Consider the following 283,530-nt stretch of genomic DNA (forward strand, 5'->3'; position numbering starts at 1 on the left):
AAACGTCATTAGTCATGGCCTTGGTGACATTTCTGGCAGGAGTAAGAGCTGGCCTTGCATCTGGAAGAAAGAAATGTGTCCATGTTTTCTTACAATGGTGAAAACAACCCTCCGAGACTTAGATCCCCTGTCATTATCCTTAACTGTATTGCCTAAGAAGCATAAAGCCCAAAGCCTGGCTCAGTGAAAGAGAAAGACAAGAACATGATAATACCACCTGTTTACATGTGTTTAGTTTAATGCTTTGAACTTTCCAATTCCTGTTAACATTCATTCTCTCATCTAACCCTCACAACATCCCTGTGAGGTAGGTCAAGCAATAAGTGGTTTGCCCACGGCCACACCAGTGATAGGGACGGAGTAAATTCATACTGCAGGTTTCCCAGCCCCCAGGCCGATGCACCTTTCATTTCATGTTATGCAGGATTTGTGCCAACCAGACACAGGAGCATCAGGAGCACTACCAGAAGCCTCCCTGCTCTCTAAGCTTGCAGAGGAGCCCCAGAAATGCTGGGCTTGAGGTATCAAGACCAGGAGTGCACCCTGGAGGCCAAGACAGGTAAACAGAAGGAAGGGCAGGAGTACTAGAAGTTGAGGCTCAATAGCCACCCCTGCCACCACCACAGTCACTCAGCCTAGCGTACACTGTGTTCCCTACATATCTTGACCTTTGTCAGGTGCAAGTCTTAATTTTGCAAGTTTACTGAGAGGACTCTCAGTGCCCACTCTCAGAAGACAGACACTGCAAGGCGTGGCTAGCAGCAAGATTCCTGACTTCCTTCCCACAGTGCCTCCCCATTCTGTTACACTCTGCAACCCAGGAAGAGGGCTAAGGTCAGGGCTGGCTGACTCAGCCTGCAAGTGCTTAGAGATCTGAAGCTGAAAGGCCCAAGCACCATTCAGCTAATGATGATTATTAACTCTGAACAGGCCTTGGCACAGCAGCCAGCTGGCTCAGGGAGAATGCCTGAATCTCCCACAGTGAGATTTTAAAAACAAGGCCTGGCCAGGCACGGTGGCTCACGCCTGTAATCCCAGCACTTTGGGAGGCCGAGGCGGGCAGATCACGAGGTCAAGAGATCAAGACCATCCTGTCCAACATGGTCTTGATGGGGTGAAACCCCGTCTCTACTAAAAATACAGATATATGGTGGGCAGGTGCCTGTAGTCCCAGCTACTCAGGAGGCTGAGGCAGGAGAATTGTTTGAACCTGGAAGGCAAAGGTTGCAGTGAGCCGAGATCACGCCACTGCACTCCAGCCTGAGAACAGAGTAAGACTCCATCTCAAAAAAAAAAACACAAAAAAAAACGGCCTACAGCATCCATGCACGGGGGTGGAAGAAGGTGGGACAATGAGAAAGAAAGGATGGGCCAGTGAGTGGGGAAGGGCAGTCTGCTGTGTGAAAGGGTCGGGGGAGAAGGAGGCCCAGCCTGGCAAGTGGTAACAGCCTACCACTTCAGAGCCAGGAAGGTGAGGCTGGAGGACCTCCCCTCACGCAGAGCTCCTCTCCTTCCATACCATCCCCAGCTGCGATGGGGGTCAGAAGAGGGGCAGTTACAGGAAAGATGGGGTTTTGGAGGGGTAGCTGAACCCAGGAAGGTAATCTCAATTCTGTTCAGATTTGGATACAGAAGCCATCTATATTTCTAATGTCCTCAAGGTTGAATCTGAATATAATCAAACTTGGAATATGATCAAATTTGGAATATAATCAAATGGAATCGGGACTTAGCTTGATATGAAAATTTGTGCAAATGACACACAAATTTTTAAAATCTAAGCACCCTGCCCTGGCTTTTTTTTTTTTTTTTTTTTTTAAGGCAAAACAGGCTGACCACTAGCAGCTTTCCCTAGCCAGGAAGCAAGGACAAAAGGGCAACCATGTGCTTTCTCCTCCAAGGCGTTTGCTTCCTTGCTGAGGAGCCAAGTGAATACCCCAGACATGAGGAGAAAAGGGGAGGTGCGCGGAACAGAGGATGGAGGAGGAGGGAACACAAGCAGGAGGTCATGAAGCTGGGAGCCACTGAGATCCCAGCTGGAGGAAGAGTGCCCTGGCACTGAGGTCTAATGGCTGTCCAGCTGCTGCCCTAGGATGTGAGGGCAGGTGGTGATGGAGAAATGGAAAGAGGGGGGAGGGAAGTCACTACACAATCCGGCCTGCCAGGATGAAGGGCTCCTCCTGGTGACCTGTTCCCTATACTGCAGTCAGACCAGGCTAAGCAGCAGACCACCTGTGCCCTCCTCTCTGCTCTGTGCCCCTGCCCTCCAGGCCCGCTGGTCAGAAAGGCGACAGCTGGGCCCCCTTCCTCCTGCAGAATATAAATGACTCCCCCTTCCTCCCAGGGCTGGGAATAGACATCAGATGGCACAGCCCACGCAAACTGCCGGCTGTCAGCACGCCTGCCCGCCCGCCCATCAGCCCCCGCACCACCTGGGAGGAGGCAGCACCTCAGGCAGGCTCAGGCTTTACTGCGGCATTGCCTGCTTGCTCTCTGAGCAAGCTGGTGAACTTTGCCTGGCCCTCCTACCCTGCTGCAGGTAGGGTGAGCCCCTCAGCATTGGCTGTGATGAGGGAAGAGGAGATGCAGTCCCTGGATCAAAATGACCACAGGTGAGATTCTCCATGCAGCCCCAGTAACTGTTTCTTCCGAGTTCACACCACGCTGGATAGTTTGAGAGGAAGGAGGACAATGAAAGAGACAGGAACAATCATCCTTCTGCACAGCAGGGGCCTCCTTTAGATGCTTATCCTGGAAGATGCAGTCTCCCCCAGGAGGGGCATAATGAGGTACACGGAGAGGACACTTCTGCCCTTGCTGTCCCCATTCTTGTACTATTGAATCACACCAACCTCCTTTCTTCTGAGCTACACGGAGAGGAGGACCTGAATCTTCAGAAGACCAGGGTCATCCACAACATTAACATCTAAGAACACCTGCCCCTGCTCCCAGGAACTGGAGCTCCAGCGCCTACACCCCAGGCTTCCCAGAGTTCCCTGTGAGCTAAGTGTACCTGCCTCAGCAGCACTTTCCTGGCTTCGCTGTTGTCAGTCCTTGCCATGATTTAAGGAGGTCCCATCTTCCCAACTGAGCCAGACCACAGCTAAGCAGTCTGGCATCCAGTCCTCACCACTGAGGGCAGTCTGGGGAACTACTTTCAGCTGCAACAAGGAGGGGGGTTCTCTGTGGGGAAGAGAGCCCAGCCCTCATTTGCCAGCTGGCACCAAACTCAGTCCCCTCTTGGACCAAAGAGCTGGCAAGAGATGACAACTGAGGAAAGCTTAGATAACAAAAAAGGGAAGGGGGGAACCAGAGAAACTTTGTTTTCTTTGGATCAGAAAAGCCCTTCCCCACTTCCTTGGCCCTTATGAAAAGCTTTAAAAGCTCCAAGTAGCTATGTGCTAAGGCAAGAACCTGAGCCCTAAGAAGGGCAAAGCATGAGATGCCCAGGGCTCCTTTGTCCTGAGAAGCAATTTCAGGGGAGGGAGCACACACAGGCTGTGCAGCCCTCAAGCCCAGATCCTGAGGTGGGCTGAAGGAAGATGCCAATGCCCTCCTGCTCCTCCAAAAGCTTTAAAGTGACTTTAGTGCCTTCACTGTCTTACAGTCCAGAAGACCCTCATCTGAGTCCCTTCTCTCCACAGGGTCTGACCCCCTATGCCCTGGCGCAGGGACCAAATCAGCACAGATTTCTGAAGGGCCTCAAGGGCAGAGCTGTCCCTCCAGGGGAGTAAAGGGAGAGTAAAGAACTACCCCGAATGTGCTAAGTGGTCCACGTGGTTCACAGCTGGGAGGGTGTTCTGAGACATGGACCTGACAGATGTTGAATGTTAAGATGGAAGGGACTTAGAGACTGCTTAGAAACATTTCACAGATGAAGAAACGGAGGTCTTAAGGTATGGAATGTACCTAAGGTTATACAACAGAGCCTAAGAGTACCATATCCCATAAACAAGACCCATGGGCTCTCTCCACTACATCACACTGCTTTCTTAAAAGTAAGTCAAATATCCATGGATGCCATTCATAACTTACAATTTTTCATCAGGCACACAAGCAAGAAATGACCACCAGCACATCACTAGCATCACCCAAAACTGACTCTCATCAAGTAGAGGCTTCAGGATCAGGCTCTCCGTCACCTTCCACTAGTAGCCAGTACATTTCCCCATTTTGACCCACTGAACTGAATTATTCCTCAGCAATAGCAGCTTTGGTTTCTGCAGTCCCTGGACCAGCCAAGAAGTGCAAAAACCTGACCACTTCTGAAACAGATCCTTTGTAGACGACCAAAGGAACCATGAAGTCCAAGGTAAATGTCCCACCTAGATTCAGAGTTTGCAGGAACTCACATTTCCATTTTCTTCCTTGGTAAGTAGGATCTGGAGATCTGGTGCATGATCACGAGGGCTGGATACACAGGCAGTGCCAGGCACAGGTACCATGCTGCACCTTTGATCTGGGCCTGGAACCATACTGAGTACATGCCCAGAAGCACCGTTACTGTAGCCATCAGGTAGATCACTAGTCCACATGTCAGATGGTAGAGCTTGAGGCGAGCCACCCTCGAGACCCTGGCTGCCCGAGGACAGAGGAGGCAGAGCCCACACAGTGCCTGGCCACCAGTGGCCAGCAGTGTCAGGGCTCCTACCCAGCTGTGCCAGGACACCAGATGAGGCAGTTCACTGCGGGTCCTGCTGGAGATGATGAAGCCCAGGCCCAGAGCTGCACAGAGGATGGCTAGGGTCTGCCCTGCCCAGTGGAGCCGGATCCGAGCTTTTCGGGAGCAGAAAAAGAACGGGGAGTGTTCAGGTGAGAAGAGTAGGATGGCTTCGGCCATGCAGAGGCAGAACTGTGAACACAGGAGAGAGCAGTAAGCCTCATGTCTGGCTTGGAGGCCTGAGAAAAAGGAGGTCCTCTCATACATCCTAACAAAGAGGACAGAGGATAGGGTTTAAATAAGTTCCACCAGGACTACCAGCCTCACTGCTCAACATTTCTGGCAACAAAGTCTCCTCGTTCAGGTTGACATCTCCCCACCCCAACCTCTACAATGACTCCCATTTCTTGACCAGTGGAACAGCAAATGTTAAACTTCCTCCTGAAATTTGGGGACAAGTAGGGAGATGACTGGATAACACCTCACCCCCCTTCTCCTTCAGACCCCCAATGGAGAAAGAAGTACCTTCCATGCCCTGCCACCCTTTTCAACCACCTGACATTTGCCTATGGCCCAGCCCTCCGCTTTCCAAATCCCATAGGCTGCAGGGAAAGATAAGCCCTAGATGTTTCCTCCACCCATCTTAGCCTTAGAAGGCTGAGCTTTCTGAAGGCTAGGTGCTTCCCTGGGAGTGAGGCGGGACATACCCAAACAAATCAGATAGAAGCCCAAACTCACCGCCAAGGCCATAAATACAGGGTGCCAGGAGAAAAGACCTAAGAATCAAAGAGAAGAGGCTGAGGGTTCCATACCATTGTTCCAGCCCCTGTAGCTAGGTGGATCCCAAAGAATCCAGCCACAGGAGAAAAGTAGCATCCCCAACCCTAATTGGGAACAGGAACTAGGGACAAAGTGGAGCAGCTAAGGGGCCCCAAGGTAAGCAACCAAGAGGGCCTCCCTATACACACAGTTTGGTCTGGGTTCGCCGTTCAGTGCCTCTCAGCTGGCAGCTCAGTACCAGAATAGAGAATAGACCTCTGCCTTTTTTGAGACGGAGTCTCCCTCTGTCGCACAGGCTGGAGTGTAGTGGTGCGATCTTGGCTCACTGCAACCTTCGCCTCCCGGGTTCAAGCGATTTGCCTGCCTCAGCCTCCACAGTAGCTGGGACTACAGGCGCGCGCCATCACACCCGGCTAATTTTTGTATTCTTAGTAGAGACCGGGTTTCACCATGTTGGCCAGGCTAGTCTCGAACTCCTGACCTCAAGTGATCCACCCGAGTCGGCCTCCCAAAGTGCTGGGATTTCAGGCGTGACCCACCAAGCCCGGCCTCCTTCACTTCTATCCTCCATCAGGGGACCTGTTTCTGAGGAAGTAGTTCGGTCTGTTCAATTGTCTGCCCTTCCTCCGCAGCACCCAAAGCCTCATTCTTCCAGGACCCCTGGGGCCCCGCCCCCGCCCCACCAGGCCCTCAAAACCCCTCCACTGTCTCTGTCTCCCCTTTACAGCTGGGGTCCCTCCTCCAAGTCTCTCGGCGCTCCCAAGCGCTGCCCCTCCAGCATCTCCGCTCCGCCCCCTTCCGCAGCCCCGCCCCGCCCCGCCCCGCCCCGCACACTCACTGGTTCCTGGCCGGGACAGCGCTGTCAGAAAGATGGTGAAGCCCAAAGCTACCAGGTGCGCCAAGATCCCACTGCCTCGCCGCAGCCAGCGGGTCAGTCTCGGCTCCCCAGCTGGAGCGGGAACCAGACCTACCTCCAGGGGCTGCATGGCCGTGCCCAGCGGGCCCTCACACTCCAGCTGCCCGAGCACGTCTTCCGGGTTTGCGATCGCGGAGGCGGAGGCGGCTGCAGGAGAGGCTCCTCCCCGAGGACGCCTCCGGCAGTGCGGCGGAGTGGCCCACAGCGCCCTCTGGGGGCTGGGGGGGAAGCGCGAGTGCTCCGGAGAGGCCCGCTCCCGCGAGAGCCCGGAGGCAGAAGGGGACCGGATAGCTCTCGGCCCACCTTCATTTGTATCTGTGTGTCTGTCTACACGGGCCTAAATCCAATCAGCATGTGGAAATTACATTTGTGGCAAACGATTTCAGTGAAACCCCAAATCACACACTTAGTATGCTGAACCAAGAGTGTGAAACCAGTGTTTGGAGCCGATTTCTAGTAGTACTGGATTTCCCTGGCTGTGCACTGTGTCCTGTCGCCTCCTCTTGTTTTGTTGAGGGAACAAGCCTCCTCTCTGCCTAAAAGCAAGGCAAATAGGAAATGACAGGGCTATAGTGCCTTGAACCTGGCTGACCAAAGAAGGGAGATGCAAGTCTCATCTCCTATCTGAAGTTGTCCCCAGCGAGATAAATGGAATAACTAGGGCACTCCCAGCCCTGCCGCCTCCTCAGCAGCTGCTCAGCCCTGAGGAGCCAGGTGATCCTGAGGGACCAGGGCCTCCCACACCACCAGTTCTGCAAGTGATGATGCCTCTTCCCTTCCTGCCTCCAAAAAAGGTGTGGTTCAGCCCAAGGAGGCCTCCCTGGGAAAGGTTCTACCCTTTCCTTAAAGGCAAACCCACAGGCCGGGAAGAAAGGCTGTCCAATAGAAAGCAGGAACTTCCAACAGCAATGACCAGCCCAGCTCAAGCTCCCTAAGTGGTTGAGAAAATGAGGCTGCTGGTAAGAGGTCGGAAAAGCAGGAACAGCTGAAGAAAAACAGGCAATAATTCAGGGAGGGATGGATGCCTAGGGTTGCTGGAGGACCACAACCAATTCCACAAGCCAATTCCCAGACCCTCAGGGCAAGGATCCTAGAGAAGAGCCAGAGGTGCAGCTCTCCCTCTCAAGTTTCTATTACTAGTGGGAACATAGTCGTCTCTGGGGTCAAGACTCAGGAAGCCTTGCCCATTCAGAGCCACACACCTCATCATCCTGTCTGGAAAGAACACTCTCCCAGTGACACAAACCCCATGCATTTTCACACTACTGAAAATGACAAGATGACAATAATAATAATGAGCATAAGAGACTTTTGCAGGCAAGCTATGGGAGCTGGAGTCTGGCTGCCTATCATCTCAGCCACCCAGGGTAGAGCTGGGGACAGTAAGGACATTCATTTTGTTATTTTTTTTTTTCCTTCCTTTTCTATGTTTCTGTTTTTATATTTTCATAGCAGCAACAGAACAGGGAGACAGTCTTGAGGTATTTTAAAGAGATTTTTTTCTTAAAAAAAATAATATAAAGTTATAAAAAGCGGCAGCAGCCTGGGGCCCAGATCTGGAGGGGAGGAGGTGCTGGCGGCTCCGTTGCAGTGGGCAGGCACTTTCTCATTAATGGGCTTTTGACTGCAGGAAGACAAGAGGCAAGAGAAAGGGTCAGGGTGGGGGCCTGCCTGCTGTCCTTCCGGTGAACTGTGTGGACTACAGGGGCTAAAGCTTGATTTCCTTCTGCTGGCCTGGGGAGTAAAACTGAGCCAAGGGGGAAGATGAATGTCAGCTCACTAGAGCCAGTTTAGGTAGTGAAGTTGGAGAACACACATGGCTTATGGGCCCACATCTAACCCAGGAGAGCACCCCCGTCCCACCTCCAGTAAGTCCCTCCTGGCAGAGATCATATGGAGAGCACATGGCATGCTACGCCAGGGATCCCACCAGAACAGGCAAATAAAACTGGCTACAGGCTTTACTAGTAATCCTGGAGAACCTGTCTGTCACTCACACGGCTGGAGGTGAGCACATGTGCAAGGTGGGCACACGTGCAGAAGTGGGCATGGGGTCGTGTGCCTGCCCTTCAAGGCCCTAATGCCCAGAGGAAAAACCAGTGAGCAAGACCAGCCCACCCACCTTGCTGCTTGGCATGTTAGGCTGTGACCCAAGGACTCAAACTCCCTTTCCTTCAGGGAACAGAGGTAGCTCCAGTACCTGGAATGAGGGTCACAGCCAATTCAGAAACAAGTGACCCTCTGGTTACAGCAAAAGCAGGGGTGGAGGGGTGCTGCATCTCCTTAGCCCAAGGGAAAGGGTTAGGGATGGGGGAAGGTTCACCAGGCAAATGCTGGAGTCACTTTGCTAAGAGCTGACCTACCTCTTCCTAAGGAAAACAGTCCAGGAACTCTCTCTCAACTTCCCCTTCCTCCCTTTCCCTGCACAAACACCAATGTAGCATCTTCTCCGTATCAGGTACCCACTGTGCACCCCACCCTCGTCAATCTTCAGGGAGCCTGGCTGGTACCTTCAGTGTAGAGCACTTCTCCTCAAAGGCCAGGGCCGGGCCTGGCTTCTTGCGGCGCACAGAACAGGCCACATCAGCAGGGGCACCAGCCTGACAGTGCTTGGCCTTCACTGGCCGGCAGTACGTAGCCAGGTTTTTCCGCTTCTTGGCCACCTCCTCCTCAGAGAGGCAGTTGGTTGACAGGGCCTTGGCTGGGTGTCCAGCTGCTCCCCGGTTCTCCAGCTGAGAAGACTTGACTGGTGTGGGGAGCTGATGAGGGGAGCCACGACAGTCCAGGGGCCCTGCCCGCTTCACTCTTGGCCCCATTGTCCCATTAAGCCCCATGCTCAGGGCTGTTTTAGTCTTGGCCGAGAGGCCCCGGCAGCCAGAGGGTTTGCCTTTTCCAGTGGGCTCCAGGATGCAGGTCCGTTTAAAAGTGGTGGGGCCAGGGGATAACTTCCGCTTTCGAGAAGGGGCCTCCATCTCCACCCCGTCCTTGCCTTTGGATGACTTGCTGGCCTTGGAAGGCGGCAGCTTGCTGAAGGACGGGGATGGCGTGTTGGCAGGCAGTGGTGAGGTGATGGCCTGGCTCCCGCCCATGCACTCTGCCTGGCTACAGGCGGCCGCCACGCTGGGGGAGCCTGCAGGGTAGCTGGGGACAAGGCTGTCCTTGGTAGGGGGCGTGGAGGCTGGGCAGGCAGGTCTGGGGGGTGGACCTGGAAGGCGGGGGCAGCTGCCTGTAGAGGATGGGCTCAGGGGAGCAGATAAGGGGGAGTTGACAAGGTGAGATGGAGGTTCGGTCGCCGGTGGAATCTTCCTGCAGCGAAAAGAGAGCACGCTGTGACTGCCAAGCAAACAAGAGAGCTTCCCCCAACACAAGACACACTCCAGTCTCTCTGCCCCACCTAGAAATGGCCAGCAGGGCCCCAGAGTTGCTGCCATCTGCTGGGAGATGCTGGAACTGAAGGTTAGGAAGATAGCACAGGGATGTGCCTGTGGAGAGGAATTAGCCCGTATATACGAACTAGGACGTAGACTCACCAGGAACTTCATTTTAAATCTTGGTTGGGGCATCCCCTATCTCTAGTCACCCAAAAGGTACTGGAAGTGATGGATGAGAGTCTGGATTCACCCCCAGACCACCTTCACATGCCCTGCCTTAGCCAAGCTCTAGGCTGCCAAGTTTTCCCACCTCCTTTTCATGCCACTCCCTATCTGGGGTCCTGCTGGCAAACGGCCAAGGCACACCTATGGGTATATGGGAAAGATCAGGACTTCTGAAGCCCAGGTATGTCTGGAGCCTGGGAATGTCCATTCTAGAACTTCCATTCTGGGCCCAAGAGACTTACTTCCACATGTGTGAGCTGAGGTGCCGTTCCAGCATGGAGCTGAGTGCCGAGCAGAACCGGTCCAGCCGGCGACTAAATACATAGCATCCTGGGCTCACCAGCCGGCTCCCAAAGGTGCAGAACTAAAGGCAGAAGGAAGGTGCATGGTTGGCAGGGTTGAGGTGCACAGAGGGCATCTGCACACAGGATCTGACCTCCTCCCCATATTGTGGGCCAGGAGTGCTGGGCCACCCCCACCCTAGGCCCCTGCCCCAGGTTCTTACCGCCTGTGGCCTCGGGGGCCGGGTTGCATAATGGCAGTCAGGGGAGAGGTGGAGGTCATCAGATGTCCCCTCCTCCTCGCTCTCCTCGCTGGAGGCCTGGGCCCCACCCCGGGGCATGGGGAAGGGGAACAGGCCTGGGTCTCCATCACCACCACAGGGGCCTGCATCATCCAATTCACTCTCAGAGGAGGCCCGGGACCTGGAAGGGCCAAAGGGGATGTGAGGGGAATGTGACTGTTGTGGGGTCAGAGTAGGGGCGTCCTTGAACCCGCCAAGCTCAGAGAGCAGAGCACGGGGGGCAGGCACCCTGCAGGGCAATCAGAAGAGGACAGAGGGAAGGGAAGGACAGGAAGGAACCACAGAGCTCACAGAGTAAGAGACAGAGAGACCGCTCCCAAGGGATTCTCTCCCCAGCCCCTTCACCTCCCAGCCCCTTCCTCCTCAGGGGATAATCTGCTCCAGATCCACCTCCTCCAGAAAATCTTCACAGTTAAACTGCACCCAGCTCTGGTCAGCCCAGTCAACTCGCTCAACCCCCTTCTTGCATCACATATTCCTGTGAGCCTGTCTGTGAGCAGAACCTGTTTCGTGTCTGCCCCTTGTGTGACAGGCAGAGATGCACGTGTCTCCTTCAGCAAGGCAGGCTCTCCCCGGGATCCGGCGTAGCCTCTGCACATGAAGCAGCCAGTGAGTGAATACACGTAGGGCTGCCTTGCCCGGGACTGTGACCCTTTCGGCTCCCCAGTGACAAGATTTGGCCTGTTGGAAGCAGCTGGGAAAATGTTTATATCCCAAGTGTTGGATCTGGCATGCCGCTGAGAGGCTGGGATGCTATGGCACGCTTGGTTGGGAACGGGGGCATCTCCTGCTTCCACACCACTGTCAGGAGCCCCAGGAGTCCCCCCACACTCAGGGCTGAGTGAGTGCATCTTCCAGGACACTCCATGAGCCTGTTTCCAGGGGCCCCTGATGGCTGAGGGGCCAAGTACCCCCAGGTGAGGTAGGGGTTGGATGCTAGACGTACCTGGGCAGTGCACAGTATGGGTAGGTCTGCTTGGCACGGACAGAGAAAGTGCTGCTGGGAGCAGCCACTGCTGCCACAACCTGGACTGCAGAAGGGAGCTCCTGGGAGGGGCGCTCGAAAACTTGCTCCTTGCGCCCTGGGCTCTTCTCCTTGGGAGACTCCCCTTTGCGGGAGTTGGCCTTCAGCTCTGCCACCAGCACATCAAAGTCCTTGGCTCGGCCCTGGACTTCCCGGCGCTGGTGTACTGAGTGGATCTAGAATACAGCAGGGTGGAGAGCCGGGGAGCAGGTATGAACTCAGCAGGGGTGAAGGACGGCAGGGTGGGCATATTTGCAGGTGTGTTCACATGTCTTTGTTTCCCTCCTCCATGGGGCCAAAACCCTCCCTTAGGATGGGGGAATCCAGAAACCACCCCTGCCCACTGCTCCCATCTTCTGCCCAGGAGGGGCATCCCCATCTCCCCTTCCCTAAGGTGGGCCTAACCACTCTCCCTTAAGCTGGATCTTTAGTAACATCAACATTCCTCTCCTTGCCAGGGAAGGAGCGGGCAAGCCCTGTGCTGTCCTGCCTCACTGTGCAGTGGGAAGGGGGTTACCTTGCAGGTCAGCAGGCGGGTACAGATCTTTTTGGTCTCTGGATTTATTACCCCACACTGCCTGTTGAGGTCGCACTCCTTCCCTGTGGGGAAAGCAGTTTCAATGAACCTCAAGACCAATTCCAGGAGTTCCACAGGAGGATCTGGCCACTTCCTGCCAAGGGCCTGAGAAGAACTGGGACTAAGGCAGAAGCGCCTCCAGCCCTCAGCCTGGGGCTCCACCTTCCAGAGAAACTTCTAGGCATCAACACCTCTTTGCTGGGTGTGAGAACCATCCCTATCCTGATCCCAGGTGCTCCTTTTGGGACTTCAAGCCCAAAACAGGGCAACACATATCAAGAAACACAAGCAGCCGTGGGCATTTGGGATGCCAGAGAAGCCAGTTGACATGTGTCTGGCGCCCTGGATCTAGGTGAGAAAGAGTGAGAAAGAACATCACCTCCTGGGCATGGGCTGCATCAGGAGACACGGGCTGGAGAGAAGCTTCCCAAGAAGCAAGCAAGTCAAGACGTGACAGGGGCTCCTGTACCCTACAACCTGTGACGGCCAGGCTCATAAACCTGACCTCCTCCCCATCTGGCCCAAGGACGAAGCCACCCAAAGGAGTCCCCACTCCACTTTCCACACCCCCAAGACCACAACTACTCACGAGCCATCTTCCGGTGGGTTTTGGGGGGCAGCCTGGCCCCACTGGGCTCCTTTTCAGGAGGGCTGCCTTCAGCCCGGTGACTGGACCCCTCACTGGGGATGATCTCGATGTTCTCTCTGCCAGGAGGTTCTTTAGAAGCGAGAGCCATGGGAGGTTTTCCAGGGGAGTCCTTGGTGAGGCCCCCTGGCTGGCTGAGAAAAGCAGAGGGTGGGGCCACCCTGATTCCGTGTCCATCGGGCTTCGGGAGACTGGACATCTTCTCCAGATTCACCACAGGCACGAAAAGGCTACACATGGAGAGAGGGGGTTGGCTGGGGAAGGGGAGGGGAGGCCTGGGGCCTAGACTCTAGCCCAGTGCCATCTCCTTCCCAGCCCTGGAACTTGGGTGGGCTCCAGCAGGGGTGTGAAACATGGGAAGAAGAGACCCCATCTTCCCTGGAGCACACGGAAGGAAGCTGCAGACAGGCACTGCCTCCTGCTGTGAGGAGTATGCCTCGACCCAGGGCTGCCTCTATTGGTGTCAACCCCTCCCTGGGTCAGGGTCAGGGCCAGTCTTAGAAAATCTCCAGCCTCTCCTTACCAGAGGTTGTCTTTCTGGGTCTTCTCAGGAGGCTGGTGGCCACGGCTCCGGGACCCCTGGCCCTTCTCCCTGGAGGAGGTTTTTGTGGAACCTGGGGCCCTACAAGCTGGGCCCTGCCCATTCACTACATGGCATTTCTGAGAGCTGGCAGGGGCTGGAGGTGGGGGTGGGGCCCGGGCATAAAGCTTGCTGAGGGGCCCATGTCTTCTTTCTGTCACCAGGAGGTGGAAAGAATAATCAAGGTGAGTGGTATCACCGCTTCCTTCCCCAAGCCAGCCCTGTCTGTAGACACACATGACAGAATCTGAGTTTCCTTAAATTAGATTGAAAACATACCTCCTTCCTAATTCAATCTGAGCCTTCAAGACTCAAAATTCAAGACCTAGCTTCCTGAACTTCTTAACACCTCCCTTAACTCCACAGGATACTAGAATTACAATAACCTGACCCCCCACAATGCTCTGAAGCCACCCCCAGGACCTTCCTATCCTCAACACCACCCTCTATTACCCCACGAGACCTCCCCACTGACCCTGTCCTCAGAGTTCCCTGCTCTACCTTCCCCTGTCCCTCTGTTTCTGCCTTAGGGCTCCCCTCACCGCAGTGCTTCTGGAAAGCTTGAGGCTTCACCACTTGGCTGCAGTGGTTACACACAACCAAATAGAAGTCGTCATGGGCAGGGCAGTGCCCGAAGATGGACATGTCTGCAATGAAAGAAGCCCATGTTACTGGGGCTGAGGATCCCAGGGTTTCCCTGAAAGATTGGAGAGCACTCCCATCCCACCACTCAGAGGGCACTTCACCTCCCCGCTGACATGACAGGCTCCATGCTGAATGCTCCCAGTTCCAGAGTTCAATCTAAGCAGTCCCAAAGGGTATGCGCTTTCAGGTGAGTGGGTAATCACCTATGATTAGGATCTCCAACAACAGGTCACAGGAGCCAGAGCAACCGGCCGACTCAGACCTATCAAAATGAGGGTCCCCGACAGCTGCTTCAAGCAGCCACCTCCTTCTGTAGTGTGGTGGAAAAGTGGAGCGTGGTCCTGTCTGCCCTGGGTCCCAGCCCTAATGTGTGTCGACTCCCACCTTCTTTAATGAGGGTCATGGCATCCAACTTCTTCGTGTTTTTGCTACTCTCCTCCAGCTCAGCCCCTAGAGGAGAAACACAGCTCAGAAGGGTCAGGGCCAGTTTAGGGACTCACCAGCCTCTCCTTACCAGAGACTGTTCTTCCCAGAAGACAAGCCAGAGGTTGTCCCCTTTCCAGAAGCCAAGCCAGAGGTTGTCCCCTTTCCAGAAGCCCCAAGCAGGGCCTGCAACACAGCAGTATGAAGCCCCCATTCCGTGACAAGCTCCTGGTGCTAGGACCACTTGGGGAACCTTTCAGAGGGTCATTCTCAAATGCCCATCTTCCTTCACCTGCTGCATCTGCACCAAGATGGCCCCACTAAGAAGAATCCATCCACCTTTCTTACGGGACCCTTCACTTCAAGGTGCAGTTCAGGGTTCCACTGCTAACTAGTTGGGTGATTGTGGTAAATATCATCTCTTTTCCGGGCCTGCTTCCCCATTTAAAGGGGAAACAATCCTTAACCAATTTTTCTATAAATCCTTGAGTCTTTTCTTGAGACTTCTCAGATGGGTCCTATCTGCTACTCTGTGGCATCCCAAATAGATGCTCTGCCAGGTCCCCACCCCCATGAATTCAATTTTGCTCCACCTGGGTTACCATAGCATTGTCAAAGTTACACCCAGCTTCCCAGGTCCTGCACTGATAGGATGGTCACAGAGCAGAGAAACTGCTGTCTTTGGTCCTTGGGCATCTTCAAAGTCTCCTTGGTCAGCTATGCAAGTCCCTCCCCTTCTTAGAGGGGCTTTGGGCAGGGGTTGCCCTTGTACCTCAGTTTCTGGGTTAATGACAAAAACACCTTAGCTGTGCAAAGCAGCTTTTTCCCCATCCCCCTACCTCTCTCCCCCCCCTCCCTCCTCTACGCCCCCTCCCTGTCCCTTGGAAAAAAAAAATCAATTCTGAGTCACCAAACCCGTCTGACTCCATTTCCGGTTCTCAATGCACCCAGACCCTGACAATGGCCCCATCCTTGCCCACCCAGCATGGGGCAGCCCCGGGGTGGCCTAGGCTCCCACATAGGTCTGCTCTCTGATGCCCATTAACAGATATGCTCCCTTCTAGGATGAGAAGATTGTTAACAATCTTATATAATATCCAGATATGAGGGGTGGTGGGTTAGGCACGCAAGAGACAAGGGGCAGCTCCCCCTCTAAGTCCGTGAAATGCAAGTGCGGGGAATGATGGACAGAACGAAACTGAGAGTCAGATGTCTCAGAGGAGAACAAGTGTCATTAGAGAGCCCTCCAGGCCGTCTCCTCCTCCACCTCTTCTCACTTGCAAACTTCTTCAGGGGCGTGATGCCCGCTGTCACCCCGAAAGGCCACGAGGCCAGGTGCTCCCTGGGGCCCAGAAGACAAAGATCAGAAGAGGCTGTAGGCCTGCTCACTAAGGCACTCAGGGGCCTGGAGAAGGTGGGAGTCAGAGGAGAGAGCCAAGAGGCAGGGCAAGAGGCCTGGGAAAGGACAGAGGGTTGAAGGCATGGATGGATGGACTGAAGGATGGAGGGAGAGAGGGAGGATAGATGGATGGATGGAGGAACTAACGTGGAGGGGGCGGGGGTCTAAAAGCACTGTAGCTGCAGGCAAACGCCGAAAAGGAGCAGGAGGTGTGGGGCAAAAGGCGAAGGAACAAGGGGGGTGAGGAAGGGGGCACAGAAGTGGGGTGCGTGGGAAACACGTGGAGAGGACTGTTGCGGACAGGGAAAGCCAGAGGCAGGTGCCGGAGGGGCGCGAGTTGGGGACCAGCAGGCAAGGAGAAAGATAAAGGCAAGCCTATGTGGGGGCAGGTATTGGGGACTGGCAGAGGCAGAGGTGGGCTGGGTGGGCTGAGAGCGGTGAGCCGGCGCTAGGACCCGGAGGCGCGAAGGTGACGGAGCGGGCGGGCACTAGGACCCGGCGGGTCCTTTGTTTGGGGGGCCGGGGAGCCGGACGGCGGCTCCAGTCGGCGGCTCCCCTCAGCTGGCGGGGGCCCGGAAGGGGGGAGGGGAGATAGTGATGGGGTCCCCGGACTTTAGGGTGGCTTCACTCACCGTCAGCCGCGGGCAGGTCGGCCCGCTCCACCCACGAGCTCCAGCTCTGTCCCGCGAAGTCATCGAGACTCGGCACCCGCCGCTCCAGAGCGGCCATTGCTGCCGCCGCGCGTTCACGCACCGCCATCACCGCCGCGGACGCGCGCCCGCCCTGGCGCCGCCGCCGCTCGGCCCCCTCCCCCTCGCCCTCGTCGCGGGCACGCCTCCCCTCTCCCCACAACCTGCCTTTCCAGCTCACTCTTTGCGCAAGCGCAATACAGGTTGCCTGCTCCCCGCCCCCTCCCTTCTGCACAGCCTTCTGGGAAGTGTAGTCTTCTAGCGGATGCTATTGCCTACCGAGTTTGCCGCCAGAGTCCCTCCGAAATGCACAATTGCGGGGGGGAAAGAGAAGACCAAAGCTCCAGGATCTCCTCTTCTAACCCTTACGCACACATTCTTTGTGCTACCAGTCCACTCTCCCAGGCTCACTGCACCTCTCCCAGCCCCAAACCTTTCTTTGCCCAGACGCCCCTCTAAGCCGTGCATCCGCCAGCTGGCTGGCGCCCCTTCCCGGGCTGGCGGCCACGAAGCGACGCCGCTCCCCTGTAGATCGAATAGGGTAGGTGCAGGGAGGTGGGCGCTGTGAATCAGAAGGGCAAGGGGAGGGAGTCTGTAGGATGTGCTGAAGGACACAGGGGTTGGAGTGGGGGAGGGCCTCGGCTCCCGTGTCGTGCTTCCTCTGTGGGAAACCCACGCTGCCCTGATGCAGAGCAGAGGGTTGGAGTGGCGTTGTCTGGGTTTGAGAGGACCTGGCTAAGCTGACCAAGATCACCTGTCGCGATGACAGAAGGCTGTCTCCGAGCCAGAGCCAGCCCCGGAACTGGGGTGGCCCCGAGGCGGCTGGTGTTTGCAGCATCTATGCTGATCCGTCTCTCTTCTCCTGAGAACTGCGATCGATACCCTGTACCGCCTCTTCCCAAACCCTGGCTGGACCCTGACTTCATCCATCACTTTGCCTTCTTTTTCTAATGAATACTTTCTCTGCTGGAAGGGCTGCTTCTGAAGCCTCGGCATAGGGAGATTTCTCACCAGAGCTGTCATCTTCCTTGCTAAGGTCTGGAAAGTACCTTAATCATCCATTTCTTTCTTCTTCTCAGCTGATAACATTTCTTCCCACCCTCACACAATCAAGAGACAAAAGTCTGCCTCCTCTATTCCCCCCGCAACACATTAGAAAAGAAATACTAATCCTTTTTCCTCAACCTCTCGCACCTCACCCCCCACCCCCACTCTTGATCCTTTAGCTAAGGGGAAAACAAGTTTGGGAGCAAGACCTCAGATTTTCTTCTCCTTTTCATCCAGGGAAGGTGTAAGTACTTCAAGAATAATCTCTGAGGGCAGGGAATCAACCTGAGACCCACAGATGATCCCTAGGGTGTCCAGGAATCTGGTAAAAATTGAATTGTTCAATTGTGCCCAAGTGTATTTTTCTAGGGGATGTAAATGTAGTGGGTGATTGTGTGAAGGGGGATAGAGGTGCAAGTTTGTTCAACAAGAAGCTAATCGTTAAGAAATCGAAGCATATGGCCCTCAACTCCTGACAGGAAGCCCGTTTGGGTCACAGATGGTAGGACAGCACATGGAAACAGCTTTGTGGAAGCCACTATCTCTCACCTTTTGAATTTGCTCCAGAATTGTTAATGAGTCCCAGTTACTTTGGTCTAATTAGGTGCCACCAAAAGAGGAGATGTCACTAGACCAGAGCCTGCTAGGAACTGCTCTCTCTGCACCCCAAAAAACAGTCTGACTTACCAGAAAGTCCTGATATTTGTCCAAGAACTTAAAACAAGAGAAAGGAAGAAAAACAAATCCCCAGAAGGACTCCAGTTGCAGATCCTTCATAGCAAGTACTTGCAGCACTGTTTATTCAAATGTTTAATAACAAGCACCAGAAAACAACATGCAACATTCTCCCCCCACCCCTGATCTACAATCCCAGAAGTAAGAGACTCATGACCACAACAGTGAAGGAAACTCATGTCCAGGAAAGGTCCTAAGTGGGCACCCTGGTGCTGAGTTAGAGTCTGGTGAGACAAAGGGCAAATGCCTTGCCCATTAGCCTCCTGCAGCAGCTGGAGAAACCAGACACCTTCTTCTACCTCAGGCCCCACTGGGCAAAGCAGTGATGCCAGCCCTGGCTGGAAAGAACATAAGTCCTATGAGGTACTTGGCCCCGCCCAGCCCTCTGGAGGTAATGAGGTGAAGTAGCCTTTCCTCTTAGGGTGGCCATGGAGAGTGAGGCCATAGCCTAAATCAAGACTCTCCATAGGATTTCCACATGAATTAAAAAAAAAAAAAAAAAAAAAAAAGACTCTCCTGACAGAGAACAAGAGAGCCTCTTGAGAAGAAAGAGAACAAGCCTTCCTTGCTTTAAAGAGAGTTCTGGGCTGGGAGTCCTTGGCAGGAGTGAATATAATCTCCCCCCCACCCCCACTTGCAACCACTTTCCCTAGCTAAAGGGCCAGTTGCTAACTTCAGCCCCCAAATGAGAACACTATCCAGCACATTTCAAATAAATTATAAATGCAGACACAGAATCCAAACAAAGACCCAGTAGAAGCTGCTCACAGACCCCCACAGAGGCTGGCTTGAAGAAAAATGAAGTTCGCCCCTTTGTTCTCTGTGTCTCTGGAGCTGTAGGCAAAACTGTCCCCCCTTGTCCTTGAGTAACCATGGGGACAGCTCATGACAGAGTTTCAGATTTAGAAACCCTCTCACCCCATCTCCTTTCTTTCCTCCTCAGATATCTTCCCCAAAATCTTAAACAAACAAAAATGATTCTTTCACTAAAGGACTCTGGAGCATTTGGGGATGTAAATCTCACCCTTTCCCCATCAAGAGGAAATGACGGGCCTGAAGTCAAAAGTCCTGACTCCTAGGTACCCCAGTAATGTACATGTTTCTATGGATGGTGTTTACAGAGGTGAGGAGGTTGAAGCGGGTTGACTCAGTCCTGAGGAGAGATTGGCACAGAGCACATTCACCTTTGGGATGCTTAGTGGGCCAATTGGCACTGGATTGGAAAGTGGTTGGAGTCTTCCCTCTTCTTCCTTCCCTGGGAAGCCCTATGGCCAGGGCAGATTGAGCCAAGCAGGAAGTAAATGATCCTAACCCAGTTAACTGACTCTCAGCCTTGGGGCCCAGAGAGGGACTGAAGGATTTATCAGGAAGAGGATATACACTAAAGACAAATATGGATCTGGGTCCCAAAGTGAAGAAGCACCAATAGCATTGGCCTGCCATGGACTAGGGAGGGGATAGAGACTGGGAGAAATAAGGATACAGGGGAGGAATGGAAGGGCATGGGGAGGGGGAACGTCTTGTTTAAAAGATGAGAAGGACAAATATGAAAGAAGGACTAGAGAAGGAGCAGGGGGAAAACTGAGCAAGGAATAAGGAAAAAATGGGCCCATCCATCCTGGGACTCAGGGGCAATTTAGCCTCATGATAGTCCTTTGGCCCTTCCTAAGCCCCTTTCTGGCCCCACAGGAATAAAAGAAAGGCCTGGACAAACTTCAAAAAGGATCTCAAATGCCTCAGATGCAAGAGGCTGGGGAAGGGAGATAAACAGAGAAGAAAAGGAATTGGGGGCAGGTCCTAGACTCCACATTTTGAGTCCCAAGTGTGAGACCAAGAAGCAGGACAGGGAGGAAGATAGGGAGTTAATAAAGTAGAGTTTAGTTGGTGGAAAGTTTCCCAGCCTGGTAGGTGGGAGGATTGAGGGGATAGAAGAAATTGATTATGCCAGCAAGTTTACTGGCTTTACTTTCTTGAAGCTGAAACTCAGTTGCAATTTACCTTGCTCCCAGCTGAGTCTAGGCCTCATCAGGACCCTCCACGGGGCTGTTTTCTAGGCGAGTGGGCCTTTCTGGTTCACACATGGTGGACTCTGTGGGCGAGCAGAGGCCAAAGAAGACAGTGGGAGGCACACTGAGTCCTGGAGTGACTGGAGAGCAGACACAGGGACTAGATGACAGCCAATGAGGAGGGGTCCACTGTTGGGGCCTCCACACAAGGGACCAGAAGGGAAGGCTACTAGCTGATTTCCCTTTCCCCTACTACTGTTGAAGCTGGAGGTTGACAGAAAGGTGGCTGCTAGGAACCAGTCTCAGGGCACTGATTTCCTGCTCCCTCACCTGCAGCAGAGGCTGATTCTCAGAGACTGTGAGAGTACAAGTAAGACCCCAAGTAAGACCCCTGGGCCCAGGCACTGGAAAAGAAGCACTGAGCTCCTGCCATTCATGGCTCCAGCAAGAAGAAGGACAGGAAGCCACTGGGAGGGCTGCCCAGGTTTCCAACAGCTGATGCCTGCCCATCGTCTCAAAGCTCACAGACCAGAATGATGGGGGAGGGGAACTGGAGGAGTAGGAAGAGGGAGGTCCTGGAAGCCGGAGGTGGTTGAAGAGGTGCTGTCCAGTTCGGGAGTAGCCAGGTAGGGGGCTGCTTACTGCTTCTCCACTGCTCCCTGCTCAGCTGCGCTCTCTTCGCTGGGACCCTGGGCCTGGTCCTGGCCCTGGTCCTGTCCATGCCACGGGGTCTCCTTGAACACAAACCAACAGTTCCCGGCCCATAGGAAGAAGTTGATAAAGCCGAATAGCTGCAAAGACATCAGGGGAATTTGTGAGAATAGTCAGGGGGTCATTGTGGGAACAATGAGGGGTAGTTCCTCTTGCAGTGGGGGGTTATGCAGGGAAGAAGCACAGAGGGCTAGAAAGACTAAATTAAGACAGAGAACTCTTATATATAGATTATATATAAGAGTATAGAGGTATAGAGGTATAGAGGCAGGGCTCGGGGCCATCACCTGTTTGGGGAACCCAGGTGAAACTGTTTAACTCTGTCCACAGCATGCACCCAAGATGTAGCTTGGCCGCTAGCAGAATCTGGCCCTTTAGGGGAGCATCGTGCAAAGCATAGCCAGGAGCCAAAAGTCAGAGCTGGGACGCTTCCCGCAGCACACGTGAGGCCCTGTTCCAAGCACCTTCTGCCCAGTGGGTGTGGCAGGAGCTGTCCAAGGTGCTCCTTCCCTATAATCAGGCACCCAGCCAGGGCTATATTCAAATATTTATTCAAAATATTTTAAAAACCTCACAGCAGGAAGTACTTAGAGGGGAGTGTACTGATGTCTCAAATTATCTTTAAAATGTATTAAAAACAAGATGGATTGATGGATGAAGAAGTGAATAAATACATGATAAAGCAAGTCTGGTAAAAAGTTAATGGCACAGTCTAGGTGGTGAGTATGTGTGTGTTAAAATTCTTTCAACTCTGTTGTATGTGTGAACATTGTTACAATAAAATTTTGGGGGGAGAAACCTATCAGCAGGGTTCCAGCAAGTTCCAGAAGGGTGTTCTTGGTGTGCCAGCCATTAAACATTTCAGCTGTGGTAACAAGTCATTTTCAGAACAGGGCTGAGGTGGCTGGGATGACGGGCAGCATTTGAGAAGCTCAAGACCTCAGCTCTTTACCAATGAATATGGACATACCAACATTCTAATCAACTGGAATGGCCAAATCTATACATATTCAGCTGACCCACCACTGGTCCAAAGCCCCTTTCCAGGCTGGAGGGCTGAGCGACTCTGAGCCCCTTCCTACTCATGCTAGGTCTGCTCCCGGCTTCAAGCGCAGCCACAGCCCCAGGCTCCCCTTTATATGCTCAGACACATTGTGTAAAACAGGCAAGAGGAGGGGAGGCATCACAGAGAGTGTGCCTAGTGCTGGGGAGACGAGAAGGGAATTGGAGGCGGAGTGCAGAAGGAGGCAGGAACAGAAGGCTAAGTGGCTCTTGGGTTCCCCTCATCCCAAAATGTCTTTTCAGGGTCAGCCAGGAGCCAGCAGCCAGCATGAAGCACAGCGGGGGAACCAGCTCCAGGTGCAGGGACAGCAGCTCTGGGACACCCTCTCTTTCCTTTCGGGACCTGCTAGCTGGGACAGGCCTGGGCAGCAGGGATGGTGCTGCCTCCCGCAGTGGCCACAGGTCTCACCACAGAGATGTTGGCCAGGCCCATGGAGGGCGTGGCCCCGCCACTGCACACTGCTTCCTCTCCATGGCACACAGACATGGCTGCTGTCAGGCTGGATGGCCGTGTGGCCCCCTTGACATCGGTCAGGCCCTTGCCCCAGGCAGCTGCAGCTACCAGCCAGAAGAAGGTGAAGGAGACAGTCACACAGAAGTCCTGGGAGGAGCAGAGGGATGGGAAACACACTCAGAAAGGCCCAATAATTCCCTCGCTTCTTTTCCTCTTGCCATGATACTGGCAATCCCAGGATGCCAGGACAGCTGTCTTTTCCCATCCTACCCAATGCCTAAAGCCCAGGTGGTCCTGAGGCATCTGTTCACTGCCCTCAAAGGAGTCCTGCCACTCAGGCTGCCCCTACTAATGCCCTCAGATCTGAGGTCTGGCTGCATGTACCAAGGCATCTGTTGGTCAGCCTCACCCCAAAACCCACTCATCCCAAGTGGAACCTAAACTCCCACTTTTCCCTCCCAGCTTTTCCTTTTATCACCATTGCTCAGCTACAAGTGGCAGACTGCAGGAGGCAAATGGGGTCCCTTAAGGCACCCCTGGGTGATTCCAACCTTCTCTTGGCCACTCTGGGCCTGCACTTTCCAGAGGCAGAATGAAGCTGACCTATCTAGTGGTTTGGCTACAAGAAATAGAAGAACTGGCCGGGCGCAGTGGCTCACGCCTGTAATCCCAGCACTTTGGGAGGCCGAGGCGGGTGGATCATGAGGTCAAGATTGAGACCATCCTGGTCAACATGGTGAAACCCCGTCTCTACTAAAAATACAAAAAATTAGCTGGGCATGGTGGTGCGTGCCTGTAATCCCAGCTACTCGGGAGGCTGAGGCAGGAGAATTGCCTGAACCCAGGAGGCAGAGGTTGCGGTGAGCCGAGATCGCGCCATTGCACTCCAGCCTGGGTAACAGGAGTGAAACTCTGTCTCAAAAAAAAAAAAAAAGGAATAGAAGAACTATATATATTGCAGTTGTGACCTAAAGGACCCTGGAGATACTTGGGAATACATGGTCCCCATGTCTGGGCAGGGTAGATGAGGGCTGGGGGGCAGCTGAGGGGAAGGTAGAGTTTTACTGGAAATTTTGGGGAAGTTCCCATCTTGACTGCAAGGTTCCCTCCAGAAACATTCCTCCCTACATGACCCCTTTCTTGTCTCTGTCAGAGTCCCCTGCTGAGAACTAGCACAGGACTACTTCTGGGCCAGGGAGAGAGAGGATTGCGCTCTCACGAAGCCAAGAAAGGGGTCATGTAGGGAGGAATGTTTCTGGAGGGAATCTTGCAGTCGAGATTGGAACTTCCCCCAAAATTTCCAGTAAAACTCCACCTTCCCCTCAGCTGCCCCCCAGCCCTCATCTACCCTGCCCAGACATGAGGACCATGTATTCCCAAGTATCTCCAGGGCCCTTTAGGTCACAACTGCAATATATATAGTTCTTCTATTTCTGGTAGCCAAACCACTAGGTAGGTCAGCTTCACTCTGCCTCTGGAAAGTGCAGGCCCAGAGTGGCCAAGAGAAGGTTGGAATCACCCAGGGGCCTTGCATGCCTACCATAGGAAGAGAGGAAAGAGGAGTAATATTAATAGTCACTAATGCTTATTGAGACTAACTATGTACTAGATACCTTGCATGCATTCTCATTTTATCACACACACATACACACACACACACACACACACACACACACACACACAAACTATGAGGCAGGTATTATTTTATCCCCATTTTATAGTTAAGGAAACTGAGATTTAGAGAGGTTATTTAACTTGTCCAAGACCGGACACATTTGCTGTGTGTCCAAGATTACACAGCAATGTGACCATGCTGGGATTTGAACCCAGACCATCCAACTCCAGAGCCTGCTTGTGTACGCTGCTATTATTGTGCCTCCCGTGAACAGGAGCAAGCAACAGGAGGTTGATGGAGGGGGAGGTTCCACCGTGGGGGTGGAAGACGCCACGTTTGTCCTCTCCTCCAGGTCTGACCTCAGGCCCCTCGCAAACATCTCCTCGGTCTCTCCACCCCATTCCTTCTGGCCTATACTCACTCACCACCAGCGGAAAGCGTTTGTTCTCTGTGTAGAGGTTGTGGAAGCGCAGGTAGAGAACTAGGGCAGCCATGGTATAGAAGAAGGAAAAGATGCCAAGGGTCACGAAGAACTCGGCGGGTGCGGAGAAGTCCCCCATGAGGTGCATGGTTTTGGAGGTGGACTCTTCGTCACACAGGGGCATCTCATACTGGATCCGGTGCAACCTGCAGGTGGCAGGGGAGGCCATTCTGAGCTCAGGCAATCCTCTCTCTCCCTGGCCCAGAAGTAGTCCTGTGCTAGTTCTCAGCAGGGGACTCTTACGGAGCCAAGAAAGGGGTCATGTAGGGAGAAATGTTTCTGGAGGGAACCTTACAATCAAGATGGGAACTTCCCTGAAATTTCCAGTAAAACTACCTTCCTCTCAGCTGTTCCCCACCACACCACTCATCTACCCTGCCCAGACATGGGGACCATGTATTCCCAAGTATCTCCAGGGCCCTTTAGGTCACAACAGCAATATATGCAGTTCCTCTATTTCTGGTAGCCAAACCACTAGGTCGATCAGCTTCATTCTGCCTCTGAAAGTGCAGGCCTGGAGTGGCTAAGGTTGGAATCACCCATTCTCAGGCCTTATTGGGCTTTCCAATGAGACAATGGACAAATTAAAGAGAAAGACACAGCCTATTTTATATAAGAGACAGTTAATATAACTTGGGTGCTGATACTAGAAATTTCTGAAAAGGTAAACCCTATCATCCCCTTTCTCCTCTGAACACTTGGGCTCCCTACTTCCTAAGCTCCCAAATACCCAGAAAAGAGTTTGCTTCTACCTCCCTGTCAAGGTGTGCTCACTTGTATTCTGGTGGTACCAGCTGAGGACCCCACATCAACTCTTTAGGATGTAACTACTAATAAGCTTCCCTACCTTCAAGGCAGAGAGGAGGATGCTGAGGGTCAGAGAGACCTATCCAACTTGCTCAGGCTCCCGTAAGCCTCCATCCCAAACTACATGGGTTCTTTCTGTATGAGCTGGTGTGACCTGCCCTGGGTTGTCCATGGACTGGAACGTTATTCTACCAGTGATCAATCTGTGTTTCCCTTACATTTTGCTCTGGTCAGTGTGTCTGAAATTGCTAAAGAGCAGAAAGGATCCAAGTCTTATCATTCTATTTGAATCTGGAGTGTCACACAACAAATCGTTTTTAGGTTCCTGGAAGAGGAAGAGACCAAGAAGGTTCTGCCAATCCAGTGAGAGAAGCTGTGCTGGGATAGAACCAATTCTTGCTCACCTGAAGGGATAGCCAAATGCAACGATGATGGAGCTCACATCCTTGGCTTCGTTGTTGCAGCGAACCATTGCTCCTGTCTCCCCACTGTAGGAGCCGCAGGCCCCGAAGGCGAAAATAGCAAAGAGCTGAGAGAGAGTGAAGCCTCTTTGAGAGTCAGAAGGCCTCAACTTGCCAAGGTCAGTAACTAACTGTGACTCCCCGCAGGTGCAGACATTAAGTGTGGGAGTCGGGGAGAGTAAGGACTCCCTTTAATCAAGTTCTTCCGGGGAGAAACCCATGGCTTCCATTTGTCTTCCAGCCTCAGGCTGCTGGACCAAATACCCAGATGAATAAGGTTGACTGAGTGGTGTGTGAGAGGGACATGAAGACACAGGAAATGGACAGTTGCCAGATCTCTCCATTGGGTATGACTTGGGACCATAGGTAGCCGTCTTAAGATGATGACGAACACAAAACCTCTGCAAGTCAGGCTTTAGGAAACTTGTAGCTTATAGATAGACTTGAATTTCCTTCCCAAGGGAGAGGCACACTCAGAAATAGATTCCCCTGCACTAACCTAGATTAGACATGCCTAGAACGGTTTTCATTTTTCCTTTGATTTAGTGGTCTAACCTTGTTTCCTGGTTGCTAACTTCCAATAGCTTCCTGCCTCGGTGGAGGTATGGCTAGAGGGGACAGCTCCTACCAAGCCTCCCCAGAGGGGCCATGCTGCTGTTCCAGGTACTGACAGCCTAATTCCTCTTCCCCAAAAGGCACATGGCCTTCCAGCAATAGCGCTGGTTGGGCCAACATGACAATCTTGGCTTAAGCCCAGAGAAAAGTACCCTCCACTTGACTTATCAGTCTCCACTATTTCCCCGCTGGTGCTTCCCTTCGTCATCTGTTGGTGCTGCCATTTCTCAGTGTTAAGATCCAGAGGTGTCCCAGGTCATTCCAATTGTTTTCTTCTCTACCTTTTCTAACATTTTACTACACCTTCTCTCTCAAGTGAAATAACATTTTCTCATCCTATGATTTTCAAATTTCTTTCTGGGAAACACACTTTGGTTAGAAAAAGAGGTGAGAGGCCAGGTGCGGTGGCTCACGCCTGTAATCCCAGCACTTAAGGAGGCCAAGGCGAGTGGATCATTTGAGGTCAGGAGTTCAAGACCAGCCTGGCCAACATGGTAAAACCCCATCTCTACTAAAAACACAAAAATTAGTCGAGTGGTAGTGGCACATGCCTGTAATCCCAGCTACTTGGGAGGCTGAGGCAGGAGAATCATTGAACCTGGGAGGCAGAGGTTGCAGTGAGCCAAGATCGTGCCACTGCACTCCAGCCTGGGTGACTAAGTGAGACCCTGTCCCCACCACCAAAAAAAAAAAAAAAAAGAAAAAGAAAAAGAAAAAAAAAAGAAAGGAGGTGAGAACTGGAAATGTCTTATTCTCCACATCATCTGTTCAGACTGGGTTTCCTGTGCACTTACCTTTAACTTGTACACAATGTCATTATTCTTATTAAGCAACAAGCTTATTCTCTTAATTGTTCACCTTCTGTATGTTTCTCTGAGGTTCGGTGTCTTGGACATTAAGGACTTGAAAGACAGCTGATCTACATCTCAGTCCTGCATCCAGAGTCTAGAATAGAAGCTATATGCACGTTATTTTGCTAATGCTTGTTAGCGTTATGGAGCGAAAGGAGACCTGAACTAGGAGTATGGAAACCTGGGTTCCGACCCGGTCCTGTCACTAGCCAGGTGAGCTCTGATAAGTCACTCTGCTCTCTCAGTCTGTTTCCTCATCTTAAATAGAGGGTTTGGAGTAGATAATCTAGAGGCCCTTTCCAGCCCTGGAACTCTCCTCCTCTCTGAGAGTAACACCATCAGTGTACTCTTGGCTGGGCTTGCCAACAGCTGTGCTCTGCCCCTGGGAGGTGTCCAGTGCCACTGTCCCGGCTTGCAGTGCCTGGCCTCGCAGAGCTCCATGCTGGAGCCATTGACCTCTCTCCAAAGGTCATAATGAGCACCTCTCTGTTTCCAGGAGGTTTATTCCAGACAAATGAGAATTGTCTCCATGTTTAAAGGTATCTGGGAAAGAAGACAGTAAAACCTCCCTTCAACGCCTAAATGACTTCCTCTCCTGAATTAAATGATGGAGGCTGCAGTAGAGCCCTGTCTGCCCACCTTTTTCACAGAAGTAGAGAGGAGTCACTCGAAGCCTCTGCATCACTACACTGTACATACTCGGAGTGGCCTCACCAGTACAGTAGTGGAACTTCTCTAGCTCCTCCTCATAGGAATTCTCTAATCTTTTGTCAGTTCTGTGGCCATCTGATTCCTCTTAGAAGTTTCTTTATTCCTGTTAGCTTCTGGTGCCCAGACTGGACATGATTAGGGTGTCACATTCTAGGAAGGGGAGCACAGTTGGAAATATTTTTACCCATTGGCAGTTAGTCAGTGAATGGTTTCTTAAGAAAGCAGGGACCAGGCACGGTGGCTCCCACCTGTAATCCCAGCAGTTTGGGAGGCCAAGGCAGGAGAATGGCTTGAGCCCAGGAGTTTGAGACCAGCAACATAACAAGACTCTGTCCCTACAGAAACTACAAACAAAAGATTAGCCGGGCATGGTGGTGCCTGCTAGCAGTCCCAGCTACTCAGGAGGCTGATGTGGAGGAATCACTTGAGCCCAGGAGTTCAAGGCTGCAGTGAGCTATGATCATGCCACTGCACTCCAGACTGGGCAACAGAGCAAGACCCCATCTCAAACAAAAATGAAAGAAAAAGAAAGTAGGTACTCAAAACTTAGGGGCAGTGAATGGTCAGTTGTGCAGCCTTCTCTTCACCAGCACTCTTGAAAGGCACGCCTGAGCATCTACAGAAAGATAACATGTATTGAGCATGTGCTATGCCTAGCATGTACAGTGCTTACCATGCACTGTTATAGGCACCATTATCTAGTAGTGAACAAAAGAGGAAAAAGGCTAAGCATGGTGGTTCATGCCTGTAATCTCAGCACTTTGGGAGGCTAAGGTGTGAGGATCACTTGAGCCCAGGAGTTTGAGATTAGCCAACTTTTTATTTCGCCAAGAAAAATTAGCCAGGTGTGGTGGTGCACATCTGTGGTCCCAGCTACTCTGGAGACTGATGTGGGAAGATCTCTTGAGTCCAGGAGGTCAAAGCTACATGATCGCACCACTGCACTCCAGCCTAGGTGGCAGAGCGAGACCCTATCTCAAAAAAAAAAAAAACAGAAAATCTCTGTCCTCATGGGGCTTATACTCTAGAAGCCTCTGCATCACTCTAGAGCTGCATTATGTAAAACTGTAGCCACTAGCCAAGCTTGATTATTTACGTTTAAGTTAATTAAAATTAAATTAAATAAAAAATTCAAGCTGGGTGCAGTGTCTCACACCTGTAATCCTAACACTTTGGGAAGCAAGGTGGGAGGATCACTTGAGGCCAGGAGTTCAAGACCAGCCTGGGTAACACAGCAGGACCCCATTTCTACCAAAAAAGAAAAAAAAAAAATAGCCAGGCATGGTGGTGCATGTTTGTGGTCCTAGCAGCTTGTGAGGCTGAAGTGGGTGGATCACTTGAGTCCAGGAGTTCAAAGCTGCAATGAGCTATGATCACACCACTGCACTCCAGCCTGGGTGACACAGTGAGATTGTATCAAACAACAACAAAGAAATTCAGGCCAGACACGGTGGCTCACACCTGTAATCCCAGCACTTTAGGAGGCCAGGCAGGCGAATCACTTGAGGTCAGGAGTTTAAGACCAGTCTGGCCAACATGGCAAAATCCTGTCTCTATTAAAAATACAAAAAAAAAAAAACAAAAAAAGTCAGTTCAGTCACACTAGGCACATTTCAAGTGCCCAATAGCCTCATGTGGCGAGCAGGTACTACCTTAGAGAGCACAGATTCTAAAACTTTTCCATTATTACCAAAAGTTCTGCTGTGTCTAAATGACGGTCCTGAGGTTCTGACAATCCTGAATCCTGCTTTTGGATTCCTCAGAGGGCAAAACATACCCATAATCACTTTAGTATTTATTGTATTCTGATTCTTTTCAAGTCAGGGATCTTACATAATAATGTTTTATTTACCAAAATATATGTTTAAAACTGAACACTATACAGTCGGATGGTACCAGAGCAAAATGGGGACATCTGAGGGGAATCACAGGTTCACAGAGCAGCAGAACAAAAGGGACCTCAAAGATTCTCAGGCCCAATCATCTCATTTCACAGAGGTGGAATTTGAAGCCCCAAAAGATGAAGTCACTTTCCCGAAGTCATATTTAGCTGATGTGAGAGCCAGGCTTAGAATTCACATCTCCTGATTCCCCATCCAGTGCTCTTTCCACTTCATTTGCTCATGAACTCAACACTGATTAAGCATCTACCTTGTGCCAGGTGCTGGAGATATGAAGATGAATAAGACCTAGCTCTTGCTCTCAAGAATTCACCACAAGAAAGGAGTGTCATATTAAGACAAACAAAAAATAAAAACAAACTGCATCACAGAGTTATTAAGGCTAAAGAAGAGATCTCTACCACGTGCACTGAGGAGTTACAAGGAGAGAAGGAGTAGCTCTGTGCCTTAGGAGTAGCTCTGTGCCTTGGGGTGCAGAAGCTCAGAAAGACACCTTCTCCCAACCCCCTCCATGTCTCCTAACCCTCCATCTTTTCCACTCCAGATTTGCTTTCTTCCCTAACTGTGCCAAGTGACCGAGACACAGGAAGAGAGGGAAAGAACTGAAACCACCCCTGTCACCAAGCACAAGGCTCTGTCATGAGCAAACTGGTTATAATGAAGAGCAGCCAAGGAGAGGCAGAGGCCCTGAGACAAGGTGGAGTTCTAGCATCCTGGTGCCAAGCAGCCTTCCTCCTCCTGGACCTGCACTGCTGGGACAGTGATGGTCATTTTCTGCCCTCTGCCTCCTCCTGCTTCTGCATCTCTTTTGCAGTAATGTCAGAATAACCTTTCCAGTTTAAGGATGAGGCTCCCCTTTGGTGCTGACACGCTCGCTGGTCGGTCCAGAGGACACTAACATGACCAGTTAGTACACAGCACAGGGAAGACAAGTTCTCTTCCCAGCTTCTACTCCCACACTGATCTCATTGTTTTTGTTTGTTTGTTTGACACAGGGTCTTGCTCTGTCACCCAGGCTGGAGTGCAGTGGCACGATCACTGCAACCTGGAACTTCTGGACTCAAACGATCCTCCTGCCTCAGTCTCCTGTGTAGCTGGGACTCCAGGCGTGCACCACCACTTCCGGATCATTTTTATTTTTTCATAAAGACAGAGTTTCACCATGTTGCCCAGGCTGGTCTTAAACTCCTGAGCTCAAGCAATCCACCTGCCTCAGCCTCCCAAAATACTGGGATTACATATCTCATTGGTTTTATGGACTCTGATGGTGTTCTTTGAAATTCTCCACATTTATTGAAATAACTTACTTTTATTACAGAGACCTCAGATCCAAATAAGTGACTTTGGTACCCCAAATGTGAATTGTTGATCAGGGCATACCCAGCTAAAGGTTATGCGACTTATTTATAAGCAAATGGAACAGTGACTGAGTCACTCAGAGATTTTTTTTACCTTACCATCAAATTGAGGATTTCACAGTGACATTTGAATAATCCAAAGGACTAGCCTAGCTAGATAGTCTGCAGAATGGGGGATAGATGGGGTAAAGGGGAGTTCAGGAACAGGGAGTGAACCAACACTTAATGCCCCCTGGAGTGCTAGGCTCACCATAGGCTTCCAGAATGCTCTACACTTTACAGATATCATCTTCTGTAATCCTAATGAGCCCATAAAACAAGTTTTACCTCCATTTACAGATAAGGAAACAGGCCCATAAAGATTCTGTCACTGGGTGAGGTGGCTCATGCCTGTGATCTCAGCACTTTTGGAGGCTGAGGTGGGAATATCACCTGAGCCCAGGAATTCGAAACCAGCCTGGGCAACATGGCAAGACCCCATTTTTACAAAAATTCTTTACAACTTAGCCAGGTATGGTCACATGTGCCTTTGGTCCCAGATGCTCGAGAGGCTGAGGTGGGGGGGTTGCCTGAGCTTGGAAAGTTGAGGCTGCAGTGAGATGTGTTCCTACCACTGCACTCCAGCCTTGGTGATAGAGCCAGCCTCTATCTTAGTCTCTGTCTTAGAGCTTGTCTAAAAAAAAAAAAAAAAAAAAAAAAATGGTATTTACTTACTCAAGGTTTCAGAGCTAGAAGCAAGAAAGCAGAGGGGACCGAATTTAAACCAAAGCCTATCTGACTTCAAAAATCTGTCTCTCTTTTTCTTTTGTTTTCTTCCTTCCTTCCTTCCTTTCCGTCTTTTTTCTTTTTTCTTTTTTTTTTTAGACAAGGTCTAGTTCTATCACCCAGGCTGCAGTGCGTTGCTCATTGTAGCCTCGACCTCCTGGACTGAAGCAATTCTCCAGCCTCAGCCTCCCAAGGAGCTGGAACCACAAGCATGTGCCATTACACCTGGCTAATTTTATTTTTTTTATAGAGATGAGATAGCCCCTTGTTGCCCAGGCTTGTGTCAAACTCCTGGGCTCAAGCAATCCTCCCACCTCAGCCTCCCAAAGTGTGTTTTTTTCTTTAAAACAAATTTTTAAGATACTTTTCTTTTTTATCTTGAGCTCCCACAATTTGATGTCTTTTTCTTTTTTAAAAAAACTAGTTCTCAGGCCGGGAGAGGTGGCCCACGCTTGTAATCCCAGCACTTTGGGAGGCTGAGATGGGAAGATCATCTGAGGTGAAGTTTGCGAACAGCCTGATCAACATGGAGAAACCCTGTCTCTACTAAAAATACAAAATTAGCCGGGTGTGGTGGTGCACGCCTGTAATCCCAGCTACTCAGGAGGCTAAGGCAGGAGAATCACTTGAACCCAGGAGGCGGAGATTGCAGTGAGCCAAGATCGAGCCATTGCACTCCAGCCTGGGCAATAAGAGCGAGACTCCATCTCAAAAAACAGAAACAAAAACAAAAAACAAACAACAACAACAAAAAACTAGTTCTTCAATAATTAGTCTATGTCCAGGTTATTTTTGCTAACTTAGTATAGACTTAGTGAGACTCCAGAATTGGAATTGAGGTGAGATTAGTATTTCTCAATTAAAAAAAAGAAACACTCTAAGCTAAGCTCCTGACAAATAAAAGAATAACATTATTTTCTTTTCACAAAGATTCCAGTAAAACCTCTGCTTTTTGTAATAATGACAACAAAAGTTTTCGGTTACCATTATGATAACTGCAAGTGTTGCGTTTCCTTTTTCCTCTCCCAGTCAGGAGCATTTGATTCCTCCAAACAGGAAATGAATGAAAAACTCAAATGACATTTCCACTGTCATTTCTGGTGCTGGTGCCTGTGTACTTTTTATGTTACCTCATCTGCAGAACTTCAAAGCAAGTGAAAGTGGCACCTTGAATTCAGGCTACCTGAGATAGCAGTAAAAGCAAAGCATGTTTCTTTGTGATGCTACCCTGTGAATGAAGTCTGAATTCAGAGTCTAGCCCCAGGCCCAGGCTTTAGCATTCTGAGAAAAACGGGTCTCTGTTTTGCATAACCCTCTTTCTAAGAACTTGAAGATCATAAAAGTCAATCAGATCTTAATTCCTAGAGCATTAGTGCTGACCCCAAGACTGGATCATTTCCCTGGGCATTGCTTTATACAGCCTTTACAGAAATGTTGTGGGTATTTGAGGTGCAGGGGTGGAGGAAAGGATGGCAGGATTGAAGAAGGAAGCTTTTCAGAATCCCTCCAGGGGAGAGGAGTCCATGGTTCCATGGTCTAATAACCTCATTGTTTCCTTTATCCTTTAACAGCCTGTCTCAAATTCTGTTGGATCCATTTGTCTAATTTAATGGTAAAATTGGTCTCTTACATTTCAGGTTCTGCTCCTCTGGATTGATCATAATGGCTCTTCCAATTCTGGATGCCGGTCACTCAGAGCCTTAATACCATTCTTTTATGGCTCCCTCTGGCACTTGAGTGGTGGGTCAGAACAGGGAAGGGGCCAAAGGCAAAAGAGTTCCATCAGCAATTGGTCCAACCACTCTTGAGGCAGTAAGGAAGGTGGAAAGTCCCCATCAGGTCCCAAAGTTTGCACTTGGGAGCTCCTGGGTTGGCCTGACAATCCAAATGCACTATTGTCCCTGGATTCCAGATTTGATTATTCTTATCCGAACCACGATTTAGGAATTGGTGACACAATGCTAATTCTTTTCTCCAAAGCCCTGTAGAACTCAATCCTCCTCAGTAATAATGGTAACTTATTCCCTAGCTGAATTCTGTACTACGAGCACATTAATTAAGTTATTCACACACCATTTGGTATGTGGATTGTCTAACTTAAAATCTCTTCTGCAATAGTGCACCAAATGCCCCCTACAAGTCTTTATGATTTGAGAAAGTGACTGCACCTGTCCACATTCCTAATTTATACCCAGGAGGCCTTGGGCAGTGGCCTAGTGAAGCAAGATAGTATTTCCACTAGATCATAGCAGGGGAAACTGAGGACCTGAGCAAGTGACTTTTTCAAGGTCACAAAGTAAGTCTAACATAGGGCCATATTCTAGCACATCAACATATTTAGAGCATAAGGAGACCCTAGGAAGATTCTGATCAACATCTGACTAGTGTTGGAAATTGAAGTCCCGAGAAATGAGTTGCCCAAGGTGATATAGCTGGAAAAGGCTGGTCTAGGTCTGGATCCCAGGGCCCCAGCTTCTCAGATCAGTGTTCCATCTTATTCTACATGCTACATTTTAGCCATGCTGTGATTTTTATTCTGTCTTAATTTTTTGTTTTATTTAATCATAGAGCCATAAGCTCCGCTCATTCATCCATCCATTCCCTCACTCATTTACAGGAACCCAGATTACTCGTTACCTTAACAGGGAACGGCGAGCCAAGAGCCTGTCCCCTGAGTCCAGTGCCTGCAGGATCATCCAGGCCTTGGTGGGTTTGGGGACAGGATGGTTTCTATACCTGCTTCCTTCCCTCCTTTGCCCTCTGCGGCTTCCCTCTTGGTGAAGAGCGGACCTCGTCCCCCTCGTCCTTCTCCCCCCCCGCTCCCGTCACCAAGGAGTGTTATGTGCAGCATCAGAATTCTGGAAAGGTTACACCCGGGTCCTCTCGCCCGAGTGAAATGTGAGCGCCCTGGGCAAAGGCTCCTTGCACATAGAAGGACCGAATCCGGGACTCTGCATGCCTCGCACTTCACCCTCCTGCGACCAAGTCCGGAGAGGCAGCCCCAGCCCGCCCCTCCCCCACCCACCTGTCGCCGCCCCCCACCCTTCCGCCGTGGCCCGGCCGCAGCACCTCCCCAGCCCCCACCCTGGCTCCATTGCTTCGGGTCAGCGTCACAGTCCAGGCTCCCGAAATAGCCCGGGGCCAGGGCAGCGACTCACCCACTGGAGAACTTTGATGAAGCCCAGCGGCTCCTCCAGCCGCCGCCAGCGCAGCCCTACGAGCAGGCGGTCCACCTGCGGAGACACAGCCGGCCGGGGGTCAGGGCGGTGGGGAGCCCTGGGAAGGCGCTGATTCCCTTGCCCCATTCACACGGGGTCCGGGGGTGGGATAAGGGTCCAGCCGACATCTAGGTGGAGAGGGGCGGGTGAGAGAGCCCGGGGTGCGCAGGGACTACCTGCTGGCGCGGCGACTTGTCCGCCGTGTGGCCGGTGCTCTCGGTCGAGGACATGCTGGCGCGGTGGGCTCGGGGCGCGGCGTGGGGGCTCCCTGGCCGGGAGGCGGCGGACACTGCGGAGAGGCGGGGAGCTGCGGGCCCCGGGCAGGGCAGGCGAGCGGGGCCGGAGCGAGAGCGGCCGTCGGCGGGCCGGGGTACAGGCTGGTTGGCTGGGTCGCGGGGGCGCTGCTGTTCGCCCTCTCCGAGGCTGCGGCCGCAGCGGTGCCCCGCCGGCAGCAGAAAGCCCCCGAGTCGGATTCAAACTTCTGTCAAACTCGCAGCGAACTTGGCCGCCGAATCACGTGGCGTGCGCTCCCAAACCCTCCTCCCGCCCCCTCCGCTCCCCTTCTCAGCTCTCCCGACACCTTAAAGGGACCTGCGGCCTCCGTGGTGAGCTCCGCCGCGGGCGGGGCGGGGGGGCGCGGGTCCTTGCCGAAGCCCCCGGGACCGGTCCCCACCGAAACACCGTGGCCGTCGGAAACGCTAGCCGGGCGCGCCGGGACGCACGGGCTCCAGGTTATCTTTCCCTATTTTCCTGGCTTGCGAGCTGCCCAGCGCCGGTTTTTCTCCTCTTCCATACCAGAATACCCAGAACGTAAAAGATTCTCATAAGGCAGGATCAGGGCTGTGAAACAAGGTTCTAAGCCTCATGGTTAATATACCGCAGTACCGACAAAAGCGCGATTGAATATAAGCCGCTGATTTTTTACTCTGTCTAGCTAGGTTTTTTTTTTTTCTTTTTTAAGACATTTGTATGTTAGTGATTTAAAAGTTATTAATCTTTAACAAGCATAAACTTTATCTCCTTTAAAATGGTCATTACCATTTAAATGAGAGTGAAAAAAGGTCTTTGAGGAATGGGGCTCAAAGAATATATTGAAAAGGTACTGAAAAGTCGACGTCTAGCCAGGCGCGGTGGCTCAAGCCTGTAATCCCAGCACTTTGGGAGGCGGAGGCGGGTGGATCACTGGAAGCCAGGCGTTTGAGACCAGCCTGGCCAACATGGTGAAACCCCTTCTCTACTAAAAATACAAAAATTAGCCGGGCGTGGTGGCGCGCCTGTAATCCCAGCTATTCAGGAGGCTGAGGCAGGAAAATCACTTGAACCAGGGAGGCCGAGGTTGCAGTGAGCCGAGATCGCGCCACTGCACTCCAGCCTGGGCGACAGAGCGAAAGGCTGCGTCAAAAAAAAGAAAAAGAAAAAAGGGGTCGGGGCGGGGGAAGAGAGAGAGAGACAGAGACAGAGACAGAGAGAGAGAGAGGCACTTTGGGAGGCTGAGGCGGGTGGATCACTAGGTCAGGGGTTCAAGACCAGCCTGGCCAAAATAGTGAAACTCCGTCTCTACTAAAACTACAAAAATTAGCCAGGTGTGGTGGCAGGCGCCTGTAATCCCAGCTACTTGGGAGGCTGAGGCAGGAGAATCTCCTGAACCCGGGCGGCAGAGGTTGCAGTGAGGCGAGATCGCACCACTGCACTCCAGCCTGGGCAACAGAGACTCCGTCTCAAAAACAAACAAACAAACAACAAACGAAAGAAAGAAAGAAAGTTAATATCGTTGCATTTTGATGACTGTAACTCGTTCTCTAACTTTCAAAAAGCATTCGGCAGAGGTGAGTAGTCGTGAATATTCCACACACATATCCATCTCATCCAAGTCATTCTTGCCGGTCCACCCCTTGCCCCGCCCTGCACATCAGAATGAATGCTTTTTGAACAAACTTTTGGCTATAATCTATTCAAGTCGTTCTGCCATTGAGTAAGTGCCTTCCCAAAGCCTTGGGGTTGAAGGGAGAGAAGGTGAAGAAGGCAGCTCTTGCTGGATCAGGCCACATGGATTTGAAGGAAACTTTGCCAGTGGATTTCCATGCAAATCTAGGCTAAGCAAGGAACAGCTTAGCCCAGTCCCCAGTCCACCTCTTAAATTGTTCTGCCGTCTTAGGTTTCTGTTCTGTGGAATAGGAATAATAATTTATGTTCCACTCACTTCTCGAGGCTATCATAAGGATTAAGCAGTGTGATGTATGTAAATGCCACACTACACAAACACAAATTTATACATATTGCTAATGTCTTCAACAATATGCATACAGAATATGCAAAATAAATACAGTCTATTTATTTTCTTATTGATGGGCATTTAGGTTGTTTCCAAAGATTCTCTCTTACAAATAGTGCTGCACTGAATGTATACAGATCTCCTTGTGCATATTTTCACAGATTTCTACACAGCACTGAATTTCCAACTTTGTGTATCTCTGTGTGTATGTGCACACATGCACTAAACCACAAACCCTGGTAAGAAAATTTTACAACCTGACCTATTATATAAACTGGAACAAAAGTTTTGCAAAACACCCTCATGTTTTCTATTCAATTTAATTTAAAAAATTCTGGTCACCCAGAGGCAGATGCTTTATGATGATCACCCGGAGGCAGATGTTTTATGGAGCCTAAAGTTAATACAATTTGAGGGCCCCCTTTAGAAGGAGTACAAAATTTTGACCAGGTGCGGTGGCTCACGCCTATAATCCCAGCACTTTGGGAGGCCAAGACAGGTGGATCGCTTAAGGCCAGGAGTTCGAGACAATGCTGGCCAACATGGCGAAACCCCATCTAAAAAATTAATCAGGCGTGGTGGTGTAATCCCAGCTATTGGGGAGGCTGAGGCAGGAGAATCGCTTGAACCCAGGAGGTGGAGATTGTAGTGAACCGAGACCGTGCCGCTGCACTCCAGCCTGCGAGACAGAGTGAGACTATGTCAAAAAAAAAAAAAAGAAAAAGAAAAAATACAAAATTTTGAATATAAAATTAATAACCAGGACTTGGAAGACACTTTGTAAGGGTGGGAGGCTGAAGCTTCAGCTTCCTTAGTTTCAGGATAAATACCTCTCTAATTAATTTGATGATTTACTAATAGCAGGATTCTACCAGCAGCTTGATAAACATTGCTCTATACCTAAAAGTGAGCCACCTCAGTCATAAGATGTAGACATTTTCAACTTTGAGCTTTGACAAATGTATACACCCTATAACGACCACTGTGATTAAGATACAGAACATTCCAACCATTTGCAAGAGCCCCTTCCTGCTCTTTTGCGATCAATTTGTAGGCAACCACTTGATTTGCTTTTGGTCATTATAAATCAGTTCCGTTTTTTTCTAGAATTTCAGATAAATGAGATCATACATTGTGTAGTCTTTTGTGTCTGGCTTCTCTCACCTAGCATAATGTTTCTGAGATTCATCCATACTGTTGCTTGTGCTCCTTTTTGTTGCTGAGTAGCACTCCCTCATAGGAAATATGATCCATCACATTTTGCTCATCAACTCACCAGCAGAAGTACATTCGGGTTGTTTCCTTTTTTTTTTTGTTGGCCATTATGAGTACAACTGCTATAAACATTCTTTTTCCTTTTTAAAAACTTTTTTAGAGATGGGAGTTTCACCACGTTGGTCAGGCTGGTCTCGAACTCCTGACCTCATGATCCACCTGCCTTGGCCTCCCAAAGTCCTGGGATTACAGGTGTGAACCACAGTGCCCGGCCTATAAACATTCTTATATAGGTTTTTGTGTGCATGTGTTTTGTTAATTTCTAGGGTAAATACCCAGAAACAGAATTTTTAGGTTATAGGTACATATATGTTTAACTTTATGTAAGTTATACATAACTTATTTCAACTTTATATGAAACTACCAAACGTTTTTCCAGAGTGGCCATACCATTTTGCATTGCATTGTTTTTCACCAATAATGTACTCCAGTTGTTTTGCATCTTCTCCATAACTTGGTATTATTAGTTTAGTTTAGTTTTTAGCCATTCTAAAAAGCATGTTATAATATCTCATTGTGGTTTTAATATGCATTTCCCCAGTGGCTGATAATATTAAACATCTTTTACTGTGCTTATTTGTCACACACACACACACACACACACACACACACACACACACACACACAGTCTTGCTCTGTCGCCCAGGCTGGAGTGCAGTGCCACAATCTCGGCTTACTGCAACCTCCACCTCACAGGTTTTGGGGATTCTCGTGCCTCAGACACTTGAGTAGCTGGGATTACATGCATGTCACCACACCTAGGTAATTCTCACTCATATATTTTCTTTGGTGAAGTGTCTGTTCAAATCTTTAGCCTATTTTTAATTTGGGTTTTTTGTTTCTTACTATTGAATTTTGAGAATTCTTTATGTATTCTGGATGCAAGTCCTTTGCTGGATATGTGATTTGCAAATATTTCCTCCTAGTCTATAGTGTCTATTAATTCTTCTAACACTGTCATTTTGGTGAACTCTATTTTATCAATTTTTATTTTGACAGATCATGCTTTTGGCATCCTGTCTAAAAAACTCTTTGCTTTTGGGAGGCCGAAGCGGGATGATCACAAGGTCAAGAGATCAAGACCATCCTGGCCAATGTGGTGAACACTCATCTCTACTAAAAATTAGCTGGGTGTGGTGGCAAGCACCTATAGTCCCAGCTACTCGGGAGGCTGAGGCAGGAGAATCGCTTGAACCCAGGAGGCAGAGATTGCAGTGAACCAAGATTGTTCCACTGCACTCCAGCCTGGATGACAGAGACTCTATCTCAAAACAAACAAACAACAACAACAAAAACTCTTGCCTATGTATTTTTTTTCTAAATGTTTATAGTTGTATGCTTATATTTAGATAGCTTGAGTTATTTTTTGTATAAGGTACGAGACTTAGGTCAAGGTTTTTCTGATTTTGTTTTTTAAAAGATGGGAGTGGGGGTGGGCGTGGGGTCTCTCCGTGTTACCCAGGCTGGACTTTAACTCCTGGACTCAATCACTTCTTCTGCCTCAGCTTCCTGAGTAGCTGGGACCAGATCAGGTTTTTTTTTCTTTGACAGAGTCTTGCTCTGTCGCCCACACTAGAGTGCAATGGCACAATCTCGGCTCACTGCAAACTCCACCTCTTGGGCTCAAGCGGTTCTTCTGTCTCAGCCTCCTGAGTAGCTGGGGTTACAGGCACCTGCCACCACACTCGGCTAATTTTCATATTTTTAGTAGAGGCGGGGTTTCACCATGTTGGCCAGGCTGTTCTTGAACTCCTGACTTTAGGTAATCTGACTGCCTCAGGCTCCCAAAGTGCTGGGATTACAGACGTGAGCCATGGCGCCCAGCCTAGGTCAGGGTTTTTTAAAAGAAGATTTTATGACGAGGAGTGTTGACTCATGCCTGTAATCCCAACACTTTGGGAGGCTGAGGCAGTCGAATTACCTAAGATCGGGAGTTCAAGATCTGCCTGGCCAACATGGTGAAACCTTGTCTCTACTAAAAATACAAAAATTAGCTAGAGGTGGTGGCACATGCTTGTAGCCCCAGCTACTCGGGAGGCTAAGGCAGGAGAATTGCTTGACCCTTGGGAGGCGGAGGTTGCAGTGAGCCGAGATCACACCACTGCACTCCAGCCTGGGTGACAAAGTGAGATGCTGTCTTAAAAATAATAATAATAGTACTAAATAAATTCAAAAATATTTTACGTATGGATGTCCAATTGTTCCACATCATTTTATGAAGACTATTCTTTTGCCATTGAATTGCTTTTTCGCTTTTGTGAAAAAAAAATCAATTGACCATAGTTGTGTAAATCTAATTCTGAACTCTCTATTCTGTTCCATTAACCTAGCTATTTGTACCTTTCCCAATACCACGCTGTACTGAATACTGTGATTTTATCATGAATGTTAAAATAGAGTAATAAGATTTCATCGCTTTGTTCTTCAAAATTGTCTCAGCTATTCTAGTTCCTTTGCCTTTCAAAATAAATTTTAGGATCAGTTTGTCTACATAAAAAAATTCTGCTGGGTGTTCTCACTTGTACATGGGAGCTAAAAAAAAGAAAAAAACAACAACAACAAACTACCAAACTGTTTTTGGAGTAGCTTCATGGATCTCATGAAGCGAAAGAGTAGACTGGTAGGCCAGGCGGTGACTCATGCCTGTAATCCTGCACTTTGAGAGGCCAAAGCAGGCGGATCATTTCAGGCCAGGAGTTCAAGACCAGCCTGGGCAACATGGTGAAACCCTGTCTCTACCAAAAATACAAAAATTACCCAGGCATGGTGGCACACACCTGTAATCCCAGCTACTTGGGAGGCTAAGGCACAAGAATTGCTTGAACCCAGGAGGCAGAGGTTGCAGTGAGCTGAGATCACGCCACTGCACTCCAGCCTGGGCAACAAATCAAGACTCCATCTCAAAAAGAGAGAGAGAGAGAGAGAGTAGACTGGTAGTTACCAGAGGCCAGGAAGGGGAAGGAGAAGGAGGGATGAAGAGAGGTAGAGTAATAGATAATAGATACAAAAAATACAGTTAGATAGAAGAAAGAAGACCTAGTGTTCTATAAATCAGTAATGTGGCTACAATAAATAATAATCTGTTACATATTTCAAAATATCTAGAAAAGAATAATTTGAATGTTCTCACCATAAAGGTGATGGATATCTTAATTACCCTGATTTGATCATTACACATTATATTACTACATCAAAATATCACATGTACCCTGAAAATATGAACATCTATTATGTATCAACTTTAGAAATTTAAAAAGTCTGCTGGGATTTTGATTGGAGTTGCATTAAATCTATAGATCAATTTAGGCAAAATTGACATTATTACTGTGTTCAGCCTTCTAATACATGAACACAATATACCTTTCCATTTATTTAGGTCTTTAATTTCTTTCATCAGCATTTTTCAGTTTTAAGCATACTGATCATATACATGTTTTGATACATTTATACATAAGTACAGGGGTCTTTAAGAATTTCACAGATAATGTGTATTATGAAAATACTGTGCATGGATTTCAAAAAAATTATTTAATTAATTTATTATTATTATTACTTTTGAGACAGGGTCTCGCTCTGTTGCCCAGGCTAGAGTGCACTCACTGGTGCAATCACGGCTCACCACAGCTTGGACCTCCTGGGTTCAAGCAATCCTCCCACCTCAGATTCCTAAAGTGTTGGGATTACAGGGGTAAGCCAACGCACCCAGCCTCAAAACTTTTTTGCACCAAAATAAATTCACTAACTTGTTATAACCTATCTTAACAGGAGCTAGTTTGAGACGAAGAAGGATAAGACATCAGTTTGAAAAGAGCTCCTATCAGAGCAACATCAATTCTGCTAAAATTGAAGCAAGAACAAAAATTAAATTAATGGCGAAGCTGGGGTGAGAGAACGGTAAAATCATTATGTTTTATGAAAAGCTTATGGGAACAATGCCCTAAAAAATCAGCAGTTTACAAATGGATAACTTGTTTTAAAAAGGAATGAGAGGATGTTGAAGATGAAGCCCACAGCAGCAGGCCATCCACATCAGTTTGCAAGAAACAAATAAATCTTGTTTGTGCCCTAATTGAAGAAGACCACTAACAGCACACGCGATAGCCAACACCATAAATATCTTGTTTCAGTTTAGACAATTCTGACTGAACAATTAAAGTTGAGCAAACTTTCCACTCAATGGGTGACAAAACTGTTGTCATCTGCAGATAAGAGCAGAGCTTATAATGGAAATATTTTAAAAGTAGGATCAATATCTTGAAGCGTTTTGTCAACAAATTGTAACAGGGGATGAAATGTGACTTTACCACCATGATTCTGAAGACAAAGCACAATCAAAGCGATGACCACCAAGAGGTAGAAGGGGTTCAGTCAGAGCAAAATGAACTGGTCAAGGGCAAAGGTCATGGCAACAGTTTTTTGAAATGGACAGGGCATTTTGCTTGCTGACTTTCTGGAGGGCCAAATATGGTAACATCTGCTTTTTTCTTTTTGAGACAGGATCTCATTCTGTCACCTGGGCTGAAGTGCAGTGGCACAATCTCAGCTCACCACAACCTCTGCCTCCCGGGCTCAAGTGATCCTTCCATCTCAGCCCCCAAGTAGCTGGGATCACAGATGTGCACCATCACACCCGACTAAGTTTTAAATTGTTTTTTGTAGCAACAGGGTCTTGCCATGTTGCCCAGGCTGGTCTTGAACTCCTGGGCTCAAGCAATCCTTCTGCCTTGATAACATATGCTTATTATAAAAGTGCTTTGAGAAAGCCAGAGCTTTAGCGGAAATATGCCAAGGAAAGCTTCAACAAAGTCCTTCTCTACCACAACAACACTCCTGCCCATTTGTCTCATCAAAGGCAATTTTGCAAGTTTCCATGAGAAATCAGTAGGGATCTACCTTCCAGTCCTGATTTGGCTCCTCCTGACTTATTTTTTGTTTTCCAGTCTTAAAAAATCATTAAAGGGTACCTATTTTTCTTCAGTTAATGCTGCCTATATATATATATATATTGCATTGACGTGGTTAAATTCCCAGGACCCTCAGTTCTTTAGAAATGGACTCAATGGCTGATATCACTTACAAAAGTATCTTGAAGTTTATGGAGTTTGTGTCGAGAAATAAAGTTTATATTTTTTTTATTTTTATCTTTTAATTTCACTTTTTCAAGTTCCCTCACATTTAATTTTGGGGGAGGCATTATAAATGATTTTTTGTTTGTTTTTTGAGATGGAGTCTCACTATGTTGCCCAGGCTGGAGTGCAGGGGTGCAATCTTGGCTCACTGCAAAGTCTGCCTCCTGGGTTCAAGCAACTCTCCTGCCTCAGCCTCCTGAGTAGCTGGGATTACAGGTGCCCACCACCATGCTCAGCTCATTTTTGTATTCTTAGTAGACACAGAGTTTCACCATGTTGGCCAGGCTGGTCTTGAACTCCTGACCTCAAGTGATCCACCTACCTGAGCCTCCCAAAGTGCTGGGATTACAGGCATGGGCCACCGTGCCCAGCCATGACATTGTTTTAAATGAAAGATTTCAATTGACAATTGCTACTATATAGAAATATGACCCTTTTTCTTTTAATCATTTATCCTGTGACCTTTATACATTCCTGTTTTACTTCTATGAGTATTTTGTGTGTGTGTTTGTGTGTGATTCCTTGGGATTTTCTGTGTACACAACCATGTCATCTACAAATAGAAACAGTTTTATTTGTTTCTTTACAAACTGTATGTCTTTTATTTATTTTCCTTGCCTTACTGCATTGGCTAGAACTTTCTAGTAGAATGCTGAATAGGAGTGGTGAGAGTGGGCATATTTGCCTTGTTTCTCATCTGAGGGGAAAAGTATTCAGCCTTTCACATTTAGTACAATGTTAGCTCTAGATTTTCTGTAGAAGCCCTTTATCAGGTCAAAGAAATTTCTCTGTGTTACTTGTTTGCTGAGAGTTTTGTGTGTGTGTGTCTTTTTTTTTTTTTTATCATGGAAGGATGTTGAATTTTGTCAAATGCTTTTTCTATATCAATTGCTAAGAGTTGCCATTACAACATGTACTTGGGACTACTGAAAATAGATTTGCATGCAAGATGTATAAGGAAGGTAAAATATGTTTTTGGTAAAAGATTATAAGAAGGCATGGGAATGTACATTTTTGCCTAGTTTAAGGGTTAAAGGATTGTTTTAAATTAGGTAAGATTTTAAAATTAGATAAGATAAAGCTAAAGACTTAAACAAGTGGTGGAAAGTTTGTAAAAATTAATCTTACAAAAGGAATCCTGTGTGTGAACATATTGACTAAATTCAAAAAGGTATTATATGGTTTTTCTGCAAATTGAGCATTGGAATAAAAGTGCAACAAAGTTTTCTTAAGGCATTGATCTGCTCTTTAACAAAATTTATAAAGGATTATAAAAGGTTTATAAGAATCTCACCTCATGGTCAAACTGGTTACGACTGGATAGAATTATCTATAAGGTTTCATTTAAAAAAATTGGGGTTGTGGCCAGGCATGGTGGCTCATGTCTGGAATCCCAGCACTTTGGGAGGCTAAGGTGGGTGGATCATGAGGTCAGGAGTTCGAGACCAGCCTGGCCAAGATGGGTGAAACCCCATCTCTACTAAAAATACAAAAATTAGCTGGGTGTGGTGGTGTATGCCTGTAATCCCAGCTACTCAGGAGGCTGAGGCAGAAGAATCACTTGAACCCCAAAGGTGGAGGTTGCAGTGAGCTGAGATCGCATCATTGCACTCCCTGGGTGACAGAGTGAGACTCCATCTCAAAACAAACAAATTGGGTTGACATTAATAATAGACTAACACAAGGGTGAAATCTGGCTTTCTCTCTTGAACAGAATTTTCATGTAATATTAAAGATAGATTGGAAAGCTAAGTCTTCCCTCTTAATGAGTAAATGTTTTTGCCTTGTTTAAAATTTTTGAGTCATCATTTTGGCTAAGATAAATGACTTATGGTAATCTGGAATTTTATTTCATAATATCAAGTGTTTTAAACCATTAACATATTTCACAGACTTCCCAAATCAAACTTCAGTTTCAAAGTTGTCTTTTCCAATCCCTAACTTTTGGGTGCTACAAAGGGCCCCCGGAGCATCCAAAAGAGAGGTATACAGGGTTATTTGACATGTTTAGTTATATGGGATTGCCAAAATAATGTTTAATCCTCTTCAGGTTATATTTTAGTGAATAATACTAACGTATGTTCCAAAATTGCATGGGCTTTCTAAAATTCTAATGTCTGAGTGTATGCTAGCAATCACAATTAAGGTTACTATGTTAAGTTATTGTCAACCACAGAAATAACCACATTCCTTTGTCAATTGTGTTTTTGACGCTAACAACCTTAAGGAAATTTTGTCATTCACAGACAATTATTGTCTTGCTTTGATCCTTTTCAAAAGATGGTTTATAATCAGCTGTAGGACTTTGACAGGTGCTCTGAAATACAGGATTCTGGTAACTTTGAAGATTGTGACATTGGAATAGAGGAAAACGTACAGGACTCATGAAGAGCCAAAATGTTCATGAATATCAAGCAGAATAAGAGTTCACTGAATTGACTGAACTAACAGAAAACTGAAGTAATCTTTTAAATTTTTTTTTGCTTAAAACATTGCTGATCCTTGTTTTGTTTTTCGGAGTCAAGGAAGCTTTTGAGTCATTTACATCCTTTAATAATTGAGTAAATTATACTCCTGTGAACAAAATTTGAAGCATATTTGTTTATCTCTGCCTGGTTTCTCTAGAATTTGGAAATTACTTGTGAGTATTCTTAACTTATGGGAATACAGTTATTTGCATCAGTGCAATAAGAATACATTTTCTTTTGCAACGGGATACAATTGGAGACATTGGTTGTTTTACTAAGGCTTTGACTGGAATGATATGCTTTACTTTAGGGAATCAAGTTTGACTTGCAGAGCCAATAAACCGCCCCCCTGGGAAAAATGCTCTCATACCTTGTCAACACTGTCCCTGTACAGGGTTCCTAACCTGTGGTGAGTAAAGGTTACTTTCTAACAGGCCCAGGATCCCCACATTATCTTGGGACTTCAAGAAGAGTGGAATTTACCCAACTCACAGGTATTTGAGGGCATAAACCCATGGCCGGGCTTGGCTTTAAAAGGTCTTATCTGAGATTTCTTGTGGAACAGAGTTTCATCAAAGCCAAGTTTAAAAGACCATGTGAAAATAATTATTCTTGCTATACTTTATGTTAATAATCAGTATAAGCATAGATAATAATCAGTATAAGAGACAAGTATAAGACTAAAGTTTATTTTGCAAACAACTCAGTTCTATCATGATTTGTCTTTAACAAAAATAAGGACTAGAGAGAGAAAAATTATGTTTCAAAACTTATCATACACTTGTCATTAAATTCTAATATCATTAGTTGTTTTCAAGTTTTTGCCTACATTTTAGACTAGCCCTGCTTGTTGCTGTGAACCAACCAGTGATTTCCCACTGCAGCTCAGAAGAGACAGAAGGGATGGGTAATGTAAAAACCTGGATCAATATTCTAATTCTGGGCAATTCTACAAATCCTGCCAGGTGACAGGAGTAAACAGAGTGCTCATAACCTGGAGGTTTCTTTGTTAGGGAAAATGATGCTAACCAAAGCCAAACCCCACGTACCCAAATCTTGGCAGCCTTGGGATTTTTGAGCCGTCCTTACCCCCTTGTTTCATTTCGATATATGTCTTCTAATAATCTGAATTTTTTCTTCTTGCCAAGAGGCCATCAAACTCCAAATGATCATGTAACTAGAGCCTCGGACGATGGCTCCATTTTACTGGGGACCCTTGGATAGACCTCTGAGGGAGATCTGACTGCTGTTTTCCCAAAACAGCACCTCGTCAGCAGGAAGCGGTTAAGATTGGTCTTCATCCCTATTCTAATGGCAGTTAGATGTACCTCTTCGGAGTGGGGAAATGATAGTGACAGGAGGCAGCCAAATGCCTAGGCAGATTGGGGCAGGTCCCATAAAACCCCACCTCCAAGCCAAAGACAGTTTAAATCCTAAAAGCCAGGCACAAGTTAAATCCTTCGACCGGAGTGCAAACTTGTCTTCCCATTTGGCATGCTTTCCTCTGATTGGTCCCCACCCTTCACCTGTTTTACATATACTTACCCTTTCCTACTTGGTTTTCTACATTGTTATATCTACCTTTGAGTGGTGTCTTCACTTTAAGCTTTTTTGCATACTCACAAACCAATCAGCATATACTCCCAATTCTAAGTCCATAAAAGTCCCCAGACCCAGCCACACAGGCGACTTTCCCACCTTCAGGTAGGGGAACCACCCCACTGTGCCCCCTCTCCACCGAGAGTGCTTGCTGAATAAATTCTACTCCACTCACTCTTCAGTGTCCACGTGCCTAATTCTTCCTGGTTGTGAGGCAAGAACTTGGACCTAGATGAGCTAGGGAGCAGGAAGACAACTACACTTCGTTAAACTTTTAGTATGGCAAATTAAATTGATTTTTTTTTGAGAAGGAGTTTTGCTCTTGTTGCCAGGCTATTGTGCAATGGCACAATCTTGGCTCACTGCAACCTCCGCCTCCCTATTCAAGCGATTCTCCTGCCTCAGTCTCCTGAGTAGCTGGGATTAAAAGCATGTGCCACCACATCCGGCCATTTTTTTTGTATTTAGTAGAGACGGGGTTTCACCATATTGGTCAGACTGGTCTTGAACACCTCATCTCAGGTGATCCACCCACCTCGGCCTCCCAAAGTGCTGGGATTACAGGCGTAAGCTACCGAGCCTGGCCTACATTGATGTTTTTTAAAGAAAAAGATTACATGTATTATTAAATTAATATATTTTATTTTGAGAGCAGTGTTAAGTTCACAGCAAAACTGGGTAGAAAGTACAGAGAGTACACCTCTCCCTCCCCTGCCCAGCCTCTCCCATATCAATGTCCCACACCGATGTAATATATTTATTTGTTACAATCAATGAATCAACAGCGACACATCATTATCAACCAAAGTTCATACTTTACATTAACTTTTACCATCTTTTTTTTTTTTTTTTTTTTTTTTTGAGACTGTCACCCAGGCTGGAGTGCAGTGGCGCAATCTCAGCTCACTACAGCCTTGACCTCCTGGGCTAAAGCGATCTTCCCACCTCAGCCTCCTGAGTAGCTGGGCTGTGCACCACCACACTCAGCTAATATTTTAAGTTTTTGTAGGACGATGTCTCATTATATTGCCCAGGCTGGTTTTGTACTCACGAGCTCGAGCAATCCTCCTGCCTCAGTCCCCCAAAGTGCTAGGATTACAGGCATGACCCACTGCGCCCAGCCAGAGTTTACTTTTTGTGTTGTATATTCTTTGTGTTTTGACAAATGCATAATAAATGATATATATCCACCCTTACAGTATCATACAGAAAAGTTTCACTACCCTAAAGATTTCCTGTGTTTTACCTATTGATCCCTCTCTGGCAACTCATAATCTTTTTACTGCCTCCATAGTTTTGCTTTCTTCAGAATGTCATAAAGTGGGAATCAGACAGTATGCAGCCTTTTCCAGATTGGCTTCTTTCATTTAATAATATACCTTTAATGTTGCTGTGTCTTTTTATGGCTTGATAGTTCATTTATTTTTGGTGCTGAATAATATCCCATCATCTGGATGTACCACAGTCTATTTGTCCATTCATCTACTGTAGGACATTTTGGTTGCTTCTAAATTTTGGCAATTATGAATAAAGCTGCAATAAACATCCATGTGCAGGTTTTGTGTGGACATAAGCTTTCAGCTCAGCTGGGTAAATACCAAGGGGTGACATTGCTGGATTCTATGTTTAGTTTTGTAAGAAACCATCTATTTTCCAAAGTAGCTGTACCATTTCTTTTTTCCCACTAACAATGAATGAGAGCTCCCATTGCTCCACATCCCCACCAGCATTACATGTTGCCAATGTTTTGGGTTTTTGCCATTCTAGTGGTATGTGTTGGTAACTCATTGTTTAAATTTGCAGTTCCCTGATGGCATATGTTGAGCATTGTTTCATATACTATTTGTCATCTTCTGTGGTCAAGTGTTTGTTTGGATCATTTTCCCATTTTTTAATCATTTTGTTCATTTTCTTATTGTTTAAGAGTTCCTCTAATACTTTGAATAGCACTCCTTTATAAGACAAGTCTTTTGCACATATTTCTCCCAGTTTGTGGCTGTCTTATCATTCTCTTGTCTAACAGAAGTTTTGCATAACAGAAGTTTTAAATTTTAATAAAATCCAACATCATTTTTTTTCTTTTACTGGTTATGCCTTTGGTATTGTATCTAAAATGTCATAATCAGGCCAGGCACAGTGGCTCATGCCTATAATCCCATGCTTTGGGAGGCTAAGGCAGGAGGATCACTTGAGGCCAGGAATTCAAGACAAACCCAGGCAACTTAGTGATATTCCCATCTCTACAAAAAACAAAAAAATTAGCTGGGTGTGGTGACATGCCTGTAGTCTCACCTACTTGGGAGGCTGAGGTGGGAGGATCACTTGAGCCCAGGAGTTTGAGGCTGCAGTGAGCTTGAACTGGGCAACACAGTGAGGCATGTATCTCTAACAAACAAAAATAAATAAAATAAATGAAAATTTAAAAAGTAATTGGCAAGCTAAAGGTCATCGAAATTTTCTCCTATGTTATCTACTAGTTTTACAGTTTTGCATTTTACATTTATGTCTGTAATATACATATGTCTATAATCCATTTTAATTTCTGTGAAAAATGTAAAGGTTGTGTTTAGAATCATTTTTTTGAATGTGGATGTCCAGTTGTTCCAATACGATTTGTTGAAAAGCCCATTCTTTCTCTATTGAATTGCCCTTGCTCCTTTATCAAAGATTATACTTCTGATTATATTTTTGTGAGTCTATTGTTTTTGTTTTTGTTTTTTGTAGAGATAGGGGTCTCACTATGTTGCCTAGGCTGGATTTGATCCTCCTGAGTAACTGAGACTACAAATGTGCACCACCCACCATGCCCAGCTGATTTTTGAATATTGAGCCAGCCTTGCATTTTTTTCATGGTGTCTTATTCTTTATATATATTTGCTTATATATATTTTGTAATATATGTATTTTATTTATTTGTTATATATTATATATATTTATATATTTGTATTATATATATTGCTGAATTGGATTTTCCAGTATCTGTCGAGCATTTTTGCATCTATATTCATGAGGGCTATTGGTCTATAGTTTTCTTTCTTTGTGCTATCTTTGTTTGGTTTTGTTATCAAGGTAATGATAGTCCCCTAAAATGAGTTAGAAAATATTCTTTTCTTTTATACTTTCTGAAGAGCTACTGCTTTTTGAAAAGTTCAAAACACATTAAAGCCAAATTAACTGTACACTCAATGTAACATCACTCGTGCCTTTTTTAATCTATAAAATTATTCCATAGCAGATATTTTAATTATTGAATATTCTGCCAGCTAAGAGTATAGGCACTTTCAACTACAAAATGAGATTTACCGATTTCCAAATTTCTGTCCTATTGATTTTGTTGTTCTTGTTTTTTAGATAATCTTGGGAGACACTAAAGAGTTCTTGGATTTTTGAAAATGACTTCTGTTATCTAGAGTCCTAATTCTGTAGGATTTGGATTTATAAATAATTTGTAAAGTCCTAGTAAATTTCAAAAACCATTTAATCTTCATACATGCTTCAGAAGAAGAAAAAGTATCTGTATCACAGTAAAAACCAATGACTCATATTATAATGAAAATAATGACTATTGTATGAAACAATGATTTAAAGATTTCTGTTTTTTTTTAGAACCAGTGAGACAGAGAAAGTATTCTTATGCAAACAAAGGCATAGACGGTGAAATACTACAGTATATTGATGATCAGCAACTACTTTTTTTTTTCTTTGAGACAAAGTTTCATTCTGTCACCCAGGCTGGAGTGCAGTGGCACGATCTTGGCTCACTGCAACCTCCGCTCCTGGGTTCAAGTGATTCTCCTGACTCAGCCTCCCAAGTAGCTGGGACAACAGGCATGTGCCACCATGCCTGGCTATTTTTTGCATTTTTAGTAGAGACGGGGTTTCACCATGTTTGCGAGGATGGTCTCATTCTCCTGACCTCTTGATCTGCCCACCTTAGTCTCCCAAAGTGCTGGGATTACAGGCGTGAGCCACAATGCCCGGCCCCCAGGACTTTGTTTACTTTTAGGTTTTGAGCAGAAGAGATAAAATAGCAGTGCAGAATCCAAGCTCGAGAGCCAAACAGACCTGGATTCCTAACCAGGTTCTGCCACTTAGAAGCCGTGTTTCCTTTTCAAGAGATTTGATTTCTCTAAAGATTTTTTTCTAATCTATAGAATGGAGCTAATGATAGTATCTACTTAAAAATAGCTGTTGTGAAAGTTAAATACGATAATGTATGTAGAGCCTGGTGCCTGAAACATAGCAAAAACTCAATAAATATTAGTGACTACCTGATTAGAGCTATGCTTCAGAAATATTAATCTGACAGCAATGTGTAGGGTGATACAAGCAAATGGCTTTCCTTCTTAAAACAGAACCAGAGAATTCCAAGTTTGGTACCAAGAATATTTCAGAAAGCAGAATCTCTAGGTGTGATGATATGCCTCTAAAATTGGATTAACAAGATTTAGAGGCTACTTTGACAGAAGGTAATGGAAGAGGGAGTCGTCATTGCATTATTGTTTTCTGTATTACGATGTTCCAGTTTATTGTGCTATTTTTAAGCACTGAAATTCAGGTATTTTTGTTGGCATTATACCATTATTTTATACACTGGTCAGCAAATTTATTTATGCTTCTTCATTCTCTCTTCAAACTCTCCTTCCTTCTGCCCAAACCCTCTCCCAATCACTGACATCCACTTCCTTTTTACCACGCAGTCTCAGTAACTCCATACCTCTTTCAAACTTCTTCATCCTCCGCTACACTTGTTTTTTCCTTTCTTTCTTTTTTTTAGAAAAAGGCTGGGCCAGGCAAGGTGGCTCACACCTGTAATCCCAGCACTTTGGGAGGCCGAGGCGGGTGGATCACGAGGTCAAGAGATCGAGACCACCCTGGTCAACATGGTGAAATCCCGTCTCTACTAAAAATACAAAAAATTAGCTGGGCATGGTGGCGCGTGCCTGTAATCCCAGCTACTCAGGAGGCTGAGGCAGGAGAATTGCCTGAACCCAGGAGGCGGAGGTTGCAGTGAGCCGAGATCGCGCCATTGCACTCCAGCCTGGGTAACAAGAGTGAAACTCCGTCTCAAAAAAAAAACAACAGATTAGAACCATCATTTTCCTGTATTGTAAGATAATGAACTATAAGATATGATGTCATAATTAAGGTCCCAAACTGTTTAATGAAATAGAAAGAAAGAGAGAGAAATTTTGTAGTTTTATTCTGTCTTCTTTTGGTGTCAGCACCAGATACCAAAACACTGTATTTTATTTCATTAAGTGTTCAGGATTTATAACATTTTAAAAAATCACTGCTCAAGAGGCTGAGGTAGGAGAATCAGTTGAGCCCAGGAGGTCAAGTCTGCTGTGAGCTATGATTAAGCCACTGCACTCCAGCCTGGGCAACAGATAGAGACTGGCACACACACACACACAAAAAACCCAGTGAAACTGCTGCTTATTTACATGCCTTCAAGCAAAACCCCTCTTGCTATTACTTCTCATCAAATCTGCTCGAGCCAGAAAACCAGTTGAATTCATTAAAATTCTTTCAGTACATATACCCAATTCAAAAATGTTTAAGCAATAAATGTGATTTATTGCCTCCTATAACTGAAAAGTCCAATTTTTTTTAGTTGTGGCTAGTTCCAGGGGCTCAAAGTAGAACATCAGAATTGAGTTCTCTCTTTCTCACTCTTTCTCTGCTCAGTTGTCTATTTCTCTGAGCAGAGAAACAGTGAGAAAGAGAGAACTCAATTCTGATGTTCTACTTTGAGAACAGGGTCTCACTCTGGTCACCCAGGCCAGAGTGAGGTAGCAGGCCATCACGGCTCACCGCAGCCTTGACCTCCTGGGCTCAGGTGATTTTTCCAACTCAGCCTCCCGAGTAGCTGGAACCATAGGTATGAGCCACCACTCCTGGCCAATTTTTGTATTTTTTGTGTAGAGGCAGGGTTTTTCCACGTTGCCCAGGCTGGTCTTGAACTCCTGGGCTCAAGCAATCTGCCTGCCTCGGCCTCCCAAAGTGCTGAGATTACAGGCATGAGCCACCTCGCCCAGCTAAATCTCTATTTCTATCTCTATCTTTCTGCTCTTCTTTTCTCTACATTGGCATAATTTTCCAGCAGACTCTTCCCTCAGGGTATCCCATATGGATCTGGGCTTACATCTTAACAATCTAGCAACCCCACCAGAGTTGTAGGCAAAGTTCTGGGTAGGGCTCAAGGTAGCCCAGAATGGGCCACTTGCCCATTTCAGCATCAATTACTGTGGACAAGGGACTGACCGGATCTTGGTCCCGTACCATTCCTCAACCTTATGGATGGGATCAGCTCTATAAAACCCATAAAACTGAAAGTGAGAGAGCTAGTTAACCCAAAGGAAAATCAGAATACTATTACCCAAAAAAGAGAATAGTGAACAACAGAGGTTCACTACACCAGATAACTTAATCTGTTAGAATTATATCTAGAATCATAGCAAATTGGCTCTAAATGAAGATCTGAGAATGTTTCCCATGAATAAAGTCCATGGGCTTTGTTGTATAAGCTTTGTGGTACCTATTTTGGCAGTTCCAAGTGGTCTTGCAGAGCTGAGGCCATAGAAATGTTCTTTTGCAGATTCATCTGACTCTGTCACTTTTTGTGTTGGTATTTCTTAGGGTTTTATTCTCTGAATAATTAAATTGGACACACATGATATCTAGAGAAGGTGAGTTTTTACCATTGTCTGGCAACCAGTATTTCTCTTTTACTGAATTGCACTAGCAAATCACTAGGTTGCAAAGAGAATCTCACAAAATACTTGAGCCAACTAGAGTTCAGATACAAAACTCTTAAGTGTAGAATTAAAAACTAAAGGGATTTGGAGGTTCTTTCTAAAATGCAGTTAATTTTTTAAATGAAGAGTCAATTAAATAAGTATCAATTTAACACTGTAGTGGGCATGACTGACTGTATCCTCAATATTCATTTCCCCATTTTCCTAACAACAGTACCCAGATTTTGCTTAAGGCAAGCCATTTTTGGCAAAATGATTTTGGTTAGAGACACTTCTTCTGGTTTTAGGGTAGGCTCTGAATGGCTTATGGCAATACACCTGGGCATGGTAGTTTGTTCAAGGGTGGTCACATGACCCAATTTAGGCCAACTGTACTCAATTACTCCATTCTTGGACATTTATTTGAGGCATCAAGATCCTCTCTCTCTCCTCTTCCCCCCTCTTTTTTTTTTCTCTCTTTCCCTCCCTGTCTTCTCAATTGGATGTAAATCCACAAGCCATCCTGCAATGGGAAGTTTGCTGAGAATGAAGCCAGTCTCAAGGAAGCAAAGCAGAAAACCTGATACAAAAAAAACCAGGTCCTGTAATGTTATTTGAGCTGCTAGATCAAGCCATGCCCTGAAGTCTTATACTTTGGATTTTTCAGTAATATGCACCAATAAATTCCCTTTAGTTTTTAAAGTCAGTTTGAATAGGACCTTCTGTTACCTTTTATTCAGAACCAACTCAGATTGCAATACAATTCTGATGCTAACCACCTGGAGTTAGTGTCAGACTCCACAGGTTTAAGGGCACAGTCCCCAGAAAGACTGGCCTTATTTGAGATGCCAGCCACAGTTTGGGGATCTCAAACTCCTGACCAACTGACTAAAATCAGAGATTCCCACAATGCCTTCAGGTTCAACAATTCCCAAAAATGATTCACAGAACTCAGGAAAGTGCTATACTTGGGATATAGTTTTATTATGAAGTATACAAAACAACCAGTCAAATAAAGAGACACATAAAGCAAAATCTGGGAAGCTCCTGAGTTCAGATTGTCCTTCCTCTCTCCCCATGGTGACAGGATGCATCACTTTCCCAATACCCTGATGTGTTCACCAACCAGGAAGCTCCTTTCAGCCTTGGTGTTCAGAGTTTTTACAGGGATTTTCTTGTGTAGGAATGAATGATTGAATCAGTAGCCATGTAATTGAACTCAGTCTCCAGATATGTCAGAGGTATTTCCTCAAGCTCTCCCTCTGTTTATCCCCTCTGCTCCTGCATTAGTTCAATCCCTCACTACCTCTCACTTGAACTCGGTATAGCTTGTTATTTCTCACTCTTTTCTGTTCCAGGTTCCTGCTGCTTTGGCATCACTCTACCAGATTTCCTGCCTTAATTAAGACCCAGGGACTGGCTTGGTCTGGAACAGCAGAGATGGAATTTATTTCAATCTATTTAACCTGCAACATCCAAAGATACTCTTGAAGATTCTCGTTATCTGGAACAGAAAATATATTTAAGGGGGAAATTTAGGTTGTCTTTCCCCATTGCTCCTTCTACCTCTTGGAAAATCTTTGGTTTTTTTGGGGGTTCGTATCATCTATCTATTCATCTTTTCTCCCTTCCCAATGCAATTATCTTCCAAACTGTTGGTCATTTTCCCTCATTTTCTGAAGACCTGCAAGTACCTTGCTCACAGTCTTACCCTCAACTTCTACCATTTTCCTCAGCAACTTCAAGGTTCCTGTGGTCTCTCAGTTTCATGTTCTCATTACCTCTAATCCAATGAATTTATATTCAATTCCACGTAAGCCATGCCCTTTTCTCTTTTCATGCTACAATCTCTCTCTAGGTTCTGGCACTGACTCTTAAGGCTTTACATAAAACCTGTATGCTCATGGCTCCCAATTATTTTTCCAGTCCAGACCTCTCTTCTGAAATCTACACTCGTATATTCAACTGTATTATTCCTCTACATGCCTCACTCAGACGTCTCAAACTTAACCTCTCAAAACTTAACTGTTGCTCTTTTGACCCTTACTCTGACATATCTGCATTTCAGTAAATGATTCCACCAGCCTTTCAGTTGTGCAAATCTATCTCCTTCACCCCTCACTTTGTGACTAAGCCCTATTCAGTCTACCTCCAAGATATATTTTGAATCTATTTACTTCTCACCATCCCCAATGTTACCACTCTAGTTCAACCCACCATCACCTTTTGCCTGGACTACTGCAATAGTGTCTATCTGGTCTCTGCATTCATTCTTGTATCCTTTCAATCCATTCTTTACAGAGCAGCCATCATGACTTTTTAATGCAAATCTTATTTTCTCATTCTCCTACTTAAAACCTTTCAAAGGCTTCCCATTTGTCTTGGGATAATGTTCAAGATCCTTAGCATGGCTGATAAGGCCTTGCATGATCTAATTCCCGTAGTCTTTCTAGTTTGCTCTCCTGTTACTCTGCCCCTCATTCACTGGTCTCCAGTCACACTTGCCTCCTCTCTTTCCTAAAGATGAAGCAAGTTCCTGCATGCTTCGGAGTGTTGATACATACAGTTCCTTCTACTCTGAACACTTCCTGTGCCTTACTCCCATCTCCATCTGTCCCTGACTGTGTGACAGGAGCTATGCCCTAAATAAGACACAATCCTCTCCCTTTAAGAAGCTCACAGTGTAATATGGGACATTCATGTAAGTATTTTTTTTTTTAAATCAAGCACAGTATAATAAATGCAATAGAAGGATGGTCAAAGGAGGTATATTATCTTTGTGAGAGTCAGGAAAGGGCATTTAAGTACAAAAGAACCAGCATGTTCCAAGGACAGAGGCAAGAAACACATGAGGTATAAGCATTTTTGGATTGCTACAGAGGAAAGGCAAGGAGGTGGCAGAATAAATGGCTAGAAATGCCTTGGATGCTGTGTTAAAGGACTGACTTTAATATTCAAAGAGGGTATCGCTTACAAAGGGTTTTATGTAGGGGAGAGTCATGAACAGATATCAACTATGGTGCTATTAAATTTGTAGTAGTGTGGGAGAATGGCCTGGACAGAAGAAAGCAAAGGTACAAAGTCAAGTAGAAGGATATGATAATAGTGCAAGCAAGTGGTGATGGCAACTGAATTAAGGCAGAGGTAGTAGGAATGGAAAGAAGAGAACTGAAGATTTTTTTAAATTTCATTTTTTTGTAGAAACAGGGTCTCACTGTGTGCCCAGGCTGGTCTCAGCTCCTGGGCTCAAGTGATCCTCCACCTCAGCCTCCCAAAGTGTTGGGATAATACCATGCCCAGCTTGAAGATATTTTAAAGAAGCAGAATAGATAGGACTTGGTGACCGAACAAAATGGATAAATTCCTTGCCTTTATGGAACTTACATTCTAATATGGGAGGTAGATAATATTCAATAAACAGATGCATACCTGAAATAATTCCTGTAGAGTTATAAGCTAGGGAAAAAAATAGAGTAAAAGCACAGCAAATCAAAGAATTATTTTAGATAGGGTGGTCCCCCTGAGGAGGTAACATTTGAACAGAGACCTGAATGATGTGAGGAAATGGGCCATAAGAGTATCTGTGGAACCAGTATTTTTAAAGTAAACAAGTATAAAGGTCCAGAGGCAGTGATGTGCTTGGCATATGTTTGAGAAACAACAATGAAGCTAGTATGGCTGACATACAAAAAAAGGAAGGGGAGAATGGAAGGACACAAGGTCAGAATGTAGCAAGAGGCCAGATCATGAAGGCCTCACAGATTGTGGAAAGAATTTTAGATTGTATTTTAAATATGACGTGAATCACTGGAGAGTTCTGAAAAGACAAGTGGCATATCCTAAATTACACTGTAAAGGAATCATTCAGAATATAGTTGGGGAAGAGTGGAAGTAGGATAGCCAGTTAGAAGGAAGGGATCTAGGTGAGGGATGATGGTGGTTTGGATGAGAGTAGTAGTGATCAAGGTGGTAAGAACTAGCCAATCAGATTTGGAATATATTTTGAAGGCAGGATGATGGATGTGCTAGTGGATCAAATAAAGGTATTAGAAACAGAGAGGAGTCAACGATGACCCCAACATTTCTGGCCTGAGCAACAGGGTGGATGTAGAACTATTTACTGCTATGGTGAAGACTGAAGGTTTGGGCAGCAAGGAATCAAAGGCTTGGTTTGGACACATTTAGTTTGGAATACTATTAGACATACAAATGGAGTAGCCAGTGAAGATATGAGTCTGGAGTTCAGGGGAGAGGTTGGAGATACATATTTTTTGAAATCACTAACACATAGATAATATTTAAAATGAAAGACTTGGTTAAGATTTTCTAAGAAACGAGTATAAGAAAAAATTTGGTAGAAGTCTGGGGATGGAACACTAGAATCACTAATAATTAAAGGCTGAGAAAAGAAAGAGGATCCAATGAAGAGACTGAGGAGTGGCCACTGAGGTGAGAAGAAAATCGGTATAGGGTAGAAGCCAGGGAAAGACAGTCCTTCAAAAAACAGAAAATGATCAACTGGTCAAATGCTGCCATTTAGTCAAGTAGGTTAAGAACTAAATTAGGCAACATGAAGATTATTGGTGACCTTGATAAGCACAGTCTCAGAAAAGTAATAGGGATAAAAGCCTCACTTTTAACAAAGAAACAAAGAAAGTGAGAAGTTTCACTACACAAAGAGGAGTAGAGAAATGATGTAGTAGCTGGAGAGACACATGCAATCAAGGGAAGGATTTTTCAAGGGAGGGAGGTTGGTGATGCAGGAGATGGCATAGTGTGAGGGCAAAATTCTTGAGTAGGTGAGTTCTATAGATATTTGGACATGTGGGCCTGGAGCTCAATAGAGAGGTGGAGGCTGGAGACATAGATTTTGGAATGATTAACCTGTATATGAAAGGGGCAAATGTGAGAATAGATAAAACTGCTTGGGGAAAGTCAAAACAGAAACCAAGGACAGGACTCGAAGACTCAAAAAAAATTAAGGGAGTATCAGGAGAAGATTCAGTAAGGAAGACTGAGAAGGAATGTTGTTTATTTTCTAGTCATTTTCACGCCCATACCGTATGCCATATTGTTTCACCCCTCATGCCTGGAAAGCCTTCCCTTCCCTGGATTCATCACCATCTCTCACAGCACTTTATACATATCATCATTAGCACATATTTTGCTGCATTTACATTATTATATCTACTTCTTCCATCAACCTAAAAGTCCCTCTCCCAATCAAAAAATCCGTTATCATCTTTGTATTTATAACACTTACCATCACGCCCTGAAACACAGTAGGTGCTCAATGAATGATGCATGGAAGCAGGGGGAAGTTAAGCCACAAATAGAGTATGTAATATACAAGCATTAGAAAGTATGAATATGTCTTTTATGCCTTTCTAAAAGCAGTATATATCTTGGAAAGAATTCACTAGTGAAGCCATCTGGAGTTTTTTTTGTTGAAAGGTTTGAATTATGAATTCAATCCTTCTAAAATATGAAATTTTTTATTTATTCTGGTTTTGGTCTTGTAAGTTTTGTTTTTCACTAAAATTTTCCATTTCATCTTAATTGTCAACTCTAATGGTATAAGATTGTTTATAATAACCTCCTGTATTTGTTAATATCTATAGGACCTATAGTGATGTCCCCCTTTAATTGCTGATATTGGTAATGTGTTACCCAGTAGAAGACTTTGTGCTTCTTTATTAACCCTGCTAGGAGTTGATGTACTTTTATTACTCTTTTATTAAGTTTAGGCTTCATTGATTTTCTCTCTTGGATACCTGCATTCTATTTCATTGATTTCTGATATTATCTTTATTTCCTTTCCTTTGTTTTCTTTGCATTAAATTTGCTGTTTCTCTAAATTTCCCTCTGAGCTTTGACCCAAAGTGACTCATTAGAGAAGTCCCAATGAGCCTGTATTAGTGCCCCACCATGCTTAGTCACTGACTAAGAATAGTTCCTAAGAAGCATGGCCTCAGCAGCAAACACATTGGTTAATCCAGAAGGTCAGCAGTAGGGGTCATCAATTAACTATTCTCCCATAGCAGGAAATCTGAGAAGCCCACTTTCACAAGCACCACAGCCCACTCTTTGAGAAAACAGATCTTTTTCAAACAGGTTTGGGAAGAAACTTTTCTATGGTTCCCATGGGCCTTTCTTGCTAGAGGAAAACTTGAAGAGGAAGATTAATATGATAAACTACAGCAACCTGTCTGGGGGCCACAGTTGATACTGATCCTCTCTCTCCTCCACTATCTACTCCAAATGCCCCTAACCATCTGTTATCACCTTAGCAGATCTTGGTGGCTTATGTGGTGGTCTGGGCTTCTAGCAAGTGTACTCTTCTCAGGCCAGATTTGCTACATGTGTTCATTCAGCTACATGGAGCCAGGAAGTATCAGGAGATGCTCAAGTGGGATCACAGAGGCTCTGTAAAAAGCAGCACTACTTCCTCTTACTGATCAGGGTCAATTACTCCATGATGGTTACTCCTCTTTTTGCTTTCCGGTTTCTGGACATAAGGAGTCCAAAATGTCCAGCAGCAGCCATAGCTTGTAGTTCAATGGGACCCTTGCTGTCCTCCCTTTGGGGACTAGGACCTCTTGGGGACTAGGACCTCCAGCCCTACAGATCCCACATTTGTGAGTATGGGAAGCACAAAGTCTTCTACTAGGTAATTGGTAGTAAAGAGAAGTGGGGCTATTCCTACATCTACTCTTTGGCTAGTGGACCCAAGTATTTTTCTTATTAGGACCTTCTGTGGTTTGAATGTGTCCTCCAAATTTCATGTATTAAAAACTTAATTTCTAAATTCCATATGTTGATGGCATCTGGAGCTGAGGCTTTTGGGAGGTAATTAGAATTAGATAAAGTTATCAGGACAGGGCCCTCATAATGGGACTGGTGGCTTTAAAAGAAGAGGTAGAAAGACCCGAGTTGACACACATGCTCTTGCCCTCTCATTATGAGATGCTCTCTGTCATGTTATGACACAACAAGAAGGCCCTCACCAGATGGCAGCACCATATTCTTTGACTTCCTGACCTCTAGACTATAAGAAATCACGTTCTTTTCTTTTTAAACTACCTAGTCTGTGGTTTTCTGTTACAGCAACAGAAAACAAACTATGACAGAATCACAAGGCCTCTGATTTGATGTGTATAACAAATCCAGAATGATAACATACAAATTCTTTGTGTTGCCTCTGAGTGGAATGTCACCTGTGCCTTTAGAAAGTCACTCCAGGCTGGGTGCGATGGCTCATGCCCATAATCACAGCATTTTGGGAGGCTGAGGCAGGAGGATCACTTAAGCCCATGAGTTAAAGACCAGCCTGCACAACGTGGTGAGGGCTTGTCTCTACAAATTTTTTAAAAAATTAGCTGGGTGTGGTGGCACATGCCCATAGTCCCAGCTACTCATGAGGCTGAAGTGGGAAGATGGCTTGAGCCTGAGAGGTCAAGGTTACAGTGAGCTGAGATTGTACCACTGCACTCCAGCCTGGGTGACTGTGAGCCTGCCTCAAAAAAAAAAAAGTCATCCCAGCCCTTTAAAATGCCAGATTTTTCTGGATGGTATGGTATGATCAGGGGATGCCATGGCCACAGGCCCACTCTCACTCCTCTTTTACCATGAAGCAAGTCGCCTGGTTGGATGCTATGTTACGTAAGATTTTATGCTTGTGGATCAGGCATTCATTCTGTAAACCCCCACACTTTAAACCCATATTTTAAACTCCATATTTTGAACCCTGGCTGAGGACGTGTGAGAAGGAAAAGAAAACCCGTACCCAGATTAGATATCCATCACTGTGAGAATGAACTGTTAAGCCCCTCAGAAGTAGAAGAGACCTAATGTTGTCAACTTGTCACCAAGCAGCCAGTTGATCTCCTTATTAGTGACATATTGGGGACTCTGCATTAGTCTTTGATGCTAACAGTAAAGATCATCAGTAGCTAGATCAGCCTTGGAAAGTAGAAGCCCATATATAGCCTCTATCCCTGCCAATGTGGCCAGTCCATTTATGTGATGGTATTAGTTACCTAGGGCTGCCATAACAAAGTACCACAAATGTGGTGGCTTAAACAACAGAAATGTATTGTCTCATAGTTCTGAGGCTAGAAATCTGAGATCATGGTGTCAGCAAGGTTGGCTCCCTCTGAGGGTTATGAAGGAGAATCTGTTCCATGCCTCTCAGATTCTGCTATATCACCCTGATCTCTACCTTCACTTTTTTTTTTTTTTTTTTTTTTTTTTTTTAGATGGAGTTTCACTGTTATTGCCCAGGCTGGAGTGCAATGGTGCGATCTTGGCTAACCTCAACCTCCGCCTCCTGGGTTCAAGCAATTCTCCTTCCTCAGCTTCCCGAGTAACTGGGATTACAGGTGTGTGCCACCACGCCCAACTAATTTTTGTATTTTTAGTAGAGACAGGGTTTCTCCATGGAGGGTGGTCTCAAACTCCTGACCTCAGGTGATCCACCCGCCTCAGCCTCCCAAAGTGCTGGGATTATAGGCGTGAGCCACTGTGCCAGCTCTGCCTTCATTTTCACATGGTGTCCACCCTGTGTATCTCTGTCTTCACATGGCCACCTGCTCATAAGAACACTAGTCAGAGTGAATTAGGGGTCTACCCCCTCCAGTATAAACTCTTTACTAATTAATTATATGTGCAACAATCCAGTTTCCAAATGTCAATCCGAACTACTGGAGTTTAGGTCTTCAATGTATGAATTGAGTAGGGGAAACTGATATGATTTGGTTGTGTCTCCAGCCAAATCTCATCTTGAATTGTCACTCCCATAATTCCCATGTGTGGTGGGAAGGCCCTGGTGGGAGGTAATTGAATCATGGGGGTCGGTCTTTCCCATGATAGTGAATAAGTCTCACGAGGTCTGATGGTTTTATAAAGGGGAGTTCCCCTGCATATGCCCTCTTGCCTGCTGCCATGTAAGACATGCTTTTGCCTTCTGCCATGATTGGCAGGCCTCCCTGGCCATGTGGAACTGTGAATCCATTAAACCTCTTATTAAATCTTTCCTTTATAAATTACCTAAGACATATGGTATGTCTTTATTAGCAGCATGAGAACAGACTAATACAGTAAATTGGTACTGGTAGAGTGGAGTGTTGCTGTAGATACTCAAAAATGTGGAATTGACTTTGGAACTGGGTAACAGGCAGAGGGTGGAACAGTTTGGAGGGCTTAGAAGAAGACAGGAAAATGTGAGAAAGTTTGGAACTTCCTAGAGACTTGGAGGGCTCAGATGACAGGAAGATGTGGGAAAGTTTGGAACTTCCTAGAAACTTGTAGAATTATCAACCAAATGTTGATAATGATATGGACAATAAAGTCCAGGATGAGGTGGTCTCAGATGGCAAAACTTGTTGGGAACTGGAGTAAAGGTCACTCTTGCTATGCAAAGAGACTGGTAGTATTTTGCCCCTGCCCCAGAGAGCTGTGGAACGTTGAACTTGAGAGAGATGAGTTAGGTATCTGGCAGAACAAATTTCTAACATTTTCTGAACTTTCATGCTCTGTTTTCTCTTGAAGGCAGCAAAGTCTTCAAGAAGAAACAGAGCATGAAAGTTCAGAAAATGTACAGTCTGATGATGCAATAGAAAAGAAAAACGCATTTTCTGAGGAGAAATTCAATCTGGCTGCAGAAATTTGCATAAGTAACAAGGAGCCTAATGTTAATCACCAAGACAATGAGGAAAATGTCTCCAGGGAACATCAGAGGTCTTCTCTCAGCCCCTCTCATCACAGGCCTGGAGGCCTAGGAGGAAAAAATGGTTTCATGGGCCAGGTCCAAGTCCTTGCTGCTTTGTGCAGTCTTGGGACTTTATATCTTGTGTCCCAGCCATGGCTAAAAGGGGCCAACATAGAGCTCAGGCCATTGCTTCAGAGGGTGCAAGCCCCAAGCCTTGACAGCTTCCACATGGTGTTGAGCCTGATCTGCCTAGATTTCAGATATATGGAAACACCTGAATATTCAGGCAGAAGTCTGCTGCAGAGACAGGGCCCTCATGGAGAACCTCGGCTAGGGCAGTGCAGAAGGGAAATGTGGAGTCAGAGCACCCACACAGAGTCCCCACTGGGGCACTGCCTAGTGGAGCTGTGAGAAGGCCACCATCCTCCAAATCCCAGAATGGTAGATCCACTGACAGTTTGCACCGTGTACCTGAAAAAGTCGCAGACACTCAATGCCAGCCCATGAAAGCAGCCAGGAGCAGGGCTGTACCCTGCAAAGTCACAGGGGCAGAGCTGCCCAAGGTTGTGGGAGCCTACCTCCTGCATCATCATGCCCTGGATATGAGATAAGAAGCCAAAGGATATCATTTTGAAGCTTTAAGATTTGACTTCCCTGCTGGATTTCTGACTTGCATGGGGGCTGTAGCCCCTTTGTTTTGGCCAATTTCTCCCACTTGGAACTGGTGTATTTACCCAATGCCTGTACTCCCATTGTATCTAGGAAGTAACTAACTTGCTTTTGATTTTACAGGCTTATAGGTGGAAGGGACTTGCCTTGTCTCAGATGAGACTTTGGACTGTGGACTTCTGAGTAAATGCTGAAATGAGTTAAGACTTTGGAGGACTACTGGGAAGGCATGATTGGTTTTGAAATGTGAGGACATAAAATTTTGGAGGGGCTGGGGCAGAATGATATGGTTTGGCTGTGAACCCACCCAAATCTCATCTTGAATTTTGCTCCCATAATTCCCATGTGTTGTGGAAGGGACCCAGTGGGAAGTAATTGATTCATAGGGGTGGGTCTTTCCCATGATAGTAAGTCTTGTGATAGTGAATAAGTCTCACAAAGTCTGATGGTTTAGTTCCCCTGCACACACTCTCTTGCCTGCCACCATGTAAGACATGCTTTTGCTCCTCCTTTGCCCTCCACCATGGTTATGAGGACTCCCCAGCCATGTGGAACTTGTGAGTCCATTAAACCTCTTTCCTTTATAAATTACCCAGTCTCAGGTATGTCTAATAAACAGTGTGTGAACACACTAATACAGCAATTTAGCCCATAACAGTGCCCATCATGCTGGTTCCAAGGTGGCCAATGATTAAGCCAAGTAATGTCAACTGACTCATTTTGCCTACCTGTTTAATGCCTCTTCTCTTGTAGATACATGATATAAAAACTTCACATCTCATGCCTACTTCTGCATATTCATTCACATGACTCTATCCCAGACCTCCCTGTCTTTGATTTTCCAGTCCTTTGCCTTCCAGACCCCCTATCAGAGGGCCAGACCACTGACTTCTGCCCACTTAAAGTCTGCAAGTTAGTAGGCTTGAGATCCAAGAAGAGCTGATGTTCCAGTCCCAGTCCAAAGGCCAGAAATGACCAATGTCTCAGCTCAAGTAGTCAGGTAGAAGGAGTTCCCTCTCACTTAGCTTTTTTATTCTATTCAGGTCTTCAATTGATTAGATGAGGCTCACTCACATTTGGGAGGGCAATCTGTTTTGTCCTCCATTTATGATAAATTAATCATCACAAACTCCAGACTGCATCTTTTTTTTTTTTTTTTTTTTTTTTTTTTTTTCTTTTTTGAGACGGAGTTTCGCTCTTGTTACCCAGGCTGGAGTGCAATGGCGCGATCTCGGCTCACTGCAACCTCCGCCTCCTGGGTTCAGGCAATTCTCCTGCCTCAGCCTCCTGAGTAGCTGGGATTACAGGCACACGCCACCATGCCCAGCCAATTTTTTGTATTTTTAGTAGAGACGGGGTTTCACCATGTTGATCGGGATGGTCTCGATCTCTTGACCTCGTGATCCACCCGCCTCAGCCTCCCAAAGTGCTGGGATTACAGGCGTGAGCCACCGCGCCCGGCCCCAGACTGCATCTTTCCATGCCTGACAGCTACAATACAATAGAGTCTACTGAAATATATAACTAAAGTAGGGAATAGTCCCTACCATACACCACAAAAATTCAGACATTTCTACTTTGCTACTCTTCCCAGATCTTGCTGCTCTTACTGGTAATTGAACCTTCTGGATTCTGATGACTAAGCACCAGCATCTGGCCTCCGTTACTTGGGAGTTGGGGTGATATAATTGTCATAGTTATTAATAAGCCCCAATTCTGTGACAGCTTCTCGAACTGTCAGCCCAGGATTGCAGAAAACTCTTTGGTAATGATGTTTTTCCTCCTAACTGAGCACTTTTGATGGCCTTGGTGAATGGTGTCTTCTGGACCCTTCTGTGGAACATAATCCTCTAAAGGGTCTTCTGCTCTCACTTAATACATCAATTGTAAACACTCAGTTCACCCATATAGTAGAAGAATGAATTTTTAAATTCATTCTACCATATGCCAGGGTAACTCATTTTTACTTTGCTCAGCATTGGCCATCACTTGCTCCAGATTTCTAAGAATTCCTCAAAAGTGACTTTGTTTCATTTCTGACGTTTTGCTAGGGTGTTAAATCCTGTCTCTCAAGAAGTGCCCCCAAGTCAATGAATCTTGATTATTGTTTTGTAATTCAGTCCCCTTGATCAAGCAACCTCAAAATCCAATCCTTGAGTACTCCCCTGGCTTGTCTGCATATGCTAATTCTTAGTGTCTTTCCTCCTTTGTCAGGCCCAGCATGTTCCCAGCTGGGTTATGCTAGTATTTACCTCTATCTATTGGCCTGGAGAGGATAGGAGAGGAAGTTGGGGCAACTCCTGTGTTTCTTTGTGGGAGAGTAGCTCTGCAGTGTCTTTCAGTTTGGGGGAAGTACTAACTCTTAATACGGAGAGGCAGACCACCTCTGCAAGTTTTGAAAGTACACAGAGGTCTGCAGAGCAAACATCCATAGGATGTCTATCCAGATGTTCTATCCTTGTTTCAGTGTCGGGCTTTCCCAATAAGGACCCTGACCTGCTTTGGCTGCACATTTAAGTGTGTCTGAAACTCTGTGACTCTATCATGTCTGTCACTCATCCATGTTAGCTTTTCCACTGCAGAAAATCAGTGATTCTTTGTAGGCTACTAAAGAGACCCTCTGTCTTTCATATTTGGCTATTAACCCAGTGGAACCTTTGTTTTCTCATCCCTCTTCTGAATGTCACTATAACTTAGCAGCATCCAGGCATCTTCACTGTCCTTGTAGGCATTGTTCCCCTATATATTTCAAATGCCTGAAATTGAATCAGCAGGGTCTTTAACTTAACCTCACTGGGATATCTTCCCAGGTGACCATTTATGAAAATCTTTAGCAACTGGGTCACTACCTTGTGCTAGGAACTACCTACACTGTGCTCCTATACTGTGCAGGATGGCATCTTCTTTGCCCAATAAGTAGTGAGTGAGTTGGTCTTGAAACCCCATCTTATGTCTTCCTGGATCTCCCCTAGTGCCATCTGCGCTAGTTTGGGTCCTCTGAGAAGCAAAACCCAAAGCGAGATTTGACATGTGTATTAGTTTCCTAGGGCTGCCATAACAAAATACCACAGACTGAGTGGCTTAAACAACAGAAATGTATTTCCTCACAGTTCTAGAAGCTAGTAGTCCAAGATCAATGTGTCAGCAGGTCTGGCTGCTTCTGAAGTCTCTCTCCTTGGTTTGCAGATGGCCACCTTCTTGTTGTGTCTTCACATGGCCTTTTCTCTTGTGCGCACCTGCCCGACGTCTCTCTGTGTATCCAAATTTCCTCTTCTTATAATGCCACCAGTCAGGACTGGATTAGGGCCCACCCTAACAGTCTCATTGAACTTGAGCACTTCCTTAAAGGTCCTAGCTACAATCACATTCTGAGACACTGGGGGTTAAGGCTTTAACAACTGAATTTGGGAGAAGACACAATTCAGCCCATGACAACATGTAAGAAATTAATAGGAAGAAATGTCTATGAAGGATAAAAGGGATGAGAGCAGGAGAAGGTGGGAGATGCTCCAGACTGTAATATAAGCCTGGCACCTATGAAGGAGACAGAAAAGAAAGGATTGCACAAGCAGGGTCTCAGACTGCAGCGCAGTTCTAAGAAAGTTTCAACTAGGCTGATGGGTAGTGTATAAGCCAAAGTTTCCATTAGAGTAGTCCCAAATTATGCAGCAATGGGCCTGCATTAGTACTCTTGCCATGCTCCGTCACTGGCCAGAACTCTTCAGTTTCTACTTCTTCAAGGTCTTGCAAGAATCAAAGCTAGCTAAACCTCTCTATATCCTTGAAGTAAAAACCTTTGTTATTTAAAAATATTCTATAAAATGACTGAAGTAAAAAATCAAACACAGGGAAGCAGCCAAATCTAAAATGTCTTTTTATGTAAACGCATTGTAGTTACTAGAGATAAATGTGGATAAATGGATTTGGGGAACATAATATTTAGAAAGAGCAAAGAATCCTAAATTTATTTGGAATCACTTTTTAAATTCTCCACATATTTTCTGCCTTACCCAGGAATGTCTGACACAATGTATTCATACATGATGTTTGCTAACAAATATATTTTCAATATTTATTGGGCTACCAACTTTACCAAACTACTTCATTTACTTCCAGTAGAATAACAGAGCTTCTAATCTATAGTTGAAAAAGTATCTTTATTGCAGTATAATTTATTTCATCTGTAAAATAATTACGGCAGCTTTCAATTAAGGGATGATTTTCCTTTCTTTGGAAAAAATGTGCAAAATAGTACCAAAATATTTGAGAACTCTCACTCTATGGGTGAATGTAGAACTTTTATTAATGCCTAAATAACTTATGTTTCTCCAATAAGGAACAGTCCTTCTCATCTCTCAGTATTAATATTTCACCAAAAAAGGTGTGACCAACAAAGTTTTGTCTATTTTCTTTAAAAAAATTTAAAAAGTACCTAAAAACATTTTAAAGTGGCTATTTGAAATTTTGAATTTTCTACTTACTCTACTTCTCCAAGTCGCACATATATTAATGTCTATGGAACTACTATGTTTATAGCAATAAATACTTATCTGGAGGCCGTTATCCTTAACAAACTAATGTAGAAACAGAAAACCAAATACCACGTTCTCACTTATAACTAGGAACTGAATGATGAGAATACATGGACACATGGAGGGAAACAATGAATACTAGGGTCTACTGGAGGGCAGAGGGTGGGAAAAGGGAGGGGATCAGGAGAAATGACTGGTGGACACTAAGCTTGATACCTGGGTGATGAAATGGTCTGTACAGCAGATCCCCATGGCATGCGATTAGCTATGTAATAAACCTGCACATCTTGCACATGTACCCTGAACTTAAAAGTTAAAAAAATAAATACTTATTTACTAAACAAATATATCTAGAACATCTACTGTATACCAGGTGCTAGGCTAAACAAGACAGAGAACTGATCCTCAAAGAACTTAGATTTCGATTATCTTCCTTTTCCCCCCTTTAACTTAAAAAATTATTTCTATTGTGGTAAAATATCCTGACATAAAAGTTACCATTTTTACTTTTTTTTTTTTTGAGACAGAGTCTTGCTCTGTCACCCAGGCTGGAGTGCAGCGGTGCAATCTTGGCTCACTGCAACCTCCACCTCCCAGGTTCAAGAGATTCTCCTGCCTTAGCCTTCTGAGTAGCTGGGCCCACAGGTGCCCACCACCATGCCCAACTAATTTTTGTATTTTTAGTAGAGACAGGGTTTCACCATATTGGCCAGGCTGGTCTCAAACTCCTGACCTCGTGATCCGCCCACCTCGGTCTCCCAAAGTGCTGGGATTACAGGCGTGAGCCACTGTGCCTGGCTGACATTTTAACCATTTTTAAGTGTGACATCAAGTACATTCACACTGTTGTATAACCATTACCACAATCCATCTCCACAACTTCTTCATCATCCCAAACTGAAATGCTGTACCCATTAAACCCATTAACTCCTCATTCCCTTCTTCCTCCAGCCCTAAATAACAACTATTCTACTTTCTGTCTCTATGAATTTGACTATTCTAGGTACCTTATATAAGTACAATCATACAATATTTGTGTGTCTGAGATTTCGCTTAGCATAAGGGCTTCAAGTCTCATCCAAGGTGTAGCATGAATCAGAATTTCCTTTTTAAAATGTAAACAATATTCCTTTGCATATATACATATTTTGTTTAACTTCAATTACTTTTAAATAGCTAATTTCTCATTTTATTTCTTTCAAAGAGACATTAAGCTAGCTGCTAGATTTTTACAATGCACTCTCTTGGGAGAAAAGATTTTCCTTCCTACCCACAATTACCTGTGGCGCCCCTTCATTTATGTTATATATAGCACAAACACATTTACCCAGAGGAGATTCTACATTCAAGAACATTTAGTAAGCCATTCATTACTGTCTCTGATATTGGTAGGGGCTGCAGAGCACCGTGCATCCCTAGGGTGCTCAGGAAATATTATACTCAAGTACCTATGTAGTAAAAGAACTTCTAAAGAGCAGCTGTAGTGAATTTATGACCAAGACTTTTCAATAGAAAGCAACTGACAAGCCGGGGGTACGGGGTGGAGCGGGGGAGCTGACAAGAAAGTTAAAGATTACCATTCTTTTCTCAGAAATCTAACAGATCCCTGAGGATTGCTACTTGGAATTTTTCCTCAGTTTTATGAGTGCTAAACACCTGATTGGCCAGGGATGACCAAACTAAGTTCCTACTGAATCCATGAAGGAAGTCAGAAAATAAAAGGTGGGAAAACAGATGTTGGTTAATACCCAAAAGGCATATTTTTACATTTCCTGTACTTTTTTAATGCCTTGGTGACTTACGAACCTAATCTAGGACCAAGAATGAACTTTACTGGAGAGATACAGGCCTTGAAAGGTTAAGGACTTGACTAATGGTATCACGTTAATAACTGGAAATGAGATGCTGCCATTTCCCTTTCAGGCATATACTGCCTGATAAATGACTTATTTCCAGCTTTATTGAGGTATAAGCGACAAATATAAATTATTCATGTTTATAGTATACAACGTGACGTTTTGATATACATTTATATATACATACACACTGCAAGTAATTAAATCAAACTAATCAACATATCCATCATCTCACATACCTACTTTCCTGTGGTAAGTACATTTAAGGTGTACCCTCTTCGCAATTTCAAGTACACAATACATGATTAACTATAGAACTCATTCACCTTGTCAAACTGAAACTTCGTATAATTTGACCAACAATTTCCCTATGTCCCCCACCTCCGCGCCAAGACTTCTTGCCTTTCTTGAACAAATACTTCAATTACAGTGTTATTATAAAGCTGTGAAGTTGCTCCTCTGCCCTTATTGAAGGGAAGCAAGTAGCGCTGAAAAAGAGCGGGTATTTTTTTGGATAGGGTTTGGCTGTTGCCCAGGCTGGAGTGCAATAGCACGATCTGGGCTCACAAAAAACTTATTTTTCACAAATAACAGAAAAAGCAGAGAATGTTTTGAAGTCGGGATCGTGAACTCTAGGTTATTTAGGTTTGAAATCTGTGCTGGGGGAGGGGTGCAAGAAAGAGTTGGCAAAATTACCTTAACCATATGGAAACTTGAAGACTTTCTTACATACTAACCCGTCGCCCCCCGCTTTTCTCAATAAACGAGCCAAACTGGCTGAAGCTAAAGGGACTCGCCCGCGGCACTGGCTCAGACCCACAATAGCGGACCCATTACCGCCCAAAGTCCTGGAGCCCTCGACCCGGCACGCACAAGACCGCGCGGGAGTCCTAAGAGAGGAAATCCTGAGAAGAGCCGGCAGGTGGAGGCCGTGCAGGAAACGGGACCAACATCCTCTAGCTGAGATTACGAGAGCCGGCGAGGGACTTATCAAGTCAGGGTTCCGACAACTCAGCTCGGCGTGCAAGCTCTTCCAATTGCCAGTCTTGGGGCGGGCTCACACCTTCTCTAAACTGCGAACTCACCACTCGCCTTGGGTTCCGATCTTCCTTAGCAACCACCCGCGATTTAAAGCGGAAGTACCTCACTGGTCCTCCTCCTCCTCCGGACCAACCACGCCCTGGCGAGGAAGCGCGTTGGCCCAGTCACCTCTGCGGGAACTACTATGAGCCAATAAGGAGCAGGCACAGGAGGGCGGGCTAAAGAGGTCGCGGGCGCACGCGCGGTTGGTCCTTGGTGCTGTGGCGGTGTGGGTGACTTGGGTGCCGGTGGAGTCGTGCTGGTCCTCAGAATCCCCGCGTAGCCGCTGCCTCCTCCTACCCTCGCCATGTTTCTCACTCGGTCTGAGTACGACAGGTCCGTGCGGCGGGGGGACGTCGGGTCGGAATTATGGTGGGCAGGCCGGGCACCTGGCGGCGCGGCCTGGGTTCTGCCCCGTCATGGGGCGTCCCAGGAACCCGAGACTGGCCGGACCTGGGGATTTCTTGCCCTACCCAGGCACCCGCCGTGGTTCCCCAGGCTGATTTGGGCACATCGGCGGCACTTGTCCTACCACTGAGTCTCCCCCTGGGTCCTAACTCGGTGCGGAAGCGAGAAGCTCCGGTTTGTGCTTGGTAAAGAAGGCTTGAGGAGCCGAAACTTGAACCAGGAGAAGGCCAGGGGTCACCCCTTGCCTCATTCATCTTTTCGTGCTTAGTATGACTGCCTTAAAAAAAAAAAAAAAAGTTAAACGTGCCTCCTGGAAGAAAAAGCAACTGGTTTGTAGTAGGGCATGCTGCGGTGTATGAAGCACGAAGGCAATCGTATCTTTGGCCGGATATATTGTCTAAAGTCTGATTTTATAGGAACTGGAATTTAGAATGGTTTTCAAGAGATTTTTTATCATGCTGATTCCAATTGACCTAAATTTTTCTGACTTTTTAAAAGTTTAAAGCAAGTTTCAAAAAACTTATGGCATAGAAATGCTCACAATATAAAGTTGTACATATTTATGCTGTAGACATTTTTACTTTCAGTTTCTGTTTTCATCAGTTAACTTTTCACATAACTGTTAAGTTTTTTTTAAAGCCAGGGAAGGCAGACATTTTCTTTGTACTAAGTGGCGTGAGAAGCTGCATTTCCTGTCAAGTATATGCTGATCCTGTCAAAGTTTTACCACCTGCAGTTACCTCTTTTTCATCTTTTTTACTGACTCATAGAAGATGTATTGACATGTTTTGACATATTTTCCCACTGTCTATAAAGTGACTTTGTTGGTCAATATTTAACTTCCAGAATATTGAAGAGAATCATCTTCGGGTGACATAATTTTGAGTAAGGGTGTGTATGATGAAAATTGTTATCCTTATCAGAAAGCATTTATTAAATTTTGTGGCCGTTTATTTAACATATGTATTGACTGCTTTGTTACGCATTTTTCTATCTTCCCAAGACCGCCTAAAATACATCCCTTTTTGTTCTCTTAGTTAATGTGCTTGATTACTTGCTGTGAACAAGGCACTGTTCTAGGTGCTGGTGCTACAGCAATGGGCAAAATCAAGCTCCTTGCTCTCGTATAGGAGACTCTCTTAAAGAATTGTTCACAGCACTTTGGGAAGCCGAGGTAGGATTGCCTGAGCTCAGGAGTTGGAGACCAGCCTGGGCAACACAGCGAGACCTCGTCTCTACTAAACATTAAAAAAAAATTAGCCGGGCATGGTGGCGCTGACCTCGTCTCAAAAAAAAAAAAAACAGAATTGTTTACGGAAGTAACTGTAGTGTGAGTCAGAAATATATTAATGCCATTAGAGAAATTCAAGTCAGTACCGTGGAAGTTTTGATGAGAGATTGCGTTCAATATGACAGGATCATGGAAAACTTCACAAAGGAGCTGACATTTAAACTGGGTCTTTAACTGGGCGTGATGGCGCGCACCTGTAGTCCCAGCTACTCGGAACGCTGAGGCAGAAGAATCGCTTGAACCCGGGAGGCGGAGGTTGCAGTCAGCCAAGATTGCATCACTGCACTCTAGCCTGTGTGACAGAGCGAGACTCCGTCTCAAAAAAAAAAAAAGACCACAAAAAAGAACTGGGTCTCTTGAAAGAGTAGGAATTTAATAAAGACAGTGAGATCAATAGTTGTGAGTTGGAGAATATGGGATAAATGAAGGAGGGGCAATGGAAAAACAATGCATGTTTGGGAAAAGTCCAGTCTGACTGGCACACATGATACATGTATGGGAACAGCGGGAGATAATGGGAAAAACAGCATGCTGCTAGATATTGAATGGTTTTAATATGAGGTTAAGGAGTTTGGGTCCTATTTCTGTAGGCAACTGCTTGCTGTTAAATAATACTTGCGTCTCACAGAGATTAATTGTCTGAATTAGGGGAAAGTGAGTCAATACCTGTCAGGAGGCTAGGAGGCTATTACAATAGTTAGGTGAAAGGTAATGAGGGCATTGAGAAGGAAGAGTGATGTGTTACTGTTGAGGAGGAATTGATATGAATTAGTATGACTTAGCATATAGTTGGATATGGGAAAAGGTGGGGAGGAATGAGTCAGATCATTCAGAAATTCCTATCTTGGGAAAACTGGAAGATTGAAGGTATTTTAAAATAAAACTGAAATAGGAATGGCAGGAGATGAAGTCAATTTTGCAAGGTGGCTGGATTTAAAGAGATAATATTTCAAATTGGAAAATGTTACGTGTTAAGTGGTAATAGAATATCCAAGTAGAAATGTTCAGCAAGCATTTAAATTGTTAGGAAAGAGGTAAAACTGGTAATACAGATTTGGAAGTAACTAGTGCTTAGCACTCTGTAGCCCAGGCTAGAGTGCAGTGGTGCCATCTTGGCTCACTAGCAACCTCCGCCTCCTGGGTTCAAGTGATTCTCATGCCTCAGCCTCCCAAGTAGCTGGGATTATAAGCACCTGCCACCACACCCCAGCTAATTTTTGTATTTTTAGTAGAGACAGGGTTTCACCATATTGGCCAGCCTGGTCTTGAATTCCTGACCTCAGGTGATCTGCCCTCCTCAGCTTTCCAAAGTGGTGGGATTACAGGTGTGAGCCACTGCAGCTGGCCAAAAGCACTACTACATGTCATGTTACCTGTTATAAAGTCCAGACTCCATAAACCAAGGATTGCAACCATCTCATTCATTTGTTCACACATTTTTTGTGTCCATTGTGTGCTCAAAGCTTTTATAGCTGAGACCATGATTGGTGCCTCTTCTCCATAGGGATTTCCAGCACACTTGAGCAAGGAAAGGTGGAAAGTGTTAAGGGGAAGTGTTTTAGAGAGAAAAGCAGTCTGGCATGTAATTTATATAAATATCGAGTGATGAACCAGGTTAAACTTAGGAACTACATTTATCTCAGTCTGTTGTTAAGATAATAATAGTAATTCACATAAATAAGTAGAGAAATGTACCTGTGGCCGGCTTCTACTAAAAAGTAATAATTGTGTTTTATAGAGATTGTTTGAATTAGGGGAAAAACACTTACAACCTGCTCCAAAAGACAGTACCTGTTAGGAGACTATTACAATAGTTAAGTGAAAGGTAATGAGGGCATTGAGAATGGAAGGAAGAGTGATAACCCCAAATATTAACATCACATACATGTTATGGGAAGAGGATAAGAAAAAATGCACATTTTCTTGGAAATTGGCTGATAGTTTTGGGGCATGAACTTACTTAGGGAATTGGTAAGTCGATTTAGAACTGATGCAGGTTGATTCAGGATTGAGGCAGAAAAGTCACTTGCTCTCATTTCATCAGTTTGAGAAGACTTTCTGGGAGTGGGGCAGAAGTGTTCTATATATAGGTCCCATTCCCTTGAGAAACTAATGTACAAAAAAAGCTACAGATTGTTGTGGGCGAACTAAAGAATAATGACAGCATGCATATTCTGTAGCTATCTTAGCTTGAATTCAGGTCTATGTGACTAGCTTTTATGAGAATAATTAATAATTTTTTTTAAATTATAGGGGTGTGAATACTTTTTCTCCTGAAGGAAGATTATTTCAAGTGGAATATGCCATTGAGGCTATCAAGGTATAGTAGCAAGTAGCATAGTTCCTGAAATTTCATGCTGGCAGAACCTACCTTGGAGTAAATGTGGTTTAACCATTCCTTTAGAAAATGTTCTTATATCCCTTTAAGCAACCACTATTAACTATTTTTATAACAGTTTCAATCCTCTTCCTAATATCTATTTTAAAACTTTTTGAGCAGTTAACTGCTTCATAATTACCTAAATAGCTTTTTCTCAGTGGGGGTGGCGGGACATATTTGTGCTTTTGATCCTCTTAGCTGTAAAGAAGAATGCAGAAGTCCAGAACTAGCACCTGTATTTATTTTTCATGTTTTGTTTTCTTGAGCAAATCATGAATCTGACCACCTTTGTTTTCTTGTTGGTAAAGACACCTAAGGGACTAAATAAGAGATTTGTTTTAGTTTTTTTAGAGACAGGGTCTCACTCTATCACCCACACTGGAGTACAGTGACACCATCTTAACTCACTGCAGCTTCCAACTCCTGGGCTCAAACTTTCCTCCCACCTTAATCTCCCTAGCAGCTAGGATACAGATGTGTGCACCATGCCTGGCTAATTTTTTTTTTTTTTTTTTCTTTTGGTAGAGATGTGGTCTTGCTATGTTGCCCAAGCTGGCCTTAAACTCTTGGGCTCAAGTGATCCTCCTGCCTCAGCCTCCCAAAGAGTTGAGATTTACAGGTGTCAACCACCACACCTTGCCTGGCCTGGATAATTATTTGTTGTGGAGAGCCATCTTGTGCATTTTGGGATGTTTATAAATATTCCTGGATACTACCCATTAGATGCCAGTAGTACTTACTCTTTTAGTTGTGACAACCAAAAATGTCTCCAGACTTTGGCAACTGTCTGGTGGGGACAAAAGGGCCCCCAATTGAGAATCACTATTCTAAATAAAATTTAAAAGTATATATAAATTTTGTCTTATTCTGTTCAGTTGGGGATTTGGGATCAGTATACTATACATAAAACAATTAGAGAACAACTAAGTGCTAAATTACGTTTTTTTGGCAATGGTTTCTGATTATACATTGGTTTGACTTTTAAGGTATACATGCATGTAGTTTCAGAGTCAAAAGGCAAAGTAGTTCTATAAACCTTGTAACAAAAACAGCAACTCTTGAGCCCTGCATCATCTGTGTTCAGCTTTTCAGAGGCAACACTTTAAATTCTTTCAGCTGGTGATGTTCTAGGCATGTATCTTCATATCTCTACAACACAGATTTATGGTTTTTTGTTAGGCATTATCCATGGACTTTTCATTATGAAAGATGAAGATTTCTGCCCCAACCCCACAACCCTACTCCCCACCACACACAGTTGTCTTTTGAGGTGGGGATGGATGACCCTCTCCAGATATATCTTGAATATCATAATTTTGTTAGACCATTAGTCAACAGTTACATTAGTATGACTGTAAATGCTTTTCACAGCTGAGCCATTTTGTGTTTTATAATTGTTTTTCTGTTTCTGCACAATATTGTTTTTCTTGGAGTTAATAATTCTCTTTTTAAAAATATTTGCTTAATTTAGGATGATCAATAATGCATTCCAAAGTCTCTGCAGGTTACATGTATCCTCTCAAAACATTCAGCCAAATTAAGTGTCCTTTAAGGATTCCTTTTTTTTTTTTTTTTTTTTTCCTTGAGATGCATGCCCATCTCAGCTCACTGCAGCCTCAAGCTCCCAGGCTCAAGTGATCCTCCACCGTCAGCCCCCAATGTAGTCGGGACTGCAGGCATGCACCACTGTGCCCATCTGACTCTTTGTATTTTTTGTAGAGATGGGGTTTTGCCATGTTGCACAGGCTGGTCTTGAGCTTCAGAGCTCAAGTAATACGCCCACCTAGGCCTCCCAAAGTGCTAGGTATGAGCCACTGTGCCCCATTAAGAATTCTTAATGAAATCTTGGAGTCTTCTGACTCCAAGTCTGGACTGGTTATTCTCTGTGCCTCCTGCGTAGCTGTGGACTTCATTTTCTGTCAGATCATTCTAGGCATTCTCTTTAACTCCCTCTTGTGTTGGACCCCATGTCATCGTTTTTTGATTTATTTGCTAAATTTGGTAGAACCCATTTTCCAGTAGTATCGTAAAAACTATTTTTGTTTTTTTAAGATGGAGTTCACTCCACAACCTCCGCCTTCTGGGTTCAAGTGCTTCTCCTGCCTGAGCCTCCTGAGTAGCTGGGACTATAGGCATGCACTACCATGCCCAGTTAATTTTGTATTTTTAGTAGAGATGGGATTTCTCCATGTCGGTCAGGCTGGTCTCAAACTCCCAACCTCAGGTGATCCAACCACAGGTGATCTGCCCATCTCAGCCTCCCAAAATGCTGGGATTATAGGCGTGAGCCACCGTGCCTGGCCAGAAATTATTTTTAATTTCCAAGTTCTTTTGTTTCTTTTCTTTTTTCTTATTAGCATCCTGTTGCTGTTTTATGGATAATATATCTTACTTTTCTTCAACAATTTTCCAGTTTTTCTTTAATTTTTTTTTCCCAATGGGACATTGTGGCTCATGCCTATAACCCAGCATTTTGGGTGGCTGAGGCAGGAGGATCACTTGAGCTTAGGGGTTCAAGACTAGCCTGGGCAACATAGCCCATGCCTAGAAAAAATTTAAAAAATTAGTCTGGGCAAGGCTCACACCTGTAATCCTAGCACTTTGGGAGGCCAAGGCAGGAGGAGTTCAAGACCTAGAAGGAGTTCAAGACCAGTCTGAGCAACACAATGAGACCTTGTCTTCACAAAAAATTTTAAAAATTAGCTTGGTGTGGTAGTGTACACCTGTAGTCTTTGCTATTCTGGAGGCTTATGTGGGAGGATGTCGTGAGCCTGGGAGGTTGGGGCTCCACGAGACGTGATTGTGCCACTGCACTCCATCCTGGGTGACAGAGTGAGACCGTGTCTAAAAAATTTTTTTTTTCTGTTTTGAACTGGTCATATTCTTTAGAGCTGTGTTTTTCAAACTGCAGGTCTGGACCTGTTAGGAGATACTAAAATAAATTTAGTGGTCATGAGGAGCATTTCTTTTGAGATGGTGTCACTCTGTCACCCAGGCTGGAGTGCAGTGGTATGATCACAACTCATTGCAGCCACAACCTCCCAGGCTTAAGTGATCTTCCCACCTCAGCTCCAGAGTAGCTGGGACTATAGGCACATGCCACCATGCCCAGATAATTTTTATTTTTTGTGGAGGTGAAGTTGTGCCTTGTTGCCCAGGCTGGTCTCAAACTCCTGGACTGAAGTGATCTTCCTGCCTCAGCCTCCTAAAGTGCTGGGATTACAGGCATGAGCCACCAGTCCTGGCCCACATTTCTTTTTTAAGTGGGACAGAGCAGTAGATATCGGAATGCCTTGCCAATAGTAGTGGTGAGTGAGTTTTATTCATGAAATTTTGTTTTTGTTATGTATTTATATTTATTTGTGGGTTTTAGTTATGAAATCAGATGTATTCCTTATTAGCCGGGCATGGTGGTGTGTGCCTGTAATCTCAGCTACTCAGGAGGCTGAAGCAAAAGAATTGCTTGAACCTAGGAGGTGGAGGTTGCAGTGAGCCAAGATCATGCCATTGCACTCCAGCCTAGGTGATAGAGTGAGACTCTGTCTCAAATAATAATAATAATAATAAGATAAAATAAAATAAAAGGTATTCCTTACTGTGGCTTTTGGTCAAAAAATTTGAAAACCATTGCTCAGGAGAAAACTGCCTCTTCTGATTTCATTCTGGGAGGGTATTTCTGGCTACTGGCTTCTGAGAGCTGAGTAGGGAAAGAAGGCTGAGGTTCTTAACATTATGTTTGTAAATTTGTACGTATTTGTCCAATTTTCAGTACATTATTCCGGCCTTAGACTGTGCTTAGTGTCCCCAATCCAAAGACCCTCTGTTTTATGGTCTCCAGAGAGTAAGCCTGGAGTCTTCTGCAGGAGTGGGAGTGGTGCAGTCATTTAGCTCTACAGCATAGGGGAGAGGATCTGAGAATCTGTTTCTTAAACATTGAATTAGCTCCTTGTTCATTTCCATTCCCAGAGGTCCTTGTTACCACCATTTTCTTTTTTGAGGTCCTGTGATAAAAATCTGGTTGTTTCTTTACTGCTGGTTTAGGATTTGGATTACCCAGGTATCACTAACCTATCTTCTTTTTAGTTTCAGAGTTTTGTTGCTGTGTCTTCCCCCACTCTCTGTTATAGTGGATTTATGCCTTTTTAAAAGTCCTTTAATCATACAGTAATAGACTTAAGGAAGTAGTAGAGCTAATATATATCTTTAGTCTGCACCTTTAACTAGAAATATGAGTACTCATTTTTATTTATTTATTTTTTGAGATGGGGTCTCACTCTGTTGCCCAGGCTGGAGTGCAGTGGTACAATCTCAGCTCACTACAACCTCTGCCTCCCGGGCTCAAGCAGTCCTCCCATTTCAGCCTCCCATGTAGTTGGGAGTACAGGCATACACCACCATGCCTGGCTACTTTTTGTACTTTTTATAGAAACAGGGTTGGTCTCGAACTCCTGGACTCGTGCAGTCTGCCTGCCTCAGCCTCCCAAAGTGCTGGGATTACAGGTGTGAGCCACCGTGCCCAACTTGACCACTCATTTTTTTACATAAAAATTTTTGACAGTTCATCTTCTGTAGTTATGCCTGTGTCTACCGATTAAGAAAATACATGACAAAAAGCTGGTGTACATTTAATAACACTTCTAAATAAAGTCACAACACATTTGAAAAATAATGTATTGTCTGTGAAACACACAGTCTACAGACATGTTAAGCAAGTTATACATAAAGATTCTTGGAATTGTTTGGAACCCTTTGCAATGCTCACACTTGGCAGTGATTGCTTTGTAGAAGTAATTAAATATAATGGGAATTCAAAGCATAAAGCATAGTCATGGAAGGCTTTGATGAGTGGAATTTGGGTAGGGAGAAGGAAGAATGTATTCCAGGGAAGATAGCATGAGCAGGGGTGCAAGGGTAGGACATAATGTGGCTTGAGCAAGTGGGTTGGGCTATACCTGAGGGATTTTGTTGGAGAATAATGAATAATGAAGTTGGAAGGGAAAAGTGGCATCAGGATAAGAAGGCTCTGGAAGCTTATTTGGATATTATGTTATAAGCAGTATAGGGTAATGTTAGTTCTTGAGACAAGAAATATAATAACATTTTATTAGATCATTCAGGCTGTAACATGAGAGATACATTGGGAGAGAGAGATTAAAGATGAGAGAGGCTACTGAAGTAATCTATGTATATAATAAGAATAACATTTGTTCCTATGTGGTAGGCACCATTTTAAGCATTTTATAATACATAATGTGTTTACCCTTCTTGATGTAGGTATTGTTATTGTCATACTAATTTTGCAAGAAACGGGCATAGAGAAGTAGATGACTGGGTGTTACATAGAGATAAAGAGATAGGTTCCAGGTATATTGTGGACTTCTAGCCACCTTAAATAATTAATCATTTTATGTTGGTGGTGGTGATGGTGGTGGTGGTTCTTTTCATCCCTCCCTACCTTCCTTTATAACTTTTCTGGAGGTCGGGGAGGTTTGGGGAATATCACCTCTTGGGACAGACCAAGATAGATGGCAGAGGTGAAAAGAGACCAGGTCCAGAAAAGACTAAATTAGAGTTTTATTACTTTCTTGCCCACTATGTTTAGAACTTTTGAGTCTTCCTTCCCCCAAATATTGGCATTAGAGAGTGGATTTTTCCAATGTGTTCAAGACTTTGTTGAACTTATTCTTTTGGGTTCTGGAAATTACCTGAGTAAATTATAAAAAAAAAAAATTAACAATTTTTTTTTTAATTTAAGGGAGAAAAAAAGAACTTTTTATAAATACAAAATTCTGTAAATCAGTGTTCTTGCTATTAAAAAGAATAGTATATTAATTATTTACAGTATATGAGGGTGCACCTTCTCTCTGTCTATAAGATGTGGCCAATTGAAGTTTCTATCATTAAGATTTACAGAGAGCTATCTGGTGAGTATGTGACCTGTATATGGTAATCATAACATGTTTCTCTTTAGCTTGGTTCTACAGCCATTGGGATCCAGACATCAGAGGGCGTGTGCCTAGCTGTGGAGAAGAGAATTACCTCCCCGCTGATGGAGCCCAGCAGCATTGAGAAAATTGTAGAGATTGATGCTCATATAGGTAAGGAGTGGAGGAAAGCTATTCTGTAGGATCTGGTTTAGGTTAATTAGTCCTCTATGATGTCTATGATGTTCCAAGGGAGGTTTATGAAATAAACATGTTATCCCCTTGTTAGCTATTATTTTCCAGGCAGTAGTCCAGAATGTATAAATATAGGAGTAGGAGGCTGTTGCAGGACTCATTTATGTTTAACCTATTCCCAGAAGTTTCTTTCTCCTCAAATTTAGACTTGGTAAATGTGAAGGTTGCTGATATATGCAAAAGTTGAATCATAGGCCAGCTCTTTATGATGGTTGAGTCTTTACTGATAACAATCTTTGCCATAGTAGGAGGCCACCAGAGCACAGGATTATGTGTCAGAAGCTAGAGTGTCCATTGAGAAAAGAGGAATTCTCAAAGATCTTTGGAGTGACTACAAATTATAAGAATAATATAGACTTGACTAGATCAGTCTTCCTCCTTTGTTTTCAGATTTGTCTTTGTATTCCGTTTTCCCTCTACCCCCTTTTTTGGTCTTTAATTCCTCTGCTTTAATTACAGGGTGAGCCATTCTGCTTATTTATAGAATGGCATTTTATTTGGCTCTCCAAATTTTCTTAACCTATTTAGTCATCTAATTAATGAAACATTGGCAAAATAATTAATTGCTTAAAGGCATCAGAACCAAATGCCATGGTGACTCTGGGAGCTTGATATTATCTCTCATAGATATATATATAGAAACTGAGATTTTATATTTTAAGATTGGAACATTGTGTCTTCTTTAACTCGAGTCTTGTCTTTTGAAGGTAGTTCAGTGTCACTTCATTCTACAAATTGAGAGCCTACAGTGTGCCAAACATTATGCTAGATACCAGGATGTAGAAAGGAGTAAGACTTGTTTTCTAGGAGCATACAGTCTAATTGTGGTGGTAAATAAGTAAATGCAATTAAGTGACAAAAGTATTAAGAAAGACAATATTGTGTTCTCAGTAGGGGTACAAAGGAGGAAATAATTCATTTTGCCTGGAGTCAGTGATAGTGGGGCTTTCAGAAAAGGATTCCATGAAAGTGATTTTGAGCTGAGTTTAATTCTGAAAGATAAGGAAGTATACACAAGGCAAACAAGTGTCTGGGTTTAGCAAGGGAGAGCTTTCTAGTCAGAAGGAATAGAAATGACTGAAGCCATTGTAGTGTAAAATATAAAATACCATGGCATAAACAGTTTTGTAGGACTGTGACATTAACTGCAGCAAGAGATGAGTCTGGGGTCAGAGAGTGGAATTCCTTTTTTTACTACACTAAAGTGCTTCAATGTAATCCTTTTGCATGGATGGGAAAGGTTTTATGCAATGAAGTAATATGATCCCATTAGAATTTTAGAAAGGCCATTCTGATAATGGTATTAAAGGTAGACTAAAAAGGGCTGAGACTGGAAGCAGGGAGGCCAGTTAAGAAACTTTTGTAATAGTTCAAATAAAGAGATGATGAAGGTTTTAACCAACACAGTAGCCAGAGAATGGAGAGGAAGGTAGAGATAGACAGAACTCGTGATCTGATTGGTTATGAGGGCCAAGGAAGATGATGGGATCTAGAAGGGAAATAGGTGTGTGATATATCCGAGTAGATATATTAAGGAAGTTATTTGGCTTTATATTTCTGAAACTTGGGAGAGAAACTTAGGCTGGAGATTTACATTTGAATTATGGCATATAAAATAACAGTTATAGCTGGGCATGGTGGCTCAAGCCTGTAATCCCAGCACTTTGGGAGGCCGAGGTAGGCGAATCATGAGGTCAGGAGATCCACACCAGCCTGGCCAGTATGGTGAAACCCTGTCTCTTAAAAAAATGCAAAAATTAGCCGGCGTGGTGGCGTGTGCTTGCTTGTAGTCCCAGCTACTCGGGAGGCTGAGGCAGAAGAATCACTTGAACCTGGGAGGCGGAGGTTGCGGTGAGCTGAGATTGAGCCACTGCACTCCAGCCTGGGTGACAGAGTGAGACTCTGTCTGGGGGAAAAAAATAATAATAACAGTGATAATTATAATCGTGGCGGCTTGGGCCATGAGGCACACTCTCTCTGATATAATTAGTTGCTTTGTGTTTGGGACAGAGAGGCAAAAGGCTTTTGATTTATTTGAGGGTCCTCCACTGTAGTTCATAGTGAGGTGATTTTCTTTTCCTTGTTTCTTAGGTTGGGGCATTAGCGTTTGCTTAGTTTGAAAATGTATCACGGTCTACAAAGAGTGCTAAAGGGATGCCTAGGGATGTAATATGTGGAAATTCATGTTTGGTTAGCTGCTTTTCTCTGATTTTTATTGCCTGGACTTCTGTGTCATTGTGGATGGTTTTTTGTTTCTAACATCATTAATACTTGGGTTCAGTGCAGATCATTTCCTATCTAATCTTTAGGGTATAAAATACTATGGGATAGCTGAATGGCTGCCATAGTTCCACTCCAGAATTTCAGGATTTCCTGAGTGGATGAAAGACTTCTACAAGGATTTGGCCACTGGGTCACTGTCAATTTTACATTGCAGGTTGTGCCATGAGTGGGCTAATTGCTGATGCTAAGACTTTAATTGATAAAGCCAGAGTGGAGACACAGGTAAAATGGGCATCATCTCCTTTTTACCAGGATGCTTGAGTTCCTTGTTTAGTTATTATATAGCTGCCTGAGCTATGCTGCAGATATCTGTGTCAATATTAGATATGGCTCTTGGGAGTAATTTTGGGTAGAATTTCCAGTTAGAACTTTCTGGGGCTTGAAGTTTAGCCATCCAGCCATTGCAGTTTTAAAGAAGCTCTGGTCAGTGGTGCTGACGGTGTCTTGCTTTTTTTGGCTTTGCCTTATATAAAGCATGCATTGCAATGCATTGTTTCCTAATTGACTTTCTGTGGGAGCACCACGGCAGGAGGTGGACATAGTTAAAGGATATTCTCCCCTCAACTGCCTTTGCTGCCAGGCTTGCAAGTAACAGTCCTCCTTTGGTGAATAATAACTTGTAGCAGCTGACAAATACTGGTCAGGGATACTGTTTTTTGTTTGTTTTAACTTTGTAGCTGCTGCTTGGAGATAGACTAGTAAGAAAAATATATCACACAGTAAAATTTTTTGCACTTATTTGCAAGTTTACTGTCTGTACTAATGTAAGAATAAATCATTTAACTTAAACATCAATAGAATAAGCTAGAGTCTTTGATGGAAAGACGCACTTTTAGTTTTTGAAAAGAGTAAACTTGGTGCTTTGAGGGCATAACCCTTTTTTCAAGGCAGTAATTCTCTTGTCCATCGTTGCTTAGAGTCCTTGTGATAATGTTTATTTCCAGAGCTATTTCTCTTCCCCTCATGTACTCCCCAAGTACTCAGGGTTAATGTTAATTAGAAAACCACATATGAGACTTCAGTTTCCAATCCCAGTTTAAAGGAATATGTGTAGTGAGATGGTGGGCTGCTTTAATGTCCTTATTAGAAGGGTGTTCCATGCTTTGCTCTTCTTCTAGAACCACTGGTTCACCTACAATGAGACAATGACAGTGGAGAGTGTGACCCAAGCTGTGTCCAATCTAGCTCTCCAGTTTGGAGAAGAAGATGCAGATCCAGGTGCCATGGTGAGCATGATGCTTGTGTTGAGTTTCCTTATTGTTCTGTGGGACTTAGGACATTTGTCCTGTGAACATAAACATTCTCAGCCCCTCTCACCTCCTTACTTCGTAGCTGTTTATCTTAATATCTCTTACTTTTTGGTTCTAGTCTCGTCCCTTTGGAGTAGCATTGTTGTTTGGAGGAGTTGATGAGAAAGGACCCCAGCTGTAAGTACCATTTTGTAATTTTGCTTCATGCTTTTGTAGGGAGTTATTTTAATTTGGGGTGGGGACTGAGAAAATTATTGTAGAGTATTAGCCAGGTATTAGCATGCACCTGTAGTCCCAGCTACTTGAAGGCCAAGGCAGGAAGATCTCTTGAGCCCAGGAGTTTGAGGCTGTAGGGAGCTATGATCGTGCCACTGCACTCCAGCCTAGATAACAGAGCCCTGTCTAGTTAAAAAATTAAAATTAAAAAAATTTGTGTGTTTACACACACACACACACACACACACACGGGACTTCTAATACTAAAGTTTAGTGATTCTATGCTGTTTACACAAATTTGGGGATTCCATGAAGAATTCTCCTATTGGAACCAGCGTTAATTCTGGAAGGAATTAGAAGTAACTTTGTTACTATAGTCAGGGTATGTTTTAGAGCTTTGCTCTGGAATGTTGATCTGATCCTCATCTTCAAATATTCCTAAGATAGGCATAAACAAGTACCATACTTATACATACTATACTATAATTCTAAATCCCTAAGGAAGTTACTAATTTTCTTAAACACTTTTTGAAATGTCTGGTTTCTCCAGACATAGAACATCTTTTATATCTGTGCCTCAATATTTCAGTGGTGTTTCCCGGCTGCAGGGCCAAGCATTTATACTTTGTTTTAGTGAGACGTTTGTTACATAAAGTGCCACCACTCTTAAGCATTTTAGTCCTCATTTTGGGGGTTTTGCAGGTTTCATATGGACCCATCTGGGACTTTTGTACAGTGTGATGCTCGAGCAATTGGCTCTGCTTCAGAGGGTGCCCAGAGCTCCTTGCAAGAAGTTTACCACAAGGTAATTAAGTATTCTCACAACTCATACTATTTTTTTGAAAATCACAGTATAATTTACATATAATAAAATGTACAGACCTTAAGAGTTCAGTTCTATGAGTTTCGACAATTGCAAAACAAGAAGCCGGGCACGGTGGCTCACACCTGTAATCCCTGTAATCCCAGCACTTTGGGAGGCCAAGGCGGGTGGATCATGAGATCAGGAGTTGAGACCATCCTGGTTCTAACATGGTGAAACCTCGTCTCTACTAAAAATACAAAAATTAGCCGGGCATGGTGGCATATGCCTGTAGTCCCAGCTGCTTGGGAGGCTGAGGCAAGACAATCGCTTGAACCCAGGAGGCAGAGGTTGCAGTAAGCCGAAATCACGCCATTGCATTCCAACAGGGCAAGACTCCATCTCAAAAAAAAAAAAAACCACTGTCCACCACCAAAAAAATAAAAATGCTCATCCACATTCCAGTCAATCTCTTTCCCTCCCTTGCAACCATGTTTACCACCATGTTTACCACTGTCCATTAGTTTTGTCTGTTCTTGTGCGTTTTTATAAAAGGAATTAAAGAATTTGTCAGTTTTTATCTGTTTTGTTTAACAGACTGTTTTTGAGAGCCATTCATCTTATACCAATATTTTCTTTTGATGGCCGAGTAATATACCATGGTGTGGATGTACCATAATACATTTATCCTCTATCTTCACAGCTTTACTTAGCACTTTATAATTGGCTCCTGAAGCAAGTGGGCATTTGATATTTTCTTTGTGAGATGGGAAGATTTGCTTTTGGGTAACTCATTGGTGTGATTGAAGGCTGTTTTATCATTCAGGTGGTTCATACAGGGATGCCTGCTCACATCAGCTGCTAATGGTATTGATTTTACATGTGGAGGAAATTGGATACAAAATGGGGTAAAAAGTGAATTTTCTAAACCATTGGGCTACCTTCTTAGATCATTTGGGCATTATTGTTTATAGGATATCACCAATAGTATTATATTCTAAATTAAAAGAGGAAGTCAAATCTATACAAGAGAAGTATATCCCTTTCTGCTTCTTCAAAGACTACTTACTATATGAAGGTTGGTGACTTTACTGTGGCTCACAATAAGGTTTTGGGGGTTTTCCTGAAAAAGTATTCCACTTATTTGCCATTTACTTGAGTTCCGGAGATACTTGTAATGCACCGTATTATGTAAGATGTTTGACATACTTATTAAATAATTTCTTCAGTGAGATGAAGGGAAAATCTTTGAAGGAAGGAGGGATTGTGTATAATTAATAGGCGTCTTCTTGCCTTCTTTGTTTCAAGTCTATGACTCTGAAAGAAGCCATCAAGTCTTCACTCATCATCCTCAAACAAGTAATGGAGGAGAAGCTGAATGCAACGAACATTGAGGTATTTTTCTGTTTTATTGTTGTTGTTGTTGTTGTTTTTTAAGAGATGAGGTCTGGCTGTATTGCCTAGGCTGGTCTTGAACTTCTGAGCTCAAGCAGTCCTTCCACCCAAGCCCCTCGAGTAACTGGGACCACAAGTACACACAACATGCCTGGCTAATGTTTTTTAATTTTTTAGAGATGGGGTCTTGCTATGTTTCCCAGACTAGTCTTAAACTTCTGGTCTCAAGCAATTCTCCCGCCTCAGCCTCCTGAGTAGCTGGGACTATAGGTGAGAGCCAATACACCTGGCTGTTTTATTGTTTTTTATTCAGATATTATAGCTTGCATTGCTGAAGACTACATAGATCATGGAAATAACATTTTTGTATGTTCAGTTCTTAAGAAATTATTGATAGTCTTTGAATAATAAGCAGCTTTAGTAAAGTGGTGCTGGCAGAAGCCAGAATTCAGTGAGTTAAAGAATGAAGGCCAGGCGCAGTGGCTCACGCCTGTAATCCCAGCACTTTGGGAGGCCGAGGCGGGTGGATCACGAGGTCAAGAGATCGAGACCATCCTGGTCAATGTGGTGAAACCCCGTCTCTACTAAAAATACAAAAAATTAGCTGGGCATGGTGGTGCGTGCCTGTAATCCCAGCTACTCGGGAGGCTGAGGCAGGAGAATTGCCTGAACCCAGGAGGCGGAGGTTGCGGTGAGCCGAGATCGCGCCATTGCACTCCAGCCTGGGTAACAAGAGTGAAACTCCATCTCAAAAAAAAAAAAAGAAGAATGAGGCCTGGCGAGGTAGCTTACACCTGTAATCCCAGCACTTTGAGAGGCCAAGGCAGACAAATCACTTGAGGCCAGGAGTTGGAGACCAGCCTGGCCAGCATGGCCAAACCCTGTCTCTACCAAAAATACAAAAATTAGCCAGGTGTGGTGGTGTGTGCATGTAGTCCCAGTTACTTGGGAGGCTGAGGCATGAGAATTGCTCGAACCTGGGATTCAGAGGTTACAGTGAGCTGAGATTGTGCTACTACACTCCAACCTGGGTGATAAAATGAGACTCTGTCTCAAAAATAAAATAAAAAGAATGAAAGGGAGGTGATGAGGGGAGAAAACAGGAATATGCTGCTTTTCAAGAAGTTTGATTAGTGTCAGCAGAAGATAGCATTAAAGAAAAGGAGTATGTCTTTTTAAGGGAAAACTCTTGAAAATATAAACGGAGATGAAACTAGTGTATAGAAAAATGTTTAAAGAGCCAGGCACAGTGGCTCATGCCTATAATCCAACACTTTGGGAGGCTGAGGCAGGTGGATCACTTAAGGCCAGAAGTTCCAGAACAGCCTGCCCAGCATAATGGAACTCCATCTTTACTAAAAATACAAAAATTAGCCAGGCGTAGTGGTGGACACCTGTAATCCCAGCTACTTGGGAAGCTGAGATATGAGAATTGCTTGAACCCAGGAGGCGAAGGTTGCAGTGAGCTGAGATCACACCATTGCACTCCAGCCTGGGCAACAGAACAAGACTCCATCTAAAAAAAAAAAAAAAAAGAAAGAAAAAAAATGTGGCAAGAAATAAAAGGAGAGATTAGAATAGTGATGGAAAAGTTAGAGAAGAGGTAAGGCATAGTACAAATGAAGGAGTTGGTTTTGAAAAGTAAAATTCATTCAGCATAATATTGAGTACCCATTATATAGCAGCATTATGCTAGTTGCCAGGGATACAGACACAGAAAATCCTGTTCCTATTCAAGTAGTATACTGTGTAGTGCAGGGAACACATAGAGAACAGATTCCTGTGAGTACATGTAACTTAGACTAAAGCACTAGGGAAGCTTCTTGGAAGAGGTGATGTCTGGAAAAGGGAGCAGAAAGGTATTCCAGTAAGAGGGGACAACATGTGCAAAGGCTCCAAGATGTAAAAATAACATTGTGGGTAAAAGGAAACTTTGAGGTTTTGTCTGACTGCTGAGGTATGGGATGTATGTTGAGGCCAGGCAAAGTGGTTCATGCCTGTAATCCCAGCACTTTGGGAGGCAGAAAGGTATTCCAGGAAAAGGAGACAACATTTGCAGGAAGATCACATGAGGCCAGAAGTTCAAGACCAGCCTGGCCAACATAGTGAAACCTCATCTCTACTAAAATAAAATACAAAAAAATTAGCTGGGTGTCATGGTACGTGCCTGTAATCTCAGCTACTCAGAAGGCTGAGGCATAAGAATTGCTTGAACCTGGGGGGTAGAGGTTGCAGTGAGCTGAGATTGTACTCTAGCTGCACTCTAGCCTGGGCAACAGCATGAGACTCTGTCTCAAAAAAATAAATAAGTAAAATTTAAAGGCCAACCAAGGCTATAATTATAAATCAGTAATTAAACCAATCAGTACCAGTACTTACCAGGATATTTGTTGACTACACTCATGAGAAAATGGATGGTTGGATTGATCCGTGGTAGGGGATTGACTAGTTAAGGACAGAAGATTAGAGAGTACTGGAGAATATCTCACCTATAGAACCAGCTTTCATAGGCTGCCATGAAAGGTCGGTCTAACAAGGACTGACATTTGGGAGCCACTGCTCTAGAGCCCATCTGCTCTAAGTTCTTACTCCGTTAGTTGTTCCTTGGATCTCCAGCCTCCCTCCATGAACTGCTTCCCCTAAGAAAAGGAAAATATCCAAGTTACATCTTTTTTTTTAAGAAAATCTTTATGTACACCTCCTTCTATCTGGTATCCTACCTATCTTTTTTTAATAAACTTTTTGAGATATAATTTACATATAGTAAAATGTACCTATTTTAAGTTTACAATTCAGCGAATGTTAAAAAGTTTCCTCATGTCCCTTTGTAGTCTCTTCACCCACCATTGATCTACTTTTTGTCACTATTGATTGTTTTGTGTTCTAGAATTTCATGTAAATGGAGTCATACATACTTCTTTCACTTGACATTATTTCACCTGTGTGTTTTTTTTTTAATTTTACCTATGTTATATCAATTCTGTTATATTTTATTGCTGAGTGCTATTTCATCCATCCTATTTTTTAACCTTTTTGCCAAGTCTCCTCCAAACAGAACCTGTATTATCTCCACTACTTCACCTCTCGTTTACTCCTCAATCACTACTATTTGTTTCAGCTTTTATTTCCATGAGACTCCTCCTTGCTAAGATAACTCCTGTTTGTCAGATTTCATGGCACTCTTTGGAACTGCCATTTGACCTTTTTGAAGCATTCACCTCAAATTTGACAGTTCTAAAATTAAAATCATTATCTTTCCTAAAAACCATTTCATCTTCCCATATTTCTAATCTTGGTTGATGACACCTGCAGTGACTCATTCACACCAGAAACCTGGAAGACTTAAACTTCCCTTCCGTTTTACTTGATCATTTCTTTGCTTCCTTATAAGTAACGTCCAAATCAATGTCCCTTCTTCATCCCTACTTCCAGTGCCTTCTTTTGTTCAGGTCCTCATTTTTCCCCTACCTGTATATTTTCAGAGATCTCCTAATTAGTCTTTCCCTCCTCCGTTTCAGTCTAGTTTTTCCTCATTGTGCTACTACAGTGGATTTTCTAAGCTATAGCTAATCTTAATTGTTATTCACTTAAAAAATATTTTCTGGCCGGACATGATGTAATGCCTATAATCCCACCACTTTGAGAAGCTAAGATAGGTAGATCACTTGAGGCCAGGAGTTCAAGACCAGCCAGGCCAACATGGTAGAACCCCCGTCTCTACTAAAAATACAAGAAATGAGCTAGGCATGGTGATGAGCACCTGTAATCCCAGGTACTCAGGAGGCTGAGGCATGAGAATTGCTTGAACCCATGAGGCGGAGGTTGCAGTGAGCCAGGATCATGCCACTGCACTCCAGAGTGAGACTCTGTCTCAAAAAAAAAAAAAGTTTCTGATTTCTATTGTCTGTGAGATAAATTCCTACATTCTTTTGATGGCATAATTCACTACTTCTTAAGTCATTTGTTTAATCTGTTAGTGACTTTGCTAAGCATTTTACATGCAATTACTTCTCTTAATCTTCACAACACTTTTTTGAGATAGATATTCCTATTCCGAAAACTCCTATTTTATAGAAGAGGAAACTGGCTTTGAGAGGGTAGGACCAACAGGTAAATGGTAGAGTCAGGATTTGAATCCAGGTCTGGTCTTAGCTCTTATACTTTTACGTCCCCCTATGAGCTATGACCCCCCTACTCCCTCTCCTTTTCACCTCATATTCCATGTGCACCCTCTGCTCTAGCCATACAGAATTACTTTCTTTTCAAGATTTTTTTTTTTAATTGTATTTGGGCTCTAGGGTACATGTGCCTGTCCTGCATCTTTCAGGATTGTTCATAGGTACATACATGCCATGGTGGTTTGCTGTCTCCATCCACCCACCCTGCCCTGTTGCCTTATGTCAGGCATTTCTACTGGTGTTATTCCTCCCCAACCTCCCCACCCCCTGCCACCACTGTCCCTCCCCACCTCTCCCCTCCACCCCCCCACCTAGCCCTGTAAGTGTTGTTCCTTTCCCAGTGTCCAAGTGTTCTCATTGCCTATGAGTGAAAACATGCGGTGTTTGGTTTGTCAGTTTGCTGAGAATGATGATTTCTAGGTTCATCCATGTCTCTACAAAGGACATGAACTCGTTTCTTATGGCTGCATAGTATTCCATGGTGTATATGGACCACATTTTTTTTGTCCAGTCTACAATCGATGGGCATTTGGATTGGTTCCAGGTCTTTGCTATGATAAACAGTGCCACAATGAACATACGTGTGCATGTGTCTTTATGACAGAATAATTTATAATCCTTTGGGTATATACTAGGTAATGGGATTGCTCGGTCAAGTGGAATTTCTATTTCTAGATCCTTGAAGAATCACCACACTGTTCCACAATGGTTGAACTAATTTACACTTCCACCAACAGTGTAAAAGTGTTCCTTTTTCTCCACATCCTCTCCAGCATCTGTTGTCTCCAGATTTTTTAATGATCACCATTCTAATTGGTGTGAGATGGTATTTCAATGTGGTTTTGATTTGCATTTCTCTAATGACCAGTGATGATCATTTTTTCATGTTTGTTGGCCACATATTTGTCTTCTTTTGAAAAGTGTCTTTTCATATGCTTAACCCACTTTTGAATGGGTTTGTTTGTTTGTTTCTTGTATATCTGCTTTAGTTCTTTGTAGATTCTAGATATTAACCCTTTGTCTGATGGGTAGATTGCAAAAATTTTTTCCCATTCTATTGGTTGCCGGTTTACTCTAATGATTGTTTCTTTTGCTGTGCAGAAGCTCTTAAGTTTAGTTAGGTCCCATTTGTCTATTTTGGCTTTTGTTGCCATTGCTTTTGGTGTTTTAGTCATGAAGTCCTTGCCTGTGCCTATGTCCTGAATGGTTTTGCCTAGGTTTTCTTTTAGGGATTTTATGGTGTTAGTTCTTATGTTTAAATCTTTAATCTATCTGGAGTTAATTTTTGTATGAGGTGTAAGGAAGGGGTCCAGTTTCAGCTTCCTGCTTATGGCTAGCCAGTTTTCCCAACACCATTTATTAAACAGGGAATCCTTTCCCCATTTCTTGTTTTTGTCCGGTGTGTCAAAGATCAGATGGTCATAGATATGTGGCATTACTTCCGAGGCCTCTGTTCTGTTCCATTGGTCTGTATCTCTGTTTTGGTACCAGTACCATACTGTTTGATTACTGTAGCCTTGTAGTATAGTTTGAAGTCAGGTAATGTGATGCCTCCAGCTTTGTTCTTTTTGCTTAGGATTGTCTTGGCTATGTGGGCCCTCTTTTGGTTCCATATGAAGTTTAAAGTCATTTTTTCCAGTTCTGTGAAGGTCAATGGTAGCTTGATGGGGATAGCATTGAATCTATAAATTACTTTGGGCAGTATGGCCATTTTCACAATACTGATTCTTCCTAACCATGAGCATGGAATGTTTTTCCATCTGTTTGTGTCCTCTCTTATTTCCTTGAGCAGTGGTTTGTAGTTCTCCTTGAAGAGATCTTTTACCTCCTTTGTTAGTTGTATTCCCAGATATTTTATTCTCTTTGTAGCAATTGTAAATGGGAGTTTGCTTGTGATTTGGCTCTCTGTTTGTCTGTTATTGGTGTATAGGAATGCTTGTGATTTCTGCACATTGATTTTGTATCCTGAGACATTGCTTATCAGCTTAAGGAGGTTTTGGGCTGAGACGATGGGGTCTTCTAAATATACGATCACGTCATCTGCAAATAGGGACAATTTGACTTCTTCTTTTCCTAATTGAATGGCCTTCATTTCTTTTTCTTGTCTAATTGCTCTGGCTAGAACTTCCAATACTATATTGAACAGGAGTGGTGAGAGAGGGCATCCTTGTCTAGTGCCAGTTTTTAAAGGGAATGCTTCTAATTTTTGCCCCTTCAGTATGATACTGGCTGTAGGTTTGTCATAAATAGCTTTTATTGTTTTGAGATACATTCCATCAATAACTAGTTTATTGAGAGTTTTTAGCATAAAGGGCTGTTGAATTTTGTCGAAGGCCTTCTCTGCATCTATTGAGATAATCGTGTGGGTTTTGTCTTTGGTTCTGTTTATGTGGTGAATTACGTTTATAGATTTGCGTATGTTGAACCAGCCTTGCATCCCCGGGATGAAGCCTACTTGATCATGGTGGATAAGCTTTTTGATGTGCTGTTGGATTCAGTTTGCCAGTATTTTACTGAAGATTTTTGCATCAATGTTCACCATGGATATTGGCCTGTAGTTTTCTTTTTCAGTTGTGTCTCTGCCAGATTTTGGTATCAGGATGATGTTGGTCTCAAAGAAAGAGTTAGGGAGGATTCCCTCTTTTTGTATTGTTTGGAATAGTTTCAACAGGAATGGTACCAACTCCTCTTTGTATATCTAGTAGAATTCAGCTGTGAACCCGTCTGGACCTAGACTTTTTTTGGTTGGTAGGCTATTAATTGCTGCCTCGACTTCAGACCTTATTATTGGTCTATTCAGGGTTTCAACTTCTTGGCTTAGTCTTGGGAGTGTGCAAGTGTCCAGGAATTTATCAATTTCTTCCAGATTTACTGGTTTATGTGCATAGAGTTGTTCGTAGTAATCTCTGATGGTAGTTTGTATTCTGAGGAATCGGTGGTGATCTCCCCTTTATCTTTTTTTATTGCGTCTATTCGATTCTTCTTTTTCTTTTATTAGTCTAGCTAGCGGTCTATTTTGCTGATCTTTTCAAAAAACCACCTCCTTTATTTATTTTTTGAATTTTTTTTGTGTCTCTATTTATTTTTTGTATGTTTTTTTGTGTCTCTATCTCCTTCAGTTCTGCTCTGATCTTAGTTATTTCTTGTCTTCTGCTTGCTTTTGAGTTTTTTTGATCTTGCTCCTCTAGCTCTTTGAATTTTGACAATAGAGTGTCAATTTTAGATCTTTCCTTGTTTCTCATGTGGGCATTTATTGCTATAAATTTCCCTCTAGACACTGCTTTAAATTTGTCCCGTAGGATCTGGTACGTTGTGTCTTCATTCTCATTGGTTTCAAGAACATTTTTATTTCTGCCTTCATTTCATTGTTTATCCATTCGTTATTCAGGAGTAAGTTGTTCAGTTTCCATGTGATTGTTCAGTTTTGAGTTCTTTTTTTTTTTGTTTTTTTTTTGTTTTTTTTTGAGACGGAGTTTCGCTCTTCTTACCCAGGCTGGAGTGCAATGCGCGATCTCAGCTCACCGCAACCTCTGCCTCCTGGGTTCAGGCAATTCTCCTGCCTCAGCCTCCTAAGTAGCTGGGATTACAGGCACGCGCCACCATGCCCAGCTAATTTTTTGTATTTTTGTTAGAGACGGGGTTTCACCATGTTGACCAGGATGGTCTCGATCTCTTGACCTCGTGATCCACCCGCCTCGGCCTCCCAAAGTGCTGGGATTACAGGCGTGAGCCACCGCGCCCGGCCCAGTTTTGAGTTCTTTTCTCAATCTGAGTTCGAATTTAATTGCACTGTGGTCTGAGAGACTGTTTGTTATGATTTCTGTTCTTTTGCATTTGCTGTGGAGTAATTTGCTTCCAATTATGTGGTCAATTTTGGAGTATGCAATATGGTGCTGAGAAGAATGTGTATTCTGTGGATTTGGGGCGGAGTGTCCTGTAAATGTCATTAGGTCCGCTTGGTCCAAATCTGCTTTCAAGTCCTGTATATCCTTGTTGACTTTCTGTCTCGTTGATCTGTCCAGTATTGTCAGTGGAGTGTTAAAGTCTCCCACTATTATTGTGTGGGAGTCTAAGTCTCTTTATAGGTCTTTAAGAACTTGCTTTATGTATCTGGGTGCTCCTGCATTGGGTGCATATATATTTAGGATTGTTAGCTCTTCTTGTTGCATTGATCCTTTTACCATTATGTAATGCTCTTCTTTGTCTCTTTTGATCTTTGTTTGTTTAAAGTCCGTTTTATCAGAGACTAGGATTGCTATGCCTGCTTTTTTTTGCTCTCCATTTGCTTGGTAAATCTTCTATCCCTTTGAGTTTATGTGAGTCTTTGCATGTGAGATGGGTCTCCTGAATACAGCACACTGATGGGTCTTGACTTTTTATCCAATTTGCTAGTTTTTGTCTTTTGATTGGGGCGTTTAGGCCATTTACATTCAACATTAATATTGTTATGTTTGAATTTGATCCTGCCATTTTGTTACTGGCTGGTTGTTTTGCCTGTTAATTGACATTTCTTCATTGCGTCGTTGTTCTTTACCATTTGGTTTGTTTTTGCAGTGGCTGGTACTGGTTGTTCGTGTCCCGTTTAGTACTTCCTTCAGTAGCTCTTGTAAGGCAGGTCTCGTAGCAACGAAATCTCTCAGCAATTGCTTGTCCATAAAGGATTTTATTTCTCCTTCATTTATGAAGCTTAGTTTGGCCAGATATGAAATTCTGGGTTGAAAGTTCTTTTCTTTAAGGATGTTGAATATTGGCCCCCACTCCCTTCTAGCTTGCAGGGTTTCTGCTGAGAGGTCCACTGTGAGTGTGATGGTCTTTCCTTTGTGGGTGACTCGACCTTTCTCTCTGGCTGCCCTTAGGATTTTTTCCTTCATTTCAACCCTGGTGAATCTGACAATTATGTGCCTTGGGGTTGCTCTTCTTGAGGAATATCTTTGTGGTGTTCTTTGTATTTCCTGGATTTGAATGTTGGCCTGCCTTGTTAGGTTGGGAAAGTTCTCTTGGAAAATATCTTGAAGAGTGTTTTCCAACTTGGATTCATTCTCCCCATCACATTCAGGTACGCTGATCAAGTGTAGATTAGGTCTTTTCACATAATCCCATAGTACTTGGAGGCTTTCTTCATTTTTTTCCACACTTTTTTCTCTAATCTTGCCTTCTCGTTTTATTTCATTGATTTGATCTTCTATCTCTGATATCCTTTCTTCTGCTTGATCAATTTGGCTGTTGAAACTTGTGTATGCCTCATGAAGTTCTCATGCTGTGTTTTTCAACTCCATCAAGTCGTTTATGTTCTTCTCTAAGCTGGTTATTCTAGTTAGCATTTCGTTTAACCTTTTTTCAAGGTTCTTAGTTTCTTTGTATTGGGTTAGAACATGGTCTTTTAACTCAGAGAAGTTTGTTATTACCCACCTTCTGAAGCCTGCTTCTGTCAATTCATCAAATTCGTTCTCTTTTTTTGTTCCCTTCATGGTGAGGAGTTGTGATCCCTGGGAGGCGAAGAGGTGTTCTGTTCTTTGATGTTTTCATCCTTGTTTGCACTGTTTTTTTCCCCATCTTTGTGGATTTATCTCCCTTTGTTCTTTGAAGTTGGTGATTTCAGGAGTCTCTGAGTGGACGTTTTTTTCTGTTGAGGTTAGAGCTGTATCTTTTTTGGCCTGTAGAAGGCGTTGCTGAGCTCTTTCAGGTTCAGTCAGGGTTTTGGGTGGGTGGTCCTTCCCTGGAGTTTGTTTGCAGGTGAGATTGGCCCTGCCTTCCCAATGGCGTCACTCCTTCCCCAGCTGGATCTTCCTGGTTGGGGTCAAGCTGGTGTATTTGCTGCCAAGCTCTCTAGCGAGGATTTCAGTTTGAGTTCTGTGGAGGTGGGACCTGCCAGGCCTGATGGTCCGTTTCCCTGGTTTCAACTCTGCCTCCCCCTTTGGGACGGCCTGTCCCGCTGGCGGTAGTCCAAACTCCCGTTCAGGTCCCTGCGACAACTTGCCGCACCCCACGGTAGCCGCCACTCAGATTTGCATCGACTACCCACTGCGCCCCACCGTCTGGCAGGGCTCTCGTGGACGTGGGTTGCAGGAGGGATGAGGTAAGCGCAGGATCTGAATTGGAGCACCGAGGGGGTTAAGTTCCATCCGAGCCAGCTGCACATTTCAGGTGGGGATGCACCCCCTGCGTCTTGATTTGTCCCCCTGGGCGGCTCTCGCCCCCGCGGCTCCTTCCCTGGGCCTATTTTCAGTGCCCTGTCAGTCCCACAGAAATAAACCGGGCACCTCTTTTGGAATCGGGAAGTCCTCTAGCTCTCTGCGTCTCATTCGCTGGGAGCTGCATTCTGGTGTTGTCTTCTCCCAGCCATCTTGGCGCCCCTCCAGAATTACTTTGAATTTTGCAAATACATCATGTTCTTTTGTGGTTCTGTGCATTTGCATATTGTCTGGCCTTCCTGTCTGTCTGACCCATTCTTGTCATGCTTTAATATACAACTCAAAAGTTGCTTCTCCTTGAAGCCTTCTGGGCTCCCCCAGATCACTCTTATACATATGCTTAACTCTATTATAAACACTTATCTGACATTGAATGCATTTGGCATGTAGCACTTAGTAAATAAGAAAGACTTTGTCTTTGGATCCTTAGTCACAAGTACATGTAACTAATACACAGGTGCTTAGTATTTAATTATTGGTGGAATAAATTGAAAGAAAATATCTGTTCTACCTGCCTCATGGAGGTGTTTTTTGAAAGTGAGATAATAAATAGAAAAGTATCTTTCTCATTATGCAAATACATTTTTAATACTACACAAAAGTAAGAGATTATTTTTACTTATCTAGTGATGAGCAACTTCCTGAAGGCAGTCCTTGGCTCAAACTCTACTATTAATAGTATTGATTTGCATTCCAGTTCTTCTGTAGGACTGTTCTACTCAGTTTTTTTCCCAGTTTCTGTTTTTTAGCCCCTGTAATGTTTTGAGAAGGCTAGCCTGAGTCGTGAGTGAAATTCTTTAGGCCTTCACTCTTTAGATTATCGCCCTTGTATTTCTCTGTCCTCACGTCATTGATCATCACGTAAAGATATACCTTAAGAGAAGCAGCAGTAACAGTTTTATTTATTTATTTATTTGAGACAGGATCTCACTTTGTTGCTGGGGCTGGAGTGCAGTGGTGCAATCTCGGCTCACTGCAACATCCACCTCCCAGATTTAAGCAATTCTTGTGCTTCAGCAGGGACTACAGGCATGCGCCACCATGCCCAACTAGTTTTTGTATGTTTAGTAGAGATGGGGTTTCACCATGTTGGCCAGGCTAGTCTCAAACTCCTGGCCTCAAGTGATCCGCCTGCCTCAACCTTCCAAAGCGCTGGAATTATAGGCGTGAGCTACCACGCCTGGCCAAAAGAAGCAGTAATAATAATATTTGTATGTTTAAACATCCTCAGAATGGAACTCATGGTCTATATGGTAAACTAATTGTTTACATATATTTTGCAAATATATTTGGGACTTTTCTGACCTTTCATGTAATTGGAGATAAATCTTTTGGGAAAATCTAGAGGAGACTACAGGCTTTGAGAAGAGAACATTTTTTTTTAAGTCTGTTCCCAGATATCAGATATCTTAAGATGTGCAGCAGTCTTTCTGAATTTTACTTATAGATGAGGCAGAAGATACTAAACATCACCTAACTGGATTATGCTAAGTCTGTCTAACAACTTTCAAGTTATATTAAATACCAGTACTGAAAATTACTTTGAAATGCTAGTATATTTAATTTTTAAAAAAATATTACTAATTGTTTTAGACAGGCCCTCCTTCTGTCATCCATGCTGCAGTGCAGTGGCATGATCATGACTTAACTGCAGCCGCAACTTCCCAGGCTCAAGCAATTCTCCCACCTCAGCCTCTTGAGTACCTGGGACACAGGCTTTTGCCACACCCGCTGTTAGTTTTTTGCGGGGGGCCAGGGGGAGGGAGTTTGGTAGACACAGAATCTCCCCATGTTGTCCAGGCTGGAACTCAGACTCAAGTGATCCTCCTGCCTCAGCCTCCCAAAGTGTTGGGGTTACAGGCATGAGCTGCTATTTCCAGCCATATGTTTAATTTTAAAACTGAAGGGAAGAAAAAAAAGACACTATGAGGATATTAAATGTAAAACACAAATCTTTTGAGGCAAATGTGAAGTGGCCCCTATTACTCAGTGTTGCCTAAACTGTGGGACGTGATCAGCAGAGAGAATGGAAAACCATCTTCTGACCCTAGTTTTTTTTTGTTGCATAAATGTAAATATAATCTGGACTTCCGGTTATTACTGATATCCTCAGCAGTCACAACGAATTTCCTATGCCAATGTTAATGAAATCTTTTCTTGGTCAGTCCTTTTAAAAAACAAACTTTTTTTGTTACGTTTTGCCACATGAACAATTTTAGAGAAAATGTCTAACAATAATAGTTAATAATTATTTGGTGCATTATGTTCTAAACAGTGGTCTAAGCACTTTATATATATTAACATTTAATCCTCACAACTACTCTATGAATTAGCTATTATTATTGTCCCCGTTTGTACAAATGAAGAAATAGAGGCACAGAGTGGCCAAGTAACCTGAGGTCACACACACAAGCTCAACTTTTAAGTATTTAAATATACTTTAAATATATTTCTAAAGGAGTCTTTAACAGAAAAAAGTACTGATTCCATGCACTTTGTTGCTGCTTTTGTGATCCTTGTTGAAGTGACTTCAATAAATGACAGTGATACCAGGCATTTGGTTAAGTATGATGTGGTGAGTTAACCTTAAAATAGAAAATTTGGTCAATAAGCATTTTTATTTTGGAGCCAGAGAGCTATTTTAGGGACCTGCTGCCTGGAAAGGATATCCTTGGGACAGCAGATCCCTTAGTTCCTCATGAATAGCTGCATCACCAACACAGCTTCTCCTGACCATGGTAGGACCATCCGCGGGGTAATTGAACCCAGCTTATTAAACCTTCTGTTTTCTTTCCAGCTAGCCACAGTGCAGCCTGGCCAGAATTTCCACATGTTCACAAAGGAAGAACTTGAAGAGGTTATCAAGGACATTTAAGGAAGCCTGATCCTCAGAACTTCTCTGGGACAATTTCAGTTCTAATAATGTCCGTAAATTTTATTTCCAGCTCCTGTTCCTTGGAAAATTTCCATTGTATGTGCATTTTTTTAATGATGTCTGTACATAAAGGCAGTTCTGAAATAAAGAAAATTTTAAAATATTTGTTTATAGACTGTCTGTTCTCTTGTAATAGTCTTTTTAAAGAGATGAGGTCTCACTATATTGCCCAGGCTGGTTTTGAACTCCTGGGCTCAAGTGGTCCTCCCACCTCCGGCTCCTAAACTGCTGGGATTGTAGGAGTGAGCCATTGCTCCCAGCCATTGTAATACAGTCTTTTGTTTGAAATGCATATGTTAGTGGGCCAAAAGGTCAGTATTATTAATATCCCTATTCTTTTTTTCTTTTTTTGAGACAGAGTCTAGCTCTGTCACCCAGGCTGGAGTGCAGTGGTGCCATCTCAGCCCACTGCAACCTCCACTTCCCTGGTTCAAGTGATTCTCCTGCCTCAGCCTCCCGGGTAGCTGGGACTACATGTTTGCACCACCATACCCGGCTAGTTTTTGTATTTTTAGTAGAGACGTGGTTTCACCATATTGGTCAGGCTGGTCTTGATACTCCTGATACCATGTTCCACTCGCCTCAGCCTCCCAAAGTGCTGGGATTACAGGCATGAGCCACCGCACCTGGACTGATATCCCTATTCTATGGAGATATCTGTTCTAAAACTTTTAGTGATGCTCTATAACAGAATAAACTATATCCATTAATCCCTTAGTGTTGATAAATGTACTAGTCCAACTCTTCCCAGTTGTTAATAGATGTTAACAGCACTGTAAATCCATTTCATTCTGTAATTTATTGAGCAAACATGTATTTTTGCTGCTTTTCTTATAAGGAGATGCTACTAATTGACCATCAACATGTTTTGAAGTCCTTTCCAAAACACTGATGGGTTGGAATAAGCCATCAATAGTGTTGTACCAGTTCTCGGGTTTTGATAGACACTTTGGAAAGAGATTTGCCTGTTTATGAAGTGAAGGCCTAAAAAATAAATTAATGACCTTGGCCTCACTGGCAATCAATTACAAATCTCAGCCATATCAGTAAGAGAATTGTAAAATTCAGAAGCAGTTTACGGTAGACTTTGGAATGAATTACGAACTTCCCCCATTAGAGCTGCCATCTTATGATTGGTTGAGATTGTTTAAAGAATCATTCTATCTCAGCCTCAAAAATGACCATGGGAAGGTGGTATCAGTATCACTACTTACAGATGAAAAATCTAAGGCTGTGTGCCCGTGGACCCACAAAATGAAGCTGTTCTGTTGGGACTTGAACAGCTTGGATTTTCTTGTTTCAGATCACCAACTCTTGAGTAATAAGGAAATTGGAGATTTGAAAAGTACTTGCACTGTCTACAACATGGCTGATCCATATTTGGATGATGCAGAATTGATTTAATTCACTAGCGGGCACCCCATAATTATTTGCTGGGCTCTGAGTGTATTGATGTGTAGGAAGTTGTAGTTTATTATGACTATTTGAGTAGGCTGAATTCAGCAAAAAAACAACTTGTATTTATATACATTTTAATAATGCAATGACAGGAAACATTTGGAAGAAAGGGATTTTGCCCTAGAATAACACATAAGGAAAGTAGAGAACTATAGTATATTGTTACTCAGTGTTCCACAGACTTCTAGTGATTTTTTTTTTTTTTTTGAGATTTTGAGATGGAGTTTCGCTCTTGTTACCCAGGCTGGAGTGCAATGGCGCGATCTCGGCTCACCGCAACCTCCACCTCCTGAGTTCAAGCAATTCTCCTACCTCAGCCTCCCGAGTAGCTGGGACTACAGGTGCGCACCACCATGCCCAGCTAATTTTTGTATTTTTAGTAGAGATGGGGTTTCACCTTGTTGACCAGGATGGTCTCGATCTCTTGACCTCGTGATCCACCCGCCTCGGCCTCCCAAAGTGCTGGGATTATAGGCATGAGCCACCACGCCCGGCCACTTCTAGTGATTTTAATGCTCTTATTAAATATGGCATGTTGATTGGGACATTTGTTTCTCTCAAGATCACTTTGTTTTATTAAATCCTAATAGAAAATACCATTGAAAATCCTATCTCATCTTACATTTATTCATGTAACAAATTTATTGAGCATCTACCTACTATATGCCAAGAAGTATATCAGACATCAGGCAGAGAGCTGTTAAAATGATAGAATCTGTACTCTTGTGAAACTTCTTGTGGGGAGTGCCAAACAAACAATATTCCCTTTTAACTCTAGGTTAATGCAGAAATGGATAAAGCCCTTGTTGCTTTTGGGAGAGGTGAGTTGTGTCTCTGAATCACATGCATTTCACAGGGGAAAAAAAAGCCCAAATACTAAGGAATAGCTCTTAACCTACCTCTGTTTGCCTCAGCTTAAATTGTTTTCCTTCCCACTGGCTAGGCAATGTATTTGTGCTTTACCTGGTAAAACAGTAAATTTCATACATTCTATAATTATAACTGGCATTCTTCAAAGAGGTAGAACTTTGATTTTTTTTTGTAGAATATTAAAACAAGCTTTCTTAGGTCAAAGAAGTGATCTTACTAGGAAAAGCAATGGTTTCACGATGTGTAATTGTTTTATGTTAACGTTCTGCTATTAGATTGTATCCTGAAAGGTATAGTTTTTAGTAATAAGATAAATTTACCTATTTTAATCCTTTCACAAAAGAAAACTGACAGTGCGACTTTAATGCCAGTCTCATTAGACAAAAATGAAATATAGTTCCTAAGGTTTCTGTTTTTAAAAAAGAAGTGAAATACTCAATGTATTCACTCAAACATTTTCTCAGTGCCATATGCAAGTTACCATGTCCCCCGAAGCTGATACAGTTTGAGGAAGGAAATATTATAAGTACTGTAAGCCCGTGATAACTAAAAGCAACATATTAAAAAGTGAAGGTACAGATAATTGCAACAAATTTAAGAGTTTAAGTGTATTTGGTAATTTCTCCAGGAGATGGCACTGTTGAGTTGTTTTTGTCTTTTCAGACAGTAAGACAATAGACCATTCATCTTTGTGTCACCTAAACAAAGAAATATTCCTTTATAACCCCCTTTCCTCCCCCGCACCTAATCACATGCTACTGCAACTGACTGTCTTGTGATCTACTCCCATAGTTGACATAGATTTTAAAATAATTTATTTTTTAAATTAATCTGATAGTAGTTATGAAAGGAACAAATTATTCACCAGTTTTCATCAGCTTTATCTTGCCAGTCCAGTAACTGGTAACTTAGAGGACTATTCTTGTGATTTTACTCTCCTGCTCAGATGGCATTCAAAAACATTTTTCACTTCTCACGTCTTACTATGGTTGTTTTGGAAAAATTTATAAATTAAGTCTTTTCGTTTGAAAGTTAACGTGACTAGAAGTATTTTAATGTAAATATTGGGTTGGTACATTGTATCATTTTGCTGTACAATGACCATACCCTCATTTGGGTTTATGGCCAGTGTATAGTTAAAAGTCATCTTTACTTTCTTTGAGTGTAACGATTTGCATATTTTGTAGCTTTCTATTTGCTACTTTTTCTACTCAACAATTTCTAGCTTTCTAAAGGGACGGAGTCAGTTTAAGGATTCAGAACTGGTTTTACCTGTACTACGTGTTGTAGAAGTTGTGTGTGCAGCTTCTGCAGTAAAGGGAACAGCGTAGGAGTTTTATTCATTAGAGGTGGATTGGGGTGCTAATTTAGAGGACATCACATACTGGAACCAAACTTGTGCGAAGCTCTCACTGCAGAGCTAAGGCATTCTGGTAAAGTAAATGTGCGTCTCGGAAATGATCATGTAAATGGTAGGCATTGGGTCGTTTGTCCCCTTTTACCTGCCCCTAATGCCTAAGCTACATTCGAAGTCCTGGAAAACCTCTAATTCCGCCTTTGGCCTACCTCCCCGCAGAAGAGGAAGGCGAAAGAGGCCAAACGTGTGGAAAGACAAATCTTCAGGTTTGCAGGAGTCTCGGATGTCCTGATGTCTGTCTCCGTAGGATGTGACCCACACCAGTTCGCATTCACCTTCTTGGCAGCAAGGGGGCTGCTTAGCAGACAATGGGCGCTCCAGTGAGCGGGGTTTATAAAAACCTGAAGCCCCGATTCATGATGGAGCTCCGTTTTCCAGCTGAGCGAGCTCAGGGATTCCCTGGGGGAGATTTTCCAGGCTCTGCCTCACCGAAGGAATTTTAGGGGTGTCTCTGGGGAACAGGAGGGAAGTAACACAGCCCCAACTTGAGGGCGCTAGAGGTGCGGCGAGGGGTCGCGGAGCCAGGAGCCCGGGGCTCGACGGGAAGGTGGGAAAAGCTCTTACGTGAACTCCGCCAGCCGGGCCCGGGAGACGCTGGGCGAGGCGGGGTTGACCTCAGCAGTCTCTGCCACGTTCCAGCCAATCAGTCCCGCATCTTGGCATCCGAATCTAGGACCCTCGAAGCCGGAGGCGACGCGAGCCAATGAGAAGTGGGCCGGGAAAGAGGGACAGGCGGCCAGCCTATGGGGCGGAGAGGCCCGACTGCGCGTATCCAAGGAGCGCCGCGCTCGGCTCGGGGGTGTGGCGCGCGCCGGCGGGGGTGGGCGGGCGCGCCGGGCGGCAGGTGTCGGCGGCGTCGGCATTCGGCGGCGATGGAGCGACCCCGAGGAGCTGCGGCCGTCTTCCTGCGCTGGCCCCACGGCCTCGGCCTCTTTCTCCTCCTGCAGCTGCTGCCGCTTGCGACCTTCGGCCAGGACCGGCTGGACGCGCCGCCGCCGCCTGCTGCGCCGCTGCCGCGCTGGTCCGGCCCCATTGGGGTGAGCTGGGGGCTGCGGGCGGCGGCGGCCGGGGGCGCGTTTCCCAGCGGCGGCCGTTGGCGTCGCAGCGCGCCCGGCGAGGACGAGGAATGCGGCCGGGTCCGGGATTTCGTCGCCAGGCTGGCCAACAACACGCACCAGGTGAGCGGGCGCCGGAGCCGGGCGCCGCTCGGCTTCAGGTGCCGCCCGCGCGCCCCTCCCGGCCCGCGCGCCCCGCGCGCCCCGCCACTCCTAAAGGAGACCCCGGCCCCACCGCGCCCGCGCCCCCCGGGCCGCAGCTCCGAAACTGCGGCGGGCAGGCGGGCGGAGTCGGGCCCGGGCGGCCGGCGGGGCTGTGTTTCGTCACAGGGGAGGCAATCTTAGACTTCCACCGCATTCTTTTTTTTTTTTTTTAAGTTGTCAAAATCTTTTGAGCGTCATTGTTTTCCGTCTGTATAAATAATCAGGACCCAGTAAAGCTGTTAGGCCCCAGGAAGCTGAAGGAGTAATTAACTCTTGAGCGGTTGCAGAAGTTGGGCTGCGCAGAAGCAAAGGTGTGTCCTCTCTGGGTCAGTACTTTCGAGGTGGAGAGGCGGGAGTTCAGGAGGCCAGAAGCAGCGGTCGGGTCACCGTGTGTGTTTTGATGGTTAAGGGGACTAGCTTGGAAATGAGATGGCAGTATTTATGTGATCTCTCTTACTCCTTCAGATTTGCCCTTCTGTCGTGGTACGAAACCCTGACTAGCATATCTACATCCTGTGGTGATAAGATTTTCAATACTTAAGAAAGGAATTGCATACATTCTGCTTTGACCCCGTTCTCGGTCAAAAGACTTTCAGAATTGTGGTATTTCTGTCTCTGGGGACAAGCAGGCTCAACCTTTGCACACTACTGGATTGACAAAACCAGTTATTAAGAAAGTCCTGGCTTCTTGCTTCTGCACAACTTGGGCATCTTTCTCCTTTTTCTCTATAATTAACAATTTAATCCTTGCTAGCTACATTTGCATAATGTATTTTCAATTCTATATATTTTCTTGCTTACTTGTTTTCCTCTTTCAAAGAGAATGAATTGCACTTGGGGGCAGGGATGGGTGGCCAAGGCTCTGTGCCTGCACTTGTCCTTCTGTAACCACATTTCAATATCAGCCAAGCCTCAGTTTCCCCTTGGACTGCCCAGTTATCTGGACCATACTTGTTACCTGTGGTGGAATTCTCTGATCTGGGGACACAAGACACAAGTATTCAGGAATAACTGTGCTTAGTGCAGCCGGAGCAGCAGCTGTATAAAGGAGGCCAAGCTAGTGCTGAAGGGTGGGACAGATTGGGTAGAATGAGTACTGAGAAGTCTTCCTACTTGATGAGAAAGAAAAAAAATAATCGAATAGACTTCCTTCTCACAGTGGGGGGTTGAGAAAGGCTTTACAACACGCTTAATTTATACTGGACCACTTCCTTCCTTGAGCCAGCTGGACACAGCATTCTTATTCCATATTTCAAATTCTTCTCTTGCTGGTTGACCTAACTTTAGGTCTGCTGCTACTCCTGGATTTAGATTTACTCCTTTTTTTTTTTATTTTGACAGGGTCTTACCTCAGCCTTCTGAGTAGCTGGGACTACAGGTGTGCACCACTATGCCTAGCTAATTTTTGTGTAATTACTATTTTTTTGAGATGGGGTCTCACTCTTTTGCCTAGGCTGGAATGCATTGGTGCAGTCACATCTCACTGCAGCCCTGACCTCCTGGGTGCAAGTGATCCTCCCACCTCAGCCTCCCAAGTAGCTGGGACTACAGGCACATGCATCTAGCTAATTGTTCTTTTCTTTTCTCTTTTTTAGAGACAGGGTTTTGCCCAGTTGCCCAGGCTGGTCTTGAACTCCTGGGCTCAAGTGCTCCGCCCACCTTAGCCTTCCACAGAGCTGGGATTAGAGGCCTGAGCTACTATGCCCTGCCTCGGTTTATTCCTTGAGTCAGAGTCTTCCTGGTTAGTTTCAATTGATATGTTGTTTGTAATATATTGATTACAAAGCAAGAGGTTGAGAAAACTAGCTCAGGGGTTCTAAGGCCAAATCTATGGATGAGCCAAACTAAAACCACTCCTTCTTTAAGAAATTTTCTTTTATTTCTTTCATTTAGCTGTTTCTAATGATTTTTTTTTTTTCTTTTAGCGTTTCTCTCCCAGTCTTTTTTCAGTGACCTTATTTAAAATAGCTATTTTGGCCAGGCACCATGGCTCACGTCTGTAATCCCAGCACTGTAGGAGGTCAAGGCAGGTGGATCACTTGAGGTCAAGAGTTCAAGACTAGCCTGGCTAACATGGTGAAACCCTGTTTCTACTAAAAATACAAAAATTAGCCAGGCTCAGTGGCATGCACCTGTAATCCCAGCTACTCCGGAGGCTGAGGCATGAGGATCACTTGAACCCAGGAGGTGGAAGCTGCAGTGAGCCTAGATCATACCACTGCACTCCAGTCTGGGCGACAGAGCGAGACTCTGTCTCAAAAAAAAAAAAAAAAATTGCACTTGTTGATCATCTGTGGTCTCTTCTTCAGAGATCTCATCTGTATCTGGTTTAAAAAAAAAAAAAGGTGGAACCTTTGTTTAATATCTTTTACATTAAAAATGGTTAAGTAAAGTACCACTTCCTTAACCAAGAATTATTATGTAGTAGCCTGTTCTATTTATTTATTTGTTTTTAGAAGTCATAAAGAATCCTGACCTGTATTAAAGAGATCTAGTATTTTGGGACCCTTTATAAAACAGTGTGAATCTAGTATTTTGGGACCCTTTATAAAACAGCTTGACGGAACAGCTTTTTATCAGAGATATTCTATACTTTGTACCACTGGGGAAGGAAAGTGCTCTTAGAATCAGAATCATTTTTCCTATATAATATGACAAGATTTGAGTCTCAAGAAAAATCAAAAGTTCACGGTTCTCTTATTTCTTTTAACTTGGTGCTGTTCATTTCAAGCCACATTAATTCATGTCATCCATGTATGTGAATGCCCTCCAAATGCCTAGATCTGTGCTAGATGCTGGGGTGCCAAGATACAAAGAAAAGATCATTTAGACTGGAGAACGAAAAGCCTCAGAAGGTTGTAGCAAACTACTAGGCCTGTTTCTGTGGCCTATATTTGTATTAGCATTTAACCTGTCTTCTTAAGAAAGCACGGTAAAGCTAAAAACATGATAGTGCATTTACATTATGGTTTTAGGAGACTAGTGTCCTGATGACCGCTCAGGCTTCTTTGTCCATGAAATCTAACAGGTTTTTCTCTTTGCCCAAGCGTCCCTTTTTATCTCTAAGGTTTTTCTCCCATATCATTTCTTTTTAATCTATTAATTTAAAATATATTTCAAGTGTATTGGGTTTATTACATGCAGTATATATTTTCCACATAGAAGTTCTAATGATTAAGTGCTCTATTTTAGGAGTTGAGGCAGGAGAGGAAAACATTTTCCTTTCTAGTTATAGTATTATAAATTAGCTATGATAGACTCATGGGAAAGTGGAAATAAAAAATATTGGTTATTACTAAAAAAAAAAAGGGATGGTAAGAAAACAAAGGAGAAAGATAAATAGTTATACCTTTCCAAAAATTATTCTCCCTAATTTTGTGCTAAGGGTTTGACGTATCATGGGAAGGCAGTGTAGCACTGCCTTGTCTGGACTATCTGCATTCGAACCCTGGCCATGTCACTGTGTGATCTTGGGTAACTGTGTCTCAGTACTTAATTCATAGAGTGATAGAATTAAATGAGTGTGTGTTAAATTATATATACATAATATATACATATATGTAAATTATATTACATAATGTATATTTGTATTACATATTAATATATAATGTTACATTACATTGTATTATGTTGTAATGAGTTATAGTATGTAATACAGCATATCACATTGTGTTGTATAATATATACATACCTTATGTAGTAACTCATTAGAACAATGTCTGGCACATAATTAGCACGCACTAAGCTATTATTAAGAATCATTTATAAATGCTCTTTTCTTAGACTCAATAGTCTTCCTTTTGCCTTGAACTGAAAACCGCTTTCATGCCACATTTTTAACTGATTCTTTCCTTCAACTGCTTGGAGTATTCATGACATTTATAACCTTTGTACATGAGTGAAATTGAGCAGGCCTAGAAGACTTTATTAATGTTGGTTGCTAAGCTGGGTTGCTTCAAAACATTTCTGCTGTAAGCACCCCTTTGAGGGGAGGCATGAAACTGTCTTAAAGGAACTGAGGAAATGCCTTGGCCAGAGTTGTGGTGGTGACTGACATAATTTTCTTACTTCTCATTCCTTTGTGCAGCCCATTTGACAATTTCCTTAAAACTTTTTAAACTTATGATGAATAAAGCCAGGAACTGTTGCTTATTTTCTGTCCTCCCTCTGCTTCTGTCACTACTTCTTTAAACATAACTTCCCAACTTCTACTCCAACATCAAAGCATCTGGCTTCTTAAATAAACAGGCCCTGTAGAGAGGCCGTGTTGTATGGGGTGTCAGCTCTGGGAAGAATGCATGTGTTTGTTTGCTGGCGTTGGCAGGGCTGAGTCCAAGCTGACAGGACTGAGTGTGCCTGTCAGAGGCTTTAGGGAGCTGCCGCTGAGGCCCTCTGTCTGTTGTTGTGGATTGTCAGACCTTTGTAACACCCGGAAGTCTGAAGGTCAGTCCTTTAATGCCCCGGAACTTCTTAACTGCCTCATTTATTCCAATACTTGGCCTCTCTTAATACTACCTTCTCCAGCACCCCCAACCATCTAGCTTATTTAATATTCTCTTGAGTTCTGTTTCTTTCATTCATTTTTGGATTAAGGAGTAGAAACTCTGTAGGATCTCCTTCTTGGTCCTGGTTAAGCAGAGTGAGCGAAACCCTCATGAAGAATCAGTCCTCTTCCATGCAATGTGTAGTCAGACCTTTAGCCCCTAGAGGGATGTTGACTTATGCATTGGAGATTTCAATAAATAGTATCAGCAGATTTGATGAAGTGTAATTTATCTGAGAAAAGGTTTGTCTTTATCTGAAGTTTGGTTGGGATGAGAGTAGAAAGCTAGCCAGGTATGACAGATGGCTCCAAGGGAATGCAGTGTAACAATTAGGTAAGTTCGCTGCTGACTCAAATATTTGGCTCTGTGCACAGTGATTTTTAATTAGAAATCTGAGTCTCATGTCTGCTTGTGGAAGTACTTGGAAGAAGGCTTATGTTCTGGTCAATTTGTAATGGCTGTTTTCTTTTTGTGGTATCAATAACAATAATAGTCTCTCCATCCTGCTGTTTTGATCAGATCTTTCATGTCAGGGTTACAGATACTATTAACAGTTTCTTCTGCACTCTGCCAGTTTCCAGTCAGCTCTTGTCAACAGGCATTGGATTCTCAGTGGGTGACAGCAGAGTCTGTGCTCCCCAACTTTGTCCCAGTTGGCCTGTTACCCTTGTGTGACCATCACATGGTGGGCAGTGCTTAGCACCAAGTTGTAGTGGTCAGAACAGGAGAGTCACATTTGTTTGTCTCCCTCCTTCCTACCTAATCCTACCCCTTAATTTCTTTTACAGAAAGTGAACTGTGTTTTGAGGCTGGAGAAATGAGGCTCAGATGTTTTATATAATTAGGAGCTAATATTAAGACAGACAACACCATCACATTTGACATGTAATTAAAAATACAGCTTTTCTAGAAAAAACTATAGCGGTGGTTCTGACAAAACTATGAACTAAGTAATGCATTTGTAAATTTCTCCAAGTTTCAGTTCCCTTTCTCTCCTTTTGTAATCAGTGTTTCTATTGCATCTTTTACTCCTGTTTTTAGAAACTTGGTGAAAACTTGTTCTTCCCACTATGTGATCTCAGTGATTTGTATGTAGGTAGATTTGAGGATTAATGGGGCTTGAAGAACAAGCTGATCAATTTCAGTCAGCTATCGGCAGCTTTCTTGTTGTTTCAATGGTGACTATAGTCAAAGTGGGATTAGTAATGTGTGGTTTTGAGGTAGTTTGGTTGAATGAATCTTCATGACAGATTCCTCAAACCTATGAAGATTTTTAGGTGCAAGATTGAGGCTGTTTTTTATTTTTCCTTCTCTGTCCCCAATCCCAGTCTCAGGAAACCACAGTAAAAACAAAATCCTTCCATTCAGAACCTGTCGTGTTCTGCTAAGGAAGTTTTCTGTGAATGTAATTTATTTTCTATTTTGTGTTTTAGTCTCTGGCCCTCCATTCCTCATCTGCAACATGAGAAGTTTTGGGCTAGCCTTAAAATTTCTTTTAAAAATTCTGTGATTTATATGGAAGAAGAGAGGCCAGAGGTTGTGATCACAAACGTTTACTGCCTGATTCCAAATTTAGAAGCAAACTGTGGCTGTTTGACTCCCAGTTAAACTTGAACATAGCATGGATTTCACATTTGGGGGTGATTTACTACTACCTCCAGAACTTGCTTCAGTGAAATATGAGTATTCTTAAAGATAGCAGGAGTACTTTTTTTCATATAGTTATGAAAGACATCTGTCTCTTTTATTTTTGGGGTAATACTTCATCGTTTTTTCCTTGTTGGCTAAAAAATCTAATGCTAATAAAAGCTACTAGCTTGAATAGTCCAAAAGCAAACCCAATAGATAGCAACAAATTAATTTTTTTTTCCCTTTCCTATAGTACTCTGCCAAAACTGGGGCTTTTCTTCTTCATCCTGACTCCCTGTGTGTTTGAAAATAGATGATGGGCTCCCCATAAATATATTCACTTGTAGAAACTTACATGGAATTAATTGGCTTCATTTGTTTTCATCAGAAGAAAATATATGTATGTTTCTTCTCTGGCTTATGAGTACTATCTTCTGTCTTATGTTTGCTTTTGATAAGAGTTTTGTTCTTTCTGTATGTCCTGAAACACACACACACACACACACACACACACACACACACACACACACACATTTTCTAATAATGTACTTATGCCTGTTCGCAAGTTTCATTCCACAGTACACTTGCCCTAAAGGACCAGGAGAAATTGAACTGAGGAGGAAAATTTGTATTAACTTCAATAATTCCCAGAAACAAGTTAGTTTAAATCATGTTTATCTTTTACTTGCTATTTGTCACAAAGGATTCAGAACATAGATATGTTGTATACAAAATTCCAAAGAGATGTCTCAATACCCAGATTTGGGTCCTGGCTCTGGTACTTCATGGCTATGTGATTATGGAAAAATCACTTAACTTCTCTGATCTTTGCAGTTGTTTTTTAAACTAGAACAGTAGCTCTTAGGATTGTTTGGAGGGTCAAATGAGAAGTTTTATCAATGTGTTTTGTTAAAGTACTATATAGATGTCATTCATTTAGGCACTTACTGAGCTGCCTGCCATATACCGAGTGGAGTCCGGACCTGTGTATAAACAAAGCGAAGCACTGGGGCTATCCTAAGGATTTAGGTTAGGTGTTCAGAGATGTCTCACTAGGAGTTTAGAAGAAGGCTTGACCACTACAGTGCAGTGTTCTGGGAAGGCGTTCTGGCTGAAGAGAGCATCAAAGTGGAGGTGATTTTTAGGGAGATCTATAAAGGCACAAAGGAAGTAGGAAAATCCAATATATGCTCAGGGGATGGTCAATAGAAGCTTTATTTTAGCATGAGGTAATTGATGGGGAGTATGACTGAGGTTTCCAGGAAAACATGTAAGGAAGTTTAAAAAAAATAGCTCTTTTGTGGGGGATGGAAAGAGAGATGTGTGTGGTGAGTTTGGCAAAAGGACTCACTTATGAAAGAGTTTTAACAGATAGTGCTATACACGAGGCTAAAGCTGGAGGAACCAGAGGTAGAAACCGGGAGCCAAGAAGAGCTCCCCTTTGAGAGGCTGGCCATTGCTGTGGTCTTGGACGCATAGGTTCCAGAGGAAAGCAAAACAGAGGGCAGGGCAGACTGTCCTTTATACTTGAAGTGCTAATGTTTCCAAAAAAACACTCCTAAACTTCTGGACCTGGTTGAAGAAAAATGTGAGCCAAGGCATGAGGAAGCCAGGAGCTGTAAGACAGTGTTGGCTATGAACAGATTTTTCTGAACATTTGTGAACAAGGATAAGGTTGAACTCTTGCTGATAATGTGGTTAACCATTCGAATCATGGATTATTGGGCTGATTAGCTGGTCAGAGCCCTTTCGCTGATGCGGCTGGCTGACTTGCTTACAGGCCAAGGGCTCGGAATAGAACACAGATGTCCTAACATGGTGTTGCATTTGGAAGTATTTCATAGGAGTGTTGAAATCAATGCATTTGCTTCAGGATAAGGCAGTTATGGGACCCTAGTTATAAGTAATTATAGTTGCGAATTCTACTCTGCTCCTCGAGATCATAGTACCCTCGAGATCATAGTACCCTCGACAGAGCTCAACTAGCCTTTCTAAGCCTCAGTTTCCTGTCACATAAAATGGAGGATTATCATGAAGTTTTGAAGAGAAGATACATGTGAAAATCTTTTTGAAACCTTGAAGTACTGTCTGAGTATGATCTGCATAATTCCTTAACAAACCTGTTGATGTGTCACAGCCTCCACAGGGCCCTCCTGTCAGCCAGGTGATCCTGATAGCTTCAGCCGCCAGCCAAAGCCTCAGCAGCACATGTATTAAAGCAGGCGGATGAGGCATAAATGCATTTGGTTTATCACTTGGCAGAGTTGGATGACAGGCTTGGGTGGGGGTGGCAAGAATGAAAGTGAGTCAAGATTGGCAGAAATGTAAGACGTGTATGTAGTGGTTTTCTTCCTTTTTAAACCTTTGTGATTATGTCAGACTTCTGTTAATATGATTGTTGGTGGTTTGAGGCAGTGGTTTGGGGAACAGGATCTCAGGTATTAGACCTGGATTCAAACTTCACTGCTGACCGTGGACAAATTAACCTCTCTGAACCTTAGATTTCTCATCTGTGAAATGGGAGTACTAATATCTTCCTCTTAGGGTCATTGTGAAGATTAAGAGATGGTACGGAATTTAGTGTATACTCTTTTGTTGAGGATTTCTTGTAATGATTTTCTCTACAAAGCTTCTGACATATTACCAGTTAGATGCTTAAATATTTGTACATGTGCTTATTTTTTTTATAACTCTAATATTTCTAGAGAATTATTAGAGGTACTCACAAGAACTGCATGTGGATTAAGATATTTTAGCCCTGGCTAAGCAGGGTGACTTACACCTATAATCACAAGAGTTTTGGAGTCTGAGGCAAGAGGATCACTTAAGCTCATGAGTTTGGAACCCACCTGGGCAACATAGTGAGACCCCATCTGTATAAAAAAAATTTTTTTTAATTAGCCTGATGTGGTAGCTTATGCCTGTAGCCCTAGCCATGCAGGAGTCTGAGTTGAGGGGATCACTTGAGCCCAGGAGTTTGAGGCTGTCGTGAGCTGTGATTGCACCACTGCATTCTAGCCTAGGAAACAGAGCGAGATACTGTCTTCAAAAAAAGAAAAATTATTAGGGGGAGGTGGTTGTGCCCACCTATAGTTCCAGCTATTTGGAAGGCTGAGGCAGGAGAATAGCTTGAGCCCAGGAGTTCAAGGCTATAAGGCACTATGATTGCATCTGTAAATAACCACTGTACGCCAGCCTGGGCAGCATAGTGAGATCCCATATCTAAAAGGTAAAAAAATGTACTATTTACAAAACTGGACTCAGATTAAAGAAAAAAAAGAGGAGAGTGGAAGCTAGGGTTAGGGAAAGATCATCTATTCAAAATGCCTTTCTTGAAGCTATGGGAGATGGAGAAGAAAATAATCAGATTAATAATCCGAAAACAATAATCAGATACCTGGTCATCTGGTTATAATAGCTTCAAGCATATATGGTTAAACAGTTTTTGCTTTGTTTTAAAACAAAATTTAAAAATTTAAGAGGCACGGTCTTTACTGTGTCAGCGCGGGCTTGAATTCCTGGGCTCAAGTGATCCTCCTGCCTCAGCCTCTGCAGTAGCTAGGACTACAGGCACATATCCTTGTGCCTGGCTAGTAAATACGTTTAAATAACTTAAAATTATTTATTATTATTATTATTTTAGACAGAGTCTCACTGTTGCCCAGGCTGGATGGAGTCCAGCGTCATGATCTGAGCTCACTGCAACTTCTGCCTCGTGGGCTAAGTGATCCTCTTGCCTCAGCCTTCGAAGTAGCTGGGACTACAGGTGTGCTCCACCACACTTGGCTAATTTTTGTATTTTTAGTAGAGATGGGGTTTCACCATGTTGTCCAAGCTGGCATTGAACTCCTGAGCTCAGATAATCCACCTGCCTCGGCTTCCCAAAGTGCTAGGATTACAGGCATGAGCTACTGCACCTGGCCAAATTATTTCTTTAAGACTATAATTTAATAACAGTTTTTCTTGCCTTTCATTAAACTTTAATTTGTTAATGACTATGGTTTAAGTTGATAGCTCTGAAATAGCACCTTGCATATTTCACCCCTTTCTTTAACTGAGTAGCTACTGTTAGCTTTGTACTCTACAGCCCTCTGTGAAGTTTCAAGAAATATTAGTGAGATGTGATTGGTACTTCTTAGAAACTTTGCTTTAAAGAATAGCAGACCGGAATGTAGGTAAAATTATTTTTTGTTATGTGCATATTGCTTTTTTAGACTTTTAACAATTATTTAAAAATAGAGACGAGGTCTTACTATGCTGTGTAGGCTGGTCTCGAATTCCTGGGCTAAAATGATCCTTCCGCCTGGGCCTCCCAAAGTGCTAGGATTATAGGTGTGAGCCACCACACCTGGCCTCTGTGCATATTTCTTTAACCTACAAATTCACCACTTCCTGACCTGTGTTAACCCTCTGTTCCAGTTAAAGTGACCTTCTAACCAGTCCCTTCAGCTCCCCATGTGCTCTGTTGCTTCTCCATCTTTGTTTTCATGGCTTTCTTCCTGTTTGAATGCCCTTCTAGCCCTGGTTAGTTTTTCCTGTTTTCTCCTATAACTTTTGACTATGCCATGTAATACAACACTTAGTGTTCTGTTTTGTTTTCAGTTTCATTTATAAAGGTTTTATTCCCTAAATGATAAACTCCTTAAGGTAGTGCCCAGCTTGTACTATGAGTCCTTCATCACTTTTGCCTCCCATAGTGCTGAAGAAAGAGTAGTCATGAAATGTGTAGTCTGGAGTCAGGCAGAAATGAGTTTGAAACCCTGCTCTGCCACTTACCAACTTTTTGACTTTGAGCAAATTACTTAACCTCTCTGAACCTGCTGCTTTATTTATAAATTAACAGTGAGTACCTTAATATATATAATACTAATATAGTAAGTGTTCAGTGAAGGTTAAATATCATTGTTTTTCTTTAATTCAGCAGTTGTTTATTGAGCACCTACACACATGAGGCACTGCATCAGGTCCTGGGAACTGGTATAGAACACAACAGATGAGCCCTCTGCCTTGATGGAGCTTTATGGACCAGTAGAGAAAATGTCACTAAACAATATATAATTATAAATGTGATAACTACAATTGACAGAGGTCTTTTTTAGTCTGGGTCATTAGGAAAGATTCGTTGAGAAATTATTTAAACTGATAGTTGGATAGGATTTTGCCAGGAACAGTATCTCAGGCAGAGAGAACAAGTTGTTCATAAGACCTGGATCTAGAAAGAGCTTGGCATACTCCAGGACCTGGAAGAAGGCCAGTGTGGTTGTAACAGAGGGAATGCGGGGAGGGGTCAGTGCTCACACCCAAGGGATAAGCAGCAAGCCTTTATGGTTCTGTCGGCTCAGTCAGCTGGTAACTGGAGCATATCTCTTTGTCACTTTCTTTTCTTTAAAATGAACTAAGATATAACAAATGCAAAAAAATTTGAAATGTAGCTCATTTATTGAGAAATGAATTGTTGCATGGAAGTGACTTTTTCAAAAACTAAGCCTACCCTTTGTAAGTGCCAAAGGTTTTGTTTGCTTGCTTTTTTAATGGAAATCTTTCTAATATACTTCTCTGACTTCTTAGCCAACAGTATGAGTCTAGGTCACTAAGAAGAGAATAAATTATGCTATACCAGGACTACTGTGGTTTGAATGTGCCTCCCCCAAATTCATGTTTTAGGAACTTAATCATCAGTGCAACAGTATTAAGTGCTGGGTCTTTAAGAGACACTATATCATGAGGGCACCAACTCATGAATGGATTCAGGCCTTTATTCCAAGAGTGGGTTACTTATAGAAGGGGGAGAGTTTTGTCCTTTGCTTTTCTCTTCTTTTCTTTTCTTTTCTCTTCCTTTTCTTTGAGGCAGTCTCATTCTATTTCCCAGGCCGGAGTACTGTGTTGCAATCTCAGCTCACTGCAACCTCTGCCTCCCAGGTTCAAGAGATTCTTGTGCCTCTGCCTCCCAAGTAGCTGGGATTACAGGTGTGTGCTACCACGCCCAGCTAATTTTTGTATTTTTAGTAGAGACGGGGTTTCACCATGTTGGTCAGGCTGGTCTCAAACTCCTGACCTCAAGTGATCTACCTATCTTGGTCTCCCAGAGTGCTAGGGTTACAGGCATGAGCCACCGTGCCTGGCCCTATTTATTTTCTTTATCTCCTGTGCTTGCTTCTGCTTTCTGCCATGGGATGATCCTCAGCAGATGCCTATGCCATACTCTTGGACGTCACAGCCTCCAAAACTGTGAGCTAAATAAGCATCTTTTCTTTATAAATTGCCCAGTCTTAGATATTCTCTTATAGCAACTGAAAATGGTCTAAGACGACAACTCACAGTATTTTAATGTGATGTGACATTTAATACCCACAGGGGCTATTGAGATATGTGGGGCTATCTTCTCGCATTTCAAATGTCCTAGATTATAAGCTTAATGCCATTGTCTGCCTGGCAGTGGTATTTGTTTTCTGCAGAAATGGTATTTCTGTTTGCTTTTTTCCCTGCAGAAATAGTATTCCCTTTGTAATTACTTTTGTAATATCCTCTTCCTCTTGCTGTAGTCCCTGTCTGTCTCTGATTTGCTTCCTCTCTATGCTAAGAAAGCAGATTTCTAATACTAGACAATTCTAACCAGTTTAATAAGTTGAATTAAGAGTGATGGTCTGCAGATTTCTCTTAGAGGTTGAATGCACAGATATTTAATGCATGATAGTGGCATCAGGGGTCTCCCTGCTTCTTTTCAGTGAGTATCCATGTTTCTGAGGTATCTAGATTATGGAGGTTGCTGTTGCCCCTCTCCTTTGAACACTGGTCTGTTGTAGAGCAGGGAGCTGATCTCTAAAACAGCAAACACCCAGATACATAGCAGTGGAAAAGCAAACTGAGTAGCTAAATTATTGATGAGTCATAGAATTTTAAAGCTTAGAGGGACTAGAAAGATGGTCATTCCAGCCCCCTCACTTTGGTAATGATGTTAGGTTGGGCTGCCCAATTTCACACAGCTTTTTTGCAGAGCTGGAAATAAAATTCGGGTCGACTGATTATTAGCCTGGTACTCCCCTCTGTATCATGCTGCCTCAGAAAACTCTGGATAATTAAATAGATTGGAAAACTTGTTCATTATTTTGCGGTTAATTTTTTGTCATTTCTAAGAATAGACTTCATGAGAGCTGGAACATTTGTGATCTTATTTCTGGCTCATGTTTTATGATTCTAGCAGTGCCTTATTTAACAGAACTATATTCTGTTAGGATTTTCTTCCTGACTGCGAGAGCATCACTTGGGTTGTGTTCTAGGCCTCACTGGGGTTTGGATGCCTAACTCTAGATTCCCAGTCTTTATGGGATCACCATTGTCTTTCTTTTGTAATTCTCGGTTTTACTCCTGAGGAAATGGATTCCCAACAGAGAAGGTGATTTGTGCCTACCTTCCCAATCAGTTACTGGACTAGGCTTAACATTCTTCTGTAGTTTTATTTTCATCATGACAGGCTGACATCTGTAGATTGAAAGTCTAGCGTGTTTAGCCTTCATGTTTAGATTTCTGTACATAAGATGCCTGTTGATAGAGTATAATCTTCAGTAGCTCAGAGCAAGTATTATCACAGCACATGGTAGGCATGCAGACATTTGTTGAAAGAGGGCACGTATGTGAAGGATGCCATCACTGAATTCACTTCCTTGTTTGTCAGAAAGGCTGCTCCTGATGGGGACGTGGTCAGGCAATTGGCAAGTGGCTTTTTAGCTGGGCCTTGCCTTGGGAAAACTGACCTACACCCAATAGTGCCAGTGTTCGTTTTTTCAGTGTTTTATTTTTGATCATGTGTGTAACTAAAGATAGAAGTTTCTCATGACTGAATTTTTTTCCAAACTACAGTGACTCTTGGGACCAACTTTAAATTTTCCAAGCTTATAATTCAGCTTCTAGTTTAATTAGATGTGAAGATGGTTGTTTCTGTGAAGAATCTTGTGTTTTGTTGCCTTTCTTCATTTCTGAACAGATCCTAGGGCATATTCAGATGATCATAGAAATGGACATTATGCTAATTCATGAACTCTAAAGTGTGGCGGCCTTCTGCTTTAAGACGGTAGGCAATAAATGCTTGGATGAATCCTGTATCATCAGCTCTCAAGGTAGATGCATTTTAGAGAGGGTAGTACAAGCTGTCCCCTGCTTTCATTATGTGCTTTCTAACATAATGAATTCCTGAAAACCTATTTGACAGTCAGATGGCAACTATAAATGCCAGCCAGTGACTTCTTGCTGCCCAGACCTCCCCTACTGAGGGCAGTAGATGGCTGTCGGTACCATCTGAGACACCAGAAATCACTATTCAATAAGTAATGGACAAAAGGCTCTGAATGTGACTCTGAAAAGGTAGTTTAGTATATCAGTGAGTAATGATATTAGGAGGTCTACCTTAAATCAAGACCACCTGTGATCCTGTGCCTCAGTGTAGCAGGGGATCACTTGAGTTCAGGAGTTTGAAACCAGCCTGGCCAACATGGTGAAACCTTGTTTCTACTAAAATTACAAAAATTAGCCAGGCATGGTAGTGCACCTGTAATTTTAGCTACTGGAGAGGCTGAGGCACAAGAATCGCTTGAACCTGTCTCAAAAAAAAATGTTTTTTTGAACTGCATCTCAAAAAAAATAATAATAAACTAACATGGTCTATGTGTACTTTTTGTAGTACCCTTTCCTTTATAAGTTTTCTTTTCTTTCTTTCTCTTTTTTTTAACTAAAAATAGCTTACTTATATAGTTTTATTAAAAAATGATTCCTGCCAATTGAAGGTGGGATGAGAGTGATTCATGGACTCTAGAAAAACTATAAAAAGGAGTGCAACCCTATCAATTCTGTAATACCACTTAAAGACAGTTGCTATTGATATTTTGAAGGGTATCATTTCACATGTCTTTTTTTTGTTTTGTTTTTTTAAGAGGCACTCTTGCTCTGTCATCCAGGCTGGAGTGCAGTGGCACAATCATGCCTCACTGTAGCCTTGACCTCCTGGGCTTAGACAATGTAGCTGGCACTACAGGTGCTTGCCGCCATGCCCGGCTAGTTTCTGTTGTTGTTGTTGTTATTGTTGTTTTGTTGTTGAGGCAGAGTCTCACTATGTTGCCCAGGCTGGTCTCAAATTCCTGAGCTCCAGCAATCATCCTGCCTCAGCCTCCCAGAGTGCTAGGATTATAGGTGTGAGCCACCGTGCCTGGCCCCAGATACCATTTTAACCATAAATATGCATATATGATGTCACATGCTGTTTTGTAGCCTGCTTTTTACTAATATGCTATGAATATCTTTCAATGTCAGTAAATACCTGAAACATTTTTGTTTTGGGTTTTTAAAATTTTTTTAATTTTTCTTTTTTCCTTGTTCCTGAAACATTTTAATAGTACCTGATATATTGTTTTATGACATAACGTAATTTACTTAACAAATCTCTAGTTATTCATTTATAATATATGGGTATAGTAATATCTCATAGGGTTGTTATGTGGATTAAATAATAATGTGTATAAGATACCTAACACAGAAGATGACATGTAGAGAATGTTCAATAGTTGTTAGCTACAGTAATCACCCCAATATATGACATCTTTTATAAAGGTGTATGATTATCCCCTGATGACAAATTCCTAAGAATAGAATTTGCTAGGTCACATCACATGGATGTTCTCAGTTTTTATTTGCATCACCAAATAGCTCTCCAGAAAAGTTGCAGCAATTTATGTACTCCCACCCACTATCAAAAAGGTGCTCTGGTCTCTGTGCCCTCACTGGATACATTTTGTCAAGTCTTTTAATCTTTGACAGTCTGAAAAGCAAAAATGTCATATATTAGTTTTTTCTTTTTTGGTTCACTGCAACCTCTACCTCCTTGGGTTCAAGCCATCCTCCCATCTCAGCCTCCTCAGTAGCTGGGAACTACAGGTGCCCATACCACACCTGGCTAATTTTTAAAAATTTGTTGTGGAGACAGGGTTTCGCCATGTTGCCCAGGCTGGTCACAAACTTCTGGGCTCAAGAAGTCCTCCCACCTAGGTTTATGGTGTGAGCCACTGCACTGGCCTTTTTTTTTTTTTTTAAGAGATTAAAAGCTTTTCATGTTTATTGGGCATTTCTTTGTTCTTCTATCAATTGGGTGCTTATGTTGTTTGCCTATTTTCCAAAAACCTATTTGAGGTTTTGGCCTGTTTCTTATTGATTTGAAAATGCTTTCTATATTAGTACTTTGTCATGTTACAAATAATTTTTATGTGAATTCAAACCCTTCCTATATTAATACTTTGTTACAGGCCAACCACAGTGGCTCACGCCTGTAATCCAAACACTTTGGGAGGCCGAGGCAGGTGGATCACAAGGTCAGGAGTTAGGACCATCCCGACCAACATAGTGAAACCCTGTCTCTACTAAAAATACAAAAATTATCTGGACATGGTGGCGTGCACCTGTAATTCCAGCTACTTGGGAGGCTGAGGCAAGAGAATTGCTTGAACCCGAAAGACGGAGGTTGCAGTGAGCCAAGATCGTGCCACTGCACTCCAGCCTGTGCAACAGAGCGAGACTCCGTCTCAAAAACAAAAGAAAACAAAAACTTTGTCATGTTACAAATAATTTTTCCCAGTTTTATTCAGCTTTCTCTTTGACGTTTTGCAATTTGAACTTTTCAAATAGTCAAAGTAAATCCTTAAATATGGGTTCTGATTTTTGTATCATTTTTGTAAAGACCTTCCATTCCAAGGTTATAAAAATATTCACATATACTTCTAGTATCATTTTTTGAGACAGGGTCTCATTCTGTCACCCAGGCTGGAGTACAGTGGTACCATCACAGATCACCACAGCCTCGAACTCCCAGGCTCAAGCAACCCCACACTTCAATCTCCTGAGTAGCTGGGACCACCAATGCATGCCATGTCACCACACCTGGCTATTTTTGTTTGTTTGTTTTTGGTGGAGACAGGGTCTCACTATGTTGCCGAGGTTGGTCTCAAACTCCTGGACTTAAGCAGTCCACCCACCTTGTCCTCCCAAAGTGCTAGGATTATAGGCATGAGCCACTGTGCCTGGCTATTTCTAGTATTTTTTAAATTTAATTTTTTTACATTTAAATCTTCGCCCTATGTGGAATTTATTTGGGCATTTTAAGAAGGGAGTTAGGAATTCAGCTTTTTATTTTGTGTCCAAATAGCCAGTTTTTCCAGTGTTTTTGTACCACTAACTTGAAGTGCTAGCTTTATCATGTGCTAAAAGAAACCTCATCCATTCCTGGATCTGTTTCGCTCTATTGATTTGTCTTCTCTATTCCTGTGCCAGTAACTCTGCCATGGGATTAATAAATTTTTCCAAAAGTGGCAATAATTTTATGCTCATCTGCTCCTAGTAGAATCAAGCTGAAATGTTACCCAACGATTCAAAATTCTTGGCTTCTGAGTTTCTTATTCTAGCATATGATTAGGTTATCCAAATTACTGTATTTGCTCTGGCTCCTCTTGGTACTGGCTTTTGGACTGTTAAGCAGAGAAATAGCATATTTACGTAGTTTTCCTTAATTTTGACCTGTTTCTAGATCATATATTTAGCTAACTCCTTAGCAATATGTAGTGACTAGATCATGTTCTCTTTGTGCCAAATGAAGCTTGTCCAACCCACAGCCCGTGGGCCGCATGCAGCCCAGGACGGCTTTGAATGCGGCCCAATACAAATTCTTAAGCTTTCTTAAAACGTGAGGTTTTTTTTTTTTTTTAGCTCATCAGCTATCGTTAGTGTATTTTATGTGTGGCCCAAGACAGTTTTTCTGCCAGTGTGGCCCAGGGAAGCCAAAAGACTGGATACCCCTGCGCTAAATGATCTGCCTCTTAGGCATGCTACATTAGAGCAGCACAGTTATTGTTTACCAGAAACAAAACAGGCTTCAACTTTCCCCACACTCTCCATTTGAATTGTCATTTACACAGCTAACACATAACATCTTTTTTTTTTTTTTTAAATAACATTCACTCTACCTTCTATTGGCTGGACTCTCCAACATAGTACTAGATGTTTTCATATGCTTCCTTATTTTAATATTAGAACATTCTTTGGTAATATTGTGTCAGAGGTTTTGGGTTTCCCTTCCTATAGGGATTGTTCTGCCTTTCAGTTCTTTCTAGCAACAAAGCTTTATCCTCTGCTTATATTTCTTTTATTTTTCTTACTTTGCCTTGATTAGAGCAATTGAGCCATAACTTATTGGTTCATTATGTTCAACTCTATATATCATCAGACACCGTTCCCAAGTGATCCAGTAGCGTATCTCAGCTTTCTTTGGGTTTTTCAAGCAGAAATACTATTTCTAAAGTGTCTTCTTAAACATAATTTCCTTTTCACTATTTTTATTTTCCTTCTATTTCAACCTTAACTTACTTTATTCTGATCTTGAGATTCTTTTTTAATTTATTTTTATTTTTTAAATATAGATAGGGTCTCTCTCTGTTGTCCAGACTGGAGTGCAGTGGCATGATCATAGCTTACTGTAGCTCAAATTCCTGGGCTCAAGTGATCCTCCTGCCTCAGTCTCCTGAGTAGCTAGGACTACAGGTGTGCACCAACATGCCCGCCTAATTTTTAAATTTTTTGTAGAGATGGGGTCTCGCTATATTGCCAGGCTGATCTTGAACACGTGGACTCAAATGATCCTCCCACCTTAGCCTCCCAATGTGCTGGGATTACAGGCATGAGCCACCATACCCAGCCTGAAATTCTTTTTTATTTTAATAAGTCTTAATAGCATTTACTGTATACTCAGCATTTTACTACTTGGTGATATTAATAGATTTTATTTGGGTTGCTCTTTGAAAGTTTTCAAGATACTTGTATATATCTTCCTGTGTGTTCTACCTGCATAGCTGCCTTCCCTCATTGCCTTACTCTCGCTTCTATCTGCCTCCCCACTCTGTAAACTCTGCTTAAATCTCAGTGTGCAGACCTTTATTTCTTCACTTGAAATTTGAATTTCTCTTCTGTATAGACTACCCCTGCTCAATGCCTCTAAACACTTGGATGTGTTCGGGGCATCTTTACCAGTGTTTAGCTACATGAAGTTAATGGTAACTATCACAGGAAGGAGAGGAGTAAGGTCACCATCGTGTGTGAACAGCTAAGAACACGTACCAGTTTATAATAGTATCTTGGCTGACTAACAGAACATAGGAATAAACTCTATTCTACCATTATTATTATTGTTATTATTACTATTTTGAGATGGATTCTCACTCGGTCACCCAGGCTGGAGTACAGTGCAGTGGCGTGATCTCAGCTCACTGCAACCCCTGCCTCCCGGATTCGAGCGATTCTCCTGCCTCAGCCTCCTGAGTAGCTGGGACTACAGGCATGCACCACCACGCCCAGCTATTTTTGTATTTGTAGTAGAGACAGGGTCTCACCATGTTGGCCAGGATGATCTCCATCTCTTGACCTCGTGATCCACCCGCCTTGGCCTCCCAAAGTGCTGGGATTACAGGCATGAGCCACTGCACCCAGCCTATGTAGCCATTATTTACTAAGACAACAGAAACGGTGTTAGGAGGAAAATTATATACAGATCAATAATGTTGGTTCAGGACAAACAGCTATCATGGGTTAAAAAAAATACTAAGAAAAAAAGAAATAATGTTAGTAGCAGGAGTTTGTGAATAGACTTTTGTGGAGATGCTTGTGGAGCATCTAATATGTATAAGACCTTGTGCTAGGCCTGATGGGTAATACCAAATTATAGGGTCTGCCGTGAAGAATTTATAGCATAATTTGAGAGGTAGACAAATATGTAGATAGTTCTACATGTATAGTTTACATTGCATATATAGTTTACATTTATATGTAAATGTAAATAGTTAGAGTACAAGGAGTATACATGCTGTGAGGATAATGCTTAGGAAGAGGAGATCACTTTGAGCTGTGATAATTACAGACCAGAATGGTTGGTTTTACAGGGAAAGATGGGACTTTAGCTGTCTTTCAGATCTTTTGCACTGGTGTAGTCTGTCCCCTGTGGCTGTCAAAAAGAAACATCTGTCATAGAATGCTGAGGAGCAGTGGACAAGTGCAGAAACACAGAACTTTTCTTTTTTGAAACGTGCATTTTTTTCAACTTTTAGAGTTAGGGGTACATGTGCAGGTTTGTTACCTGTGTATATTGTGTGATGCTGGGGTACAAATGATCCCATCACTTAGGTTGTGAGCATAGTGTACCCAATAGTTAGTTTTTCAATATTCACCTCCATCCCTCCTCTAATAATCCCATTTCTGTTGTTGCCATCTTTATGTCCATGAGTACCCAGTGTTTACCTTCTAGTATAAGTGAGAGCATGTGGTATTTGGTTTTCTGTTTCTGTGATAATTTACTTAGGATAATGGCCTCCAGCTGCATCCATGTTGCTGCAGAAGACATGATGTCATTCCTTTTATGGCTCCATAGTATTCCATGGTGTATATGGACCACATTTTCTTTATCCAGTCCACTGCTGATGGGCACCTTGGCTGATTCTATGTCTTTGCTATGCTATTGTAAATAGAGCTATAATTAACACAGTACATGTGTCTTTTTGGTAGAATGATTTGTTTTCTTCTAGATATATAACCAGTGGGTTAGCTCATAGTTCTAAGTTCTTTGAGAAATCTCCAAATTGCTTTTCACAGTAGCTGAATGTTCCCTCCAACAGTGTATAAACATTCCCTTTACTCCACTCCACAGCCTCACCAGTATCTGTTGGTTTGTTTGTTTTTTTAATAGTCATTCTCCCTAGTATGAGATGGTATCTCATTGTGAAATCTGCATTTTTGAAAAATAGTTTTACTTGCTATAGAATTACAGCTCGACAGTTTTTTTTCCTTGTACTTTAAATATGTTACTCCACTATCTGGCTTGTGTTGTTTCTGAGGAAAAGTCTGCTATCATTCTTTGTTTATCTGTATGTAATGTCATTTGGTTTTCTGGAGGCTTTTAAGATTTTTCTCTATTGCTGATTTTAGATCATTTGAATGTGATGTGCTTTGGTGTCGTTTTCATCGTGTTTCTTGAGATTAGAGTTTCTGAGCTTGTTGGATCTCTGGGTTTATCCTTTTCATCAAATTTGGGAAAATTTTGGCCATTATATCTTAAATTTTTTTCTGTCCCCAGTCCACCCTCCTCTAAATGCCCTGATTGCGTATATAATTAGCTGCTTGAAGTTGTTCCACTTCAGAAAGAATGAACAGAGCCATCACTGAGCTGCAGAATAACTTGAAGAACATTTGTAGAACTGTAGAATTGATGGCTCTGTTCTATTTTTGTCTTTTTTTTTTTTAATTTCTGTGTTTCACTTTGGATAGTTTCTGTTGGTATGGCTTTACATTCACTCTTCTCTTCTACAATGTCTAATCTGTTCAGCCTATTCAGTGTTTTTGTATTTTTTTTTTTTTTTTTTTTTTTAGATAGAGTCTCACTCTGTCACTCAGCCTGGAACAATCTCGGCTCGCTACAACCTCCACCTCCCAGGTTCAAGCAGTTCTGCCTCAGCCTCCTAATTTTTGTATTTTTGGTAGAGACAGGGTTTCACCATGTTGGCCAGGCTGGTCTTGAATGCCTCACCTCAGGTGATCTGCCTGCCTCAGCCTCCCGAAGTGCTGAGATTACAGGCATGAGCCACAGTGCCTTATCCAGTGTATTTTTCGTCTCAGACATTGTAATTCTCATTTCTACAAATCTGATTTAAGTCCTTTTTTTTTTTTTTTGAGACTGAGTTTTATTCTTGTCACCCAAGCTGGAGTACAATGGCACAATCTCGGCTCACTGCAACTTCTGCCTCCTGAGTTCAAGTGATTCTCCTGCCTCAGCCTCCTGAGTAGCTGGAATTACAGGCGCCCGCCATCACATCCAGCTAATTTTTCTATTTTTAGTAGAGATGAGATTTCACCATGTTGGCCAGGCTGGTCTCGAACTCCTGACCTCAAGTGATCTGCCCGCCTCGGCCTCCCAAAATTCTGGAATTACAAGTGTGAGCCACCGCGCCCTGCCTGATTTAAGTATTTTAAAAAATTTTTTTTCTTTAACATCCTCAATCTATTCTCTAATTTCTTAAACATGTAGAGTACAGTTATAACTGTTTCAATGTCCTTATCTACTGCTTATCTTTGTTATTTCTGAGTCAGTTTGATTTTTCTCTTCATTATGGGTCCTGATTTCTTCTTTGCATGCCTGGTGATTTTTAAAAATTTATTTTAAGAGACAGGATCTTGCTCTATTGCTCAGGCTGGAGTGCAGTGGTGTGATCATAGTTCACTGTAGCTTCAAACTCCTGAGCTCAAGCGATCCTCCTGCCTCAGCCTCCCAAGTAGCTAGGGCTACAAGCATATACCACCATGCCTAGCTGATTTTTTTAAAAAATTGTTTTTGTGAAAATGGGAGTCTTGCTACATTGCCCACGCTGGCTTAGAATTCCTGGCCTCAAGTGATCCTCCTACCTCGGCCTCCCAAAGCTCTATGATTATAGACATGAGCTACAGCACCTAGCCACCTGATGATTTTTCAGTTGGATATTGTGAGTTTTATCTTGGGTGCAATTTTTGTATTCTTCTAAATATTGTTGAACTTTGTTCTGGAACACTGGTTACTTGGAAACAGCTTGATCCTTTTAGGTCTTGCTTTTAAGCTTGTTTCGGCAGGACCAGCACAACATTTAGTCTGGGGTTATTTTTCTTTGCCACAGAGGCATAAGTGTTTCTGAGTACTCTACCCAACTTTCTTGAAATACAAGGTTTTCTATTGTGGTTTCCGGGAATAGGAATTATTCCTGGTCCTATGTGAGGTCTGAATATTGTTCTCTGCCGTCCTTTCAGGTAGTTATTTCCCTGGCCTCAGGTAGTGTCCTCACATGCGTGTGTTGACCTTGTTCAGCTGAAGACTTGGTGGGGTGACTGGGAAGGCACCTCCTCAGATCTCCAGAATTTTTTTTTCGTGTAAGTCTTTCTTCTCTGATATTTTGCCCTGTGAACTCTGGCCTCTATGGCCTCCCCAGACTACCAGCTTCCTCTCTTCAGTTTAGGGAGAACTCTGGGCTCTGCCTATGTGCCCCTTCCCTGCACTGTGCCTGAAATTCTCTCCAGGCAGTAAGCCAGGGAAACTATAGGGATGGGTCCCTCCTTGTTCAGTTCCTGTCTTTCAGGAATTTCGTCCTTTGTGCCTGATGTCCAATATCTTGGAAACAGTCATTTCATATATTCTGTTGTTGTTTTTTTGTTTTAGTTGTTTCTGATAGGAAGGTAAATGTGATCCCTGTCACCCCATCTTGACCAGAAGAAGTCCACTCAGAAATGAACTTTTGCCGGGCGCATTGGCTCACATCTGTAATCTCAGCACTTTGAGAGGCAGAGGCAGTCGGGTGAGTTGAGGTCAAGAGTTCAAGACCATGCTGGCCAACATCATGAAACCTTGTCTCTACTAAAAATATAAAAATTAGCCAGACGTGGTGGCAGGCGCCTGTAATCCCAGCTACTCAGGAGGCTAAGGCAGGAGAATGGCTTGAGCCTGGGAGACAGAGGTTGCAGTGAGCCAATATTGTACCACTGCCCTCCAGCCTGTGCACCTGAGCGGGACTTTGTCTCAAAAAAAAAAGAAAGAAATGAACTTTTGCATTTAATTCTCTTGTCTGTCATGGGGAAATTAAGTGAGTCTGGCCTTATCTTTTTACTTTGTCATCCTCTTTTTCAGAACTTCATAAGCAGTTCTTCAAGAAATATTAATGATAATATTTATTGCATGTCCACCTATGCACTATGCTGTGTGTTAGCTGCTGAAATGTATAGGCTTGATTCCTTTACCAGATGGGCCTCAGGTCTAGTCGGGAGGACAAGCAACATTCTTGCGGCTATACTTAAAAGTGCTATAATACATATTTTGAAAGATCTAAGCTGTCACTGCAGTTGTAGAATGACACGTACATTGTCTTGAATATTAAAAATGACCCTGGATTAGGATCGATGCCTTTGTACTGACTTGTGAATTCTGTCTCCTACTCATGACCAGGTCTTCCACCCTTTCCTGGACATCCATATTCTTTTTCCCATTGAAGGGGCAGGATTGAATCTGTACTCTTAGGTCCCTAGCTCTCCTGAATTTATCTTTTTTCCATATGACATTTTCTTTCTGCTTAACCTTTGAACCTGCTGTAATATTTCATTTCATTTTTCTTTTTTAACTTTCACCCAGTATAAAAATGTTAGAGACTGAAATATTTAAAAATTAGTTGTATTTGCTATAGGTAGATGAGTTTTTCAATGAGTGTGCACATTTTCAAAAGCAAATCTTCATTGGTTATTTGGAGAGGTGCGAGGAAAGCTTAAGGGTATTAGAAAACCACAGTTTTAGCTAGTAAATCTGGCCAACATTTCTTTGGATGATGAATGAGGTCCATTACCATTTCAGTTGTTTCAGTGAAGCTGAGAGTTGCCAGTGACACGTGATAATCCTCCTCGTTCTGTGGTTGAGCAATAGGAAAATGTGGGTAATGCTGATCTGCATTGACTGGGTCAGCTGCGTAGAGCATTGCCTGAAAAGTAAAAGTTTCAGTCCTGACTGGCTCAAGACTGATATCTTATAGCCTGATGAATAAAACCATGAAGTCCACTGCCACAGTTGATGGACGTTATCTTTTCTCTTAGTTATAATGAGGACCTTCCTTGGAAAGATAACCTATGTTTAGATGACTGTTAGCCTTACGTGATCTGCCTGGTCTTGTGGTAGCTCTAAACGTTCCTGTTTTTCCTGAAGATCTCATTGATGTCATTTCAGACACTCTGTCCTCGCTTAATAGCACTTGTGGTCTTGCTCTGTGTGAAATGTCTTATAAGACACACTGCTGTGTCAGTGTTTAAGCTTCTGATTTCAGAAGCTGTAGCAGCCCAACTTTTTCTCAGATACCTGTCAAGCCTGTATGTCTGAATAGCCCTTCTGTCCTCCAGAGGCTGTGAGAAGCTCTGCTGAGCATTTGAGAGTTAACCATTATTTCAAGAGCAAGACCTGCATGAAGCTTTGACTGTACTAACTTACAGAAATTGTATAAGGATTCTTTTGACATCAAAGGTACTTACGGTCCAGAGGGGAAATCACATAGGTGAATTCAGAGGCCCAATCAGGAGCACTGTAAGAGAAAATTTAAAGATAAGCAAAACAGTTCGTGTTTTTAGTTCTATTTCTTTAGATTTCTGTGTTGGGATTGGTGGCTTGAGTGACCAAGTAGCTGGCATCCCAACCATTTATAGACATGTTCTATTTTGAGATTGAGTTTGTGGTTTGGGAAGAATGTGTAATCATTTTCAACAAATGCTTATTGAGTATGCAAAGTATCCCTGTGGTAGGCACAGGGAGTACCAAGAAGTATAAAGTTACATTTCCCAGCTTCTAAGGAGCTTCTCATATCTGGGAGGACAAAGCATATTTTAGATTTTTAAATCTTAATAAGATTATAAGTCTTAAGAAAAAAACATAATCATCAACATTTAGTAGAAATATGTACTGAACTATTAAACTGTCTAAGAAATGGGGCTTAGGTGGTGAGCATGTGGCCTGGAAAAGAGAAGTATCTTCACTTTTTGCTGTATAGACTATATGGTATATCATTTCTATGTAGTTTGAATTTTCCAAGTGCAGTATTGCCTCTTTGGAATTTTTATTTTTTTATCAGTTACAAAAATGATAGAGAACAGAAGGTTGTATTAGTACACATAATATTAACCTGAATATCTTTATGTGGTAGGATTATGAATTATATTTTATCTGTTATATCTTGTTATAATTGTCTACATCTTCTTTAATGGATATATATAATTGTATAAGTAGAAAAAGGAAGTAGTTGAAAAACAAAACCCAAAACCACCTACAATGGTTATTGTAACTATATTTTAACATGCTTACTATATTTTGGATATAATAGACCAGCTTTTCCTTTTTTACCTCATTACTCTCACTGCAACTCTAGTAAGACTGTTTTATTATTGTCATTATTACTGTTGTTATTAAATTAAAAAGATAAAACAAAGGCATTTGCTTCTTCTGCTCCTTGTCATTTTTTGAGTGAGCTAGCCTAGAAGTAAAAGGAATCCAGCTACAAACTATTCAACTATACTGTAAAGGATGCCCAGAACAATTTAAATTATGCTGATTTGGTTACAATTGTGCTTGCCAGTGTGGGCCATGATCTCTTGTTTTAAAGCATCCTAAAAATACTTTGCTATACCTTTATATTTAGTTCTGTTGGAGAAAGCAATTAGATTATCCCATCTCCCCATCTGGTGCAGTAAAGAAAACTCATCTGCTTGGCTTACTTTGTGTGAGAGAGAATTTAAATTTCCAAGTTATTTGTGATTCACATTAAGTAGTTAAATTCCATCTCTCCCAAATTTTGTACTGGGAATCCATATCCCCTTTATAATTATGAACTTAATTACTCTGAACAGTAATAAAGTTCAAATATTTAAAGAAGCCAAAGATTGAAGGAGAATAGATGTCATTTCTAAATTAATTTTTTCCCCCTTATAGCATGTGTTTGATGATCTCAGAGGCTCAGTATCCTTGTCCTGGGTTGGAGATAGCACTGGGGTAAGTCATATTTTGAGTCTACTATTTCAGCCTAACAAGAAGATGATATGGATTTGGGGGGTTTAAACACCTAATATCATTTCTTCCTGAAACTGTCTTTAGTTTAAATCACAGAAAATGCATGTTTGCAAGACAGACTTTCAGTAAGTTGTAGTTGTGTTAGTTTTGCTTTAGAATTGGGAATGTCTTCTCTTTTTTTTTTGAGTTGGAGTATCGCTCTTGTTGCCCAGACTGGAGTGCAATGGCGTGATCTCACTGCAACCTCCACCTCCCGGGTTCAAGCAATTCTCCTGCCTTGGCCTCCCAAGTAGCTGGGATTACAGGCACCTGCCACCATGCCTAGCTAATTTTTTGTATTTTTAGTAGAGACGGGGTTTCACCATGTTGGCCGGGCTGGTCTCGAACTCCTGACCTCAGGTGATCCGTCCACCTTGGCCTCCCAAAGTGATGGGATCACAGGCGTGCGCCACCATGCCCTGACATCTCCAAGATTTCTCATATGGCTTTCTGAGACTCCCTAGACTCTTGTAGTAATACATCCAGAATCATTTCCTCATGCAGTTTTTGGTAGATAAAGTACTGAAAAAATTAATTTCATGAAGAACTAACAACAAGGTGAAGAAAAAGACAGACATACATGACACAGTGACCTCTATGAGAACATCCATGCTATTCTAGCCTCTGTAAGGAGAAAAGGGAGAGGGTTCTTGCCTGAGAATATCTTACAATAATATGGATACAAAATAGTTAAAGCCTTCTTTTATTTGAATGTGTATTTGAGTAGTCAGCCTCATTGCTTCACTGTAGCCGATAGGGAGCATACCAACAAAATGAGCTAAGGACTTCTTCCGTCATTCTCAGCCCTAGTAACTAGATCCTTCTAGGTTTTGGGGAATACTACAAAGTAGGGATATCAAAAGTCTTTTAGATTTTGGCTTAATTTTGAACACATATCAGCACTTAATTGGAATATCTTTTTTATTTACAGAATGCTTTTTTCTCTCTCCAGGTCATTCTAGTCTTGACTACCTTCCATGTACCACTGGTAATTATGACTTTTGGACAGTCCAAGCTATATCGAAGGTGAGATCAATAACACGCATTGGGGCATTTGACTAAGTAACACACTAAGAATGTAGATTCTCCCTTTTCTAGACATGATGGCGTGTAACAGTTGATTTAAAAGATCTAGCCATCGTAAGTTTTCACCAGACTGTCCACTCAGCACAATTTTTTTTTTTGTTTTTTGAGACAGGGTCTCACTCTGTCACCCAGACTGGAGTACAGTGGCTCACTGCAACCTCGGCCTCCCAGGCTCAAGCCATCCTCCCACCTCAGCCTCCCAAGTAGCTGGAACTACAGGCATATGCTACCACACCCAGCTAATTTTTTGTAGAGACGCTGTTTCCCTATGTTGCTCAGGCTTGTACCAAGCTCCTGGGCTTGAGTGATCCACCTGCCTCAGCCTCCAAAAGTGCTGGGATTACAGGCATGAGCCACAACGCTTGGCCCTGAGAACACTTTTTAACATCCACTTTTGTTTTTTTGAGACAGGGTCTGGCTCTGTCACTCAGGCTGGAGAGCAGCGGTGCAAACACAGCTCATTGCAGCCTCTCCCTCCCAGGCTCAAGCCATCCTCCCACCTCAACTTCCCCAGTGGCTGGGATTACAGGCATGCGCCTCCATGCCTGGCTAATTTTTGTATTTTGGATAGACAGGGTTTCACTATGTTGCCCAGGTTAGTACTGAGCTACTGGGCTCAAGTGGTCTGCCCACCTCAACCTCCCAAAGTGCTAGGATTACAAATGTGAGCCACTATGCCTGGCCTTAACATCTAATTAGCAACTGAAAGAAATATGAAAAGGGACCTGGTTCCAAGGAGGTTGGTTCGATCTGACTGAGGGCAGAACAATAAAGGAAGATAGAAGGGGGTGGGGAGGGAGGCTCAAAAAAAACAATAAAGGAAGATGAAGAAATAGTCTATAGTGCTGTGTGTTTATGTTCGTTTAAATGGATATTTATTGATGGGAAGGCAGTAAGGAGTTTAAAAAGTCTTTCTATTTAGTATGAGCACAAAATGGTTTTTTATATTTCTGAAATGAAAATCTTCATTGTACTTTCCCAGCAAATATTATTTGTATAGCATTTTGAGGCCTAAGCAGATTATTTTTAGGTAAGAAGGAGGCTCTGAGGTCAGACTTACCAAAATGCTTCGTAGTGTTCACACTGGTGATGATGATGGTAACATGGTGTTCTGGAACCATAACATATACTGTGACATCGATAAAGTTTTAGAGTTGTCTTCTCAAAGGTACGACTTGGTTAAGAAGTAAGTTCCTTTCCTTAACAGTAAGATTCAAGACAGCTAACTCCTAGAGATTGCTGAGTGATTGTGTCTTTTCAATTGTTTATGTCTATCTCATTTCCCTCTAGGGACCTAAAGAAATAATGACATCCCAGCAGATGATATAGAAACTACCCCAGGGTCAGAGTATCTCCCGGGAGTCATGGTACTTTCTCAAGGTTCTTTATTTGACTGTTGTTCTTGGCTCAAGTGAGAGTGAACCCACGTTCAAGCTCTGAAATGGATTAGCCTAACCTCTCTTCCCCAATGAACTTTGACTGTGTCTCCTGGGCATGGAGCCAGAGCTCCCTGCCCTTCAGTACATTGATGTTGGCCCCAGAGAGGCAGCAGATACCTTTAGGCCAAGAAGGAACTGCCATCTTAGAACTACAGTATAAAGTCCATGAAGTCAAAGTTCTTGACTAACTTTGGGTTCTCCAGAATCTAGACAAATGCCTGACATGTAGTAGGTAGACAGTAAACGATAATTGAATAAATGAATGAATGCCTTGGCTTTATAATTTTTAGATGGATAATTTAAAAAAAATTTTGATATAGGATTGACTATATTGTAGAATCTTGGTGCTAGAAAGAGCTATAATAGGTGAGTTAGGGGTGGGCGTGGTGGCTCACACCTGTAATCCTAGTACTTTGGGAGGCTGAGGTGGGCGCATCACAAGGTCAGGAGTTCGAGGCCACCCTGGCCAACATGGTGAAACCCTGTCTCTACTGAAAATACAAAAAAAAAAAAAAAATAGCCAGGCATGGTGGCACATGCCTGTAATCCCAGCTGCTCAAGAGGCTGAAGCAGGAGAATTGCTTGAACCTGGGAGACAGAGATTACAGTGAGCTGAGATTGCACCACTGCACTCCAGCCTGGGCAACAGAGCAAGACTCCATCTCAGGGGGGAAAAAAATAGGTGACTTTGTTTATTCAATCAGAACAGTAGTTGAACCATTTTAGACAGATGAAAAGCATCCTATTTGGGAAGAGAAAAATGCATTTAAAATGTATAACTTTACTTCAGTAACTCTTTCCAGTGTTTAAGAATCTTTGCTATCATAAAATCTCTCCTCACAAAAGTAGCTGGGCAAGGTGTCACACACCTGTGGTCCCAGCTACATGGGAAGTTGAGGTAGGAGCATCTCTTGGGTCTGGGAGGTTGAGGCTGCAGTAGCTATGATCACATCACTGCGCTCCAGTCTGGGTGACAGAGCGATATCCTTTCTCAAAAAAATAAAATCTCTTCTCATGATAGTTTTCTTACCAACCTGTGTTTTATTATAAAAGCGGTATAATCATATAGGACATTTGAAAATTTTAAAGGAAAGAAATAAGTTCACCATACAGCGAAGTATAATCTTAATTTATTTGCAGTTTATTATCCTGACCTTCTCCTTTAATGCTGTATAATATAGCTGTAGAGTATTGGGAAGCAGTGTGGAATAGCAAAATGTTGTCAAGCTTTGTTTCCAAGTAGGCTTAGGATTGAATTGCAGCACTGTCGTTGCAAACAGAATGAACTTGGGAATGTCATTCAGCCTCCTAAGTCTTTTGTCATCTGTAAAAGGACAATAATAATGCCTGCCTCAGAGCTGTTGTGAGGTATGCTCTGCAGTGCCTGGCATGGAGGAAAAACTTGATGCTGTTAGCTACTGGCATTGCCGTACCAGTTGTTAAAATGAATTTGAAGCCTTCCACACAAGTTGCTAAAAAGTGATTGTCTGCCCCCAGATGCCTCCACATCTACAAATACACACTGCACCCCCTAGCCCCTGCCAACATGCAAATGTTACTAACACTTGGCATTATGACCTACATCTATGCTGATCCGTCAGTACTCATACCTTCACTCTGCTAGTAACTCCTCATTTTTTCAGGTTGACATAATTTACTTAATCATCGTTCAATTAGATAGTTAGGTTGTAGCTATTTTTTTTCACAGTAACTAATGCTATTATGATAAATATACACATTTGTGCCATAAGGGATGCTTATTTTTTAGTAGTAAAGGAAAACCTCTCTCTGTTGGATGTCAACATGTTTTAAAGGCTATTTGCTAAATGCCGCTTTCTCCAGGTTGAATTATCTTCTATACCTAATACCTCAACAACTTAAGACATTAAAAACAAAAACAAGAACCAGTACTGCCATGTCACTGTTTAAATACCACCACTATTGGACTCAAACCTTTTTTCAGCCTATTTTTGTCTAGTCTTGTGAGAAACCCTGCTTTCCTGACATATACTTTACTAGAGTGCAATTCTATTTATTTCTGATTCACTATAATGTTACCAAGCTACTTTTTTTTTCCATGTTGCCCAGCAGTGTTTCATTTCTTTTTTTTTTTAACCACATTGACTTTCAATATTATCTCTTCCCTGTCATGAAGTTGAAACTGACTCTGTCCCCACTTCCAGAGTTTAGGCGGAAACTGCAAATGTGCCTTGTTGCTTTTCCAACTGGGCTGGCCTAAAGTGACTTATGTTGAACATGTCAACCAAGAGGCAAATGTTGTTTCAGAAATGAAAAAGGGAAGAAGCAGTTTGATCAAAATGGTTTCTAAATATGCTGAAGTTGCCCAATTACAAATAAAAGCTCATTGAATCCACTCTGAAGACTTGTCTGTTTTTCACAACATTGATGATTATATTATTCATTAGACTATCTTTGCTTACTAAATCTTATATGGTTAAAGGTTCATTTGGATTTCAAATAGAAAACAGCAAATCGCATACCACCTGCTCTATGTATTACAGCATGAAGTCTCACAAGAGTAGAAGGAAGTTGTCTCTGTTGATATACAGAGTTAGAAGGAGTATACTTCTATCCTTAGGCTGTGAAAAAGAATTATTGAAAGATTTGGGAGATTATATATGTGTGTGTTTGTGTGTGTGTGTGTATGTGTGTATATACATGTTTATATCTACATATGTTTGTGTGTATGTATATATACACACACACACATATATATACATATTTTCCATTTAAAGGAATCATGTTTGTATAGTATAAATTTTGATTTTCTTATAAGGAATATTTGTTTCCATAATGGATTATACAGTATCTTTGTCTCTCCTGTGTACATATGAAGCTAAAGAAATAAACTAGCTACAATTAAGATGACAATTTGATTTTTGGCAACTAAAAGATATTTTCCATCTTTTTGTTTTATGATGTCTTGAATCCAACTTTTCCTTCTATGATTTACTTAGGGAAGCAAATGTAAGCATTATTCTATACCAGTATTGTATACGTAATTATTAATACCACAAAGGCTGCTGGGCTATTTTATTTCTGGTTTTTATTTCCTATTGAGAGTTGCTCAAATTTTGGAAATTAATAAGGAAATCTATAAGAGGTTTTACATTAAAATATATTACATAGTCAATGTAAGTTTTTCAGGATGTTACTTGAGATTTTTTTTTTAAAGGATAACTTAAAAGTATACAATGCAGAGTGCTGCTAGTGCAGTAAACCAGCTTCTTAAAGGCATCTTGTGTAACAACCTTTTTAATGATATGCTTAGTTCAGTTTTCGCTACAGTAGATTATTAATGATTGCACATTTCAGTTCCAAAGTTGGCATAAATTCCATTTACAACATATATTTTTCTTCCTTTTTTTTAAAGAAAATGTATATTAAAATATGATTGCATTTTGCCTTTAATACAGCTTCACTTTTATACACATAAAGTTGTCAATCAGAGTAAGATGAAGACCCCCAAATGCATATTCATGTTCCTTCTGATTAAAAGTTCTGTGGTTTTATTTACAATATCTTACTCTCTTTATTTTCCCGCTCGTAGTTTCAAAATTTCTATAGAAAACATGTATCCTGTCCCAATAATGATAAAACAGAAAATATTTGAATAAAAACACAAGGTAGCATCAGACAGTGGGGAAAAAAGAGACTGAAATATTGGGAATTAAGTTTATTATGAATTCAAATCTTGCCAGTTTTACCCAGCCATAGTTTCAAGTCCATAATTCTTTTGATAAGTTTTAATAAACTACATTCTCCCTATTGATCTTTTAACTGGAAATCTCAGTACAGTGGGTTGTCATTAGTGATAGTTATGTTCTGTAAAGTTGCCGTGAGTACTGAATTAGTTAATAGTGAACCATTGCTCCTACGGGGAAATACAGGGTTAGGTTTCTGCAAACCTCTTGTCACAGCACTCGTTTTCATCAGATGATCAATACATAACTTTGTTTTATGAGTGTTTCTGTTTAAAGATACCTTATTTAATGCGTATTATTGATTCTTTAACACTGAACTCATGGCCAACAGCAGTACAACTCTTTCCCAAACAAAGCTTGTCTCACATACTCGTATTTCCTCCATGAGGCACATCAAAGTCTTCTTGTGTTTAGGAACACTAAACAGCATGTTGACACTGCACTTGGAGGCCATTTAAACAGAAAAACTACCCCAAAAAACATAAACATGCAAAAACACAGCACTAAATAGACTGTGAAAAGGACACTGGTTTATAGTATTAGACCTGAACACAAAGGCAAAGCATCACCTTGTTTGACCTCAGCTGGGAGTGTACACTGGGTGAGTCAAAGTTTTGCTGCTCTGTAAATGACTGGCAAGGTACCATAAGTATTGATTTGGGGGTTACAAATAAATTTAAGAAGGTAGATAGATGTACAGATATAGAATCCATGATGAATAATGAAGATTGTATAAACTTTCTCAATTAGTAAAAACTACAAAACAATATTTTCAAGAGTTTGCCATCATCCTTGTTTCTTTTATGTTATAATTTATAGTGGCTTAATCTTGGCAAAGTGCACAAAAGAAAATGGGTAGAAGCAGAAAGAATTTTGAGGTGTGGGCCGGGCACGGTGGCTTACACCTATAATTCCAGCACTTTGGGAGGCCGAGGCAGGTGGATCATGAGCTCAAGAGATCGAGACCATCCTGGTCAACATGGTGAAACCCCGTCTCTACTAAAAATACAAAAATTAGCTGGGCATGATGACGCATGCCTGTAGTCCCAGCTACTCGGGAGACTAAGGCAGGAGAATTGCTTGAACTCAGGAGGCAGAGGTTGCGGTGAGCCAAGATCGCACCATTGCACTCCAGCCTGGGTGACAAAAGCGAAACTCCGTCTCAAAAAAGGAAAAAAGGAAAAAAAAAAGAATTTTGAGGTGCATGCTTAAAAAAGCCTACATAGCTGTTAATGAAACTTAAAGATGATTCTGGTGAAGGCTCAGAAAGAGAAGAGGAGGGCTGTGGAGAAAACTTACATCTTAGAGAATACCTAAGTAATCAATGGTAGAATATTCGTAAAAATGTGGAGCATAAAAGCCATTATGATGGGATTTCTGGCAGAAATGTGGAACATGTTATTGGACAACAGAGAAAAGACAATCTTTGTTATAAAATGGCAGAGAACTCGGTTGAATTGTGTTTATGTTCTAGTGTTTTGTGGAAAGTAGAACTGGCAGGCAATGGCATTGGATATTTAGCTGAAACAGTATCTAAGTAAAGTATTGAAGTTGCAGCTCAGTTCCTCTTGACTGCTGGTAGTAAAATGTGGGAAGAGAGAAATGACTTAAAGACAAAGTTGTTAAGCAAGAAGGAAGCAGTACTTAAAGATTTGGAAAATTCTCAGTCTATATTGCACAAACTGAGAATAATTAGAATGTGGCGGAGTGACCATTTCTTAAAGAGATTAGCATGAATGTGAACTGAGAACATAATCAACTACCCCAGCAGGAAAACTGCCAGTTTAAACCCAATGAGGGAAGACTTTCAGATTTCAAGGACCACAGAGCTATTCAGTTGCGAATGTGCACTGTTCTTTAAGACAAGGCAATTCAGGGATCACCAAGGCTGCCTCCTCAATTTCAAAAGAAGGGACCATCACCCAAAGCCATGGGTGCAGGGCCACCCAGATCCTTGGGGGCCTGCCCCCTTTCCATCAAGGCTGCAGAGCAAGACCACACTGCCAGCGTGTCTGGGAAGAGAAGGGACCCCGTCCCCAACATTGGACCTGTACGACAGAGCATAGAGAGCCAAAGAGAATTATTTTCAAGCTTTAATAGCTAGGCCAGGTGCAGTGGCTCACACTTGCAATCCCAGCACTTTGGGAGGCTGCAATGGGAGTATTGCTTGAGGCCAGGAGTTTGAGACCAGCCTGGGCAACAAGTGAGACCCATTTCCACCAAAGAAGAAAGAAATTGAGTGTGGTGACACGACTCTAGTCCCAGCTACTTGGGAGGCTAAGGCAGAAGAATTGCTTGAGCCTGGGAGTTCTAGACTACAGTGAGCTATGATCACATCATTGCACCCCAGCCTGGGTGGCAGAGCAAGACCCGCTCTTTATTTACTTAATTTTGAGACAGGGTCTCGCACTGTTGCCCAGGCTGGAATGCATTGGCTTATGATCTTTGCTCACTGTAGCCTCGACTTCCTGGGCTCAAGTGATCCTCCTGCCTCAGCCTCCTGAGTGGCTGGGACTACAGGCTGGAAATCACCGTCCTGGCTAATTTTTATATATTTTGTCGAGATGGTATTTCACCATGTTGCCCAGGCTAGTCTCAAACTCCTGGCCTCAAGCAATCCTCCCACCTTGGCCTCCCAAAGTGCTAGGATTACAGGAGTGAGCCACTATGCCCGGCCTTAAGACTACTCTTTAAAAGTATTGAGATAAATATATCTCATGAAGTTTGCCTGTATTTTAGACGTAAAGTCCCCTTTCATTTTTCCCATTTCCCTTTTTTGGAATGGAAATGTCTATACTGTGCCTGTCCCACTATTGTATTTTGGAAGTGCATAACTTGTTTGGTTTTACAGGTACACAACTGAAGAGCAATTTGCTTCAGGATGAATCATACCTTCTTGAGTCTCACCTTTATCTGATATAGATGACATTGAGATGACACTTTGGATTTTAGACTTTACAGTTGATGCTGGAACAAGTTAAGACTTTTAGGCCGGGCACGGTGGCTCACACTTGTAATCCCAGCACTTTGGGAGGCTGAGGAGGGTGGATCACCTGAGGTCAGGAGTTCGAGACCAGCCTGGCCAACATGGTGAAACCCTGTCTCTACTAAAAATACAAAAATTAGCTGGGTGTGGTGGCACATGCCTGTAATCCCAGCTACTTGGGAGGCAGGAGAGTCACTTGAACCTGGGAGGCGGAGGTTGCAGTGAGCTGAAGTCGTGCCACTGTACTCCAGCCTGGGCAACAAGAGCAAAACTCTGTCTCAAAAAAAAAAAATAAATAAAGACTTGAGGTGTTGATGTGTAATGAATATATTTTACATGTGAAAAGTACATGAGTTTGGAATAGTGTAGTGGAGGGGCAGGGCGGGGGTGTCAGGATGCCATATACTGAATGTTTGTGTTCCCTCTGAACTCATGTTGAAATTTTAACCCCCAATGCTATGGTATTAGGAGGTGGGACCTTTGGGAAATGATTAAGTCATAAGGGCAAGAACCTTCACCCGTGGGATTAGTCCCCGTATAAGAGAGAACCCCTGAGAGCTCCCTTGCCCCTTCTGTCACGTACAGTTACAGTGACAAGAGGGCAATCTATGCAGCAGGAAGCAGACCCTCACTAGACAGCACATCTGCTGGTACCTTCATCTTGGACTTCTCAACCTCCAGAACTGTGAGAAATGAATGTTTGCTGTTTATAAGCCACCCAGTTTATGATATTCTTTTATAGCAGCCCAAGCTAAAATAAGCTCTGTTCCAAATATATTTGTATTTTAGCATTATTTTCTTGAGTTATAAACATGTGCTTGTTTACACCATGGATACATGCAAAAGTGATCATTTATTTTTGGTAACCAGAAAGAGTGGATATTAGTGTTGATGCATAGAATTGTTATTAAAAAGTCTTGTTTTTTTTCTTTTCTCTTTTTTTTTTTTTTTTTTTTTTGAGACAGAGTCTCACTCTGTCACTCAGGCTGGAGTGCAGTGGTACGATCTCTGCTCACTGCAACCTCCACCTCCTGAGTTCAAGCAGTTCTCTACCTCAGCCTCCTGAATAGCTGGGATTACAGGCACATGCCACCACACTTGGCTAACTTTCATATTTTTAGTAGAGATGGGGTTTCACCATCTTGTCCAGGCTGGTCTTGAGCTCCTGACCTCGTGATCCACCCGCCTTAGCCTCCCAAAGTGCTGGGATCACAGGCATGAGCCACTGCATCTGGCCAAAAAGACTTGTTTCTAAAGCAGATGGTTTCACAGGGTTTTAATCATTTACTTACCATTTGACAGCTATTCATATTAATTATCATACAGAATTTGAAAAGTAGATTTATTAATCAAAGTTGCTTCATTGATTTCCTCTTCATGATGTATGTTATATGCTGATATGTATGCTGATAGAAAATAAACCTATATTTAAATAAAGTATTATGTTAAAAATATACGCCTGGGCCCAGAGTGGCCTTACTGGAACCCTACTTAAGTCCCAGCAGGTTGATACTAGTCCATTTTCTCTATTTGTTTAACTGACTAAAGTATCAGAGTGCTGTAGCAGGTGATTTTTTGTTTTGCTCATGCTGATATCTTTTTCTGAAGGGCAGGGATGTGTTTGTTGTGCCAAGTTCTTAAAGAGCAACCAGGCTTGCCAACAGGTTTGTGGAGATTCCCTGGGGGATGTCATGGAGGAGGACAGATTTGTAAACTAGTGATAATCAGGCTGCTTCAACCTCTTTGGAAGGTTTACAGGGCTGTTGATGATATATGCACTCTAGAGCTGGGAATTGTTTATGCACATCTCTTGGCCAACTGGCAGGAAGATAAGAACTGATCTTCTACTCCAAAGCCAAAGGAAGGGTCATAATATAGGATTCTGTTGGGTGGTGTCCAATGCCTGTTTCATTTATCTAGGAATTTTCTGTGTGTATATATGTACTTAAGGAAAGATAGAGTCATTCAGACAACTTAGACATATGTAGTTTGCTTCAACATATTATCAGGGACCCCTACATACTTGCATGTATACTTCCCTCCTGTCTTCAGCTTTCTTTCAGCTTATCTCTTCTGCCAGGTCATAAGCCCCCAGCAAGATAGAGGAAGACCCCAGCTTGTAAGGGAAAAAATCCTCACAGATAATTAAGAGTTGTCTCTAGTCTAGGGCTAAGAGTTCAGAGAATTGGTCTATAGTTTCAGTTTTGCCTTTAATTAACTGTTTGACTTTTGATAAATCGCTTTCCCTTGCAACTCCTCATCTGTGAAATGAGGGAGTTGGACAAGATGTTCACTTCAGTCCCTTACATCGCTCAGGGTTCTGCGATTCTTTGTCGAGGCCGCTACCAAAACCTGCAACATCCATTTACATGATGTACATTAAAGCTTCACTTATTGTTGGGGATACATTCTGAGAAGTGCATCATTAGGTGATTTCATTATTGTGCAAGCATCAGAGTGTACTTACACCTAAACGGTATAGCCTACTACACACTGCAGATATGTGGTATAACCTCTTGTTCCTAGGCTACAAACCTGTACAGCATGTTACTGTACTGAATACTGTAGGCAGCTGTAACACAGTGGTAAGTATTTGTATATCTAAACATAGAAAAGGCATGGTAACAATATAGTACTGTAATCTTCTGGACTCACCATCATATAAACAGTCTGTTGGTGACCAAAACATCTTCATGCAACACATGACTGTATTCTATCATTGAACACCACTGCAGATTACATTTATCTGTGGGCAAAAATTTGCAGTGCACAGTTGTCTCCATTGATGGATACTTTAATGAACATTAAGATTTAGCATTGTGTGTTGTGTAAGAGAGCTATACATAGTATTAAACCTGTCAGGGTTAGACAGCTATGGAATTTTTGCTTATTTCCCAGAATCTAAACATTGATTCAAATACTTCTCAAAGATAATGTTGGAATCAACTTTTGGAAAAAGCTTTGAAACCCTGTGAGTTGAGATTGTTTGTTTGTTTTTCCTAGCTGTATTTCGTGTACCGAATGCCTTAGAGACTTGTGCCTAGGGATGGTAGCTTCTAGGGGGAAAAACTTTAAGACATTACAGCTTCAAGACCTACTTACAGTTTTATCATAAATACTGTGGATTAATAGATTAGTTGGGAAGCCTTTGGCTATACTTTGCATAGGTCCCACTTTAACTAACTTGAATAATAAGGGAATAGTTGATTCTGTAACTAAGTACAGAGGAATGACAGGCTTCAGGGTCAATTTAATTCAGTGTCATAGGCTCTACTTCTCAGGAATTCTGGAATTACCTTCTCTGTGCTCTCACTGTGACGGAATGATGATAGTGAATCTTTTTTACTTCATGTTCACATACTACATCATTGGGGATTTCAACCTTAGTACTCTTGGCATTTGGGGCCAGGTGATTCTTTGTTATTGTGGGAATGTCCTGTGCATTGTAGGATGTTTGGCAATATCACTGGTCACTACCACTTAATGCCAGTAGAACCTCAGCCCTGCATTGTGATAATCAAAAATGTCTCCAGGATTGGGCGTGGTGGCTCATGCCTGTAATCCCAGCACTTTGGGAAGCCGACGCAGGCAGATTGCTTTGAGCTCAGGAGTTCAAGACCAGCCTGGGCAACATGGTGAAACCCTGTCTCTACTTAAAATACAAAAATTTGCCAAGTGTGGTGGCATACACCTGTAATTCCAGCTTCTCAGGAGGCTGAGGCTGGAGAATTGCTTGAGCCTGGGAATTGCACCACTGAGCTGAGATTGCACTACTGCACTCCAGCCTGGGTGACAGTGTGATCGTCTCAGAAAAAAGGTCTTCAGATATTGCCAAATGTTTCTTGGGGGACAAAAACACCCTGATTGAGAACTGCTGGTCTGAAGGAATATAGACCATTTCATCAGGTGGCTATCATAAGTGGGAGGCAAACCCCAAATTAACCCCCTTTTGTCTCATTGGCCCATCCTGAGTCACTCCCTGATTCCTGAACCCCCATCACCCGGTGAAGGGGGTGGAATGTTCTTCAGACTCATCAGGGTACCTCTGGAGCTAAGAATGTGACTGTTCAGGGTGAGCTGAGTCTCTCGGCATGGTGGGTGGAAAGGGAAATGAAAGCTGGTAGGAACTCAGTAATATCCATGACCACTGCACCCTAAATTTGCCCTTTTTTTTCTTCCTCTCAGTGAGGATTATGGAAAGAACTTTAAGGATATTACAAATCTCATCAATAACACCTTTATTCGGACTGAATTTGGCATGGCTATTGGTCCTGAGAACTCTGGAAAGGTGAGACTCATTCTTGGATACATAAAGCTTGTGCTTGATACCACATGCAGGGCTGTCAGATATTAGTATTGGCATGGTCCAGTGAAAAACACTAATGTATTTTAGTTTAGTATTGCTATATTTATATTTTAAAATTAAACACAATTTTTTTAAGACAGGGTCTCACTCTGTCCCCCAGGTTGGAGTACAGTGGTACTGTCACAGCTCACTTCAGCTTGACCTTCCAGGCTCAAGGGATCCTCCCACCTCAGTCACTTGAGTAGCTGGGACTACAGGCACTTGCCACCTCTCCTGGGTAATTTTTGTATTTTTTGTAGAGACGGGGTTTTGCCATGTTGCCCAGGCTGGTCTTGAACTCCTGGGCTCAAGCAATCCACCCATCTCAACCCTCTAAAGTACTGGAATTACAGGCATGAGCCACTGTGCCTGCCTTAAACACAATTTAATACTGATCATATTAGAATGGAACTCTTGAGCACGCAGATTTCTTTTTTTGTTCCCTGCCCAAGGTGCACCAAAACTCTTAATAATTATGCAGCACTTGCTTAACATTACAATGTATATTCCCTGTGACAACATTTTAATCTTTTGGAAAACTAATCTCTCTTAAGCCTAGGCTTAAATTCACACATACGATGCCCCATTCAGTTCAGGATGTTATTTTTTGATAAGAATAAGACCTAAGGAGTAGAATGGAAGCAACTAATCTGTTTTTATGACTCTTCTTACTTTTAGAGCTAAAATTTCTTAACCAATGTCTGGTGAAAATGGTATAAGAACTTTTGTGCTTGCATAGATTGTGCTTACATAGAGAGTGTCATACCCTGAATCAGATCTTTCCTCTTCCTGTCAGGTGGTATTAACAGCAGAAGTATCTGGAGGAAGTCGTGGAGGAAGAATCTTCAGATCATCAGATTTTGCGAAGAATTTTGTGCAAACAGATCTCCCTTTTCATCCTCTCACTCAGATGATGTATAGCCCTCAGAATTCTGACTATCTTTTAGCTCTCAGCACTGAAGTAAGTCCAGATGAGGAACATGGCTTGCCGTTTGCATTTTATAGTCTCTAATATACTGTCTTATAAGGACTCTGTAGGAAATGCTTTTATATTGGACTTCTTGCTAGAGTCTTCTTATGGCATGAAGTATGTATTTTTTTTAACATTTTTTTTTCTATTTGGTAAAGGACATGATTTCCATGTGCTATCTATTCCAGGTAAGTATGATGCCTAGTCATCACTGTAATTTTTTTAAGCAACTATATGGTATTGAAGTAATGAACTAGAAAACAGTTTAATCATTCTCATGCTACAAGGGACAAGCATAAATTGTCAAACTTCTGATGTTTTCATTGTTCCTTTCCTGTAATCAAACATCTTTCTAATTTTTTTTCTTTTTTGTTAGGTTCTCAGTTTATAAAACATACGGAGTTCAGTCTTTGACACTCATGTATTAAATGTCCAGAGTCTTAAATCCCTGCGCTCCCCACCACATTCCTATACTTTCCGCCGAAACCAGTGTGTCTCCCTGACCCTCTCACTTCTCTTCTGAAAGTTCTTTGATGAACACATTCAGCTTCTCCTTTCCCAGAGGACCAGTCTCCTTTACTGTGGTTAAGAGCCCAAAGTGTCTGAGTTGCTAGACTGTAATCAGAATTATACTTTACATTTTTATGGCCTTTTCTCATCAGATAGGAACACCTGAGGAACGAGTTCAAGAGGTACATCCCTTTGCCCAAATCCAGATGTAATAAATCCGTGACATCTCTTGTGGGGTGGCTAATATTTTTAACAGGATCCCCAGCTGAGCCTGAGCACCAAAGTTTGAGAATCATTGCTGTGCTGACTGCTTTGGGATCAGAAACAAGATCATCAACTGTGAACTAGTCAGGCTGAGCAAAGGTGACATAGGGAGGATAAAGGGCCCTGGAAGAGAGGTCTGGGTTCGGGGCTTTCTGTGGGGAGATTTTTTGAGCGAAGATCGGCGGAGGGGCTCCAGAAGGGCCAGAGTTTTGCTTAGCAGTGGAGGCCAGAGGAAGGAAACTAGCTTGCTGGGGAGTAAGCTTCAGATGTTAAGAACAACAATTTCTGGATATTGGCCTCCAGCAGCTTAAGCTGAAAGCACTACAAGGGAGTAAGAAGCCCTCTCTAGGAATGAACAGACCCACAGATCTGCCCTTTGCCCACTGCATCTCCTTTATCAAATGTCTCAGGTTTATTAAAACAGCAATGTCCTCAGAAAGAGACAGGTACAGTCCACTTCTGTACCTGAAATCTCTTTTATTTAAGGGTACGTCTGAAGTACATATAATTGGGGTGGAGAAGAGGGACCAATTTGTACTAAAGTGCGAATCAGTGATATCAGATTCTGTCTTGTCTTTATAAGTAGAATTAGGTAAATTAGAAATACTGGGATGTGAATACTGCCAGGTGAGAAAAAGTTAAAGGAGAATGGTGGGTGAGAGTACAGGAGTACTGAAGGTAAATTGTGCCTGAATAAGTTACATTTAATTTCAGCTAGACTAGGACATCTCTGTCCCATCTCCACTGAGGCCATTGCCAGTGTCATGTTGTCAGTCATCATTTTGTCAGGTTTCTGCTACATTTCAAACTATTGGCCAATCCCTCCTTTTGAGAATGCTAATTGTTTGACTTCTGTGACCTTCATTCCTTTTAGTTCTTCTACCATTCTAGCTATTATTCCTTCTTAATATTTCCTTAACGTCCTTTCAACCTACCCTTAAATGCCTACTGCTCATTTCACTGAGCAATCTCTTCCACTCTTACCATTTAACTACCACCGGCTATAATTTTTGAGATTTTCAAATCCTTTTCTCTAGCCCTGGCTTTCCCCCAGTGCATCATATTTCTGTCTTGCTGCCCCCCGCATATCTCTGGTTGGATGTCCCACAAGCACCTTAAATCAATTTAAAACTGAGCTTCCTCCCTACTCTTCTCAGACATGATCTTCTTCCCTTAATCCTTATACTAGTTAATGATATCACATTGCATCCTATACCCCAACCAGAAAACCAGAGTGACCAACTAACACATACATGTGCGCACACACACCCCTACCTTTTACCTGCCCTGCAGGAAAAGTCGTCCATTTCTACTATGTTAGCTTCTAAATTCTTACAGAGCCTGTTCCTTGTGGCCAGTGTTCAAACCTCATTAGCTCTTACTGAACTAATGCGGCAGCCATTCACTGCTTTTCCTGCCTCTAGTCTGGACCCTCTGAAATCCATCTTTCCCATTCTCATCCAACTACTCCACCTAAAAAAGTGAAACGGACTGTGTCATCCTTCTGCTTAGCACACATTCCTCTTGAGAGCACCTCATATGCCATAAACCCTGGAGCCCTTAGCATGGCACAGAAGGAAGGCTCTCTGTGAGCTGACCTCATCTTTCTCCCTAGCGTTAGTTTCTCATTTGCTCACCTTGGAATTTGCTCTCCAGTAATGTCTGATGGCTTTTAGCTCCCTGCACACACTGCAGGGTTTGTGACCTCCTCGCCTTTGCTAATACTAGTCTCTATTTGTGCAGCAACACCTCATCTCCCAGTTTGCCTTCTTTTGGTACCACTGCTCATCATTTAAAACTCAGTGCAGCTGTCTTCTTCAGGAAACTATCTCTGATGCAGCGTCCCTCCTCTTCCCCACTTCTACGCTAGACCACATTTTATAACTCTGCATAGTGTTGAACTTTCTTCTTATCTATGCCCCTTGCTAAACTGTGAGCCCCTTGAGAGCAGGGAGTGTCTTATTCATCTTTGTATCCCCAGTGCAACATCTGTACAGTGCCTCACACATAGTAGGCACTTCATACACATTTGTTATTCTGAACTTTCAAGACCCCAAAAGGGTCCGGATAAGCCATGTGTGCATCTGTGGAGTTTGTTTTTACTGTCCTGAATGATTGGATATGAATTATTAAAGATCATACAAACAACTGCACAGGATAAAGCTAGAATTTTGATAAGTCATTTATAATCTTTCAGAATGGCCTGTGGCTGTCCAAGAATTTTGGGGGAAAATGGGAAGAAATCCATAAAGCAGTATGTTTGGCCAAATGGTGAGTAACAGAAGACTCCATCTGTGCGGAGCCCTAAACCCTTCCTGATAGTGCTGCCAAAAATCACATGAATGAATATTGAGCACTTAACTATGTGCCAAGTATCTTTAGGGTGTCATAAGGGATATCAGAGAGGGGTATGACACAGGCCTTGACCTGGAGGAGTCTCATTTTGCTGGAAAAGAAGATAGTCTCACTTAAACATTAGAACATAAAGTATAAAAGAAGGCATGTGACTGAGTTGCTGCTGCCTGCCCAGGTTCTATTCTCTATGAATGGTGACATCAATTGGAATAAGTAAAAAACAGCTTTAATTTAGGGATTTAAATACTTCTGTCTGCCCAGATTTACACTCTCTTGTCTAGAGTTCCATTTCAGTCATGTAGAACATGACAAGGAATCAGGAAGAAAGCTGAAAGAGCTTCCAGACTCCCAAGTCACACTGCGCACTAAAACTCATTCACTTCTCTCAGAGAGATGCCCTGCCCCTCTGGGTGCCTGCTTAAAGAGGATGGAGTGGAGGGAGCTCTTACTCGGGAGTCTCGTTACCTTTGTTCTATCCTTACTCTACTGCTACTTAGGGACTCAACCTTTCTGGGCTTTAGTTTTTTCCTTTTGTGAAGGGAAATTTATTTGGAGAATATAGGGATGGCTAAGCAAGAATTGAATTAAGAGACTTCATGCCTCCAAAATCTGATTAGGCTCAGAATGTTGTTTAGAGCCTCTTTCTCCTTCCCCTTTGACTAATTTCAGCTTATTTGTGAATCCCAGTTTACAGCAGATTGGTTCCAGAGGTGGGATATGTAGCTGCTGCAATAAGCACGTAGCAGCATCAGAATTACAGCCCGAGAGCTGGAAGGAGATAGAATTACTAGGAAAGAGCAGACAAAAACGTAGAGAATATAACAGTAGGAAATTATTTAGTGCTAGATCAAGAAAGTACACTTATGTTAGTAACTTCGAATGGGAACACTGTGTTATAGTTTGATAAAATTGATGTTCATGATGATGACCCACAATCCCAAGAGTTTCCTGTACTCTGGGAATCAGGAAAGTGTAGAATATGTCTACCAAGATTGATTAAAATATTAAATATGTTGCTTAAACAAAGTGGGCCTTTTCTAGAAATGTTTCTTGTTTTTGAGATAGAGTATTGCTCTTTTGTCCAGGCTAGAGTACAGTGGCACAGTCATGGCTCACTGCAGCCTTGACCTCCTGAACTTAAGCAGTCCTCCTCCTGCCTCAGCCTCCAAAGTAGCTGGAACTACAGGCACATGCCACCATGTCTAGCTAATTTTTTGTATTTTTATTTTTTAGAGATGAAGGGTGTCACTATGTTGCCCAGGCTGGTCTCAAACTCCTGGGCTCAAGCAATCCTTCCTCCTCAGCCTCCCAAAGTACTGAGATTATAGGTGTGGACCACCATGTCTAGCCCCAGAAATGTTTTTTAAATGAGGTTTTTACAGCACCACTCTGGTACACATGCCACATTTGCTTTCATTTTATGTATTTTAATGAATTGTGTTTATACCTTATACAGTTTTATCAGGAAGGAAGGAATTTTTTTTTTTTTTTTTTTGAGACAGAGTCTTGCTCTGTCGCCCAGGCTGTGGTGCAATGGCATGGTCTCGGCTCACTGCAATCTCCACCTCCCAGATTCAAGTGATTCTCCTGCCTCGGCCTCATAAGTAACTGGGATTTCAAGCACAAGCCACCACGCCCAACTAATTTTTGTATTTTTACTAGAGATGGGGTTTCACCATGTTGGCCAAGCTGGTCTTGAACTCCTGACCTCGTGATCTACCCACCTCTGCTTCCCAAAGTGCTGGGATTACAGGCATAAGCCACCACGCTAGATGAAAGTAATTTTTAAGATAACTAAGTCAAATTGTTTCACTCCTAATGGACCTCAAACATGTAGGTCATGTGTAAGTAAGACTTAAGTAATTTTTTTTTTTTTTGAGATAAAGTCAGGCTCTGTCACCCAAGCTAAGGTGTAGTAGCACAGTCTTTAATCACTGCAGCCTCTGCCTCCTGGGCTCACGTGATCCTCACACTTCAGTCTCTCCGGTAGTTGGGACTACAGGCGTACACCTGGCTAATTTTTGTTAATTTTTAATCATTGAAACTCATCTTTAGCCAGGTGCAGTGGCTCATACCCGTAATCCAAACACTTTGGGAGGCTGAGATAGAAGGATCGCTTGAGACCAGGAATTCAAAACCAGCCTGGGCAACATAGTGAAACTCTATCTCTACAAAAAATTAATAAAAAGAAAAAAAAAAGAAAAGCAAGCATGGTGATGCACACCTGTAGTCCTCGCTACTTAAGAGACTGAGGTGGGAGGATTGCTTGAGCTGGGGAGTTTGAGGCTGCAGTGAGCTGTGATTGCTCCACTGCACTCCAACCTGGGTGACAGAGCACACGCCTCCATCTTTTAAACAAACAAAAACTTATCTTTAAAATTAAAAAGTGATTTTTAAAATAGTATTTTGTTTTGTATCTATGCAAGGATTTTACTTTTGTAACATGTTTCTTTGTTTAGTGTCTAAATATGGATAACCAGGCTGCTGCTAACTGTTTACTCACGCTTTTAGATCTTTAGTTTCTAGGAATTTACAACCTAAAGTTCTGAAAGAACATGCTCAAAACCAACACTTTTTATTGGTTGTAATCTAGTAAGTCCCAGCAGGGTCTAAATCTAGTTCCCTGCAAACTCCCTTTCCAGGTTACATTTTAAATAATTCAACCTCTGACCTAGTTGTCTATTTGAGATGGAAGAACTAAATTATTTAGCTCATACAGAGCATTGAACTAGATTCTGAAGGGTAACAGCAAAGCATCGTACCTGCCCTGAAGAAGCTAATTTATGTAGTTGGAAATGCAAGGCATATACTATGCAATTACAATTTAAAAACAGGAGGCAAATGCACGCCAAGTGGCTGTGCAGACAGTATAGTGCTCTAAAACAGAGTTTCTCAACCTCAGCACCAATGACATTTTGGGTCAAAGAATTCTTTATTGTGGAGAACTGTCCTGTGCATCATAAAATGTGTAGCAGCATCCCTGGCCTCTACCCACTAGATGCCAGTAACAACTCCCCCACCCACTTACCCCCCAGTTGTGACCATCAGAAATACCAGAGGCAGATGTGGAGAGGGTGAGTAGACCAGCATGACTGGCTGAAAGAGTTCACATAAAGAAGTGGTAGTCTGCGGGGAACACTTGGGCTGGGCAGTGGGGAGCTTGACGGTCAGAGCTGTGAAGGACCAGGGCTCAGCACCTGAGAAGTGGTGCTTGTTGGTACCTGTGAATGAAGTTTGTTAGACCTGCTAGGAGGTTTGTGAGTAAGGTCGACACAGTTCTTCAGCAGTCTTAAACCATTTCTTCTCCCCATTTTTGCCTCATTGTAGGGGATCAGACAGCACCATCTTCTTTACCACCTATGCGAATGGCTCCTGCAGTAAGTATATTTTAGTCCGAGAAAATAGTGTTCTGTTGTCCGTTTGTGGTAGAATTTTCTGCACTGTGCGAGGTAGAAACATAAAAGATCCTTTCATTCTCCTGAAACTGTAATAGCTAAAGATAGCTGTTAATGATTATTAAAATCTTGAAAGTAAAACCAAATTACTACACTACCCAGATCAAGTAAAAATATAGGCTCTACACAGAGGCAGTATTTAATCTTAGCAGTGTATTGATATAAAGCAAATTGAAATGCATAGTGATTTCTGCAGAAAAGCATGGGTTGTGTTTGTGTTCAAACTATGACACAATTTCTTTTTTTTTTTTTTTTGTGATGGAGTCTCGCACTGTTGCCCAGGGTGGAGTACGATGGCAGGATCTCGGCTCACTGCAACCTCCACCTCCCAGGTTCAAGTGATTCTCCTGCCTCAGCCTCCCGAGTAACTGGGTTTACAGGCGCCTGCCACCACACTTGGCTAATTTTTGTATTTTTAGTAGAGACAGGGTTTCACTATGTTAGTCAGGCTGGTCTCGAATGCCTGACCCATGATCCACCCACCTCTGCCTCCCAAAGTGCTGGAATTACAGGTGTGAGCCACCACGCCCAGCTCTGTGATACAATTTCAAAGCAGAAAGCAAAATCTTTCATTTACTCATTCAACAGGTATTTGAGCACCTGCTTATATGCTAAACACTATTCTAAGGATGGAGAGAACAAAACACCCAAGGCCTGCCCTCATGGAATGTAAATTCAAGTAGGGGTGTTGGATGATAAACAAGAAAACCAAAGCTCAAGCTGGGCACGATGGTTGCGTGCCTGTAGTCCCAGCTACTTGGGAGGCTGAGACGGCAGGATTGCTTGAGCCCAGAAATTCAAGGACAGCTAGGGCAATGTGGCAAGACCCCCCCAGCTCTTAAAAGAAAAGAAAACTCAAGACAATTTAAAATAGGATAAGATAATTCCAAACTGTGCCATGAAGAAAGTAAAGCAGCATGCTGTCGCTTTGATGTTTTTATGAAACACTGTATTGGAATTAAGTAATCTCTTACCTTTCCATCGAGCATCAAATCTCAAACTTATAAAATAAAACCCAAGCCAGGCGTGATAGCTCACGCCTGTAAACCCAGCACTTGTGGGAAGCGGAGCCTGAGCAACATGGAGAAACCGCGTCTCTACTAAAAATACAAAACTAGCCGAGCGTGGTGACGCATGCGCGTAATCTCAGCTATTCAGGAGGCTGAGGCGGGAGAATTGCTTGAACCTGGGAGGCGGAGGTTGCAGTGAGCTGAGATCACGCCGTTGCACTCCAGCCTGGGCAAACAAAAACAAAACTCTGTCTCAATCAATCAACCAATCAGTCAATCCATCCCAAATATGAATTTCCTATATCTGATACTGTGTCACATTTTATGTTGTCACTTGATTAACATGCATAGTATTTTAAATGCTTAACTATAAAATTAAGACTAATTCTAAATTAGTTCAATTGCTTTGAACTAGGCTAACCAGTAAGTGAAATTTTAATTAATATTTTGTCTTGTTTAAGAAGCTGACCTTGGGGCTCTGGAATTATGGAGAACTTCAGACTTAGGAAAAAGCTTCAAAACTATTGGTGTGAAAATCTACTCATTTGGTCTTGGAGGACGTTTCCTTTTTGCCTCTGTGATGGCTGATAAGGTAGGTATTTCCCTCTTCTCTTTGGGGTCCGATATTTCTGCAAATATCTCTCATATAGATTATCTTTATTACTTGGCACTGACAGAGTTTCTTGTCTATTTGCTATATTTAATACCACTGTAAGTGTTGGGGCTGATTCTTTTTGCAGAGGATGATTAACTCTGATAGGCTACTCTGCCCTTTGGCCTCCTGTCACCATGTGAATTCTGGTATCTTTTTTGGGATTTTTTTTTTTTTTTTGAGACAGAGTCTTGCTCTGTTGCCCAGGCTGGAGTGCAGTGATGCAGCCTCCAACTCCCAGATTCAAGGTATTCATCTGCCTCACACTCCCAGGTAGCTACTACCACAGGTGTGCGCTACCACACCTGGCTAATTTTTGTATTTTTAGTACAGATGAGGTTTCACCATGTTGGCTGGTCTGGTCTTGAACTCCTGACCTCAGGTGATCTGCTCGCCTCGGCCTCCCAAAGTGCTGGAATTATAGGCGTGAGCCACTACATCCAGCCAGGATGTTTTGATTCAGTGTTTGGGCATTACTCAGACATGGACATCTGTAGAAAGCAAACTCTTGCTCATTATCCAAGAATAAAAATACAATTAGATAATATTAACTGAGTGCCTACTATATGCCAGGTACTATTCTATGTCCCAGGAATGTGGCAGTGAACAAAACAGGTAAATTTCTTGTTCTCAGAACTTATATTTAAGGGGGAAAATAAATACTCAAAAAATAAATATGAAGACTTGGGGGTGGTGGCTCACACCTGTAATCTCAGCACTTTGAGAGACTGAGGTGGGTGGATCCCTTGAGCCCAGGAGTTCAAGACCAGCCTGGACAACATGACAAAACTCTATCTCTACAAAAAATAGAAAAATAAGCTGGGCATGGTGGACATGGTAGCGTGCGCCTGTAGTCTCAGCTACTTGGGAGGCTGAGGTGGGGAGATCGCCTGAGCCTGGGAGGTTGAGGCTACAGTGAGCTGTGATCATGCTACTGAACTATAGTGCAATGGCTGCAGTAAGCTGTGATCACGCCTGGGTGACAGCGTGTCTCATAAATAAATATAAATTGTGTGTGTGTGCATGTGTGTGTGTGTGTCCGGTAATTAAAATGGGGTGAAACCCCATCTCTACTAAAAATACAACAGCTGTGAAGAAATCTAAAGCAGAGTAAGGAAACAGAAAGTGTCAGGAGTCAGTGCTCTTTTAGACAGGGTGTGTAGGATGGGCTCCCTGGGACCTAAGTAAACTGAGAGCATGACCGTGTGGCCATCTGGGAGGAGGTAGGACAAGGCACAGCTAGTGCGGAGACCCTCAGCCTGGGGCATGCTTAATCAATCTAAGCAAAGGGGAGAAGGGCAGTATGAGGGGAGCACAGAGAAGAGTAGTCCAAAGTGGGACCACAGCGGGCCCAGCCAGACCTTACATGGCCTTTCTAGGTCACAATTAGAATGTGGGCCTTACTCTTCCTGTGTTGGGAGCTGTGGGAGGGTTGTGAGCAGGGGAATGCTGGGATTTGGCTTCTCTTTGAAGAATAGGTGTGCACAGAACAGCCTAACAGGGGCACCCGCGGAAGCAGCAGGAGTGCCAGGAACTCTCTCGGGAGTCCAAGCCAGGGAGGTGGTAGCTGGGCCAGGCCCTTGGCCGTGGGCGAGACTGTGGATATATTTATAAGCATATTGCTAATAGGACTTGCTGATGGATTTGAGGTGGGTTGTGAGAGAATGAGCAGATTCAAGGGTACCTTCAGAGTCTTCATCCTGAGGCCTTGAATGGTGGTGCCATTTCCTGGGATGGCAAAGACTGCAGAAGGAGCATGTTGTGGGAGAAAAATCAAGAATTCAGTTTTGGGCCTGTAATCCCAGCTCTTTGGGAGGCCAAGGCAGGCAGATCACTTGATGTCAGGAGTTTGAGACCAGCCTTGCCAACATGGTGAAATCCTGTCTCTACTAAAAAATACAAAAAATTAGCCGGGCATGGTGGCACACGCCTATAATCCCAGCTACTTGGGAGGCTGAGGCATGAGAATCACTTGAACTCTGGAGTTGGAGGTTGCAGTGGCCAAGATCATGCCACTGCACTCCAAGTGAGACTCTGTCTCAAAAAAAAAAAAAAAAAAAAAAACCCAAAAAACAAAAAATTCAGTTCTGGATATGAGACACGTATTAGATATCTGAATGGAGATGTTAAGTGAGCATTTGGGTATATGAATCTCCCTAATTGCTATGATATTTGAAGCCATGTGACTAGGTGATGCCTTCTAGAGGAGTAAGTAGGTAGCAAAGAAGTGGGAGGACTGAGCAATCCCTGAAGCACCCACGACTGAAAGGTTGGAAAGGGAAGAATCCAGCAAAGAAGACTGGGAGGGAGAAGGAAATCAGGACTATTGAGTTAGGTGGCCTCTTTCCAGCCCATGCCTATTCCCTTCCTCCTGGCCATTCTGAGAGACTTCCTTAGAGAGGAGGTGTGTTACATCTTGACTTTTCTTGTGATCTCCCAAACATGGGTTTCATCTCTCTTTTCTAGACTCTTAATTATATAATGATTTAAATTATGCAAGGACTGTCTGAAAGGGACCAAACTTTTACGCAGCGGTCATCATTTTAAGAATTATCGGAGTGAGTGTATGCAAATGGCTGTAAAGCCAGCCTAGTAATGTTCCCATCAAATCCTTAGCTCTGCTGAAGGAGATGGACTATCAGAGATCAGGACATATAGTATCTTACAGGGCTGCATCAGAATGAAGAATTCAAAGAGAAAGCCAAGATAGGCTTACTTAGAATAGAATGGATTGTTCCATTACCTGCAAGTTTGCTAGCAGCTAGAAATTGCTTTGGTAATTGGTACTATGACCTTTCATTTATAGCAATTGTACCCAGTGGAGAAATTGATAATAGTAATTATTTAAAACATTCTTGGGCCTGCGCAGTGGCTCATGCCTGTAGTTCCAGCACTTTGGGAGGCCAGGGTGGGCAGATCACAAGGTCAGGAGTTCAAGACCAGCCTGGTCAACATGGTGAAACCCTGTCTCTACTAAAAATATAAAAGTTAGCTGGGCATGATGGCGCGTGCATATAATTCCAGCTACTTGGGAGGCTAAGGCAGGAGGATTGCTGGAACCAGGACCCAGGAGATGGAGTTTGCAGTGAACCGAGATTGTGCCGCTGCTGCACTCTAGCCTGGACTATAGAGTGAGACTCAGTCTCCAAAAAAAGAAAAGCATTCTTGTTCATGTCCCTGCACATGGCATCTTGGCAGAAAATTAGAAAGATAAATATTGGCATCTGTTCTAGGATACAACAAGAAGGATCCACGTTTCAACAGATCAAGGGGACACATGGAGCATGGCCCAACTCCCCTCTGTGGGACAGGAACAGTTCTATTCTATTCTGGCAGCGAATGATGACATGGTATTCATGCATGTAGATGAACCTGGAGGTAAGAGCTTTTTGGTGGCTCACCCTTGAAAGTATAGAGATGTAAACTTTGAGCAGCTTTCCTTTTTACATGTCGAGTTTTCCTCTTACCCCTAGAAATTTATTAGTGTCATACTGATTATTCTGTCCTAGAATTCATCTGTGGCCCCTGTTAAAAATGCTGCTTGTTTTGGTGCTGTAAGGTAGCTTGCGTGTATGTTCAGGTGTTCTAGAGCAGAGCTGCTCAAGGAATGGTCAGCAGACTGGTGCTGATGTGCAGACTCTCTGTTACCAGATAAGTACAGAGATTGAGAGCAAGAGTTTAGAAACTTTCTGGCCCTTCAAAAAAGCAATTTTATGTCTGTTGGATCTAATGATAAAAAATTAGGGGTCTGTATTTTGTCTGCCTTTTCATTTTCTAACGATTAGTTTTTTATTATGTTTTACAAAAGCGTCGGTTTGTGACATATTGGAAATCTGGCGCGATCTCGGCTCACTGCAACCTCTGCCTCCTGGGTTCAAGTGATTCTCCTGCCTCAGCCTCCTGAGTAGCTGGGATTACAGGCGTGCGCCACCACACCCAGCTCATTTTTTGTATCTTTAGTAGAGACAGAGTTTCACCATGTTGGCCAGGCTGGTCTCGAACTCCTGACCTCGTGATCCTCCCGCCTTGGCCTCCCAAAGTGCTGGGATTACAGGCATGAGCCACTGCACTGGCTGGAAGTCTTTCAAATTGATCCTTCACTATAGATAGTTTAAAAAGCATTGTTCTAGAGTGTAAAGATTTAGAGATATGTAAACTAAACACAGAAACTCTCCCAACAAAATATATCGGGAAGAGCTTTCCATAGCATCCGATTAATTTATTCAACAAACTCAGCATCCGGCGTATTCCAGGCACTAAGCTGGGTACCAGAATTAAAGATGGGCATAAAGATCTTGAGTATCAAACCTTGATTAATTCTCAGGTCTGAGTCTTCATAATGAAGAGACACAATTGGCTGCTGTGTTTGGTCGGGCAGACAATCGTGTGTGGTTAGACTATTGTTTTTCTCTTTGGTTCCACCCAAGACTTAGTATTTTTGTTTGTTTGCTTATTTCAGACACTGGGTTTGGCACAATCTTTACCTCAGATGATCGAGGCATTGTCTATTCCAAGTCTTTGGACCGACATCTCTACACTACAACAGGCGGAGAGACGGACTTTACCAACGTGACCTCCCTCCGAGGTGTCTACATAACAAGCGTGCTCTCCGAAGGTGAGTCTGGGCATCACAGTGCTGCACTGCACCTTCAGCTGCATGTGGTAGGATTTGAGGCTTTGGGGGAACCTGTGCCCCGTAACGTCACTTGCCAAGCCAAGCCTACCTGTGTACATTTTTTACTTGTCTTTTTTTTTTTTTTTTTTTGAGACGCAGTTTCGCTCTCATTGCCCAGGCTGGAGTGCAGCGGTGCAATCTTGGCTCACTACAACCTCCGCCTCCTACGTTCAGTCGATTCTCCTGCCTCAGCCTCTCCCGAGTAGCTAGGATTCTAGGCATGCACCACCATGCCTGGCTTTTGTAATTTTAGTAGAGGCAGTGTTTTGCCATGTTGGTCAGGCTGGTCTCGAACTCCTGACCTCAGGTGATCCGCCCACCTCGGCCTCCCAAGTGCTGGGACTACAGGCATGAGCCATTGTGCCTGGCCTGTTTCCTTTTTATTATTGTGGAAAAATATATCTAACAAAATTTGCAGTTTTTAACGTTGTATAGGGTACAATTCAGTAGCATTAAGCACAGTCACAATGTTGGGCAACCATCACCCCTATTTCTAGAGCTTTTTCATCATCCCAAATAGAAACTGCACCAGGTGCACAACCACTCCTCATCCCCACCCAGTCCACAGCTCTGGTAACCAACATTCTATTTTGTCTCTATGAATTTGCCTATTATAGGTGGCTCATGCAAGCAGAATCAGACACTATTGGTTGTTGTATATCTGGCTTCTTTCACTTTGCATATTGTTTCAAAGTTCAACTATATTGTAGCATGTTTTAGAATTTCACTTATTCCTTTTCAAGGATGGAATATATTCCTTTGTTTGAATATAGTGCCTTTTATTGTTTTTTTTTTTCTTTTTTGGAGATGGAGTCTTGCTCTGTTGCCCAGGCTGGAGTGTAGTGGCACAGTCTCGGCTCACTGCAACCTCCGTCTCCCGAGTTCAAGCAATTCTCCTGCCTCAGCCTCCCGAATGGCTGGGATTACAGACGTGCCCCACCACACCTGGCTAATTTTTGTATTTTTAGTAGAAACTGGTTTTTGCCGTGCTGACCAGGCTAGTCTCGAACTCCTGACCTCAGGTGATCTGTCTGCCTCAGCCTGCCAAAGCGCTGGGATTACAGATGTGAGCCACCGTGCCTGGCCTATTTTTCATTCATCCATTGATGGACAGTTAGGCTGTTTCCATTTTTGACTCTTACCAATAACGAATGCTGCCATGAACATTGGTATACATGTAACTGTTTAAGTTGTTGCTTTCAATTCCTTTCGGGAGATATGTAGGAGTCAAATAGGAGGATCACATGATAATTCCATGTTTCAATTTTGGAGGAAATACCAATGGGTTTTCCACATGATTGTACCATTTTACATGCAATGCAAAAGTATTCCAATTTCTCTACTTCATTGCTAACACAGTATGTTCTGTTATTTTTATAACAGCTATCCTAATGGGAGTAAAGTAGTATCTCGTTTATAGCTTTGATTTGCATTTCTGTAATGACTGATGTTGTTGAACAACTTTTTATGTTCTCGTTGGCCATGTGAATATCTTCTTTGAAGAAGCTTCCATTCAAGTCCTGTAGCTAGAAGGATTTTTAAAGTTGTGTTCACTGATGCTTCTCTGGTGCTTATGACAATTTTGGCACATAGTAGATGCCCAGTAATATTTGCTGAATGAGTCTGTGAATAAACAGCTGAACAGCCTTACACTCAAAACCATACAATCAATGCACCCTAAAAACATTTAAGACTGAGCCTGAAGTATGATAGGCAGGAATGGGGAGGGAAGGGCATTTTCAGCTGAAGTAACTACACATGCAGAGTATCAAAGTCACAGGAGGGTTTGGGCTGGTGGTTGTGATGAGACATTGGGTGATGCCGGGGGAGAAGGGATCAGGAGGAGAGTCCCGCAGGAACAGACCAAACCCATGCAAATTCTGGCTCCCAATTTTAAATAAGTTATGGTAAATAGAACTAGGAGTGAGCAGAGCAACAGCAAGTAGAAAGAAAGATGTTTTGAGTCTATGTTGTTTAGGTTATAAAATGAGTCTTCTATATTGGGAGATGGAGGCCTATGAGAATAAGCCTGAATTTGACCCACTTCCTGCTCTTCTTGTTAAGGGCATAGCAATAGCCAGCTAGGGTTCTTCTTGTGTTCTACTCAATGGCTATACAGAGCTCACCTTTCCTTAGGCCCCATTATACAAATAAACACATTAATCTCCAGTACAAAGACTCTTAAGTGTCATTTTATTTACATATTTATTTTTCGGTAGGAGGTAGAGCCTGTTTTTATTTCGTAAAGTTCTGGCAGTGGCCTACAAGGTCCTGGAGATGTGGCTCCTGGTTTCCTTCCTGACTCATCTCTTTCCATCTGCCCTACTCTCATCACACTGTCTACTTGCTAGTTCTTAACACACCAGGTACACATGCACGTGCACGGATTAGAGATTTGCACCACAGTTCCCTCTGCTTCTTCAGATAGCAGCAAGGCTGATATGTCTGTGCTCATGTGTTACTTTTTGAATGAGACCTGCCCTGACTATGCTATTTTAAATTCCAGTTTGCCCTCCCCTTCTCACGCATACACTCTCAATCCACCTTTAGCTGCGCAAGTTTTTCCATAGTACTTATTTTCTAGCATACTACATAATTTACTTATTTACTATGTCTAGTGCTTGTCTCGCCCTACTGGAATGTATTTTTCACAATATTTTTTTTGTCTGTTTTGTTCACTGATATATTCCCAAAGGCTTACAAAAAGTTTTCATACCAGGCACAGAGGCTCATGCCTGTAATCCCAGCACTTTGGGAGGTCAAAGTGGGCAGAACACTTGAGGTCAGGAGTTTGAGACCAGCCTGACCAACATAGTGAAACCCCATCTCTACTAAAAACACAAATTAGCCAGGCCTGGTGGCACACAGCTGTAGTCCCAGCTACTCAGGAGGCTGAGGCATGAAAATCTCTTGAACTTGGGAGGCGGAAGTTGCAGTGAGCCAAGATGGCGCCACTGCAGTCGAGCCTGGATGATAGAGCAAGACTCTGTCTCAGAAAAAAAAAAAAAGTTTTCACATAGTAGGCGCTCAGTAAATGTTTGTTGAATAAATGAATTTTCCTTTATTTGCGTTCTTGTTTGCTTTTTCTTGGAAAACTCAAGGCCAGGCACGGTGGCTCACACCTGTACTCTTAGCACTCTGGGAGGCTGAGGCGGGTGGATCACCTGAGCTCAGAAGTTCAAGACCAGCCTGACCAACATGGTGAAACCCCGTCTCTACTAAAAATACAAAACATTTAGCCAGGCATAGTGGCAGGCGCCTGTAATCCTAGCTGCTCAGGAGGCTGAGGCAGGAGAATCACTTGAATGCAGGAGGCAGAGATTACAGTGAGCCGAGATTGTGTCATTGCACTCCAGCCTGGGCAACAAGAACAAAACCCCGTCTCAAAAATAAATAAATAAATACAAATAAAAGAAAACTCAAATGATATCTCTGAATTTAAAACTTGCAACAGTTTATATCATTGAAAATAAGAATGGGGAAGAAACAAGGGAAAAAAAGAGAGGTATAAGAAAAATAGGATATGGAGTAGGAGAGAGACAATAATTCAGTTATTAATCCAGAACTGTGAACACTTATTCAATCTCGGGAGTCCCTAAAACAAGCCTAGGGTCATGGCCTTGTCTGAATAAAGATTAGGATGCCTTCCTATGGTAGATTTTGCTTCTCAGGCAAGCAAGCAAGGAAGGAGAACGGACATCAGCCTGCTCATGTTGATAAGGAGTTAAAAGGTATCTTTTTCAAAGAGTATCAGTCCTAGATAATTTGTGGAATTAATTGGGTCCTGTTCAGGTGGGACATCTTCTTCAAATTTTTTTTTTTTTTTTTTTGAGACAGGGTTTCACTCTTGTCGCCCAGGCTGGAGTACAATGGAGCAGTCTGGGCTCCCTGCAACCTCCACCTCTCAGGTTTAAGCGATTCCCCTGTCCTAGCCTCCCAAGTAGCTAGGATTACAGCCCACCACAACACCCAGCTAATTGTTTGTATTTATGGTAGAGTCGGGGTTTCACCATGTTGGCCAGACTGGTCTCAAACTCCTGACCTCGGGTGATCCACCTGCCTCGGCCTCCCAAAGTGCTGGGATTACAGACATGAGCCACTGCACCTGGCCTCAAATATCATATTTAAAGCACTGCTCTGTTCCTCACCAACACTGAGCAGTTTTGTAAGGTGTTATAAGCTTGTCGGACTCCAGGTGCTATATGGTCTCAGGAGTTATGCAATGATAAACTGAATCTAACTAGGTGCTTCCAATGTATCAGACTTAATGCCATTCTCTTCCCATTCAGATAATTCTATCCAGACCATGATTACTTTTGACCAAGGAGGAAGGTGGAAGCACCTGAGGAAGCCTGAAAACAGTGAATGTGATGCCACAGCAAAAAACAAGAATGAGGTTTGTTTACTCCAGTGTGTGCAGAGCACGGCAGCCTTTCCCTTGTGCTCTGATCAGCACCAGGCTTTTGGACGATGAAGTTTCATACTTGATTAGGGTCCTCAGCATAAGATGGAAAGTTTGGAGATGAGAGTAATGAAATTAACTTAGAATTTGGGAAGTAAGAACTGAGGAAAGGTCAAATACTATGGATTATCTGTCTTTTAAAGAAGAACAAAACTGAAGGCTAACAATTTGTGGTTCACTAAACTGCTGAATGAAAACAATGGCCAGAGGGACTGGTGATTAGTTAGGGGTTAGTATAGCAGTTGGGAGACTTTAGAAATTCTGCAAGAAGCCACAGCTCCGCCTTTCATAAGCAGTGCACCAGCCTTGCTCATCGGAAGCAAGAGGGAGAGGATCCACTCTTCCTTTCCCTCTGCCTAGGCTCCCATGGCCACTGGAGGCCTCCTTGCCGAGAGATTGGGAGCCGGAACTACAGAGGTGTCACTCCAGGAGAGCCAAAGCCAGGAGTGACAGGCGTTGGCAGGCAAGGGAAAAAGGGAGGAAAACAAGCTTTTTATCTGGCTCTCACAGAATGTGAGAGGAGCTTGCGGGGACAGCTGGAGTTTCCTTCAGAAATGGAAGTACCAGTAGTTCCTGAGCTCTCCTCAGGATCCCTGTCACTGACATACACTTTGCTCTTCTAGGCAGGGTTTTCTGTTTTGTTTTAAGAGCCTCAAATGGTGAAAGTGTGCCTCCCTACACCACCCCAACACACTCTCCTCCTTTACACTCTCAAACGCTGTTGCATCTACACAACCCTCTGACCCGTTTCCCATCTCTGCCTTGGCCCTGCCTGGCTGCTGCCCTCCTCATCTTAAGCCTGGGCAGCTTCAGTGGCCTCTGTGTTTGCCTTGCCGCCTGCAGGCTCCCCATGCCTCTCCCTGCCCAGCACTCGATGTGGCTCCCTTGGCCTGTGGATGGCCCCTGTCCCTGACCTGGTGAGTGAAGGTTCTCTCCTGGTGGGCCCTCTGTCGCCTTTTCATTGTCATTGCCCACCTTATCCCTGACACACCCCTTGTAACCCACTGCCTTTCCCTGAACACCCACACTATTCCTGGGGGAAGTTGTGCCCGTCTTTCCCAACCCCAGTGGACTAGGATTAATGGAAATCCTAACCATCCTCGGTGATCATCCAGTTAGAACTAATCATTCCTCTTCATTTCATTAATAGTTTACTTGAACCTCTTCTTTTTTTTTTTTTTTTTTTGAGACAGAGTTTCGCTCTTGTTACCCAGGCTGGAGTGCAATGGCACGATCTCGGCTCACCGCAACCTCCGCCTCCTGGGTTCAGGCAATTCTCCTGCCTCAGCCTCCTGAGTAGCTGGGATTACAGGCACGCGCCACCGTGCCCAGCTAATTTTTGTATTTTTAGTAGAGACGGGGTTTCACCGTGTTGACCAGGATGGTCTCAATCTCTTGACCTCGTGATCCACCCGCCTCGGCCTCCCAAAGTGCTGGGATTACAGACTTGAGCCACTGCGCCCGGCCTGAACCTCTTCTTTTTTAAAAAATTGTAGTAAAATATACACTAATATAATACCTACCATTTTAGCCATTTTGAACCTCTTTTAGAGCACTAACTTTCATTTGGCTGCATACCTCAACTTGTTTCTGACATATTTTCTTTTTTCCCCAGCTTTATGGAGACATAATTGACAAATAAAAATTGTACATATATTTACAGTGTACACTGTGATGTTTTGATATATGTATACATTGTGAAATGATTACCACAGTCAAGCTAATTAACATGCATCACCTCGAAATTATCTTGGGGGTGTGTGTGTGATGAGAACATTTCAGATCTAATCTCATGGCACATTTCAAGTAGCAGTACAGTATTCTAGACTATAGTCACAATGTATATTTTCTCTCTAAAGCTTATTCATCCTGCATAACTGAAACTGTGTACCCTTTGGCCTTCATCTCCCCCTACCCCAAGCTCCTGGAAGCCACAATTCTCCTGCTTCTGTGAGTTTGACATTTTTACATTCCACTTAAGTGAGATCATGCAGTCTTTGTCTTTCTATGCTGGGCTCATTTTACTTAACGTAACATAATGCCTCTCAGGTTCACGGTGATTTTACAGATGACAGGATTTCCTTCTTTTTTTTTTTGAGATAGAGTCTCACTCTGCCACTGAGGCTGGAGTACAGTGGAGCAATCTTGGCTCACTGCATCCTCCGCCTCCCCAGTTCAAGCGATTCTCCTGCCTCAGCATCCTGAGTAGCTGGGACTACAGGCATGTGCCACCACACCCAGCTAATTTTTGTATTTTTAGTAGAGACAATTTCACCATATTGATCAGGCTGGTCTCGAACTCCTGACCTCAGGTGATCCACCCACCTCGGCCTCCCAAAGTGCTGGGATTACAGGCATGAACCACCATGCCCAGCAGGATTTCTTTCTTTTTTAAGGCTGATTAATATTCCATTTTCTTTATCCATTCATCCATCAATGGACATTTAGGTTGATTCTGTATCTTGGCTACTATGAATAATTCTGCAGTGGACATAGGAGCACAGATATCTTTTGGATATACCAATTTCATTTCTCTTGAATGTATACCCAGAAATGGGATTGCTGCTAGTTCTGTCTTTCATTTTCTTTTCTTTCTTTTTTTTTTTGAGATGCAATCTCACCCTTTCGCCTAGGCTGGCTGGAATGCAGTGTAGCAATCTCAGGTCACTGAAACCTCCACCTTCTTGGTTCAGTGATTCTCCTGCCTCAGCCTCCCGAGTAGCTGGGATTAAAAGTGTGCATCACCACACCCAGCTAATTTTTTGTGTCTTTTGTAGAGATGGAGTTTCAACCGGGCTGGTCTCAAAACTCCTGACCTCATGATCTGCCTGCCTCCATCTCCTAAAGTGCTGGGATTACAGGCATGAGCCACTGTGCCCTGCCCTGCTGTCCTTCATTTTTTAGGGAAATTTCTTACTGTATTGCATAGTATAGTAGCTGTATCAGGTTACATTCCCACCAGCAGTGTACAGGGTTCCCTTTTTTCATGTCCTTGCCAATACTTACCTTTTATCTCTCTGCTAATAGCCATTCTAACTCGGGTGAGATGATATCTCATTGTGATTTTTATTTGTATTTCCCTCATGGTTAGTGACGTTGGGCATTTTTTCATATACCTGTTGGCTATATTTGTATGTGTTTGTTTGAGAAATGGCTATGCAGGTCCTTTGCCCATTTTTTAGTTGGATTATTTGTTTTCTTGCTATTGATTTGTTTGGATAGTAACCCCTTATAAGATGTTTGGTTTGCAGATATTTTCTCCCATTCCACATATTGTCTCTCTTCTCTCTTTTGGTGGTTTCCTTTGCTTTGCAGAAGCTTTTTAGTTTGGTGCAATCTCATTTATCTGTTTTTGTTTTTTGATGCTTGTGCTTTTAGGGTCATATCCAAAAAGCCATTGCCCAGATTAATGTCAAGAAGCTTTTTTCCCTATGTTTCCTTCTAGTAGTTTTTCAGTTTCAAGTCTTACATTTATGTCTCTAATCCATTTTGAGTTGATTTTTGCATATGACATGAAATAAGGGTTGAAATTCATTCTTCTACATATATATATTCAGTTTTCCCAGCACCATTTATTTAAGAGCCTGTCTTTTTCACATTGTGTGTTCTTGGCACCTTTGTCAAAGATAAGTTGACAATAAATGCATAGATTTGTTTCTGTGTTCTCTATTCTGTTCCATTGGTCTATATGTGTTTTTAATACCAGTACCATGCTATTTGATTACTATTGCTCTATAGTATATTTTGAAATTAGGTAGCATGATATCTCCAGCTTTGTTCTTTTTGCCCACTATTGTTTTGGTTATTCAGGGTCTTTTGTGGTTCCATATAAGATTTAGGATTGTTTTTCCTATTTCTGTGAAAAATACCATTGGAATTTTTTTTTAAGAGGCAGGGTCTTACTCTGTCACCCAGACTGGAGTCTAGTGGCATAATCATAGCTTACTGCAGCCTCAAATTCCCTGGGCTCACTCAGTCCTCCCACCTCACCCTCTGGTGTAGCTAGGACTACAGGCATGTACCACCACACCTGTCTAATTTTGGTATTTTTTGGTAGAGATGGGTTTTTGCCATGTTGCCCAAGCTGGTCTCGAACTCCTGGCCTCAAATGATCCTCCCACCTCAGCCTCCCAGCTGGGATTAGATGTGAGCCACCACACCTGGTTGTTTTGTTCTTGATGTACCTCAAGTACCTAAAACAGTGCCTGAAATATAGTAGGTACTCAGTAAACATCTGATGAATTAATTAATTAATATGTTTCTGGATTGTTCTGTGTTGTCACAGAAAGAGGGTTATTTATAACCATATAATAGTAAAAACGCCAGTCAAAATAGTAGGCATTGCGTTGAATCTGTAGATCACTTTGAGTAGTATGGAGATTTTAACAATATTAATTGTTCCAATCCAGGAACATAGGATATATTTCCTTTTTTTTGGTCATCTTCAGTTTCTTTCATCAATATTTTGTAGTTTTTAGTATACAAATCTTTCACCTCCTTGGTTAAATTTATTCCTAAGTTGTTTTTTTTTTAAGTTTTTTTTCTTGTGCTGTTGTAGATGGAATTTTCTTGATTTCTTTTTTGGGTGGTTTGTTTTTAGTGTGTATTGTATTATTATATGTTGATTTTATAATCTGTAACTTTTTGAATTTGTTTATTAGTTTTAACAGATTTTTGGTGGAGTCTTTAAAGATTAAGGATTTTTATATATAAGTTTATGTCACCTGCAGACAGACAATTTTACTTCTTCCTTTCTGGTTTGGATGTCTTTTATTTCTTTTTCTTGCCTAATTGCTCTGGCTAGGACGTCTGTTGCTATAATGAACAGAAGTGGTGAGAGTGGGCATCTTTGTCTTGCTCCTGATTGAGATATTGACCTGTAACTTTGTTTTCTTCTGCTGTCCTTGTCTGGTTTGGATAGCAGTGTAATACCAGCCTTATAAAATGAGTTTGGAAGTCTTCCATTCTCTTCAATTTTTAAAAGAGTTTGAGAAGGATTGGTATTCTTCTTTGAAGAATGTTTGCTAGAATTCACCATTGAATCCATCAGGTCCTAAGCTTTTCTTGTTGGGAGATTTTTGATTACTGATTGAGCCTCCTTACTCTTAATAGTATGTTCAGATCTTCTATTTCTTCTTCATGGTTCAGTCTTGGTAGGCTCTATGTGTCTAGAAAGTCATTCATTTTTTTCTAGATTATCCAATTTGTTGATGTATAATTGTTCATAGACTTTTATGATCCTTTGTTTTTCTGTAGTATCAGTTGTAATGTCTATTCTCACATTTCTGATTTTAGTTATCTTCTCTTTTTTCTTATTCTAATTAAAAGTGTATCACTTTTTTATCTTGTCAAAAAAAAAACAAATTTCATTGATCTTTCCTATTATTTTTCTAACTTCTATTTCACTTATTTCTGTTCTGTTATTATTTCCTGCCTTCTGCTAACTTTGGGCTTAGTTTGTTCTTCTTTTTCTAGTTCCTTGGGGTATAAAGTTAGGATTTTTGAGATTTTTTTTTTTCCTTAATTCATCACCGTAAACTTTCTTCTTAGAACTGCTTTTGCTGCATCCCTTAAGTTTTGGCATGTTGTGTTTCCCTTTTCATTTGTCTCAAGATATTTTTTTGATTTCCCTTTTCTTTGACCCATTGGTTGTTCAAGAATATGTTGTTCGATTTGCATATTCGTGTGAATTTTCCTCCTGTTTTTGATTTCTAGTTTCATAATGTTGTAGTTGAAAAGATACTTGAGGTAATTTCAGTCTTCTATTTATTAAGGCTTGTTTTGTGGCCTAACATATGACCTATCCTGAAGAATATTCTGTGTGCACTTGACAAGAATGTATATTCTGCTGCTGTTGGATAGAATGTTCTGTATATGTCTGTTAGGTCCGTTTGTATGGTGTTGTTCAAGTTTGCTTTTTCCTTGTTTTCTGTCCGGATGATTTATCCATTATTGAAAGTACAGTATTGAAGTCACTTATTATTATTGCATTGTTGTCTACTTCTTCCTTCAGTTCTGTTAATATTTGATTTATACATGTAGGTGCTCTAATGTTGAGTGCATTTATATTTACCATTGTTATATGCTCTTAATGAATTGACACTTTTATCATTGTGTAGTAACTTTATCTCTTATGACAGTTTTTGACTTAAAGTCTATTTTGTCTGATATAAATATAGCCACTGCTCTCTTTTGGCTACCATTTGTGTGGAATATCTTTTTTTGATCTCTGCTTTCAGCTTATGTGCCCCCTTACACACATAGTCCTTTACAGATGGCTTCAGCAGGGGAAGCCCTTACCAGGTAGCTCATCCAGAGATTCTTGGGGGGAGGCTGACAGGTTCTGCAGGTAGGTGGGCCTGGTGCCTTGGTCTTTGCGGGTAGCTTGGAGGCTGGGTCCACTGAGGTAGGCCTGGCAGTAGGATCTACTAGGGTGGACCTTTTAAGTGAATCTTTAGTTGGAACACCTGGATCTTTAGGTAGAACACCAGTAGATATATAGAAGCCAACCTGGTGCAGGGGTGGGCCCTACCCAGAGCCTGCAGGGGCTGGCCTGATACAGGGGTCCACTTGGCTGGGCCCTAGGGCCTGGCACCTTGGGGACAGGCCTAGAGCCTGGGTCTGTGAGCGTGGGGCTGGAGCCTAAGACAACAGTTTCTTAAAGACAAGACTGGATCTTATTTCAAACCACCACCACATCTCGTACAGTGTCTGAGGTATATCAAGTGGTTATCAGGTTTATTTGTGTAGAGTCATGCTTTAAACATTTGTCAGAGGCTTTGATGTAATGCAAAAATAAACTGAGACAGGTTACATGTGAGGAAATAATTGTATATTTGCTTCCAAATATTCTAATACATTTCAGAATCAAGAGTATGCCACTGAGCTACAACTCAACAACAAATAAATAGCCTGAATAAAAAATAGGCAAAGAACTTGAATAGACATTTCGCCAAAAAAGATATAGAAGTGACTAACAAGCATATAAAAAGAGTCTCAGCATCACTAATCATTAGTAAAATGCAAGTCAAAACCACAATGAGTCTCCTCACACAGATTAGGGTGGCTACTATTTTAAAAAGTGTTGGCAAGGATATGGGGAAATTGGAGCCCTGGTGCACTGTTGGTGAAAATGTAAAATGGTGCAGCTGCTACAGAAAGCAGTATATTAGTTCCTAAAAAAATTAAAAATAGAATTATCATATTCCACTTCTGGGTATATACCCAAAAGAATTGAAGGCAGGGTCTCAAAAAGATATTTATACACCCATGTACATAGCAACATTATTCACAATAGCCAGATAGAAGCAGCTTGTATCTATTGACAGATAAATGAGTAAATAAAATATGGGGTATATGTGGATACAGATACACACATACACAAATAAATAATATTTATCCTTTAAAAGGAAGAAATTCTGACATAGCTATTAATACAACATGGATGAGCCTTGAGCACATTATGCCAAATGCAATAAGCCAGACACAAAATGATAAATATTGTATTGTTCTACTTATATGAGGTACCTAGAGTAGCCAAATTCATAGAAACACAAAGTAAAATGGTAGTTTCCAGGAGCTGGCAGGAGGAAGAAGTGGGGAACTGTTGTTGCTTAATTGGTGATTGAATTTTGTAAGATAAAAAAGTTTTAGAGATTTTGTGGTACAACAATGTGAATATACTTTAACACTACTGAACTATATACCTAAATATTAAATAAATAGTTAAGATGGTACATTTACCTAGGTCTGGGTTAACTTAAAGTTTTATTGGGAGGGCTTTGTGAGATGATTAAAGAAATTGTCTCTGGTTTTAATCTAAGCTTTTGTTTCTTCACAGTGCAGCCTTCATATTCATGCTTCATACAGCATCTCCCAGAAACTGAATGTTCCAATGGCCCCACTCTCAGAGCCAAATGCCGTAGGCATTGTCATTGCTCATGGTAAGGAGCTCCCACCCACCACCTCCAGCTGGAACAGTGGCTGAGCACACCGAAACTTAGCCACAGGCTCTGAACCCTTTGAGAAGAAACACTGTGGATGTTTTTACATTCCTTTGGTAGAATTTCTTACATTATAACAATACTTTGGGTTTTTCATCAACTCCCATCAGAAAGAGCAACACAATTTCTCCCAAGTTTTGGGGAGCCTTCTTTCCTACTAAAAGAGGCTTGATGGGAAATAATCAGAATAAATTCATTCAGAATTATTCTCTCATGAGTAAATCCTCTCCGTTTCATTGCCTATTTGTGCTGATGAGATGGCGGATTATGTTGCAGGTAGCGTGGGGGATGCCATCTCAGTTATGGTTCCAGATGTGTACATCTCAGATGATGGGGGTTACTCCTGGACAAAGATGCTGGAAGGACCCCACTATTACACCATCCTGGATTCTGGAGGCATCATTGTGGCCATTGAGCACAGCAGCCGTCCTATCAATGTGATTAAGTATGCATGAGCTCATCTCACACACACTGTCTGCATAGAGGGCAACTGGGGGAATGTTCTTCAGTTTACTAGGGGGATGTTACAGACCATGATTCAAATTTTTACATTCGACAGAGCTGTATAAGATTCTAGAAAGGAAAAAAAAAAAAAGATTCTAGAAAGGATTGCTTTTAATTGGCAGCACAGATTAAATGGCATTGCTTTTTCCTCTGACTGCCTCTAGCTAACAAATTTGTCACTTCTTAAAAACATTCTTTCTGGGTTGGGTGCGGTGCCTGTAATTCCATCACTTTGGGAGGCCAAAGCAGGAGGATCACCTGAGCCCAGGAGTTCAAGACCAGTCTGGGCAACATAGCAAGACCTTGTCTCTAATATTATTTCAATATTAATTGGAATAATTAATTATTATTTATTTCAAGGCCATGCACCACGTCCAGCCTTGAATTTATTAATTTAAAACCAGTTCTTACCTGAGTCACTCTCCTCTCTTTCCTTTGAAATAATTTCTGTAAAGGTATTTACTTTCATACTCTGAATTAATCTCTTTTCCCTAGCCTGTTAACCACAGACACTAAAAGTTAAAATAGTTGGCTGGGTGCAGTGGCTCACACCTGTAATCCCATTGGCAGGTGGATCACGAGGTCAGGAAAAAACAAGACCATCCTGGCCAACATGGTGAAACCCCGCCTCTACTAAAAATATAAAAATTAGCTGGGTGTGGTGGCATGTGTTTGTAATCCCAGCTACTCAGGAGGCTGAGGCACAAGAATCGATTGAACCCGGGAGGTGGAGATTGCAGTGAGCTGAGATTGCAGCCACTGCACTCCAGCCTAGTAACAGAGCAGACTCCATCTCAAAAAAAAAAAAAAAAGTTAAAATAGTTGTGAGCCAATAAGCCATCACCTAAATATAAGGGGTTTTGTCTGGTTCGGGATCAAACAGCCAGAGTGGTTTCCTGAATTCCCAGTACACATTGATCCTCTGTCATGATCTTTCTCTAATTGTGGTTTCAGGTTCTCCACAGACGAAGGTCAATGCTGGCAAACCTACACATTCACCAGGGACCCCATCTATTTCACTGGCCTAGCTTCAGAACCTGGAGCTAGGTCCATGAATATCAGCATTTGGGGCTTCACAGAATCTTTCCTGACCAGTCAGTGGGTCTCCTACACCATTGATTTTAAAGATATCCTTGAAAGGAACTGTGAGTGTCTCCTTTGACCTTTTCTACCAGAAACTTGTAAGCCCATTTTCCTAAATAATCAATATGGTTTAATTTATTTTGGCTGAAATCAGCAGATACATATGCATATGAAAGAGGATTGACAGATGTTTTTTGTGGGTGATTAAGTAATGGAATGGCATCAGAAAAACAGCCTCCTTCTTGGTGCTAGCACTGTCCATGAGAAATATGAGGGCCCCATATGTCATTGAAATTATTCTGTCAGCTACGTTATAAAAGTGAAAAGGAAGGTGATAGTAATAAAATAAGCTTAATATATCCAAAATATTATCATTTCAACATTAAGCAATATTAAAGGCCCAGAAAATAGCTTCAGAAAAGGATTCACAGTGTTCATTGCACAGTGTTCCTGAAGTGTCACAAGCAAACCCTGACCTCAGTGCCAAACAAAGGTGCTGGCATTATACTAAGAAATAAGTAGGATAAAGAAAAACGCTGGAGAAAGGATGACCTGTAGTCGCGAGCTGGCATAATACAATAAAAGACTTAACGTTTGCAGACGTTAAGTTCCAAATTCAACTTCAGTTCAATTTGGTGCTTTGAGATTGTGTCATGGGCTCATTTCCTCAGCATGTTGATTCAGTGACTCCTGAGGGAACAGACCCTTGGTTTGAACCTTACTCTTCCATAAGACGTTCAAATAGATTTAATGCCTGAGGGTCGCTGTCTTCTAAATCCATTCAGTAGGCTATACAGAAGCTGGCTTAGGAGTTCTCCCCTCAGCAGGCAGATCTCCAGTTACCCCTAAAGTTTAATGTCATTAAAAGATTTGTTAAGCACCTGCTCTTTATCGGGCTCTATGCTGGTCTTCATATCCCGAAGGATAAAAACCTAATCCACTGTCTTTAGGTCACAGGCTTTGAGTCGTTTTTCCAGTAGATGATACGACATACTAAGCCAGAAACCATGTTTATCAACAATCTGCATTTGAAAACCGGTCAACTAGAGCTAGAAGTCTAGGAAGTGGATGTTTTCCCTTCTGCTTTAAGCCGACGAACACATGGTGAAATTGAACCTGTGCTCTTGGCTAATTAGTATCTTGTCCTAAACAAAGAGCTCTCTGGCCCTGAGTGGAGAATATCTAGTTGCTTACCTATGACAGCTCCTGCTGACTGGGGATGTAGGTGTGCAAGACACACAGACAGCAGCCTTTTAGTTTGGAAGGAACTTCAGAGATTTTCTATCCATCTTCCCAATTCAAAACAAATAGAGTTTTTCCTAGTCCTCAGATGGATGTTGAGATGGAAAGAATACTCTTCTGGCACGAGGAAATGCAATTGCTAGTAGGCTCTAGACTAATGTAACTTTTTGTTTGCAATTCCAAAATGAAGCAATAGGTTGATTCAGACATTCCCACTTTCCCTCTCCTTGTTCTTCCTATAGCCTGGCAGCTGCCTCCCGTGGGTGGATTCTGTGCTGTGCACTTTCCTGAACAGTCTGTCTCTCCTTTAGGTGAAGAGAAGGACTATACCATATGGCTGGCACACTCCACAGACCCTGAAGATTATGAAGATGGCTGCATTTTGGGCTATAAAGAACAGTTTCTGCGGCTACGCAAGTCATCCGTGTGTCAGAATGGTCGAGACTATGTTGTGACCAAGCAGCCCTCCATCTGCCTCTGTTCCCTGGAGGACTTTCTCTGGTATCAGCATTCCCCAGATTACTTTGTCTCCCTTTCCCTGTTGGAGGAGGTGAAAGACAGTTTCCTTATACGGCTAACAAATATTGAAATCCAGCTGGGTGCAATGGCTCACACCTATAATCCCAGCACTTTGGGAGGCCAAGGTGGATGGATCACTTGAGGCTAGGAGTTCAAGACCAGCCTGGCCAACATGGTGAAACCCCATCTCTACCAAAAAAAAAAAAAAAAAAAAATTAGCCAGGCATGGTGATGCATGCCTGTAATCCTAGCTGCTCAGGTGGCTAAGACACAAGAATCACTTGAACCTGGGAGGCAAACGTTGCAGTAAGCCAAGATTGTGTTACTGCACTCTAGCCTGGGCTACAGAGTGAGACTCTTTTTGTTTTTTGAGATGGAGTCTCGCTCTTGTTACCCAGGCTGGAGTGCAATGGCATGATCTCAGCTCACTGCTACTTCCACCTCCCAGGTTCAAGCAATTCTCCTGCCTCAGCCTCCTAAGTAGCTGGGACTACAGGCACCTGCCACCAAACTCGGGTAATTTTTGTATTTTTAGTAGAGACAAGGTTTCACCATATTGGCCAGGCTGGTCTCGAACTTCTGACTTTGTGATCCACTCACCTTGGCCTTCCAAAGTGCTGGGATTACAGGCATGAGCCACCGCACCCAGCCAAGACTGTTGTCTCAAAAAAATTGAAACCCTTTTCCCCATGAGTGTAGAACTGCTGCTTCTTATCAAAGAAACTGAGGTACAGAGAAAGGAAACCAAAATTGTTAATAATTGGACAGATAATATAATCACATTAGACAGTTAATTATTGGGCAGAACCAGCCACAAACCCCAGAAATCCTTAGCTGACAGTGGTGGGAAGGAGAGAAGTGATATAAGAAAGAAGAGAATAATACAAACAAAAATCTGTAGAAAATGAAAAGACAAAAACACCAAAAAAAGTGGTAGAGGAGCAAAGAGGAAATTGGACTTGAGAAAACAGCCTGAGACCTGGCACGGTGGCTCATGCCTATAAACCCGGCACTTTGGGAGCCCTAGGTGGGTGGATCACCTGAGGTCAGGAGTTCAAGACCACCCTGAGCAATATGACGAGACCCCATCTCAAAAAAGAGAAAGAAAACAGCCTGACAGCATGAGCTCAGCAGGTGGGACACTAGGTTTTGGATCCTTTCCAAGAATAAAGACAGAGAGATGGTGGTTGGTCCTAAGACTAGAGGTGACATCAGTATAGTCATGGTCCCATCAAGGTTTAGAGGCCATCAAAGTGGACTCCCTGGAGTTCAGGACCATCCAGGCTTAAGGATTAGTTACTTGGCTGGCATAGGGTTACTTGATTATATAAGGGCAAGGAGTCCCTGGATAGTTTAAATGAGGTAATTTTCAGGCAAATGAGCGGAACTGCTTCACATCACAGATATAATCTGTGGAACTTGATACCTGCAAAAGATACTGACACAAAATAAAAGTAGATCCTAAAGGATTTGGACAAAGAAGGCAGGCAGATAGGAGCCGTGGCCCTGCACATGATGTTCTCTCAAACCACAGATAACAATAGAATAGAGTTCGAACCAAAATGCAGTTCTGTTGCAGTGTGATTCCTCCTGCGTGGCTCACACCTGTGTGTGGCATGCTCAAGGGTCCTCCCTTCTCTGTTTCCGTAAGGATCACCTTTGGTGTTCCAGTAGGGCTAGAGGTCATCAATGAACCTGTAATACTCTAAAGGATTCTCTCCCATCCTTGACTCCATGTATGCCAGGCTCTTCACCTGTGCTTCTGCTCTTCTCCAACTATGCCATGGTTCTTCAGAGCTCCATGCCGTTGCACATGATGCCTCCTCTGCCTGGAAAGTCTCTCCACAGTCCCTGCTTTACCCCCAAGTCTGGCAACTTCCCACTTAGCCTTTCATACTTAACTCAGGTATCACCACTAGATGAGCTTTCCCTCATCTAGACCCCCAGAGTTCTATTACAGCACTTACTTTGTTTTAATTACTTTTTTTTTTGAGATAGAGTTTCACTCTTGTTGCCCAGGCCAAATCTCAGCTCACTGCAATCTCTGCCTCCCGAGTTCAAGTAATTCTCCTGCCTCAGCCTCCTGAGTAGTTGAGATTACAGACATGCACCACCACACCCTGCTAATTTTGTATTTTTAGTAGTGATAGGGTTTATCCATGTTGGTCAGGCTGGTCTCAAACTCCCGACCTCAGGTGATCTGTCCACCTCAACCTCCCAAAGTGCTGGGATTACAGGTGTGAGCCACCGCTCCCGGCCCTTTAATTACTATTTATAGGTTTGCTTCCACCATTAAGCCCCAGATTTCTTGGGAGCATATTATATTTAATAATAATATAGTAAGCATGATAGCAACTAACATTTATTGAGCACTAACTCTGTGCTAGGCACTATCCTAGGCAATTTACATTTAGCCTCACAACAGAGAGGACGTGACTGACTTGCTCATGGGAATTGGAAGAGCTGGGATGTGAAAGTGGCATCTCACCTCCAGAGCCCACATGTTTGGAAATTGGGTCCTTTATGAGTGAGAAGGGTACTCACAAAAATCCAGAATTTTTGGATTGAGTACCTAAAACTCTCACCCGAATTTCCTCTTGTTATAGGAGGGGTGATATCTCAGCATCTTTTGTTCTCTATACCCACTCTCCTAAATACTTAACAGGAAAACCTTGAAGTACAAGCGGCATCTGTATATTCCCCAAATACTCATTGAATACCCACTGTGCATAGGCAATGAAAAAAGTGATAATGGAAAATTTGTTGCAAAACAGAAGGTGGCAGGTGCCATGGGGATTTAGAAAAGGAAGAGAATATTTCATCTAGAGCTGAAAGGAAGTGGGTCAAAGAAGGCCTTGTTGAGGAGGTGGTATGAGCTGAGCATTGACAAATGGTAGGATTCGAACATGAGCATCTGGGAAGAAGCAGGTCGTCAGCCAGTGGACTGCCGTGAGCAGAGACACCAACAGCACAATCAAGGAAGGGTGTTCTGGAAGATAGGCCATTGGGGAAGTCATAGTAGCCATGATAAAGAAGTAAGGGTCCGAAAGGAGGATGCTCAGGCTAAATGTTCCACTGAGATAGTGGGAAGGAAGCAGTGTCATGGGCAAATACGGAAGGGATAAGGAGAGTCTGGCACAAAGGAGAAACGTCTTGTTTCTTTGAGGTTTTGTCAGCATATTTAGGTGGTGATATCCAGCATGTATTTGAAATACAGGATTAGAACTTGAGAGTGGTAAAACCTGGAAGTTTTAGTTGTAACCCCAAAATAGTTGTTATCACTAAGTGAGAACAGATGTAGAAAAAGCAAGAGAATGCATTCTACCTCCCCCCGACCCCCTGGCAAAAGACTACATTTATGGGTTGGGAAAAAAGAAGAGCATGCGGTGGCCAGAGAAACAGATGAGTGCAGCTTTGCCATTGCCAGGGTGGGCAGGGGCACAACGGTGTGTCAGATGCTGCAGAATGGGTGGTCTGGAAGAATGTGACCAGAGACGACTCCACTGAATTTGATGATTGTTGAGCCTTGGGGGTACTGCAAACACTCATTTTCTTTTTTCTTTTCTTTTCTTTTCTTTTTTTTTTTTTTTTTGAGATGAAGTCTCGCTCTGTCACCCAGGCTGGAGTACAGTGTTGTGATATCGGCTCACCGCAACCTCCGCCTCCCGTGTCCAAGCGATTCTCCTGCCTCAGCCTCCCGAGTAGCTGGGATTACAGGCGCATGCCACTGTACCCGGCTAATTGTTTGTATTTTTAGTAGAGATGGGGTTTCTCTATCTTGGCCAGGCTGGTCTTGAACTCCTGACCTCAAGTAATCTGCCCGCCTCAGCCTCCCAAAGTGCTAATATTATAGGTGTGAGCCACTACGCCCAGCCCAGACACTCATTTTCAAAGTTGCAGAGGGGGTCAAAGCCAAAATGCATGGAAGAAAAAACAAATGCATAAAATAGGACAAGTAAAAAAATATTCTTTTGACACATGTGGGTAGTAAGGGAGAGGTGGGTTAAGGAAATAATTTCTAAGGTCAAGACATACGCAGGCTAAGGAGAAGCTGCCAGCTGAGTGGGAGAGATTGATTGTTCCCCTCATACTCAGGGAAGCAAGGCCGCAGGGCAGGTTGGAGGAGTGGGACCAAGGATGCTCATGGGGAGTCAGCCTGGAGATTGTCAGCAGACATTGTTTCTTTGGGGAGAGCAGTGGATGGCACTATGGAGAGATGGAGTAGAATGGGAGGCAAAGACTATATAAGAAGCTAAGAGGAACAGAAGTGAGGAAGACAGAAAAAATTTGCAATGTACCGCAAGGGCAACGTCATAATGACATTTGGAGGTAAAGAAAAGAATTTTAGCCTGGGCACAGTGACTCATGCCTGTAATCCCAAAACATTGGGAGACTGAGGCAGGTGGATCCCTTAAGTTCAGGAGTTTGACATCAGGCTGGGCAATACGGCAAGACCCTGTCTTTACAAAAAATACAAAAATTAGCCAAGCACAGTGGTTGACGCCTGTAATGCCAGCACTTTGGGAATCTGAGGTGGATGGATCACTTGAGCCCAGTAGTTCAAAACCAGCCTGAGCAATATGGCAGGACTTCATCTTTACAAAAAATTAGCTTAGCATGGTGATACGTGCCTGTGGTTCCAGCTACTTAGGAGGCTGAAGTGGGAAGATCACGTGAGCCCAGGGGATTGAGACTACAGTGTTCATGCCACTATCCTCCAGCCTGGACAAGAGAGCAAGACCCTGTCTCAACAAAAAAAAAAAAAAAAAAAGAAAAGATTTGCCAACTATCCCTGAATTGAGAGCTGCTGCTGATGCTGAGGTTTCTGTGTGGGTCCCCACCCTACTGCAGGCTGCATCAGTCCCCGCCCTGTGCCTGAGCTGCCTGCAGTGCACGGCCTTGGGACCCTAGCTAGTCCTACACCCACCAGGTCAGACCCATAAGCTGCTTTTCCTCAATAAAGCTCTCTCTAGCCGGGCATGGTGGCTTGTCCCTGTAATCCCAGCACTTTGGGAGGCCAAGATGGGCGTATCACGAAGTCAGGAGTTCGAGACCAGCCTGACCAACATGATGAAACCCCATCTCTACTAAAAATGAAAAAATTAGCTGGGTGTGGTGGCACGTGCCTGTAATCCCAGCTACTCAGGAGGCTGAGGCAAGGTCACTTGAACCCCAGAGGTGGAGATTGCAGTGAGCCGAAATGGCACCACTGTACTCCAGCCTGGGCGACAGCGAGACTCCATCTCAGAAAAAGAAGCCCTCTGCATGTTGGTTTTCCTAAGTGAATCTCCTTCAGAGGTGTCACAGGCCTTCCTGAGCTACTTTCTAACAACCCAGGACTGGAATGTTAAGCATCCACTGCCCCACATAACCCTTCATTGCTAGTCACTTACTGTCTTCCAGCTGCTCTGAAAGGTACTTTATTTGCTGACTCTTGCAGTGATTTTGGCTACTACCGTCCAGAAAATGACTCCAAGTGTGTGGAGCAGCCGGAACTGAAGGGCCACGACCTGGAGTTTTGTCTGTACGGAAGAGAAGAACACCTAACAACAAATGGGTGAGGTGGCCTTTTCTCCCTTGTCATGACAGATGAGGTGTCCTTGTTCAGAATGAAAACTGCTTCTCTCCACACTGAGATCCAAGCCCTACTTCAGAGCACTCTTTTTGGAGGGGTTGTGGGGGGCAGCAGGATGTGAAGGCCTCCCTCAAGGGACAGCTACAAGAGGTGAGCCACAGGTGCTTGGTGTCAGAGGACTCAGCCCCACCAACACCACGAGGCAGAGGGCGGGAGAACAAGCTCGGCCAGATCCTGCACCCCTGCCTTCTGCTCACAACCCCCAGGCAGGGAGGAGAGGCAAGGGGCCTACAGGCAGCACGACAGAAGCGTCCCATCCGCCATGAATGTCCATTGCTCATCTGGCACAGTTTAGGCACAGGCAGGGAGAGCTCTGTCTGATAGGACTTTCTTTGGTGATGAAAGTGTTCTATAATTTGCTGTGTCCAATGTGGTAGTCACTAGCCACACATGGCCGTGGACACTATTATAACCGAGGAAATGAAATTTTCATTTTAATCAATTTTAGTTTCAGTAGCCACCATATTGGACATGCTGCCCTAAAGGGTCCTCATTACCTCCCTCCCCTGATAGCTTCTCCCCTCCCATTTTGTACCACTTGTTAACGAGCTTTTTTGGGGTCACATTTGTTTGGCACAGCCTCTTAGGTAGAAAGAACAGGCATGTTCCTGGCAGCAGGGGACAGAGATGCTTAGTTTGCTCAAGGCCTGAAACTACACAAAATATCCCCCAAAACATCCCTGTGGACATCCCCCAGGCCTGAAAGATGACATATGGATGGGAAGTTTTTTGGCAACTTTTCAAGTCATGTTTCCAAGAAATAGGCAGGGACCCAGGAATACATCCTTATCTTATGTTATCAAATCTTCTCTGCCTGGTAGGTACCGGAAAATTCCAGGGGACAAATGCCAGGGTGGGGTAAATCCAGTTCGAGAAGTAAAAGACTTGAAAAAGAAATGCACAAGCAACTTTTTGAGTCCAGAAAAGCAGGTATGTTAAAGTAGGTCTAGTTTTCAGGTACAAATAGGATTTTGTGTTCTGCCAAGAAAAATCAAAGTTAAAGCATTGGGAGTTTTGTTAATGATACAAAGTGGTCAGGCTTCCCTATACATAGGTGGCTGTTAGCATGAAGGATGGGTCATGTAACCCGGTGATAAGCTCACCCTACTGAAAGCTCTTTTCTTATTGAGGGTGGGGGGATGAAATTCTGTAAAGTTGTAAAATTCTTAAAATCATACAGTTGTGGAAAATTCTGAGACTGAGAGTCATTTAGAAAAGCCCAAAAAGGAAATTTCTGAGGCCAAGAATCATTTAGAAAAGCCCAAAAAGGTTGTCTGTGGGCCAGGCGCAGTGGCTCACACCTGTAATACCAGCACTTTGGGAGTCTGAGGTGGGCAGATCACTGAGGTCAGGAGTTCGAGACCAGCCTGGCCAACAGAGTAAACCCTGTCTCTACTAAAAATACAAAAATTAAAATTAAAAAAATTAGTTGGCTGTAGTGGTGCACACCTGTAGTCCCAGTCACTTGAGAGGCTGAAGCAGGAGAATCATGTGAACCCAAGAGGTGGGAGTTGCAGTGAGTCAAGATCCCACCGCTGCACTCCAGCCTGGGCCACAGAGCAAGATTCCATATCCAAAAAAAAGACCGAAGGGCCATGACCTGGAGGTGTGCGTGTGTGGAAGAGAAGAGCACTGGGCAATAGGTAGGGTGATCTTTGACCAAGTCATGTTAAGTATCTTCAAAGTGAAAAATTGAGCTATGGTGATGGGCTGGTTTTGATTAAGAACAAGTTACCTGTCAGGCGCAGTGGCTCACACCTGTATAGTCCCAGCACTTTGGGAGGCTGAGGTGGGCAGATCAGTTGAGGCCAGTAGTTTGAGACCAGCCTGGGCAACATGGAGAAACCCCATCTTTAAAAAAAAAAAAAAAAGTAGCTGGACATGGTGGTGCGTGCCTGTAGTACCAGCTACTCAGGACGCTGAGGCAAGAGAGTCACCTGAGCCTGGGAGGTCAAGGCTGCAGTGGGTCGTGATCTTACCACTGCACTCCAGCCTAGGTGACAGACTGAGATCCTGTCTCAATTAAAAAAAAAAAAAAAGTTATGAGACTGCATCCAAATCCAACTACCTGTGGATTTGGAGATGTGTAAAGAAGAAACCTCTTGATAAGGAAGCACTAGGCCAGCAGCGTGACTTCAGATGCTAAACAGCAGGCCCGTTTCCTAATCCATAATAGGAGAGGTCAAGCTAGACAACCTGCAGTCCCTCCTCTCTGCCATCCTAAGGGATAAGGGACTGACAAGGGGTGGGATTAAGGAGATGGTGGGAGAGGAGTGTGTGGGTGTGTGTATTTGTAAGGGGGCGAGTTCCTCCTTCTGTGCACCCCTGTCTTGGACTCCTGGTGGCTGTCCTCAGAGTGTTTGTGTGTGGGATTGCACAGGACTTCCACCCACAGGGACACAGCTTGTTTCAGAATCCAGCTCAGCCTCCAGTGGGATACATTGAAAACACATATTCCAGCAGGTAGGTCACATGCAAACAACGATATGACAAGGCTTATTTATAATAACATATCAAAAATTAAGTAAAAAAAAAAATCTTGGTGTCATATAATGGCCTGCCTGGTATAGCATTGACACAGCTTCTTCCCAGATAATGGCCCTGTTCTAGAGTCATTCAGCCCACTGTTATAGTAGTCTCCCTTCTGCTCCACCCTTAAGCCCCAAGACTTGTGAACAGTGGTAGTGCAGAGGAGTCATACCTGATCTAGGCAGTTGCCAAGGCTTCCAGTGTAACGTTGACATTTAAGCCACCAAATTTGAAGGCTCAAGGCAGGTGGAATTCAGAAGACTCTATGCCAGCTATAATATTCTTCTGGTAACACTGAGATGGTTCATCTTGGGGGGTTGGAAAAGAGCCGTCATTAAGTACATCAGGACTACAGATCATTCATAAAGAGATGAGGGGAATGAGTGGCTGCTTTGACCTCAGTCCTAGGATATGCATGCCTAAAAGCTTTTGTGTTTGTGTTTTAATTTCTCAAGAATTCCAAGTCAAATTCTGTTCCAATTATCCTGGCCATCGTGGGATTGATGCTGGTCACAGTTGTAGCAGGAGTGCTCATTGTGAAGAAATATGTCTGTGGGGGAAGGTAAGGAACACGGAAGTCAATCCAAGGTACTGAGTTCAAGCCAGAAAGCCAGTCTAGAGCATATGGCTGAGTCTACTCTTGGCAAAAACTAGGTACTTGCAAATACTGTTTCTGAAAAATCAGGCCCAAATCTTCTCATGTCTTACATTTTCATATGTCAACCATGGACTGTGCTTTCTGTGTCTGTGATGCATTCCTGAGTGTATAAAACTGAGAAAGTCCACAGTCCTGTAAGAAACACCCCTGTGGGGCACACAAGTGTTAAGGAGGTTTCTGTTCACAGGTTCCTGGTGCATCGATACTCTGTGCTGCAGCAGCATGCAGAGGCCAATGGCGTGGATGGTGTGGATGCTTTGGACACAGCCTCCCACACTAATAAAAGTGGTTATCATGATGACTCAGATGAGGTGAGGCTATTTCTTCTTGAATGGTAGTCCCCCCGCTGACACGTGAAAAAAAATCTGTCTTCTATTCATGATCAAGATATGCCAGGGCCAAGGCAATTTAATAACCCTAAGATTTGGCAAGCCCAGAAACTAGGTGATTGCTTTTGAAGTAAGAGTGTTGTGGTCTGTTGGTAATATAGTGCATGTCTTTTTCAGGACCTCTTGGAATAGCTCTTCAGAGGAGCTGGACCCAGCATGGATGGTGGAATCACAGTACCTCTTACACTCCCTGTGGCTCCAACTTCGGGGAAATAAATTTCCCATTGCGAGGGACCCAGCTCTGTTTCTGCTGCTTCCATCAAAGCCAAAAGGACCTCCATTAAAGAAATGCAGGGTGGGGGTGGGGAACCCTGAGCACTTTTTTACAATTGGCTCTGAGAATGGGGGGACATTTTAAATTCTTTAACTTCTTATTTCCTGTCCTGTGTCTTTGCAAAGTATGGACTTTTGTATTGTTTTTTAAGGGAAATGAAATGGAATTCGAAGGGACCTTTTCAGTTACCCCACTTCTGTGTGTTCTGCATGGCGCCTGCCCCAGGGCATCTGCCAACTCCAGCATCAGCTCTCACAATGTACTTGGTACCATCCCTGGGCTCTGCTGGTGACACGAAGCAGCTGTAGAGCTGAAAACAGAGGCTGCAGAGGCTGGCACAGCCTGGCCGGCTTTTAACATCTGGGGACAGCCCTACTCCAAGAACACTGCACACCAGCTCTCACACAGCTCCCACTTCCTTTTTTTTTTTTTTCTGGAGACCACAGACCACAGTGATTTTTCTTTTCCCCTTTTCAATTAGGCAATACTCTTGTTAATTGCCCTTTGGCAAGTAACTTAACCATGTGATTCCCACATAGTAAATCAGGAAAACTTACAGGGCAATATTTTTAACTTGGGGCCGGAAGAAGGGAACAGCAGAGAAGTGACTAGATTTAGCACCTATTAAAAGAGAAACTCTTGTTTCTTCTGAGATCTTTCAAGCTGTGCTTTGTGTGCGTGCCAGTGGACTTACCCAAGGACAGGGTACAGACTGGGCTGAAAGTCTGCCCAGGCCAAATGATCTCTTCCCTAGAGTTGATTGTCGGGTGCGCACTGTGGCCCCCTGAAGATGGAACCTCACAGTCTTCCGTGTTCCCTTTTCACCTGTCGTGTGGCTCATTGCTGAATCATGACAATGGCTGCATATCTGCTGCTTCTTAGGTTGCTGTTGTACATGGAACCAGGACTAGAGATGTTTTCGGATTTATAGACTTAAAAAATTAGAATTTTATTACCAGGCTCTCCTCCTCACCCCTTTTTTCTGGCTTTACCAAGTAATTTGTTGGCATGAAAATTTTGGAGGAACCAGTTGAAAACACACTTCCAGTCTAGGTGATGCTTTGTGTGATACATTAAGTTCTTATTTTGAATTGAAAGAAGTTTTCCATTTGATATTTCTCTAAAACAAATTATAGAATGTGGTTGGGTGAATTTTGGAGTGGCCATATACTAATGGAAAGTTGCAATAATTAGCTTTAATACAGCTTGAATATTTGCTATATAGGAATATAATATGGAAAGTTTTTGGTCTTAATGTAGCTACTGTGCTGGTCATAGTTTCTCCCAGTGATTACGATTGGGACATTCTTTGGTAGATACCATTTGCTGCTAGTTTATTTTGTAGCTAGAAAGTCAGTTTTTTTAAAAAAGTGCCAAATTAACTTTTGTCAGAATGTGAGCAGATGGTTAAGTTCTCTCTTCCCCAGAATGGATTAACAGATGCGTGGAAAGTAGGGGAGAGAGTGGATGGAGAATTTTAGAGATGTTGAAACTGCAGTAGAATTAAATGAGTCAGGAGCTTCACTTAGAAAACAAAGTTAAAGCAGATTTTGTGGAGATAATTAATACCGTTAGAGCTGGAGTACAGTGGTCGTTTTGCTCATTCATTTTGCATGGTTTTAAATTAAAAATAATTCCAAAGATACACCAGCTCACAAATGACAAAGCATCAGCCTCTGTCCCACCCTCCCTCCTGCCTAAAGTAAATTTGGTGCCCAGAAAAGAACTATTTACACTACTCACCTTTCTCCCAGCATGTACTCAACTGTGAGTAGATGTAGGAAACTTAATATTCTTCTCTAACCATATAAAATTTGGGCTCTTTGCTTATAATGATATCTGGGATTTCTGTGGAACTTGGCAAATTTTCATAGCACCTTCACTCACATGATGTCATTTGAACCTCACAATGTTCTTGGGTTGGAGTCAGTTGTTCGGGGTCGCCGCGTGTGTGTGATAAGCAGTGCTGGCTGGCTATCTTCAGAACTCTTGGAAACCTTTAAAAGCATGCGAGTGCTGACCTCTTTGAGCAGGGCTGCCTTCTTGTTGATGACTTGCTGTTCTTTAGGAAGGGATCAGTGGCATTTCTTTCTGAGCAGTATTTAGCACCCTTTTGCCACCTTGGTGAACAGAAGATTCTATTTTCCTGTCTTTCATGGCTGAAACAAAAGTAATGGGAATTTTGAATATGTTTTTAGAAACCGCCCCTCCCCTCATTAAGAGTCACTGCTCAAGAGTGCAGGAGTGGACTGTCCACTGATGGGTCTCCCTCCTCATCCTGGTTTCCACTCTGGACTGGCTAGCTCCGTTGGTTTGAAGACAGACAGACAGCCTGGCACATTCTCATTATTGACTAGTTAGCTTTCTTTATCAACCTGCTCACTCACAAATGTATGCCCTCAGCCGGAGAGTAAGACAGCCCAAATCCGTTACAGCTTCTAAAAATATAGAGTTCTAATCTGTCCTACTCATGTTAGGAACATTATCTTTGAAGGTAAAACATAGTATATCATTGTGTAAACCCCCAGGCTTGATGTAGCAGAAGAGATCGTTTCTGGAGGCTTCAGCAATGGAATTTAGCATTATAAGAGAGATTGGACAGTGTCTCACACCTGTAATCCCAGCACTTTGGGAGGCCGAGGCAGGTGGATCACCTGAGGTCAGGAGTTCAAGACCAGCCTGGCCAACACAGTGAAACCCCATCTATACTAAAAATGCAAAAGTTAGCTGGATGTGTTAGTGGACACCTGTAATCCCAGCTACTCAGGAGGCTGAGGCAGGAGAATCACTCAAACCAAGTAGATGTTGCAGTGAGCCGAGATCGCACCACTGCACTCCAGCCTGGGCAACAGAGTGAAACTCTGTCTCAGGGAAAAAACAACAAAACAAAACGAGAGATTGGACATACCAGTCCAAAGTGATCTGAGTTCTTAAATCCAGGTGAGGAATTCACTCTTCTTTTTGCTCTGGACCTAAGGGGGCATTGAGCTTTAGTGAGACTGGAGACCAGGCTGGTCTCTCCTGTAGGCTATTAATTCAGTGGGAACCTATTTCGAAGAAGAAAAGCCTTCAGAGAGTTGCGACAGTTCTGGGGTTAGGCTCAGAAGAGTGCATAGATCAGGGGTAACTGGAACTTAGAATCTACGTCTGCCTTTGAATGGACTTCTCACTTCCTCTCATGCCCAAGCTGGCCTTTCATCTGTGAGAGGCTGGTAATATGCTGGCCACCTCCGGCTCCTGCATCAAGTCTGTAAACCAGAGCTAGTTCTCTCATGGCCTTTGTCACAATACAGGATAAGGAGAGGAGCCCAGGGCCATCCACACCCACCCCAGGTAACAGGGCTGGCCTGGTGTTTAGTCATTACTTAGTTTCCAGGCCAACCGTCCAGGTAGAGGTTCCCTGTTTCCTTTTAGCAGCACTCTCAGGAGCCCCACACCTGTCCACAATGACCTAGAGCGCATTCTGCTCACTGTCAGTGTAGCCCCTCGCCCCCATATGCGTCCAGGATACTTGGAACTGCTAAAACGGGAAGGGATTCGTCTTTCAACTTTGCTGCCATCTTCCCTGAATCAGGAAAATGAACATGGGCTTAAACGTCCTTTGAACAAAACCAAAGTTTTAAGATTTGCTGTGTGATGAAGTGAAGGGAGGGCCAGAGTCAGCAGGTGCCAGACTTTCTGTTCCATCTGCCACGGGTTTGTCCAGCTCAGGTAGCAGCTCTAGGAGCACCATCCTGCCCTAGCAGAGCCCAGGCCTTGCCCTCATGAAGCATCATTGAAATAGCAGGAGCATGTTGATTTCTGGGTTATGTTGCATTATAATAACAATAAGAGTCAGAACATTAATTTGAAACAACTTGCAGTATGCATTTCTTCACACCAGTACATTCTTAAGTGTACTTGTTTATAAGGAATAACATAAACTAATCTGTACCTTTATATATATATGTGTGTGTACATATATACATGTATAAACTGTATAGTGTACATGGTAATGATTTATTGCTATGCCCCAGATCCTTAATGTAGTTCTCATCCTCCGCATGCCCTCAGCCACAAGCGGGTGACTGACTGTTCCTTGATGATTTGGCCCACCTCCTGTGTTTGGACCTCTAGGGAGGAGAGTTTTAGTCATACTCTCCTTATCCTCGTGCACAGAAATGCTCAGGGTCCCCATGTGCCTGTTGTTCAACCCTCTCTCCTCTCTCATTCCCTTTCTGAGCATGTGGTCCTTCCCCAAGCTGTGGGACAGCTGCCTTCCTATGAAAGTGTAAAGCAGTATTAAGATCATTACTGCATGTGCCCTAAAATCCCAAGTTTTCTATTCCCTTGGGACAGAAAATTGCATGTGAGGTGGGATAATCGAGTTTCAGTGACCCACATCAGTTACACATTAAAGCCAGACCCCATAATTCCACAAAATGGAAATAAAACTCAAATTTCTTTAGCATTGTGTAAATAAATCCAAATGTGTTTAACTTTGTACTGGTAATTTTCTGTATATTTGCAATATTTGGGTTAAAAATAAAACAGACTGGACTTTGTTATCTGACCTACTGAAATGACTAAGCTACAGTTTGTTAATATGATACTTTTTCCAGTTTTCCAGTTTTCCAGCTTCAGAGTCAGACTTCAGCAACCAGAGAATAGGCCAGTTAAAGAGCCAGGACTGTACATTTATAGCATGAACTGTATTGGGTCATCTATGAGGAGAATAGCTCACATTTTTGTGAGCCATTTTCCCCATAAATTACCTAATTTTATTCTTCGTTTTCTTGCTTTTTGTACTCATGCACATCTTCCTCCTCTGCATGTGTGTAGAGCTTTCTTGTTCTTCCTCCTAGGAAGTCTAGGTACCCATCCCACATACCTTCACAGGTTTCAGTTGCTATACTGTTCCTTCTGGACACAGCAACAGACACTTACTCCTTGAATTCTGTGTTCTTTTGAGCAGGTTTGACACCTGGCAGCACTGAGAAGTTCAGCCTTGTAATTTCCCATCTGCCCCTCTTACATTTGTCTTGCTGCTCTTACGGGCCCTATCTCCTCCATTTCATTTAAGGACCTTCGGAGAATTGCAGGCTTCCTCTCTTGCAAAGCGTTAAAGAGAGGTTCCTGCCTACCTGTCTGGAGCCTTTAGCCATCCTACCCTGCCAGCCTGGGGCAGTATTCCATGTAACACTCTGGCATCTTGGTCTGAAGATGACAGGGCAGAGTCCTTGTTCTTGAGGCCACCATCTGATGGGAGAGTTCCTACCCAGGACATTATCTAAGGTTGTTGTTTTATTTGAAGGAACTCTTATTTAACATGGTATTCTAAGATTTCCTGTGCCAGAATCACTGGGTTGGTTTTTTAAAATGCAGATTTCTGAATTCCACCCCAGACCTATTGAAGTAGGCTTTCTGAAATGCAAACCTTAGGAATCTGCATCTTAAAGTTGATTCTTTACACCTTCGTTTCAACAAAGGGCTAAGACAGCCTGAGCCAATTTTCTCACCAAAAGATGGGTTACGTGTTGTGTAAAAGGGCGTGTATTTGGGGTCTCCTGGCCAGGGGACTGTCCACACTTACGGGGCCTTGGCTGAGGTCAAGCAAGAGAAATAGTTCAGAAAGACCTTCAAACCAGTTCTGATATGGCAAAAACCCAGTCTTCCGCCAATCAAACCAGCCCCATAGGCCATCCAAGACCCCATTAAACAGATTCTCCTGAACCTCAGCCTCTATACCAGCTACAAAGAGGCTGACCTGTGACCCCAAGATAACACAGGCTCCTGGGATCTTATCAATTACCCCAAAATTCAGGGCAAAAGTAAGAAGCCCATTGCATCAATTGCACCCGTTTTTTCTTCCGATAAAAATACAGGGGTGGAAAGGGGGCTATGGAAGCCCTGCACTTTCTACTCAACTTTAATGTGACTCTTAAAACTGCTCTAAAATTAAAGCATTTTAAAATGCATACTTCTTATCTGGAGATAAGGTAAGGAGTATGATAGGAAAGCAGCGGTGTCGGCGGCATGTACAACACGTGTAGAAAGATGGTTTGCTAAGCCTGGAAATCATGTAGGACCTGTAGTATGTGACTAGCACCTGCTGTGAGCTGGCCGCTTTCCTATACTTTTTATTTCATCCTCAACACAAAGTATGATGGCATCATCATCCCTTGTTTCATAGACTGGGACCTGGGACTCTGAGTCGGAGATTTGCCCAGAGTCCCAGCTGGTGAGTGAGTGGTACAGCCAGAAGTCACACGCAGGTCCTCTGAGCTCGCCTCCCTCCCACACTGCTGCCTCTCCTTTTACTTGTACTTCATCTCATAGGCAAGGCAGCCATTGACAGCTCTCAAAGGGAGAAGTGCAGGCCTGACCTAAAAATAGCTTACATTTATCAAGCACTTAGTCGGCTACACTCTGCTAAGCACTTTACAGAGATTACCTCTTTAATCCTCACAACGACCCTATGGTTATAATTATCTCCATTTTACAGATGAGGAAACAGACTGAAGAGAGACTGTGATGTGTTGTGAGTCACACCGCTAGCCGGTGACAGAGCCCAAGTGGCACCCACAGTGCGAGTGCAGTCTCCACCTACCACTGTGCTGTGCCCGCTGCCCCCAGGGAGTGGGGGAGGATGACACAGGCCCTGTAAAGGTCGAGTTGATAAGCCTTTACAACTCATTGAATGTGGGAGCAGAGGGAGAAAGAGCAGTTCAGGCAGGCTGTGAGTCGGCTAATCCTGGGCCCCTTCTTTGGGACCTGAATGCACTGCGGGATGAACTGGAGGTCAGGAGCAGAGATGTCACTCAACCTTCCCAACAGAAAAAAGAGGTCCCTTTTGGATGGTCTGTGTTCAAGCTCTCCCTCCCTCCCTGGTGCTGTCCGGGGTGTCATCTCTCTCCCAAGATAACAGGGCCACCTCAGTCCTCCTCCTAGAGCTATTCTGGGCTGCTCTCTGATCCTCCTCTCTCCCCCAGCCCCTACTTCAGCCCTTCTGCTGGGTGTAGCTGACTGGGGAAGGCCAGCCCAGTTACGTAACCCTGTGGCTGGGACCCGGGAGGCCAGCCTGGGGAGCAGGTGCTCAGCCCCTCCCTCATCACCAGCAGTGAAACTCTTCAGCTGGAGCCCAGCCTCTGGGAAGGCCCAGCATGGAGGCAGCCACAGCTCCGGAGGTGGCTGCGGGATCCAAGCTGAAGGTGAAAGAAGCCAGCCCAGAGGATACTGAAGGACCCCAGGCTTCACCTGGACAGGGGGCTGGCAGCCCCACTCCCCAGCTCCTGCCACCTATAGAAGGTGACCCATGGTGGGTGGGGAGGGTGGGAGGCTGGGTGGTGGGAGTTGGGGAGGATGTCGCCACCTTCCTTACGGCACCTCAGGTTTTTTGCAGAACTAAAGACTTTATGGGATTGGTGCTTAGGATGGAGATAATTTGTGGGAGCCCTGTCCCCGGTGCTTGATGGAGTCTGACTTGTTGCTTAAAGGTCCCTGCTAAGTTTTTGTGTTTTAGCTGAGAAGTCAGTGATCGTGTTGGTGGCACTTTACAGTGACTAAAAATGATCTGTTTATATTTTTGCCTTTTAAAAACTGTTGGTCGCAGGGACTGGGAGGACCTGACATACTAATGGCCAGTCAGGAAGGGACTGAGGGGTGAGAGATAGTGGCTATCTGCAGGAGGAACAGGGAAATCAAAAGCTGTAGCAACGGGGAGGCTAAGAGTGGGGCGGCACAGTGACACTTGGTCTCCTGCTTGGCTGGGCCACAGGGTCAGGACCTCCTTCAACCCCCCACTGCTCCCATGGGAGAGCCTGACCCCTCAGAGTCTGAGCTCCACAGAAGTGGAGCCCTCCTGGGAGAAGCATTCCGTTTCCCCTTCATGATGGTCTCTGTGTGCCTCTCAGCAAAGAGGCGTTCCCAAGTGAGGAGGTGGTTGGCATGCATTCAAGCCTTGGGCTTCCTGCCGCCCATCCCCGAATGCCCTGGCTGAGGCCTCTGTAGCTAACCACTTCGTGGCGCTCACCTGGAATCTTAAGTGAAGAGGATGAAAAAATCTCAAACAAGGAACACATGGACTCCCAGGGTAGGAAGAGGTAGGGGAAAAGATGTACTAGACTTGGAGGCAAAGCTCTAGGCTCAATTCCTAGTGCTGCCTCTAACAGCCCTGTGACCTTGGACAAGGCACTGAACTGATCAGTTTCAATCTTCACTCGGTAAAATGGTGATTAATAACCTCTACCTATCAGCGTAGTTGAAAGGATTGCTGAGATGATCCAAAGTGCCTTGGAAGAGGCCAAACTAAGATGTAAATACATGATCAAATATTTCCAAGTGAGGGATGAAGGCTGAATTCTACTTCCATAGCATTGTGCAGCGGACGCTCTCTGCCTCTTATCCACATGGGAGAGGCAGGTTTTTAGAAACTGTTTGAATGTCAAGGGCAGAGAGCGGGCCAAGTTTGTCTTATTGAAGATGAAGGGAGCAGACGTTAGGGTGAATATATTAAGCTGGGATGACTGAGGCAGAAAACTGGTTTCTTCCCTTAAAAGGCCCAGAGAATAAGTGACAGGCAGCAGGAGAATGAGAGCCAGGACTGCTAAAGCCTTGACTCCCTGTACTGGTCTCCCCAAAACCCTAAAGGAGGGCATTCATCTCCCCCATGCTTTTCCCCTCTGGCTGCAGCCAGCTCCCGACAGCCCCCAGCCACGGTCCCACAAATGCAGCCCAAAGCCCCTTGTGTGCAGCAGCTGTGGACACTGCAGGCCTCAGGGCCACTGGCACCAGTGGCTCAACCCAGTGGTTTCCCAGATGTCACCAGCAGTAAGAACACCTTTGAATACTTTGCAAAATATATGTGCACCTGTTAACTACTTGGAAAAAAAAAGTCATGAATTCAAATCTTAGCTCTGTTCTGTGGCTCTAGGCAAGTCAGTCCACTCCCATTTTCTCATCTGTAAATTGAGGAGTTGAACTAAATCAGGGTCTTAACCTTTTGGTGAATATGGACCCCTAGGAAAATCTAATGAGAGCTATGGACTCTTGCCCTGGGAAAAATACACACAAAAAAAGTTCAGAGAGTCTACAGAGCCCCAAACTCCCTACAAAGATCCTTCAGGGTGCCATGGCCTGGACAAGATGACTCCTAAGCCCCCTGAGAGCTCCAAAGCCTTTCTTCCCCCAACTCCTCTTTCTTAAGAGAGCTCTGGACTGAGGGAGTATTGCAGTGGGCATGTGAAAACATGGGAACTAGAGCAGGCATCAGAAATAGAAATTAATTTGCAAGATCAAAACACAATACAAATGGCCAACAATGAGCTTTTAGTTTGGCAAGCCTGCCACATGGCTAAATAAGCAGGAGTAGGTGGCCAGCATTGGTAAACAGCTCTGTGTCTGTCCTCAGCACTACACTGAGGCACTGTGTCCTGGAGACAAAGCTTGGCAGGGGCTAGAGGAGAGCTTCCAAAACAGGGAGAGGCTGGCGAACAAGCTGCATCCCTCCCATGGAGAAGGTGAGACCAAGACCCTGAGGTGGAGGAGGGAGAGCCCGTCTCTCCCTCACTTCAGCATAATCGCTCCAACTGACTGTGTGTTCTCTTTCAATCTGAACTGCTCTGTGTCTTCCAGGCATGAAAAGCTGAATCTCATGCCTAGGAGCGACCTTTCTTCCCTCCTTCCTTCTGTCCTTCCCTTCCTCCTCCTCCTTTCCGCAAATATGTAGGTTTTGCCTATGATGTGCCATGTGCTCTTCTAGGTGCCAACATTACAGAAATGAACAAAATAAGTAAAAATAACTGCCCCATGGAAGTTAGATTCTAGCAGAGGGAGCTAGCCAATAAATAGGTATAATAGCTAATATGTCAGATGGTGAAATGCTATGCCAAACTAGAGCAGGGAAGGAGATGGCACGTGCTGCGGGGAGGAAGCATGCGAGCCTCTTGCTTCAAATAGAATATTCAGTGAGCGCCTCACTCATAAGGTGATATTTGAGCAGCAACTTGAAGTGAGAGAGCAATGCATACAGATATTTGGGGGAAAATTTTCCACACAGAATAGCCACAAAGACCCTGAGGCAAGAGCGTGCCTTATGGGTTGGGGCCATTGTGGCTGTAGCACAGGGAGGGAGACAGTGGCAGTATTTTGGTCCAAGAGGTAGCAAGGCGAGAAGTAGCAGGTAGCTGTTTATGAGACGAATGGCCAGCCAGTGCGGGGACTGGGAGTAAGGACTGACAGGACCAAGCATAGATTTTTTTTTTTTAAGATGGAGTCTCACTCTGTTGCCAGGCTGGAGCACAGTGGCGTGCTCTCGGCTCACTACAACCTCCGCCTCCCAGGTTCAAGTGATTATCCTGCCTCAGCCTCCTGAGCAGCTGGGACTAGAAGCGTGCCACCACGCCCAGCTCATTTTTGTATTTTTAGTAGAGGTGGGGTTTCACCGTGTTGGCCAGGATGGTCTTGATCTCCTGACCTCGCCATCTGCCCACCTCAGCCTCCCAAAGTGCCGAGACTACAGGCATGAGCCACTGCGCTCAGCCCTAAGTGTAGATTTTAAGGATTTTTCCAGCTGGCTGTATTGGAATAGACTAGATGGGCCTTAGACACAGCAAGATCAACAACTGGGAATGAGAATGAGGGAGAAGGTAGGGAGGTTTTGGAAAAGGAAGGTGTGCAATAGTCACCCAGGAGAATGAGAGACCGAGTGAACTCGGGAAGTCTAGTAGAATTGCCAGGGTCCACTTGGAGGTGGTGGTCACTATTAATGGCCCTCAAGTTAAAGTCCACATAATTTTGTATTTCCTCCCAGTCCTGTTCTGTGCACATACAGGCACTGAGTGGGTGGGAAGTTTATTTAACCAGGGTTAGGTATTGCCAGAAGAGTGCAATGAAGTCAAAGCAGATTAAGGGATTTGGGTGAGTGCAAGAGAGAGAGTATAATAACGGCTGTGTAATCTAAGTTGGGTGGTGAAGAAAGTGCTAACATGAAAGGGTGCTAGGTAGTGAGAGGGTGGTAGGAAAATGATCACAGACCTCAGTGATGCCAAAGAATTGCTGGTGTTGGAGCATGAGAGGAAGTGAGCTAAAGGGATACAGATTGTATTAGCTAGGTATACTAGTGGATACTTGTCCTCTCCTAATTCAGCCACTGGTCCTCGTGGCCATTCTCTAGATCAAGAGCTACAATCCTTCTATGACCAGAATTACAAGCATCTCACTATCTCATCACCACCTCTATAACAGAGATGGCTAACTGGCCACCAAAACGTATGTCACCCCTTCTGTAGTGTAGCGACCTCTGAGACACGGCTGCCTGGACACCTTGCCGGATGGCCATGAGACTAGTTCTTGCTAATGACACGTGAGTGGCAATGGTGAGACACTTCTGGTCCTAGGCTTTGAAGAAGTTACGTTTCTTCAAATATATGTCAGGAATGACAGATATTACATTTTGTTGGCCAGTTAGCCATCTGTCATAGAGGTGGTGATGAGACAGTGGGATGCTTGTAATTCTGATCATAGAAGGATTATAGCTCTTGATCAAATAGGTCTCAGGAATGACAGATGTCTATTTCTCACTAGCATAGAACTAAAAACAATTGTATTGCACAGATAGTTCTCCTCCATGTGGTAATTCAGGGACCCAGGCCACTTTCATCTTGGGGCTCCGCCATTCCTTAGGGCCTCATGATCATCTGCGTATGGCTAGCAGAAGAGGAAAATAAAAATGCAACTTCTTCAAAGCCTGGGACCAGAGGTGATTCTCACCATTGCCACTCATGTGTCATTGGCAAGAACTAGTCTCATGGCCATCCAGCAAGGCAGCTGGGCCACCATGTCTCAGAGGTAGCGACACTATGGAATATTCTGGTGGCCACTTAGCCATCTCTGTTATAGAGGTGGTGATGAGACGATGGGATGCTTAAAATTCTGATCGTAGAAGGACTGTAGCTCTTGGTCTAGAGAATGGCCATGAGGCCCAGTGGCTGAACTAGGAGAGGACAAAGTTATTGGAGGAGCAGTGGGCCAGATGTGAGACGCCCTATAGGGACTGGAAACATAGGTGTTGACACCAGCAGGAGTTATGCCTGGAGCAGTGTTGGAGAGGCAGTGAGCCAGGGCTAAAACCATCAAGCACTAGGGGGACGGCTGTAAGACAGGGAGGGGGAGTAGAGTCGCTTCCTCAGAGAAGTGTTGCCTGTTCCTATGTCCTTTTATTTTTTCTGACCTTAGTTTCATGGTCTTCAAGAAAGTGACACTCTTGCCCCTCTCCTTTGCCATTGCACTCCTCCAGACAGGTTTCTGAGTAGGCCAAGGCCACATCCTCGGCATCTGCTAATGTTTCTCTAAGAAATCCTGGTACTTCTTAGATTCCTGGAAACCTCTAGATAGTTTAAAAGTTATAGCTAGCCTCCTGAATTCACCCTCTTTTGGTGACCCTTCACCCACGTAGGCACTCTCTCTCTCACACACACACACAGCCGCACTCATACACACATACCATTCACACACACATTCATACATGTAAACACATTCATATGTTTACACACACAAACACACACATACACTCATACACACACACATACACCATTCACACACATACACGTAAACACATTCATACATTCACACACACACATATACATACTCATACACATACACACACACACATACATATACATACACACACACAGACACACACACACACACACACCCTCCCCACTCCTCCAATGCTTCCATCTTGATTCTTGGCTCTCCAGGCCATAGCTGGTAACATCGGTCCAAACGATGGAGAAAGGCATCCACTGGAGAAAGACTCTGATCCCATAAAAGGGAATTATGAGAGGATATGAACAATTATAGAATAAGAAAACGGCCATAAACATTAGCAGGATAAAAGCAGGGTAGGTATTAGGAGGAATTTTCTAATCAGAAGTCAAGATCACTGGACTTGAAGTAGTTTTCTCTGATAATTTTTTTTTTTTTTTTTTTTTTTTTGGAGACGGAGTTTCGCTCTTGTTACCCAGGCTGGAGTGCAATGGCGCGATCTCGGCTCACCGCAACCTCCGCCTCCGGGTTCAGGCAATTCTCCCGCCTCAGCCTCCTGAGTAGCTGGGATTACAGGCACGCGCCACCACGCCCAGCTAATTTTTTGTATTTTTAGTAGAGACGGGGTTTCACCATGTTGACCAGGATGGTCTCGATCTCTGGACCTCATGATCCGCCCGCCTCGGCCTCCCAAAGTGCTGGGATTACAGGCGTGAGCCACCGCGCCCAGCCTTCTCTGATAATTTTTGAGAAAGAATTAGACAGCAGTGTGTCTGAGAGACATGTCATGCTGAGAGCAGGCCGGTCACAACCAAAGGCCCTCAAAGGACTTTTCAAGATGCCTTTTCTCTAAGACCCTATGAAGGGAGAAAACCAAACTGACTGTGACAGACCTGCTCTTAGAAAACCTCGGCTCTTAAAGGCTCTAGGCTTTGGTTCACATCCCTCCTGGCATCCAAGGAGGAGAAAGACCTCGGGCATCAGGGGAAGCCATGTCTCCCCAAGGTCAGGACAATTTACACCTCGCTTGACTGCGGATGTGTGAAAAGAGATGCCTCCCCGGGCATTAACTTTCTTAGCAAAGAGCCAGATTGCGCCTGGGTTGGGTTGGGAGGCGATTGGAGAGGGTGCTGCTGACCTGCTGACCGGGCATCTGAAGCTGTCACACTCTCTCCTGCCACCTCTGCACGTAGTCAGCTATGTTAGCCTCACGCCCATCCTCTGCCCTCGCACAGGGAGCCAGGAGCCTGCTGGGAGCAGAGGCCTCACCTACTCATCCTCAAAGTCCATTCTAGAGACTTAAGTTTCATCATCTCTTCAGGAAACCCACTGATGAGCAGAGAACCAGCAATGGAACCGTTCAGGGAGGGAGAGACCGCCGTCCCTGCCGGCAGCCTCTTCCCTCACTCTCTCTGCCCAGCTAGGATCCCCTCTGGACCTCAAGGGCCAGTCTGCTCCTCTTCCCCTAACTCCCCCACCTTAGCTTATGTTCCACATAAACCCATTTCTTTCATTTTTCTCTTTATTTCAGGTGTAAGAATGCTAACATTTTCCAAGGTGTTTTTCTTTCCTTTCTTTTTTTTTTTTATGAGATGGAGTTTTTTCGCCCTGGCTGGAGTGCAATGATGCGATCTCAGCTCACTGCAACCTCCGCCACCCAGTCAAGTGATTCTCCTGCCTCAGCCTCCCGAGTAGCTGGGATTACAGGCATGCGCCACCATGCCCAACTACTTTTCCATTTTTAGTAGAGACGGAGTTTCTCTATGTTGGTCAGGCTGGTCTCAAACTCCCAACCTCAAGTGATCTGCCCACCTCGGCCTCCCAAAGTGCTGGGATTACATGCCCGGCCCCAAGGTGTTTTTCTAAGAAACAAACACTAGGTGGAAACACATACATCAGCTCACAGCTACCCATAAGAGCCCATTCCCTACCTGAGGTCTTGGCAGGGCAGGGTTCAGTGGGCACCTCTGCCAGGTGTGAAGACCTGGGCTCCTCTCCCCACCTCAACCCTTTGAGGTCCTTGGGTATGTCTAGCCCTGCCTTCCCTCTGAGCCTCCTCCCTCCAGGGGCAGGCCACTGTCTGAGCCCTGATTTGGTGCTCAGTGCTGGGTGGATGCTGGCAGGCAGGACACAGGTCATGCTTTGAGAATGGGTCCTTCAGACAGACGATCCTAAATGGGGAAGCAGGAGTCTCAGGTGCCAGGCACATCGTCGCTGCTAGCCGGGAGGTCTCCAGAACACTGGCCTCTCTCTCAGAGCCCTCTTGCTCCCAGCGTCCTTCTTCTGGTGCTTGTAGGCCCTTCCCAACGCCAACATTCTGTAGGCAGGCAACGAAGGGGTAGCAGAGCCACCTTCTCTCCAGCCCTCTCCCTGGCAAATGTAAGAAGGGTTATTTCCTCCCCCAGCAGTGGGGAACCAAGCCCAAAAAGATGAGGTTTTGACCCGCCTTTCCAAGCACGGCCCTCTTTTTCAAAACACCCTTAAGTCATATCCGCCTGTTTTCAACTCCTTGGTTGCTTGCCAAGATGGCCGCAGGAGAAGAGCCCATCACACAAACGCTTCTTCTGTTCTTTATGCCCCGCCCCTCCCAAGCCGCCAAAGCCCAACCAGGGGCAGCCACAGCAGGGTCACTCAGCTCCCTGGGGCTGCTGCATCTGTGCTGAGGCAGTCAAGGCCTGAGCAGGGCACAGAGGATGGCACACAGGCCCGTCAAGTCCTCTCATCACGTATTCCTAGGTGCAGTCTAAGACAAGCACAGCCCAGGCGAAAACATAAGGCACACAGCAGAAAAGGAAACTGCAGAAATAAAACGGACTATGTGTGCTGTATATTGCTATTGATCTTCATCTGCAAAAGTCTCGCGACCTTGAGATTATCATGGGGAGATTCTGGGAGTGAAGTTCTCTGGACAACGCTCTGACGATTGAGCTGGAGGAAGAACACAGTAGAACCTCTGTTTCGGTTGCGTCACTTACGTGTTTGTGTTACGTAATATACATATTTAAACAGTTCATCCATAAGTGAGCAAACATATGTCATAGTGAGTGCTCAGGGAAGTATTTTCACAGAAGTGTGCCTTATCAAAGAGTCTGGAATCCACTGTCAAGCAGTCATGCTGTTTGCCACAGGAATGTACCAGGGGTGAAGTTGTTCCAAATGCCAAGAATGAACTGTCACAGGGAGTCTGGGTTGTTGGGAACTGAAGCACTGTCACATTCTACTGAAGATAACATCAGCCAGGCAACTGCCTCTGCCTGAGAAAGGGGGAGACCGCAGTCAGGAAAAGGCTAGAAAATGGAGTCCATCTCAGCCAGGCCCCCGAGGGAACCCAGAGGGAATATTTGTGCTTTGGCAGCCAAGACAGTGTGAGGCATCCCGAGAGGAAAGAAATGACACCTGGTCATCCTCCGAACCTACACTCAGCACTTTTCCAGCATCTCCTGTCTTCATCCTGGAAGCCCGTACACGTCGTCTGAGCTCCACTTCTCACCGGGACAGGCCCGTGAGATCAAGGCAAAATGGGCGGTGGACCTGATCTGTCCCAGAATCTGTACAGAGTGATCCTCCGCAAACTGAAATAAGACTGCAAAGGTGCCCGGGGGCAGAGTGGCCATGCAGAGTAAGGGACCCAGACGCGCGCTCCCTCTGCAGTGATGTCAGTGTTGTCTCTGTGGGCGGCCGGGCAGGCCAGGGTGTTGACTCTGCCTGCAGAATGGAGAGCATTCTCCCAAGCCTCATACCTAACTGGGAGGTCAGGATTAACGTGAAAAGTGACCGTGATGAAAGGAAAGGGAAGGGCAAATGTAGAAAAGGGGTGGAAAGGCAACCCACACAGACAAGGCTGCTCTATACACAAGCAGAAAAATACAAATGCCTCCATCAGGATGGAATGCCTCCAGATGACGGAAAGTCAGCACTTGAGAGTTACAAGTAAAAGAAGTGTCAGACTCAAGCTCCAGTACTCTTTCTGCTGAGAAATTAACGTTCCCCAGGGCATTCCTTAAGCCAACCCCTCATCCCCAAATCCCAGCAGGATGATAGGAGCACTCTTCCCCTTCCCTCTGAGAAGGGCTCAATTTGGTGACTGACTCCTGGGCCACCCACCCACAGCAGGCAGCTGGATGCAGGATTTACTTTCTCTGAGTATGCATCTCCTGTTCTCTCTCTTTCCATCATTCAGAGCACCCCAAGATCTGGCTACCTCGGGCCCTGAGGCAGACCTACATCCGGAAGGTTGGGGACACAGTGAACCTGCTAATCCCATTCCAGGTGATCATGCCAGCCCCATACTCAGTCTATGTCTGGGGCCAGCCTAGGCTTTGGATTTGGAAACAGATACTAAGAGTCCTGCTAGCAGAGAGGCGATCTTCCCACCCTTGGATAGAAGGGGTCACACCACCAGAAGTCTGAGGCCAAATGACCTCTGTACTCCTAAGGGTGGGTTTGGGTAGGACGAGGTGTGCCCCATGAGATGGTGTGAGGCAGATCCATGCCCTTTAGTCTGCAGAGGCCTGGGAGCTTGCGATTAGGAGAGTTCTTAGGAGTTTGAGTAGCTATTTAGTCGGTCCCAGCTGCCTCGGGTGTCCATGACGTAAGCTCTCAGAGGTTGGGCGACTCAACGCCATCCCTCTTTCCCAAGATCCTTAGGCAGTTGCTGAAAGGAGGAGGCCCCCAGGAGGGTCCACCAACTTCTAACTCAAGGAATGTGCAGGCCAAGTCAAGCCTCCCTGTGAACCTGGGGTGGGCGAGACCCATACAGCAGCAGGGAAAGTCAAGAAGCCTCTCGGGGATGCTCAAAGCGTTACCCTCATTCCTCAGGGCAAGCCCAAACCTCAAGCCACCTGGACACACGATGGCTGTGCCTTGGACACCAGCCGTGTGAGCGTGCGGAATGGGGAGCGAGACTCCATCCTCTTCATCCGAGAAGCCCAACGTGCTGACTCAGGTCGCTACCAACTCCGTGTCCAGCTAGGCGGGCTGGAGGCCACGGCCACCATTGACATCCTGGTGATTGGTACGGTGGGTGGAGTGGGACATGGGGGGGCGGTCCTCAGGAACTCCCTCTCCAGGCTGAAGAGGAGCCAGCTCAGAGAGCTGGGGAAGCTGGGGCAAGGCCCCCACATTGTATCTGGGACACAGGGTTGGTGCAGAAGAGGTAGCTAGCAGGAAAAGAGGCCAGGGCACTCCTGAGGTGACTTCAATGCATGTGGGCTGTTCCGCACCCACTGCCATAGCTTTGCCCTTTCAGAGAGGCCAGGCCCTCCTCAGAGTATTAAGCTGGTGGACGTCTGGGGCTTCAACGCTACCCTAGAATGGACACCTCCCCAAGATACGGGCAATACAGCACTCCTGGGATACACGGTGCAGAAGGCTGACACAAAATCTGGGGTGAGGCCAGCTGGGAAGGAAGGAGGGTGGAAGAGGGCATGCTGGAACAGGCCTGTGCCAGCTCCACGTCGGGTGGCTGATTTGTGGCATCATGTCGGGGCCCCGCAGCTGTGGTTCACGGTGCTGGAGCACTATCACCGCACCAGCTGCATCGTCTCCGACCTCATCGTCGGCAACTCCTATGCCTTCCGCGTCTTTGCTGAAAACCAGTGCGGACTAAGTGAAACAGCCCCCATCACCACTGACCTCGCCCACATCCAGAAAGCGGGTAAGGAGGGCATGGGGACTGTTGGCTGGGAAGACTTAAGGATAGGCCTGGCACAGTGGCTCATGCCTATAATCCCAGCACTTTGGGAGGCCAAGGCGGGCGTATCACCTGAGGTCAGGAGTTCAAGACCAGCCTGGCCAACATGGTGAAACCTCATCTCTACTAAAAATACAAAAATTAGCCAGGCATGGTGGTGCACGCCTGTAATCCTAGCTCCTCAGGAGGCTGAGGCAGGAGAATTGCTTGAATTAGAGAGGCGGAGGTTGCAGTGAGCCGAGATCACACCACTGCACTCCAGCCTGGGCAATAGAGTGAGACTCCATCTCAGGGAAAAAAAAAGAAAGACTTAAGGATAAAGAGTCGACAAGGGCTGGGATCACAGAAGCTACATCCTGGCCCCTCTTGGTGCCCTCAGCTACTGTTTACAAGACCAAGGGGTTTGCCCAGCGAGACTTTTCTGAAGCCCCAAAGTTTACCCAGCCTCTGGCCGACTGCACGACAGTCACCGGCTATAATACCCATCTCTTCTGCTGTGTCCGTGCCTCTCCCCGGGTGAGTGGGGGTTCTGGGGGGTGTTGTGCTGAGCTGCTTCCCGTTCCTGCCTGTCCTAACCTAAGCTGAGTTGCAGAGCATTGTAACATAACATCTGTTCCCATCACCGCCATCTGCCTCTTCAACAGCATGGTATTTAGGAACAGTTGGGGTAGCTGGAGTCCAAGACGGACTGATGAGAATGACATTTCCTTTTGAGTGTTTGTTCCTCATATATGAAGATGTTGCTTACTGACCTGCCGGCAATTAGGCATGTGCTTCAAGTTGTTTCTCTGGTGGGAGTGACGGCGTCCCGGTGGTTTCTCCTTCCCTATCTGTACCTCATCCAATCAGGGCCATGCACATGCAAACTGCCTAGAGTTCAGCCTTTGGCCACAACCCTGAGCAAGGCCTCTGTGTACAATCTAGTCCTTATGCTCCGCACACAGGATTAAACACCATTAACAACCTGTACCAAGAACCTTTTGGGTTTTGAGTCTAGGCCAGACTACATGGAGATAACGTCTCAGAAGGGGGATATCAATAGCCCACTCTAGAAACTATTCTCTAACCAGAGACGACAGAGGCAACTCATAAGTGAGCAGTGGGGATAGAATACAAATGATTCACAAGAGGAGAGCCCGATGCTCAGTGCTTCTGAGCCATAAAGGGGCTGCCTGAGAGCATGGAACAGAAGTTAGCAGTTTTCTCCCAGTCAGAAATATTGGTGAAGAAAGTGAGGTTTCAGGTGCTATTTTCAACCAAGAGAAGGAGCTTGGGGGACTGCTGAAAGTGCTGAAAGAGGAACCCCTTTCCACGGTGTAAGGAACAGGGAGCCCTCTAGAAAGCCATTATCTATACGTGGACAGAGTCCCAGAGACTGAGCACAGAAAGACCGTTGCTTCTTACCCCCGCTCCTCCTTGCCGCCTCCCTCATCTTTGTCTTCCAGCCCAAGATCATCTGGCTGAAGAACAAGATGGATATCCAAGGCAACCCTAAGTACAGAGCCCTGACTCACCTGGGGATCTGCTCCCTAGAGATCCGCAAGCCTGGTCCCTTTGATGGAGGCATCTATACCTGCAAGGCAGTGAACCCTCTAGGGGAGGCATCTGTGGACTGTCGGGTGGATGTGAAAGGTAAGGGCAAGAGGAGAATTAGTGCCTTAGGCTACCGGTCACCTCCTCTCTCCACCGTGGAAGAGTCAAGGGTCAGAGATGCAAGTCTAGGTAGAGAAGGGGTTCCCCTGCTGGACACTCTCATCACTGTCATCATCAGGATGTATTGGAGGAGATATTTTACTTTATTTTATTTATTTATTATTTTTACTTATTTATTTATTATTTTTATTTATTTATTTTTTGAGACGAAGTTTCGCTCTTGTTACCCAGGCTGGAGTGCAATGGCGCGATCTCGGCTCACTGCAACCTCCTCCTCCTGGGTTCAAGCAATTCTCCTGCCTCAGCCTCCCGAGTAGCTGGGACTACAGGCACGCGCCACCATGCCCAGCTAATTTTTGTATTTTTAGTAGAGACGGGGTTTTACCTTGTTGACCAGGATGGTCCCGATCTCTTGACCTCGTGATCCACCTGCCTCGGCCTCCCAAAGTGCTGGAATTATAGGCGTGAGCCACCGCGCCCGGCCTATTTTTTTGTTTTTTGAGATAGAATGTCGCTCTGTCACCCAAGCTGGAGTGCAGTGGAGCAATCTCGGCTCACTGCAACCTCCACTTCCCAGGTTCAAGTGGTTCTCCTGCCTCAGCCTCCTGAGTAGCTGGGATTACAGGCACATGCTACCTCGCCCAGCTAAGTTTTGTATTTTTAGTAGAGACAGGGTTTCACCATGTTGATCAAGCTGGTCTGGAACTCTTGACCTCATGATCCGCTTGTCTCAGTCTCCCAAAGTGCTGGGATTACAGGCGTGAGCCACCACGCCCGGCCTGGAGGACATATTTTAATTATCTACTATCTCATGTCTCTCCATCATAATTTAATAATATAGGAAGAGTTATTATTTCCATTTTGCAAATGAGAAAACAAAAGTATATGGAGGGAACTGGTTTGCCCAAGAGTTCCAGTGTCAGTTAATCGACCACCTGGCACTGGTGGAAAGAGCCCAGGTCTCAGTCCTCACTCAGATCGTTTTCTTTATGCCATGCAATCTTCTGACTCAGCCTAGGAAAGCTGCAGCTGTTTGTTGGGCTTTATTCCACTTTCCTGTTTGGTTTGTTTAAAGGTAATATTGCATATCCTCTCTACTTCCTTATTTAGTCACTTATCTATACCTGTCACCTTGTTCAGACCTCTATCATTGTGTTTAACATATTGTTTTATAATTATCTATTTGTAGATCTGTTTCCCTGTTAAATTATAAGCACTTAGATGGCAGGGACGGTGTGTTATTCGCCTTTGTTCCTGCAGTGTCTAGCCCAGTTTCTGACACATGGTGGACACTCTAAATGTTTGTTGCATGAATCGAGAATGAATGAGACCTTACATGTCCAGTTCTTCTCTATGTATAGACTGCCTAATTAGCACCAGTGACTCCCCAAAAACCTGAAATAGAACATTCCTTTCTAATGCTCTGAAAGAAGGTTTCTCAGAGATTTCTGAGATGTTAACACTGAGAAATGTCTGAATTATTGCAGTTCCTAATTGAGGACACCTAAGAGGATGTGGTACTCTGGTAAAGGTAAGTAAAGACAGGCAAGGTGACTCAATGGATTAGTTCATGTTTATGGCTAGTTTTGTTGAGTCAGGGACAGAGGTGCATTCCTGAGCCTTTCAGTCATGTATCCACTGGTGACCACTTTTGTTGTAACCATTTTTTTTTGAGATGAAGTCTTACTCTGTTGCCCAGGCTGGAATGCAGTGGCGCCATCTTGGCTCACTGCAATCTCCACCTCTTGGGTTCAAGCGATTCTCCTGCCTCAGTCTCCCGAGTAGCTGGGATTACAGGCACATGCCACCATGCCTGGCTAATTTTTGTATTTTTAGTAGTGATGGAGTTTCACCATGTTGGCCAGGCTGGTCTTAAACTCCTGACCTCAAGTGATCTGCCTGCCTCGGCCTCCCAAAGTACTGGGATTACAGGTGTGAGCCACCACGCCCAGCTGTTGTAACCATTTTTAAAAGTGAATACCAGGGCCGGGCGCGGTGGCTCACGCCTGTAATCCCATCATTTTGGGAGGCCAAGGCGAGTGGATCACGAGGTCAAGACCATCCTGGTCAACATAGTGAAACCCCATCTCTACTAAAAATACAAAAAAAATTAGCTGGGCATGGTGGCGCGTGCCTGTAATCCCAGCTACTCAGGAGGCTGAGGCAGGAGAATTGCCTGAACCCAGGAGGCGGAGGTTGCGGTGAGCCGAGATCGTGCCATTGCACTCCAGCCTGGGTAACAAGAGCGAAACTCCATCTCAAAAAACAAAAAAAAACAAAAATGAATACCATCATCCCTGTGGAGAGAATTTATACTAGCTGCAGTCTGCTTTTGTCATATCCTCTCTATGTCTGCATGTCTGCACTCCTCAAGTCGATGGTAGGAATTAAACCTAATGGTCCTCTGAAGAAGAGTGATAGCATCCACCTAGTCATAAGGAGGTTCTGTGGGAGGGAGCTGGGCAGGTGTTGTAGGAAAAGATGTCAAGGAACCCACAGGAGTCACAGCGCTATATGCCTGTGGGGTGGGTAAGGACAGGGAGGCTGCTCCTCGACTGAGTAAACACCTCAGGATCATAAGCATGGTAAAAAACGGATTAATACATTTGTCTTTTACTTTGAAGCTTGTGGATTCCTTCCCTTCCAAGAGATGAAGATCCTCCTTCTCATTTATGTCAATTATAATTTAACCTTTAGGTGTGTGGTCCCAAGCAGCACATTACTGGCAAAAGGCAACTCAGCTCATCATTTAGAACTTGACAGCTCCTTTAGATTTTCCATCATTCACAGTAGGTATGCTGTGTACAAACTGAGACATAAGGTGAAAAAGAAGCTTGAGACAGAACGAAAGAGAACAAGTTCCCAGTGTCCCCTCTGACTTGTAGCTGCTGGCTGATGGAAATTGAAAATGAATTTGATCCCAGAAGACATTTATTTAAGGCTCTCACTGGTATGTAGCAAATGAAAGCCCTAAGGGATGCGTTACAAGTACAGACTTCTCAGAAAAGCGCTCTCCCACAGTCGGCTTGCAGAGACAGCTCTCCCTCCCTCACCTCCCTCTCTGTGTTAATGTTATTTGTATTCGAGCTAGTTGCCCCTTTCCCTCTCTCACAGCCAGTGCCCAGCAATGAAGTGAATTCATGGCACAGGAGCCAGGGACCGTGACGAGGATGCCCTCAGCAGCCTGGTGTGCTCTGGCCGTTTGCTGTCATGGCTACGAAGTGCTCTCTCTTTCCAGTGCCTCCAGGAAGCCCGCCCGTGGTGAGACTCTGTCCTCCAGGAGCTTCGGCGCCATGTCTGGTTTGGATTCATCTAAATAAATGTGTGACTCCCCAGTGCCTAAGTGTCCCTGTATTTCAGACTTTCTATGAAACATTTGGAAAGCTGCCATCCTTTAGCCAGGCTGTAAAGAACCTCAGGGCCCTAAGGCTCCCCGATCTATTCCCACATCCACATTCTCTTCCACAGAGGTTTCTAACACTGTCCTTTTCCCTAGACATCTATGACAGAACCAAATTCAACTCTCCACAGTACCAAGTGCTGGAAAGAAATGCCAAAGGTGACTTACTCTCTGCCTCTATGGGCTTTCCAATTTAAGTTGGGATAACAGGACGCACATCCACCGCAAAGAGGCAAACAGCAGAACACTAATATACATAGAGCTAATTAAAGACAGAGCTCCAAGGCCTGAGGGCCGTAATGATACTCGAGAAATTGGAGGGCTGGACACTGTGGCTCACACCTGTAATCTCAGCACTTTGGGAGGCTGAGGTGGGTGGATCACTTGAGGTCAGAAGTTCAAGACCAGCCTGGCCAATGTGGTGAAACCCTGTCTCTACTAAAAATACAAAAATTAGGCTGGGCGCAGTGGCTCACACTTGTAATCCCAGCAGTTTGGGAGGCCAAGGCGGGCGAATCGCTTGAGGTCAAGAGTTCAAATCCAGCCTGGCCAACATGGTGAAACCCTGTCTCTATTAAAAATACAAAAGAAATGGACAAGCACGGTGGCAGACGCCTGTAATCCCAGCTACTCGGGATGCTGAGGCAAGAGAATCGCTTGAACCCAGGAGGCAGAGGTTGCAGTGAGCCGAGATCATGCCTCTGCACTCCAGCTTGGGCAACAAAATGAGACTCTGTCTCAAAAAAAAAAAAAAAAGAAAGAAAAGAAATTGGAGCAGAGTCACATTAAGCCTTGGGGAAAGAATAAAGGTGAGGTTCCCTTGATTAGCTTTGTTTTCGTTCTGATGACAAATAAGATGTTGAAGGTGTTCTGTGATAGAATCTGCAGAAGATGATAACAGTTCCTCCTATTTTGTATGAGCATGGTGCTCCTCTCATCAAGAGTTGGAGACTATTTCCCCTTCCCTTGAATCATGTGACTTGCTTTGACCAAAGAATGTAGCAGAAGTGCTGTGGCGCTGGTCCTGGCCTGGGCCTTAAGAGGTACCAGAGTTTCCGCTTTTCCTCTTAGAAGTCAGCTCCCGGCCGGGCGAGGTGACTCACGCTTGTAATCAGCACTTTGGGAGGCCGAGGTGGGCAGATCATGAGGTCAGGAGATCAAGACCATCTGGGTCAACATGATGAAACCCCCGTCTCTACTAAAAATACAAAAAAATTAGCTGGGCGTGACAGCGCATGCCTGTAATCCCAGCTACTCAGGAGGCTGAGGCAGGAGAATTACTTGAACCCAAGGGGCGGAGATTGCAGTGAGCAGTGATTGCGCCACTGCACTACAGCCTGGGCAACAGTGCGAGATTCCATCTAAAAAAAAAAAAAAAGAAGTTAGCTCCCATTTGAAGGATCTCAGGCTAGATTACTGAATTATGAGAGGCCACATGGAGGACAACCAAGCATCCCAGCTGAGAGCCAGCACCATGGCCCTGGACACGTGTGGCCACTTTGGACCCTACAGCCCCAGTTAAGCCCAATTGACACCTTGTAGAGTAGAGACAAGTCATCCCTGCAGAGCCCTGCCCAAATTGTAAAATCATGAGCAAATCAATAGTGGCTGTTGTTTCAAGCCACTAAATTTTGAAATGGTTTGTTACTCATAGATTACTGAAACAGCCATCTATGCAACAGGCATGGAACTATCTGTGCTTTATCTCTTTTAATCTTCATTTTACAAATGAGGAAGTTGAAGCTCATAAGTTGTCCCAAGTCATGCAGCTGGTAAGCAGCAGAGCCAGGATTTGAACCAGGTCTGTTTGACTCCAAGCCTTTCTGTCTTCTCTCATCTCTTTCATTCGGCGAGCCCCACTGTAGAGGGTCTAGGTTGGAATCATGCATTTAAGAAAGAAAATACTTCCAGGAGGCAATAAATATTTGGAAAGGTTTTGAGGAGGTTGGGGAAGTGATTTGGCTGAGCAGAATGTGAAGGACCTTTTTGTTCAGACCAAAGGTCTATTTTCAGTTGAGGTAAAGTATTCCAGTCTTCAACTGGAGTTTCACAAGAATTAAGCCTCCCTGCCATAAGGCATTCTTTGAATCATAAATTATTTCTATGCAATTAGAATGTTACTAATTATATACTATCCCTTTGAAAATTGAGGAAATAGTCATGCAAGTCATTTGCAGGGTACCCCGGCTTGACAATGTCGTGGGAGGGACCAGAGTCCAGTGCCAGCCAGCCATGAACACGATGGCAAAGAGGCCTCCCTCCAGTGGAAGCAGGACCTAGGTCAGGAAGGGGTGAAACACCCCCAGTTACAATGCCCTAGGGATAAGTCAGACCTTTGGCCTCAGACCACAGCCCCATGCCTCTGCTAATCCCCGGATTACTCAAGGGCCATCCCTTAAAGATGATATATTCCCACCCTTCATAGTGAAGAAATAAAATTACACTGCCCAAGACCTTCAGCCACATTCTGCAAGGAGAAGCGCACTGGAGACCTTACTGTTCTCATTTATGCATCTGACACTTAAGGAGCACTTCTGAGTTCAGGCCTACTCTGTGACTGGGAGATGTGGAATTTCTTCATTAATTCATTATTTATCCAAAATCTTAAACACCTGTTCCTACACATCATTTTGGGGTTGAGGTGAGGAAAACAAATATCAAATGTTTCCCAGATTACTGGTTGGGCAAAGAATTTTTGTGCCTGAAAGCTATACTTTCTAACTTTGCTGTCTTTCTAATGGAGGTGAAAGTAGTTCTGTTGCTTTTTTTTTCTTCCTGGTACTGTAGCAGCTTTCAAAATGATAATTTGGAGTTTCCTTAGGCGAAATTACATTCCAGTTTGCTAAAACTTCCCTCTCTGCTCATCTAAAGATGAATGAAGTGTAGTATCTCCACTCCGGCTGCTCCTAGGGGAAGAAGGAATGCAGTTAATTAACAGCTTCTTCCCCTCTGATCTCCACTTTGCTACTTTCCTAGAGAGAGGGAAGCCCTGCTGGCTCTGGTCTTCCCACCCTCCATGTACCCTAAGTCCTGCAAGCAACGGGCATTCCATCTTGAGTAGCAGAGAGCGGCAATCCTCTTCTCTCTGCTCTTCCTCACATAAACTTGCAAGTTTTGTGTCTTCCCACCCTAAATTCTAAGGTTCTGTCAATGAAAAGTGTTAAATTCTGTAAAATATTTGAAGAGATTTCTTCTGAGCCAAATATAAGTGACCAAGTTCCCCTGACACAGCCCCAGAAGATCCTGACAACATGTGCCCAAGGCGGCTGGGCTGCAGCTTGGTTTTAAACATTTCAGGGAGACATAAGACATCAATCAATACATGTAAGATGTACATTGGTTCAGTCTGAAACGCCAGGCGACTTGAAGCAGGGGTGGAGGAGCTTCCAGGTCATAGGCAGATTCAAAGGTTTTTGTTAAAATGAGCACTCTGAATGAAGAGACCCCCCCCACCCCCTACCCTGCACCAAACAGGCTTTGTGTGAGCAACACAGCTGTTTATTCTCCAGGTGCAGGCAGGCTGAGTCCAAAAAGAGAGTCAGGGGAGGCTGGTGGGATAAGAGTTGATTTTATAGGTTTGGCGTAGGTGGTGGAAAGTTACAGAAGTTACAGTTTGGGGAGGTTTTTGCAAGCTGGGAGGGGGTCGTAGGGTCTGGAGTCAAGAGGTTGACCAAAGTTGGTTACAAAGTCCAATTGCCTTATCAGTTGAGGTGGAAATAAGAAACAATAAAATAATGTCTTAACCCAGCAGTGGTTGATCATTCTTCCCCTTTTTGTGGTTTTCCAGTTACTTCAGACTTTCTAGTTCCAGGAACTCATCTGGAGTGTCCGTGCAGGTCACAGAGGTTACCATGGCGCCATCAGTCAGCCTAAGAGACCTTACAATTTTCTGATTGGCAATTGGTTAAAGAGTTATTATCCAAGACCTGGAACCAATAGAAAGGAATGTCTGGGTTGAGATAAAAGGTTATGGAGACCAAGGTTTTATTAGGCAGGTGAAGCCTCCAGGTAGCAGGCTGCAGAGCTCTTATCAGACCTAAAAAGGTGTCAAACTTGGGCCGGGCGCGGTGGCTCACGCCTGTAATCCCAGCACTTTGGGAGGCCGAGGCTGGGTGGATCACAAGGTCAAGAGATCAAGACCATCCTGGTCAACATGATGAAACCCTGTCTCTACTAAAAAAAATACAAAAAATTAGCTGGGCATGGTGGCGCATGCCTGTAATCCCAGCTACTCAGGAGGCTGAGGCAGGAGAATTGCCTGAACCCAGGAGGTGGAGGTTGCGGTGAGCCGAGATCGCGCCATTGCACTCCAGCCTGGGTAACAAGAGTGAAACTCCATCTCAAAAAAAAAGAAAAAAAAAAAAAAGGTGTCAAACTCCTAGTTCTCTCCCAGATCAGGGAAAAGACCTGGAAAGGAACAGGGATTCTCTACAGAATGTAGATGTTCCCCACAAGAAACAGCTCTGCAGAGGAATTTCAAAATATGTCAAAGAAATATATTTTGGTGAGAACTTAAGTTATGAGGATGCAAAGGCATAAGAATGATAAAATGGACTTTGGGGACTCAGGGAAAAGGGTGGGGTGGGGTGAGGGATAAAAGACTACATATTGGGTGCAATGTTCACTGCTTGGGTGATGGGTGCACCAAAATCTCAGAAATCACCTCAAGAGAACTTATTCATGTAACCAAACACCACCTGTTCCTCAAAGACCTATTGAAAAATATATATATTGCATTGGTAAACGCTCATGTACATTGCCCATAACCTGATCCCAAAGGACAGGAGTTAATTAGAGCAGATGAGCAAATTCGCAGCATCTTTTAAAATAAATTTTGTGCTTCATTTGCTTCTAAAAAAAAAAAAGAAAGAAATATATTTTCGGGTAAAATACTTCAGTTTCTTTCAGGGCCTACTGTCTGTCATGTGATACTATACTAGAGTCAGGCTGGAATTTGGTGACTTATTGTCAGAGACGTTTGGACCAGAGCAATTCCATCTGGAATAGGGGCTGGGTAAAATAAGGCTGAGACCTACTGGGCGGCATTCCCAGACAGTTAGGAATTCTAAGTAACGGCCGGGCACGGTGGCTCACGCCTTATAATCCCAGCACTGGGAGGCCGAGGCGGGTGGATCACGAGGTCAAGAGATCGAGACCATCCTGGTCAGCAAGGTGAAACCCCGTATCTACTAAAAATACAAAAATCAGCTGGGCATGGTGGCGTGTGCCTGTAGTCCCAGCTACTCGGGAGACTGACGCAAAAGAATTGCTTGAACCCAGGAGGCAGAGGTTGCAGTGAGCCAAGATCGTGCCATTGCACTCCAACCTGGGTAACAAGAGCGAAACTGTCGCAAAAAAAAAAAAAAAAAAAAAAAGGAATTCTAAGTAACAAGATGACATAGGAGATCAGCACAGGATACGAGTCACAAAGACTCTGCTGATGAAACAGGTTGCAGTAAAGAAGCTGGCCAAAACCCATCAAAATCAAGATGGCGATGAGAGTGACCTCTGGTCATTCTCACTGCTGCGCTCCCACTAGGGCCATCACGGTTTACACATGCCATGGCAACATCCAGAAGTTATCCTATCTGGTCTAAAAAGAGGAGGCATGAATAATCGATTCCTTGTTTAGCATATGATAAAGAAATAACCATAAAAATGGGCAACCAGCAGCCCTCAGGACTGCTCTGCCTAGGGAATAGCCATTCTTTCTTTACTTTCTTAATAAACTTACTTTCACTTTATGGACTCACCTTGAGTTCTTTCTTGTGTGAGATCCAAGAACCCTCTTTTGGGGTCTGGATCTGGACCCCTTTCTAGTAACATTATTGCTACAAAAAGTCTGTTTCTGGCCGGGCGTGGTGGCTCATGCCTGTAATCCCAACACTTTCGGAGGCCAAGGCAGGTGGATCACTTGAGGTCAGGGTTTCCAGACCAGCCTAGCCAACATGGTGAAACCCCATTTCTACTAAACATACAAAAATTAGCAGGGCATGGCGGCACACGCCTGTAATCCCAGCTACTCAGGAGGCTGAGACAGGAGAATCACTTGAACTCAGGAGAATCACTCGAACCCAGAAGGCAGAGGTTGCAGTGAGGAGAGGCTGAAGCAGGAGAATCCCCTGAACCCGGGAGGTGGAGGTTGCAAGGTTGCAGTGAGCTGAGATTGCACCACTGAACTCCAGCCTGCTGGGTGACAAAGTCTGTTTCCTTAAGATCTCTGTTGTTGTTGTTGTTGTTTTAAGACAGAGTCTTGCTCTGACGCCCAGGCTGGAGTGCAGTGGCACGATCTCAGCTCACTGCAACCTTGCAACCTCTGCCTCTCAGGTTCAAGGGATTCTCCTGTCTCACCCTCCCAAGTAGCTGGTATTACAGGTGACTGCCACCACGCCCAGCTAATTTTTTTGTATTTTTAGTAGAGATGGGGTTTCGCCATGTTGGCCAGGCTAGTCTCAAACTCCTGACCTCAGATGATCTGCCCGCCTTGGCTTCCCAAAGTGCTGGGATTATAGGCGTGAGCCGCCCTGCAAGATCTCTGTTTTAATGTTAATGTTGGTCAGCTGTGCCTGAATCCCAACGTGAGGAGAGTATAATGAGGCATGTCCAACCCCCACTCTCCATTATGGCCTGAACTAGTTTTCCAAGTTAAATCTGGAATGCCATTGGCAGAGAGAAGGGATTCATTCAATTGGTTGAGGAGCTTAGAATTTAGTTTTTGGTTTCCAGCTCCTTGGCTTCTGGTGGCATTTATTACAGTGACATGTCACTCCGGCAGATCTCACCACCTCAACATCTCAGCCAAAAACTAAAAAGTAAACAACAAAGCCTATAAATGGCCAAAATAATGGGCATGAACTCTGGGGACTAAAGCTCAGGCTCTGTTTACTGGCAAGCCCCTCAACCACTCTCTTAGGGTTTTTTCACTTTAAATATTCAGAACCTTTCTAGGAAGCTCAGTTTGTTACCGGAAAGGGGTTTTGATCCATTCAGACCCCAAGTGAGGATTCTTGAATTTCTTGCAAGAAAGAATTCAGGGCAGGTCCAAAGAGTAAAATGAAAGTGAATTTATTAAGAAAGTAAAGGAAGCCAGGCACGGTGGCTCACGCCTGTAATCCCAGCACTTTGGGAGGCTGAGGCAAGCAGATCACTAGGTCAGGAGTTGGGGACCAGCCTGACCAACATGGTGAAACCTGTCTCTACTAAAAATACAAAATTAGCCCGTCGTAGTGGCACACACCTGTAATCCCAGCTACTCAGGAGGCTGAGGCAGGAGAATTGCTAGAACCTAGGAGGTGGAGGTTACAGTGAGCAGACATGGTGCCACTGCACTCCAGCCTGGGCAACAGAACAAGACTAAAAAAAAAACCGGGGGTGGGGGAAGTAAAGGAATTAAAGAATGAGCAGCCCTAAGGGCTGCTGGTAGGCTGTTTTTATGGTTATTTCTTGATTATATGCTAAACAAGGGGTGGATTATTTATAGGTTTTCTGGGCATGGAGAATGATTTCCTGGAACTGAAGGCTCCTCTTCCTTTTATACCATATAGATGTTGCCATAGCATTTTTGTAAACCTTCATGGCGCCCGGCAGGAGCGTCTTTTAGCATGCTAATGAATTATAACTAGCGTATCATAAGCAGTGAGGATGAGCAGCGTTCACTTTCTTTACCATCTTCGTTTCTGGCAGATTTTGGCCGGCTTCTTTACTGCACACTGTTTTATTAGAGGGGTCTTTGTGACCTGTATCTTGTGTGGGCCTGCTATCTCACTGTTACCAGAAAGGGGTCAGGATCCAGACCCCAAGAGAGGGTTCTTGGCCCTTGCACAAGAAATAATTCAGGGCAAGTCCATAAAGTGTAAGCAAGTTTATTAAGAAAGAAAATAATATCTATTCTCTAGCAGAGTAGCCCTGAGGGCTGCTGGTTGCCCATTTTTATGGTTATTTCTTGATTATATGCTAAATAAGGGATGGTTTATTCATGCCTTCTCTTTTTAGATTTTCTAGGGTAACATCCAGACGTTGTCATGGCATCTGTAAACTGTGATGTCGCCAGTGGGAGTGCAGTAGTGAGAATTACCAGCGGTCACTCTCATCGCCATCTTGGTTTTGGTGGGTTTTAGTCAGCTTCTTTACTGCAACCCGTTTCATCAGCAGAGACTTTGTGACCTGTATCTTGTGCCAACCTCCTATCTTATCCTGTGACTTAGAATGCCTAACCTCCTGGGAATGCAGCCCAGTAGGTCTCAGCCTTATTTTACCGAGCCCCTATTCAAGATGGAGTCGCTCTGGTTCGAAGCCTCTGACAAGTTCACTGGTGGCACAGGCCCCTTTTAGCAACAACAGAGACAACACTCCTAACAAGTTGGCTTAAGCATTTTACAAACACAGCTTTTATTTCAGAGGGGGCTACTTACAAACGCCCCCTCTAAATCCCCTAAGGGCACACCGTAGAAAACGCCTTCATGATTATCCTAACATCATAACTGCGAGGACCACCATCCTCTTTTCACAGGTAAGCGAAGAGAGGCAAAAAGAGGGCAGATATATACTCAAGGCAGACTCTCTAAAGCGAAACTGGGGTTTTGAGGTCAGTTAAACTTGGGTTGAATTTGAACCCAAGACTGCCTGGGTGAAAAGCCCGTTGCTTTCTTTACACCTCGGCTGCGTCAGGCTCTTAAAGAGGCGATGGAGGATGTACTTCTTAGAGAACCTCAATATGTCTACAATGTAAGTGTTTAGGTGCTTCCTTAACTTGGAAAAAACCACAACTGGGGACCCCGGGCCAACGCGGCGCCTGCATATTGAGTGCGCCCAAGAAAACGAATTTCCTCCCGCCGAGCGTCGGTTTAAGCAGCACAATCGCTCTGGAGACCGGAGGCTCCGTGGCCCAGCAGCAGGAGCGGGGCGGGGCGCGAGGGCCACACTCGTGGGTCCGTTTTTCCTCTCCCGGCCAGCCGCGCTCGGCTCCCATCTACCAGCGGGAAAGAGGGTCTCCAAGCACGCTAGCACGCGCACTCCCGGCCTCAACCCTAGGCTCCGCCTCAGCCTCCCGGATTGGAGTCTTCTGGGAACGGTTCTCCTCCGGCCCCCACCGGCGGACTTCCTGCCGGCAGCTCCACAGCCCCGCCCCCTGAAGATCCACCAATGACGGTGCGTGTGTGGCTTGAGTGGGTGGGGCCTGAGAGATTCGAAAGGAGCCCCGCCCCCTCGGAGCAGATTCCCGGGACTAGGTTGCTGGGGGAAGACTTGTGTGGAAGACAAGGCGGCGCGGGAAGTGGAAACCAGGTGGGCTGGAGGTGTGCTTTGCGTGTGGTGTCAGGGAAGTGGAAACGTGGCTTGCGGGGTGAAGAACCCTGAGGATAGTGGTGGGGAGGAAGATGGGGCGTTCAGAACCCCCCAGTGAGGAGAGACCAGGATGAGGGGCGGCTCCAGGGCAATCTGGGCGGTGGGGGGAGCCCTCCGCACTTTTCCCGGAGATAGCAGGAGTAGTTACGCGGCAGGTGCCACTCCTGGGCGCTTGCTTTGCCTCCAGCATGACCCGCGCCCCTGGCCTGAATATAGCTGCAATCCCGGGGCAGGATGGATACCTCAGGAAAGGTATGGTTTCTCTCCAGCTCAGGTCTAAGTGGACTCTCGCTTCTGCTGGCTGGACATGGAGGATTTGGAGGAAGGTAAGGAAAGGAGGGAGGGAGGAATGAGACCCAGCAATGGAGAGCTGCATCAGTGACCCATGACTGGCCTTCATTCTTCTTTCCCCTTCAGATGTAAAATTTATTGTGGATGAGACCTTGGACTTTGGGGGGCTGTCACCATCCGACAGGTACAAGCCTCTTTATCCCACTTTCTTTCCTCTAACAGCACCTCTTTGTCTCGAACCCCTTACTGCTGAATTATTGGCCGCTGGGACTTGGGTTGGTAATTTAGCAAGGTTTCGTGCACTCGGGGCTGCTGGGTGGCTGGTTGACTCGGGCCTCTATGACACTATTGGTAGTGGGGAGAGAAGCGAGAAGCTGGAGTTAGATTTCAGGGTGTTAAGAAGAAGGGTACGTGGATTTGCTGCATCTCCATCCTGGCATCATTTCTGATGTCAGTAAATGCTAAAGGCCTATTAGGCCCCATAGAACCAGGTACCTCATCACCCAGAGGCCACATCTCACAGGCAGCGCAGGCATCAGGGCATGGGGTTGTGTCCCTGGCTCTGTTGTGGGGCTTTTGCCCAGTCTCCCTTGCATAGTTTTCTGTTGTCTTTTGCATGGGCATGATGCCTGGTTTGTTTTCCTGTCTCAGCCGTGAGGAGGAAGACGTAACAGTGTTGGTGACTCCAGAGAAACCACTTCGACGGGGCCTCTCCCACCGAAGTGACCCAAATGCAGTGGCTCCTGCTCCCCAGGATATGAGGTTCAGCCTAGGCCCCCTCAGCCCAGAGAAGCTGGAGGAGATCCTCGATGAGGCCAACCGGCTGGCCGCCCAGCTAGAGCGGTGTGCCTTGCAGGAGCGGGAGAGCACGGGTGAGGGCCTGGGGCCTCGCCGAGTGAAGCCCAGTCCTCGGCGGGAGACCTTTGTGCTCAAGGACAGTCCTGTCCGAGACCTGCTGCCCACTGTGAACTCTTTGGCTCAGAGCACCCCCTCCCCAAGCAGCCTGACACCTCGACTCCGGAGCAGTGATAGGAAGGGGTCAGTCAGGGTTCTTCGGGCAACGCCTGGAAAGAGGCCCTCCAACATGAAGAGGGTGAGTTGAGAGGACCGAGTTGGAGGTGCGCCCCCAGACATAGCGCATGCCATGATGCAGGCAGAGAGTGGTTTCCTTATTGGTAAAACGGGGATAGTATTTCTTCATCTAGAATTGTTGGAATTAAACGAGAACCATAAACAAAGAGAACAAAAACTCTTACCATAGTGTCTTGAGTATAAGCTCTGTAATGTCTATAATAAACTCCACAAATGGTATTGGCAATAGTGATGGTGACGATGATGTTAGCAGCAAACATCTATCCTTCCTTACTGGGATCTAAACAATGCTCCACCTCTAGTTCTTAATTCCTTAAGCCACAGAACAGATATTTTCTCCACTCTAGTCTTTTTTTCCTCTTTCTTTGTGTTTCAGGAGTCACCCACTTGCAGTCTGTTCCCTGCATCCAAAAGCCCAGCATCTTCTCCTCTTACCCGATCGACGCCCCCAGTCCGCGGGAAAGCTGGGCCCAGTGGGAGAGCAGCAGCCAGTGAGGAGACCTGAGCAGCCAAGTTGCGGGTGAGTGGGAGTGGGGAGTTTGTGGGACTGACTCTGAAATTTCTCTACTCCTCTCCACCAGGTCCACCTACCCCCATCAGACCCGTCCTGGCCCCACAGCCTTCTACCAGTAACTCTCAACGCCTGCCCCGGCCACAGGGAGCAGCTGCTAAATCTTCCAGTCAACTGCCCATTCCCTCGGCCATCCCCAGGCCTGCCAGCCGAATGCCACTCACCAGCCGGAGTGTACCACCTGGCAGAGGTGCCCTACCTCCGGATTCTCTGTCAACTCGGAAAGGGCTTCCAAGACCAAGCGCCGCAGGACACAGAGTGAAGGAAAGTGGACACAAGGGTGAGAATTCAGAAGGAGGAATACCTGCCCTTGCCCGGCATGTCCTCACTCTCCCAGAGCTGGCAACAGTGACCCCTTTGCCATCCTCATTGCAATTCAATTGGAAGATGGGGAGGCTGAGTTACAGAGAGGATATGGGGCTGGACAGAGTCTAAGTCTTAGTTTCCAAATACATCATGGTTGAGGGGAGAGCACTAATCCCACACTCACTCCCTTCACCCAGTATTTCTTTTTGAGGTCAGTTAAACTTGCTGCTAACTCATTTCCTTTGTTAACTCCCATGAAGTTCCTGTTTCCCAGCGACTAAATCTTCCTGTCATGGGTGCCACTCGCAGCAATATGCAGCCCCCCAGGAAAGTGGCAGTCCCAGGACTTACCAGGTCAGTCTGGTCCTCCCCTGTCCATCCTGTCTCCCTACCCCGCCATCATCTGGGATTCTAAACTGTTATGCACATTAGCCCTGAATTTTGCATGGAAAGATTGAGAGAGGAGGGGAGCCGGGAGCAGGGGATGGGGGGTCCCATTTCTTCCGACCCTGAGGAGCTTGCACTCTGCTGGGTGACAAATGGGCTTGAGGAAGGACGGCATTTTAAAGCTGTTCTTCCTTCTATCTCTTTAGGTAAAGAGGTCGGGACAGCAAGCAAGACTTCAGTAGCAAACCACTACAATCGGTACCTGGACTCGCCTCTACCCAGCAGACCCTGACTCCAGCAGATTCTGGCCCAGGGACAGGAGGAAGAGATGCCACCAGGGCTGGTCCCCCAGGAGTAGAGACCATGGGAAATGGGGTGGATTAGGATTGAGCTGGAGAAGTCTTAAACTCTCTGGGTTGAAAGAAGATTAGGAGAAAAGAGGTCACCTTCCAGCAGTGGAATGAACGAACAGAAATGAGAGGTACAGGCAAGTGGTTTGTCTTTATCCACCCGCACTGTGTGGCAGCCCCAGAGAATTTGATCTTCCCGGGCATTGGTTCACTGGACATTTCCATGTGAGTGGTCTCTGTAGCTAACCTCCCTGCTCTCTGAGGAGCTGTCTTCCTGAATCGCATCCTCTACTGGACTCTGGCCTGCTTGGAGAGGCGGCAGCAGGCACCTGGTCTTCAGAAATTGTTTCCTGTGAATTCCGTGACTCCTAATAGGCCAGTTTGTGATAAGCTTACTCTATCAGTCTTCATTTTTCTAAAATAAAGTGAATGTATTTTTATATTCTCTGTACATCTGGAAGTCGATCCTGCTCCACTTTCTTTTTTTAGACAGTCTCGCTTTGTCACCCAGGCTGGAATGCAGTGGCGCAATCTTGGCTCACTGCAACCTCCACCTCCTGGGTTCAAGCAATTTTCCTTCCTCAGCCTCCTGAGTAGCTGAGATTACAAGCACCCGCCACCACACCTGGCTAATTTTTTGTATTTTTAGTAGAGACAGGGTTTCACCATGTTGGCCAGGCTGGTCTCAAACTCCTGACCTCAGGTGATCCACCCACCTTCACCTTCTAGAGTGCTGAGATTACAGGTGTGAGCCATTGCACCCAGCCCCTGCTCCAATTTCTAACAAGTTTGGAGTAAATCTCCGTAATTCCAGGGAGGGGGCCAGAATGGGCCTCCTAGGCAGGGGCCTGAATAGGCCCTAGGGCCTTGAGATTCCAGCTCATCAGGCTATGACTACTCCCCTTGTTGGCATTAGACAAGGACAGGCTGCCTTTCCCCAGGTCTCTTGTATCATTGGAAGGTCCAGATGAAAGTTCAGTGTAGCTAATTCACAGTATGTGAGGCTATTAAGCTAGGCTAGGTAGATTCTTTATTTAAACTTGAATGTCCTTTACTGGCAAAGGAATGGGGCCTCCTAGAAACTCAACAGCTTCTTTTTTTTCTTTTTTTTTCAAGGCAGAGTCTCACTCTGTTGCCCAGGCTGGAGTTCAGTGGCATGATCTCAGCTGCAACCTCCGCCTTCTGGGTTCAAACAATCCTCCTGCCTCAGCCTCCTGAGGAGCTGGGAACACAGGTGCCTGCCATCACGCCTGGCTTATTTTTTGTATTTTTAGTAGAGACAGGGTTTCACCATGTTGGCCAGGCTGGTCTCAAACTCCTGACCTCAGGTGATCCACCCACTTCGGCCTCCCAAAGTGCTGGGATCATAGGCGTGAGCCACCATGCCCGGCCCACATCAGCTTATTTGCTCTCCTTGTGAGACATGAAGGCCCTTTAGTGGTGTTCATCTCCCCCAGTCACCTCAACCAGAGCAGCTGGAACACCTTGTCATGCTCCAACTTAAATCACTGGGGTTGTCTGCGCTCTCATCTCCCCTGTTAGACTGGCGAGCATCAGGATCTGGAAACCTCTGCTGTGCTCTAGTGTTGTGACCTATGTGTAGCACTGGTCACAGAGCATTCGGTTTATTTATTCAGAAAATATTTGAGTGCAAGACAGTGAGTGTTTGCTGAAGGAATGACAAAGACACGTTTAACACATTTGGTGTAGGGCTTCCCTTTTTTTGCAGCCTTTAACTCTGGTAATCAACCAATTCAATTCCTTCCGAGTTTTAAAAGCCAGGCCATGACTTGAGAAAAGCAGAAGGTAAGTGGGCAAAGAGAAATGGGACTGCCAGCTGGTGCCCCACCCATGCCTATATAGCCATAAATGCCTGGCTGAGGCACCAAAGTGTCCTTGCCCTGTCCCTGGAGCCAGGGGCCCGCCACTGCTTTCTCCCTTTTGTGGCTGATCCCAAAGTTTACCTAGCACATTCGCCAACTTCAGTGACAGTGCCTAGACACTTTTCCCTGAGCTCTGCAGCAACTCCTGCAGCTCTGGATTCCAGGAATTGGTGGGAGGGAAGGGGTATGCAGACAGACACGGAGTATTCAGCTCTGGAAGAATTTGGTGTAAGGCAAGGAACTTCAGATGTGCTTGCCAGCTGTGTCCTGCACTGGTGTCTAGTGAGCAGGGCCTGTTTGTGGCTCCTGGCCCAGTAGAAGCACTGGAAGGTCAGCAGGCTTAGGTACACACCTGGGCGAAGCCGGAAGGTGACACGTTTGTGTGCGCTGGGTGTGAGCCATGTCCTGGGTGGGTCGTTACAGGCAAAACAAGCTGCAGACCATGTGTTGTTGCCACCTGGTGGCTGGAGACGGCAAGGCACGTCCTGTTTGCCCTCTTGGTTAGCCTTGCGTTTTGTCCCTACCCAACTCCCTCCCTGCCAAACCTGCTTCAGCAGCACTTTCAGTAGGCAGTGCCAGTCAGGGAGGAGCCCCTCCTGCCACGGCTGCCCTTCTTGTTCAGCCACCTGCCTGTCTCCTTCCCTTTGGGCCTGGCTTTCTACTTTTTCTGTCTGTGCACTCTTCCACCGCACCCAGTAGCAACAACACCGAAAGCCAGTGTTTACCGGCCTCTCACTATGTACTATGAACTGTTCCAAGCACTACATGTGTTAACTCACTTAATCCGTATAAAAGCTCAATTAGGTGGATGCTTTTATCATCATCCTCATTTTGCAGGCAGAGAAACTCAAGGCTTAGAAAGATTAAGTTTCTCAGTCTGGTTCCAGAGTTTGTGGTTTTGTTTTGTTTTGTTTTGTTTTTTTGAGACAGGTCTGGCTGTATTACCCAGGCTGGGTGCAGTGGTTTGATCTTGGCTTACTGTAGCCTCTGCCTCCTGGGCTCACACCATCCTCCCACCTCAGCCTCCCTAATAGCTGGGACTACAGGCACGTACCACCACAGCTAGCTAATTTTTTTTTTGTATTTTTTTGTAAAGATGGGGTTTCACCTTGGCCTCAAGTGATCTACCCACCTTGGCCTCCCAAAGTGCTGGGATTACAGGTATGAGCCACTGTGCCCAGCAGGGTTTGTGTTCTTAATCATTGCCCTATATTGTCCCCAGGTTAACTCCCTTTCTAGGCTTTTTTTTTTTTTGAGATGGAGTCTCGCTCTGTCACCCAGGCTGGAGTGCAGTGGCTCGATCTTGACTTACTGCAACCTCTACCTCCCAGGTTCAAGCAATTCTCCTGTCTCAGCCTTCAGAGTAGCTGGGACTACAGGCATAAGCCACCATATTCTGCAATTTTTTTTTGTATTTTTAGTAGAGACGGAGTTTCACCATGTTGGCCAGGCAGGTCTCTAACTCCTGAGCTCAGGTGATCTGCCCTCCTCGGCATCCCAAAGTTCTGGGATTACAGGCGTGAGCCACCGTGCCTGGCTGCCTTTCTAGTTTATTGAATGGAACTTTGGCAAACACAAAACTTGGAACTAGGCCAGATGCGGTAGCTCACATCTGTGACCCCAGCACTTTGGGAAGCCAAGGTGGGAGAATCACTTGAGCCTAGGAATTCGAGACCAGCCTGATCAACATAGTGAGACTCTGTCTCTATTAAATTTAAAAAGCGTATATACTTATAAATATGTATCATATATATACAAAAACAAAACTTCGGACGAGAAGTAAGTTGCAAAGCACACACTTGGCTTCATTATGAGTAGCTGCTTCATCTTCCAATGGGAAAAACAACAAAAAACAACCTGAGCAGTATAGTTATGAGGCACTTCTTAGCACCATTCAATTCCCAGCAGCCTCTCAACGCAGCCCTCTCTGCCTCTTGAATTCTGCCCGAGAAAACTCATCCCTGTCTAGAACTCAGCCCTGAGGGGCTGGGCTGGAAGCCTGCCTGCCCTGTGCAGCCTCTCCCGCCATGGAAGTCCTTTCTGTCCTGGTAAAAAGGACGCTTTCCAGCCCACCCATGTCTTCCTTGGAAATGCTGGGCCATGGGCTCTGTGTTCTGTTCGTGATCTGCCATTTGGGAGCGATGTCGTGGACATAGGTCAAGGGACAGGCTCATCAGCCAGTGGTGTCTGAGTCCCCCTGACCTGGTGGGGCCTTCTGGGCCCTGCCAGCTCTTTTGCCTTCCAGAGACCAGGCCTTCCTCCCTGTGGGAGGAGAGGGTGCCACACAGAAGCAGACAGTGACAGTGCTGTACCCGCACAGAACTAGTTTATTCAGTAGTATGGGACATGATAAAACAGCAACAGAACGCTACCATATTTACAGCAACAACCAAACTGTACAATCGGATGGTTAGTATCAAGTTAGCATCCAGCATCTTTGTATTTTTTTAAGTCAAGTCATCAGTAGTAAAAACCAGTTAAATTTTTAACCCTTTGCAGGAATTGCTGAGGGGAGAGGGCAGGGGCAGAATCCAAGGCAGAAAAGCCAGAGCCCAGCCTCACAGATGAGAAGCAGGAGCCTCTCTTTCCTGCCCACAGCCTCTTTCTAGCGACCTGCTCCAGAAGGAAAGTCAGTGACAAGTCTGAAATACATGCTTGGAGTAAATGGTGACTCAGATGAAAAGCAGTCAGCAAAACTGAGGAGAGGGGAGGAGAGGTGGGGAGATGACGGCCTGGGGCAAGGGGAAGCGCTGCTGGGAACACCCAGTCTGTGACGGCCACATCAGACCCCCGGGACTGGACACGAACCCATCCCAACACAAAAAGAAAATAAATAAAACAAATATATTAACTCTCTCTTCACAGGGAGCTGGGGTGGAGTCGGGGAGAAAGAGAAACAGGACCTGGTCCTTTGAAGAAGAGAGCCAATTCCAAGAAGGGGTTAAAAATAGAACATGTCTCAGAGGCCACAGCAGGTCAGACAAAGTAGTTTTTGTCTGATTTTGGGGGGTGGGGTGGGTGAGTGGACACCAGAACCCAGACTTGAAACCTGTGCGTAAGCACCCTCAGGGTGGCGGAACCAGCGAGGTGTTCACTCTTCCTCTCGCCCCCACCCACACCACAGCAAAGAAGCGCAACTTAACACATGACTGGCCTGCTCCAGGTGTGGGGCGGGCAGGAAAAATGAAGCACTTTTGGGTCAGCAACTGAGCAAACACCTGGGCTGCCGCGCACGGCCAGAGTCCAGGAAAAGGAGAGGGGCTGGGGTGGCCTGACCCCTGCCTCGGGGCACAGGTTCCCCTCAAAATGTGTTCATGCAGCATTTGGGGGTCTGGGGGCGCTGAGTCCTTCTGCCCCCTCACCGGACAGGGCTTTTCCAGTTCCTGGGAGAGGCAGCACAGGCAGGGCAAGGCGTGCCCTTTGCCCTGACCCCTCGCCACTCTGAGGCCTGCCCAGGTGCAGCCCGAAGGGTGTGACACCCTGGGTGCATGTGGCTTTGTCCTTTCCTTTTGGTGATGGCGAATGAGGGGCAGGCCCCCCAAGAGTCCCTCTCCTCCCAGAGGCACAGCAGATGGGAAACTGAGGAGAGGCTGGGAAGCATCCTGGGAGGTCCTATCCTCTTTGGGAAGGGAAATGGGAGTCAAATTCCAGCGTATAAAAAAAATGAATCCCTGAAGTCATGAAGAGTGGAGATCCTTTTTACAATTCTTTTTTTCCTCTTTTCTGAAAAACTTTGTCTTGGAGATGTTGGCCCCAGGGGTCCAAAGTGCAGTGAGGGAAATGGTGGGGGGGGGAGTTGGCACTAGATGGCCTTAGGTGGGGTGGGTACCCCTCCCGGCAAGGCCCAGGCTCCTCAGATGGACGTTTCGTCGCTGCTGCGGGCAGGCGATGGGGAGCGGGGCAGGATAAAGCACAAGACAGGAGCAGGGCATGAGTGCGGCTGGGGAAGGGAAGGGAGCCTCGGGCGTAGGAACCACGGCCCAGGGTTAATGCAGGAAGTTAAAGAAGAGAAATCTGGAGAGGCAGGAAAGGAAAGTGGCAGAAAAGGCAGACAGAGGGTTAGTTGGAACAGAGGAGAGAGTGAAAGCTTTCACCAGACGAAGGAAACAGGAAAGCACCCCCAGCTCCCCATCCTCCCGCACTTTGCCCTAGGCTGAGCCCTTTAGAGCCCGAGGGGTGGCCCGCCCCACAAGGCACCATGGTTTGTGGGCACGGCATAGTAAGGGAGCTGGGCCAGCTCTGCCCATTTGTCCTCTGAATGCCAACCAGAGTCGCCTGGTGAGGCCCGGAGGCAGCTCTGGGCCCAGCAGGGGCCTCGGTGGGGCTGCACCGCATCCCACCCACCCGGCCACACTCACTCGGAGCCTGATGAGTCCTCATCCACCGTGCCTGCCTTGATGCTCATGGCGATGGGCATGACCCCGTTCAGCTGCTCCTGGAGGCTCTGCCGGGGCGGTGGCCGGGGAGGGGGGCCACCCCGGCTGCCCTCACTGGCAGAGGAGCCCCGGGAAGACCCTGTGCACTGCTCCAGGGGGAGCCGCAGGAGGCTGCTCTTCTCGCTGATGGTGGGCAGACACTTCTTCTTAAGGATGCCTGCGGGCCGGGGCAGGGCTGTGAGGTGCAGCCATAGGGGAATGTGAGGAGTGAGGCTGCTGACAGGGGGAGTGTGGCAGCTGGGGGTGCCCCACTCACCTTTGTGAGGCTGGGCAGAAGAGCCTGGAAGGGGGCCTAGCGACCCCTCTCGAGACAGGGCATCTCCATTCTCCCGCAGCCGCTCCTCAGGGGCTCCGTTGCCACTACTCTCCTTTGCTGAGGTCCCAAAGTCTCCTGGCCAGGGGGCCTTCCCAGCCCCTGGGCCCCCATCTGGTGGGGAAAGGAAGTAGATGAGGCCCACAGAGGCGAGACAGCCAGGAGGCCACCACCCCAATCTTGCTTCAAAAGAACCTCAGGCCCACCTCCCACTGGCCCCAAAGGCCATAGCCCCATGCTGGCCCACCCTTGGGAGTACTGTGCAGAGGCAATCTCTCAGCTCCCGGCCCCAGCAGGCTATCCCAGCCCTGCTCTCCAGGGAAGGCGGGCTCCTCTTCCTCCTCCTCTTCTTCTTCCTCGCTGTCTGATGAGTGGGTAGAGGCATAAGAGCCACTCTGGTCATCTTCTAAGGACAGGTCACTGTCGGAGTCCGTGTCAGGATCTAGGAGGATGGGGAGAGATCACAGCCAGTCCAGCCACCGCCACCCACCTTCAGTAAAAGCCAGCCAGCTGCCCGGCCAGGGTGTGGTAGATGCCAGAGCCTTCGGTCCTCACCATGCTGCTGGTCTTGACCTTCTAGGAACAGGCTGCCTGGATCCCCCAGGCCAGGGGGCCCTTGGCCAGGGTTCAGTGTGGACTCCTCCCTAGGAAGACAAGACATTGCTGCAGGGGTCAGCCTGGCCCCTTGCCCAGCGTCCCAGTCTCTCCTCTCCCCTGGAATCCTGGTTCCTGCTTTGGGTCCCTTACAGCTTCTAATCCAAGCTGGCTCCCGTGTCAACCACGGTGTGTGCACCGCAACTCTCAATGGCTGGCTGGCCTGGGTCCAGCATGCATGGGTCCCTCCTCCCCTCCTCCACCCTCCCATCTCCTGGGATTCACCTCAGCAAGAAGGGGATGTAGCTGGGCTGACTCTTGCCTGAGCGGCTGGCGCTGGGCAGCGAGCCGGCCGAGTCTCCGTAGGGCTGGTACAGCCGTCCATCTGCATAGGGGCTGGGGCAGTTGTAGGACTAGGTGGGGAAAAGAGAGGTCAGTAAGTGGGGGAGTGGAATGGGGGCCCCAGGCTGGGAAGTAGGAGGGTGGAGGGAGCTCGCCTTAAGTTCCATGCTCAGGGCTGAAAGAGGGGGGCCCACTTCTCTGCTGCCCCCATATTGAGGCCTGGCAATGGTCATAGTTCTAATACAGCTGTGCCACCCCTGCAAACCCCCGGGACCCCAGACTCACTATACAATGGCTCTGTAAAAGATGGGACCAGAAACTGTTTCGTGAGAGCATCTTGGAAGACAGAAAATTTACTAACATTCATGAGAGATTCTTAGGGGCAAGGAACTCATTACCTGATTATCTGTCTCAGCCCCATCTCCCTCAAGTCAAAATCCTACACACCCTTCCAGCATCTCCTCCCCAGGCCAAACAAATCATTTCACCTCCCCTTCCATGTTTCAGAAAGGGATGGAGAAAAGGGAAAGGGGAGCGGGGCCAAAAGTGCAGGCTCAAGGGGCCTCCTACCTCCTCCTCCCTCCGCCACCCGCCTAGGGCCCCTGGCTCCCTCACCGAGGTCAGGGTGGACTTGGTGGTCAGAGCAGGGTCAGGGCTGGGCTTGCGGCTGCAGGCAAGCTTCAGTGCTTTCCGGACCTCCTTGCTGAGCACCACGTAGGAGAGGAAAATGAAGGGGCCCTGGCAGGCAAGAGGCAGCAACGTCTGTGCGTATTCCGCCACCCACAGCCCAGGTGCCTCCCCTCTCCACAGGCTGGGCCAGGTACCTGGATGCAATTGCAGGCAGCAAAGAGGTAGTGGAAGAGGAGGGTGTCGCTGTTGACAGAGAGCAGTGCCAGCAGCCACGCGGCACTCAGCAGCAGGAGGACGGCGAAAGAGGGCTGCAGCCCCGAGCTGGGTGAAGGACAGACCATGAGTCCGGCCATGAGGCCTCCCATGCTGGTGCCCACCCATAGCTCAGGCACCCCAACCCTGTACTCACACAGGACCTTTCTTCTCAAAGCCCTGCCGCTGGGCAGCACAGGAGGCCCGGGCCGCCAGGATGTAGAGGAAGACACTCATCTAGGCAGGGGCAGAGGGTGTGGGGTCCTCAGTCGAGACAGACGGCTTCCACCCAGCCCACAGGGCCCCTTGGCCTCAGCTGTTCCTAAAGGGAGTCCTGAGGACACGCGGCCTCAGTAGCAGGAGGACAGCAAAGGAAGGCCGCGGGTGACACCCAACCCACCTGCTAGCACTCACCGAGACGGCAAAGGCCACTGGGCCAGCAAAGCTCCAGATGAGCGTGTCATAGATGGAGAGCCAGCAGAAGTCAGGGTTCCCATAGCCCTCGGGGTCCAGGCCCACGGCCAGCCCTGGAGCATGCAAACAGATGGCAGCAGGGGAGGGGCGGTGAGGGGCCTGGGAAGTAGGGCTGCAGGCAGGTGGGCTCACAGGGCCGGGCATGCAGCCTGGAAAAGGGTTCCACCCACTATCAGCCTCTGCCATCCTCCCCAGGATAGGGGAGCGACCCCTGGGTGGCGGCCTCAGAGTCTGGGTTAAACCAGAGGGACACCTGTGAATAAGCTGGCCTGAGGCATGTGGCTGGGGCCTCAGGGCCTGTATGTGGGTGGGGAGAACATGGCACGAAGGTGGACCTGGGGCCTAGGGATGTGGGACCCCAAGGCCAGGAATGGGTGAGGGTACCTGTGATGAAGGCGGGCACGCCCCAGCCCAGCATGTAGTAGAAGCGCATGGGGCCGGCGTTGACGTCGCGCACCTCAGTGAGTGCCCGGTACAGGTGCAAGGCCTCCAGCAGAGCCCAGGAAAAGGTGCAGAGGTACAGGAAGTGCAGCAGGATGGCGATGACTGTGCAGGCAAACTGAGGGTCCAGGCCAGGCTGGGTCAGTGACCGGGGCCCACCCAGAGCATGAGCTCTGCTTCAGGTCAGGCAGGGAGGAGGGCCTGGGTATTGGGAACTGCTTCGGGGGAAGCCTGGGCCAAAGGCGGGTGCCTGTAGGATGCTGGGGGATCCCCGGGGAGCTGGAGAAGAGGAAACCCTGGGCCAGGCACTGTGCTAGGCACCTTATCAGAGCTCATGGTGCAGGAGCAGGGATTGCCAGTGGGGGCTGGGGAGAGCGCCTGAGAAGGTGGGGACAGTCTCTGGGCAGTACGAGCATCTTACAGGGAGGTCGGCCTGGTTGATTCCCAGGAGGAAGACCAGCTGCGCCAGGCCCAGGGCAGCTGTCAGGTTCCGCCGGATGCCGTGTTGGTTGGAGCGCAGGACACGCAGGAGAGCGAGGAAGAAGAAAGTGAGCAGAAGGGCAGCCAAGGTGATACCTAGAGCCACATATGTCAGTGTCTTCAGTGGCAGGATCTCCCCATTCTGCAGAGTGGGTGGCAGGGGGCCAGGGAATTAGGAAGGACAGGGCCTGAGCACCCAGCCCCGTGCCCTGGGTGCCCACCCACAGCTCTGCAGCTGCCCCTGTGGGCCCGACCTCCCGCCGGGACACGTCCATGAGCACGGCGAAGCTCGTCATGTGGTTGCACTGGCAGCTGACATGGCTCTCATTGCGGAAGACGACTTCACAGCCTCTGGCCGACCAGCCACCTGTGCCACTGACCCTGTGTGAGGAAGGCAGGGTCAGGGAGACAAGGAGGGTGGGGCATCCAGGGGCCTGGGCTTTTGGCCCAAGGTCTTGGGGGTTAGGGCAGCACAGGCTCACAGGATCGAATGGTTCCAGAAGACACAGATGGGTTTGGTCCGCTCCTCTGTCTCCAGCAGGCGGAACTGCACCGTGACGGGCTTGTCCAGGGCCCGGGGCAGAAGCTCCTCATCGTCATGGACGCTGATGCTCACCACGGGCGTGTTGATGATTGGGCGTTTGGGGACCCTGATGTGGGGCAGGCAGGTGCACAATCACCACAGCAGTCACATGACTGGGGAGACACTTCCGACCCCCTCCTGCCTCAGCACTCACCACCCGACCCACACCCCAACCCACCCCGTCCCCTGGTCGCTGACCTCAGGCTGCGCTTGTCGGGGTCATAGTTATGGGGCAGTAGCCCGGCCAGGGTGCGGTAGATGATGACGCTGGCCACAGCCTCACCCTGGCTCAGCTCCGGGTGCCGTCGCTGCCGCCGTGCCAGCTCCTCTGACTCCTGGGCCTCTCCGGGGCCTGCGGGCCTGACCACGGAGGGTGTCTCTGGGAGGGGACACTGTCACACTTAGCTGGGCCCTGCCCTCAGTGGAGTCTCCACAGACACCAGCATCCAGCTCCCAACTCAATCTGTGGTCACCACTGACCTCTGAAGACAGACTCAGGCAGAATGACCGTTGTCTCAAGGTCTGGGGGTCGCTCCCCACGCAGCGCCTCGTAGCGGGGCAGCTTGGCCCCAGCAAAGTTCCCCTTGTCCAAGCGCACTACGGAGATGACTAGGGAAGGGGATGGCCACAGATTGGACCTGGGAGGCAGGCAGGCTCCCAGCATGGCCGCCCTCGGGGGGGACTCCCTCCACACACCCCTCTCCAACCCAGGCACCAGCCTCACCAATGTTGGGCGTGACGATGGTGAAGGGGCTTAGGTAGGTGTGCCGCATGTTCTGGGCCAGAGCGCTGGCATATGCCTCATAGTGCTGGAGTAGCCAGGCGGTGCCGCCCTCCGTCTGCTGGATCAACTCCCAGTGCCGCTTGTTGGCTGCGTCCAGGAGGGCGCTGCCCACCCGCAGCAGATTCTGGGGTGGGCAATGTCACAGTGGGTGTGCTCACAGCCCACACCTGACATCCCACCAGGGAGCCCCAGTCTGTGCCTGGGCCAGTCCCCGCTCTCCACCAGGCCCCTCCCTCCACGCTCACCGTTGCCTCCCCCGGAAACGCTCCTGGATCGCACTGCCCACTCAGGTCACCGGATGCTCTGCCCCTAAGCCCTCCTCCTCATTGTCTACATAAGAGCTTCCCAGCCCTGTGCCTGGACCCACACAGATGTCCTGAGATACTGCTTCCTCCCAGCCTGTGGTACCACAGACTGGCCTCCGCTCTGGGCAGACACACACACCTTATAATGAGAAGGGTTCGGAAGAGTGCCAGGCCAGGGCTCACAGGATTTCACGGAGGCCTCTTGCCAGCAGCGAGCTCCCCATAGGTGGGTGGGAGGGTCCCCTCTGGCCCCCAGGTTGCCAGGAGCAGGCTCGCTTACCATGACCCCATCCAACCAGCCAGCCCTGCATCCTCTAAGCCCTACCTCAGTGAAGTGCACGTCCTGCGTGGCAGACAGCCCGAAGCCTCGCTGGGTGCTCTCGTGGGCCAGCAGTTGCGTGGCCAGCTGGTAGGCCACCTTGACGTCGCTGCCGAAGTAGCCAGCAGTGTGCTGCGTGGCATTGCGCAGGAGCAGGGCCAGCCGCTGGGAGCGCCCTGAATCCAGGCCTGACTCATTCCGCTGCAGCCGCTCAGCCTAGATGGGAGGGAGCGGACCTCAGGAGAGGGGAAAGATGGCCTCTCTAGCTGGGAGCCTAGGAACACACGGGCTCGAATTCCGGAATCTCCTTTCTCAAAGATGGGAGTGGGGGCAAGTGAGACTCAGGACAGAGGAGAGGGAAAAGATGGTGATGAGGGGGTTCACTTACGAAGCCCTTCAGCTCTGAGAAGGTGACGGACGTGCAGTTGAAGAGGTTTGGGGGGAGCCACCCCCTGTGCTCGTCACAGTGGCGCACAGCAGTCCCTGGGGGAAGGAAGCCAAGAGGGCTGCCTCAGGGAGACACACAGGAAGCCCCTGAGAATGGCTGAGAGGTTCTGCTGGAGGCCAGCACCTCATGGGCCAGGGACAATGACAAGCAAACAAGAGCCCTGGTGAAACAGGAAGACAGGTATGTAGAACACCAGGGCCAAAAACCTCTGCAAGATCGGTCCACACAGGGGCTCTGGGGAACAGGGCATACGACCTCCTTGAGCTCCCATCACTGCCACCACTTTGTGCTCTCGGCCACGTCCTGCCTATGAACCTGCTCATCGCCAGTCCAGGACCAGTGCCAGCCCCCATCCTGGGCTGGGTCTCCTGGATTAGCGGCCAACACCCGCTACTCCCCAGACTGTCTGCCTTTGTGGTGGCGTAACTCCAGGACTCGGTGGTGAGCAGACGACAGGAACCCTGCATGATTCATCTGTGAATCTCTGGCACAGCCCTATGCCGAGCACAGTGCAGGTTTTTCAGCATTTTTGTTAAGAGTCCAAGATGTGGCCAGGTGCAGTGGCTCACACCTGTAATCCCAGCACTTTGGGAGGCTGAGGTGGGCTGATCACGAGGTCAGGAGTTTGGGACCAGCCTGGCCAACATAGTGAAACCGTTTCTACTAAAAATACCAAAAAAATAAAAAAATAAAAATAAAAAATGCTGGGTGTGGTGGTGGGTGCCTGTAATCCTAGCTACTCAGAAGGCTGAGGCAGGAGAATTGCTTGAACCCGGGAGGCAGAGGTTGCAGTGAGCCAAGATTGTGCCACTGCACACCAGCCCGAGTGACAGTGCGAGACTTCGTCTGAAAATTTAAAAAAATAGTCCAAGATGTAGGCACTCCTGGGCAACACTGGGGAGGGGACCATGAGCCAAGGAAGATGGGAATGAAATCCCAGGACCTGGAGGCCAGAAAGTGGGGTCCCCGGATCTTCAGCCAGGAGCTTCCTGCCCTCATCCCACTACTAGCAGAGGCCATGTCCTCAATATCACATTGGGGCCTCCAACACCTACCAAAGGAGCCTTTGGGGCAGGGAGCAGCAGCGGGCAGCCCGAAGCGGGTACGGGGCCACCAGATCCCAGCCTCAATCGCCCGTGGGCAGCTGTCGTAATTCACTGCAGAGAAGAGCACACGGTCACCCAGGAGCAGCTCTCCGTCTGCAGTCCTACCCAGGCTCCCCTGCCCAGGCTCCCCAGCCCTCCCTCGGCCTCCCCAGCCCTCCCTCCACCCATGGGCAGCTGCCGTAATTCACTGTGGGGAACAGCGTATGGTCACCCAGGAGCAGCAATCCTTCTGCAGTCCTGCCCCAGCACCCCAGCCCTCCCTTGGCTTCCTCAGGTCTGCAACCAGCTCCTTCCTGGCTTTCCTGGGGTGCAGGTGCCCGGCACACTTTGAGGAGGGCTGCCCACCCATCCCAGGAGCCCCACCTTCACAGCCATTGGTGGTGACCTCAGCAAAAGGGTTGTCACAGCGGTCACACTGACGCCCGATGACACCTGGCTTGCATGGACACTGGCCATCCTCAGGGTCACAGACTCGGGACAAAGAGCCTGTAGGGTAGCAGTCACACAAGAGGCAGGTGGGGCTGCCCGGGGGCCGGTAGTGGTTCTCCTGAGAAACGAGGGAGGAAAGGCGTTACTGGCCAGGCTCTCTTCCCAGGATGCCCAGCTGTGGCCCCTCTGGAGAGGGTCCCAACCTCAGGTCCCCTCAGGAGTAGTATTCAAAATAATTAACAAAGGCAGTGCTTTGGAGTTGAGCCCATTGGCAAGATGTCACACGATCAAAACAGGCTGCAAACCACCACCATACCAGGCCCAGAGCTCACGGGTTACACATCGGCCCAGGGTCCCCTGTGCCTCTGACACATGAAGGTAAGCAGCCAACGACCCTGCCCTTGAGAGCAAAGGCACGTGGTGCTCAGCTCTGCAGGAAGACCCATCTCTATAGCCTCCCCTGGAGGGGCCCAGAGATGGGGACAGAGGCCCAAGTGGCCTCAGTGGAGGCTTGCTTGGGGCTGTCACCTTGCAGTGGCACTCGCCGCTGGTCTTGTTGCAATCTGGGTCAAAGCCTTTGCTGACGTCACAGTTGCATGGGCCACACGTGGGATGTCCCCACCAGCCACGGGGACAAGGCTGGTCAATCCTGCAGAGAGGGACCCGGGCAGGCATGAGCTCCCCCTGCCACCCCCACCTAACCTAGGTGAGCCCCTCGTGGCCCTTCTGACCCTGGCTGAGGGTCATCAGGCTTTCAGGGCTCTGAGGGATACACCAGAGAGGAGGAGCAGACACTGTGACCTGCTGCCCCACGCCCTGGTCCACTTACCTGGTCTCACAGTATGGCCCAAGGTAATTTGGGAGACACTCGCAGGTATAGCCATGGGGGGCACTGGGCTTGCGGGTACACACAGACTGGTGCTCACACGGGTTCAGGTCACACACATTAGTACAGTTGTCACCATAGTAACCTGGCACCAGAAGGACCAGAGAGGCTCATTCCCCACCCTCCCCTGGCACCACCTTCCATCACGCCCACCTTCATCTGTTTCTTCCCGCTCTGAGCATCCTATTGGCTGGCTATGGCTTTGTCGTGTAGGTGACTAAGGCTCAGAGGGGTGATGTGATGCCCCAGGTCACACAGCAGCCAGCACGTGGCCCCAGGCACCCGATAACCTGCCCACTGCCTCGGAACCTGAGCACACCTGGATCACAGCTGCAGGAGAAGCTGTCCCAATCGTTGCTGCAATAGCTGTTGGCAGGACACGGGTTTGAGTCACAGGGGTCAGGGAGGCTGCAGCCTTGCTCCACATTGACGCTCTCCCCACGGCTGGGGTCCAGGCTGTTAACCCCCTCCGGCGTGTCGCTCACCCGCACACCCTGGGAGGGACAGAAGCAGCGTTGCCCTCAGTGGAGTGGGGCTGCAGGTGGTGGCGGAGTGGGGAGGGGAGGGCAGGGCAGGACACTCACCTGCAAACAGCCCCGAAAGCCACGGGCCACACCACCGGCTGGCCCAGGTACTCCGCCCACTGTTATGTTGCTCAGGTGCAGACCATGCAGCCGGGGACCCAGGTTGCCCTCTGCTCTCTGCTGCCCATAGTCGAAGGACAGAATGGCATGGCCGGGTCCCCCACTGGCTCCCAGTGCCAGCTGTGCATGGTGCCAATCACCATCATTGGCCCGGCCTGGCTCCAGACGGAGAGATGAGGCCTGGAGCCCTGTGCCCTCCACGCTCAGCACCACATGGCCCTCCCATAGCTGACAACAGGAGGAAAGAAAGCAGGGTCAGCAGACAGCTGTAATCACGCTTCTCCAGCCCACAGTTCCCCTTTCTGGACCACCAAACCCATCCTGCTGCCCGGCTGAAGCCGTTGAGAGGAAAGCGTATTTATTTCCCTCAGGCCCAATAGGTGGCAGCACTGACCCAACGAATCCAGGAGCCTCTGTATGTCCCCATCCCTGCCCAGGACCTGCCCAGCCATTTCTGTCCAGCCCCCAGAGGCTAGCAGGCCAGGCCCGGCCCGCCCCTCCCTGCATCACCTGTAGGGTGATGGTGCTGCGCCCCCTGGTGACGGCCTGCAGCAGGACACCGTCGGCCTGGCGCGTGCGGAACATGAGGCTGAGGTGCCAGGGCTGGGAGATGGGCAGCGAGAGGCCATGCCAGGCCACCAGGCTGCTGCCCAGGAAGTGCTGTGGATTGGCCATTTCTGGGGAGGCAGAAAAACGCAGCCTGTGATGGGCGGAGCCACGGAGGGCCCTGGGGGTGTGATGCTTAGCAGTGGTGACTGCACGGAGGCAGCACCCACTCCCCTCATCAGACCCGCCCTCCAGAGTGCGTACCTGCCCTGGGCCCGCCCCACGCTGTGCCCAGGCCTGCCTCTGACTGGCCCCTTTGTCTCCATTGCTGCCCTCTCCGGGCTCTGCCCAGACATGCTTTTACACCCACAGCCCGGCTCAGCAGAGCCCTGCCCAGTGCCTGCCCCGACCCTGCCAGTTCCCAGACTGTTGACGGCACCCAGGCCTCGGCCTCTGACAGCTGCCTCTCCTACCCTGAGCGCAGCTCTTGCCCCCGAAGCCCAGGGGGCACTCGCAGCTGAACGCATCCCACTGGTTCACACAGGTGCCCCCATTGTGGCAAGTGTTGCTGTCACACACATTCTTCTTGGCAGGGCAGCCTGGAATGGAAAGAAGGTGGTTCAGTGGTCCCGAACTGGGGAACTCAAGAGGAAGCCTGTGGGGTTCTCAAGAGGAAGCCTGTGGCAGTGGCCAGAGAGGCCTGAGACCCTCCATTCCGGCATCCTCACACCAGGCATGGCCCCTCCTCTCTGCACTGGGCCCCCATACCAGGCACAGTGCCATTGTTGGCAATGAAGTCAGCCATGTCTATGCGCCGGCTGTCCACCTGCAGGTTCCGCATGCAGCCCACGAAGTGCCGCATTCGGACTGGGAAGCTCTCGGGCAGGTCAGGCACCCCACCTAGCAGCAGAGGACCCGTCAGATCCAGAGACCTAGGGGAGCAAAGATAGTGGCAGCAAAAGGGAGGGATGGGAGCTTCCAGTCCTCCACTCGCCCTGTTGCCAGGCCGGAGACAGGAAGGGCCTAGCATGTGTCCAAGGGGCCCTGCAGAGCAGCGTTCAGGAAAGGGGTCACTCCCACCTGGAACTGCCCTTGAACACCCCACCCCTCCCCAGACTGCCCCACAGGGTCTAGCTCTGATTTCCCCATCTCAACCCCCATCCCCAGGGCTGAACAGGGGCTGAGGGAGGTAAAGGGAGGGAGCCCCCAAAAGCCCACCATCTCCACCTTCCCTCCCTGCCTGGCCCTGCCCTCGCTTCACCCCATCCCTGGCCCTTTCCCCTGCTCACTTCTTGCTGCCACCCTGGGTGCCCTGGGCAGCACAGGAGTAGTTGCCCAGCACAGATCCAAAGCGCAGGGCCACCCCTGTGTCACAGCCATCCACGGTTACCACGGCCACCTTCTGCTCAGATGGGCCCTGTGGGAGCCCTGTCTGACCCAACAGTGGCTGTGGACAAAAAGAGCAGAGAAGGGAGATGCTGGGCAGGGGGCCCACTAGGTTCATAGCCAGCACACACTGGGCACCTCTGTGCAAGCACACACCCTGACACATGCACACACACGCATATACACACATGTGTGTGCAAGTGGTTTATGCATGTAACTACCTTCCTCGGTGTCTGAATCTGCACCTGCCTAGTGGAACAGGGAGCATGGAGCTCCCTGAGGAGCTGGGCTGGGAATGCCCAGCAAGGTGGCACCTTCCCAGCCACTCTCTTCCTCTCAGCCAGAAATACCCTGACCAGCCCACCCAAGCCTGGAGGCAGTGCCACTCAGGGGTTGGTAAGCACCTGAGCCAAGAATAGAACCCCCCCCACCCTCTGTGCCCTCCGCACCTACCTTATTGTAGTATTTCAGCTGCACCGTGTGCCACTGGCCATCACTGACTCCTCCAGGTATGAATGGGGACACGGTGGTGGTTGACTCCCCTGGGGAAAGGACTAGGTGAGTTGGGACGCCAGATGAGCGCTGGGAATGGTGGCATTGGGGGTGCCAATGGCTGAGGCTGGGCCCAGCTTTGGCCGAGAGAGTATGTGGCTTGGGGTCAAGGGCTGGGAGACTTGGGGCCTTTGGAAGATGGGCACGGCCGGGGGACAACTGCAATCACCTGCAGAGAAGGTGAGCTGGACCTGCTCCTGGATCACCTCAAGGGCCACAAAGTCATGCTTCTCGTTGAAACGCCCATTGTACAACAGCAACCCGTCGCGCTCTTTTGTGGCAAACCTGAACAGGAGTCGGGGATGGGGGCAGGGAATGGGGCACCCACCTAGATGCCAGCACCCCAGCCGCCTAACCAGCACAGGGGAAGGAGATCTGTGGGCAGAACCACCGGCAACTCCAAGAGCAGACCTGGCTCTGCCGGCAGCCTGCTGCACGCTCTTTCGCTGCCTGACCTCTCACTTCACTCACAGAACAGGAGGCTCCTCAGACGCCCACCAGGCCCGATCCCCACCCCCAGCGCCCAGCCACTCACGAGAGGGCCAGGGTGAAGTGGAAACGCTGGCGCAGGCCACGAAAGGTGATGAAGGAGCGGGCAGGGAAGCTGCGTGTGGTCACCTGGCAGTAGGGCTTCTCGAAGTCTCCAGATGGGCAATCGCACTTGAAACCGCCCACCAGCAGATTGACACAGGTGCCCCCATTCTTGCAGACACCCGGGGTGCAACGGCCTGAGCGAGCACTCACTTCACAGTGCTCACCTGGACAGGAGGAGAGGCAGGTGAGTACCAAGGACCTGAGGACAGGAGGGGAACTGAGACCCCCGAACCCAGTGATAGCTCCCATGGCCACCCATGACCCTTGTCATATTCCCCAAACTTCCCAGGCATCCCCACTTCCTCTTGGTGCCATCTTCTTTGGGACCTACAGTCCCCAGCCCTTCCTGGGCACCCTGTTTGGCTCACTGAGCCACTCCCACCACAGCCCCACACACGGCTCCCCTGTAAGTTCCTCGGAGTTTGCAGCCCCTTCCCTACACCTATTTGGGTTTCATAAGCACAGGCCTGCTGCGGCCCCTGGTTGTAAGGCCAGGATCCTGGGAGCCTTCGGTGTCATGCCACCAAGCACGCCTGGGGTGTCCTGGCCCCCAAGAGGGTAAATGCATGAACCTGCAGGACAGCGAGAGGGCTGGGAGCCACTCTCCTCCCTCCTCCCTCCTTCCTCTCTCCGCCCTCCTTCCTCCCTCCCTCCCTCCCACTGGTGCTTTTGTCCCTCTCCCGCACTGAGATCAGTTTTCCTCCCTGGGGATGGGACCAGGCTTCCACTTAGATTAGTCTGGGTTATGGGGGAGTAGGAAAGAGAAGCTGGGGAGTCCCCAGAAATGGGACAGAGGACTCCCACCTTGAGCCCTGGGGTCCAGACTGAGGACCTCTCTGCACCTGGGAGATGCTGAGAGTGGGAAACCGAGCCCTGGGAGCAGACAAGGATTCAATAGTGGAGCTGAAAACTACAACATCAGATGGGAACCACCCCTTTCTCTCCCGCCCCATTCCCAGATTCTAGAGACAGGTTCTCAGCTCCTGTGCCTAGTGACTGGCCCTTGTTTCCATGGAAACTGTTGATCGCCTACTCTAAGCCCCCCCAACCCCTCCACCATCCTCCTGGACAAAGACTCCTCTCCCCTCCCCCAAGCCCACCCCTCCTCTTCCCCCCACCCCTAGCAGAGGCAGAGAGAAGTCAAGTCTGGCAAGTTCTGGGCAGGAAGATGCAGCGGGGAAGGGAGTGAGGCCTGCCTACGGCTTCTGGCAGAGCCAGTGGGCATGGCCCTGGAGGACAGGCAGCAGGGCCTCGGCATCTAGGAAGGAAGGCCCCACAGGGAAGAGGAGCAAGGAGTGTCCTGAGAAGAAGCAGGAGCCTGAAGGGAGGGGTCAGGAGCACAGAGCAGAGGCAGTGAGCATCCCAGGGAGGAGGATGTGTAAAGACTTCGGCTGACAGGCCAACAGGGAAGCCACCTAGCCAGGAACCTCTTCTACCGCACATGGGCAGAGGTGGAGCCATTCTGCCCAGGCCCATCCAGATGTAGTGATCTTCTGGACCACCCCGTCTCAGAACCCAACCCCCTCCAGTTCTCTCAGCCCTTCTAAGTCTTCCCCTTAATGCCTGGGGAGAAAAGTATTTGCTGCAGCTCAGAAAGGGAACTGGCTTAGTGGTGGGGAGGCCAGGTTCTAGCCCCAGCCTCACCTCGAAACCAGCTGTGACATGAGACCAGGAGCAAATCACCCAATCTCAGTGTTCCCTTAAATCAAAGCCAACATCTTTCATGCACCAGCTCTTTCCAAGTCTCAAATTAATTACATTAATCCTCACAACTAACTTATGACCTATGTACATTCATTACCTCCATTTCAAATTACTTAGGTCCAGAGAGGTTAAGTAACTTGTTCAAGGTCACACAGCTACTAATAGTGGCAAAGCTGAGACCCGAAGCCAGGCCGACTGGCTCTGGACACAGCTCTGCCCGCAGTGACACTGCCTGTGCGTCCTGTACACAGCAGGGAGAAGCACTCCTTGCACTGCCTTCCTCAGTGGGCTGCTGTCAGGGAGTGGGTGGGATTTACGATCGCCCAGTGTCACTGCACCTCACTGGGGAAGGGAATGAGCCTTCCGGGCCTGCCCCATGGGTCCCCTCCCTTGGCTTACCCGTGTAGCCATCACGACAGAGGCAGGTGTAGCCGCCCTCGCGGCTGCGGCAGCGCCCGTGGGGGCCACAGGGCCGCGAGTAGCAGAGGTCCACCTCGGTCTCGCAGTAGTCACCCGTGAAGCCGGGCGGGCAGCGGCAGCGCAGCCCCCCGACGGGGTGGATGGGCCGGAAGAGCACGGAGGAGGAGGCGATGAAGGGCGCGGAGGAGTCGAAGCGCAGCACCGACACGCAGCGCATGTAGTTCTCGCAGGGCTCGCGCAGGCAGATGTTGTCGTCGAACGGCAGCACGCGCTGCGCCGAGATGGCCGTCAGCAGGCTGCGGTTGAGGTACAGGCGCTCCTGCAGGTCCTCGGAGGGCAGGAAGGGCGGCCCGCCCCCGGGCCCTGGCGGCTGGCCCACCGACAGGCTCACGTTGAGGATGTGGCCGCCGGGGGCGTCGGTGTCCCGCTGCACGTTGAAGACCACCACGTGGTCCGGTGGTGTGGCCAGCGTGGCGGCCACCGCCTGGATGAAGAGGCCCAGCAGTGGTGACAGGAAGCGCTCGGGTGACATGTCCTCCAGGCGCAGCGTGATGCTGTGGGTGAGCATCTCATCCGTGATGATGGTCACACGCAGGGCGCACTGGGCCGTCACGCTGTGCACGCCATCTGTGGAGAGGGACACCAGTCAGGACTCAGCCTGGGGTGGGGGGCCAAGTCACAGACCCGTGCAGGTGCGTGGGGAAGGCCCTGCACAGGAGCCGGGGCTGAAATTCAGCCTGCATATTTCTGCATCACCCTCCAGGAAAGGCTCTCTTCTCCAACTGGCATAAGGGTGCTGAGCCAGGTATGTCACTTGTGAGCCGGTCACTCCTTCAGGGATCAGGGGGTGAAATTTGCAGAAGTTCTCTTTGCATCCTTTCCCAAAACCTTCCGTGGTGGATGCAGGGCACACCTCTTAATGTTCGTGCCCCTTTCCCTGCCCAAGCCACGCTCCTATTCCCTCCCACCAGACTCTGCACTGCCTCACGCAGGAACCCTATGTTGTCTTTTTCATACTTTTCTACAGGGTCCAGAGCATCCTGAGACCCACAAAAATCATCTCCCTGCCCCCTCAGCCTCTACACCTCAACACCGCAATAATCACAACCATGGCTGTGTTCCTCACTCCCCCACTGCAGCAGAGAGTGGGGGGTAAACTGGGTCAGTGGGCCACCTTGTCCCCCTCCCACTGAGCCCTGTGGCTGCTTGGGCGCAGACTTGCTATCCCCATGGCAACACCCAACACAAAGCACTCCCGCCCAACTCCCTGGGCTGCTGTGGGTAGCCTGGGGAGCCCCACCCCAGGAAATACAGTTGAGCCACGTTAACCAGTGACAACATCACCCACTGCCTCATGCTGATGACAGGGTGAGTGGGGGTGGGGGACCAGGGGGTCAGAGATAGAAGGGCCTGGGCAGCTCTCCACCCGGAGACCCCAGAGCCCCACTGGACCAGTCTTTTCTCTGGCCCTAGGGCCTCTAGCTGCTCATCGCCCACTTGGCTAGCGCATTACACCCAAATGCCTGCCATACCTCCACTTATAAACAGCTAAGTACTAACACACACTTGCTGGTGTCTCACTTCACCCACACACCCTAAGCCCAGAAATACCATACACACCTGAATGCACATACACATGGGAATGAATTTTTATTTAGCTCAAAAATGAAAGCTGAGGGCCTGGAGGAGGAAATGGCTTTGCAGGGCTATAAGAGAGATAGTCTTTTTAAAAAAAAAAAAAAAAAAAAAAAAAAGACAGGGCTTCACCATGTTGGTTAGGCTGGCCTTGAACTCCCAACCTCAGGTGATCCACCCGCCTTGGCCTCCAAAGTGCTTGGATTACAGGTGTGAGCCACCACGCCCGGCCTAGTTTTTTTTTTTTTTTTTTTTTTTTTTTTTTTTTAAGAGATAGGCTCTCACTCTGTCACCTATGCTGGAGGGCAGTGGCATGATCACAGCTCACTGTGACCTCCAACCTGGGCTCAGCCTCCCAAATAGCTGAGACCACAGGTGCTCACAACTATGCCCAGCTAATTTTTGTTTGTGTATAGAGATGAGGTCTTGCTTTGTTGTGTGGGCTGGTCTCAAATTCCTGGCCTCAAGTTATCCTCCATTTCAGCCTTCTAGAGCACTAGGATTACAGGCATGAGCTACCAGCATATCCATATTTTCATTTATTACAATGCCTTACACATAGTAGGTGTTCAGTACACCAAGATGTGGATGACAATCTATTCAGTCTTCATAAAGAAAAAATGGTCTTTAAAACATGGCAGGAGGCAGGGTGCAGTGGCTCACGCCTGTAATCCTAGCACTTTGGGAGGCTGAGGTGGGCAGATCACAAGATCAGGAATTCGAGACCAGCCTGACCAACATGGTGAAACCCCGTTTCTACTAAAAATACAACAATTAGCCGGGCGTGGTGGTGGGCACCTGTAATCCGAGCTACTCAGGAGACTGAGGCAGAAGAATCGCTTGAACCCGGGAGGTGGAGGTTGCAGTGAGCAGAGATCACCCCATTGTACTCCAGCCTGGGTGACAGAGAGAGACTCCATCTCAAAAACAAAAACAAAAAAAAAGCAGGTGGAGTCCAGCTAGATACAAAAAATGAATGCTTACCCTAGCAGTAATGGGGCAGGAACCCATGTTTCTGGGGTGGGGTGGGAGTAGGCGAGGGACATGGGAACAGATTCCTCGTCTGTGTTGTACCTACTTGCAGTGGCGGACTGTAACAGCGGTGGCTCAGTTGAAGCCGGGAAGGCTGAAGGCAGACCCCCATCTCAGTCGTGTCCCCGGCCCACTGTCCACCTACCCTCCAGCCGCTTCACTTGCTTGTTCTCAGCAGCTCTCACCAGCAAGCCTGCTTGTCATCACCCACTTCTGTTCCTCCCGCTCTCATCTCAAAGCTGCTGCACAGGCTGTTCCTTCCCACCCAGACACCAGCCCACAGTCCTCTGACTCTTCTAACTGCCCTGATCTCACCTGCTCCAGGAAGCCTGCCCAGATTTATGGCATGAGGCTCTACTTTCCTTTCTGTTTCAGACTTCCCCAAACTCAGGTGCTCAGCTGGCACAGGGCTCTTGTGTACCTGGTGCATCTGCCTAATGATTCCTTAATGGGATATTTCCTCCAGGCGGAAAGCAGTCTGAGACTCCACACACAATGCCCATAACTGATTAAGAGAGGACAGGAGGCAGCCAAGGCCACGGAGAGGGAGAAACTTTGCCACCCCTCAGCCCTGGGAACAAACACTCCTCCCTGTGCTCCCCACCACTATCGTCTTAGGCTCCGCCTGGGCCCCCTCCCAGCATGTCTCTGTTGCTTCCCATCTGGTCCACCATCTGTGACCACCTGCCCCCTCTGCTATTGTCCCCGTCCTCAACAGTCAACCCATTGCTCTCTCCTTTCTATGTCACCCTCCCCTGCCTTGACCCAGGTCACCCCTCAGGTACAAAGGCAGACTGGGAACGGGGGTGGGGGGTGCACTGCCTGAGCCGTCTTCCTGGACAGAAAAGAAAGAGCTGGGATGGCCTCTGACCCCAGGAAATGCCACCTGTGCCTCAAGCTTAGCGAGGCACACCTGGAAAAGCACCAGGTCCTGGTCAGCCTCCCAGCTTCTCTTCCCCTGGCAGATGTGCCAGCGGAGGCTGGAGGCCAGGACGGCTCTGCTATTCTGGGAGCTGCCCAGACCATGGACAGGAGCTGCTGTGTGTCTGAGCAGAGGAAGAAAGAGGTGAGGGGAAATGAGACTCCAGGAGAGCCATCCAGCCCAGGCTGAGCCACAGGGAAGAAGAGAGGGGAGACAGAAACACAGAGATCAAATAGGAGGAGACAAAGTCCCAGGAGAACAGCCGGCAATGGGCGGTTGGGAGAGCAGGAGAGCCACAGAAGCAGGGAGAGGGCACAGGAGAGGCAGTGCTGCAGGCCCCGCATGGGCAGGGGCGGGAAAGAAGGAAGAGACAAAGAATAAGAGGAGGAAAACAAAGGGGCAGTGGGAGTCAAACCCCCTCACCCCGGCCTCCCTGAACTTTGGGGTTGCCGTGGTGACTGCCTCCAAGGGTCAGGGCCGAGGGGAGAAGGCGGGGCCCGCACTGCAGGACCAGGACGGGGCCAGGAGGGGCCGTCCTGAGTGTTGCTCCAGCCCTCTCCTCTAGACTAGGAAACCAAGATCTGGGGCTCTGCCCAGGTCAGAGACTGAAGGCTGGATGGGGGCGTGTCTCTGCCCCCATCACTCAGTGTCTGGCCATGCTCAACAAGGGCAGGCTGGGTGTGGAAACCAGAGGGAGAGGCCCTCCTTCCCACTGTCCCGAGTGCCCAGGCACACATCAGGACACAGGCGCTCCAGCCTCCAACTTCCTCCTCTCGGAGGGGAAACTGAAGCCTCAGGAGCCTCAGAACCTCAGCCACAGCTCCTGAAAAGCTCCTGCTTCCTGGTTCCTGTGACCACCTTGAGGGGTGGGGCAGGGAGGCATCTGTCCAGCAGTAACCCTGAGTGAGGCCACGCCCTGACTCTTGCATGCCCCTCCCTCCCCTTCAGGCCAGACTTCCTGGGGTGGGAGTAGGGGCCTGCCAGCCTCTTCTTTTCCTCCCTTCCCAGATGGGTCTGAAGGCTGCCTAAAGCGGGTGTGACCCAACCCACCCCTGGGGTGCAGCTAACTGCAGCTCCTCAAGAGGGTCTCAGTCGTTCCCAGGCTTGGGGGAGGCATCAGCAACTTGGGTGTGGTTCTCTCCCTGCTGCTACCTCTGGCTCCCCACAGCTGATAAAAAAAGACAGAATACTGTCACCAACCCCCTCCAACTCTCCTCCCCCAGCCCTGCTGTCCAGGGAGTCTGTAGGCTGAGCGCTTGGCCAAGCAGCAGGAATGCCCCGGCCTGGGTTCCCGCCAGGCTCCCACGCCCTGGGACTCTGTTCTCTCCTCAGATCAGGTGCCTTGGGGGTCTCTGCTCTCAAAGCCCATCAGTCTCCTGGCCTGGCCTGCTCCCTACGCCCCATTCCTGGAGCTGGGCTGGTCACAGCCAGCAGGAAAGGAAGGCCTGGCACCCTAAGAACAGGCCCAGGAGGCCTCAGCTTGCCCCCCAGCTTCATTGCAGCCCCTCCTCCAAGCCAGACCCGAACCAAGGACTCTGAAAGTGGGGTCTGTTTGAACAGACAATGAGCTGTGGCCTCACTTCCTGCGGGAGCTCTGAAGGGGGAGCCAGGCCGGGCTCCTTCTGCCTGGAGGGAAAAGAATGCACTAGACAAAGTCTGTGTCAGCCGATTCTGCAGCTCAGTCAGGAGTCAGAAGGGGCCAGAAGAGGACTGCAGGGTCCTGACCCCTGGGTGGCGGCAGCCCTGTGCACTCATGGCCCTCAGCTCTGCCAAAGGCTGTATGAGACTGCAGGAGTATCTTGATAGGGATGAGGGGGCCCTGGCCTCACCTCCTCTCTTAGGCCACAGTCCTCTCTACCCTTCCCCCTGCTCTCCTGGCCCCCCAGGCTTCCACGCGCCTTTTTTCACAATTCTTGGCAGCCATAGCTGGGGCAGCCTCACAACACTTCCCCGACCACGTCACAGGCTGGTAGACGGTGGGGGCAGCCAACCGAAGCAGCCCAGCCCAGCCCCGGCAGAAGGCGGGGCCTGCACCAGCTGCCAGGATTCCTGGGGCTTCTTCCCAAGCTGGCTCTTGCCCCCTCCCTCTCTCTGCCAGGCACCAGGCAGGGACATGGGTCCATAGCTGCTTCCTGGATCGTGCCCTACCTCCAGCGGCTGCTCAGACTCTCCCCGCAAGCTACCCCTAGCGCCACCTGGGCCCTTCCTTACCTGACACCAGCACGCTCATGATGGCCTCCAGAGGCCGGTTGTTGTCCAGTGCGCGGCTCAGCCTCAGCTCACCCGTGGAGGCATTGAGCAGGACCAGGCTGAGCTCGTTTCCCCGCTCAAAGCTGTAAGTCAGGCTATCTGAGATGTCAGGATCATGGGCAGGTACTCGGCCAATGGCACCCCCAGGGAAGCTGCTTGAGCGGTTGGTGACATAGTTGTTGAAAAGGATCTCAAAGTTGCCCAGCACTGGTGGGTTGTCATTGCGGTCAAGGAGGCGGACGTGGACCGTAGCCCGGCTCACCAGAGGAGCCGACGTGGCCTGGATGACCAGGACGTACTCAGGCCGGTCCTCGTAGTCTAAGTCTACCAGGGCTGTCAGCTCTCCAGAGAAGATGTCCAGCTGGAAGACCTCAGGAATGTTGCCCTCCACAATCTGGTACATGATCTGGGCATTGGTGCCTTCATCAGGGTCAGTGGCTGTGACCCGGGCCACGGCTAGCCCAATGGGGCTGTTCTCTTCCACAAACACATCAAACTCGTCCTGCTCAAAGACAGGGGGATTGTCATTCACATCCAACACAGTGACCGTCACTTCCATGGGTGTGCGGGCTGGGGGCATCCCCTTGTCCACTGCATATGCCCGCAAGACATACTGGGCCACATTCTCCCGATCCAGCCTCCGCAGGGTTCGCACGATGCCTGACGTGGACTCGACAATAAAGTCACCATCTCCATCATCACCTCCTTGGAAGGTGTAAAAAACCCTGCCATTAAGGCCAGAATCACGATCAGTGGCTGAAATCTGCAGGACGCTGGTGAAGGGTGGCACATCCTCATAGACACTGCCCTGGTAGGAGTCACGCAGGAACTGAGGAGCATTGTCATTCACATCATTCACCAGGATCTCCAGGTAGGTGGTGTCTGACTTCTGGGGAATGCCGTTGTCCCGAGCGGTAATGGCCAGGGTGTAAGATACTTGGTCTTCGTAGTCCAGCTCAGCCTGGGTTGTGACAGCCCCCGTGTCTGCGTCAATGCGGAACTGGGGGATGCTGTCCTCCATGAAGTAGGTGATGCGGGCATTCTCACCTGTGTCCTCGTCTGTGGCACTGATCAGCACCACTGTGGTGCCTGCGGGCCGGTCCTCATTAACATTCACTGTATAGTGGGAGCTCTGAAAGACGGGACGATGGGTGTTGGCGTCGGTGACATTCACCACAATCTGTGCTGTGTCCTGCCTCGTGCCATCGGAGGCAGTAACAGCCAACACATACTGCCGCTCAAGTTTGTAGTCCAGGGGAAGGGCAAGGGATACCAGTCCACCACCACTTTGGCTGGTGATGGAGAAGCGGTTTCGGGTGTTGCCACTGGTGATCTGGTAGGTGATGACGCTATGGGCATCACGGTCCACAGCTGACACCGTCACCACGCTGGTGCCCACAGCTGCATCCTCATTGAGCCGCACTGTGTACTCTGGTTGGGTAAAGGTTGGATTATTGTCATTGACATCCAGGACAGTCACGCTGACACTGGCCGAGGCAGTGAGCGCTGGAGTGCCATGGTCTCGGGCTTCTACCCCAAAGCTGTAGAAATCAACTTCCTCCCGGTCCAGTTCAGCAGCCACAGAGATCCAGCCTGTGCCATTGTTGATGGTGAAAGGGAAGTCGTGTCCCACCCCAGCAAGGCGGTATTCAAGGCGGGCATTGTCACCAGCATCAGCATCGATAGCCTGGACGTGGAGAACCAGGTAGCCTAAGGGGACGCTCTCCAGGACAGTAGCCTGGAAAGGGGTGCTAACGAAGATGGGGGCATTGTCGTTGATATCCAGGACCTGCACTGTCACCAAGCCAGAGACATTAGAGAGTGGGGGACGGCCACCATCCTGTGCTCGCACCCGTAGGGTGTACTCCTTGGTCGTCTCATAGTCAAGAGGGCTCACCACATCCAGAGCTCCAGTCTGGGCATCCAGATAAAACTGTCCCCGAGCGTTGCCACTCATGATGCTATAGTGCACCAGGGCATTGCTGCCCTTGTCTCGATCTGAGGCTGTGACTCGGAGTACTGGGGCCCCGGGAGTCACATCCTCCCTCACCTGGACCACATAGCGCTTCTCACTAAACTGGGGTGCATTGTCATTGTCATCCTCCACAGAAAGGAAAACAGCGGCTGTGGTACTCCGAGGACCCGGGTCCCGACCCTGGTCACTTGCCTCCACCGTCAACTGGTAAGATTCCACCTCTTCCCGATCCACAGGGCCACGGGTTCGGATCACCCCAGAGCGAGGGTCTATCTCAAAGACTTCAGAGGGGCTTCCCCCAGGCCCCTCCAGCAGGCGGTACAGAATATTGGCATTGGGAGGGGCATCCCCATCCGTGGCCCTGACAGTGAGCACCTCATAGCCAACCTCCAGGTTCTCCCTGAGGCTCTCCTTATACTCCTGCTGCTCGAACACAGGGTCATGATCATTGGTGTCAGTAACCAAGATGGTGAGTGTGGCTAGGGCACTTCGTCGGGGCATGCCATGGTCCTGCGCCGTGACCCTGAAGACGTGGGTGCTCTTGGTCTCACGATCCAGCTCCTCAGCTGTGGTTACTGCACCAGTGACTGGGTCCAGGGAGAAGAACTGGTTGGAACGACTATCAAAGAGGGCATCCATGGTGTACTCAAGTCGACCTGCCTCCCCGTCATCTGGGTCAATGGCCCGCAGGGATGCAACAGGGGTGCCTGCTGGCTGGTTCTCTGGCACTGTGGCCTGGTAGCTGGGGGGCTGGAACTGGGGAGCTGTATTTACATTCCTTTTCCGACGCCCACCCATGGACTCTTCTGGGGACCCTTCCCCTGCCATAAGCCCGGGGGCCTGTGCCAGCTTGCAGGACTGGCATCTAAGCCGTGGGGCCTTTAAGCATGGGTGCTCCTGGGGCAACGTGAGCTTGCCTTGTGGGGAAAGGTGGCCTCCAATGCCCAGGAGGCGACAGCTCCAGGGGCAGCCTTCAGGGGCTGGTGGCAGGGGAATATGGGCCCCGGATTCTGGACACCAAACCCTCAGGCCATCGTGGTGGGGTACCAGGTGACCAGTCAGCTCAGTGCCCGCATCCCTGCAGCGGCTGGTGTAGAGCCAGAGGTTCGACGCTGAGCCTGGACAGAGCCAGCCCATGGGGGCGCAGGCCCCCGAGAAGCCGCGTCCCCTGGACCCCAAGGAACGACAGGGCCCCACTTGGTCTCCCAATAGTGGCGGCAGTGGCAGCAGCAGCAGCAACAGCAGCAGCGGCGGCGGCGGCGTTGGGAGGGGGGCGCCGGTGGCCGGGCTCCGCATCTCTCCCCGCTCCCGGCCGGCCGGGTCAACGGCGGCAGCGGCTCCTCCTCCGGCTCCTGCCGGCCCCGCCGGGCCTCATGCCCAGGCCTGGGCGCCAGTCCCCGGGGGCCCCCCGTGCGCCCCGCGGGGCCTGAGCCTGGATGGCTCGGAGGGGCCCCGCGCTGCGCCCTCCGACGCCCCCGGGCTCCCACCGCCCCCGGAGCCGGACCCGCTCCCGGGTCACTCTGAGCACCGCGGGCAGCCGCCGCGCCTCCACCTGCGCTCCGGGCACTCACCACCTGCGCCCGCGGGCCCCGCGGCGCCCCTGGCCTTGCCGAGTTCCGGAGCCGGGGTGCCCCCTCCGCCGCGGTGGGATCGCCCACCTGCGCCCGCGTAGCCGCGCGCCCCGACCCCGGCCCGGCCCCGGCCGCCCCCGACGGTCCCGCGTTGCCCGCTCGCGCCCCGCGTCGCCGCCGCGGCTGCTGCCTGTCGCCGCGGCCCCGGGCCCAGCCCCGCGCTCCCTCGCCTTCCCGGCGGGCGGGCGAGCTCTGCAGAGCGGCGGCGGCGGCTCATTACCATAGACCTGCTCGCGCCGCGGCCGCCTTAAAGCGGCGACGCCGGCCGCGCCGGAGGAGGTGGGCCCCACCCAGCTCACTCCTCCGCGCCGACGCGCCAGGATTCCCGCCAGCAGGACACTCCATCCCAATTCTCCCAAGCCGGCCCCGCCAGATGCCCGGTGAGAATTAGCTATCGGAAGCCACACAGCCAATGACAGTCATGGTGGCAGTACCCTAAGTATGCCTAGAGGTTTCCAAAACATTTTAAGGGCTCTCAGAGCCCAAATTCCCACTTCATGCCAATCAGGAGAGCCCTCATTGCTGTCCCCTCCCATAGGTCCCGGGTCAGACTGAGCTAAAAGGGCTCTGAGCAACACTACAAAACCTCCAAAATCCCCCAGAAGCACCCACCATGAGCTACGGAGCCCGCCCCCTCCCCACCGTGCCCCCACCCCCCGACCCCCACCAACCGAGGCTGTGATCTGACCAGCATACCCCTTGGGGTCCAGCTGCTGGAACAATGACCCCAGCCTCAGCTTGGACACCACTTGGGCTTTTCCAGGGAGGTCAACTAGAAGAGTCAGAGCAGGTGGAAGCCACCAGGTGTAAACACACTATCGCCAGATTCGGAGGCTGGCTGCGGTGGAGCCTAGCTTTAACACAGGCTTCCTGGGTCCTAGACAAGGGACTTGCACTGCCCTCTGAGGTCCTGTCTAGAGAGGCGGTCTCTCACCCCCTCCTGCCTCCCTGTCGGTGTCCAGCAGGTACCCTCTTCTTCCAGCACGGCTTTGTGTCCAGCGATCAGACCTGCCACGTACACGGGCTCCTGACCCTCTTCACGGTAGCTTCACATGAGAGGCTGTGCGGGATTCCAGGGGTCCTCAGAGAGGTCCATACATGAAGCTGGACCACGAGAGCTAGGTAGGAACCATGCAGGCGGCCCAGAAAAAGCTACCCCACACCCTGGGGCAGCCAGGGGCCCAGTCAGGTGGTAGAGAGCTGGCCTGAGGGGAGGCCTGGGCCTGGGTCCCAGCCTTCGACCCCACAGCTGCGTGACCTTGCTCAAATTCTGTGCCTCTATGTCCCTTTTTGTAAAATGAGGAGATTGAATAAGGTGAATGGTTCTCAAATGTTTATTTAGCAGTAGAATCCTTTTCTTTGAAAAAAATCTGAAGTGGACTGGGTGCGGTGACTCATGCCTGTAATCCCAACACTTTCGAAGGCTGAGGCGGGCAGATCACCTGAGGTCAGGAGTTTGAGACCAGCCTGACCAACATGGAGAAACCCCATCTCTACTAAAAACACAAAATTAGCCAGGTGGGGCAGTGCATGCCTGTAATCCAGCTACTCGGGAGGCTGAGGCAGGAGAATCGCTTGAACCCTGGAGGTGGAGGTTGCAGTGAGCAGAGATCACACCATTGTACTCCAGCCTGTCGGGGCCTTGCCCCTCTCCACCACTCACTCAACCAAGAAACCCCTGGGCTGCTCTGTGGAACTTGAGGGGCTGGAGGAGGCCATCTGAAAAGCACTGGATCAGGTGCTCCCTTCTCGCACTGCCCCCCGGTCACAGTGGTGCCACTCTCAGTGGGTCACAGCAGAGGACCCCGCAGCCCCAGGCCCAAGGAGTGTCTGTGTGACCACACAGTAAGGCCAAGGATGAGAAATCAGCTTTTCTCTTTTTCCCTGGGGAAATAGGAAAGGAGATGGGCCTTGGGTACAGCAAGAAAGATTAGGGTTAGACTGTGCTCCTGGCAGGATGGAGAGAAGCAGGGAGGAGAACCCATGGCTCAGGGAAATGCCCTCCCATTGACCAAACAGGAGCTTTCTTCCTCCCAGAAGGCCAAGGGCAGCTCCGCAGCTTCTACCTCTCCAGAATTCCTCAGACTCTGGAGTTGGGGAGGATCTAGGGGCTGCGTGGGCATTTTGTTCTTCACCTAATAGCCATGTGGTGCAGAGAATGCTTGGAAATTATACCATCTGTTAATTATCCTTTGAATTGGGGTTGGGTAATGAGACTCTCATTTCTGGTGAAGGCCCAAGCCAACCCATGGAGAAGCTGCAGCTCTCCATTCATCTCTCCCTTTGTTGCTAAAATAAGCTTTCTGGGTGGGAGGGAAGAGTAGCCCTGCTCTGGATCTCGGAATGTGGTTCTGGAGCCTTGAGCTGAGGCAGGGGTTGCCAGGGAAAGCGTGAGCACAGCAGCCCCCTCCAGGTGGGTGGCCTCTCCACCCAAGGGCGGACAGGTTGGAGGATCCAAGGAACCCTTCCCTTCATCCCCGAGCATGTTTGCCAAGTAGTCCTTAATCCTCCCTGGCCCTCCCTCGAGGGGCACAGGACAGAGCTCTCTCCCCATCACTTTCTCATATACTTCCACCTCCCAAAAGCAGAAGAGAAACTTCCAAGTTTCATATGCATCACTGAGAGTCTCAAATGAGGGAGGAGTTGCCCTGGTGGCGACCTCCCTGATCCCCAGGGAAGGGCTGCCTGCTTCATGGAGCTTTCCAGTTGTAAAGAACCTATGGACCTCCCTCCTACGTGTAAGGGACATCAGGCCTCCCTTCTGCATAGCTTCTAGGTGCTATCAAAGGGCAGCAAGGGCTTCGGGTCTGTTAAAAGAGAATTTATTGTTCTTCTAGTCCAAACCTTCCGCTTCACAGTGGAGGCTCTGGGAAGGAAGGAGAGCTGCTTGGCTAGCCTTGGGGCTGTCTTTTAGTTCTCATGGGATTTCCTCACTCAGGCTGCTTCCTGAGGGTCCCCTGGATAAGGCATGGTCCTGGCTCTCAACTCAACAGGGTTGCATGGGTGAAGTGCTCCAGGAGCAAGTGAGACAGAAAAGGCTAAAGGAATTCAGAGGAGAGAGCAGTGAGGGTAGAGGAAGTCTCAGAGGGCCTCCTGGAGGAGATGGGACTTGGGCTCCATCTTGAAGAATCAGGAACAGCATTCCTGGAAGAGGAATTCATCAGTTAAGTCACTTAACCTACAAATTAAGTGTCTTCTCCATGATTATATAGCTAGTAAGGGAAGAGCTAGGATTTGGACCCAGGCAATCTGGCCCCAGAGCCCATGCTCTTAAGCAGTATACTATGAATGAACGAATGAAAGGAATGAATGAAATGCAAGCATCAGCTTGGCTGGAGCTGAGATTGGGGTGGCTCTGTTGTGGCCCAGCACATGAGGGGCAGACAGGGGCCACACTGGGAAGAACAAGGTGAGCTCTGCCTTGGGCAGATTCTTGTGGGCTGAAATTCTAGAGCCAATGGCCTGCTGGGAAGGAGGGGTGGGGAGGGAGGCTGCTGATGGGTAAGGTCATGGTGACCTTCTGTGGGTGGTCAGGGCACCTTCTCTGGAAGGAGAGAATGGGGAAGAGGCCCTGGCACCTGATCTCATTTCTGGGCTCCATGTTGCTTTAGAAATGGCACAGAAGGCCAGGCGCAGTGGCTCATGCATGTAATTCCAGTACTTTGGGAGGCCGAGGCGGGCGGATCATGAGGTTAGGAGATTGAGACCATCCTGGCTAACACAGTGAAACACCATCTCTACTAAAAATACGAAAAAATCAGCCTGGCATTGTGGGGCGTGCCTGTAGTCCCAGCCACTCAGGAGGCTGAGGCAGCAGAATCGTTTGAACCTGGGATGTGGTGGTTGCAGTAGGCTGAGATTGCGCCACTGCACTCCAGTCTGGCAGAGAGTCTCAGAGAGCGAGACTCCTTCTCAAAAAAAAAGAAAAAAAAAAAAAGGGCACAGAAAGAACCTGGCCATGGGGGCGCTCCTGGACATTGGGTGGCTTGAAGGGACCAGGAGCCAGCAGACTTGGAGGTTGGGGGCGGCCAGAAACCTCAGCATCCTTTGGTCCACACTTGCCTGCCATGCTCCGCCCACTGCCCCCCACTGTCTTCAAGGCTGGAGGGTGCACTCCTTGTGGGGGGCTCTGTTGTTTCTCAGCCCCCCACTTTAGGTCTGTCACAGATACTCAGTCAGGGTTTTATGGATTCTTCATGTGGTCACTTCCCCTCCAAACCAGTCTCTGCTCAGCAGCCAAAGTGATTTTTTTAAAAACTAATAAACAACATGTTCGTAGGTTTAAAAAATCTCCCCAAGTTTTTTATTTGGGAAAATTTCAAGCATTCAGAAAAATTGAAAGAATGATATAATGGTATAATGAATGAATACCTGCTAGATTCAACAATTTAATTTTTATTTTTCAGACAGGGTCTCACTCTGTTGCCCCGGCTGGAGTGCAATGGTGTGGTCATAGCTCACTGCAGCCTCCACCACTTGAGAGCAGCCCCAAGCCGTCCTCCCACCTCAGTCTCCTGAGTAGCTAGCTGGGACTACAGGTGCAGGCCACCATGCCCACCTTTTTTCTTTTTCTTTTTTTTTTTTAGATGGTTTTTGTTCTTGTTGCCCAGGCTGGAGTGCAATGGCATGATCTTGGCTCACGGCAACCTCTGCCTCCTGGGTTCAAGTGATTCTCCTGCTTTAGCGTCCCCAGTAGCTGAGATTATAGGCATGCACCACCATGCCTGGCTAATTTTTTATTTTTAGTAGAGATGAGGTTTCTCCAAGTTGGTCAGCCTGGTCTCAAACTCCCAACCTCAGCTGATCTGCCCACCTCAGCCTCCCAAAGTGCTGGGGTTACAGGTGTGAGCCACCGTGCCCTGCCTTATTATATTTTCTTAGAGATGGGGCCTTACTGTGTTGCACAGGCTGTTCTCAAACTCCCGGTCTCAAGTGGGATTACATGTGTGAGTGACTGTGTCTGGCGTCTGGATTCAATAATTGTTTTTTTTTTTTTTTTTTTTTTTTTTGAGACGGAGTCTCGCTCTTGTTACCCAGGCTGGAGTGCAATGGCGCGATCTCGGCTCACCGCAACCTCCGCCTCCTGGGTTCAAGCAATTCTCCTGCCTCAGCCTCCTGAGTAGCTGGGATTACAGGCACGCGCCACCGTGCCCAGCTAATTTTTTTGTATTAATAGAGACGGGGTTTCACAATGTTGACCAGGATGGTCTCGATCTCTCGACCTCGTGATCCACCCGCCTCGGCCTCCCAAAGTGCTGGGATTACAGGCTTGAGCCACCGCACCCGGCGGATTCAATAATTGTTGACACTTTGCTTTATCTCTCTCAATTTTTGAAGAATGAGAAGAAAATGAGGTGCCTGAGCCGTGGGCCCCTCCACAGGCAGCTTCTGAGAGTCAGGAAATGCAGTTTTCTGGTTAAAGTGAATGAATTTAGAGCTGCCCTTAGAGTAGCCTAGAGATCCTGCTGGCCTGCCAGATGGTGGCTCCAGGCATAAAGGGACACCTGGTCAGCCCTCTCTGCCATCCATCCATCCATCCATCCATCCAGCCTTCCATCCATCTATCTCATCCATCCATTCATCTACTCATCCATGCATCCATCCATGAATGCATCCATCCATCCATCCGTTCATTCATCTATCCATCTATCCATCCATGCATCTACCCATCCATCCAGCCTGCCTTCCATCCACCCATCTATCCATCCATCCACCCATCCATGAATGCATCCATCCATCCTTCTATCCATCGATGCATGCATCCATCCATTCATCCATTTTCATCCATTCATCCATCAGTCCATCCATCCATTCATCCATCTGCATCCATCCATCCATCTATCCATCCATCCATGCATTCATCCATCCATTCATCCATCTTCATCCATCCATCTATCCATCCATCAATCCATCCATCCATTCATCCATCTCCATCCATCCATCCATCTATCCATCCATGCATCCATGCATCCATCCATCCATCCATCCATTCATCCATCCATGTACCCATCCATCCATCCATCCAGCTTTCCTCCTTTCACGTATTCCTTTTTTGACCAATATTTTCCAATTGCCTCCCCTTTTCCCCTTTCTTGCACACCCACAGGACTGCTGCTTCAACTAGGAACATGAAGGGGAATTCCTGGTATCATCTAATATGCAGTCCAATCCCAATTCCTTACTGTCTCCCAAAGGTCTTAGACAGCTGCTGCCTTCAAGTTTGTGGATTAAGATCAGTCATATGTCACTTTTGTTTTATTTTTTCTTTTCTTTTTTTTTTAAATCTCTCTCTTTCTCTGTCTCTCTCTATCTCTCTTTCTCTTTCTTTCCTTTTTTGGTGACATTGACTGAAGAGTCCAGGTCAGTTTTCTTGTTGAAATGCCACGTTCTGGATTTATTTGATTAAAGGACAGGGTACTATTGCATAGCCTTAGATCTGAGCATGTCACTCCCTTTCTGAAAACCCTGCCCTGGGCCTCTGTTGTACCTTTAATAAAATCCAACTTCCCTCTATTTATCCACAAAGTCCAGTGTGGAGTGGCCCAGCCTCTTCTCACTCCTCCCCTTTCACTCTGTTCTGGACATGCTGGCTCCCTTCCAGCTGTTGAACATGGCAGTCTTAAATGCCTCCACTTTCCTGGCACATATGACAACTTGTAATTACATGAAGTATTTACTTGGCTCACATCTGTCTTACTCCCTGGCATTGAGCTCCAGGACCAGCAAAAACACATATGTCTTGAGTACCCAGCACGTAGCTCAGGACTGACACACACAGTAGGCATGTGAAAAATATTGGTCAAAATATGAATACATGGGCCAGGTGCAGTGGCTCATATCTGCATCCCAGCACTTTGGGAGGCCAAGGCACGCGGATCACTTGAGGTCAGGAGTTTGAGACTAGCCTGGCTAACATGGCAAAACTCTGTCTCTACAAAAAATAAAAAATTAGCCGGGTGTGGTGGCATGTGCCTGTAATCCCAGCTACTCAGGAGACTGAGACATGAGAATCGCTTGAACCCAGGAGGTGGAGGTTGCAGTGAGCCAAGATCATGCCACTGGACTCCAGCCTGGATGACAGAGAAAGACTGTGTCTCAAAAAAAAAAAAAGAAAAGAAAGAAAGAAAAAAGAAAAGAAAGAAAGAAAGAAAAAATGAATACATACATGGAGAATGGATGGACGGATGGGTGGATGGCAGAAAGGGGCGACCAGGTGTCCCTTTATGCCTGGAGCCATCATATGGTAGGCCAGCTGGGTCTCTAGGCTGTTTTAAGGGCAGCACTGAACTCATTCACTTTAACCACAAAACTGCATTCCCCATGCCTGCTGCAGCCAGGGGGAGAGGTTTTGATGTCCCAGCCCTGTGAGATAGACCTTCTTTGGGGCTTGTTAAAAGGTGATATTGGATGGCTTATCCTACTGATAGATTCAACCCACAGTGCCAGTGTTCTTTGTCAAGGGTGGCTTAATACGCCCACCATTCCATAAGGATGTAGAGCCATCTGCGATCCAGCTGAGCATACTTTCAGCCTCTGAGCACACAACGGGAAGAGATGGAACCTGGGGCTGAGCTCTGAGTGGCAAATCCCCAAGTACCCTCTGAATAACATGGCTGTTCAGGCTGTCAGAGCTGGCCGAGGAGAGAGGCCCTGTCTGGCCCGAGCCAGGCTCCGGCCATGGGGATAGGTGGCTAAGTGTGAGAGGTGCACAGATGAGCTAGGGCCTCAAGGAACAGCCAGTCCCTTGGATAGAAACAAAAGCTGTCACAGAGCTATAGTCGCTAATATTTTTGTGTGGGGGTGAAGGTGTTAGGGAGGGCTTTTTAAAGAAGGTGGCGTTTGGCTGTCTTGAAGAGGAAGGAGGAATTCCACAAGTAGGCAGGAGGAAAAGGCATCGGGGCAAAGGGAACTGTGTGAGCAAGCGTGGAGAAGTGCAACGCACGGTCAGTGCCAGGACGGAAGCAACCGAGGGGGCGGTGGGGACCAGGAGCAGAGAGTGGCTAATCTGAACTGGGGCCACATTTTGATGAGCTGGGACTCCAGCTGAGAAGTCTGGACCTTATAAGTTGAGGGGAACCATCTGAAGTGTTTTGGCAGGGGAGGGATGATCATGGCTGTGCCATCTGGCAGGCTACTCTGGCACAGTGAGTAGGCTGCGCTGGAAGAAGGGGCTGAGGTCCAGCAGACCAGCAAGGAGGCGGCTGTTATAGTCCAGGAGGAGGGCCTGTGCTGGGGCCAGGGAGCAGGCTGTCAAGGGGGCAGACCCGAGTGATGAAGACTCAATGGCGCTTCGAAACAGACTGGCCCCTGGGGATGAAGGCGGGGGAGTTGTCCAGGGTGAATCTCAGGTGTGTGTTGGGGCACCTGAATACTAAGAGGAGATGCCCAACATGTATGCTGGGAGTGGCTGGAGATGCTCAGATGAAAGATGATGGATTTGAGAGCCCTGCATGTGGAGGTCACAGAGCAGCAGAGGAAGCATAGGCGGAGCCCAGCATTTAGGGTCAGGCACCAGCTCCTGACCCTGCCCACGTCTCCAGCCTCCAGTCAGGATCACCCTTACTCTGTGCTCCAGCCATTCAGGCTTTCTTCCTGTCCCCTCGTGCAGTTCCCTCTGGAACATTCCACCTTCCCTCTGAGGGGGGGTGGGGTGAAGGAGGGCCAGGAATGTTAATGAGGTAGCAGAGCCTGCAAGTGTCCACTGTTCATTAATCTTTGAGGGAGAGGAGCCAGATGGGATCGCAATTTGACAGGAGCAGCAAGACTGCAGGAGGGCTGTTTTCAGATGGGGAATATGTAAGCAGGTCGGGACTGAGGGGAAGCGGGACAGTAGACAAGACCTGGTTTTGGAGGAGTAAAAAAAAAGGTTTTCTCTGAGACAAGATGGAAGGAGGCAAGGATGAAGTCTATTCCAAATGACTTCAGTTCTTCAGGGTTTCTTCAGGGTTGAAAAACCACTTGTCCCAGAAGGTCACACCGTCTTATCGGCAATTTACACCTCAATGAAAATAAACTCCCAGACCATTTTGACAGCAGGCTTGTGTAGGCTGGGGAAGGAAACCAAGTCCTATGGAGGGATGGGGACCAGTCTCCCAAATGCAGGGCTCGTGAACCAGCCAGTCAAAGCAGCAGGAGAGGACCTGCCCTCCAGAACAAGAGGTTCTCTAGGAGGTTGCTGGGACACCCTACCTCCACCCGAAGGTCTCAGAGAGGTAAAGACCTGGAGTTCAGGGCTTCTTTCCTGGCAGGTGGATGGGGAGCTAGCTGCACATTGCTGGGTGCACCCCCACCCCGCCCCCATGGGGAGGGCTCTTTTTTGAGATGGAATTTCCCTTTTGTTGCCTAAGCTGGAGTACAATGGCATGATCTCGGTTTATTGCAATCTCCACCTCCCGCCTCCTGGGTTCAAGTGAGTCTCCTGCCCCAGCCTCCCAAGTAGCTAGGATTAGTCAAGCACCATTACGCTTGACTAATTTTTTTATTTTTAGTAGAAACAGTTTCATCACGTTAGCCAGGATGGTCTCGAACTCCTGACCTCAGGCAATCTGCCTGCCTCGGTCTCCCAAAATGCAGGGATTACAGGAGTGGGCCACAGTGCCTGGCCAGGGAGGGATCTTAAAAGGGCGATGTCAGAGGCTAAGGCATCAGCCCCACCAGGACCTGGCCAAGTCCAGGCTGCATGGATACACTCTCCTTTCACACTTGGGAGGAGCTGCTGGGGAACCCCATGCTGGGAGGTAAGTGGGGGAGCCAAGCATCCTGGCACAGGCTCGGACACGCAGCACATTTCTCTGGGGCCCATCCCAGCTCTGTCTGTCAGACTCATCCTGGGAGTGCAGCCAGGGCCGCCCCAGCACTATTCCCCACCTCCCTGGAGATGGGGGCTGGGGAAGAAGAGGCATTCTCAGGATCTGGGGTAAACCGGAAAAGCTTCAGGGGAGGAAAAGCAGGACAGGTGGCTAGGAGAATGTCAGTTCCCAGGAGTGAGGTTTCAGTGTTTGGCTAACGAGCGGCCCTGCCCAGTCTGGACTGTGAGCACGGTGGGGGTCCCTCGGTCTTACATGGGTCCCCAGTTACCTGCCTCTTTAGTTTCTAGAAGCCTGGCTTATGGTTGTCTCTCTTGGTGGAGAGTCCAGTTGGTCCCAGTTTCCTCACTCCCTGCCTAAAGCGCCCAGACCTGCATCTTGGGCCTGAATACCTGGGTGTGGGAACCCAGGGTTGGTGAGGGACCCAGGGCTCTGACTCATTCCACTGGGCCTCTGGAGGGTGTTTGCTAACTGAGGTAACCCAGGTAGCTGAGGTTGGAGATGGGGCAGGTCAAGGTGCCAGGCATGAGGGCATCAGGCGTGGGTTGTGGAGGCAACTACCAGGGTGGAGTCTAGCCTATCTGGGCCTGTTCCCAACTGCTCAGCTTCCAGGTGGGTCAGCCCCTCCTAAACGAAGCTTGCATCAGCCCCATCCCACTGCCTCTGGGAGGGAGTCTAGTTTTCCCTCTCTCTGGAGGAAGGTGAACCACACCTGTCCCAACAGTTATTTGAGAGCAAGGACTCTGTTGCATTTTCCGTAGACACTGCTCCTAATGGTACCTGGAACAGGGTAAGCACTTGGTGACCATGTGTGCCCTCTTGCTGTTGTGCTTTGCAGGTGTATGACCTGCAGGCAGAGACCTCAGCTACAGTCATCCTTGCCTTCATTACCATTGGCTTTCTCTGCTCTGGCTTCTGGAAGCATGGGGTCCCTTACAGTTACTTTCTGCTAACAGGCCAGTTGGTACATACAGCCATCTTCCTAGCCAGCCAGAAGGTTGGCAGGGGAATCTGGGCTGCCCAGGGCAGGAGGGTCTCTGCACAAAGCAGCGAGGAGTCCAGGCAGCCAGCTCCAGCAGGTAAGTCAGCTGGGTCCCCAGGGGCTAAGAGCCCCAGTTTCTGCCCACAGAGCTTTCAGAGCAATGGTGAAAAGCAGAGCCTCCTACTGGTAGGAAGGTCATGGGCACCAGGAGCCAAAGCAGGTAGGCATGGGGAGCAGAGCACGCAGCTATAGGGACCCCTAAGGCAGAACTAAGGCAGAGCCGGGGTGTTCAAGGCCATGTGAGAGTTCCCAGTGGGTTTCTGGAATGGGGTAGGGGGTGGGGCAAAACTAGCCTCCTGCTCACTGTGTAAGCTGCATTTCTTCAAACCAAATAGTTGAGGCCACAGCAATGTGAGTTTCTGGTCCTTCTGAATTACAAATAGGAGCAGCTTGCTCTTTATCCCCTTGCCCCAGCTTTATCATCCCAGAGCTGGGGGCAGTGGGCTATAGCCCAGGCAGGCTGCTTTGGCCTGCCTGTGGGCCCCCAGCTGGCACGGCCAGGCAAGGCAAGAAAGCCACTGTGTCACCCTTTCACATACCCAGCCCAGTTTTGACAGAGTTTCCAGTAGCAAGATTAATAGGATCAATCCAAAGCCCGCAGTGGAAAATGGAGCACATGGCCCCTTTCCTTGGTACTGCGCTCCGGCAAGCTCAGGGAAGTTGCTGCTCAGGGGCTAAGGAAGCTGAGGTGAGATAAAGGCTCCTAAGTGACAGTCCAGTTCACATTCCAGCTCTCGACCTCCCAAAAAAACATAAAGCACTGCCAAGGAGTCGGGACTCCGACCTCCACCAGGCCGTGTTGCCTCATCTCCCTTACTGTCTTCGAAAGGATGGAACAGGCATAATCGTATAATCATGTCCCCACCCTACCTTCTGGGACCATCACAAAGATAAAAGAGATCATCTACAGGGAGTATTTTAACCTCCCAGGAGAGAGGCACTAAACTAACAGAAGCTGTTATTAAAGTCAAGGGTTTGTAGATTGCAGATGAAAGGCAGCAGGTAAACAAAGAGCCTAAATATCACCTTCCCCTGAGAAAGGAACTGGCTATTAGGGCAACAGTGGGAGCTCCAGGGAAGGGACTGCACCATTTTTCTCCTCCCTTCTGCTCTGCTGGCTATCTCCGTCCTTTGGAGTCGCAGCAGTAAGAGGCTATGCAGTTAGTTCATCTCCCCATGTGAGGATGGCTGTAAAGAGAGAAACTGCCGTTATTAAGTCCCCGCGTGTGCTAGGGATAGAAGCTAGGGGCTCTTCTGGATTAAATACAGCCTCCTCCTTTCCATGGAGCCCTTCGTAGGGAGCAGAAGTGCTAAGAGACTTTTACATCAGTTCTTGTCTCTAAGCTAGTCCTACCTCAATGATTTCAAGCAGGAACATATTTGTAAAGGAGGATCCTGGCCCTTGCCCTGCAAGTTTGTGTGTTTCAGACTCTATTTTCCACCTTCCCCTTGAGCCTCTTCTAAGTATACCCGTCCCTTCAACTACCTGTTTAAAGGCTCTGTGAGTTGCTAACTAGAGGGAGCAGCTTAATTTGGAAGGAAAAGCAGAAGTGAGTACCAGGGAGAACCGTCAGAGGCGGGGTTCAAGCCCCAGGAAGAAGACTGAGGAACAGTCCTGAGCCCTCCCTAGAGATGCTTTATTACACGGTTTCATCAGTCAGTCATCGGTGATGGGTTCCTATGCCCATGCGAGGAGACAGGAACATCTGTGTGGTACGTGGCACTGTTCCCCTCTTAGCTACATAGTCAGATGGGGGCAGGGCGATGAATGGGTGCTTGGCTTCCCTGCTCTTGGGCAGGCTCTGAGATCTCGGCAGACAGAAGTGAAAGCCTGGCAAACAGGGAGGCAGGAATGTTCAGGCGTCGGTGACCTCCATGTTCTGCAGCCGGTTTTCCAGGGTGACGTCTCTTGCTTTCTTTTTGCTGCCCTCATGTTGCTTCTTCTGCTTCTTTGATGGCTCCTGGTCAATGGGCGCAGGCTTCACAAAGGGGATCAGTTCTTGCAGTCCTGGGAGGGAAAAGCCAACCAAATGACCTATTGTTTCTCAGGGAGTCAAAGCCCTAAGACCTCTGGGGAGAATTCAACAAGACAATGATCCCTTTGAACAGAGGGGTCCCTTTGATAGGCACCGGTTTCCTTTATTCTTTTCTTCCCTAGTCTGAATTTTAGCAGCATTTCAGTATCATACCTGCACTGGCTACTTTCTCAACCAGGCCCCATGCCCTGCCCAGCCCTAGAGGGCAGACAGAGTTTCAGGGGCTGTGTCTGAACAAAAAAACCTGGTACCTTCTGAAAGTGGCCTGCTATTTAGAAGAGTGTGAAGACAGAAAAGAGGATGACGATGAGCTAAGCTGGGAGTTTTACCTGGTGGCATGAACTCCTTCAATTTCTCAGGCACAGTGATGCCCTTCTCTGTCTGGTAGTTCTCCAGGATGGCGCAGATGGTACGGGTAGTGGCGCACATGGTGGCATTGAGCATATGGACAAACTCCACCTGGGAAGACAGGGTCCCGGAGGGAAAGTCGGGCTCAACTCTCAGCTGGTCTTACTGATGGCCAGGAACCATCCATTCAACGAGACCTCCCCAACCACAACTGTCTTAGCAACTACCCCTTAGCAGCATTTTTCCAGACCTGAATTATTTGGTGTTTACTGCCTATTAGGTAACTGCAGAAAGATCCCTCATGTCTCCATGAGTGACACATGGTAGGTTCTGGTATTTTGAGGAGTTGGGCCCTTTGAGGGAAGGAAGAAACTACAACTGTGGCCTCTCCTCTTCACCCCTTTCAAGCCCCTGACTTGGAAAAGAGTAGGGCCTGAAAATTGGGTTTGAAGAGAGAGCTTACAACCCAGACCTTCTTGGGTGAGAAGTGGGAAGCCTCCAACTTGTTCTGTGTAGATAAATGGAGATTATTCTTTCTCTGGAGTTAAGAAAAACAAAGCCAGAAAGAGAAAAGCTAGAATTACCTTATAGAAGAGAGCTAGATTCAGGTTTCTAGCTAAAAGAACTCAGTCCTGAGTCAGAAGGCATTTTCAGATTCCCTTTTTGGTCTAGATTGAGAAGCTCAGATTTTCCCATGACACTGGGGACCAATGCACCCCAAAGGCTGAGAAATAAGAAGGACGGGCTGTGTACTGAAGGCTCTGCTTCCCACCTCCCTGGGGGCCATCTACCTTGTCCATCATCTTCTTGGTTTGCCCATATCGGATTCGAAGCCGGCGAGCCTGGTAATCCGTGCAATTAGAACAGGAGACCAACTCACGGAAGGCTCCCGAGCCCGGAAACCAGGCCTCCAGGTCAAGCTTCTTACTAGCAGCGTGATTCAAAGAACCTGTAAGGAAAAACCCCTCCAACTCATGAAGGAGGGATGGTATTTCAGAAGGCTAATTCCAAACCTAATTCAGGCTTTAGCAAGCCTGAAGAATTCTTTTTTTTTTTTTTTTTTTTTTGAGACGGAGTTTCGCTCTTGTTACCCAGGCTGGAGTGCAATGGCGCGATCTCGGCTCACCGCAACCTCCGCCTCCTGGGTTCAAGCATTTCTCCTGCCTCAGCCTCCTGAGTAGCTGGGATTACAGGCACGCACCACTATGCCCAGCTAATTTTTTGTATATTTAGTAGAGACGGGGTTTCACCATGTTGACCAGGATGGTCTCGATCTCTTGACCTCGTGATCCACCCGCCTCGGCCTCCCAAAGTGCTGGGATTACAGGCTTGAGCCACCGTGCCCGGCCTAAGAATTCTTTAATTCATGTCCTGTCTCCAGAAGTGAAATCACATCCAGATATTCTTATCACCAAATACTCCCAAGTGAGAAGAGTGTAATATTTTAATTAATGTGAGCCATGAGTTGAACTGTGAGCTGTTTCTCTGTGTGGGGGCTCAGGGGAGGGTGGCGTCTGTGGGATGCAGGAAAGGGAGGCTGAGAAGAGGCTGGGTCCCATACCTGAGACGATATTCACAATGTGGTAAGGAATCCCCAGGGACTGGTAGAACTCCTCTGCGGTGGTAATCATCTCTTCAAACATCTCCCAGGACTTGTTGTCATGGGGTGATGAGTATACGAACTGTTCAATCTGCAGAGAGGGACCCGAGGAGAGGGTGATAGCAGTATAGGGTGAATAAAGGACTGAAGCGGGAGATATCCTTACAGTGAAGGCCCATTTCCATACCACTGGGAGGCAGGCAAAGCTGGGACCCCAGCAACTGGGACCGGACCACAACAAGAGCAAATACTTATGTCACGAGCTTCCCATGTGCACACCAGCCACTATTCTGTGTGCTTTATGTCTATTGGCTGGGATAATCCTCACAATAGGCCACAACAGGCCTGGTGAGCAGGCACTGTTACAGTTTTCCTCCTTGCACAGAGGCAGAAACGGAGCACTGGGGGCTTATGCATTTTGCCCAACGTTACACAGCTGGTAAGTGGTAGAGCCACAGCCTGGTTTCAGAGTCCATATTCCAAGCCACTCTACCATGCATTTCCCCAGAAACACAGATGGAAGCAATGAGAGAAAAAGCTGGAGCCAGGCTGGGCCTCAGCAGCACAGATCCTGTCTCTCGTCTAACCATCCTAGAGAGAAAGTTCCACTCCTCGCCCTGACCCATCTACTCACCTTCTCAAACTGATGGACTCGGAAGATGCCACGGGTGTCACGGCCATGGGAGCCCACCTCCTGGCGGAAGCAGGTGGACAGACCAGCGTACTTGATGGGCAGGTCCTCCGGCCGGAGCCACTCATCCCGGTGCAGGGCCGCAATGGGCTGCTCTGAGGTGGCAATCAGGTACTTCTCATCATAGGAGTTGTCATCAGACTTTTCACTGCCTTTGCCAATCACCTATGGAAGGAAGGACCTATACCAGTTAAGAGGAAGAGGGGAGGACCTCGGCTAGAATAAGAAACCACAAGAAAGAGAGCAATGATAGTACAGGAGAAATTTCCTTTAATCCCTGCCTGGGAGTGGGGAGAGAATACTAAAAAGATAAGGGAATGGGTCAGTCCAAAATGGGCTTCCTGACAGAGACAAAAAAATGTAAATTAAGAGGAGGGAATATTTCCCACTTATCTTTTTTTTTTGTTTTTGGAGATGGAGTCTCACTCTATTGCCTAGGCTGGAGTGCAGTGGCAGGATCTTGGCTCACTGCAACCTCTGCCTCCTGGGTTCAAGGGATTCTCCTGTCTCAGCTTTCTGAATAGCTGGGACTATAGGCACGTGCCATCACGCCTGGCTAATTTTTCTATTGTTAGTAGAGATGGGGTTTCACCATGTTGGCCAGGCTGGTCTTGAACTCCTCACCTTGTGATCCGCCCACCTCGGCCTCCCAAAATGCTGGGATTACAAGCGTGAGCCACCATGCCCGCCTATTTTCCACTTATCTAATAAAGAAAACTTATACATGAGGAAAAATGGCCAATGCTGGCAAGTATGCAATAAATCTGTGCTGGTAGCCACACACATATTTTTTGAAGATGCAGTCACTCTGTCGCCCAGGCTGGAGTGCAGTGGTGCGATCTCAGCTCACTGCAACCTCCGCCTCCCAGGTTCAAGCAATTATCCTGCCTTAGCCTCCTGAGTTGCTGGGATTACAGGCACGGGCCACCACACTCAGCTAATTTTTATATTTTTAGTAGAGATGGGGTTTCACCATGTTGGTCAGGCTGGTCTCGAACTTCTGACCTTGTGATCCACTCGCCTCGGCCTCCCAAAGTGCTGGGATTATAGGTGTGAGCCACCGTGCCCAGCCGGTAGCTACATAAATTAATATTTGTGAGGCATTTACTAAACACCAACGTGGAGCAAAAAGGGACACCAGCCTCTGCTTTCTTGGTGCTTATAGGTTAGTCTAGTGGTTATAATCCTTAAAGAATACACTTTGCTGTTCAGCTGAAGAAAATAATGCAAAAACAAAAAACAAAAAACAAAAAAAGCTTGGACAGGACAAAGTTCACTGAAACATTATTTATGGAATATTATACAACCATAACAATGAAGACCATGCAGTAACACAGAAGAACATTTTTGATATGCTATGTAAAAAGGCGGCCGAGCACGGTGGCTCATGTCTGTAATCCCAGCACTTTGGGAGGCCGAGGCGGGCAGATCATGTGAGGTCAGGAGTTCAAGACCAGCCTGGCCAACATGGTGAAATACTGTCTCTACTAAAAATACAAAAATTAGCCAGGTGTGGTAGCATACACCTGTAATCCCAGCTACTCGGGAGGCTGAGGCACGAAAATCACTTGAACCTGGGAGGCGGAGGTTACAGTGAGCCAAGATCGTGCCACTGCACTCCAGTGTGGGCAATAGAGCTAGACTCTGTCTCCAAAAATAAATACATAAACAAAAATAAAAATAAAAAATCATGCTAAGTAAAAAGGCAATTTATGTACATGGCAATTTTAAGTATGTGAAAACAACATATGTATGGAAAAAAATCCCAAAATGAATATTTTAAGATGACAGTTGTTATATTAGGTCATCTAATGCTTCCCAGTAGGTCATGGATAAGCAGATTAATTCCCCCTGCCATTTCTAAATTTTCTGTCATGTAGCAGTATTTTAATTAAAAAAAAAGTAAGGAAGAAAGGTTCCTCTGGGTCAGTGTTTAGAGGCTTGGAAAACTACCTCGCTACCTGGCAGAACAAAATTTAGTGACTTGTGGGGTCATTCACATACAACATAGGAAAGCTCTAGGGCTGTGTGGCCTAATACGGTATAGCCGGCCACATATGACTATTTAAATTAAATTAAATTGGGCTGGGCGCAGTGGCTCACATCTGTAATCCCAACACTTTGGAAGGCTGAGACAGGTGGATTGCTTGAGCCCAGGAGTTTGAGATCAGTCTGGGCAATACAGTGAGACCCTGTCTCTATATAAGAAATTAATTTTAAAAAATAGTAAAAACAAATTAAATTAAAATTAAAATTTAGTTCCTCAGTTGCATCAGCCACATTTTCAGTGCTCAAGTCACATGTGGCTGATGGCTGCCATGCTGGATCATGCAGACTTAGAACATTTCCAACAGTGCAGAAAGTTCTATTGGATAGCGCTATATTCACTCTTACAGAACCGAGGTTTGTTTTTATGATACGGAGTCTCGCTTTGCTGCCCAGGCTGGAGCACAGTGATGTGATCTCAGCTCACTGCAACCTCCACCTCCTGGGTTCAAGCAATTCTCTGCTTCAGTCTCCTGAGTAGCTGGGATAACAGGTGCCTGCCACCACACCTGGCTAATTTTTCTATTTTTAGTAGAGATGGGGTTTCACTATCTTGGCCAGGCTGGTCTTGGAACTCCTGACCTCATGATCCACCTGCCTCAACCTCCCAAAGTGCTAGGATTACAGGCGTGAGCCACCATGCCCAGCCACAACTGAGGTAGTGCCAGCCAAATTCTTCACTATTGAAACCTGTGATTCTTCCTGCCTGCGGGTCCAAGAAGCATCTGGAGATAAGAGATGGAGAATGCAGGACTCGGGGAGCACCGGCTACCTAATAGTTTCGATAATACTCCATATAGGTTTCTCCCTAAGGTTGGTTACCTGCAGTGGACTTTTCTTTTTTATTTTTTTTTAAATTTTTCTTTTTTTTTTAGTATTTTTTTTTTTTTGTATTCTTGTGCAGTGGACATTTCCAATGTTCTGTTAGTGACTATCTAATCTTAGGGGTTGAAATTAGAAAAAGAAAGAAAAGGCAAAACAGGTTTTAGTTGATAAAGGAATACATTCCTCCTTTCATTAAAAGAAGAGAGGGAGGAAGTCAAGGTTATACTAATGCTCAGGGTTTAGAGACAGCATTTTGTTTCCCAGTGTGTCTTGAATGAAAAATTAACTTTGACCTAATCAATAGAACCAATGGAAAGATTGTTCTAATTATTGAACTATCTCCCTATATAAATTAGATGAGCCCAACAGCAGTTGTCTAACTCTTCCTCCACTGTCTGGATAGGAAATAAGCCAGTAAGAATTAAGTCCCGCCGGGCGCGGTGGCTCACGCCTGTAATTCTAGCACTCTGGGAGGCCAAGGCGGGCGGATCACCTGAGGTCGGGAGTTCAAGACCAGCCTGACCAACATGGTGAAACCCCCTCTTTAAAAAAAAAAAATGTAAAAAGAAGAACTAAGTCCCTATTTCTGACAGAAGAGTTGAAAGGGAGGGACAGATAAATAGTAGACACTGCTGATAGACAGCTGTTAGCAGAGACGTGCTAGAAATCTTGGTGCTCAACAGAGTAGGGTGTTATTATTGGTGTTAGAGTCAGTTGATCACAATGAACCTTGACTTGAATTGTCTGTCTCTCCCTGACATGGTCCATGGTTGAGAAGGGGCCACAGACTGGAAGCCACCTCCATCCCAAGGCAAGTTATGTCTCACCCTGTGGAAGCTTCCAGTCTGGGGTTTGGAATGGGAGGACATGAGAAGCGGCTAGGAGATCAGTTCCACTACGGTAATTTCCTTTTGTCCAAGCCCCAAATAATGGGCTTCTTTTCTTTTCTTTTTTATTTTTATTTTTTGAGATGGAGTCTCCCTCTGTTGCCAGGCTGGAGTATAGTGGCATGATCTCAGCTCACTGCAATCTTTGCCTCCTGGGTTCAAGTGATGCCCCTGCCTCAGCCTCCCAGGTAGCTGGGACTACAGGTGTGCACCTCTACGCCTGGCTAATTTTTTTTATTTTAGTAGAGATGGGATTTCACCATGTTGGCCAGGATGGTCTCCATCTCCTGACCTTGTGACCCTCCTGCCTTGGCCTCCCAAAGTGCTGGGATTACAGGTGTGAGCCACTGTGCCCGGCCTGAATGGCCTTCTTTTCTAAGCTCATGGTGTTCAAGTATGCTCGATTTAGAGACATCATACAGATTACCCAGGTAAAGGTAAAAGAGGCTCTGCCGCTGCACTGTCTAATATGGTAGTCATTAGCTACATGTTTAAGTTAAAATTAATTAAAATTAAAAATGTGCTTCCTCAGTTGCACCACCCACATTTTAAATGCTCAAGAGTCACAGATAGACAATGTTTCCATCATCGCAGAAAGTTCTCTTGGACAGCGCCACTCTGCATCACTGAAGTTAAGCTACATAACTAAAGAAGTCATTCTGCCACATGCCCCGGGCTACTCACCTTATAAAGTTCTTCATCAAACTGGCTGAGCTGTGCCACCTCCTGCATGACCTCTTTCCTCATGAAAAAGGGGGTATAAATGGGAGTGTAGCCCCGACTTCCCAAGGTGCGAAGGGCATACTGAATGAGAGCCTGTTCCAGGAACACCAGGACCCCCTAGAGGAGCAGAGACAGTACTGTGTGATTGGGCCCTGTTACCACCATGTTCAGCTAGAACTGACACCCTGGGGCAAGAGAACAGGACTACCCAGGGGCACACAGGAGGCCAAAAAAGACGACGGACCACAACAACTGACATTCTGAACCTTGAGATTCATTCCAAACACCGAAGCAAGTAACAGCGTATCATCCAGGCATGCCGTTAAGAGAATTCTCTTTATGCTCTCAAAGCACTTCGGGCCTACACAAACCACAGCGCTTATGACAGTGGATTTTGATTCTTTGTTACTTGTCTGACTGTCCAATTATACTGAGCTACTTAAAGGCAGAGACTGTTCTGATTCAGTCAGCAAAACATACATTCATTATGGAGGACCACTTAGTGGCTTTTGTTCTATGGAATCCTGATAAGCCCTCTCTTGCTTTAGAAAGAGAATTGCATCTAATTGCCAATACATTTGCAGAAAGGCTAGTACAACTGGTAGATCTGTGGGCCTCTTTAAGTAGGAAGTAGGTTATGTTTCTCCACCAAAAAAAAAGAAAATCTTTTTGTTTCTTCTTTATAATTCTATCCCCACTGGTTCCCGGCTCTTACCTTCAAGAAGTACCCTCGACTCCCAGCCACCACGGCCCCCTTTTCGCCTTCAAAGCCATCTACCATCACCACCAGGTCCACATGAGAGTACTTCTTCCTGACGGAACAATCACCCCAAATCCTCTCTACTTTGTTGTCTGCATCCTAAGGAAACAGACCAAGAAAAAAAGATATATGACATATGATTTTATTATTTTTAAATTAAATTAATTGTGTGTGTGTGTGTGTGTGTGTGTGTAGACAGGGTCTTACTCTGTCATCCAGGCTGGTGTACAGTGGCATAATCATGGCTCACTGCAGCCTCAACCTTCCAGGCTCCAGTGATCCTCCCACTTCAGCCTCACTGGGACTACAGCCGTGCGACACTACGCTCGGCTCATTTTTGTATTTTTTGTAGAGACAGGGTTTTGCCATGTTGCCCAGGCTGGTCTCTAATTCCTGGGCTCAAGCGATCTGCGTGCCTAGGCGTCTCAAAGTGCTGGGATTACAGGGGTGAGCCACCGTGCCAAGCTTGATATATGATTTCTTAATTTTACAACCCCCATCTTTCCAACTTTATTCCAAGAACAACTTAGCTTTGTGAAGCCATTGCTTAACTCAGACACTACTGTGTATCATAACTAGAGAAGGCAACTTGCTACTCAATGGGCAAGTAATAACTTACAAAGTTTGAGATGTAATTCTAGTCATGATAAACTTAGATCTCACTGCTTAAAAAAAAAAAAAAGAGAGAGAAATAATTCTAGCCATAAAACTGGGAATGATAATTTTCCAAGGGTTCTATAGTATTCTCTCAGGTTTTTTTTTTTTTTTACCCTTTTAAATTACCCCTCAAATCCTGCACAAGGACAACCCTTCCCAGACAATTGACATTGCCTGGGGTGCAGAGGAGAATGCAGATTTTTTTTTTCCATGCTCTCATTGGTCCCAGGGCCACAGGAGGGCGGACTCAGGGCCCTGACCTCCTGAGTCTGCTCAAGGTCTGTGCTCTGCAGCCTCCGGCATACCCCAGCCTGCAGTGAGTTTAATGTTCACCAGGGAATGAATGAAAGAGGCACAGATGGGCCCTGCTACGGCTGGGGTGTCAGGGAACAAAGGCTGGGCTCAGAGCAGCTTTGTGCAGGGGAAGCTCCCGCTCAGCAGGAAACTTTTATCATGCAGATTTCCCTTCAACCTGCAGCTTCTCAGCAGGGTGTGGGTGAGGGGGTTAGGTTGATTTAGCAGATCCCTCCCACGAGACGCCTGCTACCACGGGCAACACACAGTGGAGGACAGCAGCTCTATTTAGAAGAGATTTCTGTGCCAGGAGTCTCCTCCTACCTGCTGTCTCTGCTACTTCCCAATCAGACAAGGATCTGACTCCTGCAATTCTCAATTGGTGGACAGAGGGAATATACAAAGAACCTGCTTCTGACAGGGAGTGCCAGCGTTCCACATTCCACACGTCTCCTCCCGTCCCCGCCTCAGCAGAGACAGCAGCGATGTGAGGCCGCCTCCTGCTGCGGCACAGCCTCCTACCTCATCGTTACTGATGGGCACAGAAGGGTGCAGAAGGTTCCCGATCTCTCGAAGGTTCTCAAACCGCTCTGCTTCCAGCTTTATCCGCTCAGCGTCACACTTCAGGATGGCTTCATCAATGAGGAGTCGGACTTTTTTGATTTGTGAGACTTTCAGGTTCTGTAGATGAACAGGCCAGGCCCGTAAGCAGGACAGTGAGGCAAGGACAGCACAGGAATAAGACTGTGCTGCCCTAACCCTGTTATGCTCTAAGGATAGCCCTTGTGGTAGCATTTTAAAAACTGGAAACGAAGACTTTTCAAGAACTGAGATTTATTTCACACACAGATACATAGTCTTGCCCACAAATCCATCGGCATTTTTCTTTGGGGGTGCTTAAGGCAGAGATGGACAGTTCTGGCCACTCCTATTGTTCCCTTCCATCTCAGGAATTTTAGTGTTGTCGCTCTCTTAAGAGAACTTTCCCTTAATTTCCACTTTCTGATTTTGTTGACTGAACCAATTTAGCACTCTATTGATGTGCTGCATTTAACTGTTCTCTAGGAAGATTATAAATATATTATGAGTAAGAGATTTGTCTGAAGCATATTTTATATTTTGTATTGCAAGTGTTCCAAAGTGTGCTCTTATTTCTTTGAGGCGAACCCTTAGCAGTGGACCAGGCAGGCTCAGGCCCCCAACCCCAGCCCTTCAAACACAGCAACTTTGCCTTTTTGGTTTATGTTCTTACTATATGTTAAGGGTTTCAAAAAAGGGTTCATTGACTAAAAAACTCAAAAATTACTGCTCTTGCCCAGCGTACTGAATATTTACTGTATTACAGTCAGCTGAAGTTTCTTGCCTTTGTGAAACAAAGGGTAGAAAATGGAGTTATATAACCAAACACAGTTCCTTTCCTTTTTCTATTCTTCCTAGGCTTGACTCTCCCACTCCATCTGTCTCCATCTCTGCTGTCTAATACTCAAGTTTAGAATATAACAAGAATGGGTGGGGACATTTCCCAGCAGCAGAAATTAGCAGCAGAAATTAAAGGATGTCACAATGCTATGTAGAGCAGAGTGTGAGCACTTGCTGTCTAGGAATAAATTAAGACAAAATAGCAGAGATTCTAACTTAAAAAAGGACTATAACTTACAGCTAAAGTGTCTGCAGTAAGGTCATCGAAATTCAGTACATTCTCCGGGATGGAGTCATCATCTCCCACTGGCTCTTTTTTCTGCAGGAAGGAAAAAAACCCAACACAACCAAATAAAAGAAAATCTCTGGCATTGTTTTATAAAGTGCACACCAAATTAACATATTGTATAAAGGAATCACAGAACTTCTTACATAAATTTTTCTAAAAGATTCAACATGTAGGAGAAAAATTAGTACACTGGAGGCCAGAAGTCAAAGTTCCAAGTCCCTATGCTGCCACTTAATAGCTTTTTGATCCTAAAATCAATTAATCTGTCTGGGTCAGAGAATTAACATCCTGAAGAACATGAGAAGAAGGTCATTCCCTGTACATAGACCATCATAGGAATCAGAAGAGAATTTATTTGAAATGCTCACGAGCTGTAAGCGCTGGAGAGACAGTGCTGTGCTCAGGAGCAGGCCCTGGAGCAGACACACCCAAGTGTGGATTCTTTTTTTGTTTTATTGATTCTCACTCTCACCCAGACTGGAGTGCAGTGGCATGCTCTCGGCTCACTGCAACCTCTGCCTCCTGGATTCAAGCGATTCTCCTGCCTCAGCCTCCCAAGTATCTGGGATGATAGCAGTGCGCCACCACATCTGGCTAATTTTTTTTTGGTATTTTTAATAGAGACAGGGTTTCACCACGTTGGCCAGGCTGGTCTCAAACTCCTGGCCTCAAGTGATCCCCCACCTTGGCCTCCCAAAGTGCTGGGGTCACTGCAACCGCCCTACCTGCCAACAACAATTCCAGCATTGAGGCTAAGGGGGAAAGATGAATGGAATGATGAAATATCAGACAGCCAGGGAAAACAAAAAGTCACAGAATCTGGAACTAAGTTTAGAACAATCAATGCAATTTGACAAAATGGCAGGGATGTAACCAAGGGTGGATTTCATTCTCTCTAGTTTCTCTTTTCATCCTTCTGTATGATAATTCTGCTGAATCATCATTTGTAATCCTTGCACAAAACCAGGTGAATTTAAGAAGACAACTTAAAGAGTTAAATTCTTCTTCAATTAAAAAGAGTTAAAGAAAGCTAGTCAAAGGCCATTATACTAAGATATATGAGACCTCAACAACAAATATTTAGCATTTGCTTTGTAAGTATAAATAAAACAAAGTATAGCCAGGTGCCATGGTTTGCAACAGCTATATCATAGGCTGAGGTGGGAGGATCACTTTATCCCAGGAGGTCAAGACCAACCTGGGCAGCAGAGTGAGACCCCATATCAAAAAAAAATTTTTTTTAATTTATTTTTTATTTTTATTTTTATTTTCTTTGAGACAGAGTCTTGCTCTGTCACCAGGCCCCAGGCTGGAGTGCACTGGCGCAATCTCAGCTCACTGCAATCTCCGCCACCTAGGTTCAAGCAATTCTCCTGCCTCAGCCTCCCGAATAGCTGGGACTACAGGCGCACACCACCATACCCAGCTAATTTTTGTATTTTTTTTTAGCAGAAACGGGATTTCACCATGTTAGCCAGGATGGTCTCGATCTCTTGACCTTGTGATCCGCCCTCCTCGGCCTCCCAAAGTGCTGGGATTACAAGTATGAGCCACCGTGCAGGCATAGTGGGGTGCACCTGTAGTTTCAACTACTTGGGAGGCTGAGGTGGGAGACTGCTTGAGCCCAAGAATTAGTGGCTGTGGTAAGCTATGATTGTGCCACTGCACTCTAGCCTGGGTGACTTTTTAAAATATTAGCAAGGCACAGCGGCATGTGCCTATAGTCCTAGTTACTTGAGAGGCTGAGGTGGGAGGACTGCTTGAGCCAAGGAGTTGGAGGCTCCAGTGGGCTGTGATCATGCCACTGCACTCCAGCCTAGGCAATAAAGCAAGACATTGTTTCAAAGAAAAGAAAAGAAAGACCAAAAGAACTAAATCTTCTAAATGTAAAGCATGGAAATCCTTTAGGTTCATTACATATTCTCATGCAGTCAAAATTCTAACCATAACTCCACTCACGTGAACCCTTCAGTGACTCAGAGCAAAATCATCTTAAAAAGTTGTAAAAATTTGGCCAGGTCCAGCGGCAACATAGGGAAACTGTCTTTACAAAAAAAAAATTAGCCAAGTGTGGTGGCATGCTACTAGGGAGGCTGAGGCAGGAGGGCTACTCAAGCCCAGGAGGTTGAGAAAGCAGTGAGCCATGACTGTCCCACTGCACTCCAGCCTGGGCAACAAAATGGGACTTTGTCTTAAGAAAAGAAAAAATGTTGGAAGAATCTGAAGCTATCAGAATGAGTCTAGATAAGAACAAACACAGACTACAGAAGTAGGAAAAAAAATTGACTAATATCTCAAGATTTTTGCAATGGCATCATAGGCAGAGTGAGTATATGTTACCAGGCTCCCTTGCTATTTGATAAACCCCCAGAGCAGCAAAGTCAAGTTCTGAGCTCAAGGTTTGACTCTGCAACTAAGTTACAGTATGATTTTAAATAAGCTCTTTATAATTTCCTAAGACTATTTATTCCCTTACCCTTTAAATAGGGCTTATAAATGTACTATCTGCACTCCACGTTCTATTTGCAGTAAGGATCAAAACCAAAATGAGATGTCTGTGAAAGTATCTGAATGTGTTCAAGCTCTACAAATTAAAGCACTATTATTACCATTTCAATGGCAGCAGGAGTGAACACTCCCTGCATGGCTAGCAACAAAATCAGATCTAAGAATGTTATTGTAAATGACAACACTCACAATCCCATCTTCTTGCTACAAAAAATACCCAGCTGGCACTAACTGTACATAGATCCCAAAGAACACCCAGGGAGGAGTACACATGGGAATTAACATAATTATGGGGCCTCTCTCACGTGAATGATTAAGTCCCACAGAAAGAAACTGCATGATTATCAATATCACTTTTCACAGTTAAAAGTGTTACATGCTGAAAGTGTAACAAAATGTTGTCAGAGAAAGATGCAGACTATCATGAAGTCAAGTGGAAGGTGCCAGAATCCCAAGGCAATCTTTTTATGCTCTTTACTGCTGTAGGTTCCAAAGTTTTATAATTTTTGTTGTTGTTGTTGTTTAGTTTTGAGGTTTACAACTTAAAAGTGATCTAGATTGTAAAGTTCACTTAATTTATTTTTTGGTTTTTTTTTGGCGGGGAGACAGGGTTTCACTGGAAACCCAGGCTGGAGTTCAGTAGCACAATCTTGGTTCACTGCAACTTTTACCTCCTGGGCTCAAGTGATCCTCCCACCTCAGCCTCCTGAACCACAGGTGTGGGCCACGACGCCTGGCTAATTATTTTATTTTTGTAGAGACGGGGTTTCACCATGTTGCCCAGGCTGGTCTTGAATTCCTGAGCTCAAGCAATTTGCCCACCTTGGCCTCCCAAAGTGCTGGGACTATAGGCGTCAGCTACCACACCCAGCTGTAATATGTAATGTAGTATGATTGAGAGGCTAAACAGGTTAGTTTTGAAGAAATGTTAAAAAACATGAACTATTCTGGATACCAAAGCAAGAGCTGAGCTGAAACTTAGTATTTTTCAAGCATAGGAAGGATTTTTTTTGGATGAAGGCCAGTAACATTACTTGGCATTCATTTTAACTCACAATTACTGAACAACTACATGTTCTAGACATCGTGCCCAGTTTTCTACATTTAAAAGAAATTTAATTCTATCCATAACCATTGCTTGGCATTTAAATTTAAAAAAAGGTTCTAACAATTCCATTCTATAGGTGTGTTAGTATCGTCATTTTATAGATGAGAAAAGTGAGGCTTAGACATAAACTTGCCTAAAAGTCACGTAACTTAGCAAGATTAGAACTCTGAATCTGTACTATTTTCATCATGGAGCATGACTATACTGAGATGAAAAATCTGAAATCTGCCATAAGAAAGCCTTTCTGGCACCACAGGTTAAGCCTGGAAAAGATGACTGGTGGAATTTATATTCCTAACGTAAGGACAGAATAGACAACAAACGGTTAGTGAGATTAAGAATCTTACTGAACACAGAAGACGGACTTGGGGTAAAGTATTTGAAAGCACCTCTAAGTTCCCTGCCTCCCTTTCTTTTTAAAATAATATTTCCCCCTACAGAAATTAAGCATCTTGTAGACTTAAACACTGAGTTAGAACTTCTGTGAACACTAGCTAAGAGCAAGATCAATATCTCCGTTCAAGCTCTCACGGCTGTTTGTGTCTCAGTTCTCTTACCTTCATTTTCTCTCCGATTGTCTTGCTGCATAGGTTCTTCAGTTTGTTCAAGTTGTCTGCCCGAAATCTACCTAGGAATAAAGAATCCAAGAATATACCAAAGAAATGCCCATAATTAAGATACTCCCTTCTCCTGATCATGACTTCTTAATACTGATCTCAGGTTAAGGCCTAAATGCCCTAAATGCTGGCAGAGTTGAAGGATCTGCCTCATGAAGTTATAAAATCTTAGAGCTTTTTTTTTTTTTGAGACAGTCTTGCTCATGTTGCCCAGGCTGTAATGCAGTTGTGCGATCTGGGCTGACTGCAACCTCCGCCTCCTGGGTTCAAGCGATTCTCCTGCCTCAGCCTCCTGAGGAGCTAGGATTACAAGTGCCTGCTACCACACTGGCTAATTTTTTCATAGAGACAGCATTTTGCCATGTTGGCCAGGCTGGTCTCGAACTCCTGACCTCATGTGATCCACCCACCTCGGCCTCCCAAAGTGCTGGGATTACAGGCATGAGCCCCCACACTGGGCCTAATCTTAGAGCTTTAGAGCCCCAAATTTTGTTGGCATACAATGGTGACTATAATAGAGTGTCCCAGCATTTGGTGACAAGAAAAAGACCATTCTGAGGTTAAAATTAAAAAGTATCATAACCTGTATGACAGCACTATAGAGTAACACATCTGAAAAACTTGGAAGATATTCAAGTAACTAACCTGCCCAATTACCTTAAAACTCATTTAAGGAAACTAAGTGCTATGCACAGGAATCTATAGAGTACAGTCGTGATTGCTATCTCTCCATGCTAGAAATGGCGAATGTTATCCTTTTGCTTTGATATAATGCTTATCTGGCAGCCTTGAGAATAATTTAGTCTCTTATAATTCGGTTTCTTTTGGGGGAAGACAGTGCACTAACTAGTCAACATATTGGCCCAAATTAATACATTGGTATCATGGATCATCAGTCTAACTCTGATTACTAAAAGTGGGACCTCTTGAATCTAAACATTAGGGGCAATATGGTAAAACTCAAGCACTTAAGCTTTTGTTTTTTTGAGACAGGGTCTCACTCTGTTACCTAGGCTGGAGTGCAGTCGCACAATCTCAGTTTACTGCAACCTCTGCCTCCTCCCACCTCAGCCTTCCAGGCAGCTGGGACTATTGGTCTGCACCACCACACCCAGCTATTTTTTTATTTTTATTTTTGTAGAGATGGGATTTTGCTGTGTTGCCTAAGTTGGTGTCAAACTCTTGGGCTCAAGCGATCTACCCAAGATGTGCTAGGATTACAGGTGTGAGCCACCGCATCCAGCCAAACTCAAGCTTTTAAGAGACAAAATTGATGACGAGAAATGAGATAGCACCTACAGAGCTATTCTTTAAGGGTTTACCAATAAGCTTTTCTCTTTGATATCTCTTTAACGAAACTTCAATGCAAAACGATATCACTATTTTCTCACTTATTAACATTGATAAAATTATAGAGATAGATAATAGATTAGTTGTTGCTAGGGGTGAGATGGAGGGCAAAAGGAATGGACTACAAGAAGATAGCAAGAAGGATCTTTGTGGTGACGAAACAGTTCTGTAACTTGAGCGTGGCAGTGTTTACACAAATTTACACATGATAAGATCACACAGAACTACACACACGTGTAAAACTGGCAAAATCTGAATAAGGTTTGTGGATTGTAGCAATGTCAATTTCTTGGTTTTAGTATTGTACTAGTTATGTAAGATGTTATCAATGGGGAAAACAAGACCTCACTATTATTTTTGCAACTTCCTATAAGTTTATAATTATTTTGAGATTCCTTCCTATTTGCAAGGCACCACAGTAGGTATTGGGAGCATAAAAAAAAAAAAAAAAGAAGGCAGAGCACGGTGGCTCATGCCTATAATTCCAGCACTTTGGGAGGCTGAGGTGGGTGGGTCGCTTGAGCCCAGGAATTTGAGACCAGCCTGGGCAATGTGGTAGTCTCTACAAAACCCTGTCTCTACAAAAATAAATAAATAAATAAATAAAAATTAGCTGGGCATGGTGGCATGTGCCTGTAGTCCCTGCTACTTGGGAGGCTAAGGTGGGAGGATCGCTTGATACCAGGAGGCGGAGGCTGCAGTGAGCTGAGATCACTCCACTGTACTCCAGCCTGGGTGACAGAGCAAGACTATATTAAAAAAGAAAAAGAAAAGAAAACTGAATATTGTAACAATGCTGAATGTTTCAATCAAGGAATATAGTATATCCCTTCATTATTATTTTTTTATTTTTATTTTTTTTTGAGACTGAGTTTTGCTCTTGTTACCCAGGCTGGAGTGCAATGGCGCGATCTCGGCTCACCGCAACCTCCGCCTCCTGGGTTCAGGCAATTCTCCTGCCTCAGCCTCCTGAGTAGCTGGGATTACAGGCACGCGCCACCATGCCCAGCTAATTTTTTGTATTAGTAGAGACGGGGTTTCACCATGTTGACCAGGATGGTCTCGATCTCTTGACCTCGTGATCCACCCGCCTCGGCCTCCCAAAGTGCTGGGATTACAGGCGTGAGCCACCGCGCCCGGCCCCTTCATTATTTTTAATTTCTCTCAGCAATGTTTTAAAGTTTTCAGTGTATGAGTCTTAAATGTTATTTATTAGGTATATCTCTATGTACCTGATGCTTCTAAACTGTTACTTGTATATAGAAGTACTTTTGATTCTGTGTATTGTATCCAGTGATTTTGTTAAAGTTATTTAATTTTAATAGTTCAGATTCTGCATACACAAGTGATCTGCAAATAATGACAGTTTCTTCCCTTTCAAGCTTTTATTTCTATTTCTTGCCTCATTCATACTGTCTGGAACCTCTGGCATAATGTTGATTAGAAGAGGTGATAACAGACATGCTTATCTTGTTCCTAACCCCAAGAGGAAAGCATTCGATATTTCATCAAGAAAAATGTTAGCTATGGGTTTTTTTATAAGTACCTACTATCAGATTAAGAAGCTCCCTTCTATTTTTAGTTTGTTGCATTTTTATCATGAGCAATTGACCCTCCACATCAAAAACAATTGATCTCACATAATACACCACAATTAGTATTAAATAAATCTTATACCTAAATGTGAAAGATAAAGAAATAAAACTTCTACCAAAAAAAAAAAAAAAAAAATCTCTTCTGGAGAATCTCTTCTGGTAGTTAAGACATAACATGATTTCCAAAACAGAATACAAATTCTGTGATTTGTGTATTGTGTTTCCAAAACACAATAGATAAATCACAGAAGAAAAGTTAATAAATTAGACTTCATTAAAATTAGGAACTTCTATTCATCACAAGACTGAAAGAATGAAAAGGCAAGCCACAGAATGGGAGAGGAGATCTCAGGTATCTGGTATCTCACAGGTATTCTTCTATCCAGCCTATATAAATAATTCCTACAAAACCACTAAGAAAAAGACAAAAAAAAAAATTGGTCAAAAGGCTTGAACAGGTACTTCTCAAGATAAGCTATCTAAATGCCAACAACTTACGAAAAAGCACTCAATATCTTTAGTCATCAGGAAAATGCAAATTAAACTAACAATGAGACACCACTAT

General features: G+C 46.0%; 9 protein-coding genes across 20 annotated transcripts in view; 4 read left to right on the forward strand and 5 right to left on the reverse strand.

Annotated features, from left to right (window-relative positions):
• Window positions 1-216: 216 nt before the first annotated feature.
• On the reverse strand, window positions 217-6,473 carry LOC105727900 (probable transmembrane reductase CYB561D1). Of its 3 annotated transcripts, none has more exons than XM_012468064.3 (3): window positions 6,412-6,473; window positions 5,399-5,436; window positions 217-4,852 (listed from the first exon to the last, which is right to left on the reverse strand). In XM_012468064.3, exons 2-3 carry the CDS (start codon window positions 5,408-5,410, stop codon window positions 4,349-4,351), a joined length of 516 nt encoding a protein of 171 aa, XP_012323487.2. In that variant the 5' UTR covers window positions 5,411-5,436; window positions 6,412-6,473; the 3' UTR covers window positions 217-4,348. The 3 variants fall into 3 exon arrangements, with proteins under 3 accessions (XP_012323487.2, XP_012323486.2, XP_012323488.2); XM_012468063.3 differs by having other exon boundaries at window positions 6,279-6,426; XM_012468065.3 differs by lacking the exons at window positions 5,399-5,436; window positions 6,412-6,473 and adding an exon at window positions 5,922-6,212.
• Window positions 6,474-7,837: 1,364 nt separating this feature from the next.
• On the reverse strand, window positions 7,838-16,637 carry ATXN7L2 (ataxin 7 like 2). 3 transcript variants are annotated; one of them, XM_012468059.3, is made up of 12 exons: window positions 16,462-16,637; window positions 14,392-14,457; window positions 13,905-14,009; window positions 13,306-13,516; window positions 12,726-13,012; window positions 12,077-12,159; window positions 11,482-11,735; window positions 10,458-10,656; window positions 10,195-10,316; window positions 8,867-9,662; window positions 8,479-8,556; window positions 7,838-7,980 (listed from the first exon to the last, which is right to left on the reverse strand). In XM_012468059.3, the coding sequence occupies exons 1-11, from the start codon at window positions 16,586-16,588 to the stop codon at window positions 8,515-8,517; spliced, it is 2,292 nt and encodes a 763-aa protein (XP_012323482.1). In that variant the 5' UTR covers window positions 16,589-16,637; the 3' UTR covers window positions 7,838-7,980; window positions 8,479-8,514. The 3 variants fall into 3 exon arrangements, with proteins under 3 accessions (XP_012323482.1, XP_012323483.1, XP_064228801.1); XM_012468060.3 differs by lacking the exon at window positions 8,479-8,556; XM_064372731.1 differs by lacking the exons at window positions 7,838-7,980; window positions 8,479-8,556 and having other exon boundaries at window positions 8,570-9,662; window positions 16,462-16,588.
• Window positions 16,638-20,498: 3,861 nt separating this feature from the next.
• SYPL2 (synaptophysin like 2) lies at window positions 20,499-35,546 on the reverse strand. Its single transcript, XM_021671938.2, has 6 exons — window positions 35,493-35,546; window positions 35,257-35,331; window positions 25,841-25,965; window positions 24,574-24,775; window positions 22,489-22,680; window positions 20,499-21,097 (listed from the first exon to the last, which is right to left on the reverse strand). Exons 1-6 carry the CDS (start codon window positions 35,544-35,546, stop codon window positions 20,945-20,947), a joined length of 801 nt encoding a protein of 266 aa, XP_021527613.2. The 3' UTR covers window positions 20,499-20,944.
• Window positions 35,547-72,836: 37,290 nt separating this feature from the next.
• On the forward strand, window positions 72,837-102,256 carry PSMA5 (proteasome 20S subunit alpha 5). The gene is made up of 9 exons (XM_012468055.2): window positions 72,837-72,981; window positions 76,598-76,664; window positions 82,696-82,822; window positions 85,341-85,408; window positions 86,305-86,412; window positions 86,555-86,613; window positions 87,355-87,457; window positions 88,763-88,849; window positions 102,016-102,256. The coding sequence occupies exons 1-9, from the start codon at window positions 72,953-72,955 to the stop codon at window positions 102,091-102,093; spliced, it is 726 nt and encodes a 241-aa protein (XP_012323478.1). The 5' UTR covers window positions 72,837-72,952; the 3' UTR covers window positions 102,094-102,256.
• A 2,110-nt stretch (window positions 102,257-104,366) lies between these two features.
• SORT1 (sortilin 1) lies at window positions 104,367-191,311 on the forward strand. Of its 3 annotated transcripts, none has more exons than XM_064372733.1 (20): window positions 104,367-104,432; window positions 133,873-133,932; window positions 134,942-135,015; window positions 147,411-147,513; window positions 148,367-148,531; window positions 151,512-151,585; window positions 154,997-155,046; window positions 156,596-156,726; window positions 160,020-160,164; window positions 161,246-161,401; window positions 165,751-165,857; window positions 173,764-173,866; window positions 174,203-174,371; window positions 175,385-175,575; window positions 177,067-177,256; window positions 182,715-182,831; window positions 183,731-183,839; window positions 185,894-186,000; window positions 186,284-186,407; window positions 186,603-191,311. In XM_064372733.1, the coding sequence occupies exons 1-20, from the start codon at window positions 104,394-104,396 to the stop codon at window positions 186,615-186,617; spliced, it is 2,229 nt and encodes a 742-aa protein (XP_064228803.1). In that variant the 5' UTR covers window positions 104,367-104,393; the 3' UTR covers window positions 186,618-191,311. The 3 variants fall into 3 exon arrangements, with proteins under 3 accessions (XP_064228803.1, XP_021527615.2, XP_064228802.1); XM_021671940.2 differs by having other exon boundaries at window positions 156,599-156,726; XM_064372732.1 differs by lacking the exon at window positions 104,367-104,432 and adding an exon at window positions 106,771-107,076.
• A 1,950-nt stretch (window positions 191,312-193,261) lies between these two features.
• Window positions 193,262-209,967, forward strand: MYBPHL (myosin binding protein H like). Of its 3 annotated transcripts, XR_010341241.1 has the most exons (10): window positions 193,262-194,046; window positions 203,465-203,553; window positions 204,103-204,298; window positions 204,533-204,672; window positions 204,781-204,940; window positions 205,356-205,492; window positions 206,422-206,608; window positions 207,643-207,704; window positions 208,117-208,160; window positions 209,744-209,967. XR_010341241.1 is itself a non-coding variant. In XM_064372734.1 (9 exons), exons 1-8 carry the CDS (start codon window positions 193,902-193,904, stop codon window positions 208,125-208,127), a joined length of 1,065 nt encoding a protein of 354 aa, XP_064228804.1. In that variant the 5' UTR covers window positions 193,262-193,901; the 3' UTR covers window positions 208,128-208,160; window positions 209,744-209,967. The 3 variants fall into 3 exon arrangements, 2 of the variants coding, with proteins under 2 accessions (XP_064228804.1, XP_064228805.1); XM_064372734.1 differs by lacking the exon at window positions 207,643-207,704; XM_064372735.1 differs by lacking the exon at window positions 207,643-207,704 and having other exon boundaries at window positions 204,103-204,229.
• Window positions 209,968-219,241: 9,274 nt separating this feature from the next.
• On the forward strand, window positions 219,242-222,819 carry PSRC1 (proline and serine rich coiled-coil 1). Of its 3 annotated transcripts, none has more exons than XM_064372022.1 (8): window positions 219,242-219,322; window positions 219,641-219,697; window positions 219,789-219,846; window positions 220,314-220,755; window positions 221,131-221,245; window positions 221,336-221,605; window positions 221,892-221,985; window positions 222,225-222,819. In XM_064372022.1, the coding sequence occupies exons 2-8, from the start codon at window positions 219,679-219,681 to the stop codon at window positions 222,226-222,228; spliced, it is 1,002 nt and encodes a 333-aa protein (XP_064228092.1). In that variant the 5' UTR covers window positions 219,242-219,322; window positions 219,641-219,678; the 3' UTR covers window positions 222,229-222,819. The 3 variants fall into 3 exon arrangements, with proteins under 3 accessions (XP_064228092.1, XP_012323474.2, XP_012323473.2); XM_012468051.2 differs by having other exon boundaries at window positions 219,646-219,697; XM_012468050.2 differs by having other exon boundaries at window positions 219,242-219,311.
• Window positions 222,820-226,560: 3,741 nt separating this feature from the next.
• Window positions 226,561-252,560, reverse strand: CELSR2 (cadherin EGF LAG seven-pass G-type receptor 2). Of its 2 annotated transcripts, none has more exons than XM_012468049.2 (34): window positions 248,720-252,560; window positions 242,899-243,546; window positions 240,737-240,959; window positions 240,371-240,486; window positions 240,103-240,191; window positions 239,553-239,710; window positions 239,032-239,195; window positions 238,737-238,862; window positions 238,228-238,394; window positions 237,658-237,945; window positions 237,393-237,567; window positions 237,017-237,158; window positions 236,716-236,836; window positions 236,122-236,305; window positions 235,708-235,809; window positions 234,593-234,687; window positions 234,211-234,420; window positions 233,521-233,704; window positions 233,277-233,405; window positions 232,995-233,175; window positions 232,696-232,863; window positions 232,468-232,594; window positions 232,155-232,355; window positions 231,677-231,851; window positions 231,233-231,345; window positions 230,976-231,055; window positions 230,761-230,887; window positions 230,552-230,674; window positions 229,880-230,007; window positions 229,556-229,644; window positions 229,248-229,442; window positions 228,944-229,114; window positions 228,610-228,844; window positions 226,561-228,265 (listed from the first exon to the last, which is right to left on the reverse strand). In XM_012468049.2, exons 1-34 carry the CDS (start codon window positions 252,027-252,029, stop codon window positions 228,238-228,240), a joined length of 8,772 nt encoding a protein of 2,923 aa, XP_012323472.2. In that variant the 5' UTR covers window positions 252,030-252,560; the 3' UTR covers window positions 226,561-228,237. The 2 variants fall into 2 exon arrangements, with proteins under 2 accessions (XP_012323472.2, XP_021527616.2); XM_021671941.2 differs by having other exon boundaries at window positions 226,561-228,126; window positions 248,720-252,029.
• A 12,268-nt stretch (window positions 252,561-264,828) lies between these two features.
• The window catches only part of SARS1 (seryl-tRNA synthetase 1), a 24,899-nt gene continuing 6,197 nt past the window's right edge, over window positions 264,829-283,530 (reverse strand). Inside the window, exons 2-11 of the mRNA XM_012468047.2 lie at window positions 279,961-280,031; window positions 275,737-275,817; window positions 274,602-274,760; window positions 273,084-273,227; window positions 272,330-272,485; window positions 267,831-268,052; window positions 267,158-267,287; window positions 266,388-266,545; window positions 265,578-265,707; window positions 264,829-265,220 (exon numbers count right to left, since the gene is read on the reverse strand). Of these exons, the coding sequence (XP_012323470.1) occupies window positions 265,069-265,220; window positions 265,578-265,707; window positions 266,388-266,545; window positions 267,158-267,287; window positions 267,831-268,052; window positions 272,330-272,485; window positions 273,084-273,227; window positions 274,602-274,760; window positions 275,737-275,817; window positions 279,961-280,031 (1,403 nt within the window). The 3' untranslated portion in view covers window positions 264,829-265,068. The remainder of the gene's footprint in view (window positions 265,221-265,577; window positions 265,708-266,387; window positions 266,546-267,157; window positions 267,288-267,830; window positions 268,053-272,329; window positions 272,486-273,083; window positions 273,228-274,601; window positions 274,761-275,736; window positions 275,818-279,960; window positions 280,032-283,530) is intronic.

This window comes from Aotus nancymaae, unplaced genomic scaffold (genome assembly GCF_030222135.1).
Source record: "Aotus nancymaae isolate 86718 unplaced genomic scaffold, 86718_ANA_hifiasm-v0.15.2.pri h1tg000007l, whole genome shotgun sequence".
Taxonomy (NCBI): Eukaryota; Metazoa; Chordata; class Mammalia; order Primates; family Aotidae; genus Aotus; species Aotus nancymaae.

Bases quoted from the DNA above. Each gene is read 5' to 3' on its own strand.
- LOC105727900 (XM_012468063.3), bottom strand. From the start codon at position 6,426: ATGCAGCCCCTGGAGGTAGGTCTGGTTCCCGCTCCAGCTGGGGAGCCG. The intron at 5,437-6,278 runs GTGAGTGTGCGG...TTTGATTCTTAG, and splicing joins GCTGTCCCGGCCAGGAACCA to GTCTTTTCTCCTGGCACCCT. The intron at 4,853-5,398 runs GTGAGTTTGGGC...CTGTGTTCACAG, and splicing joins CTGTATTTATGGCCTTGGCG to TTCTGCCTCTGCATGGCCGA.
- ATXN7L2 (XM_012468059.3), bottom strand. From the start codon at position 16,588: ATGGCGGTGCGTGAACGCGCGGCGGCAGCAATGGCCGCTCTGGAGCGG. The intron at 14,010-14,391 runs GTGGGAGTCGAC...CTTTCATTGCAG, and splicing joins CATGACCCTCATTAAAGAAG to ACATGTCCATCTTCGGGCAC. The intron at 12,160-12,725 runs GTGAGTAGTTGT...CTTTCCCCACAG, and splicing joins AACCCACCGGAAGATGGCTC to GGAAGGAGTGCGACCTCAAC.
- SYPL2 (XM_021671938.2), bottom strand. From the start codon at position 35,546: ATGTCCTCGACCGAGAGCACCGGCCACACGGCGGACAAGTCGCCGCGC. The intron at 25,966-35,256 runs GTGAGTCGCTGC...ACTCTCTCTCAG, and splicing joins TCATCAAAGTTCTCCAGTGG to CTCTTTGCTATTTTCGCCTT. The intron at 22,681-24,573 runs GTGAGTGAGTAT...TGCTCCTCCCAG, and splicing joins ACAAACGCTTTCCGCTGGTG to GACTTCTGTGTGACTGTCTC.
- PSMA5 (XM_012468055.2), top strand. From the start codon at position 72,953: ATGTTTCTCACTCGGTCTGAGTACGACAG. The intron at 72,982-76,597 runs GTCCGTGCGGCG...TTTAAATTATAG, and splicing joins ACTCGGTCTGAGTACGACAG to GGGTGTGAATACTTTTTCTC. The intron at 82,823-85,340 runs GTAAGGAGTGGA...TTTACATTGCAG, and splicing joins AGAGATTGATGCTCATATAG to GTTGTGCCATGAGTGGGCTA.
- SORT1 (XM_064372732.1), top strand. From the start codon at position 106,771: ATGGAGCGACCCCGAGGAGCTGCGGCCGTCTTCCTGCGCTGGCCCCAC. The intron at 161,402-165,750 runs GTGAGTCTGGGC...CTTCCCATTCAG, and splicing joins AACAAGCGTGCTCTCCGAAG to ATAATTCTATCCAGACCATG. The intron at 174,372-175,384 runs GTATGCATGAGC...TTGTGGTTTCAG, and splicing joins CGTCCTATCAATGTGATTAA to GTTCTCCACAGACGAAGGTC.
- MYBPHL (XM_064372734.1), top strand. From the start codon at position 193,902: ATGGAGGCAGCCACAGCTCCGGAGGTGGCTGCGGGATCCAAGCTGAAG. The intron at 194,047-203,464 runs GTGACCCATGGT...TCCATCATTCAG, and splicing joins GCTCCTGCCACCTATAGAAG to AGCACCCCAAGATCTGGCTA. The intron at 203,554-204,102 runs GTGATCATGCCA...CTCATTCCTCAG, and splicing joins ACCTGCTAATCCCATTCCAG to GGCAAGCCCAAACCTCAAGC.
- PSRC1 (XM_064372022.1), top strand. The intron at 219,847-220,313 runs GTACAAGCCTCT...TTCCTGTCTCAG, and splicing joins GGGCTGTCACCATCCGACAG to CCGTGAGGAGGAAGACGTAA. The intron at 221,606-221,891 runs GTGAGAATTCAG...ACTCCCATGAAG, and splicing joins GAAGGAAAGTGGACACAAGG to TTCCTGTTTCCCAGCGACTA.
- CELSR2 (XM_012468049.2), bottom strand. From the start codon at position 252,029: ATGCGGAGCCCGGCCACCGGCGCCCCCCTCCCAACGCCGCCGCCGCCG. The intron at 240,192-240,370 runs GTGATTGCAGTT...TCCTTTCCCCAG, and splicing joins CCAGCTCACCTTCTCTGCAG to GGGAGTCAACCACCACCGTG. The intron at 230,675-230,760 runs GTACCTGGCCCA...CTTGCCTGCCAG, and splicing joins CTGCCTGCAATTGCATCCAG to GGCCCCTTCATTTTCCTCTC.